Here is a 288,358-nt window from a genome sequence, read left to right as displayed (position 1 = left end):
TCAGAGGTGGAATCGCTCTCCTTGTGGTGTCCGCTGTCTCACCGCTGACAAATCAGTCCGCCGTGACTCAGCTGTGGAAACGCTGACAGGATCTCCAGGCCGGCGGTGTGTATTTGGGCCCGCTCAACTAGTAATATGAGGGGTGGTTGTCTGCGGCGTAGCGGCGGCGTGGAGTAGACAAATGCGATTCGCCGGCAGTCAGACCGTCAACCTTCTAATCAGGCCCTAAATGTTGGTGGAGCAAAACTTTAAAAATCATTTGTAGCAGTTTGTCATGAGGAGGATTACAATGAGAGGGAATTCTGTGTGCCTTGTCAATTTCGAATTTCTATAAGAACTTTGAATGTAAAAGGCCAGGCAATCAATTCTCGAAATACTGTCTGCAGCCATTGCCTTCTACCTCTTCAGGTAAATTAAAGATGCGTAGGTTATATTGTCGATTAAAAGAATCTGATAGTCACCACAAAAGAAGAATGTGCAGCAGCTAATACCAGCTGTCGGAGTGGTTTAGGCCTCAGCAGCATCCTTTCCTGAAGCAAATTCCAAGTTTCTGACAGGAACTTCAGCAGAGCTGTAACCAAGATACTGGTGGACTATTCCTCTACAGAAACGGCCCCAAAACCTCCCAAAATGCTTTAAAAAAGCACGAAAATGAAGCGCAACACTCCATGAGTTACTAGACAACTGAATATGCAGGTAGAACTAACCTTAAACAAGCGATCTTCGTATATGCGTGCTTCACGGAGGGCAGCCATCTTGTTTTGCGTGGCCCCTCAAATCAACCTTTATCTGACACTTTATTGGTAGAAGTGCTTGAAGTGTGTGCACAGTAGATAGTTTTTCATAGAGAACTTACATGCACAGTCCTGCAGATGCATGGTATAGCAGTGGTGCTTGAAAATATTTTAGCATGGGGTTGCTGACCAGAGACATCACCTGACTTAAGAGCCTTGGTTTTATTTGTATGCAGCTGATGTATATTATAAAATATCATTGTAAAGTAATCACATCTTTATTGGCGTATGTGTTAGAAAGTCTTTGAAACCCTGTGGACTTCTCCTTTCACCGGCACCCTCTAGCAAAAGTGTCTCCAGTTGAAATTACAAAATACACTACCCATGCAATAAGAGAAAGGAATGACAAACCCAGCTCTTCATTTTAGAAGAACTAGCACGTTGTGAAGTTAGTTGCCTGTCATAAGCAGCTCGCACTTTAGCAAGCATGAAAGCTTTCCGTGCTAATACAGGTCCTTGCATTGCGATTTCCCCACGTTAACACCAGCCAGGATTTGTGGGGGTGCTGCAGGCCCCTCCCCCCCCCCAAAAAAAACCTCTACTTCCAGGGTCACTGTAGTACATACAGTAAGCAATGTCCCTTAATTAATTGTCACCGAGTCGTTATCCATCGAAACGTGGCGCCACTATGGAATTGGAATTCTAAAATGTGTCAAAGTTACATACTGAAAAAATTGTCACGAACATAATTGTGTTGAATGAGCACGATTTAAAGAATGCATCATTTTCAGCAACCCTGAAAAAGCATCGGTGAATGATGCATACGTGTTAGCTGTCATTTCTGCATTGTGCTTAGATAATGAGAAAGTGCAATCTTCCATACACAAATGATGAATACACACAGTACAAACTGAAATGGGTTAGAAAACAACGCCTCTGAATCAGTAACGAGAACGCGACGCTCTGTTCACGTGGCATCAGCTGATGTGTGGACTACGCATCTGCTCAGGAAGTGTACAAAACATTACAGATGTTTGTAAGCGATGATCGTCTTCAATTGTGATCTGTGGAGCTGTGTCGGTGTCATCTCCTTAATTACAGTGGCTCCGATTCGCAAAGCAATTTGCGAGTCACCAGAATCAATTTTTTCTGACTGTAAAACCACTTCTTATTATCTCCAAAAGGTAATGTTCCACTTGTAAAAATACTTACTCACACAAAGATTTTCGTACGAGTTAATACACCCTGGAAGGGGCATGTACTCACGTTGCAGAGCAATATTGCCCTGGAAGCTGATGCACAGTGGATACCCACAAGCTTTTTTTTTTTTACTATCCATTTCTCCCAGGAGACAGTCAAATTTGAATGCCCTTCAAATGTATGGGTAATATTTCTCCAAAGTGGGAATTAACAGTGGACACCATCAAAATTGGTGGCAGAGCATGGGATAGTCTTTCTACTCAGGGGAAAATATTTCCCCATGGAGAAAAGAAGTTCCCAGGCACACCGGGCCAGGTATTTCCCCATTCGGATGTGCACATCGATAATTAGGCATGTGAAAATGCCTCCCCCTGGTCACATCTTGGGGTTCACAGAAGTTTTCCAGGAGAAAGGCTGGAAATCATGTGAATGCCCAAAAAATGTTAATCTGTAACAATTTAAGGTTGTAATTCTGTGATGTAGATTTCTGATTTTCATTAGGAATTGGGCCTACTTTATATTGATAAATCTCGTTTTAAAAAACAAAATGTAAATCTCTAGTCTCACCCAAGTGTTAATTCAGTCTGATTGGTAGTAAGATTTTATCAAAATCAATGCAGTAGCAAAGGGAAAACCATAGAAGAAGCAAGTGGCAGAGCTCATGATCTGATTTTAATGTCTATTTGGACGATTCACTTGGCTTCGCATCTCATTTTGTTGAAGATCTAAAAGTGACTGGGCATGATCAATTAGTACAGGGCCCTACTCATGTAGCAGGCCATACCTTAGATCATATTTTTTCTAATTTATCCCTGCTTGAGGTTGAACCGCCCATCACATTCCTGTGGATGGATCACTTTGCTATTTTGGCCAAGTTAGTATACAGAAAATCGCTGGCACACCCAGGAGTTGCTGCTCGACCCATTGTTGTTTAATCTCCATCTTTTACTAGCACCCCAAGGTAAGAGGGCTATATCGATAACTGGGTGCGGCAAGCTAATTATTGGATGGAATCCACGCTAGATACTCCTCCCGAAAATAGTGGTTATCAAAAGTAGGTCTCAGGCTCCCGAACCATGGTTCTCTTCCCAGTTTCTCACACTTAAAAGGTCTTGTAAGTGCTCTGAATATATATGTTGGAGAGATTATAACTCCGATAATAAACTGAAGTACTGTCATTCACTGAAATCTTACCATAAAGCTTGCCGTGAAGCACGTGCAATCTATTTCAGTAATAAAATCAATTGTTCTAAGGATCTAGCCAAGGAGATTTTTCGGATAGTCAAAGACCTGTCAGATCCAGCTGGTATGTTTCCGGAGGTGCCACTATCCTCAGAAAGGTGTAATGAATTGGCTGACTTCTTCTTTTATAAAGTTGCCAACATCTACACCTCTTTGATACCCCAGTAGACAAGGCCTCCCTTCTATGGCCATTGAGTAAGTGGATGCTGTTGCAGAATCGGTTGTAAGTACTGCCTTTGAGTCATTTGCATTAATTGACGCTCATAGCTTTGAGTCACTGCTCGACTGTTTAATCAGGATCACCATCCTTGACTCTGCTGCCTTGTGGATTTTCAAATTGGGCCATGGCTCTCTTTCTTCTGTCTGGATAGACTTGCTCAACAGATCTTTGATACAAGCCTTGGTCCCCATTTCATGTAAACGCGTCATAGTTTTTACCTTTGTTTAAAAAGAAACACTATTGATGCGGACAAGCCAGAAAACGTCTGCTTCATCTCACTCCTCAGGCACTAACTAAAGTATTGGAAAAACATATCCATCATCAGGTGTCCTCTCACTTGGAAGCCAACTTTCTTGTTCATGGCTCGCGCTTTGGTTTTTGTCATGGCAATAGCATGGAGTTGCCTCTACTAGGGGTCACTGGACATCTAAGAGCAACACTTGACTCTCGACCCACAGCTGCACTGATCATTCTTGATCTCAGTGCAGCGTTCGATACCGTGTCCCATGCTGTTCTTCTCCAGTGGTTGACGACCGTAGCCTCAGGGGCCGCGCTGTTCTTTGGTTTTACTCCTTTTTGGATGATCAAAGTTTTCAAGTGATCTTGAGTACCTTTTCCTCTTCTGTACGTAAGCTGCCTTATGGGGTTTTTCAGGGTTCTTCCTCGATTCCCACGCTCGTCATTGTATATGTTCGCACCCTGTTGGACATTTTAGAAGCTTTTAGCATCTCCTTGTGCCGCTCATACCGAAATTATCTTTTCTTTATCGCTACTAAGGATAAGTGGCCCTGAGTTGAGACCCTGACTAGAGCCAGTGGCCCTCTGAATGAAAATCAATTGCCTAAAGTTGAATGGTAATAAATGCGAGGTCCTGGGGGTGGCTAATCAACCTCCGCTTTAAGGGCTGTAGGATTGGCCTGCAGCTCTAAGTCCCTTCCTTTCTTCCAAGCAGGTGTTGAAGGATCTAGGATTTTACATGGATTTCTGTTTTTACAGTGGGCTCTCAGATTAATATGAAGGCCTCTACATGTTTTGGGTTATTTAAAAGTCTGTGAACAATTATAGGGCTTCTGATGATTCCTGCTCAGAGAATTGTTGTGCAGGTCCTAATAACTTCAAATTTGAACAATGGCAACGTGTTGTATCTCGGGATCTCGAAGTCTCTTTTGAACAGACTGCAGATCGTGCAGAATGCGGCTGTTAGACTTCTCTGTCATGTCCCTCGTTACGTTTCAGTCTCTGCCCATTTGTGGGAGCTTCATGGGTTGTCTATTGAAAAACAGATCCAGTTTAAGGCATTGTGTATTATGTATATGGAAATGGCCCTGAGGAATCCTGAATATATTAATAAGTTGGTCACTCCTTACGTCCCTAAGCGCGCTCTACGCTCATGCAGCCTGGGCCCTATGGTCAGTCCTTGGGTGAAGTTGGTAAGGCAAGGAGGCTAGTCCATTACATACCTTGCCCCTAAGCTAAGGCACTCGCTTTCCCCTGGAGTTCGAACTGCCACTTCCCTTGAGGTTTTTCGTAAGACTAAAGACCTTTTTAAAAAAAATCTTTAATTGGTGCGTCTGTTCTCTCTGGCTTATCGCTGCAAAGCCCTCTGACAGAAATGCGCTCTACAAATGCACTAATTAAATTAATCAATGCCAGACCTAAAGCTACCTTTAGGTTGTTTCAGTAAATAGCTTTGGTCTTCTCGGGAAAACTATTCCATGAGAAAGGCCAGTTTCTCCCTTCGTTGAAGTAGCCCACAGGTATCAACACAGAAAATCAAAAAGAACCGTTTCTGACAACAGTGACTGAGTTTTCTGAAGCCGTGAACCTAGCAGAAGTCACCTACTGAAACGGTGTGATGTACCAACCTAGTTAAACAAAGAGTTGACAGTAAGCAGTGGCACCTGTCAAGCATGCTATGACATTTGATGCACTGGAGAGTCTGGTGCATGATGAGCATCTGACACTAGAGACCTCTTAGGAAGTGGGTTGTATACCAGGCACACCTGTAGTAACCAGTCCAGTATTCGATTAAAGTGATTGCACTGGTCTGTATGCATCCTGAGGTTTGTGTATCGCTTGCCTTGTCTTATTACAAGACCGCCCTCTAACATGATTACCCTCGAGTTGGTATGGAGATGGAGGTGATTATTTAAACAAGTATTGTTTATATCTGCACCCGAAGAACAAATCACAACTGTCCATGTTTGTAGTCACATAGCAAGCATATTAGCAAAGAACACTTTCATTAGTAGAAAGCAAGGCGTTGAATATAGAACTGTTTTATTATGTCACAAGTTAAAATATGCAAAATCCCCAAAAGTCGTTTTAGATATATCAACAGTAGAAGTGAATTCTGCAGCCCTTAGTGGACTAATGTTCTCTGTAAACCTCAGTGCTATGAATGATTGATTGCTTTTCTTCACCGCGGAGCTAAGCTCTGAACGTGGTGTATTCCATCGAGCCACATTTGTTTCTTAATAGTTTGTTGCGCTCGCCCCCATCCGGCAGAGGTAGCAACGTTTTACATATTTACGTGTTTACTAATGTTTGAAAATATTTTTGGGAACAGTGTCCGTTTCTCTTTCGATGGGCCCTGAAGCAGTGCTAATTGTCTAATGTAACTAGTTCCTCAGACGTCGTATTATTGAAGGGAAACCTTCCTCCTACCTCGGCTTTTCTGTCGTATTTAATTTTTACTCTATTAGGTGCGTTGTTCCTTTACAGCGACAGCTGTGACCTATATGTACCACCACACAAATGCAATATTAAATGTATTTTTTTTTTGGTGTGTTTTGTTTTAATGAACAGAACTGCTGTTTTATTGTTTTTCTTTTGTTATCAACAATTACAGACTGTAAGGACCTGGTGTTTGCCGAATATTCTTTCTGGTCTCGGGCCACATCTGCCTGACCTTGTGTTTATGGGGTCAGGCAAACAGTTGTTTGTTTGCGTTAAATGAATAAAGTTTGATAAACGGTCGCACTCCATTGAAATAAGTTTTACTCTGAAGTGTATTCTTGTTTATGCTTTATGGGTGCTGAAGAGTATCACCCCCTGATCATGGGGTGTCAGAACGTAAGAAAAAGTGATCCTTGTAAACTTTACAAGGATGTACTCGTGTATTTAGCACTCCGTTGATGCGACTGTTCGCCTTCAATAATCACAAGTTTAAATACTCAGTTCATTATGGTTTATTGACAACTTAATCCATCTTCCAATTATATTAATTCCAATGTTTCATTTTCATTGAGTCATGAAATTTCAAAATCCGTTTTGGACAACACAGTGGAGATATACAATACCCCGATGCATTTCGGGTCAAGCCCTTCCTCAGGGGGCTCTCCCTATAATAAATCAAAAAAGTATATTTTGCTATCTGTTCAAGGGCTGGAATGCCGTTCTAAATATTCATAAGTGCGCAATGTGAGTTAATGTATCCATCAAAAAAGTTATAGTTGGTGAACCCGTGGAGCAAACGATCACGTGTGTGTTGTAAATAAAGTTACGAAATTGTTAAAAACAGGGAAAAGAAAAACGTACATAGTGCTGTAAGTAAGTGGTTTATTCAATATATCCGCGAGTGATATGTTAATAAAATTGTAATGGTTTGGTAATCAATAGTTCAAGCACGCCGTGCAGCGTGGCGGCAAGAGCAGCGTACGACTACTAAAGTGCTCAATTGTGAATTTAATGATCAGTTAAAGCGTCCTGATAACGTGAAATTTTAAGCGCGGTCATGCAAGGTGCTAAAAGATACTAGAAAATAATGGAAGTGAGTGCGAGTAGATATCATATGCTCGTCGAAAGAATAATCGTTGTGTCAATAGTTGGGAAAATTAATACCTGTGCAACACGTTTGTGTTTATCCGTGAAACTAAAAATCCAATGCTCTGTAACAGAGCGCCGATGATGTAGTTCTAGTGGGCGTTTCGCCCGGATGTTAAAATACGGTATGCATAGAAATGGAAATAAGCTTCGAGTCAATAGCCATCTGTACTTGCGGTATGAAAAATATAACACGTGTCCTGTGAACTTATCAAGTGCTAACCCGGAATGGTATGGAAAGTTAATGCGAAACGATGTTACTGTTTTTTTACCCCCAAAAAACTCGGTTATTGCGCTATTAGTGTGCGTGTGACCCGGAACTGGATACAAAGTGTATGAAAAAAGAAATGGGACTTGCAACCGGTAGTGGATTGTGTGTGTATTACTGAAGTAAATAAACATTGTTGCAACTCGGTGTATTCTTGAGATCAGACTGCGATATACAGAAATAATTAAATAATAGTGCTTAAAGAAGTTATTGTATTGTATATTGTACTTTATTGGATTTACAAATTGAACGCACTTTGTCCTAATGGTTTAAATGATCGAGTTGAATTCAGCTGTTGTTTGTAGTATTATACATCTGATGCACAACGTGTTCATGTACTGACGTGAGCCCACCATATGTTCTTTTTTTAAACAATAGTGAATTATCATGAGGAGGTTATTTTAGGAAATATCTGTACTTTTTGAAATGCAAATAATCATATGTTTTTGTTTTTGAATCATACAATAACTTCTGGGGCCCTAGGAGCAGCAAATTGAATGAAGCGATCATTTACTGGGGGCGTTACGTCGATGATTGCATCATGATCTGGTCAGGTTCCATGATGAGATTAAATGATTTCTGTGAACACCTCAACTCGAATGACATGGGGATACATTTCACATACAATCTGAGTGTATCCAAAATAGAATTCCTGGATTTGACGCTTTTCATTGAAAATAATATGATACAGAGTGAATTATACCGTAAACCCACTGCATGCAATGCTGTATTGCATGCAAAGAGCTTTCACTCTAGACATCAGTTAAAATCAATTCCTTATGGTGAATTCACCCGGGCAAGAAGAAACTGCAGCAAGAACAGTGACTTCATTGCATGTAAAAACAACATGAAAGAAAGATTTCTAACTAGGGGATATGACACACCATCGACATGGCAGAACGAAAGATCTTGAATACAAAAAGAGAGGATACTCTTAAAGACAAACCTACTAGAGATGCCATCTCTGAACAAGTCAGACTAGTTACCAACTATAATGAGGTAGCAAGAGTCCTGAGAAACAGCATGAATAATCATTGGGGGATACTGAGTAATGACAAATCACTATTTAAATATGTTACCAACCAACCATTGATTACATACAGAGGTGGTAAGAATCTTATAGCATTGATCAGTCCCAGCTTTCCGAGACGTACCCAACAATCCAATTGGCTCACACACAGGTGTACGGGATTCCACAAATGTGGGGGATGTAAAATCTGCCCCCTAGCCATGGACAACACTAAGACTTTTGATAGTCACTTGGGTAAAAAATACAATATCAGAATAATGTTAAATTGTAACAGCCGCTATGTGGTTTACATGATTAAATGTGTATGTGGCTATTTTTATATAGGAAGTACGATTAGAACCCTAAAGTAGAGAATATATGAACATCTAAGGGCAATTGAGCATAATGACATCAGATATGCCACTGCCACACACATGCAGGAATGCACCGCATAAGGGCAGAAATAGAACATTCTCATTCTGTGCAATTGACCAAGTCAATTCTGACCCGAGGGGTGGCAATAAGGAACTAACCCTAAGACGCAGAGAGGCCATGTGGATCATGAAGCTTCAAGCCGTTGAACATGGGATGAACACAGACCATGAACTACACTACTTTCTAGGAGACTAGACTTCCCCGCTGTAAGATTAAGGTAGATGGAGACAGGACTATAGGAAAGTGAATACATTGGGACTGTTGAGTGATTCATCTGAATTTGTTATGATAAATATATATTACTCAGGATGCTATGATGTATGAATAGCGCTTGATTGTATTACTAATGAGGTATTATGATCTTTGAAATGCTCTTCCACATGGGCTAAGTGAATGTGGGTTATTTACAATTATGTATTGGAACCTTTCGTGTCAATCAAACACCAGGATCCTGATTGAGATTCTATGACCTATAATCTGACACATATCCTCTCTCTATATTCAATCCAGACTGTACGGTATATACACTGTAGATGATTCAATGTGGAGCCGGGCAATGAGGCATTCACCTGTACTTGTTGTACTTCTTATTCTGCATGTGAGATTTGGGACAATTACTGACCTGGCAGGTCGCAAGCTTAGATAGCTTGTAGGCTTTTCCCCTCCTTTCTTTACTTCCTTTTCTACTTATGTTTACTTTTGTCACGCATTGTCTTATTTGTCAGAAATTTTTGGGGTTTGTGTGGATCTGAAAGAAACACGTTAGTTAGATTCCTCACCTTAGAACATCCCCAGGCATCAGACTGGATCCGGAAGATTTTTCATCAGCAATACCCCTTGCGCGTCGCTAGGCGTCGTCTGCGGCTCCGCGTCCGTCGTCGGCGTCGTGCGCCGGAATGACGTCATCGGAGTACTTAGACGCCGCCCTGGCGCGCTGACGTCAGTTCTTCTTTTTTCCGCGCCAGTAAGCGTAGATCCGGGAGAGCTACCCCTTTTAGTCTTTTTTGACTCAGTTTTTTGATCCTTTTTCATCTTGTCTCGACTCCGGTGCCGGTAGGATGCCTGGTTTCAAAGCCTGTACTGACTGTAACCGCTTGATGTCGGTTACGGATCATCACCGCCGGTGCCTTTACTGTTTGGGCCTCGACCACGACGCGGAGTCGTGTTCGGACTGCAAGGCCCTGACCTCGAAGTCTAGACGGGAGCGGTCCCGTAAGCTCCTCGAGATTCGCCACTCGGCTCCGCGCCCCTCTCGATCCCGGTCCAGGAGGAGGTCCAAGGATCGGTCGCGGAGCCGCAGCCGACGTCATCATCGCTCGTCTGGCTCCAAGTCTTCGGGTAAGCCGAAGCACTCCAAGAAGTCCAAGAGGCGACACCGCTCTTCGGACTCCCCTCGCCGGTCGCGCAACTCGGCCGAGGGTCAGGGTGGTTCCACCCCCGCGGCACCAGCGGAGCCGCAGGCGCCGCGCAAGTCCCCATACCCGCCGGTCCCTGGGACTGACGCGACGCCGGCGGAAGTCAGTGCCTTCCTCTCGGCCATGAGGAGCCTGGCTCCACCTTCGACGCCCGCTGGCGCGCCTTCGGGCCCCGCGGACCCGACTGGGCAACCTTGCATGCCGGCGGCTCCGGCCCTGACGCCGCAGGTCCCCGAGGGACTCGCCCCCGAGTCCCCGTCGATGCCGGTCGACCTCGTCACGCCTCCTCCGCCGGCGTCGACATCGGCCCCACCTCCGGCTCCGCTCGGCGTCGTTCCCCAGTTCAGCCCCGCTCCGGATCCGGCGCCGTTGCGGCGTCGATGGACGCCGCGTACGGCGCCGTTAGAGACTCATTATGTCTACCGTCCGGCTCCGATCCTTCCTCCTGTTTACCAGGAATCGGATGACGGGGGCGAATGGGAGGGGTTCGAGGATCCTATGGCCGTTCAGGCACAGCTGTCACAGGACTGGGCAGATGAACTGGGGGAGGCCAGTGGTCTGGATACTTCACCAGACACTGGATTCATCTCTCCTCCGACTGTGGCTTCGGAGGAGGGTGCTGCTTTCTCTGTGGTGCTGCGCAAGGCGGCCGCAGCCCTTGGGCTCGAGCTGCCTGCCGTGGCTGTGAGGACTAACGTCCTCACCGAGGTGCTTCAGTCTGCAGCAAGCTCCACTGAGCCTCTGCTGCAATTCAATGAGGCCCTCATTGACGTTCTGCAGGGCACCTGGTCCAAGCCCTCCACAGTTTCTCCTGTGGACAGGAACGTTGCCAGGCGCCACCGCCCTGCTCCGGGCGACCCCAGTTTTCTGTCCCAACACCCCACCCCCGAGAGCCTGGTTATCCAGGCTTCTACCTCCCAATCCTCCTTCCTGACCGCCCCGCCGGACCGGGATTCCAAGAGACTGGAACAGTTCGGCAAAAAGCTGTTCTCCTCCCTAGTTTGGGTCTGCGGTCTTTAAACACCGCCTGTTATTTGGACCGTTATTCCCACTCTCTGTGGGATACGGTGGAGGAGGTGCTGCCCCTGTGCTCGGAGGAGGCCCGAACCCGACTTACCCAGGCTCTGGCCGATGGGAGGGATGCAGCACGACATGCAATCCGATGTGGGCTTGACACGACTGACTCGCTGGGTAGGGAGATTTCTACTACGGTGGCGCTTAGACGTCACGCCTAGCTGCGGTCCACGTCTTTTTCGGGGGATGTCCAGAGCACTCTCATGGACATGCCCTTTGATGGCACTCGCCTTTTTGGTGAGAAAGCGGACAGTGTGCTGAATCGCTTTAAGGACTCCCGGGCTACGGCCAAGTCCTTGGGCCTCTCGGCCCGCAATCGCAACCTTCCGCTTTTCGCCCCTTTCGTGGCCAAGGAAGGGGCGCCTCCTCATGTCCGCCTAGCCACCAGCCGCAGACCCAACCTGCGCGCGGACGTGGTTTCCGCCGAGGCGGTTCTGGAGGCCGACGCGGTCAGCCCACATCCACCCCGGCAGCATCCGCCTCCAAGCCTTCCTAGTCCGAGCTTTCCGGCCCATTCCTCACCAGTGGGCGGCAGAGTTCGCCATCACCTGCTCCACTGGCGTACCATCACTTCGGACAGGTGGGTGCTGCAACTCGTCCAAAGGGGCTACTCCCTCCCCTTCGAGACGACCCCTCAGGCCATGCCACCGCAGCACCACCGTATCTCGGAGGATCATTTGAATCTTCTGCGGGAGGAAGTTTCGGCCCTCTTGGCCAAAGAGGCCGTCGAGCGCGTTCCGAGTCCAGAAGTAGGTCGTGGTTGTTATTCCCACTACTTTCTGGTTCCCAAGAAGGGCAAGGGGGACCGACGCCCTATCTTGGACCTCGGGAACGTCAATGCCTTCCTCCGGAAGGAACGGTTCAAAATGTTAACTTTGGCTCAGGTTCTAGCTGCCCTAGACCCTGGAGACTGGATGGTAGCGTAGGACTTGCAGGACGCCTATTTCCACATCCCTGTCCTGCCGGCCCACTGGCGTTACCTGCGGTTCACGGTGGGCCAGGAGCACTTTCAGTTCACCGTGCTCCCCTTCGGCCTCACCAGTGCACCTCAGGTGTTCACGAAAGTGATGGCGGTGGTCGCAGCTCATCTGCGCCGATCAGGGGTTCCAGTCTTCCCCTATCTCGACGACTGGTTGTTGAAGTCGGGCTCGCCCCAGGCAGTCGTCTCCCACCTCCAGACTACGGCGGATCTCCTGCATTTGCTGGGATTCTCCATCAACGTGCCGAAGTCACACCTGAGTCCCTGTCAGAAGCTCCTCTTCATCGGAGCGGTTCTCGATTCGGCGCAGTTCCGGGTCTATCTGCCGGAACAGCGGGTCCGGGATATTCAGGCCCTGATTTCGGCCTCTATCCTGGGTTTCGGCCAGGCTAGTGTTGCGGCTTCTGGGGCTGATGGCCTCCTGCATCCTACTAGTGCATCACACCAGGCGGCGCATGCGGGCTCTGCAGTGGGACCTGAAGTTTCAGTGGGCCCAGCATCACGGAAACCTGTCCGACCATGTCTTGATCTCGGAGGGCACTGCACAGCAGTTGCAGTGGTGGCTCACGGACCGCGATTGGGTCATGGGCAAGAGCCTCTCCCTTCCCCAACCGGAGCATGTCGTAGTGACGGATGCATCCCTCCTGGGATGGGGTGGCCATATGGGAGAGGCGGAGATCAGAAGTCTCTGGTCTCCGGCGGAGTCTCGTCTCCACATCAACCTGTTGGAGTTGAGAGCGATCCGACTTGCACTGAAAGCCTTCCTGCCCTCTGTCAGGGGAAGTGTCGTGCAGGTGTTCACGGACAACACCACCGCCATGTGGTATTGCAACAAACAGGGCGGGGTGGGGTCGTGGACCCTTTGTCAGGAGGCTCTGCGCCTCTGGACATGGCTGGAACACCAGGGCGTCACCCTAGTGGTTCGACATCTGGCGGGCTCTCTGAACGCCAGAGCAGACTAACTCAGCCGCCGGTGCATGATGGATCACGAATGGCGTCTGAACTCCGAAGTGGCGCAAGGCCTCTTTCAGCAGTGGGGAGAGCCTTGGTTAGATCTATTCGCCACCGAAGAGAACGCGCAATGTCAGCAGTTCTGCGTGTTGGAATTTCCAAGGCGGCACTCGCTCGGCGACGCTTTTCGTCACGAGTGGAGTTGCGGTCTGTTGTACGCCTTTCCGCCTATACCACTTCTGCCCAGAGTGCTGAAGAAGATCAGGCGCGACCGGGCCCAAGTCATCTTGGTGGCTCCGGACTGGGCACGAAGGTACTGGTATCCCGAGCTACTCAGTATGTTGACCGATCCTCCGATGCGTCTGCCCCTTCGGGAGGATCTTCTGTCGCAGCAGCAGGGGACGGTCCTCCACCCGAACCTGTCCAGCCTCCACCTCCATGCGTGGAGATTGAGCGGCGGCAGTTGATGCCATTTGACTTGCCTCCTGAAGTCTGTGATATCATTCTGGCAGCCAGGTGTCCCTCCACAAAGACGTATACGCCTGCCGGTGGCACAAATTTGTGGCATGGTGCACAGCAAAGGCTGTGGATCCCCTTTACTCCCCTCTTTCTGAGGTTCTCCTCTTTCTTCTTTCCTTGGCCCAGCAGGGCTCTGCCTTGGGCACCTTGAAGGGTTATCTTGCTGCCATCTCTGCCTTCTTAAGGCTTCCTGATCAGCCTTCTCTTTTCAAGTCCCCGGTAGTTACACGCTTTCTAAAAGGCATTACTCACACGTTCCATCCTGTCCCTTTTGTAATGCCTCAGTGGGACTTGAATCTTGTTCTCACATTTCTAATGTGCGCTCCCTTTGAGCCTCTTCATAATTGTCCTCTTCGTCTGCTGACGCTTAAGACTGCTTTTCTGGTAGCCATCACCTCGGCTAAACGGGTGAGTGAGCTCCAGGCTTTATCATCAAAGCCTCCTTTTCTATCTGTTCATCCGGACAAGGTTGTCCTTCGGCCTCGTCCCTCCTTTCTTCCGAAAGTGGTGACCCCCTTTCATCTTGGGCAATCTGTCACCTTGCCCACCTTCTTTCCGCCTCCGCATCCTTCCAAAGAGGAATAGAGGCTCCACCGTCTGGACCCAAAACGTGCGCTCTCCTTTTATCTGGACCGCACAAAGCAGTTCCGGGTGGACGACCAACTTTTCATTGGATACGTGGGTGCTAAGAAGGGGAAAGCTGTGCACAAACGGACCATCTCTCGGTGGGTCGTTTTGTGCATCAAAATGTGTTATTCCTTGGCAAAAACGGACCCTCCTGTTGGGCTGCGCGCCCTTTCTACTCGGGCCACAGCGGCTACTACTGCTTTGGGACGGGGTGTCCCTTTGCAGGACATCTGCCAGGCGGCTACGTGGGCTTTGCTCCACACGTTTGCCAGGCATTATTGCCTTGACAGCCAAGTCCGGAGGGATGGCTTCTTTGGCCGTTCTGTCCTCCAGGACTTTCTGGTGTGATCTTGGTTCGCAGACCCACCACCGGGGTTGGTATTGCTTGGGTATCTATTCTAAGGTGAGGAATCTAACTAACGTGTTTCTTTCAGATGAACAAGTTACTTACCTTCGGTAATGATGTATCTGTAAGAAACATTAGTTAGTTAGATTCCTCACCGAACGACCCATCCTCCCCGTTCTGCGAACTGACATCTAGGGTTAAGGTTATCCTTTTCAGGCCCCTAGATTTTATGTTTGGCACCGGTGTCGGTCTCTTGCATGGCTCTGTGTTCCTGGCGCCGAAAGCTATGTACGAGAACTGACGTCATGGCGCGAGGGCGGCGTCTAAGTACTCCGACGACGTCATCCCGGTGCACGACGCCGACAACGGACGCGGAGCCGCAGACGACGCCTAGCGACGTGCAAGGGGTATTGCTGACGAAAAATCTTCCGGATCCAGTCTGACGCCTGGGGATATTCTAAGGTGAGGAATCTAACTAATGTTTCTTACAGATACATAGTTACCGAAGGTAAGTAACTTGTTCTTTAGGGATGATATTTTATCTCGTAGTATATGCACACTGGAATAACTTGACATCACGATATGGTGGCGTAGATAACTGTTTTTAACTGAATTAGGTGACATCAAAGACTGACAAGATATTTTATTAGATGACATGTTTAAGTGTGGGCCAAGGGCAGTTTTGAATGTTCAAATATGGCGTTTGAGTTGACTATAATCCACTCAAGATGGCGCCCGTGGTTGGGATACGCGTCCACCACGTTTCCGCGCCAGGCTCTGGAAATTACCCACATTACTGATAGTACGGCCTGTCATCAGCGGCGTACTAGCACAATACGGAGGTATCGGGAGTCGGATTTGGGCTCCTCCTCTGTAACGTACAGTTATGGATCGTTGGCCGTAGTGCAGTTGTGAATATTCAAATATGGCGTTTGCGTTAACTATAATACACTCAAGACGGCGCCCGTGGGTGGGATACGCGTCCACCACGTTTTCCGCGCCAGGCTCTGGAAATTACCCTCATTACTTATAGTATGTCCGGTCATCGGCGGCGTACTAGCACAATACTGAGGTATCGGGAGTCGGATTTGGGCTCCTCTGCTGTAACGTACAGGTATGGATCTGCTATTTGGGTCGTGACACAACTATTGTTTTGTAAATTAATGCTGACCTCTTTAATAGATGTATATTCTTGACTTTTCAGCTTTCTGGGGGTCGTTCGAATTGTGAAGCCCTCATTGTGTTACGAGTTTAATTCTTCTCGTGATAATCCTGGTAAGCGGATAGATGCTCTTATACTTGCATTCCACTATTGTGCTTTTGGTGTCGGGCATCAGATGTGGCTTACCGGTAACATAGCATATTTGCTTGTGATTCACCATGTGTTTGGGTACAATTTGTGCATGCTTACGATATTTAGATGTGCCAATAATTTTGGTGTCAGTTAGGACATGGTTAGACACGCTAATGGGGGTTCAATTTTCTCCAATGGCAGTTAAATCTCTATCTGGATGCTTTTCTATTAGACACTATGGTTGTCAATCTAATTCTTCGTCTCTCTCCATTCAAGCCCCAATTTTCTTCTTAACTGTTATACTTTATTGGACAGTATTAATCCTGGACAGGATCATTCAGTATCATCTTCATTTTAAATAGGACCTTATTATGTTTACAGATATTAATTTGGATGGTACATGAAATCCTATACTTTGTCTAGCCGTACTCAGGCTGGACTGGAACTACAACCAGTCAGAAGGAATGTTTACACCCTATGAATGCGACCCCTTCTTAATATTGGTTCTTTGTAGATGCGTCGCACTCATTTACAATTGTCTTATACTTTTCTACTAATTCTAGGCACATAGATGTTTACACCGTTTTGGAAGGTAGTCCTGGTTCTTTGTCCAGCTTTATCTTCTTTGGACAACCTTTCAGGTTGTGTCACCTGTGTATTAGTGTTTAGCTGCACTCATGGTTTTCATTTCCTTTTGGATTTTATCTCTTCTTGTCATTCACTAGGGTGTTTGCCTCATTGGTTGACTTTACTTATCGAGCATTAGCACTGTATATATCAAGATGAGCACTCTCTGTACTATGATCACTGTTCCATTGGAGTTTATTATTGATACTGTTTTATGACTCACAATATGGATTTAGTATAGGAGTTGGGATTACTACATTTGCTCATGTGATATGTTATTTCTAGTAGCAGCTTATTGAGTGTGCTGATATTATGTTTTGATATGTTTTCCAGCCCTGAGGAAGTCGCGGGTATCTTGGCCCGAACGACGAAACACGTGTCGGCTGGAGCGTGACAAGCAATGCATTAAATCATTTATGCTGTTTATTGACTCATGCCAATACTCAAGTCTGATTTATCTTGATGATTATTAATGTGTGCCAGGATATAATTTCTAACTATGAGTTACACATGAGGCCCTCCTATAAATCACAGTCCTTTCTCACCTATCACACCTCCCCTTGTGACCTATTTGGGCTGCCACAACCGGATCCTCTAACTGCATTTTATGGGTAGTGTGATGGGCTGAAAGCTGTTTCTTCACATTCACCTTATCTTAGCATTCCTCCTCTTCCTCTTTGGCCAAATAACATCACGCTCTATGGCTCCCTGGTTAGCCTGTCGGTAACCTCAGTATGCCTAACTGATAACACAACTTTGTCTTCTTGAGTGTGAAGCAAATCGAATTTGGATGTCTCCTTTGCCAGTTCCTTTTTCACTGGCTTTCCTATCTGTTCTGGTGGCTCACGAATTTCAATGGTTACGTCTGAGGAGCATATCCTCTGCATTCTGTTAGTCCTTTGAATTTCACCTGCAAAGCAAAAGAGCATTGGTAAATGCATTAGGTTTCACCTATGTCACTTGTAAATGATTTAGAGGCATGCATGGAAAAAGCCTTGGCAAATGCAATACAAACCGTAGTTTAAAGCATGTACAATTTAACTACCAAGACTAACTGAAAATGCTTCAGAATCATCAGCGTGTCTGGGTTCCAGTTTGACGAATGTGGAATAAAATAATTTAGACTGACCTTAACAGCCTTCCCAAAATCCCAACATATTCATGGATCGTATGCTCTCAATAATACAGCCCCTCTTATTCTGGCACAGTTACCCTGAGCTGGTTCCAATAAATACCATGGAACAGTTATGACACACTGAAAGACTGAATTATAGAACATTTACCACATTGCTCTGAAACTGGTGAAAGATAGAAAACATACAAAATGTCAACTACAAACGCGCTCATATTAGTGGTGCGAGGACAGACTTCTCTAAACAAATGCCAACAATCTACAGACTCCAACACAAAGGTGCTCTTTTAAGACTTGAAATGTGTTGCATTACACCGCATAATTTGTCTTTTCTTACCTCGTTATTAAATCAAACCTGCTGCTTAATTTGGGACCCTCCTGCTGCTTGATTCTAATGATCTTCAGCTAGGAAGGATGAGATTTAAGATGTCCAATGTATATTACATAATTTATTTGCATCTGCCTACTTTTACATAGCAAAATTGTTATTTAGCTTTGGTACATGAATAACAAATTGTGCACGCACTCTGCGACATATCTTATCTACCATCTTATTTTTAATACAAGTTAACCATAACACATTTTGTTTTAAAATTATTGCATGTATGGCCTCTTAATTGTAAAGCACTGTTATTCCCATTGATGTGGTTAGCGCTATATAAGACTTCAAAAATAAAATAGGTGAGATACATTTCAGGCACAGCTCTGCCTTTTCCCCCAGTTGCTCACCCTATTAGAGCAGGCACACTAGCAGTCAAGCTGATCAACACCGATTATCCTTACATCTGTAATCGAGTTCTTCAATTATCAGTCCAAGTCAATGGGGAAAATACATTCTCCCTACTATTTTTTTTTTTAATCTCCCACTTGCATGCTGTAAAATGTTGGCATGTATGAGATGCAGTGTCCTCAATAAATTACAGTGGGGTAGTCAGCCTAAACGCACAACACTCAAAGAAGGTGAAATCAAGCATTTGTGCCAGACGATCCGATTACCGTCAATAGATGAACCGTTTTTTAAAGAATTTTTAGAGGTTGCGGGAGATTTGGAGAAGGGATGTCCCCCACTCCAGTCTGTGGAAAGCATTTCGATTTTTGGGAAGTTATAGTGATTCCAAGGAGGGTGAGAGTTTCTAGACGAGTGCAATCTGAGGGATAGACCTAAAGGCTCTTACATGAACACAATTGAATGTTTGCAAGCTAGTGGGAGTGACTGCATTCAGTTGCGCATTCCTGAATAGTAGAGCACACTAATGCGGAAAACAAAGGCTCGAAATGAATAACTGTGCCAGCTGTTTTGTAGGCGTAATATTTGCAGATTGCATCAAATTGGGTTGGGGTGATACCTTAGTGTCTCACCTGGGGGGATGGGGGGGGTAAATAGGGTTTGTGGCAGTGAGGACGACACATCTAGTTAAGGTTGGGGGGGGGGGGCATAAGGCACCTGAGGGGTAGAATAATATGGCAGTGGAATTTACAGCTCACCTGTGGAGAAGTGTGCAGTGGATAGGTCAGCTGGTGGGAACTGTGGCAGGAGAAGGAATCACCCAACACGGAGTTGAGGTCATCTGAGGAAGATAACTAGTCTGCCCTAATCATCAAACAGCCTAAAAAGAGAGCTAGAGGGACACGTACAGCAGCCATCTTAGCCGTCTCTGTTTTTGTTGTTACTGTGTTGATTCTATAAACTTTCGTGTATTCATAGCACTAGCGCTGGAAGAGGACTCCACTATCTGTAAATAAGGCAACTGTGTTTGAGTGTGCATTTTGTGGCTCGTGGAAAAACGTTACACACCCGAAAAGTTGAAAAGCTATAGAAATTGCTATTGTTAATTCAGACAGTAGTGCATCAATACACCTTCATGTTTAAAACATTTACTGAGCTATTTAGTTGCACGCAATAACTCTTGATGACACAAATTAAAAGCCCTGCAATTGGGGGAGGAGCCAAGATGGCGACCGGGACGGCAGCGTAGACTCCCGGCTCCGTGAACCTCCGCATCCCGCACGGATATCCTGCCTGAGATCCTCAACCTGTGCTACGTGGTCGTGTTTCTGAAGGAGGGGGGCTCCCGACTGTCTGACTCCGAAGTTGCTAGCTGCGGTATCGCCGGAGAAAATCGCATCTGAACTTTGCGGCCGACGCGGCCCTGGAGCCGGGACATCGAGTGGACGCCGTGGCCGGGTGGCAGTGCGACAACAGCGGCCAGTGGTGACTGGGTGGAGTCGGTCACCGGAGCGGTGCCGGACTCGGCCTACATTTCGACATGGTCACTTCTACTGTCCAGCGTAGCGGACCGAGTGCATGACCGGGGGTGCAAATTTTGGATCCTCCGGTGGCTGCCCCTGCCTTGCTGGTGAGCTGCCCGGCCGCCGTCCGTATCCTGCCCCGATCGCGGCGGGCCGCCCCCGGATTTCTGCGGGGGCTGGTCCGTGGTGGGGACGACGGTTGCCCGTGACCAAGGATAGTTTTTTTCTTGCCCCCGGAACCCGGCCACCCGCGACGTGGACACCGCGACGTTTGTCTCGGCCCCGGTGAGGGTCGGGCATACTTGGCGGCCATCTTTGGGCGATGAAGCCTACCATCCTGTCCGCTGGGTCGCGGCGGGCCTGTGAGCGTACGACTTCTGGGAGTATGGCGGCAATAGCGCAGAGAGCTGAGCTGGGGTACGGCGACCTCCTCGAGGCTCTTGGTACTCTTCACTCCTCCTTTGTTCATGGTTTCGTGATCCTAGGGAATAGGCTCGATGGTGTTGCGTCGGAGTTGGGGCAGTGGCGGCCCGCCTGTTCACACGAACGCAGAGACTACCCACACTGCGCGCAGGAGGATGCTGTGGCGGCCGCCCCTGAGGTTAGTGCACGACTAGACGCCCCGGCCAGTATGCTACAGTGTGTTCGACCTTCTGAGGGCCTGATCTCTCCCGGAGGCGATGGACCTGTGTGTGCTGTGGTGGCCTCGTCCCGTACATGCCCTCCTACGACTCAGGGACAACTCCAGCAACTAATGTCTGCTTTGGCTGCTTCTGCCTCCCTGAACCCTGCATGCAGTACAGATCCTAGGGCAGCCCTGGGAAGCCAGTTTCTTCACGCGGCGGACTGTGTTCCTCAGAGACTTCCACCCCACCTGTGTGTGTCGCTTCTCTGTCGTTGTTGGACATTTCTCTGCCTGGGAACATTGGGTGTGATGCTGGGTCGAGGGGTTGGCGTGGGCAGAATTCCGAAGAGTGGTCAGGGATGAGGCTGCCCCTCTGGGGTGGTCGCCTAGTGGACGGGCGGGCTTAGGGGTGGCGTGCTCTCCTGACGTGGCTACTGGCACAATAGGTGCATAATGCTCCCCATCGTGGTTTGAGAAGATTGTCTTGGTGCTGTTCCTTGTTCACTTTAGGGGAACCTTACCGTGCGGGAGGGAGAACGCCGGGGGTCTGTTATGAAGGCCCTCCTCCAAGTTTATAAATACTTTCTCTACCCCCCCGCCCGGTGGGGGTCTTTTCCTACCTCTTTTTCCCTACTCTTCTATATTTCGGGTCTGGTTCCAGGGCGACAGGCACACTGCTGGGGGGGGGGGCCGTACTCATTTGCAGAGGTGCAGGGTGGGGGGTTGGGGGAGGGGATTCTGTATTCTTTCATCTCCTTTTCCATGGCCTCCTTTTTCTTCTCTGACTCTTTTTGTTTTTTCTTTTTCCGGGATCAGCGTGATACACTCCCTGTTGTTATGCCTCGTTGCCGTTCCATGCGTTCACAACTTCCGAGGTGTTCTTGGGGAGTTTTGGCGGGGGCTTGCGGGCGCAACTGTATATTATGTTCTTGCCCATCCTGATGTTCTTGTGTTTGCGCCATCGACCTAACAGATTGCTGTAAATCGCTAACATTCATTACTCTGCAGATCCGTGATTGTTGTTTTAAAATTGCTTGTCACCTGATCCTACTGCCTTGTCTCATTATAAAATGAAAACCTTTTCTCCTGGTGCCCTACTTACGCTGTTCACAGTGATAGTCGTACGATTTTGCTCCCCGAAGTGCTGCCTGTGTTTGTACTTGTCGTTATTGCCCTGATTGCTTAGCGGCCGGCCCTGGGGGGTTGTAGGCCCATACTTGTTCTTATTGAACTGTTCAATAAAGGTTTTCAAAAAAAAAAAAAAAAAAAAAAAAAATTAAAAAAAAATAAAAGCCCTGCAATTCCTCTTGATTTCTCAGCAGAAATCACACATTGATCACCAGTTATGAATGCTGGCAGTGGCTGGAACCCCCAGTAAACACAATTTGACTTGAGTTGGCGGTCTCGATCTGGAGACTGGTGGAAAACAGCTGGTTTGTGCGGGAGAAAGAAGAGTGTTTTGAGCGTCGGTTGTGAACAGTGATTCCTCCATGTTAATCATTCTCCCATTGGCTGAAGCTCAAGCAGGCACCAGCCTGAGAGACACACTGTGATTAGCTGAAATGGTGGCAGCTGTGAATGCTAGGAACTAAAAACGTTCTACCTTACCCAATAAGAATTTTCAATATGTAGCCCAAAGAGAGAAGCATTGAATGTGTTTGCGAGTCTGCGCTCATTTTTAGCACTAACCAATGGAAGAAAGCAGGCTCATCTGAGTAAATCAGGGCCTGCGCTGACCCTCAGGGGCGACTCAGGGCAAACAACTCGACGCGGTCATTGGGCTGTTCTGTGATGTTATTGCAGGTTGTTTCCTTCAGATGTGCCCTGGGGCGGCACATGCTCTGATTGATACACATTATTCTGGCTCCTTTTGGCAGCAACTCTAGCAACAGCAAGGCATTGGTTAACAAGTACGAAAGTGGATGCCTGATTGTGCCCCGGGGGCATCAGGTAGTGTGCGCTTCCTCTCGAGTGTGAGAAGGAATAAATGGCACATAGAGTAACTCCATCAAGATCATAACAGCGTGCTGAGCCCACAGCAGGGCAGCGCTGTAAATTTTAAGCAAGGTTGTAGCTCATGTTAGGTTTTATTTTGTTAACACGATCGTTGCTTGAGACACTTAAAAGAAGTTCCACCAAAGCCATGGACACAGTAATTTGCAGATGAGAAACTGATAAGAGAAACACACAGAAGAACAGGAAATAGAATGTCTACAACCAACAGAAACGAGGAAAAGTAAAGTGACTAGCACAAGAACCAATAAGAAGTGAAGGCGGGCTGTAAGTCCCTTTTAAGATCTATTAAATACAATAGATTTCACAACAGGCGAACTCTAAAAAGGACTTGAAAATACTACTTGTGGGAACACTAGAGTTAATTCACCGGGATGCTGCCTTAACTTCTCTCAGTAATGGGCCCACAGCCTGCTCTTATTCTTGTGTCAAGGCCAAAAAGTGTCACTCACTGGGCAATACGCCACTGCTTATCCATGTGCATAGAGCTATGGAGGAATTTCCAGTGTTCAACCGTGTTATCCAGCTGAGCTTCCTAAGCTTTTTCACCACACGACACCACCTCTACTCCAAGTGACACACCGCAGGTTGCTGCTAATCTTGCCACTAATTCTCTCTACTATCACTCATGTGGCACTATGGCAGGAGGCCTGCCAATCCACCTGTTGGTGCCATGCCCTATCTTATCGCATCAATATGAAAATTGGAGTGTGGTTATTATACTCTCACAACTGCTGTTAATTAAGTCGTATCTGAGGGCAAGATATGCTATAAGTGTTTGGCAGTTGCTCCCCCATTACCGTTTATTCCATGTTGCATCACAGGGCGCGTACATTATTTTGTTTTGCCCCGTTTTTCTTATCACTGCAATTCTTCATGTCACATATGATTATATCCATAACCTAATAAGTTTGATGTTGCAATCCCATCACTGCTGTTGCTCATATGTAACCTCCGTAGACTCCAAATTGTTCATATTCAGCTGTGGTGCTCATGTCACATCTAAATAACCTTGCATGGGGATTGTTTTGCTGTTGCACGTCACACGTGAATGCCCTTACCTGATTATGTCATGTGTACGTGTGTCATACTTGATGACTCCGCTAATGGCACAATTGGGTATGTTGTTCCAGTATGAGTATTCTCTGTATTTTTTTCATATTTTTCTGGCTCCAATCTTTGATTATTTCTCTGTGTCCTCTCTTGTTCAGTGATTTCACAGACATCTTTCTGCCCTGGTTAACCCTGTTCCCTCAAAGTACCCAAATGACTTTGTCTCCCAAAAGAGGAAATGCCTGATTTCCATGTCAGCGATAATGCAGTCTGCGACTGCTTTTATCGATGCAATTGTTACTGGTTCACCTCTTGGCAGGAATCATTCAGAGACTTCGTAAATTTGCAGCCAGTTGATTTAATTAAACACTACCTCTAAAGGTAAGAGGTGTCTACCCTTTCCTCTTGCAAAGGTATTATGTGATATTTGTTTATTCAATATCCTGCCTTGCGTTGTTGCACTTTAAAAAAAAATTAAAGCCTAGCATCCAGTAGAGTACATTAGACAACCCCACCTACAATCAGCACAGCTCTGATAACTCATAGTTGGCTATCACCAGACTCTCAACCCTATTCACCACTTACTTTTCAACAATGCATCTTTTTGATAGATACTTCTAACCTCATATTCCTCACCTTGGAATTTTCCTCAGGCATCAGACAGTATGTGAAGATTTTTCATAGCAGTTCACCCATGTGCTGCACGGTGGTGTCATGTGGCTCCCTGCTGTACCCATAGCACCATCATGGCAACACTCCCCACCCCCAAGCACATAGCATGCATGCAAATAAGTACACACCACGCAGATTTTGTTTTGGGAAAACTGCTGCAGGTTTATTACATACAACGTTATGTCATATGGTGGGTTATCTTACGGGCGATCCAAGGGCAGGCAACCATCTGGGCCGCCTGATGAGCCAAACAGCACTGGGGCGAACCCCACCTGTGCTGCCACTTCTGGTGATCCTCTTCCTGGATCACGTGACACATGGTCCCTTATTGCTCACGCCCCTTTCAGGGCAGAGCGTAGCAAGGCAAGCCCCCAGTTGTTCAGGCCCACAACCGCCCAAAGGACTAATGGGGTGCCGACACGGTTTTCCAGGAACCTCCCATGAGGCTCCTGGGCTCTGGCACCCCCTATGGTGCCGCGCAGATGTACCCTTCGGTACCCATTTGCTTCCAGATCGCCCTGTAACTCCGCCTGCAACGAAAAAAGCACATTACAACATTCTCACCATACTTCCTGCCATGCCGGGAAAACGGTAGGGTGGCAGACGGCGTGGCCAGTGAGGCAGCGACTGTGGCGTGTCCGGTGTGACAAAGAGGCAGTCAGCGTGGTGGGGGGACCTATATACCCCTCACCACACCTCGCGCACCGGACATGACGCAACACTGCCCACGAAGGGGACTCCGCCAGAGTCCCTGCCCCCTTGGGGGGGGGGGGGGGGGTTGTGGGCTGCCCGATGCCACTAGAGAGCTGCCCTCTTGAGTGGCCTCCTACGGTGGCCTCGGGCAGCCACATACACTCCTGAAGAAACTGAGGGGGGCCTAATATAAGCTCCACCCCTGCGTGCTGATGTCCGTTACTTTCTTTCTGCTGGTTTTGAGGCAGATTCGGAGGTCCTTTCATAAATTTGTTAGGTCTTACGACAACTTCAAAACTTTTCACAGTGTGCTAGGGAACAATGTCTCCACTGAGAATGTCAGGTTTAAAATTAGTCACTGATCCGCACCAGGTGCCTTGGCTCGAAACACAACTCTAAGTTATTGGTGCAACCGAAGGTAATTGAAGACCGGGAGGCAAAGTTGTATGTCACCGAACACAGGAAGGTAAAGCCCTTACATAAGTCTCACTCTGCTCCAAGTCATGGGCCCAGGCTCAGTCACGGTCACAGGACCATTCTCGGTCCTTTCCACTTCCGTCTTAAAGTCTTGCAATAAGTTCTTGTCCAATGCAAGCATAAAAAAGCAAAGCAGGATTCAGCTCCCACCCTGCACCTCAAAGAGAAGGCACAAGGGCTTCTAGAAGCAAGTCACACTCTATCGAGGTTGCCAGTCACTGAGGCAGTTCCTCAGCTGCTTCTGACATGACCCGAGTTCCGGGCCAATTGTTGAACTCATAGATAATTGAGGCCTTAAAGAGGATATGCTGCAAAAATTAATTGCACTTCCGACTCCCTCTGGCTTGCTAATAGGCCCCACAGAGCTGCTAGGGGTTTCAAGTTTCATGAGTGCTGGCTGGTCCTGCCTTGCACTGCCCATCTCCTTGGGACCCAATACTGGGTCCGTACTGGCTCTGGTACAGACCTTCACCCCAGCTCCATTATCTACTCTGGTTCCTGCTGCTCCATCGTTGGTGCCAATCTGATTGACACCTGAGGATGACCTGGCGCAGACACCTATGCCAGAGCTCAAACTGACGTCCAGCCAATCGATATTACACTATGAAATTTCAAAAGTTCAAATAGCCGTCATGCAGCTCAACTCTAACCTTGTGCCCCCTCCATGTCGCAGCTGTCCGCCAATGCTCCATTATCTTTTTATTTCGAACTGACTGTATGTCAGAGCAGAGTGCACCCAGGATGTTGAATATGATGATGATGATGGTGATGGTGAGGAAGATGACTTACTCCTCCTTTGTTACACTGATGATGCCTTATACTTTGGTTTGCAACACACCAGTGGGATTGATACCTCTTCTGAGACAGAGGGTGACTTGCCACATGGAGCACCAACAGAAAACTGTGCATCATTCGCATTAATGGTTTGGAAGGCTGATGAGGTGCTAGAGCAACAGCTGCCCTGCATGGAGACTAAAATGAATGTTTTCATTGGAATCCTACAGTCTGGACTGGCAACTTGCTTCCTTTAAATGATGTGCATACAGATATTAAGATGGTTGCCTGATCAAAACCATTTACTCGAACGTTTGCAAACCGACATGTGGCCAAACGTCCTAGACGGCCCTTGGCAACACTGACCTTCTCACCAAGCATCCCACACCATACAGCCTTATTATACAGGCCTTCACAAGAAAAGTGTAATTCATTACCCTCCACTCCTTCAGAGAGAGAAGCCAAAAGTATTGATACCTTTGGCAAACATATTGTCTGCTAACGCAGTCTGTCTGTTGGGCTGATGCACCTATGCCATTTTGGATATGGCCAGTGAGATATTGCCAGTGGTTCCAGAAAACCTTTGGGCTGTCTTGGCCCAGATAATACACGGTGGACAAGACAAAGCCAAATATGTTTTCCTCGCAGGTTTGGATACCACAGATTGCCTTACCAGGACAGTTGGTAACAGTATGGTCCTTCATCAACATGCATGAATGAAGTCCACTGGTTTCTATTGTGATCTGCATGCATCACTGATGGACATGCCCTTTGATTGGTCCTGCCTCTTTGGTGAGAGGCAGACTCCACTTTGGAATGCTTTAAAGACAGTAGGGCCACACTCCATTGATGATGTTGGCCCTTGACAAGCAACTTCTGCACCAGTTTCAGAAATGTAGTGGCTACTCCAGAGGACTACATATGCAAAAGAAACAATTGATAGACGGAATGCTGGACAATGCAAACATCCACCCCCAGTCACAAGGATCTGGGTTAAATCCATCATTCTTTTGCCACTGGAATCAAGCTATCCTGGCTGAATAGGGGTGAAACCGCAAAACTGGTCCTAGGATGCTTGTTTCCGGTCCAGGGAGGACCTCGCTTGGCAGTTCGGGCTGGACTGTTCCCATGGGGACAGGGTCAAGGCTGATTTGCATATGGCCAGGTCTAAACTGGGGTGGCATGGTGAGCAAAAGAATGATGACTTTAACCCAGATCTCTTGACTGGGGGTGAATATTTTGATTTGTTCTGCATTCCGTCCATCAATTGTGTCTCTTTTGCCATCTGAAAGAAAAACGTTAGTTAGATTCCTTACCTTAGAATATCCCCAGGCGTCAGGCTGGATCCGGAAAGATTTTCGTCAGCAATATCCTTGCGCGTCGCTAGGCGTCGTCTGTGGCTCCGTATACGTCGTCGGCGTCGTGATCGCCGGGATGACGTCGTCGGAGTACTTAGACGCCGCCCTCGCGCGCCGACGTCAGTCCTTCTTTTTTCCGCGCCAGTAAGCGCAGATCCGGGAAGAGCATACCCTTTAGTCACTTTTTGACTACACTTTTTGAACTTTTTTGGTTCCGTCTTTCGAGTCGACCTCGACTCCTGGTGCCGGTAGGGAAGCACGGGTTCAAGCCGTGCGACACCTGTCACCGCCTGATGTCGGTCACGGATCACCACCGCCGGTGTCTCTACTGCCTTGGGGCCGACCATGATGCCAAGTCGTGCCTCAACTGCCTTGACCTCGAAGGCTAGGCGGGGAGCGGTCCCGCAAGCTGCTCGAGATCCGGCAGTCGCTCAAGGTCCTGGTCGAGGAGGAGGTCGAGGGACTGGTTGCGGAGCCGCAGCCATCACCGCTTGTCGGGGTCGAAGTCCTCGCATTCCGGTAAGTCGAGGCGCAGTAAGAAGTCGAAGAGGCGACATCGCTCTTCTGACTCCCCTCGCCGGTCGTGTGACTCAGCTGAGGGTTCGGGTGGCACCACCCGCGCGGCTCCGTCACATCCGGCCCCATACCCTCCGGTACCTGGGCCTAATGCGACTCCGAGCGAGATCCGAGACTTCCTCGTGGCCATGAGAAGTCTCGCTCCGCTGTCGAGGCCTGCACACCTTCGGGCCCCACAGGTCCGAGTGGGAGGCCTAGCGAGCCGGCGGCTCCGGCCCTGGCACCGTCGTCTACTTCGGTCCCGACGCCGCAGGCCCTCGTGGGATCCAGGCCTGGATCCCGGTCGACACCGGTTGTCCTTACGACCCCTCCGCCGGCCCCTTCGGAGCCGCCCCCGGCGCCGTCTTCGGACGACGTCATCCCCAGGTTCAGTCCGGGTCCGGCGTCGGAGCGGCACCGATGGATGAGCAATTCATCTACCGCCCGGCTCCGACCTTCCAGCCTGTCTACCAGGAGTCGGATGACGGGGACGACTGGGAGGGGTCTGAGGACCCTCTGGCACAGCAGTGCCAGTTGAGTATGGACTGGGCAGAAGAGCTGGGGGATGCCAGTTGTCTCAACACCTCCCCTGACACTGGCTTCATCTCTCCTCCCTCCGTGGCTACGGAGGAGGGTGCTACCTATTCTGTGGTGCTGCGCAGGGCTGCCGAAGCCCTTCATCTGGAGCTCCCTGCAGTGGCTGTGAGGACTAACCTCCTCACTGAAGTGCTTCAACCACCAGTAAGCTCCTATGAGCCTCTACTGCAGTTCAATGAAGCACTGACTGATGTTCTGATGGGCACCTGGTCCAAGCCCTCCACAGTCACTCCTGTGGACCGGAACGTGGCCCGGCGCCACCGCCCCACACCGGGCGACCCCAGCTTTCTGTCGGTGCACCCCACGCCTAAGAGCCTGGTTATCCAGGCCTCTACCTCCCAGACCACCTTCCTGTCCGCTCCTCCGGATCGGGAATCCAAAAGGTTGGAACAGTTTGGGAAGAAGCTGTTTTCCTCCCTTAGTTTGGGGTTGCGGTCTATCAACACTGCGTGCCTTTTGGACCTTTACACCCACTCCTTGTGGGATACAGTGGCGGACGTGCTGCCCCAGTGTCCGGAGGAGGCCAGGACACGGCTCACCCAAGCTCTTGCTGAGGGGCGGGATGCAGCGCGGTACTCAATACGATGTGGGCTTGACACCATGGACTCGCTAGGTAGGGCAATTGCGACCACGGTGGTGATTCGTCGCCACGCCTGGCTGAGATCCACAAATTTCTCCGGGGATGTCCAGAGCACCCTCATGGACATGCCCTGCGATGGCCGTCGCCTTTTTGGTGGCAAAGCGCATAGTGCACTGGAGCGCTTTAAGGACTCCAGGGATACGGCCAAGTCCTTGGGCCTCTCGGCCTCGCGCCCGCAAACTTCCGCTTTTCGACTCTTTCGTGGCCAAGGAAGGGGTGCCCCCACACGTCTGTCTAGCCACAGGCCGCAGAACCAGCCTCAACGCGGTCGCGGATGTGGATTCTGCCGAGGCGGAGCAGGGGGACAGAGCCGGTCAGCCCACATCTGCCCCAGCAGCATCTGCCTCAAAGCCTTCCTAGTCCGAGCTTTCAGGCCCATTTCACGCCATTGGGAGGGAGAGTTCGCCATCACCTGCTCCACTGGCGTACCATCACATCGGACAGGTGGGTGCTGCAAATCGTCCGAAGGGGCTACTCCCTCCCCTTCGAGGTGGCCCCTCCAGCCATGCCACCGCAGTACCACCGCATGTCGGGAGGATCACTTGCAACTTCTGCAGGAGGAAGTTACAGCCCTCTTGGCCAAGGGGGCAATCGAGCGTGTTCCTGGCCCAGAAGTAGGTCGGGGTTGTTATTCCCACTACTTTCTGGTTCCCAAGAAGGGCAAAGGGGGCCTACGTCCTATCTTGGACCTCAGGAGCGTGAACGCCTTCCTCCGGAAGGAGAAGTTCAAGATGCTCACTTTCGCTCAGGTTCTGGCTGCCCTAGACCCTGGAGACTGGATGGTAGCGTTGGACTTGCAGGACGCATATTTCCACATCCCCGTCCTGCCGGTCAACCGGCATTTCCTGCGGTTCATGGTAGGCCACGAGCACTTTCAGTTTACCATGCTCCCCTTCGGCCTCACTAGTGCCCCTCGGGTGTTCATGAAAGTGATGGCGGTGGTCGCAGCTCATCTGCACAGATCAGGGGTTCCAGTCTTCCCCTATCTCGACGACTGGTTGTTGAAGGCGGGCTCGCCCCAGGCAGTAGTTTCCCACCTCCAGACTACGGCCGACCTCCTGCATTTGCTGGGGTTCTCCATCAACGTGCTGAAGTTGCATCTGAGTCCCTCACAGAAGCTCCTTTTCATCGGAGCAGTTCTGGACTCGGCGCAGTTTTGGATCTATCCCCCGGAACAGCGGGTTCGGGATATTCAGGCTCTGATTCCGATCTTTCAGCCTTTATCCCGAGTTTTGGTCAGGTTGGTGCTGCGGCTGCTGGGTCTGATGGCCTCCTGCATCCTGCTGGTACATCACACAAGGTGGCAGATGCGGGCTCTGCAGTGGAACCTGAAGTTCCAGTGGGCTCAACATCGGGGCAACCTGTCTGACCACGTCCTGATCTCGGAGGGCACTGCAAGGAAGTTGCAGTAGTGGCTCACGGACTGCGATTGGGTCAGTGGCAGATCCCTCTCCCTACCCCAACCGGAGCACGTAGTGGTGACGGATGCATCCCTCTTGGGATGGGGGGGCCACATGGGAGAGGCGGAGATCAGAGGCCTCTGGTCTCCGGCGGAGTCCCGGCTCCATATCAACCTATTGAAGCCGCGGGCAATCCGGCTTGCACTTAAGGCATTCCTTCCCTCTGTTCGGGGAAGTGTAGTGCAGGTGTTCACAGGCAACACCACCGCCATGTGGTATTGCAACAAACAGGGCGGGGTGGGGTCGTGGACCCTTTGTCAGGAGGCTCTGCGCCTCTGGACATGGCTGGAACATCAGGGCATCACCCTGGTGGTTCAACACCTGGCGGGCTCTCTGAACGCCAGGGCGGACAAACTCAGCCACTGGTGCATGATCGATCACGAATGGCATCTGAACTCGGACGTGGCGCAAGGCCTCTTTCGGGAGTGGGGAGAGCCTTGGTTAGATCTATTCGCCACCGAAGAGAACGCGCAATGTCAGCAGTTCTGCGCGTTGGAATTTCAAAGGCGGCACTTGCTCAGAGACGCTTTTCGTCGCGAGTGGAGTTGCGGTCTGTTGTACGCCTTTCCGCCTATACCACTTCTGCCCAGAGTGCTGAAGAAGATCAGGCGCGACCGGGCCCAAGTCATCCTTGTGGCTCCGGATTGGGCACGAAGATACTGGTATCCCGAGCTACTCAGTATGTTGACCGATCCTCCGATGCGTCTGCCCCTTCGGGAGGACCTTCGGTGCCAGCAGCAGGGGACGGTCCTCCACCCGAACCTGTCCAGCCTCCACCTCCATGCGTGGAGATTGAGCGGCGGCAGTTGATGCCATTTGACTTGCCTCCTGAAGTCTGTGATATCATTCTGGCAGCCAGGCGTCCCTCCACTAAAACGTTATACCCCTGCAGGTGGAACAAATGTGTGGCATGGTGCACAGCAAAGACTGTGGATCCCCTTTCTGCCCCTCTTTCAGAAGTTCTCCTCTTTCTTCTTTCCCTGGCCCAGCAGGGCTCTGCTCTGGGCACCCTCAAGGGATATCTTTCAGCTGTTTCTGCTTTCTTACGGCTTCCTGATCAGCCTTCTCTTTTCAAGTCCCCTGTTGTTGCTCGATTCTTTAAAGGCATTACTCATATGTTTCCTCCTGTCCCTTTCATAATGCCTCAGTGGGACTTGAACCTGGTGTTAACCTATCTGATGTGCGCTCCATTTGAGCCACTTCATAATTGTCCTCTCCGTCTTCTGACTCTTAAGACTGCTTTCCTGGTTGCCATCACCTCTGCCAGACGGGTGAGTGAGCTCCAGGCTCTATCTTCTAAGCCTCCTTTCCTCTGTCCATCCGGACAAGGTTGTTCTCGTGACTCGTCCTTCCTTTCTCCCGAAGGTGGTAACCGCCTTTCACATCGGCCAGTCTGTTACATTGCCCACCTTCTTTCCGCCTCTGCATCCCTCGAAAGGGGACGAGAGGCTCCACCGTCTGGACCCAAAACGAGCGCTGTCCTATCTGGACCGCACAAAACAGTTTCGGGTGGATGACCAACTCTATGTGGGCGCTAAGAAGGGGCGGGCAGTGACAAGCGAACCATCTCTCGATGGGTCGATTTGTGCATTATGCCTGTTATTCCTTGGCTAAGGAGGAACCTCCTGTGGGGCTGAGGGCCCATTCCTCTCGGGCCACAGCAGCTACTACTGCCCTGGGATGGGGAGTCCCTCTGCAGGACATTTGTCAGGCAGCTACGTGGGCCTCGCTGCACATGTTTGCTAAGCATTACTGCCTGGACAGCCAAGTCCGGAGAGATGGCTTCTTTGGCCGTTCCGTTCTCCAGGACTTCCTGGTGTGATCTTGGTTCGCAGACCCACCACCGGGGTTGGTATTGCTGGGGTATCTATTCTAAGGTAAGGAATCTAACTAACGTGTTTCTTTCAGATGAACAAGTTATTTAACTTCGGTAACGATATATCTGTAAGAAACATTAGTTAGATTCCTTACCGCCCCACCCATCCTCCCCGTTCTGCTAACTTATATCTAGGGTTAAGGTCATCCCTTTCAGGGCCCTAGATTCATGGCACCAGTGTTGGTTTCTTGCATGGCTCTGCGTTCCTGGCGCGGAAAGCTATGTACAAGAGCGGACGTCAGCGCGCGAGGGAGGCGTCTAAGTACTCCGTCATCCCGGCGATCACGACGCCGACGACGGACGCGGAGCTGCAGACGATGCCTAGCGACGCACAAGGGTATTGCTGGCGAAAATCTTTCCGGATCCAGCCTGATGCCGGGGGATATTCTAAGGTAAGGAATCTAACTAATGTTTCTTACAGATATATAGTTACCGACGGTAAGTAACTTGTTTTTCTTTCCCTAAGTGCGCCAGGAATGCCCAGACATGGGCCCTGGGCTCACTGTGCCACTGGAATCAAGCTATCCCGGCTGAAGAGGGGTGAAACCCCGAAACCGGTCCTAGGATGCTTGTTTCCGGTCCAGGGAGGACCTGGCTTGGCAGTTCGGGCTGGACTGTTCCCATGAGGCACAGGGTCAAGGCTGATTTGCATATGGCCAGGTCTAAACTGGAGTGGCATGGTGAGCAAAAGAATGATGGATTTAACCCAGATCTCTTGACTGGGGGTGAATGTTTTGATTTGTTCTGCATTCTGTCCATCAATTGTTTGTCTTTTACTCCAGAGGGCTGGCATATATTTATAAAGACAAAGAAGGAGGGACTGGGGCTTTTTGAAAGGTCCAGCACACGAGCCCCACCAGTGATGAGAGTATAGAGTGTGCTGTTCCTGAGTGAAGGACTAGTAGAGGGCGGGGAGTGCTCCTTTTAGGAGCAAGGGCTCTCACACACCCCAAAAAGTGTCATGCTTCATCATCGGGCAGCTTCTCGTTGGGCCGGAGCTGCAATGAACAATGGGCCCCTCGAGGGGGCTCTTTACAGGAGGTGTTTTCTTTTTTCGTGATGTATGTTGGCATGAATGAGTGGTAAAAATTGAGTAGGATGGGTGAGTGAAATGTGTGTTAAAATTGGCTCAAGGGATCCAGACATGAAACAGAGTTTTAATACTCTGGTCTCTTTGTCAATGTTAAAAACGTGATGTGAGCATAAAATAGATTTAATGATCTGTTTAGCTACAGAGGTAGTGCATAGCAAGTTCAACATGTTTCATGCCTATTACAGCCCATAATGGATCGTGGCATTTCTTCAGGACCGGGATGTCCTAATTCTACTTTTCACAGGGATGGTGAAATAAGAAATGTGCGAACCATACCCTGTGAATGATATGCAGAAAAACACTTTGTCAACTATATATCTTGTATACTGTAAATAGACACGGGTAACGTCTCTTTGGATGTAGAAATAGATAAAAGGAAAACAAGGGGTACAAAGTTGACACTAAACAAATGTCCATGGTAGTGTGTCGACCTAGTTAGGGCGGGGAACCATCAGTATGTAGATTGCATGGTACACCAGTTAAGTGAGGTGGTCTCAGTCAAAAGGCGTGGGTGACCTAGAGTTACAGGTATAAGTTGACGCAGCCCCATGGTCGAGGGGGATATGTGTATGTAGATATGAAGAGACAGAATAGTCTCTTTAATCAAGGGAAACCATTTAGGTTTTTAAGAAAGGCCTCACCCACCAACCTAGTTGGTGGCATGCTCCATCATCGGCCCCCACTTGGGGTACCGAATGTACCCCAAGTGTGCTGCGACGCCTGCAATTGCAGCGGAGCTGGTTTATTGTCAAGGTGAGTGTGCAGTGATGGTGTAGTGCGTGTATATTTAAAAGCTGTCCCTCTGGTCCCAAAAACCAATTAGAATTATTTAATAATGGGCCATGGGCAGCATTAAAAGGAGGCAGGGGATGGCTAAGGAGGTATCAATGGCCGCCACCATCCAGTGGGGGCAACATGTTTCAGCCAGTGCCTGGAAACTGGGGCTGGCTTTCATCAGGACCAAGAAAGTGGAAGGTGAGAGGACAGGTCTAACAGAGTGTGTGTATAGCCGTCTATGTGAGGCGCACGCTAAGGCGCTTTAACTGGCAGAGGGGGTATTCCTCTAAATTTCCAATGCTGTGGGAGGGAAAAGACAAACATACACAAAACATACCACATATAATGTTAGCCTCAAGCAATATCAAGTAACATGAGTGACATGGTATACCGCGGTGGAGGTGCAGAGCGGTACGGCACATGAGGCAGCGTCAAAAGCATGCTATAAGTGGCGGTGCACGCTAAAAATATGCGGTAATGTGTCAAGTGGCTCAAGGACACGGTAAAAACATGGTGAACAAAAAAACTAGAATGAACCCATGAATGCTTACACCAAAGATTAAAGGGACAGGCTACATGAGTCAGGAGTAGGGGTATTCTGTCACAGCTACCATCTGGACAGGGTAAAAAAAGAGAGAGAAAGGGACCAAAAGAGGGGGAAGTAAATAAACTTAACCGGCAAAGGAATCAAAGCCGGTCAGAGATTAGATCCCACTTACTTGTAGCTGACAGAGCTCATACTGCAAACCTGTGTGGCCTCTCTCCGACTCCGTGGTTGGAAATGAGCAGAGGAAGCTGAGGCTTAAATAGCACACCCGCCAAGATAGCGCTCAGGTGTGGGGAGCAGCTGCAGGCAATTAACAGGCAGGTGTCTGTGAAAAAAGAAGGAAACAGAAGACAGACACACAGGGACCGGTAAAAATACCGGGCAAAAAGAAAAGAAAGACTAAAAGGACTAATAAGACCAGCGCGTCAAACAGAAGATGTGTAACCGCGCATCGGCAGTGAAGTGCAGCTCGCACATGCCAAGCAATGGAGTGAGTGTATTATGCGCATAAGCAGAGAGGCCAATAGCCGGGGGTAAATCGCGCACGTGACCGACAAAGGGGCATGTATGTGTGGTTCATGGGCAGTGCCTCCAGAGTGGGTAAGGAGTAGCGCGAAGTTACTTTTGTCAACTGCAAATCACAGAAGAAGTCAAAAGTGAAACCAAATATAATGAAAAAAATAAAAATGAAAGCAAAAATAAAACAGAAGAAGCGCAAGTGTGGAGGGACGATCTCAATTATTCAGGGTATTCCAAGGTATCTGGTCATTGAGACCTTCCACATGGGTGGACAGGCGGTATACCCAGCGTTGCTCCTTGTCAAGAGGAAACTTCGCCATGTTATCATGGATAGGGTTAAATTGTTCAATCACAGTCCAGTACATGTCATTGGGGGTATGACCCCATTCAGCGTAGTGGCTGGTCAATTTGCTCATTGTTTTTTTGCAACAAATAGTGCTGCGGTGTTCCACAATCCTTAGCCTCACTTTTCGAGTAGTCATGCCAATGTACCTGAGGTTGCAGGGACATTGAATCAGGTATTCCACATGTGTGGAGTTGCAGTTAGTGTGTTTTTGTTGGTACCACACCTTGCCTGGTTCCAAGTCCAGGTTTTTGGATGGTCTAGTCAGATGACAGATGCTGCAATCCCCACAAGGAGTAGAGTTTTCTCTATCACCTCTAATGTTGCATCTTGGGGGATATTGGTGTATAATGCCTCGACATGCAGAGAGACAAGTAAATCAATCTGAGAGTTGTTGTCAAAAGAACCCAGCAGATTGAGGACATTGGTGGTATATTTTAAAAATGATGGAGTCTTGGAGATCAAGGGTTGGAGGAAATGGTCGCAGAATTGCGATAGGGGCTCTAGGAGGGAACCAATCTCTGACTCAATGGGTCTACCCCGGGGGGGGGGCGGGGGGGGATGTGCCTTTATAAATTATGGGGAGGGTATAGAAATATGGAATCTTGGGGTTCTTGTTGATATGGAAGTTGGATTCCTTCTTGACGATCCAGCCTTGAGCCAAAGCAGATTTGACTAGTACAGGCATCTGTTGGCTCAGCATCTTGGTGGGGTCATGCATGATAGGTGTGTAGTACATCGGGTTCCCCAATTGTCGTTGACATTCGGCGGTGTAGTTATGGGTATTCATGATCACCACTGCACCCCTTTTGTCAGCGGGCTTTATGGTGATATTGTTATTACCCAGAGCTTGCATGGCTATGGTCTTGGGGTTTGCATATTATGAAAGGTGCACTTGTTGAGTTAACTCTCAATGTCTCCAAAGACTGCCTGTTCAAACGTTAACCCCTCATTTGTTACCATGCCTTCAGTGGTGGTGAATGTGGATCTTGGGTGTAGGCCTGAGTCCTCGTTCGTAGTCTGTGGTTTTCCTAGAAAAAACAATTGTAGGCTTATTTTCTGAAAAACTTGGTGTAGTTCATGGGTGGTCTGGAATCTGTCTACTTTAGGCATAAGCACAAAGCCCAAACCTTTCTGAAGGACAAGGTTCTCAGTGGTCGTAAGAGATCTGTCTGACAGGTTTACTATCAGTTTTTCTTCAAGCTCGTGTGGCTCCTCGTCTGGCAGACCTGCTTTGTGTGGGCGCCTCTTCTTTTTCCTCTCCCTCTTCCCCAACCTCTGCCTAAAAAAGGAGGATAGTGGGATTGAGGGAAAGCCTGTGGAGGCATGTGTCACTGGGGGTATCCTTGATAAGGGTGCCATCCCATTGGTGTCCCATGGTAAGGAGATGCTTGGTATGGGATTGTGCCATAGCCCATTAGGGGTGGCGGTCCCTGTCCTGTCCTTGACTCATCACCACCACGGCTGCCCGTACAGGAGTTGCTACTCCAAGAGTGTTGTGTCTGCGCGAGGGGTTGCTTTCATCACATGAAGATTCGCCACCGCCGACGTAGTCTTCCCTCAAGTATGGGTAGACCGTTTCTTTGTCAAATGTTTTTATATTCTTCTGGAGTTTGGTAATCTTCTGTTTAAGTATGTACTCCCTGCTTTCATTAATCTTGTTGTTAAGTTCGGCCAATTTTGTCTTGTATGTTGACATTTGGGTCCCTGTTTTTAAAGCATTTTCCGTGATCGTAAGCCTTAAGGTTAGTGCATCTGCCTTCCTTTTTTCTGTGTTGATAATGAAGATTAGCCAGTCCCTTGTGCATTTCCATGAAATCAGGGACCAGTCTCTGTAAAAAACGAGATCCTCCAAAAAAATGTGAGGTAGGTTAGTAACTATCAGGCCCTTTGGTGCAATGTTTGCATGCAAGTACTCTGTCATGAGGGTGCCGTGCAGAATGATCTTAATGAGTTGGCTTTTTAACGACATAAGCGAGGACCAGTCTTGGTTGAGCCCACCTACGGCACTAGTACCATCCATACTGAGGAGCAGGGCGACTTTTAGTTTTTCTATTTTGTCATCATCAAAAGATAAGTCCTGATGGTTCTCCATCATAGGGCCTAGAAGAGTGGGTGGAAAGAAGAAACACGGGGATAGGAAAAGAGCAGACAAAGATGCTGCTACTGGAAAGGGGCAGTATTGCTGCTCCTAGAAGGGGGTCAAGTCCCACAGCTAAAAAACGTACTAATTATCAAACAAAGAAGGAGGGACTGAGACTTTTTGAAAGGTCCAGCACACGGGCCCCACCAGTGATGAAAGAGTGTAGAGTGAGTGAGAGACTACTAGAGGCAGGGAGTGCTCCTTTTAGGAGCAAGGGTCCACACACAGCCCGAGAGCTGCCATGCCTCATCATCGGGGTTTGACATATGTCAAACCCCAAGACTATAGTCATGCAAACTCTGGGTAATGATACCACTATCACCATTAAGCCCGCTGACAAAGGGGGTGCACTAGTGATCATGACCACCCATGACTACACTGCTGAATGTCCAACAACAATTGGGGAACCTGACATACTACATACCTATCAGGCAGGACCCCACCGAGATGCTGAGCCAACAGATATCTGTACTAGTCAACTCAGCTTTGGCTCAAATGCAACATTAGAGGTGATAGAGAAATGGTCATCGCCCACTCCAGTTAGTATTATCTTGGAATGCACCACCGTTGCACTCAAAGAGGAGTTTTTTCAGTTCAAAGACCAGATATATCATCAGACACAGGACACATCTATGGGCAGCACCTTTGCCTAGAGCCTTGCCTGCCTCTACATGGCAGACTTTGAAGGACAACATATTTGGGGTGGAACAAACCTTTTCACCGACAACATCTTGCTCTGGCATTGTTACATAGATGATATACTGATCCTGTGGCAAGTGTCAGTCGAGATCTGGGAAAGATTCCATGAATGGGTCAACACACTCAACCCATACCTCAGGTTCACCAAACACATCTCTGTGACACACCTCCCTTTCCTCGACCTGCTAATAACCCTCAAAGATGGTAAACTTTGCACATCCACATACAGAAAACCAACAGACTGTAACAGTCTACTCCGATATGACAGCCACCACCGTAAACATCTAAGACACCCTCCCCTTTGGTCCATTCCTCCGCCTTTTTTCGCAGCTGTAGCTGTTAGCGACTTTAAAGACCAATCACATACTCTGGCTACCAACCTTATCGCACGTCAATACCCACCACACGTACTCAAAACCGCTTGTAAAAGATCAAGGAATAACCACAGGGACACACTTCTAGAAGAAGATGAGCGCCCAACGAGCGAGGTCCTGACGTGTTATATCCTTCAGTCCAACTACCTTAAGAAGGTCATAAAAAAACATTGGTCAATATTTAATACAGGGCACCTGACATTGGTCCCTCCACGCTTTGCCTTTAAATGCACCAGCATTATAAAAGACATTATTGCCCACACATGACTAAGAACACACAGGCCCGACACTCAACAGACACTCTGGGGTCACCCCCTAGTGACGGGGCATTACCCATGTAGGGACGCTGTTCTCACTCGATACAACGCATCCTCAGTCTACATTACCCATGCAGATCATGCAATGTATGTGCACTCTCATAGGCTTCCAAGGAACTATATCTTAACACCTCCATTCATGAGTAAAATGCGCACACACACTAACTGCAACACCAAAAACTGTGTGTATATGATTACATGCCCTTGCAAAAAACAATAGATAGATATGACCACCAGAGCAGTGAAAATCAGAATCACTGAACATCACAGCACTGTGAGATGTGGGAGATGCGCCACCAAAATGAGTACTCACTTTATCGAGAGCGGGCATACATTGAATGATCTCCACTGGGCTATCATTGAGGTTCACTCACACACCCGCAGCGATAGCCTGTTTTTAAAACGCAACAATGGGTATTCAGACTCTCCACACACATCTATGGCCTTAACGATGAGATTCCATGGGTGAGGTCTCAGTATAAGCATCACCTGTATTCAAGCCCCTTGTCCACCTGCGGGTCCTGACACCACTGGGTAGCGCTGAGCACAGCCCTCACTCCTGACCTAGTGCCATCACGTGTCGCTTTCCTTCCCCCCCTTTTTCTCTTTCCCCCCTCTCTTCCTCTCCACTCCATCCCTTCTCCCTCCACCCTCCCAAATGTTTCCCCCCTTGCCCCCTTCCTTTCTTCCCCCCCTTCATCCTTCTGCACACCCTTGATACCTGTCTACCCCTCTGCGGAGTCGCCCCTGTCTTCCCTCCCTGGTCCGCACCAAGTTGCCGGCCCTCCTCCCCCAGCAACCCCACTACCACGTCCTCTTTGACCCCACACTGATCACATCCTCCGCTAGAGTGCCGACCCTCGGTCTTGCTCATCCCCCTTTCCTGCTCACACCCTTTCTTACGTCACGATCCACGCCCCCTCTGACTTCCTCCCAGGCCCCTGTGCTGATTATACCTTCCGTTATGGCGATGGCTCCCGGCCACACTGGGTCTCAGCACCAACTTACGGTTGCCGTGCCAGGAAGTACTTCTGAGGCCTCCACTGTGAGGGCCCCTGTTAGGTCGAGAGCCATACCCGAGCATCGACATGGTGAATGTTTCCCTCCACAGAATCGGTACCCGGCAGTCACCCGGATTCTCAGACATGCCAACCCCTGGCTTTCCCACCTAGCCTCCTCATTTTCCTTCCACTTCTGCCCCTCAGCAGCGACAATACGCCACTTACTACTCCCGCTTCCCAGTCCGATTGGGTCTGCCATTGACTACAGACACGGGTAAGCCTTTACCCTCATGAGTGAGGACCTCCTCGTGGTCAGTATCCCTTTATCGCCTCCCCCTTTCCCCTTTTCTGTCCCCTTTCCCTCTTCCCTTCCTCTCCTCCATACCCTGTTCCCCTGACCCTTTCTCCTACCGGCCGCTCCTTCACTGTCTTAAGGCACACACTTTTGAAGGCTTGCATGTCTGTCTGATTGGTTATTACAGCCAGGGATCACTTTGCTGCCCAATATGTTTCACGGGGTGCAGCTCATTGGAAGGCATTCTCTTACCTTCCCACCTTTGTGAATACCATGAAACCTGTAACTGCCAAGCCGCAACCTCTGTCAAGCAGTGACAATTGAGACTGGGCTCACCATTGGTGTCTCTAATGCGTTTTTTGCTCATTATTAAATATTTGTGTATTATGTCCTTTTAACATACAGGCAACGTGATGGGTATTGTCTGCGTCAACTTATACCTGTAACTCTATGATACCCACACCTGTCTGACTGAGACCACCTCACTTCACTAGTGTACCATGCAATCTATACACTGATGGTTCCCCACCCTAACTAGGTTGACACACGGCCATGGACATTTGTTTAATGTCATCTTTGTAGCCCTTTTTTTTTTCTTTTATCTAGGTCTACAAACAAACAGACGTTGCCCGTGTCTACGTCTATACAAGATATATAGTTGTTTTTCTGCATATCATTCACAGGGCATGGTTCACACATTTCTTATTCCACCATCCCTGTGAAGAGTAAGATTAGGTCTTCCCAGTCCTGTAGAAATGCCATGATACATTATGGGCTGTAATAGGCATGAAACATGTTGACCTTGCTGTGCACTACCTTTGTAGCTAAATAGATCATTATATCTATTTTATGCTCACATCACGTTTTTAACCTTGACAAAGGGACCAGAGTATTAAAACTCTGTTTCATGTCATGACCCCTTTAGCCAAATTTAACACCCATTCTACTCACTTGTTGCCACTTACTCATGCCAACATACATCTGCAAAAAAGAAAGGACCTCCGGTAATGAGCCCCCTCGTGGGCCCGTTTGGTATTGCAGCGCGGGCCCAATGAGGAGCTGCCCGATAATGAAGCATAACACCTCTTGGGGTGTATGAGGGCCCTTGCTCCTAAAAGGAACACTCCCTGCCCTCTCTTAGTCCTTCACTCTGGAACAGCACACTCTATACCCTTTCATACATATAAAGACAGCCTTCCCAATCAGTGTTGCAGCAAACAACCCAGTCTTTTCGGGGCTGTGGACGCTGACAGGAACCATGCCGGCAAGCTAGGGCACCTATCTTCCAACTTCACCTCCCCTCCTACAATGGCCAACAAAGCACTTACATTTGCCCTGAGTGATGCATGTCCACCCTTTAGGAGGAAGGATCCGGCACTTCCTCTTAGGTTGGTGATCCATCAAATCCAACTGCCGGGTTCTTGCAAATTATTCAAAAAGGTTATTCTGTACATTTCTCTTCCACCAAATCAGTTCCACACCAAAATGGATTTCCAGGGAGCATCTGCCCATCCTGATATTGGAGGTGTGCCTGCTATACTCCAAAGGTGCCACAGAGAGGGTACCGGACTTGGAGAAAGGCGGGTGTTGTTGGTCCCACTATTTCCTCATCCTAAGAAAGGATAGGGCCCCATCCCTTGAATGTCTTCTCCAGAAGATGCTCATTTAGTTGTCCATCTGGCACTCTTTTGAACCATTACTTGTATGGATTTCTTTCTTTTTTACGGTGTGCTGCTCCCTCCTTTTTAGTGTTTTGTCTAAGAACACTCTCTATTGAACAATGATTTCGGGAGAAAGTGGTATCTCTCACATCCAATGGTTAAAGCGATACATACTAGAATTGTAGCACTACTTAACGGAACCTTTCGGTTACTCACTTCCGTGTTTGGCAAAACTCCAGTGTCTTGCTCTACCAATCAGGGTTCTGTTTGTGATAGAACGTGTGCCTACATTATTTATGTGTTGCTTAATTGGTTGAAAGCGCGCGCTTATAACCAATGGTTAAAACGATACATACCAAATTAACCATGCTTGTGATACATCTTATATATATTCATTCATCAATGCATTGGACAGAGCTTAATATGTAAACAATAGAGTATATTACTGAATAGCTCAATATATTTTCTTTATCTTTCCGTTTTAGACCCCTGAAGAAGGGTCTCTTTTGTTGACCCGAAATGCATTGGGTTGTGTAAATATGCAAAACGAATATGCTTCTTCATCAAAGAAATGTGGAGTATATCACAGTATGAAAATAGAAATGAAATAAAAGACATGATTGTAAAGCTGGATGGAACTGGACGTAATTTTTTCAGTGAACAGATCAAATGAAAATAAGACCACAACAGGTCTAAGTATAATTGTGCGCACCTCCAACTTGGAAGTGAGAGATACCACTTTCTCCCGAAATCATTCTCCAGAAGATGCTCATGTTGGCCCAGAGCCTATGTTTTCTCGACTAAGGTGACTGGATGTTGTCCTTACACTTTCAGGATGCATATTTTCATATACCAGTCATGCAGTCCCACTGGTGTTACCTGCAGTTCAGGGTGGGCCAGGGTCATTTTCAGTTTACTGTGCTTCCTTTCGGGCTTACCAGCACCCCTTGGGTTTTAACTAAAGTTGTGCCAGTAGTTGCACAACTTTAGTCATGTTTGGAGGGCAGGAGTTGCTGCATTTCTGTGCCTTGACGATTGGCTGCTGAAGGCAGGCTTGCTGCAGTCAATCTTGGACCACAACCAGGCAGAGATTTTCACATAGTTGGGTTTCACCATAAATTAGCAGAAGTCCCACTAGATTCCCTCTCAGAGGCTTTCATTTATTGGGGCAATCCTGAATACAGTGAAGTTCAGGGCTTTTCCTCTGTAGCGATGGGTCCAGGACGTTTTGGCTATGATCCCAATGTTTCAGCCACGCTCCTGGATTCAGGCGAGAGTGGTTTTGAGGCCGCTCTGTCTCAGTCTCAGGCAGCCTCCTTGTCAACCACACCAAGTAGCACCTGCGAGCTCTACATGGGAACTTGAAGTCCCAGTAAGTTCAGCACCATGGCAGCCTCTTGACACCCTCCAGAACTTGGAGGAGGCAGCACAAAATCCGCAGTGGTGGCTGACAGACCACAGTTGGTCCTGTGGCAGGCCACTCTTGCTTTCCCATCCAGAGCTGACAGTGGTGAAGGACGCATCTCTATTTGGGTTGTAGGTCACCTGGAGATCAGAGGACTCTGATCCCCAGTGGAGGGCCAGTTTCACATCAATCTTCTGGAGTTGCCATTCATCTGGGCCTGAAGGCCTAACTGCTATCCATCAAAGGGAGGCTAGTGCAGGTTCAAACAGGCAACATTTCTGCCATGTGTTACTGCAACAAACAGGGCAGAGTAGGGTATTGGGTCATGTGTCTGAAGGTAGCTGGAGTTCCAGATCATCTACTGGCAGGGTCCCTGAAAGCCAGAGTTGATGAATTGAGCAGGTGGGTCATGAGCGGCGCTTACATTCCAAGATGGGGCAGGATGTCCCCAACTAGATGTTTTCAACACTGTTGATTGTTGATAACATGCAGTTTCAAAAGTTTGTTGCATTGGGGTTTCTGCAAGAAAACTCGTTAGGAGATGCATTCCAGCTGGAATAGAACATGGAAGCCCTATATGCTTTCTCGCGAATTTCTCTTCTCTTCTACCCTTCTAGAGAAGATCAAGATCAAGCCGGCCCAAATCTTTTGGATGGCCCCACATTGGTCCAGGAGATGTGGACCCAGAACTTCTGAGCAAGAAGACTTCCAATCTCAGCAACAGGGCAGGGTTCCCGCCCAAATCTATGCAATCTACATCTTCATGCATGAAGATTGAGCGGCAGCAATTTACTTGGTTGATTTGCCACCTGAAATGGTGGATCTCATACTCGCCACCAGGCGCCCCTCCGTAAAATGACCCTAGGAAAAAGCTGTTACCTTGTATGGTGCCCAGACACTGATCCCTTACAGGCAAAGCTGCCAGATGTTCTTTTATCTATTTTGTCTCCTGTCCATCAAGGCTTTGCAATGGCCACTGTAAAAGGTTAATTATCAGTCCTTTTGGCCTTTCTGTGTTTACCAGATGAACCAATCTTGTGATGAAATTTGTTAAACAGTTGGCACATATTTCTCTCCCAAGCTGTTTGTGATGTCACAGTGGGATCCTGACTTTAGCACTCCTCATGTGTAGGCCTTTTGAGCTTCTTGCATCTCTTGACCATAAAGACTGTCTTCTCCAATGTGATTACATCACATGAGTGAACTACAGGCACTTTCAGTGCAACCGTACTACTGCACATCATTTTCCGACAAGTTGGTGCTGAAGTGTCGGGAATCCTTCTTACCTAAAGTTGTGACTCCCGTTCATGTTGGGCAGTTTATTAACCTACCAGCGTTCTTTGCTGTCTCTCACCCCTCGAAAGAGAAGAGGCTCCATCAGTTGGACCCCAAAAGAACTTTAAGCTTGTACACCGATCATACCGAGGCTCACTGAGTGAACAATCAGCTTTTTTTTTGTATGGTTCTTTGCGGCAAAGAAAGGGAAGGCTGTGCAGTGAAGGATCTTGTTGAAGTGGATAATCCTCTGCATTAAGATCTGGCCTAGAATTAGCGCCCGAAAGGTCTGAGAGCTGATTCTACCAGGCTAAGGTTGCTACTGCTGCATTGGTACGAGGAGTGCCTGTCCTTCCCAGGCTGCGATATGGATGCCAGTGCCTTCATTTGTTAAGCACTGCTGCCTTGACAGCCAGGTCCGGCCTTCTTGGTTCTGCAAGACTTTTTAGTCTGAGTCTACTCCACAGACCTGCCATCTTGGGAAGGTACTGCTTTAGTATATATTCTAAAAAAGAGTAATCTGTGGTTATAAATATCCATCAAAGGAACGAGTTATTTATCTAATGTAATACTCTTTCTGATACTCGTATCTAACTGCAGAATCCTCACTGACCTCCCCAGTCTGTGGAGTGGCCTCTTTTTAACATCTAAAAAGGTCCCAAATTGACACTAAGCACATTGTAACCAAGAATTGTTCCTGCTCCATATTTGAGGGTGCACTAAAAGAAGAAGGCAATAAACTGACATCAGCTCACAGAGCTACTGCTTATATGTGGTTCAGCGGGCAGTGTGGGTCCAGAGTGGAGCAGCACGATGTCGCCTAAATCTCCAGATCCAGTCTGGTACCTTGAGAATGTTCTATGATGAAGAATCTTTAGTCAGATAGAGTATCAACCAGAAAGAGTCTTACCAAAGTAGGTAACTTGTTCATTCTGTCCACTTCAAATATTTTCAAAATTTGCTCAGCCTTACCAGAGTACTGTAGATACTCCTCTGGGTGTTCCCTTACGTGCAACATGGCACTAACGTCCTACAGTTAGGAGAGCGATTTCCCCTTAGCTTTGTAATCCTATCCTCTTATCAGCATACATCTCAGAAAAAGTTAGCATAAACGTACCTGACCTACATCAAAGCTATCTTTTGCTCTCTCTGCTGCTCAGCAGAGCAGAGTTATCTTGGTTCGGCAGTGGACAATCGGTCACCCCAATAGCATGAAGCAGAAAGCAATGTCCTCTGCAAATGCAACTAGACATGTAGTTCTTCTATTTAACCAGTGTAAACTATTTCTAAATAACACATTGAACAGACTGATCTTCAGTAACCAAACACCAGACATCACTGATTTAAAAGGTGGCGACGGTGGCAAACCTATAACCATTTGGGTAGGGAGCCCAGGTATATGTAGTCATGCAATTAGCAGAAATGAACTATTTAAGTGCTTCTCTCCATTTCCATACTGCGACAAAGTCGTATTCTGCAAATAAGTGTGCTAGGAGGAAGATAATGGCAGCTTTTAACAGGCTGCATATCCTCTTTATGAGTAAGAAACCATGCACAAACAGAGCTCTGTATAACTAGGGAGTTTGAACTGCAGCTGTCTGCACAGTACTTGTTTTGTGTGAAGGAAAATTGCAGTGCTGTTTCTGCCTCCCATGTTGCACCCTTTGCGGTTGTGAAGACTGCACTGCTTTAGCCATGCTCTGTGTGCGCGTGCGTTCATAGCCACTAATGTGCTATACTTCTACATCTTGTGAAATTGGCATAGAAACCCATGCTATTCGTTTTCATTGTGGGTAAAGGAAGTGTGCATTGCTGCTTGCCAGTCCTTGCCTTCTGTGTATGTGCGGTGCGTAAGGCCTTGACATTTCCTATTAATGCTATACCCGTTATGTCCGTGAGGAAAGCATGCTGTGTGTGTGTGTGTGTGTGTGTTTCTTGAGGCAGCAGTGCTGTATGGGTTTGTCACAAGGTGGGCATACCCGGGGCAAGAGGACTGACAAGAGACTGGTGGGAGGCCCGTGATGTTACCTCTCCTCTTATCTCTCACCCGACAGGACGAGTGGTTCCATTCATCCCAGCTGGACCTCACGGAATCAGGCGGTGGTTCCTTTAACTGTAGCTCGCTGGTTGCCGACTCCACCCCCAGTGAGGACGTCGTCACGTTTGATCCAATAAGAGAAAACGACGACCGGAAATCGGTGTGCGCTATCACTGGAGGTTGGACGGAGCGAGAGGAGAACGAAGGAAGAAGGAACCAAGTTCGAGACGGAGAACGGAGACGCCAGGGACGAACGCCTAGCCTGCGAGGGGGGGGGAGGAAAGCCTAGGGTAGACAAGAAAGCCAGGAGGCCCCCGCGAACGCGTTCCGCTGAGCCACGCCCCAGGAGGAGTGTGGCTGACACAGGTACGGGAGCGGTTCGCGTGCTGGGTCGGGAGGCAGGAGAGGCCAGATGTGTAGAGACGCCAACCGCTTACCGACGTTTGTGCATAGTACACAGCCCCAACCTATCACCCTCACTCACAACTCACTTGGGTTGCTCCCTCACTCCTTTCCCTTATTGTTCATTGTGCCACAAGAATACTCACCCCTGCCTTTAACTTTTCTTTTGGGGTTCCTGAGTCCTTCCACGTACACCTCCAGTCCGGGGAGAGAGGGAAGAAGACCGATCGGCGGACAAGGGAAGACGGCGCTAGAAGCTGGGAGGACCGGAGAGGAGACCCGTTATTCCCCTTACTCTAAATTCAGTCTGGCAGACCGCAGAAAGCGTACCTGTTTAAAAATAAAACCTGCTTTACCCCGACGTAGGCTCACGCACGTTTCTTCTGACCTTGGGACAGGGTTGTACCTGTTTTAAATGTGAAGGAAACTTTCGTTCACACTGCCCATGCTGGGCTCTTCCCGTGTATGATGACACTGCACTACAGCTGCTTAAAGTTTTGTGTCTAAGCGAATGAGTCCTGCTCTGCTGCTGTTTATTGTGGAACTTGTGTGTTTATGTACGTGGAGAAGCTGCATTGTCTAATCTTTGTTGTGGCTGTTCTTGTCAAGAAAAGCTGCGATGTTGCTGCCTATACTGTACTTCTGTGCATGAGTGAGGCTGGTACTACTACTTTTTTAAGTTTCAAAAATAAGTTTATTGAAGAAAATCAGTTAATCATCATTACTTCGTACATATCAATTAAAGGAAAGAAAAATAAATAAATAATAAATAAATGAACAGTAATAATATATGATTTCATTGGAATGAAAAAGAAAGAGAAGATAACATATTGGAAAGTAAATAAAACGAAAGGCAAAGAAAATCTGGTTCATATTACACACCGTAATAAAGAACAAAAGGAGAATGTAACATTATCTCAATATGATACCATATACATAATGTTGAAGTAGGATAATAAACAATTCAAGTATAAAATAAAGGAATTCAAGGAGGCTTGGCAACTTATTGGAGTGAAGGCTGGGAAGTAGAGGATTTTTTCGCACTGTCAAATAAAAAGTGTGTGACAGGAGCCCATAAATGCAATCGTTTTTTGGAAAGTGAAATTGGATGAACAAGAGTCGTGTCTAATCTGTGATTATGGCAAATAGCATACCACCAGGCGAGGTACGATATTTTGGAGGTATCTTTCCATTTCTTTGTTATCTGCTGAAAAGCACCGGCTAGTAATAAACCAATGATTTGGGGTCGTGAGTGACTGCACAGCCAGGCAGGAGACAAGCTACCTAATAAAACATTAATAAAGGATAGGGGAGTTTTAATTTTAAAAATAGTATTAATTTGAGACCAAACCTGTTCCCATAACTTGAAAACATTCGGGCATGTGAATAGCACGTGATTTAGGTCAGCAGAATCGTGGGAGCATGACCAACATGAACTAGGGGTATTGGCGTGTATCTTATGTAGATGCGCTGGAGTAAAAAGCAGTTTGTTATAAATGAAAACAATTGTTTGAGTGGTGTTTGCCGCTCTGGAGGATTTTCTTATTTTTAGCCATATTTTGTTCCAAAAAGAACTGGGACAAACAACTCTCAGAGAGTTCTATTTTAGACTTATCTCTGTTCAGGGGTGGTTGTGTTAAGCGAGAGTAGATGATGGAGGCCTTCGGATGTAATTGAAGAAGGGTGTTCCAAGTGTTGTGAGAAGTGGGAGATAAAGAGGATGTATGTGAGAGTTGAGCATATGTATCGGAAATCGCAAGTAGCAAGGTTGAAAATTTATGTTTGAAGGAAGTCGGTAAATGGTACAACTCCTGTGCTTGTGAGAATTGGAGGGGCATGCCTTGGTCATATAACTGGTATATCCATATTAGGCCTTTGTTTCTCCAGGTTTTCCAGTATATCGGTTTATTTTTAATTAATACCCTATTATTGTGCCAAATTGTAGAGTTAATAAAAGTATTAAAATCATGTGGGGCTTGAAGAAGGGTGGTCTGCAATAATTTACATGAGTGTTTGATTATTGATGTAAGGCTGTTTTGAGGTTTGTGAATAAAAGCAAGGTATTCCTGAAATGAGAGAGGTTCTATAAATGAGGCATCAAGGTCGACCCATAATGGTCTGTTAGATGTATGGTCAGATAGCCAATGTGATAACTGCTTAAATTGAAATGATTTTTGATAGTTGGAGAAGTGGGGAAAATTAACGCCCCCTTCCGTATTTGGTCTTGTTAATGTTTGTAAGGACATCCTTGGTTTCTTATTGTTCCATAAAAATGTTTTCAGTATAGAATTAATCTTGTGAAAATGTTTAATTGGGATAGGTAATGGTATATTAGAGATGATATAGAGAACTATAGGGGTGAGCATCATTTTGATGGTGTCCCCACCAGGAAAGATGAAGTGGATGCCACCTTGCAGTGAGTGTTTTCAGTTTATCTATACATTTGTCTAAGTTGAGAGAAACAGATGTGGCTATGGAGGGAGAGAAACAGAGTCCAAGATATTTTATATATTTGGAGTTCCATGTAAAACTGGAGATCTGAAAATCTTCCTTAAACGTATATTTAGGTAAGGGCATGATCTCACATTTGTCCTTATTTAATTTATACCCCGATACTAAACCATAGGCTTCAACCTCGTTTAGGAAAGCAGGGAGCGAGGATTGTGGATTAGAGAGGAAAACTAAAATGTCGTCAGCATAGGCTGCTAGTTTTATGTGTTGAGATTCAGATGAAAAACCTGTGATGGATTTATTCTGTTTCAAATGAGAAAGAAAAGGTTCTAGAGCTAGATTACAAAGAAAAGGGGATAAAGGGCACCCCTGACGTACGCCTCTGTGAAGAGTGAAATAGGGAGATACAAGACCATTGGCGGAAATGGCTGCCTTAGGCTCTGAATATAATAAAGCAATTAGGGATATAATTTTTGGGCCAAAGCCAAACCATTTAAGAGCCTGGAAGATAAATGGCCATGAGACTCTATCGAAGGCCTTCTCCGCGTCAAGGGCAATTGCAGCAAGTGAATCTGAGTGATGAGACATCCTAGATAAAATGCTACAGAACAATCTTGTATTATCTGTGATACTACGATCTTTAACAAAGCCTGATTGCTCCTTGCCAAGCAATGAGGGAAGAATCGGTTCTGATCGTATTGCTAGAGCTTTTGATTTTTTTTATAATCCACATTCACTATCAAGATGGGTCTATAATTTTTGCAATATCTTAAGTCTTTGCCATCTTTTGGTATTAAACATATGAATGCCTCTAGAAAGGAACCTGGTGAATTGCAAGAGGAAGTGAAAGAAGAGATGAGAGAGTGTAAATGTGGAATGAGCAATTGGGTAAAGTGTAGGAAAAATTCCACTGTGAAACTATCAGGACCTAGGGCTTTATCTTTTTTAAGAGTTTTAAGTGCAGCAAGTAATTCAGCTTGTGTAATATCAGATCCCAAAGCATCCATATGAGGAAAGGAAATATCCTGTTTCTGGATAGTGGAAAAGTACTGAAAAATAGCTGCATCCGAAGATATGGTTTCTGGTGTGTATAAGGATTCGTAGAAATTGACAAATTCTTGAAGGATTCCGGAATCTTTATACTTTGGTGTTTGATTAATATCTATAATGGAATCAATGTGAAGCCTGTTTTGCTTAATCTTAAGATAATTGGCTAATACTTTTCCGGATTTATTTTGACCACCATAGTATTTCGCGCTTGTTTTCAATAAAAATAAAGAGGCGCTCTCAGTGGAGGATTTATTAAAAGCAATCTTGGCATTTATAAGATCTTCCAAAGAGGTCTTTGTTTTAGAGGTGTAAAAAGCGTGTTCTAGTGTTTTGATTTTAGTGAGAAGAGTATTGTGAATAATCTTAAAAGAGTTACGTTTGTTGGATGAGTACCTCATGATAAAGTCTCGGGCGGTAGTTTTAAAGGCATCCTAGATTGTAGAAAATGGAAGCTCTCCAGTTTGATTATTTTGAAAATATTCATGAACAAAAGTAGTAAACAAGGCATTAAAGTTGGAATCAAGAAGTAGGGAGTTGTTGAAACGCCATCTTTTCAGGGATGAGGGTTGTTGGAGAATATCTAGTTGAATCGTGACGGGAGCGTGATCAGAAATGAGGATGGGCCCAATATCTGCTGAAAACAAAGATTGAGTAACATTAAGTGTGATGAAGATATGATCAATTCTGTATTGTGTCTGATGTGGTGGAGAAAAAAAGGAATATTCTCTTCAGGTTGGATTGCAAAGTCTCCAGACATCAATCAAATTACTGTGTTCTATGGTTCGTAAGAAAGTTTTGTGGGATTTGTTTGGGATAAAGGAGACTTGAATTGCGATCAAGAAAAGGATCCATTACTTGGTTACAGTCACCTGCGAGAATAAAGTTTTCTGTGGGATGTTGTAAGAGGAATGTGGAAATGTGGGTCCAAAAAGAAGCATCACCATTAGTTGGCGCATATATGTTAATAAAGGATATGGGGGTTTTCCCTACCAAGTGTTTGGTAAACACCCATCTACCTTCATTATCCGAGTTTTGTGAGAGGAGTTTGACATTAAGTGCTTTATGGCATTTCTTTTACCATCACCTGGTGAGAAAAAGATTTCACCAACCCAATTTATTTTAAGTTTTAGCGACTCGCTTTCAGTAAGATGTGTCTCCTGTAGCATAGCTATATGAACATCCATTTTAGCTAAGTGGGAGAGGACTCTCTGTCATTTAATAGGAGAATGTAAGTCTCTGACATTCCAAGTGACGACTTTTAGGAACATTTGTAAATCTGAAGAAGTAAAAATTCAATTGAACCATATATGACAAAAAACAGTTTCAAATAGAAAATGTAGTAAAGTATATAGTTAATCATTATGAAAGAACATTTGATGAGTGTATGAACATTATATAAAACAAATATTGAATAGGGTAAGGATTGTAAGAACTTTAGAATATATGTTGTAATATATATGCATTCAAAGATAATATCGATCAGTAAAGCCTTTCGAACAATTTTACAATAAATATAAAAAATGAGATGTACAAAACAAGAACAATAACGACCAATAAAACCAACCAAACATTTTTTATAATATGTACGAAGATATGGAATAACAAGTCTGTGTGAATTGAAGTCAAAAGATAAAAGAAGAAAGGAAAGTAGAGATGAGAAGGGAAAATAAGATAGAAGATGTATTTAGAGGGATGAGACAAATGAACTGCATAGGGGAGACATAAAATGAGAATCAATAAAAAAAGAAAGACTATACCTACATAAAATCCAAAACATGTAAGGTAAGGGGGGGGTAAGGCCACATGGAAGGATGACACATCCAGACTCCGCAGGGTCGGGTAAGGAGATTCCAGGAGGAAATGACAAGGTAGATGGATACATCAAACAAACAGGAGTGGAAACCAGTAAAGGAGCCTGTAAAGAAAAAACATGTTAATGATCTTCAAAAAGCATTTCTTAATAAAAGCAATCTTTAAAACCTTAAAATATAAGCTAGAGACACATAATCTGGAGAAAAAAAGAGAATAAGGGATAAGATACGGCAAGGCAAGTGAACGAGTATAATATACTAATGCATAAACGGAAGCCTTATAATAAACCTGTAGAATCAAAAAAAAAAGGGAAAAGATCAGACAACGAGTCTAAGATAGTCATTTGAAGCATGCGCTAGAGATATCCATTTTTTCCGGGCAGTGTGCGTTGAGAAAGCTTCACTGGATCTTCATATGTAACAGTATTGTTGTTGAAAGTGACTTTGAAGAGGCATGGATGAAATAAGCCAAACCTAGCTCCAATTGATCACAGGGCGGGTCTCAATGCTAAGAACTCCTTATGCCTGTCTGCTGCAGATTTCGAATAGTCCTGAGAAAAGTAGAGCTGAGATCCTGAAGAGGAGATACGTTTGATGGACCTAACCGCTGATACCACCTTGAGAAGAGCCGTGTATTCTAGGAAGTATAATATAACTCCTCTTGGTTTCCTCATACTTGAGGTCGATGAATGTTGAGGACCTAATCGGTGCGCCCGTTGAATATTAAGAGAGCTATCCTCCGGCAGGTGCAAAATTGTTGGCAAGAATGTCTTGAAGAAAGTGATAGGGTCCGATCCTTCAGAACCCTCCGGTAGACCATAAATACGAAGATTGTTTCACCGGTTTCTATTCTCAAGGTTTTCAACTTGCTTCTGTAAGGAGGTAATCTGTGAGTGGAAATTTTCAACTTTGGCTATGGATGGGCCCATAGCATCCACACTGTGTTCTATGTTGGAGATTCGTTCTTCCATTATTGACCAACTTTACGTCAAGAGTTGTACTTTGGAATTGGTTTCTTCCACAAAAGGACGTAAAGCTAGTATTTCTTCTAAGAGCAGATCCATGGATAAAGAAGAAGTTTGTTTTGGTGGGGAAGGAGGATCTTTTTTCAGACTTTTGGATGTTGCTTTATTAGCTGCAGAAGAAATGCTTGTAGAGGGTGTCAAGGATGAAGAAATCAATTTGGGAGATGAGGTCGGAGATTCATCCAGTTGAGTGGTAGGATTGCGCAGTTTTGATCGGATAATGAACGTGCAACTAGTAGAAACCAGAACCGATTGTGTTTTCTTCAATCTACCCATAAAACACTATGGCGGGTATGAATGCTTAAAACGTTCGTAAGCTTTCGAGAAGATAGCCTTGTTTAAGCAGTAATAGCCTTATTAGAGATGTTGAGCCTATAAAGTGGTGATATAGGGCAATTCGTTGGGTTAAGGGTCAGACCAAATATAATATTATGATCCAAAAGGAGATGCCATAACAGTCATAGAAAATACATAAGTTTAGGGAAAAAGAGTAGAAAAAACCTGAGGAAATATGCTGCTTAGCGGCATGTTGAGCAAATAGAGAAGGATAATGTTCCTCAGGAAATAAAGAAGGAGGTGACTATGTCATAGTCTCACATTTGATATATGTGCCAGAAAAAGATGCACCTCAAAACATAGAAGGTGATGTTACAATTCGTAGGCTGCGCAGTAGGTAAATACGTAGCGAGTTACAAAAACTATCAGAAAGGACTCCAGGAGAGAGAATAAAATTGCGCTACTCAATACCTATCTATTATGCACATTGAAATTATATCAAGCAAGCGCTGAGTGAAAATGCTTCTTGTCTGAAGAGAGGCTTAAGCTGAGCTATTTAGGCAATATCATTTTCCTCGCTGTTCCAATAAGATATGAGAAGCACCTTAAAACACAGGAGTAGCTATTGCTTCTGAAATGTTAACCACGAATCTGGGCATCATGGATAATGAGGAGAATATGCTGTGTCTGAAGACAAAAAATGTTTGTGAGCCAAGTTAGTTATGAGCCGTTATTTTCCTCTCCGCTCCGATAGAAGAGACAAAATTGCGGGCGTCATCGCCCTCACTGGAAGAGTTCTGAAGTCTAATCCGCAAGAGCCGAATGTTTCCAACCGAAGCTTATATCCCCGTCATGCTTGGAGGTTCCGACAGCTGTTTGTTTGGATTAAGGGAGATCCCTTTCGAATTGCAGCACGGAAGACTCCCAGTTTCTCCTCCGACGCGCAGCGGGTCACGGAGACGCCGCCATCTTCACCGGGCGCTAGCCACGCCCCCCGGCTACTACTACTCTGGTTCTTATTTTGTGGCTGAGGGTAGATTGATTGTACTGCATTACTGCTAATGTCTGTGTGCGTTATGAATTGCCCATGCTGTGCCCAATCGCTTTGTGGTTAAGCTGGCATTGTCATTGTCAGTGTTGTACATGAGTTTTCATTGTTTTCCCTCAACTCCAGTGTGGACGCCGGCATCCACAAAAGAGCCTGCAGAGGGTCTAGTGAGTGATTACTCATCTTTTTATGTATTTTCTATGTGCAGTACCTCAATGTGAGGAAGCCAGGTAGAATATCTTTGTGTCTGTGTGCCTCTCTGTAACTGATTTCACTTGCACATGTGTCTAACTAGCTGTATACGTGAACCTGTGTGTGATTATGTGGGTTTACTGGTTGGAAACTGGCAATATGCAGTTTCCTGGCCCATTGTTTCCCAAATTTCCTTGAAGGCATTTATTAACCAATTCTCACAAAATATGTATCCTATGTCCATAATTGTGTATAATTTACACTTGCAAGGTGTTTTTCTCTGGGTTTGTGGAGCTACCCAGTGAGTAATTACTGGATTACTACTCATAGTGGACCACATGTGTATCACTGAGCCAATGCATGCCCCAGATGCCGTGAACCTGAGGCCGACTTCCTACACATGATATGGACGTGTCCACCAGTGGCAGGGATCTAGGAGGGGGTACTACAAAAAATAAGGGTGGCCTCGGGCTGGGAGTTCCCCAAAGAAGTGCGGAGAATACTGGGTCTTCTACCAACACCAAAAAACAAAAAGTTGAGCCAGGAAATGTGTGATTCTGGGCTTAATAATCGCGAAGAGATTCATTGCAATCGAATGGCAGAAATTGACACCACCGAAGCTGGACAGGTGGCTGAAAGACATGATTGTATGGGCAATTGCCGAGAGAGTGAGAATGGCGCAAGTTAGGAGAGACGAAAAACTAACAGATGACCTCCAGGTTTGGTCGGTGATGATAAATGACCTACAACCCCCTAAAGGAGCGAATTCACAGATTGGGACAGACAGCTCACAGACTATGGGGAACACACAATCGTAGGTTAATGGAACAGATGACTCACTCCGCGGAGGCTTCACATAGATGACGAGGAACACAGTGGCCCGACGGTTTTCTGACGGGGGTGGGGGCTGCAGGGTTATGTTGGCTTTACATAGCAATATGCTGGAATCCTACTGATAATGGCAGGATTTAAAAATTGGAATTGTCAAAATATAAAGTTGTAACCTCAAAATTGTACTATTATGTAAAAAGCCTAGCGGAGGACGTCTCAGCTGTAAGGGAGTGTAGAAGATCTATGCTCATCGAAATGATTCATGTACTTGTGGTTTCCTATTGAAATGCCAATAAAGTTTATTTAAAAAAATTGTATCACTGGGGCATTATGGGTTAGTGGAACATTTCGGGAAATGGACACACTGAAAGCTAGGCAGTATATGCCTTATCCAGATTTTGTGGAAATTCTCAATGCTTGTAGCTAAGGACTTTATGCAAAATGGATAATAGTCTACTCTTGTGAGACTCGTGTGCTGATAGGGTTAGTATGTGCTACTTGATTATTTATGCTCCTGTGTCTCTTGGAAATTACAGTATGCGATCACCCTGGATCTCTTGTGTGCGTTGACAATATGTTGCCATTACATGGTGACATCAGGGCTTTTTATATGCTGATGGGCACAAAGTTCGAACTTTGGGGCTGTTTTGTACTAATATTCAACAAGTGGCTACCGATGAAAAATAATTATTTCAACTTCTTGTGCCATGTTTTCAAGGCTGTTCCCCAATACCCCTGTAAGCTAATCTTTACACCCTAACCCATTTTTTATTTTTAATATATATATATTTTTAAGTATAACAATATTCATCTGTAAATACATATATATGGAGAAGCAGGTACACATAGATATACCAATAACAAAAATAAAACTACAGTATGATATAATACATTTGTACAGATTCATCTATCCCCACAACATGAAGGTTTATAACCGCAAAAACTCGACCCTGTCATTGGGCTGTGCCGTGATAGTATTCCATGTTCTTTGCCTTCAAATGTGCCCTGGGGCAGCATATCCTCTGATTGATGCACATTATTTTGGCTCATTTTTGGCTGCAACAACAAGGCATTGGGTAACCAGTACTGAAGTGGATGCCTGCTTGTGCCCTGTGGACACTAGGTAGTGCATGCTTCCTCCCGAGGGCGGAGAAGGAATAAATGGCAAGTAGAGTATCTCTACTGAGATCATAACAGCGCGCTGAAGCAGGGCAGCGCTGTAACGTTTAAGCAAGGTTGTAGCTCTTGTTAGGTTTTATTTTGTTTACCCGATCATTGCTTGAGACGCTTAAAAGAAATTCCATTTGCAGATGGGATACTGATGAGAGAAACACATGGAAGAACAGGAAATCGAACACTCTACAACCAATAGAAACAAGGAAAACTAAAGTGACTAGCACAAGGACCAATAAGAAGTGAAGGTGGGCTGTAAGTCTCTTTTAAGATATATTTGATACAATAGATTTCACAAGCACAGTGCATGCACTGTGCAGGCGAAACCTAAAAATGACTTGAAAAATTCTACTTGTGGGAACACCAGGGTTCAGTCACCGTGATGCCGCCTTACCTTCACTCAGTAATGGGCTCTTCTTGTGTCAAGGCCCAAAAAATGTCACTCAACGCGCAATACGCCACTGCTCATCCATGTGCATACAGCTTGGAAGGAATTTCCTGTGTTCAACTGTGTTACCCAGATGAGCTTCCAAAGCGGCTTCACCTCACAAGACCACCTCTACTCCAAGTGACACACCGCAGTTTGCTGCTAATCTTGCCACTAATTCTCTCCACTACCATTCATGTAACGCTGTGGCAGGAGGACTGCCAATCCACCTTTTGGTGCCATGCCCTATCTTATCGCATCAATATGAAATTTACACTGTGGTTATTATACTCTCACAACTGCTGTTAATTAAGTCGTATCTGAGAGCAAGATATGCTTTAAGTGTTTGGCAGTTGGTCCCCCATTACTGTTTATACCATGTTGCATCACAGGGTGTGTACATTGTTATTTTGTTTTGCCGTTTTTTCCCCCATCACTGCTATTCTCCATGTCACATATGTTTGTATGCATAACTTAATAAGTTTGGTGTTGCACTCCCATCACTGCTGTATCTCATATGTAAACTGGGTGGATTCTAGATTGTTCATATTCAGCTGTGGTGCGCATGTCACATCTAAATAACCTTGCATGGGGATTATTTTGCTGTTGCAAGGTCACACGTGGATGCCCCATTCCTGATTATTTCATGTGTAGGTGTAAAAATATTTATCTACAAATACATATATAGAGAGAAGCAGGTACACCTAGATATACCAATAACATAAATAAAACTACAATATAATACATTTGTACAGATTCATCTATCCTCACAACATGGTTTGTAACAGCAAAAATAATTATTTATATGAAACAATAATATGTATGTGTACATATCCACATTAGAATATATTCATCAATATAAGAAGACTAAATTATGCAATTCAATAACTTGGTGAAGAGATTTGAATTAGACATACTGGAAAAGTGAAAATGGAAAATAGGATGAAAGAGTAGAAACGAAAAAGCAGAGGCAATAGAAATTTTAGCGCAATAATAATGTTACAATAATTCCATTAGGAATTTTTAGAATTTAGAAAAAGACAATAATAATTAAGGGTTCATAGACAATTATAAAACAAAAATGAATATATGATTAAGGTGCATCATAAACATTGTTTCAATTATTACATACAGTATACCTATTCATTAGCATAATAGTCCATGGAAGCTAGAATAGATCATTTTTGATCTTGTTCTGAATAAAGTAAGTATTACACACATCTGATCCATGATTTGCACATGCACTGGTCCACAAAGATATACAATTTAACTTAGAAGTATCTTTTCATCTACAGGCGGCCTGGGAGTGGCTCGAATCATCAAAGTCAGGGGGTCCGCCATCAAAGATGGTCTCTGCTACAGGAAGCCAGGACCTTCCTGCCGGAAAAAGACCCAAACACAGGCCATCGAAGAACTCGTGTCCATCCCAAACAGAGAAAGAAAGAGCGTCTACTCTTCAGGCGGTGGCCGACATCATGAAATCTGGGGAACTGGGATCGGAGGATGGTTCGTCCTTGGGAAAGGGGTCTGGGGGCTTTGAATCCGACTCGTCTCGAGCTGACAGTGTTCTGCAGCCACAGGTTACTCCCAGAACTGCGGATGATTTTTGAACAATTGGCCCTGTTAGATGGCATGGGGTACAACTGGGAACTGATACGCTCCACAGATGCCATAAACCAATAGGTTAGAGATATGGGGACCCGGGCTGGCAGGTCTTCTACATTAGGTGAACAACCGCCTACTCCCATTCGAAGTCATCACCCAGACTTGGTTTTAGCCTTCTTCTGAGACTTGCGCACTATTTGCAGTTTGGGCGGTTGGCCGTTGCCGGGCTGATCTGGGTAAGGGGAGTTTGGCACCGCCGGGGGGGGATCCTTTTGGTTATGTTTTGGTATGCTTTGTTGCAGGAGAGGTGCTATATAGTTCTGGGGAGGTTGGGCCAGGACTGATGTATTCATTTGGATGCCACTTGTGCATCATACACTGAAATTCATGACATGGAACATCAAGGGGATGGGTACCACCACGAAACAACATAATACACACTGGTACTTGCGCAGAAGGGGGTACAGATTGCTCAAATACAAGAGACCAACCTCACACATAGTGAAATAGAGAAGTTACGCAGACGCTGGAGAGGACAGGTCTTTGGGACAATATACTCTGCTTACGCCAGGGGGTGTTTATTTTGGTGCGAGCAGAGGTAGCTTTTGAGCCCATCCACCACTAATAGAGAGGGCAGATACGTATTCCTGAAAGGGAGACTGTATGGGCGAGAAACCACACTTGGCAGAGTATATGCCCCCAATCAGAAACAAATACCCTTCCTCCATGACCTCTCAACGCACATAGCTAAAGTAGTGGGGACAGTGGTAATCATAGGGGGCGGCTTCAATTGTGTTGCTAACATTTCACTGGATCGGTTGCACCCCCTCTGCCGGCAGCCCAGGCTAACGGTACTGCTATAGGATTCAGGGATTGGATGGGACATTGGGGGTTAGTGGATATATGGAGGACGCAACACCTGGATCATAGATACTACTCATACACCAACTACACACCAAGATAGACACGTTTCTTTGCTCCCCTGATGTGGGGTATGCTATCCCCCACATTGAGTACTTGGGGTGTACCTTCTCTAATCATAGCCCTTTATTGATGACCTTCCAACCAGTTGGGATATGCCCCTTGGTGCCACTATTTCTGCTTAACATGCAGATGCTGGAAGACCCTTGTTTTAAGGGTCTTTGGGCTTTGCCATGGATACATACTTTGGCACTAACACACACACACTGCTTCCACAGTTCTGGTGAAATGGGAGGCATTGAAGGTGGCCAGGAGGGGATTTTGTCTAGGACAATCAATTGGAATACAACAAGTGCTACATCAGGAACTAAGGGACTTAGAAGCTAAACTACATGAGCTAGAAAACACACAGGGCCAGGATATTGCATGACAAGGGCTACTGAAGGAAACACGAACGTTGTACTTTCAAGCCCTTGAGAAACTGAGGTGCTATGAGTAGAAGGGGTTCCTTGCTAAGGTGCATGAAGGAGAGGGGTGGCCTGGCCACCTGTTGGCATGGCTGATGAAATCGGATATGCGGGGCTTCCTGATTATGCATATTTGGACAGGAACGAATCAATCAGTTCATGACCCGGACGGTATCAATACCCTGTTTCGCGACTATAACAAAATCTTGTATATTTTTTTTTTTTTTTAATTTTTATTTAGTTTTGAAAAACATAACAATGTGAAAATATCGGCTGTGCAGACAGTTAAGAGCAAGTACGGAGATACAACATTACACTCCCCCCTCGTATGCAAAAAGCAGTTCAGCATCAGGGCAGCGGACCATAGAAAGACCCCCCATCTAGAGCCCACCAGTCTCATCCGCCCGTGCCCACTAAAGGGAAAGGACGCAGTCCGGACACACCAAACATGCTCAGCGGACACCCCCATCTTCGGCTCAACTCCCCCAATGCAGCCCGCCTCGAGAGCGTACAGCCCCCCAATACCCAACAGGGAGGAATACCAGAACTACCCTACTCCCGTAGGCACTATTCCGGAACTGGCTCGCGGTGGGGAAGAGCTCGGGAGGGTAGCGATATATGTCTTGTAGGGGCCCCAGATATCTTTGGGACGCGCCACTGCAGGGTGGAAACTGGCGTAGATCTCGCTATTTGTGCTGCAATAAGCCATAGACGTGAGCCACGTCCCGGCCGTGGGGGCCGTTCTACCGCCCCAATGTTTTGCCACCTCCCGCTTGGCGAGTAGCAAGCCCAGGGAGGCAAGCCTGCGGACATTCTTGGGGAAATTTACTGTGTAGCCCAATAAAGCAACCTCCGGAGTGGGAACCAGCGTGAGCCCCAACATAACGCCAAGGATCTCATGTATCTGCGTCCAGTATGATTGCAGTCTAGGGCATGTCCAGGACAGGTGCGCAAAGTCAGCATGTGGTGCAGCGCATTTCCAGCATGTGTGTGGGCGTGCGGGGTCAATGGCGTGGAGCCTAGCAGGGGTCATGTAGCAGCGGCGAAGAAATTTATAATGGAGGAGCTTATGTCGACTATTGAGTGATATCGCGTTAGTGACTTTGCAACAAGCGGTCCATTGGTCATCTGTAATCGGCCTACCCAAATCTGCCTCCCAAGCCGCTCTCAATCGGCCATCCTCACATGGAACCAGCGCTGCGCATGCCTTATAAAGCTTAGAAACCATATGGGCACCCGAGTCTTTGTCAATGAGGAGAGTTAGGGGCTCGAAGGATGCAGGCTCGAGAGGGAATCCCGCAATGTCTGAACGAGCCGCACAATAAAGTCGGCGCAGGACAAATTTGTCCATGAACGTGGCCTCACTGAAGCGCTCCTCCTCCGAGACAGAAAATATGTGGCCCCCAGGGTAGAGGTCTCCGATCTTAGTAAGATGAAACTTGGTCAAAGTACGCTGAACCAGTGCCTCCCCCGTGCCAGACAGCAACCCGGGGTTGGGAAGTGGAAGAGAAGAGGAGTAGAGGAGAGGCTGGGCTAGATAGCGAGTAAGGCGATGCCACGCCCAGCTGGTGGTGGACACCGTTTGAATATCAACTGGGTCCCGGGCAACCCCCTTCGGCAACACAGCCGCCAAACGGCCCGGGAGAACGAAATCCGCCTCGGGACGCAGGAACGGAATACGAGCGTCAGGGTGGTACCAGGCATAGGCGTGCGCACATTGAGCAACCAGATAGTACAAATACAGATCCGGTACCCTGAGGCCGCCCCTATCATGAGGGAGCGTGAGGGTCTTCCAACCGATCCGGGGGTGCTTCCCGCCCCATACCAGCCTGATCAGCTGGGATCGCAGCGTGGAGAAAAAGGCCCGGGTGAGAGGGACAGGGATATTATTATTATTATTATTATTTTTTTTTTTCAGCACCAAATATTACAATATAGCACAGCATAGCATAATAACCATCAATTGATACCAAAGAAAAAAGATTAAATAACAAAATTACAACAGTCTTATTAACAAATAGGATAATCAAGACAACATACCCACAAAATTTACATCATTTTGTCCTTCCATCCCTGTATTGGGCCCCAAATTCTCAGACCCATCTTCCTCCCCTTTCGACCTTTACGCTCGTAGATGCCTTTTTCTAAATTATATGCGGACAAAAGATTAGACAGCCATTGATTCCTTGTGGGGGGCTGTTTATCTAGCCATGCTCTTGCTATCACAAGCCGAAATACTGCCATAGCCACAAAGATAAACTCCCGACAAGTGGCCTCACACTCTGTTGTTAATCCCAATAGAACCACGGCAGGTGTAATAGTAATTCGAATTCCTATATGCCTTATCAAAAATCCCTCGATCTCACTAATCAATTTAGAAAGTTGAGGGCAGGTGACAAAAATGTGAATTAAATCCGCCTGTGGATAATTACACCGTGCGCAATATGTCCCTGAAGTGCCACCCCATTGTGCAATTCTAGCTGGTGTATAATATAGACAATATAGGGTTTTATAATGCTGCGATTGTAATGGTGCCGAGCAGAGAACTGTATGCCCCAGTTCCAATGATTCCTGAAAGCAGGCAGTCTCAATACCCAGCTTTGTGGCCCATTTTCTGCTATATTTGTCAAGATCATCTTTCTTACCAGCTGCAAGGCATGCATAAAACCTGCGTATCCTACAATCTCCCCCCTTCTCAATCATATCCAAAATGTCATTATTCTCAAACCCTATGATCCCTCCTCGCTTAGTATTTAGAAAACTTCTCACCTGTAAATATTTAAAGAAACTCCTACTGTCTATATGAAATTTAGTTACTAAATCAGCAAATTGCACAATTCCTTCTGGCCCAATAATATCCCCTATGCTTCTAATCCCCTTATCTTCCCAAGATGCAAAGACCGAGTCTGCAAAGATATCCCCTGGCCAAGACTTATTTTTAAACATACGGGTATATCTATTAAATCTGCCCAGCCCAACTTTTTTTTTAAAAACTGTCCAAATATTAACAGCGGCAATAACTGTCTTAAACCTCGTTCTTTTAAAATAAGAGAAATCCGTACAATTTAAAAAACAATTCTCAGCCTCCACCCCCAAAACTATTGTATACACTTCGGTTGACATACTAAAGATTCTAGGATATACTCCGCCACCGATCAATCCCTGCATGTATTGCATCGCTGTAGCCATATAATATAGCCTAAAATCTGGAGCCCCCCACCCTCCTCTTTCCCTTGGGAGAGTCATGAATCGGTACGCCCTCCTAGTCTTTCCATGGGCCCAAATAAATCTGTTTAGAAGTAGTTCTAGAGCCTGAAACCATTTAGCCCCGAAGAAAAGTGGTATTGCGCGAAATACGTAGAGAAATTTAGGGAGTATCATCATTTTAATGACATTCGTGCATCCCAATAAAGACAGATGTAGGTTGTTCATTCTGTCTAGGTCTAATTTTACTTTCCCCATTAGGGGAGTTATATTCTGCTCAACTACTTTTCCCAGATCTGCCGCTATCTCTATTCCCAGGTACACTGCCCACTTAACTACCTTATTATCATCACATAGTACATGGGAATTCATTACAATCTGTGTTTTTGTTTTATTAAGGCTATAACCTGCTACCTGACCGAAGTGCTGAGCTTCCATTTCTACTGTACTCATGGCGAGGGTGGGGTTAGCTGTAATAATTGCAACATCATCCGCATATGCCTGCGTCTTAATTACCAAATTATTAATTATTACTGGTGGTATATTGGCATTATCCTCTAATCTACGCAAAAAGGGCTCCATATACAATGCAAACAGAAGGGGGGAAGATGGGCACCCCTGTCTGGTCCCTCTCTCTATTTGCACAATAGCTGAGTGACCTCTATTAATCCGAATTCTAGCGGAAGGCTTGTTGTATAGGGTCTGAATTGCCCTAATATATTTCTTACCAAATCCATACCACTTCAGGACAGACCATAAAAATTCCCAGGAGACCCTATCGAACGCCTTTTCGGCATCAAGTAAAAGAACCGCCATAGGATCCCCTGGGATCTCCATGGCGTCAAAAAGGGTAAGTATCTGCCTAATATGTTGTGTCTTGCTCTTGCCCGGAATAAAGCCATGTTGTAGAGGACTAACCAGTGTCTCAATCATTGTTGCCAATCTCATCGCAAGTACTTTAGAATAGGCCTTAACGTCTGAGTTCATAAGGGTTATAGGCCTGTAAGAGGAAGGTGCCAATGGATTTTTACCCTTTTTCAAAATAACTATAATGTCGGCTCCTCCCCATGAGCTGGGAATAAAATCCCCTTTCTGTGCATGAAGCATAACAGATAGAAGTTCTGCACCTATTTCGTCCTTAAATACTTTATAAAATTCAACTGGGATCATGTCTGGACCCGTAGCTTTACCAGCAGGAAGATTTTCTAGTGCCCTCATCATCTCTTCTAATTTAATCGGTTCGTCTAACAAATCTCTTTCCTCATCCGGGAGAAGGGTCGGCCTGATGTTATTGAGATAATTCGAAATTTCCCCCGAATCTATAACCTTATCTAATCTATATAAATCTTCGTAAAACTGCCTGAACACCTCTCTGACCCCGGCAGACTCCATGACCATATTATTCTGAGCGTCAGCAATCTTTTTAATCTCTGCCGCCGACCCTTTTTGCCTAGCACGGATAGCCAATATGTGCCCCACTCTTTCGCTCAGTTCATAAGCTTCCTCTCTTTTTACTAAATATCTAGCTGCCGCCTTACTAGCCAGGTTCTCAACAGCTCTTGCTTTCAAACTAATTTTTTTTAAGCTCTGCAACTCCACAGATTGTTGAGCCTGTATTACTAAAAATAACTCTTCTTCTGCTTTAGCTAACTCCGTGATTACTTCATTGTGCCTTGCCCTCTCCTTTTTCTGTTTATACAGTGAGTAGCTCAGTGTTTCTCCTCGTATACCTGCCTTAAAAGTATCCCATTCTGTTCCTGGATCCACTGTCCCCCTGTTAATCTCCCAAAAGTCCCTAATCCAGAATTTCATATGCATGATATATGCTTCCTCCTTTAACAGGGCCCTCTCAAACGTCCAAACAGAATTCCTCTCGCGTAAATGGGCCATTTTTACAGTTAAGATCAGTGGGTTGTGGTCAGATACAATCCAAGGGTATTTTTCTATTTGTGATCTGTTAACCAAAGAGTTAGAAACCCAAAAATAATCTAGCCTAACCAAAACCCTATGGTGTGCTGAAAAAAAAGTGCTACCATCTTTATGGGGATGAGCAAAGGCCCAAAGATCTATAAGTGAATTATGCATCACCAAATCCTGTAATGCCCTAAAAGATCTCTTTTTCCTCCCAGTATAGCCCATGGCTCCAACCTGGCAATGAATATTAAAATCACCACAGCAAATAATCGGCTCGGGCCACAGCGATAACTCAGTATCTAAGAATTGTAGCATCTCGGGGTCGTCCTCCGTAGATCCATAGACTGATACCAACGTGAATCTTTCCCCACCAACCAATATTTCTAAGATCACCCATCTGCCCCACTGATCTTCTCTTTTTCTCTTCACTATCATATCTCTATTTTTACCCAACACTGCAACCCCCCTGGTTTTAGTCCCCTGCTTAGTGTTAGCCAATAGTGAGAACCCCAACTGCTCCAACAAAAACTCCCTACCACCCTCTACATGTGTCTCTTGGAGGGGACAGGGATATTATTGAAGAGGTATAAAAATCTAGGGAGAACTATCATTTTTATGATTGCAATTCTGGCCGACATGGACAGCGGGAGCCACAACCATCCTTCCACCTGTGTCTCCAGCCTATCCAAAGCGCGGCCATAGTTGAGGCGGATGAGTTCGCCCGTGTTTAGATGGATCTGTATGCCCAGGTACCGAACCGAGTCAGAGCACCACTCCAACGGGAACTCGCACTGCCATGGGGAGGTGCTGCTGGTTAATGGGAAGATTACGGACTTATGCCAGTTGATGCCCAGCCCGGAGTGTGCGCCGAAACGAAGGATCTCCCGTATCCGGGGGGCTAGGTTGACCTGCGGTTCTCTTACATACAGTATAGTGTCATCTGCGTAGAGGGAAGCAAGCAAGGGACCCGTCCGGAACTGGAGACCCCTGTGGAGACGGCGCTCCTGGAAATGTCGGATCAAGGGGTCCATGGCCAAAATGAACAGCAGCGGTGAGAGTGGACATCCCTGCCGCGTACCACGCGTTAAAGAGAAGGGACAAGACAGCGTGCCATTGATACGCAATCGGGCCATGGGGCGGCTATACAAAAGCCGCGTGGTAGCAAGGAAGTTCTCCGGCATGCCCATACGTTGCATGACGGAGAGAAAGAAAGGCCATTCTAGGGTGTCGAAGACCTTCTCGGTATCCAGGAGGACCGCCGCCGCAGGCGTGGCCGGATTAATTCTATGTAGGACCGTGAAAAGCGTCCGCAGATTTAAAGACGTAGAGCGGCGCGGGACGAAGCCCGATTGGACGGGCGAAATAATAAATTCCATCAATTGAGAGAGCCTGTTGGCCACTATCTTTGCCAGGATCTTGTAGTCAAAGTTTAAAAGGGAGAGGGGCCGATAGGAGCTACACAACGTCGGGTCCTTGTTTGGTTTTGGAAGTAGAACTATTACCGCTTCGCTGAGGGTAGCCGGAAGGGAGCCGCGCTCCAGCGCCTCCGCATACACCTCTATCAGCTGTGGCGCCAGCAGATCAGAAAAGGCCTTATAAAAATTCCCGGAGAAGCCATCGAGGCCGGGGGCTGTGGACCCGCGAAGCACCTTAATCGCCCCGCGCACCTCCGCCACAGTTATAGGCTCCGCCATGAACGCCTGCATGCCCTTATCCAGGAACACAAGCGCGATCTCCGACAAGTAGGCCGCACGAGAGGCTGGGGATTCCCCCAGCTTGGTCTTGTATAGTTCGGAGAAGTAGGTCAGGAATTCGTCTCTGATCTAACAAAATCTTGTATATGGCATCCTGTCAAGTGCCTCAAGAAGTACAGAGAGCTTTTTTGTCCCATCTACCAATTGTCACTCAAGAGCGCAGGTACAGGCAGCTTTGGGTTGCCCCACTGGGACTCAAGAAATCCAGGTGGCAATCAGGAGTATGCCGTCAGGTAAGACCTCAGGCCCAGATGGTCTGCCTGCAAAATTTTACTCTGTGTATGTTCTGAAACTGGCTCCTCGCCTGAAAATCATTTATGCAGAATCATTGCACCTAGGTCGACTCACTACACCTGTCAGGGATGCAGTGGTAGTTCCTCTCCCCAAGACGACCCTGGAGGGGGCTCGAGTCGCTGATTTCTGACCTCTCTCCATGCTAAACATGGACTTCAAGATCCTAAGCAAGATCCTGGCACTCCGGTTATTGCCACATATGTCCATGCTCATCCACACAGATCAAAACTGCTTTATCCCCGCACGGAATACCTCAAACAACTTGCGTAGACTGAACTCAGTGCTGTACCAACTTGATGTGAGGCTGCTTCCCGGGGCAGCCCTTCTCTCGATAGATCTTAAGTAGGCCTTCGATACTGTCAAATGGGACTTCTTATTTGAAACAATGATACATATGGGCCTGGGTAAGGTAGGTGAGAATACTTTACGAGCAGCCCACAAACAGGGTCAAGACAGGAAAAGTGGTCTCTGCGCAATATCAAATTTTCCGCGGCACCCGACAGGGCTGCCCGCTGTCACCTCTTCTATTTGCTCTAGCTATGGAGCCACTGGCGGTGCTGTTCTGGCATGGCGGCGAGGGAGTGGGGTTGAAAGTGGGAGGTCATGAACATGTCATCTCGCTTTATGCAGACAACCTCCTGATATACTTTAATGATGCATTGCTGGGCTCTGAAGTAGCATTGGACTTATTAACCAGATTCAAACGTGTGTCCGGTTTATGGGTCAACAGTAACAAAACCTATTCACAGTGTTGCCGACCACCCCTCTCCCTGTTTATCTCTCCGTTGACCTTAACTGGGGCTCCCCCACCTATAAATCCTTGGGGATAAATATTTTTCACTCACTGGAGGATCTACAGAAGGGGAACCTCAGAAGGGCGCTTTGATCTATTAGAGCCTGTGTACCATTCTGGAGCTCCCTATGTCTCCCGATTATGGCCTGAATTTCATTGTCCAAGATGGTCATGTTACCACGGTTGCTATACTACTTTGTCAATCTCCCGACTGGGGTGCCCGTAGCATGCTTCCGGAAGCTTGACTCCTTACCACAAGACCTCATATGGGACGGGGGGTCCATGGATACACTACAGCATCCTATGGAAGAGGGCGGACTGTAAGTACCGAACTTTGAACGCTATTTTCTGGCTGTACAACTACAGTAGCTGGCACAATGGCTAGTGGTATAGACCTTGAAGGAACGAACTTGAGGCATGCTGTGGACCTTACCCCCCTGCTGTTGACCCAAATGCTTGCTACAACAGTGGAGATTCCCCAACAATCCCTGTTACAGACCACCGCCCTGCAGTGTTGGAGGTGATGCATGGCAAAGCGGCCGGAGACTCCCCTACATGCCCATGATTTGTCCCTGATCGGCTTGCTACACAGAACACCAACAAGATATTCACCCCTGAACAGTTGTCACCATGGACTGAGTTGGGGCTAAAAACGGTAGGGGATTGCTACCAACGTTCGATCCTGACCCATGTCGTACCAAAGTCCATACTCACCCTGTGTCAAAAGGATTGGTTCTCACAATTCACCTCTTTACTTCACAGGAGCAGAATGTAGTCTTTTTCTCAATTCCCAAATCGGGCCTTCACTCTAACCCCTAGACTGCAAGAGATCAAGTGAACCCAATGGGGAAAGGGGATGGGGACAGAGAAGAGACTGCCTTGTAGCTTTTCTTTGGTTTACTGCTACTCATTCTTTCTGTCATCTCTCTGGCTAACCGTCTTTATTTCTAGTTATTCGCTGGTGAACTGTAATTCAATACCACAGCACTATATGTGAATTTTTCCTTCATATCTTTTTTTTTTTTTTTAATTTTCAATAATTATTAATAATTAATCTTACTCTTACTCTCAAAGCTAGGGCCTTTTCTTCTCTTCTTTCTAATTCTTTTAATGAGAGTAATAATCAGGTAAGATTACTCTTCTTTTCCTTACTTATTGTGTCAAATAAATAGTTTAATAATGCTCAGATAGAATGTTGTAATTAACTTTGCATTTTTCTTTTACAGTTTTTATACTTGCGGTACGTCGTCTTCCAAAAAGAGATTTGCGGGAAAACAGATAATCTTTAGTTCTTCCTTTCTATATTTTTGAGTCTTCTACCCTTATTGAGTGGCTTTCCTGGGATATTCTTGTATAGAACTCCCTGTCTAACTAACGGTTGCACCAGAAACAAAAACTACCCTAAACTAAATTCTAGCACATGCTCTTGAAGGAAATACTACTCTAACAAACTGACTAACTAATACGCAGGCGCTGAGGAATCCACTTGCTGAGATGAACTTGGTGAAGTGAGCGGCTTAGAACGGTACCGGCGTACTTCACTGCCTTGCCTGTCCTGGTGCCTTCAGCAATCTGCGAGAGACTAGACCGGCAACCTCAGTGGTGTTTACCAACCGGTTCCAGGCTCTTCCGTGGTCCCTGAAGCAGGTGTCAGATCTCAGGAGTTTTCTAGTGATCAGTGCACACCCAAGGCCCTGCCAGCAGGAAACAGTGGCTGCACCACGAGACGTTGTGGCTCTTGTCAGCAGAGCCCTGACAGACCCCCTCACAAGGTTAGGCCTCCCAGCTGAGGTTTGGGAGGGTATTATTGATGAAAGGCCTTTATCAATTTAGGGGCATGGACATGAGTTTGATCCTCCCAAGAGCTTGCTTCAGGTCCGTAAACTTTCCAGTCTATCAGATAATGCATTTTCCCTCTTACTGATTTGGAGTCTAAGATTCTTTTAACTTCAAATTCTTCTCTCCCTTCTACCAGCAGTGGTTTTGGAGGCTTTGATTCTTTCATATAGGGTGACACATTTTTTTTGTAGGGATACATGAAAAACCGGATGAATTTTGACCTGTGGCTGGAGTTTGTTTTTATGTCACTGGATTAATTGCCTGCTCTACTAGATATGGACCTACAAAGTGTGGTTTAAATTACCTGTTCTCGGGGAGGAGCCTAGCGCTTGACCAAGATGGCCGCGTGAGCTTAGAGCTCCCGAGACCCTCGCGCCCTCCGTCGACTATCCTGACTCAAATCCTGATGGTATGCATGGCACCGTGTTGCTGAGTTGTCAGGGAGGCGATTGATGCTACCCGCGACCGGATCGCCCACCGGGAACCGGACTTATGACTGGCGAAAGATTGCGGCCTAACTCCCGGAGATGCCAGGGGCTAGAGTTGGCAGGATGCCCGACTCCTAGTTGATCAACAACGGCCTGGTGAGGTGTGAACTACCGGACGGAGGCCCTCGCTCTTTCACTTTCGGTTTCGTTCCCTTTGTCTGCCCGGACACTGTAGTGCTCTGGGTGGTTCTATAACCCCAGGGACGCTCGGTGGGCTAATTTGGAAGAACAAGGCGGACCTGCTCACTCCTTAGACCTCTCTCTGAGAGGGGACGGTCCTCACTGCATTGTACTGCTTGGAGTCCATTATGTCGGGCAAGGCAGAAGGAGATAGGCTGAAGACTAAGTCCACCAGGCGGGGAACGTACTCCCAAGTTAATAGTATGGACCGCTACGCCCTCCCGAAGACATCGCCGAGTGGATCGAGCCAGGCGCCGGATGCCCAGAAGGAGGACTCGCCTGGGACCCCGGAGCTCTCCCTGCAGGATGTCATGGGCGCGCTTGATGGGATGCAGACCTCGATGGGAAGGCAATTCGAGGCCCTGGCGCATAAGGTGGATGCCATCCTGGTGGATGTCAACTTGATCCGCTCGGACCTGGGCAAGACAAACGAGCGCGTTAAGGACCTGGACCACAAGACCACGGGCCTCACTGGTGAGGTCGCGGACCTGCAGAATGAGGTCAGGAAGCTGAGGGCCGAGAGTGACCTCGCCGCCCGCCGGCTGGAGGACTTCGAGAGCCGGTCCAGGCGCAACAACGTGCGCGTAATCGGGGTACCGGAGTCCTCGGATGAGGCTTCGGCGGACCTGCTTGTGGAAGATTTGGTCCTCAACCATCTGAAGCCTAAGGGCCTTGGGAAGTTTTTTGCGGTGGAAAGGGCCCATAGGGTGCCGGGCGGACGGCCCAAGGCGGGTGCCCCGCCGCGGCCGATTGTCGCCCGGCTCTTTCATTTCCGAGATCGGGACGCTATCCTGCAAGCTTCGAGAGTGACGGGCCCAGTCCCCTTCCAGAATGCGTCGGTGAATTTTTACCCGGACTTTACCCAGCAGGTGCAGAGACAGAGACAGAGTTTCCTGGGGGTGAAGCGAAGGCTTCGGGAGCGGGACCTAAAGTATGCCATGCTTTTCCCCGCCAGACTACGGGTGGTGCATGAAGAGCGGACATTCTTTTTTGACTCTCCTGTTATGGCTGATGAATGGCTGGACGCTTTGCCCCGGCGACGGACCGGGGACGACACAGCTGAGCATGGAGACAGTGGCCGGGATGGACAGGGCTGATAACTCAAAGCCGGCCTGACTTGATTTGACCATATTTGTAGATTTGGATAGAGTGCAGTAACTGTGGAGGGTTGCGGGAGGGCGAGGGGTGCTCTTTTCCTCCCTTGGGGTACTTTTTGTAGATTTTTGTTTTTGTAGGGCGACAGGCACACTGCAAGTTGGGGGGGCTTTTTAAGCTGCAGCAGGGGTGCAGGGTGGGGGGAGTTATGGGGAGTTTGAGTTTGTTGTTGGGGGGTTTATTTCTGCAAGGCATGATGATTATCCTCAGGGTTGTTCCATGGTGGCGCCTCGGGTGTGGGGTGGGCCTCTTTCCGTTTGAGGATGGGGGGTAGAGGCCTAAGTGTTATAAGCTGGAATGTTAATGGTCTGGGGGATCGCATTAAGAGGGGGATTGTTTTGCACTTTCTGAAACGCTCAATGCCAGACGTTGTACTGCTGCAGGAGACGCACCTCATAGGCAATACGTGCTATGCCCTGAATAGGAAGGGGTATAAATTCATTGCACACTCGGGATTCTCTTCTGGGTCCAGGGGGGTGGGCATCCTCGTTAGAGCATCGCTGCCTTTTGAGGTGGACTCCACCATTGTTGACGATAGGGGGAGGTTTGTGGCGGTGGCGGGGCGGTGGGAAGGAAGGACTTTGGTTTTGGTTTCGGTTTATGTCCCGCCGGCCCTGCAGGCCGCCACATTTGCTGAATTGGGCAGGGCTTTGCTGACTCTCCCGGGGGGCATGCTGGTAGTGGGAGGGGATTTCAACGCTGTGGGTTCCGGACTGCTGGATAGATACCCGCCCAGGGACACAGGGGGGGCTCAGAAATGGCTTCCAGACCTCCTAGACACGTTTGGCCTGATAGACTGCTGGAGGCTCCGGCACCCCACACAGAGTCAATACACGTTTCACTCCGGGGCGCATGGTAGCCTCTCCAGGATTGACTACCTGCTCACTTTGGCCGCACATGCCTCGTTGATATCCGAGGCGAGGCACATGGCACGTGGTATCTCTGATCACTCGCCAGTGTGGATCCGGCTGGATCTCGGTCGAGAGGGAGGAGGGAGGGTGGCCCCCATTAACCCTTGGTATTTCCGAGACCCCAAGATGCGCAGCGCCCTGGTAAAGAAGGTAGATAATTACTTTAAGGACAATCTGGGATCCGTGGACTCGGCGATCTCGCTGTGGGAAGCTTTTAAGACCGTGCTTCGGGGGGAGGCCCTCTCCCTGGTGGTGACTGCCAAGAATCGGAGGGATTGCGAAGTGCGTCGAGTAGAGGAGGAGATTGCGGCCCTTGAAGGGGATATGGAGGAGGAGGTCACAGAGTCCTCGTTGCATGAGCTTTGCTTGAAGCAGGCGGAGTATAGGGACCTGGTGACGGACGCCGCCAAGACCCTCAGCAGGGAACAACAGGGCCGTCTGTATGATGTTGGAGATAAGGCGGGGAAGCTCCTGGCGTGGCTGGACAGGAAGGAACGGGTCAATAGAGTGGTGCCAGAGTTGATTGGAGAGGGGGGAGAGGTGATTGTGGAACCTGAAGGGATTGTGGAGTGTTTCGCGGAGTATTTTCATAGGGTTTATTCCTCTGTGTCGGACAGGCCGCCCGAGGACTCGTCTGATCTCCTTCGCGATATCGAGTTGCCCTGCCTCTCTGACATAGATAGGGACGATTTGGATGGCGACATCACGGTTGACGAGGTGGCGGGGGCGATTCGCGCGTTGAATTCGGGTAAGGCCTCTGGACCGAACGGACTGCCGATCGATCTGTACAAACTGTTCCCGGATAGGGTCGCCCCTCACCTGCGCGCCATGTTCTTGGAGGCGCGGGGAGATGGGATCCTTCCGTTGGATCAGCGGCTGGCGTCGATCGTGGTCATACATAAAGAGGGTAAGCCCCGAGATAGATGCGCCTCCTATCGGCCCATTTCACTCCTCAACGCTGAGCCGAAAATTCTGGCCAAACTCCTGGCAACCCGTCTGATTAGAGTACTTGGCGATCTGGTCCACCCGGATCAATCTGGCTTTATCCCGCACCGAAACACAGCATTGAACCTTAGGCGTCTTCATGGCGTCATCGCCAGGGCGGGCACGCTGCGCGAACCGGCTGTTGTGGCATCTCTCGATGCCACGATGGCCTTTGACACGGTGGAGTGGGCATATTTATGGGCCGTGCTGGCCAAGTTTTGTTTTGGTCGCGGGTTTGTGAGTTGGGTCCGGCTGCTGTACGAGGGGCCACTAGCGAATGTTGTGGTGAATGGTCGGGCATCTGCTCCGTTTCAGCTTGGAAGGGGTACTCGGCAGGGCTGCCCCCTGTCGCCTCTGTTGTTCGCCCTCGCCCTTGAACCGTTGGCTGCGTGGATACGTTGGCACCCGGATATACGGGGCCTTCGGTGGTCGCCTGATCACGAGGACCGTATTTCACTTTATGCCGATGATATCCTGCTGTATCTCGCCTCACCTAAGAAGTCCCTTATAGTGGTCTGTGACGTACTCGCATCGTTCGGTAGGAATTCAGGGCTTGTGATTAATTGGGGCAAATCGTACTTGTACGTTCTTAGTGGCGAGGTCCCACCGATCCCTAGAACATGTTCGATACAGGTTGCCCAGCAAGGTTTTGTGTATTTGGGGATTTTTATATCCATGGATCCTACTGTGCGCTATGAGAGGAACCTGCTCCCCCCCTTGGCACGCTTGAGGCGAGATGTTGAAGGTTGGCGGAGGCTGCCGCTCTCCCTTGTTGGGCGTGCGGCCCTGTTCAAAATGATGTCTCTTCCCCGCTTCCTCTACGCCCTCCAGAACACCTTGGACTGGGTACCGGCTAAATACTTTCGGGAGGTCGAAGGCCTCCAAAGGACGTTGCTATGGGATGGGCGGCCGCGAATAGCTATTTCAAAGTTGACGCTCCCATGGTACGATGGGGGCATTGCGCTCCCAGACATCCGACGGTACTACTGGGCCACGCAGTTGAGCGCGATCAACCATGGGTTTTACGGCCCTGCCCTCAGCCCTGGGTATGCCATGGATAGGTGGCTGCTGCGCGGCGGCAACTACTACAGGGCGTTGTATTCGCGGTCCCTAGACTCGTCCCTCACGGGGCCCACAGGTGTGGCGGTGCGCGTATGGAAGATGGCGACCGACTGGCTGGGCTGGAAGGACAGGCTAACCCTCGCTACCCCATTGTTTGAATCGGAACGGTTGGGAAGACTCTGGCATACGAAGGGCTTTGATAAGTGGGATCTGATAGGGATATCCAAGGTGGGGGATGTGCTGCAGAAGGGGAGGGTGAAGTCTTTCGAGGAGTTGCAGACTGAGTTTGAGCTAGGGCCTTCAGAATATTTTAGGTATATCCAGCTGCGTCACGCCCTCCGATCAGTCCTAGTGGAGGGTGAGAAGGTGCCGGAGTCCTCTCCCCTTGAGGATCGAGTCCTTGATGGTCATATGCCCGAGAGCACGATTTCGCTCATATATAAGAAGTTGATAAACGTTCGGGCAGACTTGCTATTGGGGCTGAGAGAACAGTGGACCAGGGATGGCCTCGAGTTGGATAATGAGGACTGGCAGTCAGCGGTTTCTTCGCCTAAGGAGGTTGCGATTCCGTCGCGTCTGAGGCTGGTGCAGCTCAAAATACTGCACCGGGTGTATGTTACGGGGCCACGGCTGGTCCACATGGGATTCTCGGAGGATGGCCTGTGCAGAAGGGGATGTGGTATGGTGGGTACTTTCCTGCACATCATTTGGGAATGTGGGGTCGTTGTGGAGTTCTGGAGGAGAGTCCATGCAGTTATGGGGGAGGTGACGGGCATTGTGGTACAGCCGGAGGCGCGGTGTTGCCTCCTGAACGTTTGGGGGCCCACTGATCTCGATGAGGCACAGACCCAATGGGTGACTCTGGGTAACATGGTGGCTAAGAGGGATATCGCGCGATTATGGGGCTCCTCGGGTCCCCCTACACTGACCGCGTGGAAGGAGAACATGGATTGGAGCATGTTTAGGGAGAAGACGGTCTACTGCTCTAGAGGTCGCCCCCGGAAGTGGCACGCCATCTGGGGGCGGTGGAACCAATATAGGGGGGGAATATGTCTTGCCCCGGATCTGGAACCTCCCGAGGAACAGCTTTCCCCCTGACCTACCTTCCAGCACAGTTTTGGTTTAGGTATCCGTTCTGAGCCTCTGCTGTTCCCCTTCTTCCTCCGCACACAGTCTTATAATTAGTAGATGAGTGGGGTCCTGCCTCCCCTGGGGGCTTTCGCCATGGGGTTTCAATGTTCTGCCTTGCTGGGGGTTGTTGTGTGTTTTTTCTGTGTTTATTTAAAATTGGACCTTTGCGTTACTCTTCGTACTGTATCCGGGACGCATTACTGTATCTAACTTGCAATGCTGCCGAACCTTCGGGCTGTCGGCTGAATAGCTGTGTCCTGAATTTCGAAATAAAGGTTTTCAAAAAAAAAAAAAAAAAAAAAATTACCTGTTCTCTTTCAGTTTCAGATTTTTTTTGTACTCAACCAAACCTTATCTCCCACCTGCAAGGTTGCCTCAGGTCTCCTTCTTTTATCTTTATTAAGCTTGTAACATTCTTTTGCAAGAAACAAGTTTCTAGTAGCTGACTCATGTACTTCCATTAGATGTTGGACTGAATCTCGTACTGCAGGCACTGTTACTTCTTGAAAATTCACTGTGGAGTTCCAGTGTCTCCCATAGTTTATAGAAAGGTGAAAATCCAGTGGGAGCAATCTTTGCATTATTATGTGCAAATTCTGCTGTCTATAGGCGGACCGGCCAGTCACCTTCTGATCTAAGAGGAATAGCCTTAGATATTTTTCTAACTCCTGATTGATTCTTTCAGATTGACCATCTGCTTGTGGTCGGGCACTCGTGGAGTATCTCGTTTCTATTTCCAATCTCTTAGTAAAGGCCTTCCAATAGTGAGGCAGAAATTGAGATCCCGGGTCTGAAATTATGATCTAGGAGATACCATGCACCTTAATTAAATGTGGATTAAATTGTGTAGCTATCTGTTTTGCAGTGGGGGTTCCTTTCAGAGCAACAAAATGAGCCATTTTTGAAAAAGCATGAACCATCACTAAAATTGAATTATACCCCTGGCTAGAAGGCAAATCTACAATCAAATCCAGAGTGATGGTGTGCCATGGGTGAGGGAGATTCGGCATGGGTCTAAGTAGTCCCTGACGGGCTCATATGTCTGACTTTCCCAGTTCACAAGTCTCGCATGCCTCTATGTAACGCTGAACATCTTTTACAAAGTTAGCCCACCAAAACTGTCTCTTCAGTAACTTCACTGTACTGTTGATTCCTTGCTGTCTAGGTAAGTGATTATCATGACAATCAAATAAGGCCTGCTGTTGGAGTTCTTGGGATGGTAAAAATAAGGCCTCTGCATGAAATGGTAGCTGTTGACGGATCTCGCTTACAGGATTTTCTTTGACCCACTCGTGCAGCTCCTCTTGAGTCCTCACCTTCCTGATCTTTTTTTCAAGAGTTTCCTTTATAATGGCTCCAATAATCTTTGTTTCAGGAATTATTTTCTGATCGTCTATCAGGGATTTATTTCCTTCTGTGTCTCTTCTGGACAGTGCACCAGCCTTCCCACTACTTCTGCCAGGTCGATATTTAATGACAAAGTCGTACTTGGCGAACTACAATGACCATCGCAATTGTCGTGGGGTTAAGGTTCTGGCTGATTTCAGGAATTGCAAATTTCTATGGTCTGTGAACACTTATCACATGTCTTGAACCAAGAAGATAATGTAACTCTTTTTCCATGATGGTGTAGTTGATTTCTGCCAGAATTAGTTTTCTTGATCGATACGCAATTCGATGCAACTGACCTGTTTCCTTATGCTCTGATAACACTGCCAATCACTTGATATAAGGTGTCAGTCTCTAGATAAAAGGGTTCGGTTGGATCTGCGTGAAGTAAGATGGGTGCTGACGTAAAGCTTCTTTTTAAAGATTGAAAGGACTCATTGGCTTCTACAGTCCATTGAAAAGGGATACTCTTCTTCAAAAGCTTAGTATTGGGAAGGATTTTCTGGGAGACGTCTTTAATTAACCTGCGATAGAAAGCCGATGAAGCTTTGTATTTCTTTTACTGTAGTTGGTGGGGGCCAATCTAGTACTGCGTCTATTTTCTTCTTATCCATAGTAAGACCCTCAGGAGCAATTACAAATCCCAAGAAGTCCACTGACCTCACACTGAAGGCACATTTCTCCAGTTTGACATACAGACTGTTCTCTCTTAATTGTTGCAAAATTCTTTTAACTTGCAGTTGATGCTACTCTTCAGTAGATGAGTAAATTAAAATGTCATCAATGTACACAATCGCACCCTCGTCAATACATTCCTTCAGAATGTCGTTAAGAAAATATTGAAATGCCGCCGGGGCATTACAGAGGCATATGACATTACTTGGTATTCGAATAATTCATATTTCATCCTGAAGGCCTTCTTTCACTCATCTCCTTCTCAAATTCTAATAAGATGGTAGGCACCCCGTAAATCCAATTTCATAAGACTGTGCACCTTTCAGTTGATTAATTAAAACAGAGGTTAAAAATAAGGGGTAACGTTTCTTCGTTGTAATCCTATTCAGTGCTCTATAGTCGATACAAGTTAAGTTCTCAACTCTCCATCATGTTTTATAACGAAGAACAGTGGAGAGGAGATGGGTGACTGTGAGAGTCGAATAAATCCATTGTCCAGAAATGTTTTAAGATACTCTTTCAGATGTAGATTTTCTGCCTCAGTGAGCGCATAAATTAAACTGCAAGGAAGATTCGCACCCGGTTCCAAGTCAATTTTGAAATTGTAAGATCGATGTGGTGGGAGGCTTTTCCCTCTACCTCGTTGAATACACCGGCAAAATCTTGATATTCGTCCGGAATATCCACGGTTTGTACCACACAAGCCACCATTTTATTCTCGCACAGCTGGGTAGCTGTATTCCGTTTCTTACACCCCAGCTCTTGATGATAGCAGTGTTCCAAACAGTAACTGGAATCTAGGACCACTGTTCTCTCACTCCAATTTATGGTAGAGTTATGCTCGGTTAGCCATGGTAGTCACTAGATGATTTGGAATTATGAAGCATCAATTAGGTTGATATGTATTATTTCTTGTAGACCTTCAGTTGAAATAAGTTCTACAGGTTGTGTGTGACTTACTATAGGACCAGACAGAAGATTAGATCCATCCACAGCTCTCATAGCTTCGCACTTGGTCTTTAGAATTGCTTCTAGGCCCACCTTGGAGGCAAATTTAAGATCACAAAAATTTCCACTTACACTTGAATCCAACATTACTGCAACATTTTGTAGGGTTTTCTCTCTGAACTTTGTCATAGTCCGGATAAGATGCGGAGCTGAGGATTTTAAGGTATTTTCAATTTGATTACTTGTTGGAGTTGTTCCTTCTTTCATTTTCACCAGTCCAACTCCTCCTACTGGTGGTGCTGCAAGTTTTCCTTCTTGAAAAGCTTGGGTTTCTTGGGGCAAACCATCACAAAATGCCCACTAGCACCACTATAAAGGCAAAGGTTGCACTTTAAAAACGATTTGCATTACTATTGTAAGCGCGGCTAAACCAGGAAGTGGGGAGGGCTTCTTTAGTCTCGTGCCTCATGCTGTGGAGATTAAGCGCCACAATTTTGGGAGGTGGGCGCTCTTGTCATTCATGGATATAAACGGAGATGCTGCGCTGCCGTGCCTAAGGTAAGCCTGTATACGCCCGTCGGTGACCCGGAGGTGTCCGGCGCCGGCTATGCTGCCCGTCGACAGACACAACACACAGGCCGTATGTGCGGGAGACACTGCTCTAATTACGCTCTGCGGCATCTTGCAGCGGCACTGGGGCCCTAACTAACAGTGGGTTGTTTTTACACTGTTCGTGTTGTAACTGGTCTCCGCTACCAATTAATGGCTCTGCTTATACGGGCCCAACCTCTGGGAGGGAAAAAGCCTGGGCAAAGAGTCAGGGTAAACAGCTTAAAGCACTGCTGCTTAATACCCGCTCGCTGCAAAAAACACGATGTCCAAATATAAGATCTATCAATTGAAGAGCACCCAGACTTTCTGTTTCTCACGGAAACATGGTTGCCGGATGCCTCTATCCCAACTATAGCAACGGCTATTCCGGTGAACTATAGGATCATCAGGAAGGACCAGGAGGGGGGTAAGGGGTGGTGATGTTGCTGGCATTTTCAAAAAAGGGTTTGAGTGCGCTTCTTTAGCCTTGGATGCAGTGGTCAGTGCAGAATGTTTGGGTTTTCGCTGCACTCTGTCTTCTCAACACTGTCTTGCTGGGATACTGATCTATAGACCACCGGGCTCATCTGGTAACTTTATTGGGACCCTTCAGGAATGCACTTCATTGCTAGCTTAAAAGTATAAACATCTTCTGATATTAGGGGACATGAATTTGCATATGGACAAACCTTTGGTGGTTGCTCTGCCTTAAATTATGTCTGCATGCAAGCTTATACCCCTTATTAAGGAGCCCACACACAAGATGGGTCATGTATTGGACCAAGTCTTTTGTAACATGCAGTTGGACACTGATTCCCCGAGCCTGATCATTTGATCGGATCACTTCCTAGTCCCATTTCGGATACCAAAAATAGGGAAGAGTGAGCTCTCAGACTACAGCCACTGATTATAATTTTAGAGCCCTGAATAAGATATCACTACCACTCCTGCACAGGGCTTTCGCCTCATCCGTCCCCATACTGTTAGACAGTCCTGCAGAGGATGCCTGTGCAATTGAGGACTGGCTAAGGACGAACATCGATGCCGTTGCACCTTTAACAGTACGGACCTCAAGAGGTTGTCACTCAGCTCCCTGGTTCAATGAATCATTAAGAACCAGTAAAAGGAAATGTAAAAAGCTTGAGAGGAAGTAGCGCAACCTTTAACCTAGAAGATAGGGATACCAATATGGCCACCCAAAAAGCATATTATAAAACGGTGAGAGAGGTTAAGGCAAATTATTGGCAGAATAAAATCACGTCTGCAAAATAGAAGAGCAAAGAGATCTTTGGGATCGTGAAGTCTTTTATGGCTTCAAAGGTAATTAGCAGAGCAGCCCCGCTGTCAGCGGACTGGACGCAGCTGCTGGCCCAATCTTTTCACCCTAAAATAATGACAATCCAGCAGTCCTTCCTGGTGTCATCTAAGGATAAAATGGCTGGGTCGGGGACAGTAGGAGATTTAACTATTTCCTCTCCATCATGGGAGCCTCTACAAGGCCCTCGGCTATTACAGTTTCCGGCCATTGAAATTGGGGATTCACTTTCCTACCTGATGAGCCTGAAATCAGGCTCACCATTGGATGCGTGTCCCATGAAGCTTTTACCAGCTTTTGCTCCCACCATCAATCAACACATTAACAAGGTCCTGAATTCGTCATTGGCTGCGGGTTTTATGCCGCCTCTCTGGAAACAGGCGAAAATCCTGCCCCTTCTAAAGAAACCGAGCGCCGACCCACTTATACCCACAAATTACAGGCCTATCTCCCTCCTTCCAGCCTTCTCCAAAGTGCTTGAGAAGCACGTAAATAAAACAGTTATGGAGTTTGCTGAAACCCATGATTTCTTGCACCCAACTCAGTCCGGTTTCAGGGCTGGTTATGGCACTAAAAGGGCTTTGAACGAGGCGACAGAATATCTAAAGGAGAAGCTGGATCTGGGGGGGTAGAGCGATCCTCATATTGTTCGACCTGTCGGCAGCGTTTGACACGGTGCCACATAGGAGGCTCCTCGATAGACTGGAAAAATTGGGTTTTGGGGGGCGGGCTCTAGCCTGGCTAACTTCCTATTTGGAGGACAGAGAGCAGGTGATTTGGACTCCTCCTTTTTCTTCCCCCATGCCTAGCCTCCAAGTGGGAGTCCCTCAGGGCTTCTGCCTTAGCCCAACGCTTTTTAATCTATATATGTCCCACTTGGCAACAATAGTAGAGTCTTATGGTGCAAAGATCATTTCGTACTCTGACGACATGCAGCTGGTTTTCTCTTGCAACAGAGGTAATAATTTTGATGGGGGCATGATAAGATCTTGCCTTACCGACGTCTTTGGGTGGCTGGAGGAAAATCAGCTGAAGTGTACCTCCGATAAGTCAGAAATAGTCTTCTTCGGCCTGCCTACAGTGCACGACTGGAGTTTATGGTGGCCGGAGAAATTTTCTCCTCCCAGTGTGGCTCAACCCATAGTTAGAAACTTGGGAATCGTGTATCGATGATGCCCTCTCTATGAGCTCCCAAGTTCAGGTTTTGGTCGAGACCTGTATTGGACTACTTCGCATGGTGAAAAAGTTCCTTCCACTTCTTCCACTGCCCTGTAGAAGGACTGTGATCCAGATATTGATTACATCGAACAACAGGAACATAGTTTATCTAGGTTTGCCAGACTCTCTCCTACAACGCCTTCAGGTGGTGCAGAACGCCGCAGCCAGGGCAATTTTTCACTAAAAACTTAGGTCCCATATGGCACCTCATCTTAAAGCCCTTCATTGGCTCCCAGTCAGGGAGCGGATACAGTTTAAGGCCTTAATAATGTTCTTTAAAGCTCTTCATGTGAAGGGGCCTATCTACCTCAGAAGACGTGTTGGCTGGTACACTCCGACAAGGGCACTTAGATCAACCTCGGGGGCGTATGTTTGCATCCCTAAAGTGCGCCTGGCACGTAGGGGGTGGTAAATCCTTCAGACTCTTGGGGTCACAGGCATGGAAAAAACTTCCACTGCCCCTTATACTCTCCACGGATCTGATGATTTTTAAGAAATTGTTGAAAACCTGTCTCTTTGGGAGCTAAACCATCTCTATGTCAGCAGGTCTGTGATTCTGCAGTGCCGTGACACTCCTTTTGGAGTAGCTGAGTGCTATACAAACTCATTCATTCATTCATTAATTCTCAAAGGTTATTTTGTCTTTGCTTAGCCTTCTCTTCCTTGGAAAGAGGCCCTCTTATTGATCCAATTTGCATCGGTTCTATTCCTTGCTCTTTCTCTGTTGCCTTCATGACATCAGTTCTTATTCGATCAAACCTGGGAATGCTTGGACGGAATTCTCTTCTTTTCTCACCTTTCCTCTCAGTTCGGCTATAATCTATTTCTAGGACTAAATCAATCAAGGCTTACACTTCGGTAGGACGATTTGGAATCTGTGCTGAGGCGTCCTTAAGGTCATCTTTCAATCCACAATAGAACAAGGCAGCCCTCTAGTAAGATATATCACTAATTCTCGATTCCCTTGCCTCAAGTCTAACAGTTCATTATCTGTTGCTTGGGCCACTTTTCTTCGATCGAATATTCGTAAAAACTCTTTCTTAAATTGTTCCACGTCATATTAAATTGGAGCGTCCTGTGTGACCAAGGGCATTGACCATAAAGCGGCGTCTCCACTTGGGTATGAGAGGATGACGGCTATACGAGACTGTGCATCAGGAAAGACGGTCGGACAGCACATGAAATGGAGTGAGCACTGTGTAGGAAAAATCTGGGCCTTCTGAGGATCTCCACTAAATCGTTCAGGTGGCACTAAAGGAATGATAGGAGCCAAAGAATACACTACTTGCATTGTTACACCTGAACTTGGTATTGAATTAGAACCAGAAATTCCAGCACTAGAAGAAGATGGGGTGAATTTAACTCCTGAACCTCACTTTTCAATTTGGCTGCTAACTCTAAAATTTCTCTTCTAGATGCTTCCATCTCTGACATAAGAGACTTATTCTCTATCCTTACTGCCATTAATTCCTATTGTATCACTTCAAGAATTTTTGCTTAACTCTTTAAGTCGCAACCTTCTGCCTTTCTGCTGAGTTATTCAGCTTGGGCCCTTAACTCTGTCAAAAGGATTCACCTCTTCACTTCACAGAAGCAGAATGTATTCTTTTTCCCAATTCCCAAATCAGGCCTTCACTCGAACCCCTAAACTGCAGGAGATCAAGTGAACCCCAACGGGGAAAGGGTATGGGGACAGAAGAGAGTGCCTTTTAGCTTTTCTTTGGTTCACTGCTACTCCTTCTTTCTGTCATCTCTCTGGATAACCGTCTTTTTTTCTCGGTATTCACTGGTGAACTGTAATTCAATAACACAACAGTATGCTAATTTTTACTTATCTTTTTTTTAGTTTTCAACAATTCTTATTAATTAATCTTACTCTTATGCTCAAAGCTAAGGCCTTTGCTTCTCTTCTTCCTTATTCTTTTTAGAGTAAAAAGTGTATCAGTTAAGATTACTCTTCTTCTTTTCCTTACTTATTGTGTCAAATAAATAATTAAACAATGGTCAGATAGAATATTGTAATTAACTTTGTCTTTTTCTTTTACAGTTTTTATACTTGCGGTACGTCCTCTTCCAAAAGGAGATTTGTGGGAAAACAGGTAATCTTCAGTTCTTCCTTTTTATATGTTTGAGTCTTCTACTCTTATTGCGTGGCTTTCCTGGAATATTCTTTTATAGAACTCCCTGTCTAACTAACCGTTGCACCAGAAACGAAAACTACCCTAAACTAAATTCTAGCGCATGCTTTTGAAGGAAATACTACTCTAACAAACTGACCAACTAATACGCAGCTGCTGTGGAAACCACTCGCTGAGACAAACTCAGTGAAGTGAGCAGTTTAGAATGCCACCAGCGCACTTCACTGCCTTGCCTGTCCTCGCGCCTTCAGCAACCCGCGAGAGACTAGACCGGCAGCCTCAGTGGTGTTCCGGATTCCTCCACGGGCCCTGAAGTGGGTGGCAGATCTCCGGAGTTTTCTACTGATCAGTGTGCACCCAAGGCCCTGCCGGCAGGAAACAGTGGCTGCACAACAAGAAATTGTGGCTCTCGTCAGCAGAGCCCTGACACCATGGGGAGGGCACAGCACCAGGTGAAATGGCTCTATGTCTCACCTTTGGAATTATCCTGTACCCCACTTCAAAAACTCAGTGGCAAATGGGAGCTCGTACTGAATAGGGCCCTTCCAAACACAGACAAATAGAATATTAGAGTACCCCAAAAAGGTTTCCCGCAATACCAGGCTGAAATACATAATATTCAACTACACCCTTATGACATATATGTCACCTCATAGGCTCCGTGTTGCGTAGGGGGTAACATACGTAACTGCCAGAGGTGTGACCACGCAGATGCTGATTTCATCCTCATGACTTGGGATAACTCCATAGTAAACAGATTTTGGGATGAAGTTTTGGGGTTGACGGGGCAGCTGTGGGGCATACACTTACACACACACGATTGAAACCTGTTGTTTGGATGCTTCCCTCGGCCACCCTAACGGAAGGTGGGCACAAGGTTTGTAGACCAAGCCTTGATCCTGGCCAAAAGGAGGATAGCTTTGGCCTGAAAGTCGGCAAGGGGATCCACAATAGTGGATTGGAAACAGGATGTGACACACTGGGCTGGGGTAGAGGGGAAGGCCCTGGCTAGGGAGGATGCGCGGGTGATTGGGCAACACCCTATGCCGGGCCCATGGAGTGAAGTCTTGAAGTTTTGGGAACACCCTGAGAGATACCTGTTCTGAGAGAGTGAAGATGACTCCAGCCCTAGCCCAGAGGGCATTCATAGCCAAGCAATCTGAGTAGCATGGTAGTCTGGGTTTTCAGGAGGGGCATCCCCCCGCCCCCCACTGCTGCACTGTAACACCCCCTGGCCTGATTACCTCTAGGATCAACTGAGCTCTGACCTGGTTGGTGGGTTGATGATTGCGCCTGAGAAGTGGTGGTCCCCCCACCACATAGGTCGCCCCCAGGTTTCTTCCCCTCCTTCATACCCCTGATGCGAATAAAAATTAAAGCACCTCACTGCATGGTTCCTTAGTTTGTTTTAGTTTCTTTTTCTTCTCACTGAGCTGTAAAATATGGGTCACCCTTATCTGACAGCCCCCTTTCTCAGGTTAGGCTGCATACATAAGTAGATAACTAACTGTGCAGGGATCCACTATGCATCCTAGAATACTACTTCACCCCAGGATCACACTTGGTAGCCCCCTTTCATGTACATGTAGTAACAGATGGAACATTAAAGTTAGTAACGGATGACCCCCTGTGAATTGTATACTGAAGGCTTTGGAGTATGCTATCAGCTGTATTACGTGCAATATTACGAGCAGATATGCGAGAAGTTGGTTAACTTAAAGGTTAATAAAAATATGTTTGGAAAACAAAGAGAGGAGATATTTAAATGAAAAATACTTTGCCCATCATTTGCTAACTAGATACTATAATTTCTCTGGGTTCCATTGAAATTAAACACAAACATATATTTCATAGAAAATCAATTTTAAGGGGATGGCCTCAGCATTACTGTAGTGTTTTTGTGCCCTAAAACTTTAGAATATAAGTCTTTCCCTTTAACGCAGGGGGTAACAGAATGCTAACAGTTTGCAAAACACAATAGAAAATAATCTGCAAACAATTGAACGCAGTTTGGCGAATACATGCTTTCAAATGCACAATTTGCATTGTAATTTAAAGAAGCACCCTTTGAGGAGTGTATCCTAAGTCCTTATCTAAATATTTTTCGTTTGTGCCCTGTTTTGGCCAATTTCTACTTATTTTTCGAAGGAATCCTCATGAGAAGCCGTCAAACCCCAGCAGAATTGTCTTTAAATCCTATCTACTGTTGATCTATGACGCTGGCATTGGTGTGTGTTTAAATTCACCGCACAATAATGAGTTCTTCAAAATACTTTTGTGGCCATACCTCTTGTTTCCTCTAAAGTTACCTTGAAATCATTCAATGTTTTGCCACTGAAAAGAAACCACTATGTTTGGAAATTAACACTTTATGATACATATTCTCAAAGGTTTGTTGTATAAAAGCCAGATAACACCACAGAATTTGCAGCACAGCAACCACAATAACGTTTAACAGACCTTTTTAAAGAATATTAAAGTCTGACCACTTTGCAACCCCAGATCCACCATGACCAATTTGAGCTGTATTATAGAAGTGAAAATTAACTACCACCTATAGTCTGGTCAAAGGACAATTTAAGATTAGTTTGCTGGGCTAAGCCCAAATGATGGTAAGCAGGTGCCTACTGTCAGGTTATCGCATCAGTAGATCAGATTCTTGCGGTCATTTTCAATCTGACCTCAAAACTTACATTGCACTATGTCCGATATGCTTGGACTTTTTTTGTATGAAGTTTAGCATCATAGATCGGGTGTGCTTTAAGCGTGAGGTTTAAGTCAAAATGTCATAAACCTATTGCATCGTGCGTGGATAGTAGTCCCTCTGTACACCATATTGAATGAACAGTGTAGTAAGACTCCAGGCACTGATGTCTGCAATCCAATATAATCTATAGTTTCAATACATGCTCTCTATAACTGGGACTACTGTGGTCCAAAACACACATCCTGCTGTGGAGTGAACGGTTACATATGGAATCCTGGGAGGATGAAACGTACCTGGCACATTGAGCTGCATTGAAAAAACACTTTCCATGATATTCCCACTTTCAATAATGTCTGTATGCTGAAGCAAAATGTGTGCTCTTTGTCTTTTGATTAAGGGAAATTGCTGCGAGTAGTGCCAAAAGAAACAGAAATGAGATGGAAAAAATACTTTTAGTTCCTGACTTTTTAGCATGCCAGTTAACTTAATGCGTTTCCAAGTCAGACTTCGAACTGATCTTAGATCAAACACAGTGATCGTACATTATGAGCAATTCATGTGAATTCCCTAGAGGTTTTCAGATTTTCGATTTGGACATAGGATTAAATGTCTTGGCTGGAGATGCAGTGTTGTGTACACATTTGTAAATGGGTTGTCCTTAAAAGTATATAAGCCCAAAATATATTACTGTTTAGATGAACAGAGCTGTCCAGATCCTCTTTAAAGTATAGCACGTCAGAAATAGCAATATTATTTAGAGCTGTAGCCTCACCTTCATTCTCTGCAGTCACCTCCGTAGGATGTTCCACCTTTCTGATGAACCACAAATTCTTTCTAACCACATGCCAGTAGATGGCGTTGTGTAGCTCCTCAGTGACTCCCTTCTGCCCAGGAAGGGACGGGGTTGAGCCAAATATAAGCGCCCTTATTGGGCGCAGAAGTCTGTTCCTTCCTTTCTGCACCTTATAGTGCCGATCCAGAGCTCTGTATCCAACTTTGTCAGTTTTCCAAAGATTTTACATTTTTCGACAGTGTACTATGGATTAAAGCCACTAACGAAAACTGCAGGATTCAGGCTGTGCTGAGACTTTAAGAAGCAGATCTTGGTCACTGCACGAGGCGTGTGTTAGGTTTCTAATGTATACTTCTAACCACAGATTCCATACTTTGTGAATATTCCCCAGGCATCAGACTGGAGTCGGAACCTTTGAAGCAGTTTTCCTGTGCACTTACAGTGGAATCATGCGCTCCAGAAGTGACAAGCTGAGCTACATATAAGTGCCACCCATGCACGCTAATGTCAGTTCTTTTCTTTCTGCGCCTTCAGGTGTGGATCCCAAGCTTCTCCTTGGTCTGAATAGGGAAGGAAATGACCCGATTAGGGTCACCCAGGTCACTTGTGACCACCTCTCAGCCTTCCATACAAAAGAAGAGGGGGTCAGATGGTAGAGAATACAAATCAAGTATATTTTACTCAGGTACACTCGTGCGGAGTCCGGTCTGACCAGCCTCCTTAGATTGCTGCAGAGGGACTGGCTTCAGCAAACATAGAGATACAATATGGACTCTTTCTGAACCAAGAATGTCCCGCCCCTAATGGAAATCTACTAGCAGGTGCAGCTAAAACAAAGGAGTAAAGGAAGATGAGTTTCGACTCTGGGACCGGGCACACGTTATCTTCATACGAAGGTTATTCTGTTCATGTCTACAGCTAGGCTAATGCGAGAAAGCTTCTATCTATGGGAAAGGAATGCATTAATAGAAACAGTGTATTCGTTAACAGAGCAAGGCCTAACCTTCGAGAAAAGAACATTTCCACAGGCTGCCTCTTGAGTCGGGGCATACATAGCTAGCGACATTATTCAAAATGGCGGCTGAACCTAAAATGGTGCCGCAAATACTAGCTTAACACGTGCAATGCATAAACAGTACAGCTTAAACATTTTTATTCCAACTGACCCTCTTTTTAGCATTTGCTAAACCATTGCAGATTTGGGAACAAAACAAAAGATGTAATATGCGGAGAAACAAAAGACATCAACACTTAGAATTATACATATATTCTGTATCGGAAATTCACATTGCAAGGGATGATGTAGAACCAAAAATGCCCTCATCAATTTGCATTAGGTCGGAAATATCCTTTTGCAACATGGCAGCTAGAAATATAAGGATCTTCCACCCCCAGGATGTGAACATACCCCAGAACCATCCAGAGAGAGTCAAAGTACCATTTTCTTGGTGTATATCGGATGAAAGTCTGTGCAATTTCTGTATGGCAGCATACACATTGGGGGCATGGTCAGGAATGTACACACAGCAGCTACTGCCAATAATGCAACAGGCCCCTCCCCGATCAGCATGGATGACGTCTAACACCATCCTGTTTTGTAAGGTGACGAGCATCGTAGCCTGGAGCTCAGCAGTGATATTGGTCAGTATCCCTGCTGTTGTATTAATAACCCCTTCCACAACTCTTATGAGCCGACAAATGTTAAGGCTATTGGACATGGGACCCCAAAAGTTCGATACACTTAATGGCATCTTCAAACTGTTGTAAGGTAGTATCTGTTTGGTCTACATCCTTTGTGTCAGTGACCCTTCTCACTCGGGGCAAGTAAACACTCTACGCTGCAGCTAACGGTCTTTATGGTAATTGGATGTAGCTATATACACAGGGGGAAGGAGAAAAGAGATAACACCTGCCCGACCACCCCCCCGGGAACCAGACATAAGCTTGGGATCCACAGACAAAATAGACATTAGGGGGTGGTATGAAGGACGGACTATTGGTTGTTCTCAACTTATATGTGGAATTGCATCTGCTCTCCCCTACCTTTATCCTCCAGGTCCCCTAGACACAGAAACTAGCTGTTGTGTTGACCAATGACACTGATATTGACAGATCCTCAGTAACATTACGAGCCTGGAAAGACTGGAAATACTCTGACATGTTAAACCCTTGGAAATCAGCTATTTCCATTTGAGACCATGTCCTGTTCTTTACACTTTTGTATGCATTCATGCAGCTCCTTAAAAACTATTTACCAAACGCCTCTTGGCCTGTCGGACCGTCAGGGGGGGCCCTGTGATGGAAATGCACATTCTGTACCACAGTGTGTAAATCAGCAGGTGTCCTATCCAGAGTATCGAATTGGGGATGGGGGCGCACCATACTGAGCAATGCAAACCAACCCTCGCAACTACTGATGTATGACAGTGGCATCCACAACAAATTATCACTTTTATGAGTCACTGAAGGAAGTAATTCACAAACCCAACAATTAGTTGTATTTGACACCTCATGAGCCTGATGCAACATTTGTATAAATACATTATCTTCATAAGACTTTTGGCGCTCTCCTTTGTGAGGAACCAAAGTAACTAACATTTGTTCGGGGGGAATCAGTGTTGTACCAACCAAGGAATGCACAGGATACTTCTCTTCCAGAAACCAGGATATCCCCAGTACAATTATTAACCCAATCGCAACTATTGATGCAATAACTATTTTAATTGTTGTGGACCAACCCCGCACTGGACGCGGTGGTGTGAATGGCTGTTCCTCCTCAGTAATAGGTCGACCAAATGGATACACTATGAAGCAAAAAAGGGAATACAGTAAAAGCAATAACGGGGCAATTTTTCACAGTGTCCGTCTGAGCCTCACTGGTAGACTCCTATTGTACATCAACGTTGGCGCTCTTGAGCACCGGCGGTGGAGCTGCTCAGTCCTAGCTCTTGATGAATCCCACATCGTCCAGGATAATGTATCCCCCTCCAAGGAAGCATGTTCGATTTATCCTGTCCAATGTCCGAACAATGCACCAAGCTCGCCTCACCCTAAACTAACACTGTTGGTACTATATGCAAAGTACACCCTGACTTACGCAGTCCATCCCTAACTAATCTGACTTCTCCTTTTGTGCACTGTCCTTCACTTGAGGGCGCACATTGTACCTGATGACTCCAGGCACAGAGGGGTCAATGAAAAGGGGCTCAGGCACAAAGCGGTCAGTGGAAAGCTTTGATCTCTGGGGGCACTGCCTCATTTAGCACCTCATTATTTTTGGCATCCATGTGGGTCCACGTTAGGAACGCATCGCTGAATGGGATGAAGTGGGGCACCTTCTCATGCGCCGAATCCCCAATGCCCTCCCTTACCCACTGCTCATAGGGCAAGGGCAGAGGTACTCTGCAGCAGTGATGCGAATGAATCCAGTTCTTTCGGCCGACGACTTTCATGGCTGTGCGGGTGCATGGAGAACCTGGACAGGTCCCTTCCAGAGAGTCTCCAAACTCTTTTTCCGCTGGAAGTTCTTTACCAGGACAAAATCGCCGGGCCAAATATCATGTCCGGGCCCCTCGGGTACAGGTGGTTTGGAGTCCTGTATCTGTTGGTGAATAGAAGGCAGACTTTTAGTTAACTCACACAGGTAATCTGTCAGCAAAGGATACTCAATTTCCGAAAACTTACGCAGTTGTGGGACCCCCCAGACATTCGCCGGGTGTCCGAACACGACCTCGTAAGGTGACAATCTTGTCCTAGAATGTGCTGCTGTTCTTGTGGACAAAAGGGCTAATGGTAAAGCATCTGGCCACTGCAACCCTGTGGTCATCTGAATCATTGCCAATTTCAGTTTGAGAGTACCGTTGTACTTCTCAACCAAACCTGCTGACTGGGTGTTGATTCACAGCATGGAACTTCTGTCTGATGTGTAGTCCCTTGTAAACTAGCTGAATAATCTTGACTTCTTTTATCACTCCAAATCAAACGGGGCAAGCCGAAGAGAGGAAAGAACTCCTTCAGGAGTATCTTTGCAGTCGCAATGGCTGTATTCTCTTTAGTGGGGTAAGCCTCAACCCATTTACTAAACGCACAAATACAACCACCAACACATACTTCAAATTTTTGACCCTGTTCATTTCAATAAAGTCGATTTGAACGACCTCAAACGGGAAAGTGGGTGGTGCAAAATTACCAGGTGTTGTAGGGGTACACTTTCCAGGATTGTGCATCATGCACACCATGCAGTATTTTACTAAATGTGTAGCTGTCTTGGAGATGTTGTCATTTTGCCATACGGGGTCTAACAACTTGCAAATACCCATAGCACTAATGTGAGCTGGGCTATGGGCCACTGTCACTACAGGAAGAACATATGCATTGTGAGAAGTTGGCTTGGCATATGCTGGCCACTAGTTATAGTGGCCACCTTGCACCAGTCCAATTCGACTCTTATGGTAGATAGGTTTAAGACAACCTTTTAAAGAAAGCTATCCTAGTGGTAGCTGTGGAGAGCAGCCTTCAGGCTAAGTCTCTGAGGAATGTAAAGCAGCTTGTTTTACCTTGTAATCCCTTGAATTACCAAATGAAAAGGACACCACACAGGTATATATATCAAATATATATGTATTTATTCTTAGATACACTCTACTAATCTCTTTATGAGATTAGAACCCAGATACACATTCAAATGTCAACACTTCTCAATAAATTAAGCACAAATATGGCTGTAGCCCTAGGGGCGTACCGGACCATATACTAAGAAAATGGTTTAACAAACTCTACTTGCAAAATGAAAAGGCCTAGGGCCTTGTGAATCGCTGGGGCTTCACTTCTGCAGTGTTAGCAGGTAAGTAATCAGCTCACGGGAGACGCGTGCAGTGTCAAAACACAGCCGCGGGTTTCCTATTGGTTTCAATGGCACAAGTCGCGGTTTGTAATTTAAAGTTTTAGGGCACTTCGGAGGAGTCAACAAGCAAGCCACTTACAGGGTAAGTATTTCGAGGGCCAACACACACTTGGGCACCGGAGTGCACGAGTTACCTCACCCACGGAAGCCGGGTGCATAGGTGTCTTTTGGTGTCGGGTCGCGATGCTGTTTTCAATGGAGATCACTGAAGACTTGCTGCTTCTGACGACTGGAGAGGTGTCCGCTGGAATCCGAAGATGAATTGAAGTTGAAGAGGACCTGAAAATTGAGGGGACAGTGTTCAAAGTCACTTGCCAGTGACCGGTGGCCAGCAGGATGGATGACCACTGATGTCGCGTCGCTTCAGGTCGTCGATGGTGATTTGTCTCTTCGCTCACGAGGTCCAGGAGAGATCGACGATGACCAGCAGCTGGATTCGAAGGGTCCCACAACGTCTGCAGCTGATGACGGTGTCGGCAACCGGATTGGAGCCAACAAACCTTGGCAACTGCAAGTCTCGTGTGGAGTGAAGATTGACGATGATGCAGACCAGCAAGGTCTGATGGACTTACCCAGCAAGGGTAAGTGAGGGCAGACCCGGAGCAACCAGGAGAGACCTTGAAGTCGATGAGAAAGTCTTCGGGTGAGTCACTAGCCAACGGGCAAGCAACCGCCAAGACGCCTTTGCAGAAAAAGTTCCACAGGAGCCCACGGTCACTCGGGACGGGGTAGGCCGCTGATTTTCGGTGCCAGACCTGCTAGGGACTTGGACTACAGATGGTCCAAAGCACAAGTTCGTAGAACGTTGTTTAGGGTTTGCACTCGAAATCAGTGCACGGTTCCCTGGTATTGCTGTTCCTCGTCACTTGTGGGGTCCAGATGCCACAGCTTCGCTGGGGGCTCAAAATGGCCGTCGAGAGGTCAGGAAATCTGCTTCAGGGGACGCAGGGACTTCGGACTCCGGCGGGAGTGGTGAAGTTTGCAACCGTTGATCAAAGTTACTGGTGCCTGCCAAGCAGGGGAGTCACTCCTTGACTCCAAGGGAGATTCTTCAGTCTTCCAGAGATAGTGGAACGTCGAAGGGCCAGGATTCTTCTTTGTAGAGCGTCGTCCAGGTTTAATCTGAATTGCATTGGCAATGCTTGGTATCTTATAGTGAAGATAGGGGAGGGACTAGCTCTATGACCACTCCTCTAGGAGGGTCAGGGTAGTGGATGGTTACACCCACTTCCCTTTGTCCAGTTTCGCGCCAGAGCTGGGGCAGGTAGCCCCTGAACCGGTTTGAGCTGGCATATGCACAGAGGAGCCTACTGCTCCCCCAGTGCAGGACTTCAAAGCACTCTAAGAGTGCACCCACCCAGCTCCAATACACTAAATCCTGTCTGGGAGGGGGTGACACCTCCCTGTGACAGGATACCCTTTGTTGGGCTTCCTCCACTGTGAGTTTCGGTCAGCAGCAGGAGGGCAGCCCAGTGTCTGTGCTGGTGGCATCCATTTTGTGATGCCAGGGTTCTAGAAGATTTCTTCCGTTTAGTACAGTGGGTACATGTCGTCCCCTCTAGAAGGGTGGGATCATACTCCCACACCAGTTACTGATGTGGGGGTATGATTCCAAGTTGTTTGACACCAAACACGACATGTTTTGATGCAGTCATTCCAAAGTTAGCATTTACCGCGTGGTTATAATGCACTTAAGAGTATATGGTATATGGTTTAACTGCATCCACAAACAGCAGCAGAGAATAGACTGCAGAAGCACCCCCTCACATAGTAAACCAAGCACCCTGCCCTTAGGATTGTTAGGGCCTGCAAGAGGGGTGACTGATAGGTTCATATGTGTGTGTATGGTGAGATATAGGAACCTATACCTCTGTGAGGAGTGCTAACACTACCTCACACAGGCTGCAGTAGCAGGCCTGTGGTGTCAGATAGTGAATGCTTCCCAGGGGGTGGCATAATACATGCTGCAGCCCCTGGTAGGCCTGTGAAGTACCAATGCCCTAGGTACCTAAGGTACCATATACTAGGGGCTCATAAGGTACCACAGTATCCAATCACTAGTGCGTCTAATATGCACACCAAGTTGTTTAGAGAGATCAGTGAGACTGGGGCCCTGATTAGCAGGGACCCAGCCAAACTATAGTCAGAAACCAGTGTATACATCAGAAAAAAAGTGGGGGCAACATAAGTGCAGATCCTACTCTCCTACATGCATCTGGCAACATCCATCTCTGCTTCCCTGACTTGTCAATCCAACATCCTTCATCATTCAAATTCGCTGTACTTTCTTGCCACGCCGCTAATTCCTCCACCTTGGCCTCACACTGGATCTCCATCACATTTTCTTGTGTATCCTCAAACATGGAGAACTTGGGCACCCACCTGGTGGGACCTGCTACAAACGTGCTTTTCATCTTTGTTCGGGCTGTGTCCTTAGCTGTCTGATCCACAAAAGCATTCCCCTTACCCACATCGTCAGTTATTTTCTTATGGACGCTGCACTTCACTGTGGCAACTTTCTTAGCAAGTGTCAAAGAGGCTAGAAGCCTATGTATAAGAGGACCATGCTGAATGCGTGCCCCGTGGGAAGTAAAGAAGCCGCTCTCTGCCCAGATCCACCCACAATTCTGGGCAACCCCGAAAGCATACTGGCTGTCAGTATAAATATTAAGAACTAGTCCCTCGCTCAACTCACAGGCTCGAATAAGGGTGACTAGCTCTGCAGCTTGGGCTGACTGATAGGGAACTTGTGATGTCTCAACTACCATGCGCAGTGTTGTAAATGAGTATGCAGCAGTTGTAGTTCCATCTGGTACCTTAAAGCAAGAGCCATCGACATATAGCTCCCCTTGGGGGTACGATAAGGGAACCTCAGTTAGGTCTACCCGTCCCTTCGTCTCTTCCTCTGTCCAGAAGATACAATCATGTATGTCAATCTCCTCATTCTCAGAAGGGAGGGGTAATAACGTGGCTGGATTCAGAGTGGCACATCGTTTGATCGTAATGTGTTTTTGAAAGAGCGTATGCTCATACCCGGTCAGACGCGCACTGGTGAGGTGCTGTGTCCTTGTCCTATTCAGAAGTGTATCCACAGAATGGGGTACCATGACTGTGAGGTCAGTATTGAGTACGAGTCCTGCTGATTGTCTCATTTTGACGGCCATTGCCGCGACCGCTCTTAGGCACCTCAGGAGGGCTCGGGCGAGAGGGTCAAGTACAGCAGAGAAATAAATACAAAGTCGTTGCTTATTCCCAAATTTTTGTGTTAAAATAGAAAGCGCACAACCACCCAGCTCATGGATGTACAATACGAAGCACTTCGCATAATTTGGGGTGCCAAGCACTGGAGCCGAGCAAAGCGCAGTTTTAATTGCTCAAAAGACTGCTGACACTCTGGAGTCCAAGGTAGGGGTTCATGCACATCTTTCAGTGTTAGGGCAAGCAGGGGCTTAATAAGCAGCGAGTAGCCAGGTATCCACTCCCTGCAATAGGAAGTGATACCTACGAAAGAGCGATATATAAGATGTAAGCCAATTGGAAATTGGACCGTCGCACTCCCTGGTAACAATTTTACGAATTGGATAGTAAAGCTATAGGTAAATTTGTTGATTTCGTTGGTGCAGGTGGGTAAATCCTCCTGAGTATGTATACCTATGAAATTGCGCACATCTTTCTGAGTTTGCGGGACAGACATTTTAACAATGGTACTGATGCACTCAGGGGTCAGTATCCTACCCTCCTTCGACAGTAGGTGACCTGTCGACAATACTAAAATTTGACCATGGTCAGCTAGATGAAGCAACAGTTTAACCGTACTATCTCTGCAACCTAGTTCTGTGTCTGAGGCGATGAGCAGGTCATCAACATATTGAAGTAATACATTACCTATGGGAAGCGACAAGGAATCCAGCTGGCTTTTCAATGCCTGACTATAAATACTCAGACTTTCTGTATAGCCTTAAGGAGCGTGACAAAATCTAAAACTTCTACCAGCTAGGGTGAACCCGAACAGATATCTGCTATCAGGATGAATAGGAATACTGAAGAATGCATTTTTGAAGTCAATGACAGAAAAGAATTTGGCAGAAGAAGGAGAGTCATAATGTCAGGGACAACCAGAAACTGAGGAATCACTATTTAGTTAACATCACGCAAATCAATCACAAAACTGTAAACATGTTTGTGATACTCAGAGGGACCCAAAGGCGTCTGTTTGAGGATCAAGAGAATAGGGCTATTACAAACATTAGCAGTCGTCTCCTCAACGACCCCTTTTTCAATGACGTTTTGCACAATTTGAATCAAAGCTCACTCACCTGCCTGGGGTATCTTATACTGAGGAATGTGGGGTAAAATAGCACCTTCCTTGACACATCGAAACAGGCGATATCTGTAACAAACCCTCATCTGTGTCGCCCGTTGCCCACAGTATGGGTGGCACATCTTTAAATTCAGCAGGGAGAGGCGCATCTTTAGACAGACATAGTGTAGCGCACACAACATTCGGACCCATTGTTATGTAGACACCCTCCGGGGAGCAATACATTGTGGCATACAATTTCTTTAATAGATCCAGACCCATCAGATTTTCTCCACAATTAGACATCAATAAAAACGGTGAATCCACAGTGAAAGGACCCATAGTCAACACAAGGGGTCTTGAAATGGAGCTCACAACCGGTACAGCAGAAAAACCTACCGAAAAATTATTATGGCCAGACAGAGCCACCCCAGGGACCAAGGAACGAGAAATAGAGCGGTTTGTTGCACCTACATCCACCAAAAACTCCTAGGTCGAACCATGCACATCCGCACTAACGTATGGACCACGTTGATCTACAGGTATAGGAACTGGTCCCTACTCTGTCCCTGGCTGCCCTAGCTGTAAGACATCCCTGTCACCTCATCCGTATCATAGTCATCATGATAATACTGTTTGCCCGAGGGTCGTCAAAGTAATTTTGATCAGTTTGGCCCTCCGATGTCCCAGCTGTCTGAGCTCTGTCCTGGCCACCATCTCAACAACCCCGTCCACGAGTTCCTCTCCCTCTTGGGACTGCCACCTTCTGCAAAAGCACAGGGCATTTGCTGCACCAGTGCCCCTCCTCCTTACAGTACGCACACTGATTCGGTCCTACAGGCGTAGCATTCCTGCTAGTACGGTGAAGCTGTCAGGCCATACCATCATGTCCTCTACCATTCCCCCGAGAAGCCTGTTGCAACAACACCTTCGTCTTCAAATTGTTATGCATTTTCTTCACCTTCTCCTTATTTTCCCTGTGCTCATAATACTGTACCATATTCAAGATAAGAGAAGGAGAAGATGTGGACCAGATGCTCTCGGAAGCCTGTAATCTAGTCGCAATCTCGGGGAGCAAGTTGGAAACAAATCTACTAACAAACAAACGCACACCACCTTCAATCAACAAGTCCTGTCCACTATAATCCAGAAACGCACCATCAAACCGGGTGAAAAAATCAGACACACTCATTTTTCTTCTGGCGACAAGCTGATAGCTAGTCCCAATCAATCTTTCGGGTGGAATAAGGAAATTCATATACGTGATAATTCGGCCAGGCAAAGCAAGTATCTCTGCCTTAGACTTCTCACCAGGCTTCCTCTCCTGGTCCCATTCTTTAATTTGATCCCAGGTACCACCCAATTCCACAACGTGGTCCTGTGTGTGTACCTGTCTCAAAATATCAACCGGAACCAATAAACCAAAGAACATTTCAATATCCGCAAGCGTCATCACTGTCAAAGAAGTTGCCTCAGTCAATTCTTTATAATATGCAGTAGGATCTTTTCTAGGGTCTGGTAACTGAGTATTAAGGGACAAAACATCACTCCTTTTTCATGGAGTATAAACCCATTGTTCTTGAAAACGGGCCTCTACCCTTGGCCTAGTTACATTATCATGCTGATCTCGTAGCTCTGGTATCTCAGGATAGTATATAGGATGCACCTCCCTCATCGGAAACAGAGATACCGGGGTGGGGCTCTTCTCCAGCAGCCTTCACCAATAAGCAACTAACTTCGCAACATTGCCAAAGACATGAGGAGGCTCCATATCACAAACATACACATGATCCCTAATATCGTATATGATATGCAGTGCTGCACCCTTGAAATGCTGCTCCCAAAGACCAATCAGAGTATCCAATTTGCTTAAGGGCATGTTGCTGTACAATGGGCTCATAATCTTTCATCACACTCCACACATCTTCCACACCATAAATGGGATTCCGGGCCCACTGCACAGCCTGATTAGTTACTACCTGTTTTTCTGCCTCCCTCACGTCAGATCGTATCAACGTCTGCCCTAATCATTCCTTGAATTTCGTCCAGTCTCTATCTTCAGTGCCGCGTACTAGTGTCCCAATAATCTGCATGGTCGGGGAATGGAGGAAAACACTGGGAGTGATAACAGAGGTAGTAGGCATTAACGTCACTGCTGGCTGGGTCGTGGGTGTAAGAGCTGGTGAAAGGGATGCGGAAAGCAATAGGTGTTGCAGGAATGCTGACAGTCGTAGTTGCCACAGACGGCGAAGACAAAGAAAGGACAGGAGGTGCCGTGGCCAAGGTAGCCTGATCAACAGTAGCAGAAACAGCTGACCCTAAAATGGTGCCCCAAATGCTAACTTAACACGTGCAATGCATGAACAGTACAGCTAAAACATTTTTATTCCAACAATAGAACAACTTTCATCATAATTTACCAATGTGCAAGCGGAAAGGTCACCTCCTGAGTCAACAGCTCCCAACCCTGTAGGTAGTGTTACAAACAGATGCCTGTGACTAAGCCTGGGCAAAGCACTACGCTACGCTCGCGTAGTTTGCGAAGTTCGCGCTACTTCGCACTACGCGAACTGCACGTAGCACAGTGCGAACACGCGTAGCGTAGTGTTGCGTAGTGCTGCGGTCATTTTTTGCTTGCTCGCGGTCCTCATCGTCAAGTTGGCGACCACGAGCAAGCAAAATTACATCCCGGCGAGACTTTTTCCTTGTTCGCGATCAGCAACTTCAAGTTGGCGATCGCGAGCATGGAAAATAAACCTCCCGGCGAGATTCCCAACGCGAGGAGGTCAGGTTTCTCATTGCGAGTGGTCGCGAATGCTCGCGACCGCTCGCGATGAGAAACTACCAGTTCGCGTTGAGAAAGCTGAAGCTCGAGTAAAAATCTACTCGAGCAGCAGAAAACTACAGCTCGCACTGTGCAAGATGCCATTTTCAATGATTGCACAGTGCCGGTTGCTTGTCCGCACTGTGCAATCATTGAAAACGACATCTGGCACAGTGCGAACAAGGTACTACGCAGTTCGCGAAGTGCTACGCGTAGCTCGCGTAGTGCGAACTTCACTTTGCGTAGCTTCGCGAAGTGCTACTTCGCGAACTACGCCCAGGTCTACCTGTGACAGAGTCTCATGAAGGAAGTCTTTGGTTCCTGGGTTCAGAACACGACTCCAGGTCCTGTGATGACTGCACTGTGTTGAACCCAAAGGCCATATGGGACCACATGGCCAAACTTTACATCGCCAAGCACAACAAGACTCAATGATCGATCAATCAACGATTTATAGAGTGTGGCAAATCACCTGTTTGGGTCTCAAGGCTCTGAAGTTTGCTACTTGCTTTGTAGTGATCTGTTCATTCGAACAGCCAGGTCTTGAATACTTTTCTGATTTGCTGGTGCGATGAGGCGGTCCTGAGGTGCAGGGGAAGGTCATTCCAAGCTTTGGCCACTAACTGTGAGAAGGAGTGTCCTCTACTGTTGCTTTGTCGGATCTGGTGGGTGTCTGCAAGGAAGAGGGAGGCGGATCACAGGCGTCTGGTCGATTGGTGGAAGGTCATGTGTTTGTTGATGTTTGCTGGTCCTTCATTGTGTAAGGCTTTGTTTGTTTGGGTCAACATCTTGACCTGGCAACTCTTCTGGTTTGGGAGCCAGTGTAGCTTTTTGAGGTGGGGTGTGATGTGGGACCATCTGGGAAGGTCGAGGATGAGTTTTGAGGGGTTTGTATCATCTGTAGTCTCTTACGGAGGCGTGCAGTTGATGCAGCGTGGAACCTGGGTAACGGGAATCAGGACAAACACCGTACCAAATATCCTCACTTCGTCACAGACCAAATATCACATTAACACATTCACTCCTACAATCATTGGTGGGGCCCATAACGCCAACATTCACACTTCACTTCTCACTGGTCTGCACTTACAGGAGAGATGAATGTTCCAAGCGCTGACATGAGAGGAATACCTTATAACCTATAGAGAAATGTATTTACACATTTATACACTAATATCCTTACCCCTTACAGATCTCAATCCTAAACATCAAGATACTCCTCCCACGTGATCAATGGATCATTTAGTTGGATTGATAAGGTGATTCTAGGCCAGCTAAAAACACTTCAATATCTTGATCTTTACCTTCCTCAATAAATGACAAAATGCATTTTCTTGTTAATCGATGTTTGTTTATCCAATTATCGCAAGAATTTAGTTCCGTCTAATAAATTTATTAGATTTTACGTAACTCACAAAACACCATACTTACCTAATCTGGCTATTTGTCATCCTCTAAGTCATCAAATTTAGTCGTCAATCAATCAGAATTCGAAAGTTCTTCATGCGGCACGCTACAGTCCCAAGAATGGACAAGGACCAGAGATGTGCGAGCATCTATCAGTTCCCATAGATTTTAGGAGGGCCTTAATTCATCAAAGAAATGGGCAGCAATTCAGTCTGTCAAAGATCCAGGAACGCAGCCGTCACGTAGTGTCACCGTCGTCTCCGTCAGCAAAAAGAAAAGCACGCAGCACCCTCTCTATTCTACTGTCATTTTTATAATAAAATAATGTTAAGATGATACATTTTATAAAATTTAGGCTTTTTCTATTGGTTGGTTGGAATAGTCCGGTGAGGTTTCACACAGTTCAAGGGCTTATGTCAATACAAGATCCATCCGGTTCCTTGTCAGTCCTTTTTTAGTGAACTTGGCGAGCTTCCCATCGTGACCTTGCTTGGGTACAACAAGTGTAGGGTCATGTCGAGGCCACTGGTACATGTTGTAACGCATGCGTACTTCGCCTGGAACCTCGTGGAATGATGGTCATCTCGTCAGACTAGGTCGGCGGCCATCTTTAATTTAGGCCCAAAGGACAACTTAAGCGAAACAAACACAAAAGAGTACTTAATACATAGAAATAACTAATAAAATGTGAAACCCTCACTAATTCCCCTATGTGCTTGTAATTATCTAGCGTATAGCGACATTTAAAGCGTTGATATTCACCCATTGATGTAATCTGGTGCAACATTACGAAAACGTCACAAAGCAACATATATCATGCGATATTCTATTTTTCTAGTGTTAGTATGCATACATATGTTAATTACAAATTATTTAGCCATGCAAAATGCAAATCCCACGTGTATTTTCATACATTACTAATGTTGATTAAACTTCATGCAAGCACATTAATATTATTAAAATTAATAAATTATTCTAATTAGTATAAACATGCAGAATGGGGGGGTATACAAAATTTTGTACTACACGCTCCATCACAGTGATTCCTCCATAGAGTGTGTTCCCGTAGTCCAACCTGCAGGTGACGAGGGCCTGCATGATGGTCCTTCTGGTGGTGACTGTGAGCCACCCGATGGGACTTGTTGAAGTTGAAAGGAAGGTCCCATTCCTGCTCCGAAGTCGCTCCCACTGCAAATCATCGTTTTAGTCGAAGTCTTTGGGCAAGTGCAAGAAAGAGCATAATAAGTCACAGTGGAAATTGACTACTTCCCTCCGCTCTCGGATTACAGAGATGGTGTGATGGGGTCATCACCATCGTCCTGCACCAGACAACCCAGCCTTTCTTACACAACATCTAATGTCAGAGAGTTTGGTGATAGACATCCATCAGTAAAGTAAATCTTAATGCTTTCCTAAAACTCCAACTGATTGAGTTGAAATGCTTAGAGACCTATGGATTTTCTCATCTACGAGTCATGCTTTGAGGTCAGTAAATGCCAACTGTCTTCCTAGCCGCTACGGTAACCCCATTTGGGACAAAGTGGCACAAGTGTTACCAGTTGTTCCGGATGATCTTCGGGCATCTCTTGCTCAAGCTATCTCGTATGGTAGCGATGCAGCGAAATTTGGAATACGTTCTGGCTTGGACGCGACTGACCACTTGAGCTGAAAAATGCATACCAGTGTGCCACTTCATCACACCTGGATGAGATCAACGGACTTCTCTGGGGATGTCGAAGCATGTCCCTGATGAACATGTTGTTTGACAGCCCTTGCCACTTTGGCAAAACAGCGGGCTGTGCCCTTTAAGGAGAGTAGGGCCACAGCATGTTTCTTGGGTCTTTCTGCTCCCACCTGACAATTTTTACCTCTTTGTGACTAGGGCCGGGGTTTTCACTTTCACTAGTGCCAGACCCTTCCACAAGCCCAGCAGGCTTTTCAGCCCTTTCAAGGCTGAGGACGTGGCTCTCAGAGACAATTGGCAGGACAACAAGGACAACCTGCTGCTCAGTCCCCCATCCTCCAGCATCCGCAGCCACAAAACCGCTTTAATGTGTCCTTGCTGGCGCACATACAACCTACTAAAGGCAGGATCAGATAGTCCCTCCAGGGTGGCAGGCCATCGCTTCAGAAAAGTGGGTCGTCCAAACTGTTCAATTGGGATATACCCTCCCATTTCTTTCTAACCTGCCATAACTTCCACAATCAGGAAGATGACGGAGTACCATGTGTCTGTTTTGTGGCATGAAGTGCAGGCCCTTGTGGCCAAAGGGAGAGAGAGTTCTTGTTTTGGAAACAAGGGTATTACTACTGCTACTTCCTTGTTCCGAAAGGACAGAGGCCATCGTCCTATTTGGGATCCTTGCCTTCTCAACGCCTTCCTGCCAAAGGACAAATTCAAGATGCTCACACTAACCCTAATCTTGTCTGCCCTGGATCACGGACTTGATGGTGGCTTCGTACCTGCAGGATGCTTATTTTTGTATCCCTGTCCTGCAGGCCCGCAGGCGCTACCTGCTGTTCACAGTAGTCAAGGAGCATTTTCAGTTCACAGCGCTCCTCCCCTTTGGCCTCACCACTGCCCCTCAAGTGTTCACAAAAGTGATGGGGGTGGTCACAGCACACCTTTTGGAGGTTGGGGTCCAGTCTTTCCCTACCTTAACAACTGGCTTTCGAAGGCGGGTTCACCCCAGGCAGTCCAGTCATGAAGCACCTCCAGATGACGGCTGTGAGGAAACGTGGTTTATTATATGATGTGGTTGTTAGACCTCACCGTATAATAAACTCACAATCCTGTCTTGGGTCCAGTCAGGCTTATTTGTCAACCCTGGGTAGTGTAAAACATTAAACAGCACCAAAACAATTGAACAAGAAAGAAACACAACTCTCCAGAAATCCAACACTAATTTATAAAAATAGACTGTATTTTTACAAATGTATAGACCCCAGTCTGGACAAGATTCAACGGAGGGTTCCGGATATACAAATACTTAAAGAAAAAGTAAATCACAACTTTTCACTCAACCGGGAACAAACAATGGCAAATTCTACGAATTTAACACTTTGAAACTTTTTCAAGAAATCTTGCATCCAAGTTAAAATCGGTCCCTTTGGTTACTTTTGGCAACCAACTCTGGCATGGAGCAGGTCAGGGGAACCAACCAGGTCCAACAGGACATTTAGCTCAACAAGAAAGCGCTCTCCATTCCAGTTCCAGCATCAATGACAACCTACTATAGGTTCCAATGGAGTGGTTCTAATCCAAGGGATACAGGATTCTGTAGTCGATACTCTGGTAGACGGTAGGCCACCTCTCAATCCATGAACACAGTGTGACGACTTTGGCCAGATGGCGTCCAGCACTGAATCAGTTGCCACAGGTCTAATGATGCCAGCTATGAGGAAACCAGCAGTTTCCTTCTTTTGGCGATAGCTTCATCTCTAGGCAACCAACCTGCACTCTGACTTTCCTGAATGCGTCGGACTTGAGTGCAACTACTGAGCAGTGGGTCTAGGTCTCCCAGGCTGCCCTTCGGTGAGTAGAGACGTTCCAGTGATTTCGCCTACCACTCACCAAGGAAGGCTGCCTCAGCTTTTGTGGCCATGGTGCTGAACAGGAAGGAGGTGCCCACCTTTGGGAGATAGCTGTTTGCTTTTGCTTGGTGGGAGCTGTAACAGCTCCCGCCAAGCAAGAGCAAAGACTAACTCCACTCCCAGAAAGCGGGAGCTGTCAAACTGCTCCCATTTGCTTGAAGCGGAGTTTTAATCTATTTCACCGCCTGCTGTCATGCGGGCAGGGAAGCAAATGAAACGATTGCTCCCGCACACAGGGAGCTGCATTATTAGCAGCTCCCTGCGTGCGGGAGCAATGCCGGCTCCCGCAGGAGGCGGGAGTCCAGCAAGGCCTGCTGGGGCCTTGAGGCTTCCCCCCATGGTCCCCAACGATACTCACAGGGTGGGGCCAGAGCACCCATGTGGACCTGGCCTTGGCCCAAGGGATGGGGTCCCTGGGGCCAAAATCTGCCTGGGGAGAAGGGCCGCGTGGCCCCTGTTCCCTATTAAATTTTGACCGGGCCCCGGAAAAGCACATGCAAATATAAACATAGCATGTGCCCCAGTTGAAGCTCCACTTCAGTAAAGCTCAAACAATACTAACTTCTTGGGCTTGGCGAATGCAAATACCCAAAATCCAAAGCACAACTCACAGACATATACAGGCACAAGGCACTCACACACCCACTCAGACACTCATACTAACACTCACAGACACACACAGGCACTCACAGACTAACTCACAGGTGCGCACACGCACACACACTGGTATTCACCCACTCACAGACATAAACAGACACTCACAGACCCACTCTCAGACCCAAATAGCCATTCACACACTCACTCTCAAATGTGACAGGTTACAGTTAAGATTAAAAAGTTAAACTGTAGAAATTCACTCAAAGAAATTAAAGGTTGCAGGGATTTTATATTTAGGAAATAGAATTTGTAAAAACCTTAGAAATTCACTGAAAAAAAGCAAACGTTAAATGGATATTATAGTTAGGCTCAGATTTCACTTGTACAAAACCATTGAAATCCAGCCGTTCTAGTTACCTGAGCTAACTATAACTTACGCCCCCGCAATGCACGGCTTATGACCTCACATATTACACACTCATGACATGGTCAGTGACATCACTCATGACATCTTAAATGATCCTAATATAACCTCATAAAATGGAAAGCACTGAAGAAATTAGTGGTCAGTTTCTTTCATGAGACTCAAGAAGCAGAACCTCCCTTTGTCAACTCCAAATTAATTTTTAAAGTTTTTGTTATAACAACTCTATTAATAAATTGGCCACATTTCTCTGCACATGTTTTAATTTTATTTTTTACAAAGTACTTGGTTTTTGTTAATGGCTTCTTACTTTAGCTAATTACTGGTTTTAGACTATTGACTGATGGTTTGTGAACCCGACTTTTTGTACGCTGTTCACCTGACTTTATTGTCCACAGTACTCGTTTCATGGTCCTGCCATTCAAGTTTCTTTCTTATTTTAATAGGTTTGGGATCAATAGTAATCGCCTTCACCAAGAGCTTGTTTAAGATCAATTCAAAAAGTGAGTTTTTGTTTCTAACATGTTTGCTTTCAAAGCTTATTCTTTATACTTTAGATTTAATCTGTTGGTTCCTACTATGTGTTAAATTTTTTTAAAAGTTTTATGATCCATCACATTCTCGAGCACTCCTGGCCACTACTACCCTTCCTCAGGCTCGACATCCTGTGAATTGGAGGTGGACCTCGTCCCAATTTCCTCCACATTCTCAAAATCATACAGGGAGGTTGGTGCTTCCTGTTCTCAAACTAATTTGGATTTCAACACATAAGTGATAATGTTTCGCCACTGGTAATGGTGTATGTGCTCAAGGGAATGAGTTCTGCATAACCCATTCAATGCACCGAATATTTCATGCTAAATTCGTGCTTTCAATGTTACCATTTAAACATGGTTAACGTAGTAGCCCACCTCAGCTACTCTGCTGTTGCTAGAATTGGCTATAGCTCAAAATAATAAAGCTTTTATGGCTAAAATATAATGTGATTGATGAATCCGCATTAAGGAATCTTACTCGTTTCTCGCCAGTAACTGCAATCAACAGTCTGCCAGTTTATCTCTTGATGGTTTTCCGGCTGATATGAAATACTGTCTAAAAGTTCATTTTGGGCAATATCCCACATTTCTTGTGACTCAAAAACTACCTTCAGGAATTTAATTGTCATTGTATCTGCCAATCGAAGATTCAGCCAAGCTGGATTCCAGCTCATACCTACAAAATCGTCAATACTGTGATAGGAAATTAATCAAGCTCTTTTGGGGTAGAGCATCATAGGCCAAGGCCATGGCTGGAAATGCGGAGTGTCTAGCCAACAGTTCTAAGAATTTTCGTCATGTTCCCCATACAGGAAGCCTTTCCAACTCTGTAAAGACACTAACATAGAATAGCAGAGAAATTGTAACTTTAATTATGCTATCCTACTGTCAGGACACTTAAGATCTGAACCCTCAAGATCCTGGATTCTTGGTCCCCACATTCCATCCCCTGAAAAAGCTGTGCTCAGTACTTGGCAACTATATATATGGCAGCCGATTTCAGGAGCTGTGATGAGCATTCTGGAAATAACCACTGTGCCCTTAAACGTTTTGGGCCAGAGGTCAAGAGTCTTTTTAAATTGTGCCTAGTATTCCTGGGGCTCAAGTGTTCTCGAGGACGAGCATTCAGTGGGCTGCAGTGGCCATCCTGGATCCTGTAGGGTTTGGGAACTCCCGCAAGATCGTGATGCCATCTTGGTTGGGGTCGCTATGTAAGAGCTAGCCTTGCCCTGATTTGACCACTTGTGAATGTGGTCATTGGCAGGAGCAGCAGCAATTCTTGGAGCTGCACAATGGAATCCAATAAATCTCGAGGTAAGTGAGACTTACTTTCTCAAAGAGAGACTCACTGGAGCAGGTTGTAAGAGAGTTGAAATTTTGAAAGATCATTCAAGCTTGAGTTCATACTTGGTTTGAGCGCATGAGTTTTTGCCTGACTAATACCGAGTAGAGAGAGAAAGTTGTTTGAAAGGATTGAGGAAGACTATGCAACTAGGAGCGCTTAAACACATTTGTTCTAAAGTTCAAATTGAAGGTAAGTTATGATGAGGTAAGTATGAAGCAGACAACCATGGAGATCTGGTGAAAAAAAATGTCTTGAGACTCAGTGCGAGCGTAAAAGACTTGTGCAAGATATCCTTGTTAAATCTCTTTTGAGTAAAGCCTAATGCGTAGTGGTATTTTGCTTAGTAAATGGTATAACTGCAATCTTTATAAAGATATTGTTGATTAATGTTGGCAAGACGTTCAGTTAACTATACCTTCTTCCAACGCTGGGTGAAGCTCCAGTATCACCTTCTCAGCCACAGGGCAGCGCTATGAACCCTGTGGGTAGGAATTCATAATACTGATATATTTTCCAAATCCATCTAACCATGGCAGACCAACTGGGTGACATTGTCTCCCATATCAATAGGATCTGTTCCAGTGCATCCCCTTTCCTAAGCCCCTCCCTTGCAGGAGTCGCTGTCTGAGACTGTCTCGCAGCTGCTGCACAGAGGCGCGAGCAGCGAGAGATTCCATTCTGTTCCCACATTAGTATTTGGTCCTTGACACCTACAACTCATCAAAACTGGTTTTGACTTCAGAGAGAGCTTTCTTTTCTTTCACTTCAGTAAAGCTTTGTCTCCTTCATAATCTTAAAGAAGGCCTATTTCTTTTTCTTCATGATGGCCCGGGGCCTCTTCAGTTAGGTCAAAGAAAGAGGTTTCTCTGTGTTGAATATAGGTTTTAATTAGATCACATTCGCAAATGTTTACATATTGTACCTACGTCATTCAAAAAAGAACTAGATTTGAGTTTTATAAAAATAAGACAGTGCAATGTCTTTTAAGCTATTCTGCTTATTTGGTTATGGATTATTCTTCAGAGTGGTGAAAAAAGTTTTTATTTTTTAAATAGCCCGAAAGATATATGTTGCACTTTGTACTGTCTATTAATAACACTTCCATTATAAGTGGTCGTGATAGGGTTTGAGCTCCCAGACGTACTTAATTCAAGAAAATTGCTTTCAGATTAATAATTTTTATATTTTTCTGTCACCAGGTCTTAACTAAACAGATAAAAGACCTGCTGTATCTCATATCAAATACCATGAGTCTCTTGCTGCCAAAAACTAAACTGGGCGTACCACGACTAAACCGATGTAATTAATCAACGGTATGATTCATAGACGTCACTGCATCGATGTAACAACTACATTGATGGAAGCTGTGTCAACAATATTAAGTAATAGAAATAAAGTAAGGATAGAGGTAATTAAAAATAGAAAATTAATTTAAAAAACATTTAATAAATAAAAGGGTAGGGAGTTCTAGTGTGGGGTTACACAACAAGGTATATTATTTCCAAATGTTATTTTTGCGTTAAATTAAAATCAGTTGGAATGGAGTTTAGTAAAGGTGAAGGCTAATCAGAAATTAATAAATACATTAAAAAATGGACATATATTTCATTTAATTACACACGAAAAAAGAAGAGTTTTTGAAGCTTTCCCTGAGATATATTACATCTGTTTTTTTTTTTGTAGAATTGAAAATAATTTTCATTAATTAAGGTAAGTGTAAGAAATAGGTTAAAGATGTTTAATTCAAATACATTTAATAAAAGAGAAATTAAGGGTTACAAGCGTCTTCCCCAGCCTGGGTACCTGCCAATGACTATGCCACACACGGAGCTTAGAATTACAAATTTGTATTTGTCTGCGTGTAACTGCAAACTCAACATTCTAAAACAAACTTTCATTGCATTCCACGCTGACACCTATATTACAGCTCTACGGAGTCCGTTAAGAGCCAAAAGGGTCCGGTCATAAAACTTGAAAGATTCTACATCTCCCCCTCTTTTTAAATAAAAATGTAAATCTTTTACAAAAAAGAGTATATATAAAAATCAGTGTGTATGTGTTTGTGCGTATATATATATATATCATTGCTCCGTCTGCACCTTCAAACCAGCGCACTCAGTAGACGGGTGCTTTGAAACGCGAAGGTGCAATCGCGTTTAAAAATGCGCGCTCACTCCCAGTCACTTTCAGGAACTTGGAAAAGCACTCGGCGGGACACTCCTGCAGTTATTTAATCATTTATTGCATTGCGAGCATGAGAAAACATGACGCGTTTCGGCGATGCCTTAATCAAATGTTTTACAAAATTCGCGCCAGAAAGCGGCAAATTTAAAGAGGCAGAACAAGAGTCACATGGTATTTCTTTGCATGGACAGCAAAATGGGACAATCACCTTCAAAAATCGGCCGCCACATTAGGAGAAACAATTGTCAAAGTGTATAAATACAGATTTCGAATTGATAAACATTTCACCATAAATGGGTTCCCAATGTCAGCCTTCATTTTAAAAAAAACAAGGATTCACAAGACTTTTTAAAGCGTATTGAAAAACAACAATGGAATCCTGATTTCAAACTCATTGTGCTAGATATTACTAGCATGTACACCAGGATAAGACATGAACATGGCTTAGAGGCCGTAGCCCATTTTCTGAAGAGAAAACCTCTGAAATTTATGGAACATAATGCAATGATCCTTCAATTTACTGAGTTTTGCCTTAAGAACAATATTTTTGTTTTCGGTGATGATTTTTACCATCAAAGGTCCGGTACTGCGATGGGCACCTGTTTCGCCCCCAGTTACGCGAATTTATTCGTGGGCTGGTGGGAGGAGCAGGTGTCCAGAACACCCGGACTGATTGACTACAACAGGGTGGTCAGTTGGTACAGGTATATAGACGATCTTTGTATTATCTGGGATGGTTCCTTTGAGTCAGCCTCTACCTTCATTGATAGTTTGAACAAAAATGCTGTCAATTTGGAATTTAGTGGGGAAGTTAGTGCGGAAACTGTTAACTTCCTTGATTTAAAGATCAGAGTAGTGAATAACCAATTATCTGTATCACTGTACCGTAAACCCACAGCCGGAAATTCGACCCTGCACGCTACCAGTAATCCTCTCCCCGGGCTAGTAAGAAATATCCCTTATGGTGAATTCTTGCGGCTTAAGCGAAACAGCACCAGGGTGGATGATTTCGAAAATGCAGCTAAAGACAGTATCAGTAGATTTGTAACTAGAGGGTACAATAAAATATTCCTTGAGAATACTCTCCAGCGAGTAAGGAATATACCCAGGGCCACTCTGTTGAAAGAGGACCAGGAAGTGGATACACAGGAAAGGAAAAAGAAAAGTAAGAAAAGTAAAATGGATGAGTTGGATACCAATAAATTTAGAATGGTAACTACCTTTTCAAATGGTGCCAATCAACTGAAAAAAAATTTGAGAAAAAACTGGCACATCTTGAAAACGGATCATGTTATTGGTCCAGACATTCCTTCTGCCCCTTTAGTAACTTTCAGAAAAGCAAGATCTTTAAGGGACAGTCTGGTTCAAAGTCATCTATCTACTAGCCCCAAGGTGATGGGAACCCTAAGGGACCTTAGAGGTTTCTTCCCATGCGGCAAATGCAAAGCCTGTGTAGGCAGTAGAAGGACATTAACCTATCAGGTTACTGGTCTAAAGAATCCTCGACCCATCAAAAAGTTCATAACGTGTAACACGAACTATGTAGTTTATTGCCTGGAATGTCCGTGCGGCCTACGCTATGTGGGCAGTACGATCCACTGTGTTAAGATTCGCATCTTGGAGCATATGCGAGCGATAGCTAAGAATGACATCACCTACTCTGTCGCGAGACATTACTCTGAAAAACATAATAGCAATAGGGAACTATTACGCTATTATGGTTTGGACCAAGTCCCTATAAGTATCAGGGGGGGAGACAGAATTAAACAACTGCGCAGGCTTGAGTCACGTTATATTATAGATCTGGGAACAAAAAATCCCGCAGGCATGAATGTGGGCGAGGAATTATCGGTCCATCTTGGAGATTAAATAACTAAAGGTATAATGACAGGATAGGAGAATGTGGTCAAACTATAGGGATCAGGAAGATAAGATTTTGTAAGATGTTGCATTTATTTAAGTGGTACTGTTTCTGTGTGATGACTGTTAATGTATCTTTTTTGAATTCATATAATGATTGTGATAGAGGCTTTTGTTTGTGGGTCATGCATTTGCTTGAATGGTAGCGATTACAATGAGGTTCAGGCCGATACACGGCATTATGTTAGCAAACCTTTTTTGCACTCATGGCAACCGATTTATAGTTGCATTCTGTTCCTCTGAAATGGAGGAATATATCCTCTTCATGTTTTACTGCCGATCATGCAATGATGGTAGCCGATATACGGCTCAATTATGGCCAAGTTTGAGGGACTTCGTGAGCTGATACACGGCATAATATTTGACAAGTTATTGCTCATATTTATGAGAGCAATTGTTTTTTTTAAAATGAAGGCTGACATTGGGAACCCATTTATGGTGAAATGTTTATCAATTCGAAATCTGTATTTATACACTTTGACAATTGTTTCTCCTAATGTGGCGGCCGATTTTTGAAGGTGATTGTCCCATTTTGCTGTCCATGCAAAGAAATACCATGTGACTCTTGTTCTGCCTCTTTAAATATGCCACTTTCTGGCGCGAATTTTGTAAAACATTTGATTAAGGCATCGCCGAAACGCGTCATGTTTTCTCATGCTCGCAATGCAATAAATGATTAAATAACTGCAGGAGTGTCCCGCTGAGTGCTTTTCCAAGTTCCTGAAAGTGACTGGGAGTGAGCGCGTGTATATATATATATATATATATATATATATATATATATATATATATATATATATATATATATATATATATATATATATATATATATATATATATATATATATATATATATATATATATATATATATATATATATATATATATATATTCTACTGGCGGTCGCCAGTAGGTAGTCATAGTTAGGACCGTGTTTCCATAGGAAATTCTATTTTGAAGAACTTTGGCGCCGGTTGACGAATCCTCGCAAAATTTTCAAAACTAATGGGGCGCTCCGCTCAGCTCCTACCCTGAAAGTCGCGGGGGCCGAGAAAAAAGGGGGGGTCCCAAAACACGTTTTCCCCATGCATTTTCCAATAGGACCTTTAGTCGAAGGTACAGCCCGAACGGCTGAACAGAATTACTTGAAATTTGGCAAAGAGGTAGTCCTCAGGTCAGGGATGTGCCTTTTGCATATATGGAGTCAATCTGTTCAGTAGTTCCTGAGAAAATTGCAGTTAAAGTACATAAATATCTATAGCCGCGCACCGTGCACGCACGGTGCGCGCACGGTGCGCGCACCCATACGTGCGCGAGCGTGATTCTGATTGGTGGTTACATGTCAGTCAACGTTCGAATCGGTCGAAATCAGGAAGTGTCGGCCGCCATTTTGTTTGTTTTGAGTGCGAGAGTGAAAAAGGAAGGTGGCGAATGTGAAAAGGGGGCAGGGTAGAGAGTTCCTGACCCCCTAGCCTTTGTCAGGGGGTCCCTGAAGGACCCCGAAGGCAGAAAAAAACATTGTAATTTTTTTTTTTTAAATCGCGGGGTGCGCGCACGGTGAAAAACCATAAAAATAAAACCATTTAAAACGTACTTTATTGTAAAATAAATATATTAAAAATATAATAATAAATACATAACTTAGCATTTAAAAAAACGTACAAATTCACTGAAAAAACCATAGGTTTCACACATGTTATAGTTAGGTGGACATTTCACTCGTAAAAAACCAATGAAATCACCCTGTTATAGTTAGTTCAGATAACTATAACTCACGCGACCGCCACTCTATCAAAAGGATGATGTCATCAGTGATGTCATGAGTGATGCCACTGACCATGTCATGAGTGATGTAATATGTGACGTCATGAACAGTGGATTGTGGGCGCGCGGGTTATAGTTATCTGAACTAACTATAACGGGGTAATTTCATTGGTTTTTTACGAGTGAAATGTCCACCTAACTATAACATGTGTGAAACCTATGGTTTTTTAAGTGAATACATATATATAATTATATCTCTTCAATTAACCTTCTCGCTTTAATTATTCGACCTGATCTGGTTGCTGGGAGCTGTCTTCACTGTCTGAGATTCGGTAACAGCAGTCACTGAGTTCTCAGGCTCAGTCTTTCCTTTATCATCTTGATCAGAAGACCAATGAATCAAATGCCGATGGTGAGAAGAGTCTCTCATAACAGACTTTCCAGCACACTGGGCAGTCACCACATGGCCCTTGGTGGACACTACATGGAGAGGTTCAGCATCAGATTTCCCTCTTCGCATTTGTCGGGTGTTCACTTGGTCTCCTCTCTTAAACTTGAAAATCTTTGCATGTCTCCTCTTGTCTGCATAGGCTTTCATTTTCTGCTTGTTAACCAAGTCCTTTGTACCAGTTATGTTCTCATTTCCTTCTCATTTGTTGGTCCATGGAGGTATCTTGGTTGTTCTTGCTCTCTGTACTTTTCTGATGCTTTATGTTCATATGCTCCAGGACATTCTTGAATTCTTGATTGTTAAAAGGCGTGCCATTATCATACTTCAAAATGGCTGCAATGCCCCATATCGCAAAGATGCAATGTAGTCTCTAAATGACTCGCTCATGATTTGTGCATGTGATATCTTCTATTAATGGAAAACGTGAGTACTCGTCCACAGTTACCATCAGCTGATGTCTATTATCAAGTGGAACAAAGAAATCAATGGCTATTCTATCCAATGCATGCTTAGGGAGTTCTGACATGTTAAGAGTATGTTGAGTAATAGTTGTAGAAGGGCAGTTGCATAGATGACAGGCCTTGAGTTCCTCTCCAACCCTCATCTAAATATGGAAACAAAACTTTGGTGGCAACAATACCACAATGTCTTTTTTGAGCCTCTTTATTTTCTGTCACAGACTCTCCGGAATCAAGATTCTCATCCCTTGCAGTATAACTCCTTCCTGAATTATGGACAGTTCATCTTTAACGTTTTTGTATTTTTGATATTCACCGTCACCGGTGAGAGGTTGAGCGTGCCGGTTCCATGACTGATGTGTAATTATATCTTTCAGCTTCAGCATGTCACTATCATTGCTCATGGCAGTGATGATCTGGGCTAATGATATAACAGCTGGCGTATTTGCTATTACAATGAAATTAATGTAGGCTTCAGCCATCTTGGATGGAGTACTCAGACCTTGTATAACACCCTGTAAAAGTAGTCAGCAGGATTTTGATCCTTCCCTGGATGATGCATAATAGTTTAATTGTTTTCTTGTAATCGTAGTCCCAAACTCTTCAATAGCGAGGAGGCATCTTGGCTCTTGAATTGCAAAAGATAGTCAGTGAACTTGACGATCAGTTACCAGCTTAAAAGGCTTTCCATACAAGAATGCTTGGAAATGTTCCCAAACCTATACTTTGGTTAAATGTACTTTCTCAGGTTGCGAGTAAGCACATTCTGTCTGGGACAAAATTTTACTGGCATATGCCACAATCTGTCTTCGAGCATTTCGGTGTTCGCTGTGCCGTGCATGGATAGTGTCTAACCTGACTGGGCTAGCATCAACAACAACATCTGTATGAAGCTTTAATTTGAAATAGGTCAATTCAGCAGCAGTTTCAATGGCTTGTTTGATTTTCTTTAAACTTATCTCACATTCTTATGACCATTTAAATTAAACCTGTTTCTTCCTTAACTCTCATAATGGAGCACTTATAGTAGCAAAGTCTCCTATGTATCTTGAACAGTAACTGACCATGCCAAGGAATTAAGATATCGTAGAAACATCTTGTGGGGGGTCAGCATTTGGCAGTGCTTGTACTTTCACAGCATCAAGTGTCCTACCCCCATCTCAAAAGATATAGCCAAAGAACTTTAACTTGGTCTTGTGAAACTCACACTTATAAGCATTGAAAGTCAAACCTGCATCAGTAAGTAAATGACATACTTGTGTGAGAACTTTATCATGCTCCAAAAATCAATATGTCATCACTCTAATTGAATGCATTCACAAAAGGCTGTATGACACATCGAATGACATCTTGGAAAAGTTCTGCAACCGATGACACACCAAAACTGAGTCTATTGTATGGAAACAGACCAACATGTGTAGGAAAGTTGTAATTGTACCTGCAATCTTCTTCGAGTTCCAACTGATCACAACCTTTATTTAAATCAAGGCAAGAGAAATCATTTACATCACTTAATTGTGTTATGTCAGCAATGTATGGACCTGCATGTCGTTCGTGTTCAATTGCCTTATTTGCTTTACACTTGTCAATGCATAGGTGTACAGCTCCTTCACCGTTCATTTTGCGCACTACCACTATGGGAGAAACCCATGGAATCAGTCCAGTTGGACGCTCACTAATGTCTTGCTCAAGTAAAGATTCCAGTTCTTTTTCACAGCTTCTTGTAAATGAAAAGCAATTTGTTTATGACTCTTAGCTACAGGACGGACATCTTCATTAATATACAACTTTACTGTCAGTCTTAAGCTTTCCGAAACCATGAAACAATGAAGGGAATTGACTTAGTATTTTGAGATGAGCATTCATTTTGTAGTTCACTGATATCAGTCATATATAACCAGCTGTACTTAAACTCAGCAGAAAGGCACTTGACACTATACCTTGAAGCACTTGGATGGGTGCTTGCACCTCCGTTTTCTTGTGTTTCGTTGTCACTACAAATGAAACTTGACTTTTTATGGGCCTCAATGTAGCTCTTGTATACACTTTGGTTTTCGATGCCGTTAAGTCATCGCAATGGAGATAGTTCATTGTATTTCTCTTCAGGCATCATGTTTATCGATGCACCACTGTCGATGATGAAAGGTATCGAGCAACCATTTATTTTCAATGTAATCTTTGGACAATGTTTTTAAGACTTTCGTGCTTTGGCATGTCAACTTTTCTTTGACATGTTTCCTCACATGCAGCCAGTCCTTCATGTGCACATTTCTTTGAGGTAAACATCGACACGGCACAATCATCCTCACTTTTACTTGATATTGAGGCAGAAGAACTGTTTGACGATGATTTAGATGATGATTGGCTCCTTTCAGTGTCAATTTGCCTCGTTTGATGTTACCACTTGGCCATGTGGGTGTGCATCGAACATTGCTTCTGGAATGTTCTGGCGGCCTTTTTATCTTTATGCCGTGACGCACTTGCTTTTTTCTTAACTCTATAAACCGTTATAAAATGTTTTTTATTCCCACAGGCCTTTACGTACTTGTTCAATAGCAGGATGTTTACCTTTATGTGGAAACGAAAATCCACATCTAAAACATAACTTCTTTTTACGTGTCAACATCACTTTGTGTTCTATAGTCTTTTGCATTGGCTTACTTTTTATACTCATGACTGATTCACTCTGGGCACTTCTGACCTCTAGGTCAGCAGCTCGTCTTTCAACATACTCCACAGCTCTGGCAGTCATCAACACTCGCTCCAGACTAAGAGTTTCCGTGAGCATTCGTCGTCTGAATTAATTTGACAAGCATCCATCAATAACTCTAAGACGCATAGCTTCTTCATCATTAAATTAATTGAACTTACAGTGTTTGAGTGCATCGAGTCTCTCCACAAATTCATCGATGGTTTCACCACCTCTATGGCATTTTTGACTGAAAATGTATCTTCCATAATCAACATTTGGTACTGGATTGAACTTGAGATTTAGCATTTCTTTAATCTGATAGTATGTGATTTCTTCATTAGTTCACAGCATTTTATTTATGACTTTGTTTACCCCATAATCAGCAACATTTTTGAGACACTTGATAATCTTTTTATCAGTCTCTTCAAGTGCATCGATTAAATCATCAAATGTCTCTAGCCAAGAAGCAGTCAATCTATCACCAATATTTAGCTTTTGGTTGTATCGAAAGGTGATGGGGGTATCAGAAAGGAGGCAACATTGTAAATTAGTGCGAAACGTGAAAGTAGCGTGTTCCTGGATGCTGTTTCTGGCTCAGTATTTCGAAGACCTTGCAGCGTGTTGACTTCTGGATCATCTTTGATGATGACTTGAGATGAGACTTTCTTCTTTGTCTACATCAGAAAAAAAGCCTTTCACTTTTCCGGCAAAATTGGAAACTGTGGTGATATGTTGTGTACCTGTCAAACACAACCCAAACTTGGCCTGGGTTGCGACACATGGCGCTGAGGTCGTATCGGCTCTGTAAGCACAACCCGGTCACTTCTCCCTGAGCCACTTCACCCTGAGCCACTTAACCGAGTGCTCTGGGGTGATGACTCTCTTTAATGGATTTGGTACATAATTTAATTCTTCTCTTCTAAATGTCAGTTTGCATTTTCTGACACTTGTATGATCTCCGCTTTGCAGCGCTTCTGTTCGCAGCATTATTTTGCATGTTATGATTATCAGCGGCTGTGCTTTGTACACCTGGCTGATCCGCCTTCAGCGTTAACACTCTATAATGTACAACTTTATCTTGTGTGGCATCTCTGTACCTTTATGTATGACCTGACCAGATGGTTCTCAGCTATCGACGCTTAGATTCTTTGTAACACTTTTGTTGTCTTCATTTGCTTTACTTTGGCTGGAACTGCTCTTTGACTGCATATGCATGAAGCGTTGATTTCTTATTTTGACAGTGACATGAGCTGTTTGCTTGGACAATGGCAAACTCTCAGGGAGAGCACAGTCGTTCCTCGGGTGACTTAACCCCTATCGCATCGCCAGTTGTAGCATCTTTCCCAGCCTGGGTACCCTCCAATGACTACGCCACAGAACTTAGTATTACACTCTTTTATTCGTCTGTAACTGTGAACTTAACATTCTAAAACAAGCTTTCTTTGCATTCTGCTCTGACACCTACATCACAGCTCTACAGAGTCCGTTATGAGGCAAAAGGGTTCTGTCATAAAACTCGCAAGACATTACAGGGTTGTTATTTTCTTTACATATATTAGAAATACAAATGAAAAATCATATAAATTAATGAAATTAAGAATTAAGGTTGGGGTAGTGGCAGGATGAAGGTAAGAGTAATTAACAAATTATATTTAAAAAACTAACATTTAAAGATTACAGCTTCTGTAAATGTAATGTTTCACATAAAAAATAAATCAGCATTATTTCAAATAATGGAAATTATTACAGTGAGGATGAGGACGACTATTTAAATAAACACATTGTAATTAAAAACGATTTTAGTGTATTAGGTTTAAATTAAGGATAATGCATTAAATGTAACTGATGTACAAATAAGTTATAATTAACATTAACTAAGTAGAAAAATAGTACAAAAATTGCATTAGGAGTATTTACGAGGTAGTGTCAAAAACCACTGCAGAATTGGCAATGTTCATTTGTAGCAGTGTAGCTTTTATACATGTAAATACGTACAAGCCCATACTGTAACCATAGTTAGACTTGGTAGCACAGATAATGCATACATATTTATTCCACACATTATCTCAGTCTTACATCCAGAATTCAGCTGCACTGAAAAAATCTAAAACATTCTAAGGTTCAGGCGAAAAAACACCACTTATCCCATCTCCCAACACCACAAAACAAAAAGCTAAGTCTGGTATAACAGAATGTAACAAACTGTACATTGGACGAAACATCAGTCAGCGAGAAGAAATTTCTGGTCAGTAGACTTCAGGTTTGCTGACTATTCCCCACTATACCCCTGCTCTGTGCCTTCAGTATTCTGAGCAAACAACTTCTAGGGGAATTCTATTATTATCAAATCAAAGAGGTGCCAGTCTTTCCCAGAATAGGATCACGTTGTCATACTTACCAAAGCTTAAAGTCTAGATGTCTTTTCAAGGTCACTATATCTACGATCCCCTTTCCCCGAAGAGGCAGCCACGTGTTGTCTTTTCTAAGCAGCTTTTAGATTCGTTTATCTCTCTTGTTCAGTTATTTTAGGGTGTTCTGGGGCATCATATTTCCTCCCTCTCTGGTATCTGTCATGTATCTAGTGGCCACTTACTTTCCACAATACTCCCTGAAAGTCCCAAAGCAAAAAGGCCTTCCTCCCAAAATGTGATGTTGTGACTCACTGTTCATTAGAAGGCAAAGCTGAGCCAAAAGGTCCATGTATACTTAATGTCATCTTTGTAGTGTTTGTTATGGTTGCAGTTACCATCTCAGTAAAGTTACCAGTGAACGATTCTGTGTGTCACAGAGAGGTCTGATGCTTTCCTTTCTAAAGCAATGCAGATTAGCTATAATGTTTCAAGCGTACTTCACAGTGGCAGTACACTTTTCAGTTTTGACAGAGACTTCTACCCCCATGTTCCTAACCTTTGGATATTCTCTAGGCATCACACTGGATTCGGAAAACTTCTGTGCCAGTGGGTGGAGTTGATAAGCTCCCCATTGGCATCATCTGCATCAGAAGTGACATGTGTGATGCTTATTTAGGCGCTGACATCAGTTACTTTACTACCACGACCAACAGCGCAGTTCCAGAGAGCTACCTTGGTCACTTTTTGACCTCTTTTGAAAAACATTTTGTCAAGCTTTTTTCTGAGCTTAAGCCTTTTGGGGAATGTCACAGGGAGATGTTTGTGTTTGATCCCCAATTTGTCTCTGGTGCCTTGGGTCAGGCAGCGACCCCCAAAGCCTGTGCCGAGTGAAAGGTGATACACCCCAAGGTGATTTACGAGCAGGCAATGAAGCTCCTGGCAGCACAGCCGGTCGTTGTCTCAGACAGTGTTCCCATTCCCAAGGAAGGTCTCAGGGCCAGTCTCGGAGCTGTTCCTGTGGATGTTTGTGCACCTGTTTCAAGACTTCTTCCTCCAAGTTGGGTATGTCCAAGAAGCAAAAGAAGAAGTCGTCAAAGCATTCTTCAGCTTATTTGTCCAAATGTTGTGCTTCGAAGCCCTGCTCCAGCACTCCACCTGCAGAGCCAGCATCCGCTGCGCTCTACCCAAAGTTCTCCGGAGCGACTCTCGTCCTGTTAGAATTTTGTGACACCAGGCTTGCTATCTTTGGGCCACTGACTCCCTCTGGCATGCCTTAGGGACCCATGGAGCAGTGAAGTGCCACGGCTGAGTTACCGCTTGTGGGTTTCCCCCTGATGCCAACCAGGTCCTCTGGAACTGCACCTGTATCCATTTTGATGCCGCCACAGGTGCCAATATCCACCCCAGCCCTAGTCTGTCTGACCACTGGATGACAAACCCATCCATATCTCCGACTCAGAGTTGCTGTTGTCCAGATGATAGCTGCCTCTGGATTTGCATCCTTTCGACCGGCCCTTCCTTTATGAAGGGGATGATGAGGAAGCGGGGTATGGCCCCCTTGGGGATTAGCCTGACCAGAAAGAAGACTATGAGGTGCTTGGTGACATATGCTGCCTGGACACCTTCCTAGCCTCTAGTATGCTTTCCCTTCCGGGCTGTGTTTCGAAGGAAGGTGCATCCTTTGCAACTGTGATGCGCAGGGCAGCAGAAGTCCTTGACCTACAACTGGCTGTGGTCGGTGTCAAGCCCAACGTCTTGATAAAGGTGCTTCACCCATGGGTGAGCTCTGCTGAACCTTTGCTTCACTTAAATTAGGCCCTAGTGAGCGTTCTTCTGAGAGCCTAGGCTGAAGGTTGCATGGGTCCTCCTGTGCTCTGAATGATTGCCTGTCACCATCCGCCCACCTCAGGACACCCAGCTTCCATCTCCCAGCATCCCTCCCCTGAGAGCTCGGTGATACAGGCCTCGTCAGCCAGCGTAGCACAAACTCATTCCCTTCCACCCCACCAGTTAGGGAATACAAGAGACTGGATACTTTTAGGAACTTAATTTTCTCCTCTGCCAGCTTGGGCTTGCAGTCAGTTAATAGCACATGCCCCATGGCCTGATACTCACATACCATATAGGACTTTGTTGTGCAGCTGCTTCCTTTGCTTCCTGAAGAGGGCCTGTACACCATTCTGAACCAAGCCTTGATGGACGGTCAGGACACAACCATGTTCGCCATCAGGTGTAGGCTGTGCCCCACGGAATTTCTAGGCAGGGCCATGACCTCTACAGTGGTGCTCCGTCGCCATGCCTGGTTGCAGAACACTGGGTTTTCTGGGGATGGTTTCTCATCCCTCATTGACATGCCATTAGATGGCTCCCGCTTGTTTGGCGATAAAGTCGATATGGTGTACAAACGTTTTCAGGAAAGATGGGACACCGCCAGGTCCCTGAACTTCTCTCTGGCTTCCCTATCAGAGCAACAGTACTTTTGCCCGTTCCACTGCCACATTTGGGGCTCCTATGGGCATCCGCAATATTAGCCTAACATCTCAGCTCAGCAGGCAGGACAGGGTTGCGGATTCCAAATCAGAATACAAGAGTCATGCCCAATACATTGTCCAGTTCCCCTCCCCTCTGGCTGCCACAACCTCCAAGTTTCTTAAGGAGCCCTCCACCTAGCACAGTCATCCTGTTGGTGGCAGGATCATTGTGACACCACCTGTCTTAATGGAGCAACATAACCACCGACAAGTGGGTGCTCCAAACTGTGCAGAGAAGTCATACCCTCCCATTTGTGGAACCCCAGCTCCTCTGCCTCCATCTCTAGAATAGCTGACAGAGGGCCATCTCTACTTGCTCCATCAGGAAATGCAGGCTCTGCTGGCCAAAAGAGCCACTGAGAAGGTCCCAGCACCAGAGATAGGGTGTGGTTGCTATTTCTGCTACTTTCTGGTGGCAAAAAAGGACAAAGAGCTCCATCCTATACTAGAACTGCACCCTCTCAATGTCTTTCTGCGGGGAGAGAAAATCAAGATGTTCAACTTGGCTGAGGTTCTGTCTGCCCTGAATCCTGGCGACTGGATGGTAGTGTAGGACGCATATTTACACATCCCTGTCCTTAATGTCCACGAGTGTTATCTGCAGTTCACGGTGGGCCACAAGCATTTCCAGTTCGCTCCCCTTCGGCCTTACCAGTGCCCCCGGGTGTTCATGAAAGTGATAGCGGTGGTTGCAGCACATCTTTGGAGGTCAGGGATCCCAGTCTTCACCAACCTCAATTACTGACTGCTGAAGGTGGGCTCACCCCAGGCTCTCGTCACCCACCTCCAAACTACGGTGAACCTCCTACATTCACTGGGTGTCACTATCAACATACTGAAGTCACACCTTACTCCTTCTCAGATGCTCTGTTTCATTGCAGCTATTCTGGACACGGTGCAATTTTGTGTCTATCCTCCGGAGTGGAGAGTCCAGGATATTCGGGCTATGATTCCGATGTTTCAGCATCAAACCTGGGTTTCAATGAGACTGAGTCTCAGACTGCTGGGCCTGATGGCCATGTGCATCTTGCTGATGAAGCATGCCCAGTGGCACATGGAGGCTCTGCAGTGGGGGAGAACCACCCAGTAGTTATAAAAGTATGTATTTATTATTATAACATACCTTAAATACCTCACAGTATATGCTACACGCGGATAAACACAAAGCACACAATACTGTAGCACATATACTAAAATAGTGGTATAAAAACCACAACTCGAGTCAAGACAGTGTCTAGAGGGTGTAGAATAGCTGGGACCCCAGGTGAGTAAGGAGGGACCCCACGGAGGACGAGTGCAGTGTGAGAACACAACTGCGTGCTATGTACAATTCAATGGGAGAGTTGTGGTTGCAGTTGTAGTGTTTAAGGACGCTTCCCAGTGGATTATGAAGAAACCCTTTAGAACATAGAAGGTTGGAGAGCCCGTGGATACCGAAGTACCAGAGTTGCCTATCTCAGGGAAGCCGGGTGCATAGGGTCGAAGTGGCATCGGAAACTGCTGTCGTTCTCAATGGAAGTCTTCAAAGAAATGCCACTGCTGGAAAGAAGAAAAGTGTCAGGTGGAACCCACAGGTGTATTTGTGAAGGAAGGAACCTGAAAGGGGGGGGGGGGCGCTGAGTCTGGGTTATTCAGGAGTGACCAGTGGCTCGGTAGAAGAATGCCGGGCGATGTCGGGGGGCTTCAGGTGCGAAGAAGGTGACCTTCCAGCCACGGGGAACAGGAGATGTTGAGGACAACCAGGAGCTGGATACGAGCTGTCCCATAAAGGATGTTGAGTGCTGAGGGGTCGGTGTCCAGCGGGAGCACCAACAAGCCTTAGCAGCGGCAATCAATGAAGGTCGACAAAGGTCATGGTCTGGCCCAGCAAGGACCAGGAAACTCACCACAACAAGGGGAGTCAGGGCTGGCCTGGAGCAACCAGGGGAGCCCAAGAATATCAGTACTGTCCCTCAAATGGACCCACAGGCCGGAGGCACAAGAGTCGCGAGGGGACCTCTAGCATTTTCAAAAGGTAACAGCTTGCAGAGCACGGAGTGCAAGGAGGCCAAAGTCCTTTGTACAAAATGTGCGCCAAGGATGGGGCTATCAATAGCCAAATGCACTTAGTTGGGGAACGCCAACAAACAAATGCAATTGGAAAAGTATGTTGTGCACGGGGGTTCAGGTTATATGGTCTCCACGAGGGATACTGGCCTCAAACTCAGTGAGAAGGCAGTTCAACCTCAAGGAACATAGGAACCCACCTCCTCTGTTGGTTGGAGCCTTCGGAGTCTGCAGGAGCTCAGGATCAACAGACCGGTCAGTTGCATTACAGTGCCTGTGGATGCAGGGGAGTGACTCCTTCACCCCAAGGGAGATATTTCGGTTGTCCTTGATGCTCCACAGGTCCTACACAGAGCCTGTATGATACACGGGCACAGGCGATGCTTTGGAGAGAGAGGCAGACTAAGTAGGGCCCAGTTGAAGTCCAGAGTGCCCAGACAATCGAAGGTCAGTGGTTTCTTGATCAGAATCTTGTCCACCTCGAATCTAGGGTCCTACAGCCAGGTAATCCCTTTTGTACACATGGGAGATGGTTGGACAGATTGAGGGGACCATCCCAGGAAAGGGTCAGGACAGTGGGGAGGATACTCCCATGTCCTTTGTCCAGTTTGGCGCAAGAGCCAACGGCTCTCAGGACTGGTTTGAACTGGACTTTGCACAGGGACTTCAAGTGTGCCCCAGATGCAGAATTTCAGGCACTTTGGAAGTGCACCCACCCAGCCCCAATACACTAAATCCTGTCTGGGAGGTGGTCACACCTCCTTGTGATAGGATGCCTATTGTCCTGGCTTCCCCTGCTCGAACTTGGCTCAGCAGCACGAGGGCAGAAATGTGTCTCTGGTCGACAGCAACCATTTTATGCTGCCCAGGTCGAGAAGGCTTGTACCGGAAAGACCAGTGACCCCACGAAGCTTGCTTCAGAAGGGTGGAATCATACTTTCCACAACCGTTACCATTGTGGAGGTATGATTCCAACGTGTTTGATACCAAACACGACATGTTTTGTTGCAGCAGTTTTCGAGATAGCATTTTACACGAGCAATCTGAAAGAAACACGTTAGTTATAGATTCCTTACCTTAGAATTACCCCCAAGCATCAGACTGGATCCGGAAAGTTTTTTTATCAGCAGTACCTCTGCATGTCGGAAGGTGGCGTCGGTCGGCTCAGCTTCCGTCATTGGTGTTGTCGCCCGAATGACGTCGCCGCAGCTACTTAGACGCCCTGCGCTCGTGCGCTGATGTCAGTTCTTTCTTTTTCCGCGCCAGCCAGCGCAGATCCAGAGAGAGCGGTACCTCCAGTAAATTTTTGACTGACTTTTTATCAACTTTTGTCGACTTCTTTTTTCAGTCCATCGACTCCTGGTGCATGAGGGATGCCCGACATCAAGGCTTGCAGTTCCTGTACCCAACTGATGTCGGTTACGGATCTGCACCGCGTGTGTCTGTTCTGCCTGGAGCGCGACCACGACCCAAAGTCGCGCCCTGACTGACGGTCGATGGCGCTGAAGGCTTTGCGGGAGCGGTCCCGAAAGCTGTTTGAGCCCCGGTTGTGAGGGAGTTTGAGGGACCGGTCGCGGAGCCATCACCACTCGCCCAAGTCATCGAAGTCTTTGCACTCTGGGTCGGGTAAGTCAAAGCACAAACAAAAATCGAAGATGCATCGTCGCTCTTCGACTTCTCCCCGTCCGTCGGCTGGCGCGACGAAGGATACAGGCAGTGCCCCTGCCGCGGCTCCGCACGCGGTGCCCGAAGAGTCGACTCTGGCCGTCCCTCCCTTTCCGGGACCCGGAGCTACTCCTGCCCAGTTTCGTACATTCTAAGAGGCGATGCATGCCATCTTTGGGTGGCCCGAACACGCCAGCGCGACTTTGGGCCCCGCGGACTCGGTTGGGGGGCACAGGCCTTCTCCACTGTTGGTTCTGGCCACGGTGCCGCCGGCCCCCCTTGGATCCAGGCCTGGATCCGGATCAGCGCCGGTTAACCTCATTACGCCTCCACCGCTTCCTCTGGCACCGCAACTGACGCCGGTTGTGTCCCCGGCTGCCATCGACAACGGCCTCCATCCCAACATGGAGCCAGACCAACGTCGCCTGACGCCGGATCCAGCGCCGAGAGCAGTTTTTGTGCCCCTGTTCACTCTTGGGGTCCCTTTTTGGCCAGATTGGCAACCTGAGGAGGAGGACTGGGAGGGGTCAGGTGACCCTTTAACTGATCAGATGGAGTCTGAGCAGGACTGGAGAGAGGAACTGGGGGATGCCAGTGGTCTTGACACATCTCCTGACCTTGGCATGTTGTCTCCTCCTACCGTGGCTATGGAGGTGGGAGCGTCGTACACAGTAGTGTTGCGTAGGGCGCCCGAGGCTCTCAACCTCGAGCTTCCTATGGTGGCAGTCAGGACTAACCTCCTGACAGAGATGCTTCAGTCGGCGGCGAGCTCTTCAGAGCCCCTGCTGCCGTTCAATGAGACCCTTACCGATGTCCTTTTGGGCACGTGGTCCAGGACCAACACCGGAGCGCCCGTGGATAGGATAATTGGCCGATGCCACCGCCCGGTTCTGGGCGCCCCCACTTTCCTTTCTCAACACCCCACCCCGGAGAGCTTGGTGGTTCAATCCTCCACTTCCAAAAGCGTATTCCCTATGGCCCCACCGGAAAGTGAATCCAAGACCCTGGACCATCTTTGGAAGACGATTTTCTCTTCCGCCAGCTTGGGACTGCGGTCGATAAACATTGCATGTCTATTGGACCGTTATTCCCACTCTGTATGGGATACAGTTGCGCAGGTGCTGCCTCAGTGACCGGAGGAGGCCCGGACAGTGCTCTCCCAGGCTGTTGCCGCCAGGAGGGATGCAGCTAAGTTTAACATCCGTTGTGGGCTGGGACCTGCTCACTCCTCCACGTAGCTCCTGTCTGGCGTGCTGTGCCTCTGCCCTAGCTAGTAGGGGTCGACTAGGTCTCCCGCTTGCATTGTCTGCCTGCTTTGCCTTGGTGCGCTCCGCTCCTTTTTGCCCACATTGCTGACTTTTTGTGCCTGATTGTCTTTTCATTGCTTATTTCCGACTTGCTGCATCGTTTTCTGTGCCTTTCCCACTGTGTCCCTGTTTATCCTTTATTGTGCCGTCCCGCCCGTTTCCCGCTCCCCCACCCACCGCTGCTGCCCCAGCGGCCCCCCCCTCCGCCGTTTTCCCGCTCTCACCTCCCAGCTGCACCTCCTTCCCAACTCCCCTATAAGATGCCGGCCGCTGCGGCCCACCAACGGCAAGCCCATCTGCGCCTGTCCGCGACCAGCGTCGGGAACCGTGGTGCTCTCAGGCCTCTCCGCTACGACTCAGCCGCCCTCCACACACTCAATCCCGGAAGACACACCGACTGCGCAAGATCCTCACCGAACACCACCATGGACAGTTCTCTTGCAGACTCTGCCGCAGATCCTTCGCCATCGACAAAGATCCCACTACCACCAAAGGCCCACCTGATGCACGCACGGCCGAAACCCTGACTTGCATCCTCCTCAACGTCCCCTTTTTCACGGAAACCTGGACCAACGCCACTTCCGACCCCGAACATTGTTACTGCCGTCCCAGGCGACTACAAGATCCAGAGAAAAGACCGCCCGCACTGCCCAGGAGGAGGACTTGCTATTGCAAACAAGACCCCCCTCCGACTCTCCGCATACAGCACGAGTGACCCCCCCACTCCAACACAGACCACCTCCACTTCCAGATCAGCCCCAGGACGAGGCTACACGGTACCCTCATCTACAGACCACCAGGACCTCGCACCCAGTCCGCAAGCACCATCGCCAAGCTCGCCGCTTCCCATGCCATCCCCTTCACGGACTACATTCTTCTCGGGGACCTGAACTTCCACCTCGACAACTGCAATAACCCGGACTTCACCTCTCTCCTCGACAACCTTGCCAACCTAGGACTGAAGCAGCTGGTCAACATGCCCACCCACAGAGCAAGCCACACCCTTGACCCCATCTTCGCGGGAGGAACAAACATCTACTTCAGCCACCCAGCCCATCTGGACTGACCACCACGGTGTCAACTTCACCTTCAACACCACCACCGCACCCAAACCTGCCCCGCGCCCGCCACGTCCTTCAAATACCCCCCCAGCGCCACGACCGACACCAAATCCGCTGCCATGGAATTCCACCGCTGGATCTCCTGCTGCATCGACAAGCTCGCACCCCTCCACCACCCCGCCAAACAACATCCTCTGAAGGCCGCCTGGTTCACCACAGAACTTCAAGTAGCCAGACACTCCTGCAGATGCCTAGAGAAGACCTGGCGTAACCTGAAAACCTCAGAAGCGCGGAACAACCACAGGAGCGCCCTGAAGGAATACCACCAGCGCTTAAGAAACACCAAATGGACCTTCATAAGAGACAAGTTCCAGACCGATGTGACCAACGCCAAGGAGCTGTTCAACGTCATACAGCAGTTCGCAAAACCCACCAGCGAAGCCACAGACGTCACACCCTTCCAGGAACTCTGCGCAAAACTCAGCTCCTACTTCCACCTGAAGATCAAGCTCCTCTATGACAATTTCAGCGAACCAGAGCCAGACACCACCCCTCTACCCACCACCGCCAACAAGCCGACCATCACGACCTGGCATCCCGCTACCATCAAACTCATAATCACGACCATGAAGAATACTCAGGATCCCCAACTGACCCCTGCCCACCGAACATATTGCACAGGGCCGCCATCGCACGCGAGCTAGGGCAGACCATCAACGTCTCTCTAAGATCTGGCATCTGCCCAGATGACTGGAAACGGGCAGAGGTGAAACCCCTCCTCAAGAAACCAACGGCCGACCCAACAGACCTGAAAAACTACCGGCCCATCTCTCTCCTCCCCTTTGCGGCCAAAGTCACAGAGAGACTCGTAAACACCCAGCTGACCACCTTCATCGAAGAGAACTCCATCCTAGACGCCTCCCAGTCTGGATTCCGCATCAACCACAGCACCGAGACCGCCCTCCTCGCCGCCACTGATGACATCTGCATACTTCTCGATCAGGAACATACTACGGCCCTCATCCTTCTAGACTTCTCTGCAGCCTTCGACACAGTCTCACATCGCACGCTTGCAGCCAGACTTCACAAAGCAGGGATACAAGGAACCGCCCTTGACTGGATCCAATCCTTCCTCTCCGGCAGAACCCAGAGGATTCAACTCCCTCCCTTCCTCTCCGAACCCACTGAAATAAACTGCAGAGTACCCCAGGGATCTTCACTCAGCCCCACGCTCTTCAACATCTACATGGCCCCCCTCGCCGCCATCGTCGGACAGCATGGACTCAGCATCGTATCCTATGCCGACAACACTCAGCTCATCCTCTCACTCACAAAGAATCCCGATGACACCAGACTCCGCTATCAGGAAGGAATGCAGAACGTGGCAGCATGAATGAAAGACAGCTGCTTGAAGCCCAATTTAGAGAAGACCGAGGTCCTCATCCTCAGACCCTGCACCTCCGCCTGGGACAACACCTGGTGACCCTCCACCCTCTGGAACCCTCCCACCCCCACAGACCATGCTCAGAACCTCTGCATCATCCTTGGCTCCTCGCTCTCCATGAACCGCCAGGTCAACGCCGTCGCTTCGACTAGTTTCAACTGCCTTCGCATCGACTAGTTTCAACTGCCTTCGCATCCTATGTAAGACCTTCAAATGGATCCCTCCCGACTGCAGTAGGACCGTCACCCGCGCACATATAACCATCAGACTGGACTAGGGAAATGCCCTGTTTGCCGGAATTAACAGAACTCTTCTACATAAACTCCAAACAATCCAGAACACCGCAGCCAGACTCGTCCTCAGGACACCGCATCACGAACACATGACCCAACACCTTCGAACCCTCCACTGGCTCCCCATCGAGAAGAGGGTCACCTTCAAACTCCTCACCCACGCCTACAAATCCCTCAACAGCATCGGACCCAAATACCTCAACGAGACAATATCCTTCCATGTACACAAGAGGAACCTCCGCTCCACCGACCTCTCCCTGGCAGGAGAGCCTTCTCCTACATGCAGCCAAGACCTGGAACGAGCTCCCTGTGAAAGTCAGACGCTCCCCGACCCTGCACACGTTCAGGAAGGACCTCAAGACCTGGCTCTTCCACCGATCTGGAGCCACCCCCCCCCCCAACCCTCCCCAGTTGAGACCCTATTGGGTGAGTAGTACGCTATATAAACCCCCTGATTGATTGATACTGCTGACTCTCTAGGCAGGACGATTTCCACGTCCGTAGCCCTTCGTCGCTACGCCTGGATGAGGTCGACTGGTTTTTCAGAGGAAAATCCAGAACACCTTGATGGACATATCCTTTGATGACCGTCGCCTTTTTGGTGACAAAGCGGACACCGCTCTAGAGTGTTTCAAGGACTCACTGGCTACAGCCAAGTCCTTGGGCCTCTCCAGCTGACCGGTGCAGTCTGCTTTTCGCCCCTTTCGTGGCTATGGAAGGGGTGCCCCACTACGTTCCGCCCAGAGCCACAGGTCGCAGCAAGTTACCCAACCTTCGCGTGACTGGGGACGTGGGAACCAACTCCGTGGTTCAGGAGGCCAGCAGGCAGGCCAGTCCACAAACCCCCCTTCTACAGCAGCCTCCAAACCCTCCTAGTCCGACCTTTCAGGCCCATCAAACACCAGTGGGCGGCAGGATTTGCCATCACCTCCCCCACTGGGGCACCATCACGTCAGACAGGTGGATTTTGTAAATAGTCCGAAGGGGCTACTCCCTCCCCTTCGAGGCTACCCTTCCAGCCATGCCACCTCAATACCACCGCATGGCGGAGGATCACTTGGGCCTTCCCAACAGGAAGTTAAGGCTCTCTTGGCCAAGGGAGCCATCGCGCACGTTCCTGCCCCAGAAGTAGGTAGTGGTTGCTACTCCCACTACTTTCTGGTACCCAAGAAGGACAAGGGCCTGCGTCCTATATTGGACCTCAGGAACATCAACCGCTTCAAGAAGTTCAAGATGTTGACGCTCGCTCAGGTCTTGTCTGCCCTCGACCCTGGAGGCTGGTTGTTAGCGTTGGATTTGCGGGACGCTTATTTCCACATCCCCGTCCTGCCGGCTCACCGGCGTTACCTATGGTTCACGGTAGACCACGAGCATTTTCAGTTCACTGTGCTCCCCTTTGGACTTACCCAGCACCCCACGGGTGTTCATGAAAGTGATGGCGGTTGTCGCAGCTCATCTGCGCAGATCAGAGGTCCCAGTCTTTCCCTATCTCGATGACTGGCTGTTGAAGGCAGGCTCGCCCCAGGCTATCGTCTCCCACCTCCAGACTACGGCCGACCTCCTGCATTCGCTGGGGTTCTCCATCAAAGTGCCAAAGTCACACCTGATTCCCTCTCAGAAGCTCCTCTTCATTGGAGCGGTTCTGGACACAACGCGGTTTCGGGGTTATCCTCCCGAACAGCGAGTCCGGGATATTCGGGCTATGATTCCAATCTTTCAGCCACTATCCGGGGTGTCGGTCAGGATGACCCTGAGGCTGCTGGGCCTCATGTCCTCCTGCATCCTGCTGGTCGATCATGCCAGGTGGCATGTGCAGGCTCTGCTTTGGGACCTGAAGTTCCAGTGGGCGCAGCATCAGGGGAATTTGTCTGATTGGGTCCAGATCTCAGAAGGCACTGCAGTGGTGGCTCACGAATAAGGATTGGGTCAAGGGCAGATCCCTCTCCCTTCCCCAACCTGGACACACAGTGGTGACGGACGCATCCCTTCTGGGATGGGGCGGCCACATGTGAGAGGCGGAGATCAGAGGCTTCTGGTCTCCAGAGGAGTCCGGGCTCCACATCAACCTTCTGGAGCTTCTTGCGATTCATCTTGCACTAAAAGCATTCCTACCCTCTCTCCGGGGAAGTGTAGTGCAGGTGTTCACGGACAACACCAGCGCCATGTGGTACTGCAACAAACAGGGCAGGGTGGGGTCGTGGACCCTCTGTCAGGAGGCCCTCCACCTCTGGACATGGCTGGAACATCAGGGCATATCCCTGGTGGTTCAACACCTGCCAGGTTCCCTGAACACCAGGGCGGACAAACTCAGCCGAAGGTGCATGATGGATCACAAATGGTGTCTTCACACGGAGGTGTTACAAGGTCTCTTTCAACAGTGGGGAGAGCCTTAGTTAGATATATTCGCCACCGCAGAGAACGCGCAATGTCAGTAATTCTGCGCGTTGGAATTTCTAAGGCAACACTCGCTAGGTGATGCTTTTCGTCACGAGTGGAGTTGCGGTCTGTTATACGCCTTTCCACGTATACCACTTCTGCCCAGAGTGTTGAAGAAGATCAAGCGCGACCGGGCCCAAGTCATTCTTGTGGCCCCGGATTGGGCACGAAGAGTCTGGTATCCCGAGTTGCTCAACATGGCCATCGATCCTCCGACCCGTCTGCCTCTTCGGGAGGATCTTCTGTCGCAGCAGCAGGGGATGGTCCTCCACCTGAACCTTTCCAACCTCCACCTCCTTGCGTGGAGATTGAGAGGCTGCAGTTGACGTCTTTTGACCTGCCCCCTGAAGTTTGCGATGTAATCTTGGCAGCCAGGCGTCCCGCCACTAAGACGATATACGCCTGCCGGTGGAACAAATTTGGGGCATGGTGCACAGCAAAGGCTGTGGATCCCCTTTCTGTCCCTCTTTCTAGGGTTCTCTTGTTTCTTCTTTCTTTGGCCCAGCAGGGCTCTGCTCTGGGCACTATCAAGGGCTATCTTTCGGCCATCTCTGCCTTCCTTTGGCTTCCAGATCAGCCTTCTCTTTTCAAGTCCCCTGTGGTTAATCGTTTCTTGAAGGGCATGACTCATCTCTTTCCTCCTATTCCCTTATTTATGCCCCAGTGGGACTTGAATCTGGTCTTGACTTACTTGATGCGCGCTCCCTTTGAGCCACTTCACAACTGTCCTGTAAGACTTTTAACTCTTAAAACTGCATTCCTGGTAGCCATCACATCTGCCAGAAAAGTGAGTGAGCTCCAGGCTCTTTCATCCAAGTCTCCTATTCTGTCTGTCCATCCAGACAAGGTAGTTCTCAGGACTCGTCCATCTTTCCTGGCCACGGTTGTCACTGCCTTCCACATCGGGCAGACTATCACTTTGCCCACCTTCTTTCCGCATCCCTCAAAAGAGTAAGAGAGGCTCCACCGTCTGGACCCAAAACGTGCACTTTCTTTCTATCTGGATCGCACCAAACAGTTCCGGGTGGGTGACCAACTCTTTGTTGGCTACCTGGGTGCCAAGAAAGGTCGGGCCGTACACAAGCGAACCATTTCTCGATGGGTCATTTTGAGTATCAAAACCTGCTACTCCTTAGCAAAGAAGGAGTCTCCAGTGGGGCTGAGTGCCCATTCCACCAGGGCGACGGCAGCCACTACGGCTTTGGGGAGAGGAGTTCCTCTACTTGACATCTGTCAGACAGCTAGGTGGGCATCCCTGCACACGTTTACCAAACACTACTGTCTGGACAGCCAAGTCCGGAGAGACAGCTTTTTTGGCCGTTTTGTTCTCCAGGACTTTCTGGCGTGATCTTGGTTCGCAGACCCAACACCGGGGTTGGTATTGCTGGGTTTCTATTCTAAGGTAAGGAATCTATAACTAATGTGTTTCTTTAAGATCAACAAGTTACTTACCTTCGTTAACGATATATCTGTAAGAAACATTAGTTAGTTATAGATTCCGTACCGCCCCACCCATCCTCCCCGTTCTGTGAACAGATTTCTAGGGTTAAGGACATCCTTTCAGAGCCCTAGTTTTGTGCACCAGTGGTCAGTGTCTTGCATGGCTCTGCATTTCTGGCGCGGAAAGTCGTGTACAGAACTGACGTCAGCACGCGAGGGCGGCGTCTAAGTAGCTGCCGCAATGTCATCCCAACGACCACGACGCCGACGATGGACGTGGAGCCGACTGACGCCACCTTCCGATGCGCAGACGTACTGCTGATGAAAAAACTTTCTGGATCCAGTCTGACGCCTGGGCGTAATTCTAAGGTAAGGAATCTATAACTAACTAATGTTTCTTACAGATATATCATTACCGAAGGTAAGTAACTTGTTCTTTAATGCACCTCTACCTATATGTCTTGCTGCATCGCCAACAACTCGGGAGACTGGTATCCGAAGGCTGCAGAGGGGCACTGCTCATGCAGGGGCACCCTCTCAAGTAAAACCCAGCACCCTGCATTCAGGATTGTCAAGGCCTGCTAGAGGGGTGACTGATAGGTTTTAAGTGTAGTGACCTATAGATATAGTTAACCTATATCTAAAGTAAGTGGTGCAAGCAACAGCGTACACAGGCTGCAATTACAGGCCTGTAGTTCCATTTTGCATGGCCTCTCATGGGTGGCATAATACATGCCTCAGCCCATGGGAGGCCTCTGGGGTACCTATGCCATGGGTACATGGGTACCATATACTAGGGACTGACAAGGGTACCCCAGTATCCAATCTGGAGTGTACCTAGTACATAACATAACAGTTTTAGGGAGAAAGCAGATAGACTGGGGTCCTGATCAGCAGGATCCCAGTCAGACTAGTCAAAAACCAGCAAAACACCAGGCAAAAAGTGGGGGTAACTATGCAGTCAGATCCTATTTATTTTATTTATTTATTTTGAGAGTTTTATAGAGCGCGAACAAGATCCTTGCGGATATCAGAGCGCTTTACATTAAACCAACTGTAAGTTATGCAAACAAATATATGCAGGTAACACTCGTATACACAACATTTCGTGCAAACAGCAATAGGGTGGATAACATGAAAGCATCCCCATTAAGACAAGTCAAGGGCGTGAGTCGGGTGTTTAGTTGGAGCGTTAATGTAGTACGGCATACTAGTACAGGATCTGTAGAACTCGGTGACTATATAGATTGTGTTCATGTGAATTTTGCCATAAGAATCGCTTTAACTTCCTTTTTGAAAGATGTGGTAGAGGAATTCAGTCTGGTTTCAAGGGGAAGAGTGTTCCTACCTTCCTACACTTGATAATCTTGTTATCAGTCTCTTCAAGTGCATCAATGAAATCATCAAATGCCTCTAGCCAAGAAGCAGTAAATCTATCAACAATATTTAGCTTTTGGGTGTATCGAAAGGTGATGGGGGTTTCAGGAAGGAACACACATCACAAAAGAAGCTCCGGGTCCGTGTTGGTAGGGAGGTCTAGCATGTGACTCGATGTGCCTAAGTGCATAACAGGGGATTTCCCTTTTTAAGGACAGTTCCTCTCACACACCAGAGGTGTCATGCTTCATCATGGAGGTACCTCCTCGCGTGAGAGACCTAGTCCCACGCGGGCTACAGCCCCCCCGCTGCGAGGAAGGAGCTCAGGGATATTTTGATAGGGAGGGTGGGTGTACTAAAACCCTATGAGAGATTGGAATGTTAAAGAAAAGTACAGTGCTGTATTATAAGTGATTAAAACTGGCAACGGGGTCAGCTATGATGCTACTTTTATTCAGCTGCCTGGTGTCAGGATTAAAACCAAAGTATCGCTCGTAATGCAGGTGCCAGTATTCAAGGCCTCTGCGCTCTTACAGGACCAACATGTTTCAGCCTAATAGACCTCGATTAGTGTCACGGCTTTCTTCAGGGTCGGTAATGTAGCTACTGCAATAAATGAGTGAATGGTGTGTGCAGAAACACGTAAAACGTGATAAATAAATGAGACAATACTGAACCAGGACAGTTTTCGCTGTTCAGTATGTTCGTTGTATACCGTGAGGTGGAAACAAATGGCAACATGTCACATGGATATACAAGATTGTATCAAGAATACACAATTAGATCCTCCATTCATTTGAACATTTCAGTCACATTCCCATAATAGAACAATGTGTAACACACTAAGATGCGTGACTCACCATTTTAGGTTTACGGAGTTCACCACATCTTTAATTTATTTATTTCTGGTATTTATAGAGCGCAGCATTCATCCCAAGGGATATCAAGGCGCTAAAAAAAGAAAAGGCTGCTGAGCTTTATGCAGGAGGGGTTAGTATTTGGGAAAGAGGTGTGTTTTGAGTTTTTTTCGGAATGAAAGAAGGTTTACGGTATGTCTCAGGTCAATCGGTAGTTCATTCCATCGTTTGGCCGCCAGATGGGAGAAGGCCCGTCCTCCTGTCCTTGTTCTATAGATGCGCTTAGGTTTTGCTAGGGCTGAGTTAGTGGATCGCAAGTTCCTGTTTGGAGTATAAAATTCGATTTTCCCCTGCAGGATTGTAGGGCCTGTTTTGTGGAGGGCTTTGTGCGCATGACAAAGTAGTTTGAATGTGGCACGCTGACGCATCGGAAGCCAATGAAGTTGTTTTAGGCATGCTGATGCCGAGTCACGTTTGCCTTTGTTGCATACCAGTTTAGCAGCCTGGTTTTGCAGAACCTGTAGGCGGGAGAATAGCTGCTCTTTCATTCCTTCGAATAGAGCATTGCCATAGTCCAGGCGGCTGACTAGGAGGGCCTGGGTAATCGTACGACGATAGTCGAGTGGGATCCAGGTGAAAATCTTAGCGAGGAGTTTCAGGATTGCAAATCCCTTACCCCACAGTGTGCGCACATGATCTTTCATAGATAGTGCGTCATCCATCATAATGCCTAGATTTCTGACGTGTTGTTTCGGAGTCGGGGCTATTCCCAGTGACGGTGGCCACCATGAATCGTTCCACGATAGTTTGGCTCCTCCGAACAGCAAGATTTCAGATTTTCCGGCATTAAGCTTGAGGCAGTGGTTACGCATCCAATCTGCCATTTCGGAGAGGCAACTGTGGAGTTTATTTTTGGTTGTTTCTGATCTTTCCGATCTTTCATCCATGGTCACCATCAGCTGCGTATCGTCGGCATATGAGCAGATGCCGATGCCCCACTTTCTTCCGATGTCGGCCAGAGATGATACGTAGGCATTAAAGAGGGTGGGGCTCAGGGAGGCCCCCTGTGGGACTCCACAGCCAATGGGACGGGGTTCTGAATGGAATTGGCCCATGTGCACTGCTTGGGTGCGGTTGCTCAGGAAGGATTCAATCCATTGCAACGCAGTGTCTTGTATTCCTTTGCTCCGGAGAATGTTCAGTAGGCATTTGTGCGACACCGTGTCGAACGCTGCCGACAGGTCTAGCAGTATCAGAGCCACCGAGCCCCCTTGGTCGGTGATGCATCTGACACTGTCCGACACTGCTAGCAGCGTAGCCTCGGTGCTGTTGTTGGATCTGAATCCGGTTTGGGTGGGGTCCAAAAGCGAGTTGTCCTCCAGATATTTGGATAACTGTGAGTTAACCATTTTTTCCAATGCTTTGGAGAGGTAGGGGAGTTGTGAAATAGGCCTATAGTTCTCAGGGTTGAGAATATCGGAACCAGCTTTCTTCAAGAGAGGGGTTACAGATGCGTGTTTCCAGCAGTCTGGAAAGGACGCGGAGGCGAGGGACTGATTGAATAGTTTGGTGATGAGTGGGCATAGAGTCGGTGCAATTTCAGAGAATACAAAGTGCGGGCAGGGGTCTGCGGGAGAACCAGATTTTATTGCTCTAAGGACTGTTAACACTTCTTCTTCAGAGAGTGGTTGGAAGTTGGATAGACGAGGGGAGTTGCCCAAGTTTAGGCGATCGTTGTCATTGTCGGATACAGATGGGCATACGTCATCACAAGGGGGGACGGGATGGGAAGGGGTGAAGGTTGAATAAATTTTATTAATTTTATCGGAGAAGAAGATGCTAATCCGTTCGCATGCTTCTGTGGAAGGGGTGAGAGTTTGCGAGGTGCAGGATGGGTTACTAAACTCTTTCACGATTTTGAATAACTCTTTTGCAGAGTTATGGTTTTCGTTGATTCGTTGCACAAGAAATGCCTTTTTTGCCTCTCGGATGGCAAGGATATATTGTTTCCTTTTGGCAGTATAGTTGGCTCTGGTTGTAGGGTCTTTCGCTTGTCTCCATTGGTGTTCTGTTTTTTGACATTCCCTTTTAAGACTCTTGAGGGCGGGGGTGTACCATTTTTCGTTAATGGTTGTTTTTTTTCTAACTTCTCGTGAGGGTGCTATTTTGTCCAATGTTTGGTGAATTCTGGTTTCTATCCGGATGACATTATTACCGATAGGTTCATTGTCTGGTAGGGAGACGTCTGTCTCGTGAAAATGATTTTGGAAGTTGGAATTATTGATTAATTTCCAAGCTCTCTTAGAGGTGAGGGGGGTGGATCTGGTCTTAACGGGTTTGCCGGGAAGTTTAAATGAAAATGAAAGCATGAAATGGTCGGTCCATGACAGAGGGAGAGTTTCCTTAAGGGTGGTCGATTCGATGTTCGTAAAAAAGAGATCCAGGGTATGCCCAGCTATGTGCGTAGGGCCATCGACTAATTGTTTCAGTTGGAGGATTTCCATGTCATATTTGAGCTGTGCGACTCCAGGGGCATTAGGGTTTTCGTAGTGGACATTGAAGTCTCCAATAATCAAGTAGTTTTTGTGCATTAAGCACAAAGGGAGTACTTGATTCAGGAGTTTAGCGCTGAGTTTGATTTGTTGTCCTGGTGGGTTATAGACAACTGCGCCCGCTAACATAACATAATTCTCGGCGAGGATTTTAAATGGTAATAGCTCATGTTCAGGATCCGCATTAGTTGTATCCGTTAGACAAGTTAGGTGGTCCCTGAAAATTACGGCGACTCCGCCTCCTTTCTTCTTACTTTGTCTGTTTTGTGTTATTATTTTATAGTTGGGGGGGAGGGCGTTAGCTAGGTCTGGGGCACTGACATCGGATAGCCACGTTTCTGTGACAAAAACTAAATCTGGCGTTTTTGAGGATAAGATGTCCCATATGTCCAATGCATGCTTGGGTAGTGATCTGGCATTAAAATATAGGCATTTTAGTTCATGCTGGGGGCTAGTAGGGATTGTGTGAGGATCCGTTGAGAGTTGACCCAAGCTGGTCCATTGACATGAACGGCATGAGATGGGTCCGTAGGATATGCCTGGGTCGGTTTGGATGCAGTTTATTGTTTTGATAGGTTTATGCAGGGCAAGTAAATCGCTACGGTTGTAGCGAATGGTGGCTACCTCAGGTGCGCTGGAACCTACAGGGGATATAGCCCCTGGTCCCGGTCGGTCGCGGACGGGCGCAGACGGGCTTGCCTTAGGCGCGCCTTCGGCGCGCAAAAGTCGCGCCCGCTGCGCACGTCCGCTGCGCTTCCTGGCAAGACACATGCTTTATGTTGGCAAGTCAGGAGGTTGGAGGGGCGTGTCCAGCCGAGGGGGCGTGTCTCGCCTCTCCCTCGGGAATGGCGGGGATCGTTGCAGCGAATAGCGCTGTTTGAGAAAGCCAAGTGATGCAGGTAAGTGAGATAAAAACACAGTATTACAGATACAGGTTTTAAAAAGTGAATAGCCCTGCTCCCGGCTTTCCGCCTCAGGAGCCAATCTTAAATGCGACGCTGTAGAGCGGCGCGCTCTATTTGTAGGTATGGCGGGGGGCGTGTCCAGCCGAGGGGGCGTGTCTCGCCTCTCCCTCGGGAATGGCGGGGATCGTTGCAGCGAATAGCGCTGTTTGAGAAAGCCAAGTGAAGCAGGTAAGTGAGATAAAAACACAGTATTACAGATACAGGTTTTAAAAAGTGAATAGCCCTGCTCCCGGCTTTCCGCCTCAGGAGCCAATCTTAAATGCGACGCTGTAGAGCGGCGCGCTCTATTTGTAGGTATGGCGGGGGGCGTGTCCAGCCGAGGGGGCGTGTCTCGCCTCTCCCTCGGGAATGGCGGGGATCGTTGCAGCGAATAGCGCTGTTTGAGAAAGCCAAGTGATGCAGGTAAGTGAGATAAAAACACAGTATTACAGATACAGGTTTTAAAAAGTGAATAGCCCTGCTCCCGGCTTTCCGCCTCAGGAGCCAATCTTAAATGCCATGGCTACGGGCGCTACAACCTGTAGAGGGAGGTTAGTAGCATTTAAAACCAGAAAATGCCAGAGGGGGAGAGGAGGCAAAAGTAGGAGAGTTAATTGCAACAGACGTACGCAGATACCAATTAACCTTAACCCGTTGTGTGCGCGCGTCGGCCAACGGCAGTCGTGAGCGCTACCTCGGTAGTGCTGCGCACGTCCATTGGCCGACGCGGCCCCGCCCACTCAATTAAACTCCCCCACCGCGGCGTAATTTGTGCCGAGGTTAAGGAGTTAAGTTGGCGTGTAGGGCAATATAATAAACCTGCGCAGTACTATGGCAGCGAAAAACAGTCCCCAGCGAGAACATCCCATGGCATGGGTCACCCTGCTAACAGATAGTTGGTTTCTGTCTCGGAAAGCCGGGAACGTACGCGTGGGTCCAAAAGTGGACCCAGAAGTAAAGGACTGCGGCGGGCCAGCGTGCCCTGGATTGGAAAAAATTGTAGTCCCTAGATGGGTATCCCAAAGTAAAGGGGATGAGCGCTAGGACCTGTTCCGGTGGTGGTGGTCTAGCGTGCAGTCAGTGTACCCCCATGATGAAGCATGACACCTCTGGGGGGAACTGTCCTTAAAAAGGGAAATCCTCTGTTATGCACTTAGGCACATCGAGTCACATGCTAGACCTCCCTAGCAACACGGGCCTGGAGCTTCTTTTGTGATGTGTATTTATGAAAGGGGGGTTGGCTACCGCAGGTCCTTAAACCTCCTTTAGCCCCTTGTGTGATTACTTTATAGCGCAGCAGCTCAGCTGCGGGCTTGTTTTTCTTCTCTCATTCTCTTACTTCCTCGTCTCCTCAGAGGTACGAGCATCTCTTCAACATGGCGGAACGCACAGGGTTAGCATTTGACGACGCAGTATTTGCTGACATTCTCATAACACCCCGCCTCTTAGAAACACCTATGACCCAAACTTTGACAACCGCAGATGACTGGAACAAACTTACCAATATGAAACGACTATATATCAGAACCACAACATACGGCTCAAATATGACAGAATACCTTCGGGGCAATTGTGCTCCCACTGGACTCAGTCGCCAACGTCCCTAGGTTGTTCCTAGACAATCCCTCCTTCCTGAAAGATTGGTCCCTCATTGCATGGCGATGCACGAGGGACTGGTTAATCCTGATTATTAGCACGGCCAAGAAGGAGGCAGAGAAAGTCTTGGTTCAAATACAGACTCTGGAATCTGAGATGGAGGTCATTATTGGTGCCACCGTTTTCAAGAAAAACCTGGATGAGTCTAATAAAACTACAAAAGAATACAAAGAGAATCTGCTGGCAAGCAAAATCACGAAATTTAAGAAAGACTTGGCTAAATTCTCCATGGAAAAGGTTTACCCATACACTGATGCCTCATACCAACCCCCTGAGTATCACAGGGCAGGCCTAAGATACGGATCAAACTATTCATCATCAGACAGAGAGGACACATCCAGTGACTCAGACACCAGTCAAGGTGGGACTAACCAGAGACCACAATACAACCAAAGGAACTGGCGAGGATCACGAGGAGGAGCCCAGAATAACCAATGGTGGCCACCTAACCCTTGGAGTTTCCCAAGTTTTCCCTTGTTTGGACAAGGCCAACCTGGCCCTATGATGAACTTCCAGCAAAACCCACCAGCAGGTTATGGGCAGCCTTTTTTAGGGCAGGGCCGCGGCCGAGCACGGACCGCCAACTGACCTAACAACAGGTGCACTGGAGCTCCCCGATCGACCAACGAGGAGCATGATGAAGAGCGGACAACAGTCGGGTCCGAGCAGGGAATCAGCTTGATAGTAAACCTGAGTAAACGAGAACTGACTTCGGATTAAATTGCAATTCTGAATCGTGTCCTCGGTTTCGTACCAACTAATTTTGATGACCCATTCAAGATTCAACAAGAGGTACATCAGTTCTTTAGAAAGGTCAGATTGCATTTTTTCTTTGCAGACAAAGAGACACTGACCAGCGACGCAGAGAACAAGAACACCAATTTACGACCCAAGTCAACCTTCAATCCACCCATTGGTGCACTTCCAGCTGAGGTAACAACCTTCGAAAAGGCAGTCCTTCAAGACCTGACTTCTGGATTGGCATCGCTGACAAGAACCTACAACAACATCCCACGAAGAGAACAAGAAGCTCTCCGGTCCATGACCATGGGCAAAACGATTACCATCAAAAGCGCCGACAAGGGCGGGGCAACGGTAATACTGGATACAGACACCTATAGGACAGAGTGCTTACGACAATTCAACAACGAGAATGCATACCGGCGTTTGGACAGAGATCCGACAGATCGGATTATGGACACCATCTCTACTATGAGCAAAGAAGCACGTGAAAGTGACTGGATCACTGCACAAGAAGCTGATATTCTCTGTACTAATTCTCTGATGATACCCTACTTCTATGTACTACCTAAAATTCACAAACCACAAAGACCTCCTCCGGGCAGACCCATCATCTCCGGTATCGGTTCTGCATTGGAACCACTGTCACAATTTGTTGACTTTTTTCTCCGACCATTGGTGTGTAACATGCCCACATATTTGAATGACACCACGGATGTGTTACGCCTCTTGGACGATATACATTTTGATCCACTTACAGACTATCTGGTTACATTTGATGTGGAAACATTGTATACCTGTATACCTCAGGACCAGACTCTGGACACGGTTGAACAACTACTGACACAACATCCACCAGAGACCATCAAACCTATCCCCTTCATTATGAAGTGCGCTAAACTGGCAATGAAGGACAACTTTTTTCAATTTGAGACACAGCTGTACCTCCAAATCTCGGGAACTTCCATGGGCAGCACCGTCACGCCTAGTTTAGCTAACCTCTACATGCATGTGTTAGAAGAAGGTGTTGTCCTTGGGAGGGACAATCCATTTCTCATACAGATAATCCTATGGAAGAGGTACATAGACGATATCCTCGTTATCTGGCGAGGAGATGACACTACCATCAAACTCTTCCATGAGTGGCTGAACAACAGGAATGACCACTTACGATGCACATGCGATTACAGCAAGGAGGGACTGGCCTTCCTGGATCTGTGGATCTATCCAACGGGAGGATCCCTCGAAACCGAACTATACCAGAAACCTATGGCCCGCAACGCTTTACTTCAATATGAGAGCTACCACCCGAAAGCGTTGCGCGACAACCTGCCCTACAGGTAGTTTCTGAGACTCTGCCAGACCTGTTCTAGCATTGAGAAATACAACACACACGACTCAAGGTTACGAAAGAACCTACTGGATAGACATTATCCAGCTAACCCGATTAAGAGGTCCTCTAAACGTGCATTGAACAACAGGGAAGCCCTACTAGAACAGCGGATTGACAAAGAGAGCTCTTCTAAATTAGTATGTGTCAACACCAACAGCACTGTCTCGAACATAGTCAAAAAATCCATACTACATAATTGGAACATTCTTAACATAGGAAAATTGACTCTTGAGAAACCCCTCTTTGCATATAAAAGAGGCAGTAACCTGAAGGATACCTTGATCCACCCCAGACCCTCACCCACAAGTGTACCAAAACCCAATACTCTATGGAACTTACCCAATGTCCAAGGCCACTATCCGTGTGGGTCTTGTGCTGTATGTGCCCAGACTAAAGTTACTAAAAGCATAGACATAGGAACATCTAGAGCGTGAATACTACAATACCACACTAATTGTAACAGTGAACGTGTCATATACCTGCTCACCTGCCCCTCTGGTTTGCGGTACATGGGGATGACCACCAGGAAGGTACGAACCAGAATACTTTAACACAAGAGCACAATTAGATGTGCAAAACAAATAACAAAACTAACCAAACATTTCTCTGACTTGTAGTATGGAGCAGATACACTGAGCTGAACTATCCTCAACAAACCAAATTTGCACGCAACCACACCTGGTCTGGCAACTAAACTCCTTACGTTAGAGCAGAGGTGGGTGTACAGGCTGGGCACCGCGAGTATCGGACTCAATGATGACATTCCCTGGCTGGCTTTGGAATAAGCCCTGTGATCCCTCTTCATCCTTCTTACAGCGATAGACCACCCGTTGACTCATTGTTTGCTCCATGCTACAGCACGGCTGCCATGCACCTACCACCTTCTCCTTTCTTTTTTGAGCCCTACCAACTCGCCACTTTAGCGAACAGCGTTTCCACCGTGCCACGATACATGCTTCTGGTACTGGCACACCCGATCCCTACACATTCCACTGCACCGGCTTCATCAGCTTGCAGCTAGGACCTAGTGCCAGGCACCAACCCAATTGCCTTCGGCACTCCCTACATTAGTCTACCCAAGGCAGCAACAGCACGCAGTTATGTCATGTTACTATGACACATGCCTCCGGTACCATCACTCTACACCCACGCTACTTGTGCTCCATACCCACACGAGCACCACCGTGCCTAGTGAGAGCGTGCCCATCCATTTTCCTCTGCAGTCTGTCAGCTTCTCAATACCGGCTGGACTCGCAGCACAGCTTTGCATACCCGCGCTAGGAACGCGCCTAGCATACACAGGTTACCATGACAACCACCCCCGGAACTACTTTTCCCAGCATTCCACCTCTTCCGGCGGATATCCGGACAGAAATGGAGCCCACAGATTTTCCCAATGATCTAATTATCGTATCCTATTTAAAATGCCCGACCGGCAGACTTTCTTTCCCTGTCCCTGTACGAGCGCTGCAGTCCTGCGAGGAACCGCACTTACGGCGATAAGTTTCCTGGCACCACCCCTGTGGTCCTTGCCCCCTGGATTCTAGGGCCTGCCTGAGCAATTCGTGTCATGACCGCCGGCCGCCCCTCTCCACTTAAAAGCTCGCCTAGTTCCCCGGGTATGGGCGAATTGTACTGCAGTGGCCCTCTCCCCTGCACAGAGCCTGGCCCCTCCATTAACCTTGGTGCTCCCGGATTCACGGTAAGGGCCATTGACAGCACGCTAGACCTCCACCTCCGGAACAGGTCCTAGCACTCACCCCCTTTACTTTGGGATACCCATCTAGGGACTACCATTTTTTCCCATCCAGGGCACGCTGGCCACGCCGCAGTCTATTACTTCTGGGTCCACTTTTGGACCCACGTGTACGTTCCTGGCTTTCCGAGACGGAAACCAACTATCTGTTAGCAGGGTGACCCATGCCACGGGATGTTCTTGCTGGGGACTGTATTTCGCTGCCATAGTACTGCGCAGCCCCTCTGCTTTTTCTCCTGGGTTTATTATGTTGCCCTACATGCCAACTTAAGGTTAATTGGTATCTGCGTACGTCTCTGTTGCAATTAACTCTCCTACTTTTGCCTCCTCTCCCCCTCTGGCATTTTCTGGTTTTAAATGCTACTAACCTCCCTCTACAGGTTGTGGTACCCGTAGCCGTGACAGATGTGGTGAACTCCGTAAACCTAGAATGGTGAGTCACTCATCATAGTGTGTTACACATTGTTCAATTATGAGAATGTGACTGAAATGTTCAAATGAATGGAGGATCGAATTGTGTATTCTTGATACAATCTTGTATACCCATGTGACATGTTGCCATTTGTTTCCACCTCAAGGTATACGACGAACATACTGAACAGCGAAAACTGTCCTGGTTCAGTATTGTCTCATTTATTTATCACGTTTTACCTGTGTTTCTGCACACACCATTCACTCATTTATTGCAGTAGCTACATTACCGACCCTGAAGAAAGCCGTGACACTAATCGAGGTCTATTAGGCTGAAACATGTTGGTCCTGTAAGAGCATAGAGGCCTTGAATCCTGGCACCTGCGTTACGAGCGATACTTTGGTTCTAATCCTGACACCGGGCAGCTGAATAAAAGTAGCATCATAGCTGACCCCGTAGCCAGTTTTAATCACTTATAACACAGCACTGCACTTTTCTTTAACACACCAAGCTCTCATAGGGTTTTAGTACACCCACCCACCCTATCAAAACATCCATGAGCTCCTCCCTCGCAGCGAGGGGTTTGTAGCCCGCGTGAGAAATAGGTCTCGCACGCGAGGAAGTTCCCCCATGATGAAGCATGACACCTCTGGTGTGTGAGGGGAACCGTCCTTAAAAAGGGAAATCCCCTGTTATGCACTTAGGCACATCGAGTCACATGCTAGACCTCCCTACCAACACGGACCCGGAGCTTCTTTTGTGATGTGTATTTATGAATTGGGAGTTGGCTACCGCAGGTCCTTAAACCTCCTCTAGCTCCCTTGTGTGATTACGTTTCAGGAAGGAGACACCATTGTAAATTAGTGCGAAACGTGAAAGTAGCGGATTCCTGGATGCTGTTTCTGGCTCAGTATTTCGAAGACTTTGCAGCGTGTTGACTTCTGGATCATCTTTGATGATGACTTGAGATGAGAATTTCTTCTTAGTCTCCATCAGAAATACAGCCTTTTACTTTTCTGGCAAAATTGGAAACTGTGGTGATATGTCGTATACCTGTCAAACACAACCCAACCTTGGCCTGGGTTGCGACACCTGGCGCTGAGGTCGTATCAGCTCTGTACGCACGAGCCCGGTCACTTCTCCCTGAGCCACTTCACCGAGTGCTCTGGGGTGATGGCTCTCTTTAATGGATTTGGTACATCATTAAATTCTTCACTTCTAAATGTCAGTTTCCATTTTCTGACACCTGGTTGATCTCCGCCTTGCGGCGCTTCTGTTCGCAGCGTTATTTTGCAAGTTATGACTATCAGCTGCTGTGCTTTGTACACCTCACTGATCCGTCTTCAGTGTTAACACTCCCTATTATGTACAACTTTATCTTGGGTGGCATCTCTGTACCTTTATGTATGACCTGACCAGCTGGTTCTCAGCCATCGATGCGTAGATTCTTTGCAACACTTCCTTTGTCTTCATTTGCATTACTTTGGCTGGAACTGCTCTTTGACTCCACATGCATGAAGCGTTGAGTCAGTATTTTGAAAATGACATGAGCTGTTTGCTTGGACAATGGCAAACTGTCAGGGAGAACACGGTCGTTCTTCGGGTGACTTAACCCCTATCTCATCGTCAGTTGTACCATCTTCCCCATCCTGGGTCCACTCCAATGACTACGCCACACGCAGAGCTTAGCATTACACTACTTTATTCATCTGTATGTAACTATGAACTTAACATTCTAAAGCAAGCTTTCTCTGCATTCTGCTCTGACACCTACATCACAGCTCTACAGAGTCCGTTATGAGCCAAAAGGTTCCGTCATAAAACTCACAAGACATTACAGAGTTGTTATTTTCTTTATTTATCATGAATACAAATGAAAAATCATATAAATGAATGGAATTAAGAATTAAGGTCGGGGAAGTGGCAGGATGAAGGTAAGGGTAATTAACAAATTATATTTAAAAGATTAACATTTAAAGATTACACCTGTAAATGTCAGGTTTCACATAAAAAATAAATCAGCATTATTTCAAATAATGGAAATTATTGGAGTGAGGATGAGGACAACTATTTAAACAAATTGTAATTAAAAACAATTTTAGTGTATTAGGTTATAATTAAGGATAATGCATTAAATGTAACTGATATAAAAATAAGTTATAATTAACGTTAAGGAAAAAGTATTAACTAAGTAGAAAATTAGTACAAAAATTGCATTAGGAGTATTTACGAGGTAGTGTCAAAAACCACTGCAGAATTGGCAATGTTCATTTGTCGCAGTGTAGCTTTCATACATGTAAATACGTACAAGCCCATACTGTAACCATAGTTAGACTTGGTAGTACAGATAATGCATACATATTTTTTCCACACATTATCGCTGTCTTACATCCAGAATTCAGCTGCACTGAAAAATATCTAACACATTCTAAGGTTCAGGTGAAAAAACACCACTTCTTCCATTTCCAAACACCACAAAACAAAAAGCTAACACTGGTAGAAATGAATATAACAAACTGTACATTGGATGAAACATCAGTCAGCGAGAAGAAACTTCTGGTCAGTAGACTTCAGGTTTGCTGACTATTCCCCACTATACCCCTGCTCTGTGCCTTCAGTATTCTGAGCAAACAACTTCTAGGGGAATTCTATTATTATCAAATCAAAGAGGTGCAAGTCTTACCAAAGATTAGAGTCTAGATGTCTTTTCAAGGTCAATATATCTACGTACCCTTTGCCCGAAGAGGCAGCCACGTGTTATCTTTTCCAAGCAGCTTTTAGATTCGTTTACCTCTCTCGTTCAGTGATTTTAGGGTGTTCTGGGGCATCATATTTCCTCCCTCTCTGGTATCTGTCATGTATCTAGTGGCCACTTACTTTCCACAATTCTCCCTGCAAGTCCCAAAGCAAAAATGCCTTCTTTCCAAAATGTGATGTTGTGACTCACTGTTCATTAGAAGGCAAAGCTGAGCCAAAAGGTCCATGTATACTTAATGTCATCTTTGTAGTGTTTGTTATGGTTGCGGAGACCATCTCAGTAAGGTCACCAGTGAACGATTCTGTGTGTCACAAAGAGGTCTGATGCTTTCCTTTCTAAAGCAATGCAGATTAGCTATAATGTTTCGAGATTACTTCACAGTGGCAGTACACTTTTCAGTTTTGACAGAAACTTCTACCCCCATGTTCCTAACCTTTGGATATTGTCTAGGCATCACACTGGCCCCGGAAACCTTCCGTGCCAGTGGGTGGAGGTGATAAGCTCCCCATTGGCATCATCCGCATCAGAAGAGACATGTGTGGTGCTTATTTAGGCACTGACATCAGTTACTTTACTACCACGACCAACAGTGCTGTTCCAGAGAGCTACCTTGGTCACTTTTTGACCTTTTTTAAAAAACATTTTGTCGAGCTTTTTTCTGAGCTTAAGCCTTTTGGGAAATGTCACAGGGAAATGTTTGTGTCTAATCCCCAATTTTTCTCTGGCGCCTTGGGTTGGGCAGCACCCCGCAAAGCCTCTGCCGAGTTCAAGTTAATGCACCTCAAGGTGATTAACGAGCAGGCAATGAAGCTCCTGGAAGCACAGCAGGTCGACGTCTCAGTGTTAAAAGAACTATTGATGGACAGAATGCAGAACAATGTCATACATTCACATCAGTACAGAGATCTGGGCCTAAATCCATCGTTTTTTTGCTCACCATGCCATTCCAGTTTGGAGACGTATCAGTGTTCCCATTCCCAAGGAAGTTCTCAGGGCCAGTCTCGGAGCCGTTCCTGTGGCTGTTTGTACTCCTGCTTCAAGACTTCTTTCTCTAAGTTGGGTATGTCCAAGAAGCACAAGAAGAAGTCAAAGCATTCTTCAGCTTATTTGTCCAAATGTTGTGCTTTGAGGCCCCGCTCCGGCACTCCACCTGCAGAGCTGGTGTCTGCTGCGCACTACCCCAAGTTCTACGGAGCGACTGAGGCCCTGTTAGAAGAATTTTGTGACACCAGGCATGCTATCTTGGGGCCACTGACTCCCTCTGGCATTTCTTCGGGCCCAATGGAGCGGTGAATTGCCACTGCTAAGTTACCGCTTGCGGGTTTGCCCCTGATACCAACCGGGTCCTCTGGAACTGCACCTGGATCCATTTTGATGCTGCCACAGGTGCCAATATCCACCCCAGCCCTAGTCTGTCTGACCACTGGATGACAGACCCATCCATATCTCCGACTCAGAGTTCCTGTTGTCCAGATGATATCTGCCTCTGGATTTGCATAATTTTGACCGGGGCTTCCTTTATGAAGGGGATGATGAGGAAGCGGGGTATGGCCCCCTTGAGGATTAACCTGACCAGAAAGAAGACTATGAGGTGCTTGGTGACATATGCTGCCTGGACACCTTCCTAGCCTCTGGTATGCTTTCCCCCTCCGGCCTGTGTTTCAAAGGACGGTGCATCCTTTGCAACTGTGATGCGCAGGGCAGCAGAAGTCCTTGACCTACAACTGGCTGTGGTCGAGGTCAAGACCAACATCTTGCTGGAGGTGCTTCACCCATGGGTGAGCTCTGCTGAACCTTTGCTTCACTTAAATGAGGCCCCTGTGAGCGTTCTTCTGAGTGCCTGGGCTGGACCTTGCATGGGTCCACCCATGCAGCATCATTGTCATTAAACCATGCTGGAGTGATGTCTTATACAGAGCACTTCCTGGTGTGAATAACCTCACAGCGCTCTCAGATTGGTTGCTCAAGGAAAATTAGGTACTGTGAAGAAAAACGATTTGCCAAGGATCACACTGTTTGGTTCATTGAAAAGCTGGGGTTTGTGCCCAGATGCCCGTACATTGTGCAATGCAGCATCTGGATCGAGCTCTCCTTCATTCTTCACTTAGCAAAGGGTCTGAGGTAGATTTTGGTGGCAGTGGGACAGCTGTCCAAAAGGAGCGTAGATCCCGTCTGTCCTATTTCGAGTAGATGTCCCCTTTCCGGCGGATGTCCTGCATCAAACAAACTCCAAATCTGGTACAAAGTGTTCGGTTCTTTAATGAGCTCTTAGGACAGCGTGCTAAATAAATACAAATATTACGTTAGATGACGTTGACAATAGAATAGTCTTTTTTTAAAAAAAAAAAAAAGAAAGCGTGTACATATAATGGGAAGAAAGGGCGCTTTATTTGTATGTGAACTTTGCTGAATTCTCCGAACTTTATACAAGCCGACTGCTTTTGGTGTGGTTCAACCCCTCAATGACGACAATTAACGAGATTAGTACTAGCAGTCAGCCTTCGAGATCCCACAGAGAGTGCGCGGGGTTTCAGGTATTCCTCAGGCGAAGTGCAGCTGGCCCCACAATACATTGATTTACTTGTTCTGTTTTAGTTAGCCAGAAAAGCAACAGCGTTTAGTGTTGAAAAAGACTGCACAGAGGAGGGAAGATGCAGCGTTTCGGGTGCTTGGGCTCTATTGTGGTCACCATATAGCCAGGGACGAGCCTGAGACGGACATTTAGCACGGGCCTGGCCACCTCCATCTCTGATCTAAGCAGGAATGCCCCGCTTAGAACCCAGAGACGATTTTAAGCGCGGAAAGGGTCAGGAATTCTTCCTCCCGTGCACTAAGTGAAACACCCACTTTGGGAGCAGACTAGATTGTTTTCTGGCCCTTGCTAACTTTGATCTGTTGCCTGTCGCAAGACGGAAACTGATATACTTTGCCAGAATAATTGCCATAACACAGCTATGGGATGGGTGTCCGAAGTATTTTGCTCAGCTACGTTGCCATAATTTGGATGTTGACACTTTCCTCCACATTAGGTTGCCACCTGCCTTTATGTCTGCACTTTTAAAAATCAAATGTACTTTCCAAGCCAGCAAAGCTCTTTTAAAAGTTCATGTCCGCTGGTGTTTTGTTTGAGTTTGTAGGCAGCCTTTAGTTGGCAAAGAACTGCCTGCGGGGATGCACCCTCCATATGCATAGACTCGACAAACGACAGTAAAAGGGACTTGCTAGTGGAAACCTATTTACGCCATATGTCTGTCTTGTCTATCTATCTATCTATATATATATATATATATATATATATATATATATATATATCTATATATATATATAATTCGTATTTGCTTTTCGAGTGTTAACCATTAAAAAGTAATTTCTCTGCAGATCAAAGGCGTACCACTAAGAGGTCCTCCTGAAAGGGGCTTATGGTGACTTATTATCCGGGGTAATCTGAACTCTCTTCTGAGAGCCTGTCCTCAAGAACCCCTAGCCTAACCCGCCGGGTGCTAAATGGCGGAAAATTGAGAAGGGCACCGAGCCAAATGTAATCCTTCGGTTTGGCCCAGGGTAGAGAGCTTGTCGCTTCTATTTCATGAGTTCAAATAGAGATAAACTGAACTGTGAACAGAAAGCAGAAGTCCTATGAAGCTACTCATCGTCATAAACATGATTTATTTGCGATCTTACTCAGAACTGACTGTCGAGCTTTCCATGAGGATGAAATACTATCTGAACTCTTTTACTGACTGTAGAACGTGCTTTCATTTGCAAAAGAGGCCAATGATTGAATGTGTTCTTACACAGGTTTTGATTAAATTATTTGTATCCGACCTTGATACAAACCGGTTTCTGTTGGCACCATTGCTGGAGGAGGGTGGGCACCAGCACTCATTTTTGGGGGCCGAGACTTATTTTTGATTATCTGACAGTGGGCCTGATTGCATTTTTGGCAGTCGGCCTGTCCTCCGCCAGGGCGGTGGATCAAATTACCCTCAAGGCGGTTCCTGACGAGCCAAAGTAACTCTGCCGGATGGCGCTGTACTGCAAATTTATAAATTAATTTCTTCCTTCAAAAAGAAAATCCCAGAGCAGGATTTTCTTTTTGAAAATAAGAAAAACCAGTGCCCAACTCACCATAGGCGTTTCTTCCCTAAGCATGTGGGGCATTGAGCATTTCTCAGTGCTCCTTACCGCCAGGTTTTTCCTGTCTGTGATGGGCATTGAAAAACGCTTTGTTTGTTCATCCCCCAACATTTAAATTGGGCCACTTGTCCCAGAGAAAGGGTGAAAAAGGAGAAGGAAGAGTAGAATAGAACAAGCATTGGCATAGCCCATAGGTCTCGTGTTTGGGACCTTATAAGTATGTAGTTATGCAGCACATCCCAAAGGCGAGACCTATTGGCTATGCCAATTCTTGTTTCTTTTTGTTTTAGGAACAGCTAAGTTTAAAATTAGTATCTGAAAGAGACACGTTAGTGATAGAATCCTTACCTTAGAATATCGTCAGGTGTCAGACTGGATCCGGAAAGTTTTTCGTCAGCAGTACCCCTGCGCGTCGGTAGGTGGGATCGTGCGGCTCCGCGTCCGTCGCTGGCGTCGTAAGCGCCGAGATGACGTCACGGAGACTACTTAGGCACCACCCATGCGCGCTGACGTCAGTTCTTTTTTTTTTTCCGCGCCAGCAAGCGCAGATCCGGTTAGAGCACGTACCCTAGTCACTTTTTGACTGACTTTTTGAGACTTTTGTCTCTACTTCTTTTGAGTCTTGACTCCTGGTGCTGCGTAGGGATGCCTGGGTTTAAATCCTGTGGGGCCTGTCACTGTACAATGTCGGTGGCCGACCCCCATGGTGTCTGTGTCTACTGTCTGTAGCGCGACCATGACTCCCGGTCATGTTCCGACTGTCTGGCCATGGCTCCGAAGGCTTTACGGGAGCGGTCCTGAAAGCTGCTGGAGGCCAGGAAGTCATCTCCGCGCCGTTCAAGGTCCAGGGGACGCTTAAGGGACCGGCCGCGGAGCCATCATCATCGCTCCTCGGAGTCAAAGTCTTCACCCTCGGAATCGGGTAAGAGACGTCACAAGAAAAAGTCGAAGTAGCGTGTTCGCTCTCTGACGTCCCCCCATCGGTCTCCGGATGCAGATGAGGGGGCCAGGGGTCCTTCCCCAGCGGCTCCGTTGGAGCCTAGGAGTCCCGCGGCCTACCTACCCTATCCGGCTCCGTTGGCGACTCCGGCCCCGTCGGCGACTCTGGCCCAGGTGCAAGAGTTTCTTGCCGTCATGGACTGCCTTTTCAGGCCTAGGGCTCCAGCCGGAGCACCTTCAGGCCCAGCGGTCCCTATTGAGGGCCCTTGCTTGCCACCGGCTCCGCCGTCGGCGGCTCTGGCCCTGGCACCGCAAGGTCCTCCAACGGCGGCTCCGGCGCCCCCTGCGGCTCTGTTCCCGGCGCCGCCATGGGTTCTGTTCGTCCCACCTCTGCCCTTGACCGAGTTTCCGGGCAATTTTGCTCCGGCTTGGGACCCTAATTGGGACATCAAGCCGGATCGGCGCCGACCGGTGCCGTGCCCGGCGCCGTTGGAGCATTTGTTTTCCCCTGTGCCTCCTCTGCCACTGCCACCTGTGCCTCGGGCCGTGGTGGAGGGGGATGACTGGGAGGGGTCACAGGACCCTCTTGCACAGAAGTGCGAGTCTGACCATGAGTGGGCGAAGGATTTAGAGGAAGCGGGTGGCCTTGACCTCTCCTCTGAGCCTGAATTTATGTCTCCTTCTGCTGTTATGCAGGAGGGCACCACATATACTGTGGTGCTCCGTAGAGCAGCTGAGGCCCTTGACCTTGATCTGCCTACTGTCACTCCAAAGACAAACTTTCTTACTGAAGTGCTTCTGCCGGCGGCGAGTTCTATGGAAACTCTGCTTCTGTTTAATGAGGCCTTGACGGATGTTTTGATGAGCACCTGGTCTAGGCCTGCCACAGGGGTCCCTGTGGATAAGAACGTGGCCAGGCGTCATCGCCCGGCTCTGGGTGACCCGGCCTTTTTGACGAATCATCCGACTCCGGAGAGCCTGGTCATTCAGGCCTCCACTTCCCACAGTGCGTTCCCTACCACCCCGCCAGATAAGGAATCGAAAAATCTGGGGCAGTTTGGCAAGAAGTTATTTTCCTCCGCCAGCTTGGGGCTGCGGTCTGCCAACACTGCATGCCTCTTGGGCCGCTACTCTCACGCTGTGTGGGACTCAGTGGCGCAGACACAGCCCCAGTGCCCGGAAGAGGTTCGGGCTCTACTTTCCCAAGCTGTTGCGGAGGGGAAGGAAGCCGTGAAGTTTGCCATTCGGTGTGGGCTGGACACCGCGGATTCTTTAGGGAGAGCGATCTACACAACAGTGGCCCTGCGTCGCCATGCCTGGCTGCAGTCCACTGGGTTTTCGGGGGACGTCCAGAGTTCCCTCATGGACATGCCTTTTGATGGTACTCGCCTGTTTGGCGATAAGGCAGACAGTGCACTGGAGCGTTTCAAGGACTCTCGGGCTACGGCCAAGTGTTTGGGTCACTCCACCACACGCCTGGCCACGTCTAACTTTCATTCCTTTCATGGCCACGGAAGGGGCACCCCTGCACGCTCGTTCAGCCAGAAGCCTGCTCAGAACCAACCTCAGCGCGGCCGTGGGCATGGAGGCTGCCGTGGCGGCACAGGGGGCCAGCGTGCGGGTCAGTCCACCTCTGCTCCCACCGCATCCGCCTCAAAGCCTTCCTAGTCCGAGCTTTGGGGTGTACCCCACACCAGTGGGCAGCAAGATCCAACATCACCTCCCCCACTGGCGTTCTGTCACTTCAGATAGGTGGGTGCTGCAAATCGTCCGGAGGGGTTACTCCCTCCCCTTCGAGTCTACCCCCCCAACCATGCCACCTCAGTTCCACCGCATTTCAGGGGTTCACTTTGCGCTTCTCCAACAGGAAGTCACGCCCCTCCTGGCCAAGGGGGCCATCGAGCGCGTTTCTGGGCCAGAAGTAGGACATGGTTGTTATTCTCTCTACTTTCTGGTCCCCAAGAAGGAAAAGGGGGCCTGCGCCCCATCTTGGTCCTCAGGAACATCAATCGCTTCCTCCGGAAGGAAAAGTTCAAGATGTTGACTCTGGCTCAAGTTTTGGCTGCCCTCGACCCTGGAGACTGGATGGTAGCGTTGGACTTGCAGGATGCATATGTTCGCATTCCCGTCCTGCCGGCCCACCGGCATTACCTGCGGTTCACGATAGGCCAGGAGCATTTCAGTTTGCCGTGCTCCCCTTCGGCCTTACCAGCACTCCTCGGGTGTTCACGAAAGTGATGACGGTGGTCGCAGTTCATCTGCGCAGGTCAGGGGTGTCAGTCTTCCCCTACCTCGACGACTGGTTGTTGTGAGAAAGTGGCACTGTATATACTGTTCCCAAATAGGTACAGTGTGTACAGAGTCCACAGTCCCCAGAGGTTTGGCAGAGGTTAAAGTTAGATATAACCTTACTCTCTAAAGTGGTAGCTTGGTCGAGCAGTAAGGCAGTATCAGAGGACAGTGTAAAGCAGAGGTCAGTCAGCAAATGGTCTCACACACTCAAGAACTGAACTCTAGGCCAATGGTTTATATAAAAAAATATATGGTTGTTTTTATTTTAGAACCAACAATAGGTATCAAAATATACTTTCTCAGAATGAGAGGCTTTAGTTAAATACTTTTGCAATATGCAATTGACTTTTGTAGGTAATAGTTACAGGTTGTTGCAATAGGCAACACAATTTCAAACACAGTAATACATTGTGCTCAATTTGAGATTTAAGTTATTTGCAATAGATTACTTTCAGGATTACTTTTCTAATTCCAGGACTGGATCCTAGATTCAGCCCTGGGACAGGTCTTGGAAACAAGTGAGTAAATTCGTTTTAGTTACTGTTGTGATTTTTAGGCAATATTTTGCTATTTTAAAAGTTGACACTTAGAAGAAATTTCATAGAAAACAGTCAATGATTCCCTATGGGAGAAAATTCAAGTTACAGGTAAAGTATGTTCTCGTTACTTTTGTAATCCAGGGCTGGGCTCCTAGGCTCAGTACTGGGACCTCCATCTAAAACAGGTAAGTAATTACGTTTTCACAGTTGGTACGGTTTTTAAAGAATATTTGTAGTTTGCAAAAATCGACACTTAAAAGAAATTTCACAGAAAAACAGTCAATGATTTTCTATGGAAGAAAAATGGGTTAGTGGTAAGTACGGTTGTGAGTACTTTTCAGGGTCAGTGCTGGGCACCAAGATCCAGCACTGGGATCTCTCCTAATAGCAGGTGAGTATTTCCGTTTTCGTTACTCGGTTGATTTTAGGTGAATATTTTAAGTTTTAGAAACTCCACACTTAGAAGAAATTTAAGAAGAAACCAGTCATTGTTACCCTATGGAAGAAAATTGGGTTATCGGCTTTTGGGTAAGTACTCGACTGGCAGAGTTAAGGTTCTGGGCACAGACTCAGGGGTCTCCCAGGGTCAGGTTGGTACAGTTGTTACACCCTCAGCGGCACTGGGGCAGCCGAGTGCAGAGCGAATTAGGCCCAATGTTATCCTATGGGAGGCAGGGGGGCCTTGGTTGGTGGCTGCTGACTAGCAGGCCACGTGGCTGGGAGGCTGGGCTCTTGGTCACTTGCTCAGTGCAAATGGGGAAGTAGGTAGGAGTAGAAGTTACAATGCCAGGGCCACTCGGGCGGCTGGGTGCAGGATGCTTTTGAGCCTTCGGGCGCTCAATGGATTTCAATGGGAAAGCTCCAAGACGAACAAAGGCTGCAAGCTCGGGGACGAAGATGCTTCAGGTGCCACCACCACTTCGAGAGGTAAGTTGGATAGTTGGAGGATAGGTAGGTACCCAGGAGTCGGGCACAGGGGGCCGCAGGGCGCTGGGTGCAGGGGTGCCTTTTGGTTTTGGGAAATCTTACCCTCTGTTGATCGCGGTTGGGGGGTCCCGGGTTCTGAGGCTGCAGGCGTCGTCAGGAGCATCGAGGTGAGTCCTTGGGTGCCAGATTCGGGGTCACAGTCGGGACGTCCTCTGGGTCTTTGTCCACTCTGGCACAGGCCAGGCTTGGCGGGTGCAGAGTGTGCAGGGTTCGTGGTTCCGGGCTGATGCCAGGGGTTAGAAACTTGCTTTGAGCAGAGCCACTGCTCATGGGAGTCCCAGATGCTCAGAGTCACAAGGTAGCCAGGTCCTCCGGGGTTTGTGAGGTTGCTGGCCACAAGAGGTGCTGGGATTTAACAGGAGCAGGTTCGAGGGTCGACAGGCCAGTATGGCTGGGGCCAAAGCAGTTGGTGTCTTCCTCTTCTTAGCAGCTGCATGACAGGTCTTCTTTCTTCTTGTTCTTCTTTGCTTTTTCGGAATCTGGAATCTAAAGAAGGAAGGTTCAGGGTGCCTCTAAATACTAGATTTAGGGGTGTTACAGGTAGGTAAAGGGCAGGGACCAATGGGTCCCTGGCCTGGGGTGGGTACACCCCCTATCCTGCCACTCTCCTGTGGGAGGGGGGCAGTAGCCTAGTCCTGATTGGGCAAGGCTTCCCATCTTCAAGATGGCGAGCACCCGGAGATGTGCTTTACCTCGCCTCCCCCACCTGAGGGGTGGGGTTGGCAGGCTGGCACATCCCCTGTCCTTACTTAGGGTTTGCGGCCAGTCTTCCCGCCAGAGTGGGGGTCAGAACCGGTGGGGGCCAGTTTTCTGGGTACAGCAAGTGGCCTGGAGAAGCTCACAAAGGTGGCATGCCTTTGAAGCTTCCCCCTGCCCATCCTGGGGGAGGAGACCTAGCACCTCGCCCAGGATGTGCATTGTTGCAGGCCCAGGAGAGCGGGGGCTCTCCACCAGGGGTCCAGCAACATGTCTGCTGTGTGGCAGCCTAGGCAGCCACCCAGACCAGACGTGGATTGTAGGTTGGGTTTCAGGGGGCATCTCTAAGATGCCCTCTGTAGTGCTTGGTACATTAAATCCCACAGTGTCATCAGTGTGGGTTTAATGTGCTGAGAAGTTTGATACCAAACTTCTCAGTCTTCAGTGTTGCCATTACGGTGCTGTGGACTTCGTGTTTGACGAGCTCTCATCACCATATACTCTTAAATGGCAGCACTGCACTTACAGGGCTCATGCTCCTGTGCCCACACCACTGGCATAGGGCACCCAGCTAGATGGGTGGCTGATGTATGCCAGGGCAGTGTAGGTTGTGATCATGGCACACAGGGATGTGTGCCATGTCGACTCTTTGTTTTGCCTTGTACCCAGACACTCAGCCTGCAAGGGCAGTGTGGTTGTGTTAGGGTAGAGGGCCTCTAAGGGTGGCACAATAAGTGCTGCAGCCCTTAGAGGCCTTCCCTGGTCACAAGGCCCTGGGTACCTAGGGTACCATTTACCAGGGGCTGACTTGTGGCCAGGGTTTGCCAATTTGTGAATTTAAGTTTTTAGGGAAGGCTCATAGGCCCTGGGCACTTGATTGGCAGGAGTCCAGGGCACACTCAGTCAAAGTACATTCAGCAAATCAGCAACAGGTGGGGGCATACCATGCAAGAAATATGGCACTTTCTCACAGTTGTTAAAGGCGGGCTCGCCCCAGACAGTAGTCACCCACCTTCAGACAGAGACTGTGAGTTACAGCATCTACTGGCAGCACTCGCGGATGCCCACACACACCGAGAACAACACATAAACTCCAGTACTAAGTTCTCACAGGTTTCTGGGTAAGCGCAGCAGTGAAGCAAGATTAAGGAAGGAGCCAGTTTTCTTACCTGCTGTGTTTTCCATGCCCCGCAGCGTTTGTGGTGAGAGAGTGCTTAGGAGACGGGAAGACTCGACCATTTGGCAAGGGGCGGTGCTTGCAATGTGGAAAGGAAGAACAGATGTTGTAAGAGAAACGAGCGGTCTGCACTTTTCAAGCACTCGTGCTTGTGGTGGCATCCACCTTGCAGGAGCGGCAGCGCGGCCACGTTAATTACAAATACATGGCCCCTGCGCGTCGTTGCTCCCTCCCGCAAGGTGGATGCCGCCACAAACACGAGTGTTTGAAAAGTGAAGACCGATTCCTAAAGGCCTTCTCCTAGTGCAGCGCATGCGCGCTGCCTAGGCGAGACCGAACAACAGTGGTTGAGAGAGAGAGGTGAGATCAAAGAGATCCTTTGGGAGTGAGATAAAGATAGAGGAAGTGTAGGGTGGTGGAAAGAAAGAGGCATGAGATAGAATCAAGACTAAACACCTTGGTGTTTGGCAACCCTAGTATTTAGAAGAGCAGGCTCCCAGGAAAACCTTGGCGCCTTAAACACTGGCTAGTCTACACACACTACAAAAAGTAGCACATTATTTCTCATCTTCCAATTGCAAGTACTAACCTTTAGCTTTAGTTTACGTACCAGAATTCGTATGCAGTGGTTAGAAAAAGATTCTGCCCGACTGTAGCTGTAAAGTGTTTGCTTCCTGCGCCAGTCTGCAGTTGTCAGGCTTGCCTGCACCTCTGTTTGAGTGGCAGAATTAACAGTTGGAACCAGGTATGTCTCCCTGTCCGCAGTGTCATTTTAAAGATTTGTGTTGCCCCAGAAAAGACATATTTTGGGGGCCCCTGTTTGGATAGCATTGAAGTTTATTACACATTTTCTGCTAATTCAAGTGCACATGACGCCAAACAATATTAAATTATACTTACATTTTTAGAAATGGTAGCAATCAAACACAGCCGAAATATGTCGTGGCTGGTGCCCCTAAAATTCTTGCACTGACACTGGGTATAGAAAGAAAGCACGAGAGGTAGAGATAGTGAGCAGGATAATGGCTGAAGTAAAGAAATAGAGGTGAGAAAAAGTTCACTTTCCCAAGGGGGTGTGGGGGGGAGGGGGCTTGGAAGGTGGGTGCCCTGGACTGTTGCCCACTTTGCCCATGCCTGGAAACGTCTCTGCTGTCCAGAGTCCTTAATCTGACCCCACGGCAGAGAGTAACAAGGCAATAGTTTCAATGAGTGGGAGAGGAGTGGTTCCACTGAGGGCAATTCGCTTTTATATCATTTTTGTCTCATATCAGTGGAAAAATACTATAGGACAACTGAGGCACTTTATATTACTCATGTGATTAAGTGGAAAGAAAAATTGTCTGACGTTGGCCAGATTTGTGCCATTTTGGCCTGTTTTCTTTCCACTTGCGAATGGTCGATTGGGGGGGGGGGGGGCTTGAACTCTAGAAGGCATTTTCTGACGCAAGGGAGAATCTTTATACAATTGCCAAGAGTCTGCAAAATGATATTTTCAATTTTTTTTTGTTTCCACCAAATTTGGAATATATGCATGGTTTTATGTTTTATCTGACACACTATGGTAAAAAATGGACACCATGTGAACTTTTAATACATGCAAAGTTCTCTGCCATCTACATTTGCATGTACTTTTCTAAGGTGTCCTATTTGCCTCTGAAGCAAACGAGTGGCAATGTTGTGAAATGTAAAGTATTTGGCAAATCGTGTTCTTTTTGTATAGATTTTTAACTGATCAAGCAATTTCATCTAGGTAATTCAGGTATTCCCAAGACCTCGGTTGCCTACCCTAAACACTCATTTTGCTAGAGGTCCATATTCTCTTTTCCTTTTTGTTTGGTGAGAGTCATTACCTTTACCTATGCAAGGTAGGATAAAAAAAAGATGAAGGGAAAGTTACATATACACATTGCCTGAAATATTTAGCAAAAGTCAAACTATGTATACACCATCAAAAGCCATTCATCAGCTCTCTTTTTCTCTTCCTTGATTGATACACCTTTTCACAAAAGTTCGGTTGTTATTCAGTCTTTGCATTGTGAATTTGTACTTTAGAGAACCCCTACAGGTGAAAGGAACAACAGTTTGCATTTTGATTCTGGTTCCAAGGATCCGGGATCATCAGTTTTCAACAACTAGCCACTACAGAGATTGAGTGGCTCTGCCTTTAACTGGGGATGAACTTCTTTCAGACCACTGTGCAGCTGCTCACCAGTTTCTCCGCTTATACCACTAGGAATATATGTCTAGCAGTAACAGGGAAATTAATTTTACTCGGCTATTTACAAGGCACATTGCAGTTCACGCCTGTGGAAGCCCTGGAATTCAGAGGTCGCTAGCGTAGCTATATATTGAGGAACAAGCTTCCAGCACATGCACCGATAACAGGAAGCAGAGGACATGCTGGGACTCGACAAGGTTTCCTACTAAATTAATACAGGTGTCTACGAAGAGCATAAAATGTGCATCTGACAGTAAAATGTTAATACCAACTTGTGGATGAATTGCTAAGTAGGATAGATGTATGGGCCTAAGTAAGCCTATTTAGGTCAGAAGTCTGAATCTCCGCATCTGCTATTTGCCCCATCTAGTAATCCCTCTGGAATTTTTTGTCTGCCCTCTCTTTGCTCTTTTCCACCAGTCACTTAAAACCCTGGATGCCGGGGTTTCATCCAGATGCTCAACTGTGCCTCTCATTCTTATGTGCTCATAATTGTTTGTATATTTTACACTTGGGTGGATGTTTATCCCTGTGCAAGATCTGATGCCATGGCTATAACTAAGTGCTTACTTAGGGACTTTAGTCCGTGTTTCGAGATCCTGAGTCGCCTTTGGAGTGACCGAGGAACACACACTTTTCAGAAGTAGTGCAGGAGATTTGCAAGGCTTTAGGGGTCAATCAACACTTCCATTATGCCTATCACCCATTGTCAACAGGAAAAGTAGAAGTGAATAATGGTACGCTTAAGAAAAAGGTAGCGAAGATCTGTTCTGAAATCAAATGAAGTGGCCCGATGCTTTTCTTATAGCTCTGAGGTCCATCAGGGCCATACCAACCCAAAGAACCAGGCTAAGCCTCAAGGAAATAGTTATTAGATGCCCTATGATTTTACCTTCAAACCCAACTGTCTCCGACACTAAGTTAGACCAGCAATTATATGATGGTTCTGTCCTCCAGTACTGGAGAAAACCTATTTGCTTTCTCTAAAGTTTCTGTTCACAGGTTCAAGTTGCTTTACCTGACTCAGTCTTAAGTTAGCCACTCCCTCCAGCCCAGGTGTGGGTGTATGTATATCTGGAGGATCAAAGAACGTGTGCCTGCAGCCCTGTTGGCGTGGTCCTTATCTGGTGCTACTCATTACTAACACAGCTGTGAGGTGCTGTAGACTGCCGACGTGGGCTAACTCCTCCGCTAGCCTGCTACACCTTCCGAGATGACTGCCCATCCCCGGACCTGTGTTGCGCTATAGTCCAGGGCCTACTGCAGGAACTGCTCCTATTGTTGCCTTACCTCTCAAGTGGGCTGGATCTCCGAGGTGCCCGGCCTCCACAGCTGCCTAATAATGCTCCCATCATTACCACCTCTGGCCGAGGTAAATGGCGGTCTCTGAGATATTGGATACCCTTGTGGGTATACTTCATTGCTGTGGGATGGGAAATTGTTGCAAAATCGAACTGTACTGCACCTGTCCTTGAACTAAGCCACCACTCTGTGTACGAAAATACCTATTTCCTGCTGCTTGAGAACTGAGAAGTACAGTCAAACAATAACTCTTTCTTCATGCTGCACCCACTTGTCTGCTGCTGTTCTGGGGGACGTGTCTTTAAACTGAGTGCTCCTCCGCAAAAACGGAACTTGCCTTGATAGGTTCTGCCATAGCCATTGTGTGCTGGAATATACCAGCGCCCCCCCTGAGGGTTGACAGGGCTTTGAAGAATACAACAGCCGCACTAGTTATTATCTGTCTGACTTTACTCACTTTGCAGACTCTAAATGGCTGCAGTTTTGTAAACACCGAGAAATCATTAACTGCAGTATTTGTGTGGGCGGAAGTGAATGCAACTCTGTTTCAGAGGCAAAAGGTCACGAATCAGCCTCTATAAACATGTTGTTTCAAAAACACTGATAACGAAAGGAGTGTGCCCATTTCATCTGTAATACGAAGGTCTATCCCAGGCTGCTCCAAGACCGTGCTGGTGTCTGCTATGCTGATTGTGGCCCCTGCTATCAGACACTCTTACATCCATCCCCTTAAACAGTGTGAGGGGCGCAGCAAAAGGTCTCCAAAATGACACACTTCCATTTTGTGTAAGAGTTATGGCCTAGTGCAGGTCATCAGAGAGGCAAGACTCAATGCTCAGATACTGGAAGAAATGGCAACATGCTACTGCCGTTTGTTTAGGTCTGATATCTGATCGCTTGGATGCCTGGAAAGCCATTTTCTGCACAATAGAATGGTTGTGGTCTATGTCCTCACCCCCAAGGTGGGTGTTGGTGTGCTATTGTAGGATCCGAATGCTTCACTCATCTACCCAATTCCCCCACCAGCATCCATGATTAAATAGTTCATATTAAGAATATCTTATGAAAATTGCATGAGATTCAAAGTGGCTTAGAATTTAGCATGAGTGGCATCTGGTGAAATAGTAGTAACGCTGCATGGTTTGACTAAACTAAGTTTGTGTCCCATCCAACGCGCTTTCAGTAATAAAGCAACCTCCCGTGCTTATCTGCTAGGTGCTAATGAGGTTGATGAAAGATTTAACAATGAAGAATTTAAAACTGAAGTTATTATGTTCTATGCTGTCTATGCTATACTATTTCCCAGTAAAAAAAAAACATTAGCCTGAGAACAAAAAACGTCATTTGAAAATAACAATTGCTGGTTCGTTTTTATGGCTGCTTACGCCATGCTAAAGACATAGCACTGTTGCACATATATACATATTTTAAATGCACTGCCATTTTGTTATTCTGTGTTTTACATTGCACAGTTTAGCCCAGCTGTTTTACGAAATGTAGCCTCTTTCTGGCACCGTGAAGCGGGAATATCAGAAATGAGTGAAGTCCGCCATTGTAACCTAGCTTACTGTAACAAGTATTTAAGATCTTCTCACATTCTTCCCACACGAGGAGCTAGAGCCCTGCTCACTAGCGCCTACCTGAAATAGATGGATTTTAGCATGCTACAATTGACCGCCGGGCGATACGAGAGGTTCTTTTGCACGTAGCCTATTTTTGATGCTTGTTGGCTATTTTGCATTGAACATGTAAGACTTCTATGATGTATCTCGAGTGGCAACTCTCCAGCTTCCTGCCACAATGGAGAAGACTTCAAATTTCAGGAAGTGTTTCAAGCTCTTTTTAAATACTGTCTCAATATGGCACTACATATAAGTTGATCTCCCGCTGACTGAGTAAACAAGGGTCTTCTGGCCGTGGCGTTGAGCGAACAAATTTGTTTTACTACTTGTTTAGTGCTGGTATTATTGGACATGGTCAGCCCAGAGTCAAAAGTAGTTGGGGTTTATCCAATGCTGTGACTTCATACTTGGACCATGTTTATTTGTAATCTTTTTGGAAGATCCAACACTTGTGTTTGTCTACACCATTCTCTGAATGTGGCAAAACGAGAGGTGAAGACAATCTAGATATTTATTTTAGTCCTCTGCTCTACATGTTAAGTGTCAAGTAAATTGTGTGCACTCATAACTCTCTCAGTGCTTTGGCCCTGGGAAGCTCAGGCACAGCAACAGTGGCTTGACAGCTGATATTTGGCACAAGCATAGCCTATTCTGGCTTAGCCAACTATTGTGGTATTCCTATTATGTTTTAAACTGCTGATTACACTGTCTTAATATGTATGGATTCAGCCTCTGTTTTACCAATTGAACCTGTTTTTAAGAACTACATTCAATTGCAGTTTAAATGTTATATCATGAGTTCAGTGTTCTTTTTGATTTGTAATAGTTTTAAATAACCATAGACAATAAAGTACATTTTCATTATTAGCCTGGGTGAATTCTATGGACCCTTCACCTTTCACTAAAGAATGAAGGTTCAGTGCTAATAATTTTTCCAGCTTCCCCTTGTACAAAGTGGCCACATAATGGTTCTATGTGTATTTTTTATACTTGGCCATTAATTTATAGATGCTGCATGTTTCTCAGGTAATGTGATTTCCATTACTAAAGGCAAACATGACTGACTTGGCCTGTGAAAGATAGGATCCACTTCTCCTTGCCATCTGGGTTGGAGAGCACTCATGGGCATGATGTAGTGACACCTGAGGGCCTATGGGACTCGGCTGCTTCTACACTTTTGTTGTAGGTTGCAGTTGCAGAGTGAACAGCGGCAGACCCTACCTTTCTGCTGTCCCTGAAGTGAATACAGTCTTGGTGAACGATGGTTCTATGGAATATTCTTTTATGTCTATGTCAATGTCAATGTCAATGTCAAAGCCTACTTCTCTCACCACATAGGTTAATGAACTAACAGTGCTTGCTCATCTCTATGATAGTTCCACCTTCATCTGTGAGTTAAATTCAGGAAGTAACCTTTCAGGTAGACTTCTTCGATAGAATTTCACTCATGAAGTAGTCTTGCCCATGATCACGAGAAGCTATGCAGGAGGCTGCTCCATTTCTCTCCTTGCAGGTGAGGCCTGAAATTCAGTGCTCCTGCAACAACACATGCAGGAGAGACATTTTAAGGCAGGGGCTAAGAGGGCAATTGCTCAGTCTCCCACATTTCAGGGGCCTCCCTGGAAAGTGATAGTGTGGGGATAAAACCAAGTTCTGTTTAGGTTTTCGAGGTGAGCTTGCCACCCTGCTCAATCACAACCTGCACACTCCTAGGCAGTTAATGCAATTAAATGAAAAAATAATCCTTCTGTCTCTCTCTCTAATAACTTCCTCACCTCTTCGACCTTACCCTTTTCTGTTTACCTTTCCCTCTCTACTTCTCTACCCCAACTCTCTGCACCTCAGCTGTGTCTCCTCGACTCACTTTCAAAATACCTCTCTTGACAGTTCCCTACCTCTCTCTCACAACTTCGCCTCTGTCTGCAACTTTCTATACATTTCTACCCACTCTTTATACTTGAGCTCTCTCTCTCTCTCACACTTCTGTGAGAACCTTGCTGCTGTGTTTCCATTTGACCTCTTGGTATATCTCCCCCATCTACTTCATGACTCTCGCACACGCTTATCTTTCTTTACTACATCTCACAGTCTATCTCCCTTCCACACACCATACTTATTCTCTCTTAGCCCTCTGCCTACTTCACCTCTCACTTCCCTTCTTGCTCTATTCAGCTACAATGTAGGTGATTGAGGGTGGGTGCAAAATCAGATTCACCTTTTCCAGAACTGTGCCTTCACTTTTATGGATTATGTGCATCTAGTTACGGACGCCTTTCCTTGTTTCATGTTATTTGCTCAAGTCTATCCATGTATCATCAATGCGAACATCCATATAAGTAGTCCACCACAAATTTCCTTAGCAGAATTAGACACATCATCTTCTTTCCATTAAGCACTATCAACTCTGACAGAAAAGTACCTTGCACAGACTGAACCAGTGTTGTAGAGTTGTAAAATATGCCTTTCTACCCCTGCACTCTCTGAAAGTCACAGTCATTGAAGCTGTAGTATGATAAATGTATGATGTAATACAGCCTGCTCCCAATTCATCCACATTTGCGAAGGTGTTTGTGAGCCCGTCTGCGATGAGTTACTGGTCTCATGCCGAAGGCCAAATGTGGCTCTTCACTCCACAGAAAATCAGCACATTTATTTTCAGAATTTTCCAGGCAGGAGAACTGGTTTGAAGTGGCTTCCTTTTCAAGTACCTTTTTATGCAGTTCTGCAATCACAGTGTTTGTGCAGTGCGATGCTCCTCACAGCAGGGTAGTCTTCAGCCTGGAGCACCCACAACAGAGACACAAAGAGGTGTCAACTATCTGCTCCTGGCAATGAACAACCACAAAGACAAAGATTAGAAAAGGCCGGCCTCACCTAAAGGACCCTTCTCACTCTTCACCCCCCCCCCCCCTAACACGTGGCAGTGCCACAGGAAGGACCTAATCAATTGCTATAGGAACCTTGACTCCTTTGTCTTCTCTTCACTGTCTAGGTCTCCTGCATCCTGATACACTTCTACTGTCTGAGGAAACATCACCCACATCTTTTGCACAGCAACAGGCCCTGGACGTTCAACATGGAACCCAACAGGGCTTAATCACTTTGCTTCACTTATACATATGATTCATATACTATAGTAGCCACATACACAAACACGCACATCATACACTTGGATGGGATTAGGTAAATAATACAGGTTATAAATCTGACTGCTCATTGGCAAGACACTATCAGCCAGTGCCAAATAACTCATTTTTAGTGAGTGAGGGAAAAGCCTCAAATTACAGAAAAGTGAGGAAATGCTTTAAATGAGACCTTTTCTATTTCTGCACCAGCTTTCCTTGTGTAGCGCACAGACCCTTGTATCCAGGTTGGTATACTCCAGACTAAGTTTCAAAGGGATCACCTAGCCTTGGCACACAGCAGGCTATTAATGTTTGTTTAAGATATGTGTAAACTCAAAATCACATGTCTAAGCTGTATGCCCCAAATAGCGAACACTATGTATGATGTTTCTTTCTACAGCTTACATCCTCTGATTGCTTGCTATCTCAGAAAGACCCCCCCCACTATACTCCTAAAACCCTGCAAGAATAATTGACCTTGATTTAATTCCAATTGATTCCTCTCCCTTCTTTCTTTAGTGACCTTCTTTGTGCCTTCAATTCTCTACATTCCTTTTATTTTTAAGTATTGCCTCAATTCAGTCTCATTCCTGCCTTAATCCTTTTTATTGCAACTCACAATTGGCTATTACCTCATTTTATAGATCACAACCGCTCATCCTTAAAACCATATCTCTGTAAACTAACATTAACCCTGGGTTTCAGAGTAGTGTGCTAGTGGCCGTAAAGTACTTCAATGCCGAGCCAGGAGTGGTAAGCGCTGTATAAATACAATTACAATGACAATCTATTGTGTCACCTCCATAACCGAGCGACCGTCAAAAGCCTGGAAAAGAGGTGAATTGGGATAGCTCCCATGAAGCCACTGAAAGGAAAAAGATACCCCTCTCATATTAATCGCTCTCTGATTCAAGTAACTGGCTCTGCCGCAGCACTACCAGCCTTTTTAGACCCCATAATTTTCCTTATTTCTCGTTCTGGCCAGCCGGTCCGTGACAGCCCCAGCCTGAGAAAACAGGAACTCTGGCACGTTGTCTGCTTTACTGCTGTAATTTTGGCTTTCTTGTTGACTTATCAGATGCACAGGAGGTAAGATTTGCTGTACTCAAAGGTTCACCTGTCCTGGCCAACGTAAATATAGGGTGTAAACAGGTGCAGCCAGCTATGGCCACATAACCGAATGATTGGCGCTGAGGGTCTGTATTTTAATTTGCAGGTATTGGATTGTTCAATCCCAAATGCAGGTGACCCTCCCACGAAGTGCAGAGGAATCAATAACTTGGTTTTGTACCCTCACAGGTGCAGGAGGTCTTCCCTCATTCAGAAGTAGACCATCTCTCACTTGTTAACTTTGTGTCAGTTTTCTGTGCCACTTTTCAGCCAGCGCAAATCTGGCATTTACAGCCATGCTGCATCGTCACCTGAACTAGAAGCCGTACTATTGCCAATAGCACAGATACTTGAAAGACTTTGCATGGGGTTTTCTTATGAGGTGGACAAGGCAGTTTTGTCCTGCTGGCTATGGATGATGGTCATGGTGGGATGAACTTGACTGCTCTTCTGCTCTCTAGCTCCCACAAGGATTGTGTAGTGCTCTGGGATAGGGCAAATAATACCTCTGCGTCCAGTTATTTTGAGTGGAGTGATATAAATTATTATTCCCTGATGTCTGCCAATGCCATTTCTGTTACTGATCCAGGATGTTATGGATCTCCACAAGGTCTGATGTCTTGTGACTCCTCTTTTGCGAGTTTCCTGAAACTGAAAGGTTAGAAACAGGCTGGTATTTCACCACATCTTTGTAATTTTTAGCCTAGAGTTAGCATGCATGCGCTGCTCTGCGAGGCATTATGTAGTCCCTTCGTGGGGTTTGAACACACCCACTGCTTTTTCATTGGTTGCTTGGTCTGACTTTAGAAATGCCATTGCTTTCATTGTTGAACAGTGTGCATTTGTCCCGCCTTGTGGCTGTTTTGTTACTTCCCTGGCAACTTCCCCTGCTACATCGATCCATTCACTGGTGCCCATTTGCTTTGTTTCAGTGCACTACTTTTTCGTTCGGCCCTCTCCTTGCAGCTCGCTTTCCTTCCCTCTGCTATCTCAGGCTCCTCTGGTACTTGGGCAGCCCCTCTCCTCCCCCGCCCTTTGGAATTTCATTCCCTGTCTCTGTCACCGAGGCTTCCGTCTGGGTCAAGAGGCGGAGGGTCCTGAGGCTGCAGGACTCATGTTTACAGTAGATAAGTATTTTTGATTTGGTAATGCTATATTTAAAGTTTAGAAGAAATGTAATGTTGCCCGTTTTGCCTATTTAGGCACAGGGGTTTTTTCTCTAAATAAAGTGGGTTGTTATGCACGTGATAGCAGGACTGGTAGTTTGTGATAGGGCAGTTTTGTGTTCTGTGGGGTGGCTGTAGGGCATCAAGATTATAATGAGTGATGATGACCAAGCAAGGGGGTGGGTTAATGCCAGTTACACATGTTTTGTGATGTTGTCAAGTGTGGAAAGGAGGCCTGAGGCAAAGGCATTACGTCACAGTTGGCATTTTTCATGTGTGACAGGATCAGACAGTGAATCCTACTTTTCTAAGTCAACCCCTCGCTTTGCATGCTTGCTGTTTTATTTCCATATCAATAATGAGGTAATTGAAATCTGTTCCCGGGCTGGAGAAAACTGATGCAGAGAAAATCTAGAACTGTCTGCAGGTGCCTGAAAGGAATTGCCTCGTATGACAGCTGTGTGAGGGGCGAAGGCATCTGCAAGAGGTCACAAAGTACAAGTGCATGTGAGGGGGCAATCCAGGATGCCATCAAATAAATGAGCCTAGTTTGGTGTGATCTACATTCATTCGGCACTTTTGCAAACTAATATAGATCTTCAACACTGCTTATACCTAAGTTCGGTCACAATTTCAGAAAAACATTTCCTCGCTTACACTGACTTACAAAGACTTGCTCTCCCTTTTACATATTACTTTAGCAGTTTCTAGATCGACATATCTTGTAGGGTAACATTTAAAATTGCAGTATGTCATTTTAGTTCCTTCTACATGGTATAGTCAGGAATGTGCCATAGCTTAAAGACATTGGCAATGCCAATAGCTCTGGCTAAACATTTATACGGATCCAAAGGCGAGAGTTATTGGCTATGGCAATGCTTGCTGTTTAGGGCGAGGTTATGGTTGCCTGTGTCGACTGGATACCGAATTTTCCAGAGGAGAGGTGCTCAACATTTCTCTGACAGCTGGTGCATGTGTGTCTATGTACTCCTTCAGACAGATTCTATGTCAGAATAATGACTACAAAAATATCGTAGGAAGAAAATTGATGAGAAAAATATCATGAATGTAAGTATATATAGATAATGATAGATTTACTATTCTTAACTCCGCATTCAGTGTAACTTCATGAGCTTATCATATACATATATGTGGGATTAAGTACTACAAATTTATACTTACCTATATGTACACTTTTCTTTACCATATTTTTGTTGTTGATAGTCTAGGTGTGATATATTTGTCACATATATAATATGGGGCAACCCAGTATTCCAACGAACATGGGTTTAGAATAAGGAAAAAACTGTGGTTCCTAGGAAATCAGTTGCTAAATGATATTCATTCCTTTCAGGGAACAGGTAATGCACACCCAGAAACCCACATGGGGCTAAAGCGACACTTTATATTTCACAGAAACCCTCAGTTAGCAAATTCACTCATAAAACTGATATGTTGGTATTGCACATTAGTACACAGCATACACATTTGTATAAAAGATTCTCATGGGTGCGCAAACTGAAAAACAGTTTATTGCAAAGCGACTAATGAAAAAATATATAAAAGTTGGAAAAAAGAGAAATGTTCCATATATATTAAAATAACTTGTAAAGTTAAAACCTTGGTATCGTTGATGTTTTGACCCCTAACAGCAATCAATTTACATGGGGGTCCTCTTCAGGGCAAGAATGAAGATATCACCCTAAAAGACATAATAAGTACAGTCCTAGTTCATTCCCAAAAATATATTATGTTGGTATGAACATCCAGGATTGATCATATCTTCGGAACTCATAAGACATTGAAGACACTTTAAAGAAAAATAAAATATTGTTTGACTGTGGTGTATATAACCACTAGTGAAGTGCACCATGATCCAAAAATAGAAAAGAAAGCTTGTCAAACATGGGTTCAGAAGACTAGTAATGAATACAAATGGCTCTTAACTTTATATGAAAAATAGCACTTACGGATGTGCAAAGTGTTTTTCGTGTCATGTCTTATGACCACCAAGATGCATTATCATGTTGTGAGATGTAGCATCTGGTGATGTGATGGGTGAGGGAATCTGAGAGCTAGATTTGAAAATTATAATTGTAATAAGGACTAAGCAGCTTAACATCAGGGGCTGCAGGATGTTGTATGCCAATACACCAAAAAGTGGGGTAATTAGAGGAGGCCCAGTAATCCTTATGGTGACTTGCACAAGGCACTGTCTTGAAAAATCATAACCTAATATCTAGTCTGATACTAATATGCATGTGTGTTTGGAACAGTTCAATTCTTGAATTGAGGGAGCTCTTGACAGAGTGCTGCCACTTAAAAATAGAACCGTATCATTGTTGGCTCCTTGGTACGCCCGAGATCTAGTACAAGCTAAAAGAAAATGCAAACGTTTGGAGGGCCTCTGGAGAAAAGACTATTCTCAAGATGGCCGAGAAGACTATAAAGCAGAACCTAAAACGTATAAAAGCCTGCTTAAAGCTTGTAGGAAAAGCTATTATGAGAATAAAATGGTGGCGGCCAAGAATCTCACTAGGCAACTGTTTTTAGTGTATACATCCCTAGTTAAAGCCACTCATCTACAGAAAGCCTCACCCACTCGAAGACTTTTTTCCGGATATGGCTGATTCTTTTCAGTCCAATTTTGAATCTATACTATCTACTTTCATACCTACCGGGACCACAATAGAAGTTTCAGAATCAAAATCCACTATACAAAAGGAGTGGTCTGAGCTTTGTCCAATCACACACGAAGAGGTAATATCTAAAACCACATTGATTAAATCTGTGTCTCCTCTTGATCCTTTTCCTATTAGAGTCTTTAACAAGATGGCATCGTTCTTAGCTTCCTGGATTACTGTGATGTGCAATAAATCTCTAAATAGTGGGAGTGTTCCAGCGTTTTGTAAGACAGCTACTTGAAGGAAACAATGAATTCCGATGTTGTTTCCAACTGTCATCCTATTTCTCTACTCCCATTCTTCACCAACATTTGTGAAACTTGGGTAATAAGCTGCTAGCTACATACTTTGAAGACAATGAGTATAATAAGAATACATCTGGTTTCCGATCTAGCTTTAGCACAGAAACTTTGCTAACAGCTGTTACCAATAGTCTTAGGATGACTCTAGAGGCCATTAATTCCGCTGCTCTTATACTTCTTGACTTCTCTGTCATGTCCAACATGGTCTCGCATGCTACGTTATTGAAAAGGCTCACTACCATTGGCCTAAGGGATAAGCCACTTGCATGTTTTGAGTCTATTTTGATGAACAGAAAACAGGTGTGCTGATAACATCATTTTGTTCTGTCTCTAAGGACATTACCTGCGGGGTGTTGTAGCGATCTGCCATTAGCCCTACACTTTTCAATACAATTGTGGCACCCTTGGCAAACATGATTACTTCCTTTGGATTTAAATGTTATGAGTATATGAATGATCATCAAATTATAATCCTTATGGAAGACAATATTTTTCTAATTCAGGAGTAATTAAGGGGCTGCAAGGTTAAATTGGCCAGATGAATGAATAACAACTCTCTCTGCCTTAAGGCTGATAAGACAGAAGTTCTAATCTTTGGTAACCCATCCATCTGGTCCCATAAGTGATGGGCTCATTGTTTGGGTGAATGTCCAACACCGGCTAATTTGGCCAGGAACCTAGGAGTTAACAGGCTCTTGTTTGAGTTGCACATTAATAAATTGATGTCAACTTGTTTCCTATTCTTGAGACAACTTAGGACGATTACTAAGCTTATTGCTCAGTATTGCAAGCACATGCTGGTGAAATCCTTGGTGCTTAGTAGACTAGATTATTGTAATGCCCTATATATAGGGCTCCCTGAGTACCTTACTAGGAAGTTACAACTTATACAGAAGGCGGGATCTAGATTGATCTTCAATACAAGAACATTTGATAGTGCTTCACCCTTCATTGGCTGCCTATTAAGAGGAGATGCCAGTTTTAAAACAATCTGTATGGCCCACAGATTTCTTTGACCTGCAATTACGGGCTCATAACGTTTCAGGTATGTATAAAAGATACTGCCCCGCCAGCCTACTTTGGTCATCTTGTGCTGGTCTGATTACTAGTTACAAGTTTTATAAAACACACATAGTGGGCAATACCTTTTTTGTGGTTACTGACCAGGTCTGGAAACAGCTGCCGGTGGCTCCCTGTCCTGAGCCAGACTTACAAAAAATCCATAAAGCATTGAATCTCCTCTAGTTATTTAAGTTTGGTTTTTACATTATTTGTTATTGGCATGCAAACTGTTTCTTGGTCTAAGCACCAGGATACTCATTGGGTAGTCATGCGCGCAATAACCAACAAATAAATGAATGCACTAGGCCGAGATGCTGTTGAATGAGTAAAATGATGCCAAAGAGGCAAGAGTGGGATTGGTACAAGCAGTAGCCACTCACCATCAGTGGTGGCTCGCACAGGTAATGCCTCACCGCCCCCACAGCGATACCTGTGTGAGCCGCCACTGTGCACCATTTCATGTGATTTTAAAGAAAGACATACTTGCTACCCCTGAATAAATATACCCCTTGAAGAAGAAAGGAAATGGAAGAGCAGTCAAAGCTGGCATTCTGAGCAGAAACTACACAAACTTTAAAATCCCCAACTTCCACCTACTCCTGCTAGACTGAAGGATACCATAATTGTGAGCAGGGGCCACACCTTAAGCCCCTGTTAAGCTGCTCAAGCCTCACAAATGCAGACTAGTAACAATTTGGTGAACCCTAGTCAGGTTGTGGCCCAGACCCTAGCAGTAGATGCAGGGTGCCACATGCATATGTGTGCATGAAAGATGAAACAGTTGGTAGGTTGCTGCCATGACAGCTTAAGAGCGAATCGGCATGCTTCGTGTTACTCCTCTGTCTTTTTCCCTCCATGGGATCCCAGTACTTTTCTTTCATCTCAGAGACCCTTGTTCTTTCTAACTTACATAAGGAGGCCTACTCCTGACCTTAAAGAATTTCCTTCCAAAATAACTTCCACTTTCATTGTTAGTAATGAATTACATTTATGAGTAAAAAAGAGACAATGTAATGAAAGGAGTCCAGCACACTTCCATTGTTCCAGCTAGGACAGTAGTATTGCACTGGTTTTGTAGTTTTCATAGTTTTCAATTTTGCACACTCTTAGACCAGTTTTTCTCTGCCTATGAGCCTTGTGAAAATCACTTTTTAGGTGCCGTATGAGATGGCTCATGCGCTGTCACTTGCAAGGCATTCTGTTTCATTACGGAGGGCATAGAGCCTGCCCATTGTTTGCCATTGGTTGACTTCATCGGCCCTCTAATTTCCTTGCTTCTCTTTGGTTAACATGTGCTGGTTTCACTTTTTTTTATGTGTTTGTCTATCCGTTTGGCGCATAATCTTAGTATTGCTTCCATGCTCAGTGTCCTACCACAGCTCGTGCTTTCATAGAGATTTTTTTCTTTTAGTTGTCACTAAGTATTTCACCAATTCATCACTCATTGAACTTACTGTACTTCTTTGAACTTGTTGAATTTGCCAGAGTTCTGCACAGCACAATGTCAGAATGTCTGTTTGCTCTTCATGGATGTACCTCAGTTCTGCACTCCGATAGTTCACAGCAGTTGTGCACTCCATTTGTATAGTAGTCAACGTGTTTACCAGGTACAAGGCTAAATGAGTGCAGCACAACATAAGAAAGTGTCTCTCCGTCTTTCAAAGTGCTTAGAAATGATGATGTATTCTGAGCACTTTAAGAGTGTCATTACCGGTGCCTGTCCATGCGATGCGAACTCTGGTAAACAGAGTGGAGTGTGTGTACTGCATTACTATGTACACAAAGAAGGGGTGCACTGTCTCAGCCTGGTAATCCTTCCCAATATTTTACCAACAAAGGAAGAGAAGAAAAACCTGTGTGAAGTCAACAGCACCTGAACTTGGACAGATTCTGATTTTTTCTTATTTGTGATGAAAACGTAATGTACAATTAAACACGCACTTTAGCCTCTGCGGAGGTCGTTAAGAGCAGCTAAGCCTTCTGAGCAGGCATTTATCTACGCAACGCAGCAAAAAGGCAGTTAACAACCATCAATGCCCGGCAGCATCTGGGCCATCTCTGACGTCATACAAGTAGGCAGACAAAGTAACTGACCCTTTCAGCATCCTTTCCTGCTTCAGACTGTGTGAACATCCTGATGCTGAGGACTGTGCAGTCGGAAGGTCACCGGTATGTTCTCCCTTGTGAAGTTGATGCAATGAGTACTTTTGGGTTAGGTCACAGTTACGTCCGCCAGCTGTGCTTCACAGAGTTTTAGTGACTGAAACTAAAATCATAGCAATATTTGGAGAGAGAGACAGTAGGTTTAATTTGTGTGAAACCAGAAATACTTTGGCTTAAAAAAAGCTTTGACACAGCAGCGTGCCAAGTCATAGCGCTTAAAAAAGAATTACATTGATAACAATCATTGGCTCAGCCTTGCGGATAGGATGTTTCAGGTGATTGCACCCCCCCTTTACCTCTGGCATCCTTCCCATCAGGCAAGGGGTACCACAGGGCTCTCCCCTGAGCCCTCTGCTTTTGAATCTTTACGTACAACCTTTGGCCGTAGTAGCCAAGAGCAGAGGGCTGACCATGGTCTCCTATGCTGACGACACACAGTTGGTGGTGGCTCTCTCGAGCAACTCCAAGCAGGACGCTATTAAATTTCAAGGTGATCTTGCGGCAGTCGCAGAGTGGATGACCGCCAACTGTCTCCAGCTGAATGCAGTAATACAACAAAAAGGGCCCAATCTGATAGCACGGTAATTCGTTATATACTTTGTGGATGGGAATGAGAGGTACTATTTGTCTTTCTTCTATACCACTCTCCATCAATTACTTATGAGAGAATGGTCCCAAACTCACAAGACACAGTGAATGTATAAAAACATAAGAACCATATCCCAAGTCAACTGTCACTGTGTTCCAAAACAAGTTCCTAAAACTACCCTGTAAAATCAGATGTTGAAAGACCACAACCATATGGTACTCAGTGAAACAATGTGCGAAACAAGGTAGCACCTCACGTGAGCAACACCAAAGCGGGCTTTCCTGGTTAATTATCACCAGTTATGCCACGTATATCATCATAGGTTGCAACCTCGTGAAACAAAAAAATACAAAACAGAAAAGTGTCCAGAAATATAGTGAACTAGGTGAAAATATGTGAAAACATCACACACTTCAACCCTGTTTGCTTAAAATTGAGAAAAATCCACAGCAACCATACTTTATTCTCAGCTCGTGGATCAATTCAAATTAAAAACGTGCTGCATGTTAACAGACCAATTGACGTTGGGCTGACTTGTTTCATTGCCTTTCTCTAACCGCAATTTCTTCAGGGCACCAGGGCTTCGTCCACCTTATCTGGACACTTGTTACGAACTATCAGTGACTGTATAAACAAAAGGAAAGGTTCCTGAAAATATGCACTAATAGCCAGGACAGACAACATATACTCCATACATTCATTACATTCAATTTGTCTTTCCTTAAGTGTGCGATAGCTTATAAAAGTCAAATTACCCGGTGCTAGCCATGCCACTCGTACCAGCTAAGTACCGCGTCACACAGGCACTGCTTTGTCACAGTAATCCTGTATCTCAAAAAGACACTTATGTTGTCATAGTTCTGTAAGGCAAACAGATAGAAGATAGTAACTTAACCGGGATGATCTTCTCATGAAGTATATCACCCCTATATATCTCCAGACACCAATCATTTCCGCCATAAGTACAACCCCTTTATTTTATCCTGAATTGTATGTGGTTGTTTCATACAATACTGCCACTTCAACGAGGGGTCCTTAAGAATATTGAACCTTATTTTATATTATATGTGTATATAACCCCGGTGGAACTTAACACCATGGCTGTCTCCGTTAATCACGCTTGTTTGCCAAAATTCATTGCGCGATTCGGACATCGAACCCTCAAATCTTACCAATTTAAAAAAAATGTTTCCCTCTACCTATCGCTGTGTTTTTTTAAGCATATCACCCCGCAGAATTGCCTCAATCTTACCGCTAGTTACTGGCGAGAGGAGCTTCGTCTCATTCCGCGCTACTCACTACGCACGGTTCAAGTGTTTAAATGGCGAGTTTCCCTAGCGATCACGTGTCATTACGTATCACGTGATACATCCTAAATACCGGGCGCCATTTTTGAATGGTTAAAGGCCCATCACTGTATTACTTGATCATCATCACATCTGCTTGTTTTTTTCTTTAAAAAAGGGGGGAAACATGAGCCTTTACAAATAACAGGACTCAGCAACCTTCCATATCAGTGCTGCTATAATTGAGCAATATAGCTTTTACAGTGCATATTGCTACTTCTAAGCTTACTACATTTTTAGGAACAAAGATCTTTCTTACATACACACAATGGTCTTTCTACATCTGTGATTTCACAGGGTAGTTTTAAGAACTTGCTTTGGAACACAGTGACTGTTGACTTGGGATATGGTTCTTATGTTTTTATGCATTCACAGTGTTTTGTGAGTTTGGGACCATTCTCTCATATGCAATTGATGGAGAGTGGTATAGAAGAAGGACAAATAGTACCTCTCATTCCCATCCACAAAGTATATAACGAATTACCGTGCTATCAGATTGGGCCCTTTTTGTTGTATTACTGACTTGAGTGGGGGGCGACCCAATTCAGTTTTCTTCCCCCGGAGCTCCTTGTTTATTTGACTTACTGTGTACGACGGCTCAGCCGTGAGAGCTGTGATCGGTTTTACATATTGAAGTAGGACCGTAAACTATTGTTTGCACTAAATAGCCAGCACAGAATTAACATTTACATTCACATATTGGGACCTGTATGCCCTAATATCCCAGCACCAACAAACTCGCTGTGGTTCCAATTACGAAATAGATAGGATGGACAGACATTGCTTAGCTTTTACAGATGATCAAATAGCGCCAATTCCGTCAGGTCCTTCGTTGCTCCCAGAGGCATCCTTTGTCAACTCCACAGCAGCGAGGGAAGAATGGGAAAAGTTAAGCACTCTCAAGAAAAAACAAGTCAGAATAGCCCTTCATGGGGCGTTAATGACAGAGTACTTGAGGGCAGGGGCTGCTCCTACTAGTTTGCTGGTGCGAATTGAACCTCGGATTTTTCTTGAAGATAGCCAGTTCCGGGTCGATTGGAGCTACATTGCCAATAAATGTATTCGGGACTGGTTGATTTTAATCATTAATACTGCAAAGAGGCTCAGTGAGGACCTCCTAAAGGAAATCATTGATCTGGAGGAAAAAATTAAAAGGGATACCACACTTGCTGACACAATGGAACAGTTATCCAGAATACAGGAGGACCTCTCTGATTATAAAAACTACATGGTTAATCAAAAAATAAAAGGCCTAAAACGCAATTTAGAACGCTTTACCCATGTATGGGCATTCCCATATGTTGAAGACAGTTATTATCCCCAGAGAACTGAACCAAGACAACGGGGTGGCCCTGTTAGGGGAGGGAGACAGACATATAGACGTACACCTTACAACTGGACGTTTGACAACACATCCAGCGAAGATGAAGAGGTAGGAGGCCAAGTAGATAAAACCAACAGGGTTAGATTTAATCATCCTAAACAATCAAATGAAGATCTGGGGGCGTTGTTGCGTTCTTTTTTAGGACAGAATCAGAGAGGACACAGAGGCAGAGGAGGTCAAAGGGGCAGAGGACTGACACGACCCAATCATGATCAGACATGGCAGGGCTTCTCACCTCAAATTACTCGCAGTCGGGGAAGGAACCAGTCATGAATGATATTATTGTCAACTTATCCCATCATACTCTGTCGGAGAACGAAACACGAGTACTGAACAAAGGGCTGGGATTTGTTCCCACCCCTGTACATGATATGTTCAAATGCCGGAATGAATTTCATGAAACGATGAGGAAAATAAAAATTAAAAACATTTTGCCAACAAAACACAGGACCCTGTCTCTGTGTTCTGCACTGACTTGCGTTGTCCCTCACAATTCTGTCCTCCAACTTCTAGCGTGGGTCCAGAGGTCGCAGTATTTGAGAGTAAAGTCCTTGAAGAAATGAATATTTTTGAAAATACTGTTCATAATCGTAATTTTAATAACATGAGCAAAGATGGCTTGCGGGCTGTGAGGAGTCTCCAGGACAACCCCCTTGTCACTATAAAATCCGCAGACAAGGGGGTTGCAATAGTTGTTATGAACACGGTGGATTATGAAAATGAAGTCCTTAGGCTTCTTGGTAAACGTGAGAATTACCAACCTCTGGCTTGGGATCCTGTGAATGAATTATTGGACAGCATCAAATCTATGGTAGCAATAGCCAAAGAAAAGAAATGGATTACTGTCAAAGAAGCCGAGTTCCTTGTAAATTCCAAACCCAGGACTCCGGCCTTTTATATTTTACCAAAGATTCATAAGGTCACACGATATCTTTGCTGAGCAGGGCCAACTTAGGACTACAGTAAACCAAAAGGCAACTGATAGAAATTCTCTGTTGCATTTTAATTAATTCCATCCCCGGGCACTCAGGGATAATTTACCAGTAGGGCAGTTCCTCTGGTACCGGAGAAACTGCTCATCCACAGGGGACTTCTTGCAGCAGTCTAAAGTCCTGTGCAAGAAGCTGGTTCAGAGACAATATCCGAGGCTGGTGGTGAAAAACTCAAGAAAAAGAGCTTTGAATACACCCCGAAGTGCCTTATTGGAAAAGAACATCAGACCAAGGAATGACTGTCTGCCAGTAGTCATGACAAATGATCCTTTGGCCAGTAAACTACGTCAAGTGATGCGTAAACACTGGTCTCTACTGTCCACAGCAGTCTTTAAGATGCCCCCCCCTAGATTTTCCTTCAGGAGAGCATGCAATTTGAAGGACAAATTGGTACATTCACGTTCCAAAATAGACACAAAAGTGTCTACTTTACCTGCGGGTCACTACCCGTGCGGATCCTGTTCGTATGTGAATTGACTTCTAAAACTAATAAAGTGACACTGATGGATGGCAAGGTTTGGCATCTTACTCAGTCTACCAATTGCAATACAATAAATGTAATTTACTGCATTACGTGTCGGTGTGGATTACATTACATTGGACTAACATCTAGGAAAGTAAAGATCCGCATACAGGAACATCTCAGCACGATTAGATCAGGAAAGCTGACCACCAGATTAGTACAACATTTTACAACTGAGAGACATGATGTTAAATCTTTGACATGGACAATATTGGAGAAAGTAAGAGGCGATGTTTCCAATATGGACAGACTAGTAGCAAGTAGGGAAGCCCGTTGGACTTTTCAAGAGAAAGCAGATCAAGTTGGGCTCAACGACTGCATTGAATGGAATAGAATCAGCTTATGAGACCGATCTGGATGCACCTGGGCGCAGGCCACTCTGCCTGAGTGTTGCTGTCTCTGTGCTTGGAAAGTTGGGATTCTGTTGCCTCCCTGGTTTGTCTTTCGTACTTCTGGTGGAAATTCTTTTTTGTTGTTGCAGTTTATATCTGTCTTGCTTGTTTGGCGTGTAGTCTGGTGGTGGGCTGCCCATGTGCTTCTTTTTGGGACTTCGCCATGCCCCAGTGGGAAGCACTTTTGTCCTTTTGGTGGTGTTCTCCTGACTTCATGGTGAGCGGTCTGCTCTTGTGTTCCTCTTGAAAAGATTATTGCTCTAAGCTAATACCTACCTTTGCCACCAAGCTTTTGGTATTGCAGCTTTCTTGTGTCATTCCACCTGCCTTACCGGACACTATGTATCTCAGCTATGCAGTCTTAGCATTTTCGCCTCCTCATTTTCGTCAGGCCTGTGGGTGAGGTTTTCATTCATTGAATAGGTGCATTGATTCTTTTTATGATGGATGCCTCCTTCCCTTGTACATTGTTTCCTTGACCTTTGGTTTTGGAGTTTGGATCTTAGGCTTGTGGGCAGACTGGATGGTTCTCACTACCTGCTGGCTCACCTCCTTCTCCCATTGCTTTTTGTCTCTGACTGCGGGGGGGGGGGGGGGGGGAATCATGATTGCAGCCTTATCTTGACCTTTTTCTTCTTGCTCTTTTGGCAGTATGCAGTGGAGGGTTGGGTGCTCTATGGAGTTTGGGTGGCCAAGCCATAGGCTTGCCTACTGCTGCCCGCGTCCAAAGGCAGTGAGCAGCAGGGGGTGGGGCACCTGTATGGCTTGCCTGCAGTCCTTGCGGCCTGTCCTTGCCCTCAGTTGTTCATGGTCAAACTAACTCTGCCCCGGTGGTAAATCGGTGGGGGAGTGAGTAGCGCAAGGCCATTTCAAAATCTAGGCCCTGCACCCAACCCTATCACTCTGCACAGCTGGGGTTGGTGGTCACTTGTGGTGGACGTAGAGTAATTATTTTTTTTTAAAGTAATATTGGTACTGCAGTACCAGGAAGGGAGCTACCCCAGAAATTATCAAGATGGGTGTTTTGTTAGCACCTCCGGAACTTGTGTTTTGAGAGTTTTTGGAAAGGGGTGTGCAGCATTTGCTTTCCCTCAACTGGGGCCTGTGCCTTTTGTGCGTTGCCCCTTCTTGGAGTATGCTGGGGTTGTGGTGTTAAAGCCTTCTTTAAATATCCAGCCCTTTCAGATCTCTGGTGCTTTCTAGGTATTTGCTACAAGGGATGGCTTCCCCTGCTGCTCCACAACTATTTTTCTGATGGGTTCTACTTTTTCAGTCTTTCGTGACTCCTTCTGGGTTCTATAATCCTGGCTGTCCTCAGGCTTAGGACTTGAGGTGCCTGTGCATGCATATTTAGTTTCCTGCATTATTTCTTGTTGGGCCTGTTGAGTCTGCATTCTGGTGGTTCCCTTCTCACCGCCCACTTGTTCTTTGTTGAGTGGGTGCTTAATATTCCCTCGAGCTGCTTTGCTTATGGTTGCAAGCCTTCTTCTCAGGATTTAGTACTTCCTGTCTCTCATTTGTTTTGGTGGTGTTATTCGCTTTGCCAGGTGCTCTTACATTCAAAGGACAGGGTCTGCTTGTATTGTTGGCTGTGGCTGTTTTGTTCTTTTCTTCAGACTATCCAGTGTTTATTGATCCAGTTGCCTTATTTTCTGCAGGTTCTGTACCTGCCTGGCCTCACCTGTGCTGTGCTATAGGCAGTTAAAATTGTTGCATGGAGTGCATGTATATCGTTTTCTGGGTTGGTCTCCAGCAGTGACATCCTGGTTCTTGGACTTGTGCTTCTCTTTCTGTGAGTTAGAGACTGAGCTACTGCCTTGTTGGTGATTGATGACCTTGCTTCTGGCTTCCCTGCTGGTTTGCCTTTGGTACCTTGCTCAGGCTGGTGTGCTCTGTGCCCTCTTTTCAGTGTTACATAGTGCCTCATTGTGGCCCTCCTTTGTGAACCCAGGGTTGGGATTGTTTTGGGAGTCTCTATCTTCTGTCTTGGGTCTGAGCCTTCTTCTTTGGAGTTACTGTTCCTGCCTTCACCCCCGTTATGAGTTTGGGAGACAATCTCAACCATTGCGCAGTATTTCTGCTTGGACTGAGGAGTGCCTGCTTTGCAGGAGGGTCTCTGTGTCGATGTCTCTTGGTCCCTTGTTAGTCTTTCCCTACATTATTATTTGTGGGTTAGTGCTCGGGCCTTTGGATTTCTTGGCTTTCTTATTGACTTTCGTGGGTCGCTACTGCAGTTGTCACCTAACTTTGGGCCGCAGCTCCTGTGCACACACTGGTGGTGCCCTCTGGGCTTCTACTACTAGTGGACTTGCTTTGGCATTGACACCTAGGGCTTATCTGACCTTTGTGCGGTCCTTCCTGCTTTGTAACAGGACTTTGCCTGTTTTTGCTGACTACCTTGATGGGTGATTAAAGTAATTCTTGCCTGATTTGGCATGTCCTCATGACTTAAGGACCAGGATTAAGAAACTATGAGACAGGGCTTCATTTAGTTACCAGAAATTGCATCGCTCTAATTTTACTTCTCTGTCGCAGTCCTTCCAATTGCTGTGCACTCCGTTATGATCAAAGTTTGTATGATTTTGTTGGTAGTTGACTGTGGATAATTTTGTGTAGAAGTGTTACTTATAGGCACACCTGGAGGAGCGAGGACTTTACCTTTCTTTTTCTTTTAGGCATATAGGTGCCTATCTGTAGGGTATGGACACACCTCATACAGTTAAGACTGGGATGAGGGGGGGCGTGGCTAGCAGCCATCGGATATGGCCGCACTTTGAAGCGGCTCCGCTGCCCTTGCTAATTATTCTGCTAATTTCTGACCTTCAGCTTGCCAATATCCCCTCACAACCGGGGGTCCAGCTCCAGGAAATACTACGGTGCCGATGTGGTGCATCCTGACTTGAGGAGTGCAACAGGACTGGAGCACCGCGGTGGCAGTCGAGGCCCGAGCAGGAAGGAAATGGCGGCCACTCTCTGCTCCATACGCTACACAGGTGAGCGAGTGGAGAAACTATAACTATAGTGCCCGCCGGAGTGACCTGGAGTGGCTGCATGCCCGCTTGTCGGCCCGATGGCAATCGCGACATAACTGAGCCTCTCCGTGACTTGGGAGCTAGTGAAGTGCCGGCAGTAGGAGGGTCCTAAGCCCGAGTTGCAGTGCGGATGGCTGGGGAGCACAAATGCCCGAGGCCCCGGCTTTGCGGCCTTATACACGGTAACGCCGGAAGAGAGAGCGCCCCTGCAGACCCGCCCGCCCACCTGCTTAGCACAGGGGCGATGTAGTTGAGTGTGCTAACGGCCCATGCACCACTGAAACACCGGCAATCGCAGGGGCCTGAGCCCCAGTCGCAGTAACGGCAGCCGGGCAAAGTTAATTACCGAGACCCCGGCTTTGAGGCCTAGTGCAGGACGACGTTGGACTGAGAGGTCACCCCTAAGTGACCAGCTGCAGACTGACGAATATATGGGTGGACTGGCAGGGGGTGCGATCACGACAGAACGTCGGGAAGCGGTGGAACCGGGCAGAGGCATCCCCAGGGAGAAGAGGACCGCAGTAGCAGCAGACCAGGCAGCCCTCCATCAATGAGAATCACCCCACAGTGAGTGTTTACAGCACACCACAGTTACAAGCATACCCACAGCCATCTGGGGCAGGACAACACATCAGGGTGCAGCCTATCAATGCAGAAGAGCCCCAGGGAGGCTAGAGACCACCAGTGCAGCCAGGCCCCATATCCTTCCACGACCATCAGTGGCGGCACTCCAACACGAGGCCAGCAAGGAGTGAAGGAACTGTGAGGGGTTGAGTCGGGCTTCATCAACTTTACACCCCCCTGCCTCTCACCCGAGGCAAAGTACCCAAGTGAGACACCTAGTCGCGCCCTCCTCCCTTGCAGTTGGATTGAGTGCCTGACTAGGAAACCTGACAGGCCAGCAGAGGTCGGAATCCCCCTGCGCAGCTGGCGGTGAGTACTAGAATCGGGCCCTGGCCACTAAGACATATAACACTCGACAATGGCTAGCGGAAAGGGAGCCAAGACGCAGGCTCAAAATAAATTGGCCAAATTTGCTTGGGTTAAGCCGGGGGAGGAGGAAGACACCATGCCTCCAGGTGAAGCAGGAGCTTGGCCACCTCAGACTCCCCAGCAGGACGTAACCCTCCAAGACGTCATGGCGGCTATCACCGGAGTGCGAACATCACTAGAAACTCGTATCGAGTCAATTAACATTGAGGTCTCCCACATCAGAGCTGACTTATGTAAAATGGACATCAGAGTGAAGGAGGTGGAGGAGACCACAGCGATGCTAACCTCCAACTCGGCTATCCTGAAATGACAAGTGACCCAATTACAAGACCAGCAAAAGAAGATGGAGGGGCTCCTCGATGAGTACGAAGGGAGAGCGCGCAGGAACAACATACGCATCCTGGGAGTTCCAGAGCGGGCAGAGGGACCAGCGGTGGACCTCTTCGTCGAGGACCTAATACTGACAAAACTCCAGCTGAGATGCTTATCCAGCTATTTTTCCATTGAATGCGCTCATCGTGTGCCCGGAGGTAGGCCAAAGCCGGGAGCCCCTCCATGACCCATTATAGCAAGAGTGTTTAACTTCCGTGACCGGGACGTCATACTCCAAAGAGCGCGAGCCAAACCGCCATTAAAAATGGAAGATAGTACAGTTACCTTCTTCCCGGACTTCACCACCAAGGTCCAAGCACAAAGACAAAGTTTCACGGAAGTTAAAAAAGCACTGCGAGACAAGGAGGTAAAATACTCCATGCTCCTCCCGGTCTCATGGGAACAGTCCAGCCCGAACTGCCATGCCATGTCTTCCCTGAAAGATGATGGATTTAACCCAGATCTGTGACTGGGGATGAGTGTTTGCAATGTTCAGCACTCTGTCCATCATCTCTTTGTGTTTGCTTTGTCTGCCCTAAGTTGGCAGGGTATGCCCAGACGTGGGTCCTTTGCTCACTTTGCCACTGGATTCAAGCTAGCCTGGCTGATGAGGGCTGTTAGCTCGAAACCGGTACCAGGATGCTTGTTTCCGGTCCAGGGAAGACCTGGCTTGGCATTTCGGTCAGGACTGTTCCCATGAGGCACAGGGTCATGACTGATTTGCATATAACTGTGTCTGAACTGGGGTGGCAAAGTGAGCTAAAGAACGATGATTGATTCAACCCAGATCTGTGACTGTTGGTGAGTGTTTGCAATGTTCAGCACTCAGTCCATCATCCCCTTGTGTTTGCTTTATACCAAAAAAAGACCGCAACAGCTGGTCCAATTAGAAAGTGAACTTCAGCAGCTAGAGGCTGAAAGTATCAATGCTCCTTCAGGGGAAGCTATGCACCGCCTCACGCTTAAACATGAGGAATATAGGATCCTGGTGCGGGAACAAGTGATGGCCAAACTCCTCCGCACTCAGCATAGGATGTATGAACTGGGGGATAGGGCGGGTAAACTCCTGGCATGGTTGAAGAAGAGGGACCAGGGTGAGAGGTGGGTGCCCAGGTTGACTCTAAGAGACCGAACAAATCTACTCCCCTTCCAATACGTATACGGCGGAGGACTCCCGCCAATTTCTCTCAGACAGTGACCTGCCAACACTCTCTGATACTGATAGAGAAGCCCTTGACGAGGACTTGACGGACGACGAGATCCAAAAAGCCATAAGTCATATCTAGTCAGGGAAGGCGATGGGGCCCAATGGGACTCCCATAGAATTCCTAAAAATGGTTGCCACCCTGCCACCCCTTATTTGCGGGCCATGTATGATGAGAGTTATGAGAAAGCGATCCTGCCAGAAGATCAGCAGTTAGCAACCATAGTTGTGATTCATAAACCGGGGAAGCCCTTTTGACAATTGTGGCTTCTACCAGCCAATTTCTTTAATTAACGTGGAAGCTAAAATCCTTGCAAAATTACTAGCCTTACGCTTGGTCATGGTTATTTCATTACTGGTCCATCCAGACCAATCTGGATTTATGCCAGGGAGAAACACGGTGCTTAATATACGACGTCTCCATAATGTGCTCGCGCGCCCAGAGTTTATAGAGGAAGACGCAGTGGTGTTATCCCTCGATATCTGGGAATCTTTAGAACCCAAGACCCCGACCCTCTTTAATATCTATATGACCCCTTTGGCGGCGGTGGCGGAGTCTTTTGGTGCCCGGATCGTGTCGTATGCCGACGACACTCAGCTCCTCTTCTCATGTGAGAGGGGTGCTGACTTTGACGGGGAGAGTATCCAGAATTGCCTTGGGGCTGTGTTCGCATGGTTCCAACTGCACAGCCTCAAGTGCAATTCCGATAAATCGGAGGTACTCTTCTTCGGGTGCGATTCGGAGCCCAGCTGGCAGGCCTGGTGGCCCATCGACATGTTCCCTCCGTCCGGCTCTTCTCCCATGGCTAAAAACCTGGGGGTTAAGATGGACAAGGGGCTGACGATGAAAGCCCAGATTCTGGGGGTAACCGGCACCTGTTTCGGCCTGCTAAAAATGTTGCGGAAGTTTCTGCCTCTCTTGTCCGAGGAGCACAGGAGGCTGACGGTGCAGGCCCTGATAGGCTCCAGGTTGGATTATGCCAACAGCCTGTACCTGGGCCTGCCAGAGTATTTGCTGCAGAGGCTTCAAGTGGCACAGAACGCGGCGGCCAGGGCCATCTTTGGCCTAAGTAGACGCATCAGCGCCTCTGGGTTGTTGGTGACGCTACATTGGCTACCCATCCGCAAACGGATTGCCTTTAAGGCTCTGACCTTGGCCTATAAAGCTCTCCATGCGGTGGGAGCTAAACATCTTCAAAAGAGACTCGCTTTTTACCATCCTACTCGCGCGTTGAGGTCGGAATCTTTACTTCTTGCGGCTGTTCCGCGTGTGAAGAGGGCTCGCCTAGGGGGCCGCTCCTTCAGTCTGCTGGCCCCACAGATGTGGAATTCCTTACCGCTCCCTTTGCGGGGGGCGACTACTCTTCTTGATTTTAGGAAAGGCCTCAAAACCTGGCTGTTTTCTCAATAGGTTTGCTTGTAGCCCCGTTTCTTTTGTGGACTTTTGAACTGTTTTCTCTGTGTTGTGTTATTTTGTAACCTGTTCACCTTACCTAAAGCGCCGGGATTCTCTTTTTGAGTAACCGTTGCGCTATACAAAAAATAAATAACATAACATAACATTGATGCCTCCATGGCATTTGATTCTATTGAGTGGCCATACCAATTTGAAGTCCTGAGGCGTATGGGCTTTGGCCCGAAGTTCCCGGGCTGGGTGAGGCTGCTCTATACGGGTGTACGGGGCCAAGTACGAGTGAACAACTATACATCTCGAATATTCTCATTAAAAAGGGGCACTAGACAGGGTTGTCCTCTATCCCCCTTAATTTTCTCCCTAATGTTGGAACCGCTGGCTTCCTAGGTCCGACGCAATGTTATGGTGAGAGGGTTGAAATGGGCGGAGGGGCACAATGACCGAATATCGTTATATGTCGACGACATACTGTTATATCTCACCTCCCCGTATAGATCTATACATGGGGTATTGAATATATTTACAAACTTTGGGAAGTACTCGGGATATGCTATTAATTGGAGCAAGTCAGTGCTGTTTGTTCTTCGGGGCCCAGTTCCTCGGCTCCCCCAGGCTGTAGAGTAGAGGTGGCCAAAGAGGGTTTTCGATATCTGGGAATCTTTAGAACCCAAGACCCCAACTCTTTTATGATCATAATCTTGCCACTCCATTGGCCCGGCTGCGCACAGATGTTGAGCATTGGAGGTCCCTGCCCCTTTCTCTGGTGGGCAGGGCGGCTCTTTTTAAGATGCTGGCCCTCCCACGTTTTATTTACATCCTTCAGAACTGTCCTCACCAGGTCCCAGATGCATATTTCTCAGGAGTGGAGAGTGAAACCTGGACGTTGCTATGGGACGGTGGGTCTCCTCGTATAGTGATGAGTAATCTAACAAAGGGGTGGTATGACGGGGGCATCGCCCTCGCAGACATTAGGCTCTATTATTGGACGTCACAATTAATGGTGGTAAATCACTGGTTATATCGCTCCCATATGGATCCAGCTTATTTGATGGACAAATATCAAACCGAGAGAGCGGGGTACTTGGGGGGCGCTGGACTCAAAGGCTCGCAAAGGACGGTATTTCGGCCCCACAGCTTATACCATTGCAATTTGGCAACAGGGGTACTCCCGTCTCGGGTGGTCAAATGTCTTCACCAAAGCCACGCCACTGTGGTATACCCAAAAACTGTGACTTCTGTGTTACCAGCCCGGCTTCGACAAGTGGGATATCATAGGGATTTCTACTATTGGGGACCTGGTTAAGTAGTGCTCGATCCTTAAGTTTAGGGAATTGAGAGAGAAATATGACATGGCCCACGGAGAGGTATTTAGGTACCTACAAATTAGACATACTCTTACCACAGCCTTTCCTGACATGAGTGATATACCAGAATCGTTCCCTTTGGAAGACTGGCTACGTAACTGACCACTGCTTACTAAAGCAATATCATTGACTTACAATAAACTATGTAACAATCTACCTGACATGTTCCACAAACTTCGAGAGAAATGGCAGATAGATCTCGGGCCCATTGACGATGAGGACTGGCAAATGGCACTAATGTCCTCTAGGGAAGCTGCCATCACCCTTCGCTTTCGGTTAATTCACCTCAAAATTCTACATAGATCTTATCTGACCGGGGTAACCCTAGCAAAGACAGGTTCAAGGGCTCATTCGCTCTGCCTCCGGGGATACCAGCAAGATGCTTCCTTCTATCACATTATTTGGGATTGCCCATGGGTGCGACCAATATGGGAGGGGGCCACGACACACATCCACGATGCCCTGGGAAAAGAGCTAATCCTTACGCCACGACTGGGTCTTCTCAACATGTGGGAGCCGACTGACCCAACAGAGGTGGAACAACTACTGGCCACAGTGGGCTACACCTTAGTCAAACATGAGATTGCGAAAGGGTGGGGGGTGGCGGACAGGCCTTCTCCCCGACTGTGGGTAAGAGAGTTTGATAAATGCATGGTTGCAGAGAAGGAGGTATTTAAATCAAGAGGGTGTCCGAAGAAATGGGACCAGTGGAATGCACACCGTGGCAACCTGTATGTATCCCCATCAGTGGAAATGGAACTGCAGCGCACTGGAGAGCGACATATGGACACACCTTGATTGTAATTAATCTACCCTCCCTCATGACGGTAAAACACTGTATAAATAATCAAACTGTTGAATGGAGAATGTATGTTACCTTTGACAATGTAAAAATTAATTATTTTTTTTTTCTTTTTAAAGACTGGGATGAGGAAGTATAATTGGAGTAATTGGATTACTGGTAAGTAATCGGTGCCTGTGGTATAAGGCAGAATGCTGGGGACCCTGTAGAGGATTTTGAGACTCAAATTGTGGACCGTAAAGGGTGGGGACCCCCCTGCATCTCAAGGATTTCAAGGGCATAGGTTACATCACTGATCGGGGCATAACATGCCATAACTCCTGGTTAGATACTGTCAAGTCACATTGCACATGAATACAAAATGTAGTTCTGAAAGTGGGCAGGTGACGAGGGCAGTCTGTGCGTGTGTCGGAAGGACAGAAAAGTTCCGGCCCTTTTCACATAAGCTTAGAGGTGACCATGATGACCTGATTTTTTAGGTCAAGCTTCGAGATCTATTGTATATACTTTGTGGGCTCACAGCCCGCCCACTGCTTTTCATTTGTTTGTTTCAGTGTCCTTTCAAAACCCCTCATCTTTGTCTCTCCTTTTGGTCTTTTGTTTTCTCCCAAGGAGCGGGGACCAAGTACTGTATCTTTATGCTTTGGTTATTTATCGGTTTGTTTGGGAGACAATTTTTTTATTTCTTTCCTGCTTGTGTTACACTATGGGTGCGTGTTCAACTTCGGCCTCCCTATTTTATTGCATGTTCGCTCCAACCCCCTCCTTTCCCCTGTTGTTGCTGCCATCCTTCCCGCACCTCTTGCTACATTGTGAACGTGAATAGCATTGTCACAATTTACGTAAATCGGGCCGAGACTTAAATTAGAAAATAATGTTGGGACGTCTTGTAACTGCTCCCGTCCTCGGGGTCCTGCGTGAGGTATTAAAGCCAGTAACTTTTTAGGATGTCTCTGAGGACTTTTCCAGGCATGTTACTTAAGAGTCATCCTCTTGCCTTTTTAACTTCATTCCACCTTGCCGAAGATCAGCCAAATGCCCCAATGTCAGAGGAGCTATTCCCAGAGAGCGGGCTTGAGAGTAGAGAAACTGTGCATGCGGCTAGGAGGACTACATGCTTGTCATGTGACTGTTAGTAGTGTCCTGTGCTGGATGCGGGTTGTCACTCAACATGGCTCTACAGCGCTTTGGAAACATGTGAGAATTAACCATCAAACAGGCAGTGCAGCTTATGCTAGCCATGTGTTCTTTTTCTGCCCTTGCCTAGCCCCTTTGTTTCACTCCAGCCATTGAGACAGGACAGATATAACCTGCCCAGTGTGCTTCCTTAAAAAGCAGTCTAGGGAATTGATTACTGCCCGTTGGTCACAGTGGGATGGTAACTATGGGAAATTAGCTAAAAACGTTCCTGTTTGATAATTTCAGGTGATTAGTAACAGAGAAGTATTCTCATCCTGTATATTTGACCGGTTAATGGGATGATTTTCACTTACACCAGACTCTGCTGCTGATCTTATGGAACTAAAGAGTTGCACTTGGACTAAGAAATATTTGCCAGAGTATAAGAAACTATTTGAACTCTTTGTAAACTATGCTTTCTTCATATGAAATTAGAGGTGTGTAGGACATCATATTCATGGAGCTAAGTCAGGGGTCTGCTTTAGCCCCAGAGACAGAGCAATATTTGCCATGCAAATTACACCTCACATAACACATGAAACATGCTAGCAACTCTTAAGCATTCAAAAAAGGCTATTTATTCAACATTTGTAAGTTTGTCAATCCAATACATTAAATTGTATCATTGTATCGCGCCAGTGGCATTTATTGAAAAATAAGAAAGAGAGTATTTTAAAGGGTTTGATTTTAGTGAAAGAATATCTGAGCAGATTCTATATATCTGCTCAGGTATACTTTTTCAATAAGATTTGTTTTCCTAAGTCAAGGGCTGAGCTCAAGTCAGGCATGTGTTGCTAACCATGCTTGGCTTGCCCACCACGGTTTGAAAGGTCTTTCTTAGGTATAGGGTGAACTCCTTCTAAGTTGCGTTCTAAACTGTGCCTCTGTGCTGTAATCCTTCTATTTCTGCAGTCCATAAAGTACACTTATTCCATTAGTTCTTCGTAGTAGCAATTTGTCATCCATCATTAACTATCAAGTTAAAAATGTACGTCTCAAAATCTGTCTACTGTTATATAGCGAGACATAAATATGGTGAGTAATTCTGCGTAACCACTGCATAAGTAATCAACAACTGGCACAGAGGAAAATAGTGAATGTGGCAAAACATGGCCACCTCATATGTAGGGTATGGGTTCACCTCATAAAAACCTCCTCTGCAGTATTTTTTTTATTTATGCATTAATACCTGGAGGTAGCATGTAGCTTGACTTCCTCCACTGCTCCACCTATGCCCTCGTGCACATCCTACATCTACCAGGGTACAACATGTCCCAACCTGTGCTTTTTTTTTTTTTAAGTTTAGAATTAAGATCTTTAAATCCAGCCATTTTATTCCCCACAATTAAAGCAAATAAAACATAATGGTTGATACATATGCTTGCTTTGCTTTTTTTTTTTTTTTTTTGTCCTACTGTCTTCAACAACCTGACCTCACCTCAGGACCTTCAAAGAATATCGGAGGTCTTTCAGTCCCCGTACCCCCTTCAACAGTCCCTTCTGCACCCTTACTCGTCAGGGGTAGTAAGTGCTGTATAAACACAATGACAATACAATGCAGTACAATGAATTACTGATGTACAAAACATGGAGGGATTGACATGTGCACAAGTCCAGAGCATGGCCTGAGGAAGAAGTGGAATGCTCTCAGTTTTGCCAAAAAAATGGTTTTTAAAGTCAGGACCCGAGGTGGTCCGGCATGTGCTCATTGGCATTTCCTGCAATACAGCCTACGGCTTGAGGTAATGCGTTATGTCATACTATTTTGAATAGTTCATTTTTACCATTAATTAGACCTCAAACGCGTTCTGGGTGGGCCCGTAAGCTGCCACTCTCTTCTGTGTGGTTGGTAAAGTGCATGTTTCGTATTGTGGCCGTTGTGGGAAGAAATTGGATCTCATCTGTGAAGTTAAGAATTACGTTCTATTCAACTATTTTGTGGCAGACTTGTGGCTGTGCTTATAAATAGCAAGAAGGTGTGGGAAAGAGTCCAATTCTCACGTACCATTATTTCTTATCTTGTTAATGTTTTAGGGTTTTGGGTATCTAATATGTCAACTAAACTATGAAAAATCTGAGGTGTTACTTTTTGGCAACAACCCCTCCTTTAGGAACACCTCTGCCTGCCTTCCTCCCATGTCATCATGTTTTGACACCAGCGCCAAGACGCTGATTGGTATCCGCCTGCTTTACAAAATTAACAACATACCATAGCATGGTTTAATGTGCTTCTGTTATAGCTTATTTCACTAAAACTCTTTTTTCTTCATTATTGCGTATAAAAGCACTTCCAGATGCATAAGTTCGAACGACCAGTTGTACAAAAAACACTTTAAATAAGCACTTCTCAATGCAGTGCTATAATGTGCCAATTAGTGTCAAAGCTTCTCTGTTAAAGAAATACACTTTGGAATTTCGAAGCGACTTATCATATTTTCATTAAATAGCATGCAAGCCTATCCTTGGGTGTGTGTAGCCTTTCACCAGTGTCAGGTGAAGTAATAGTAGATGTTGTAGCACCCAGGATAACGTACTGCATGGGTAAATAATTATAAGGTCCCAGACCTATTGGCTATACCAATGCTTGTTTTTAACTGGCAAAAATATCTACAGCCAGAGCTGTCTTCGAACAGCATAACGCATTTATAGAGCAGCAGTGTTGCTTTACTTTCATTTAAAAATATATAAAAAAGCTGGGAAAGCTTAAGTAATGGTTGGATCCGGCCAGGGTAAACAGGGAGTGGTGCTCTGAGATGCTTGAGGTCGTCTGAAATCCCGTTCTGCCAAAGAAAGCTAAAGTGTGCGAGCCGCGCTGTGCATAGGCCTTCTCTCAGGAACAAAGTTATTCAAGTTTTACGTCTTCCCGTTGAGATCAAACATCTGCAGCCTCACATAGCAAGTCTGGGCAGTTGCATTTCATTATGTTTGTATGGAAACTTGGTACACAACATGAAGACCTTTTTTTCAGGAATGTCGCCTGTTTCACCTCTAGTTGCCTTTTTCGTAGAATACTGCAGCTGTCTTGGAAAGCACTTTTAACTTGTCCTGCGGTCATGGTTTAAGAAAGGAAACACGTGCAGCTGCTGGGGGTCACCGTTCCAAGACAAGAATGCTCAGGAGGAGAATGGCTAAAAGCACAGATGATGGACGGAATGCTGAATGAATCAAACATTCACCCCCAGTCACAGATCTGGGTTCAATCCATCGTTTTTTTGCGAGGAGAATGGTGGTGCTAAAAATACCTCCTTTTTCACTGCTGTAGAGTGAGGCATGATACGAGCCCTTATTTTTCTTCCTCTTCGTACAGCATGCACACCCGTTTAAATATTTGACTGTCTACATAAAAATAACAAACTTTTTTGGGCATACCGTGGCCGTTGTGTGTTGCTGGTGTCTTGGTAACATTTGTGCTTGGTCAGCAGCTGAATGCATTTTGTAATTGAGATTTTGAAAGATTACGGTGACCCAATAGAAAGCTGGGCGCCATGGAGAACTTAAAGGGCTGATACTGTATACTTGGATACAATGTAACGCCTTTGAGAATTCGCTAATTTCTCTGGCACCTGTTAGTCACTGACAAGAATTGTATTGTGTGGGTGTCTGAGCGCTTTTGTGAATCGTGCTAGTTTCCTAATTTCAAGGCCTTGGGATGTTATTCTTGGATTTTCTGTGTTGTTTTGCCTGCTTTCGGGTTGCTTTTTCCCTCGGTTCCTTCTAAAGCCACCCCATGTTTTTCATGCAGGAACCGATCATGAAGATATGTGCATTTTTCGACATTTGTGTAAAGTTCATTTCGACCATAGAAAATCTACCAACTTGGTGGATGCATGTGCCCCTGACATAAGTTCAGAGTTAGCTACAGGAAAGGGGATCTTACTAGTGAGTAGGGGCATTGGGGATTAATTTGTATTTGATGGTATCTGCAGGTAGTGTCACACCCTTGCAATGCATGCAAGATTACACATTTTAGAGGCATGTGCCGTTCCAGGGTGGGTAAGGGAAGGGAGCAATTACATGGCACCATATTTCATGGGTTTGTACAGAAAGGTGTGCGTTTGTATATATACACTAAAAAGCCAAAGGTTACAGGGAAGTTAAAGTTAGGGTCAGAATTGACATAAAACCATAGATATCTAGCAGTTCTAATTATCTCAAATAACCATAACTCGTGCCCTCAGGTAACTATAACTTGCACCCCCGCCATGCACAGTTTTCTCATCTATAAGTTTACAGAAAATGTTGCACTGATATTATCAATGATGTCATAGACGATGTCACGAGGGATGTGATATGTGGGGTAATTAGCAGTACATGGCAGTTACCAGAGGCCACAAGTTATAGTTACTTAAAATAACTCGAATAACTATAGCAGCTTAATTCATATGGCTTTGTGTGTGTAAATTCTGACCGTCCTTGTAACCTTTGTTTTTTTAGTGAATTTCCAAGGTTTTTAAAATTCTATTTCCTAGCTATAACATCTCTGCAACCTTTGGTTTTCAGTGAAGTTATAAAAAATGTTTTACTCTATGTGGTGGGGGGCACAAGGCCTGGTCTGCTGCCAGGCCCTGCGGACAACCCCTCATGCAGGTAACCCACACTGAGCACAGCCTTCAGCCAACCCCTGAAAAGCAACCAACCTGAGGGGGTGGCCAAGGTACCCGCCTCCCCAGGCTTATTTCGGCCCAAGGACCCCTTCCCCCTGAGCCCACCTCACTTTTTTAGGGAGGAGATACATGGCCCCCATCCCCAGGCTATATTTCGACCCCGATGTCTGGCACCGGAAACCCCACCTGCGGCTTACTTATAAGCGGGAAGGGGGGCATGCAGCCCCTCTCCCAGGCCAATATTGGCCTCGGGTTCCCCATTCCCCGAGGCCTAATCTTTTAATTATAGGGGGAGGGGGACAACTTGGCCCCCCTCCAGGGGCTGATTTTTGCCCTGGGAACCCCATCTCACAGGGCCCAGCTATTGTCTGAAGGGGGCACACAAACCCCTCCCTGGCTTATATTGACACCAGGGACTACATCCCCTGTTGGCCGGCCATTAAATGGTGGGTGCCCTGGAGCCCACCCAGTGCATCCACTGTGTCTTTGCTGGGGTTCCCAGAGGGAGCCCCAATGCCCCTCGGCCCCAGCTGTCTCCCCGCCTCCAGCGGGAGCCAGCCTTGCCCCATCCGCAAGGAGCAGCTAAAAATGGTCCTCCCTGCAGGCTGGAGCAATTTTTTCATCTGTTTACCTGCCAGCTTCAGATGAGAATTCCTCTTCCAGCGGGCAGGAGCATTTTTCCTGCTTTCGCTAGCTGGGAGCAGACTTAGTGTTTGCTCTTGCATGGCGGAAGCTTTGAAATTGCTTGAGCAAACACAGATTTCCCTGCCCAGACAGTCCTGAGGGTGGGCAACCTATGACATAGCTGAGCAAGCCCTGGGAGATGGGGTCTCCAGGGCCAATAATGGCTCTGGGGGGGTGCAGAGTGGCCCCCTCCCATTTTATTAGACGGTCCAGCCCCAGGGGCCGAAAATGGCCCAGGGAGAACGTCCATAAGGCCCCCCTCCCTTCATTTCTATGGCAGTACCCCGGGGGTGGCAGTCCTGAGGCCAAAATCTGCCCAGGGAGGGGGGGGCCTCATGTAGCCCCTCCCCCAATATCTATTTTCCCCTACCCCCAGGACCTGGCCCACCCAGGGGGCTTTAGAAACAACAAGCACGGGAGACTGCGCTTATCTTTTTAGGTCTCGGCTAGCGATGGCTGCGCTTGCGCAGTCTCGCTCGCGAGATTTAATGACTTTGAGAAGAGGGGCTTGCACCCGCCCCTCTCCTCTCCTGTTCTCCATTGGCTGGCCTCTTAAATGCTGGCCAGCCACTGGAGAAGAGGTCCAGTCACTCCGATTATGCCCCGTCCTTTTCGGATCGGGGGGCGTGTTTTTTGCGAGAAGTCTCAGGGAGGAGACAACAGCAAAACACTCCCCCGAATCCGAAAACGACGTGGCGTTTCTCCGAGGCATTTTTTCTCTGCCTCGGAGAAAGGCGGTGGTGTGCTTGTTTTAAGAATCACAAGACGTCTTAATTTACAACATAATGTTTCAATCAGTATTAACCTGTAAATATTGAGCTCAGATATGTCTTTCACGGTGAATTGCACGAATAGCGATATTGTCGTTTCCAGATTCCCTGGCTCGAGGGCGTCTCATCCGCCGAAGGATTATCAACCCTTGCTGTATTTAAAGGCTTGAACAACCCATCCGGCACGGTGGTGTGCCGCTCCTAACCAAGTCTTTCTAAAACGTAACACGCCTCAACCCTTCAGTTCATCACACTCCAGGGCGTGCAGTGTTGTGTTTATGTCTTTATTTGACAAACGGTGAGTACTGTATTGAGCGGCAGATGGGCCGACGCGCGGGGCCACGGGCAGCTGTTTAGGGGATGCCAGGACGCCGGCGCCATTTTCCCCTAGGATTCTCCAGCGGCACTCGCAGCTGCACGGCATCTACAGCGCTCTCAGAACGCCAGTGACGCGTCCTTATGGGGAAATGGCGGCTGCGCAGTATGGCGGCCGCGCGCGTTCCTCGTGACGGGGTGGGTACGCTGTAACGCACTTATCCGTGCTTCGACCACAAGCGAGCCTCTCCGCCCACTTCCGGTGACAATTACCGTGTTTAAGTACACAAGAAACTCCATACTGGACGGAAGAGGTATAACAGGGACATGGTGTTTTATGTCTGGGCTGTGGATGGTCACCGCACAGTGGATTGTAACCAACGCCTCGTCACCGACGTGGTAAACTGTGGGTTCAGGGAGACTATGGCGAATCCGATTGATCTCGGGTGGGCCGGGTTGTGTATAACCGTGGTGCGCATGCGCGGTGAATAATTTCTTTTAATTGCTGCAGCGATGACTCACTGGTGATTGGGAGCGCGTGCGACTTGGGGAGCTCTGGGAGGGAGAAAGCGAAGCTCCGCTTTCATGCGGAGGTAAGGAAGGAGCGGGTTCAAGGCTGCCAGGGGTCCCAGTGTGCTAGGACATTAAAAGTTCGGCGTGATATTTGCCGTAGAGCTGTATGACAACCGTCAATGCAAACTCATTTCCTGCATTTTTTAAGAGGACACGGCATTCCAGGCGAAGCTGTGATGCCATGTGGGTGTAGTTCGGATGATGTCTCATCACCGAGGCACGTCATATACGCCCGAGTGCAACGTGCCGTGGTCGTTACAGGGAAACGTCTCGTCCCTGGTCTGTATTCTCACTGACCGGCGTGCACTGGTTACACAGAGTGAACTCTGCAAAATAATCACAGAAATACTGTGCCCTTCTGCCCTCTGCTCCTGTCGTTTTTGGTGCCCTTCTGCCCTCTGCCACTTGTTTTTGTGTCCTGCCCTCTGTCCCTCTCGTTTTACCCTCGTTTTTTTGTGCCTCTCTGCGCCACTCATTTTTCTCTCTGTCTGTGCCTTTCTGCCCTCTGCTCCTGTCGTTTTTGGTGCCCTTCTGTGCCATTCGTTTCTGTGCCTTTCTGCCCTCTGTGCCTTTGACCGGCATTAATCTCCAATCATTTTCAAAGCTGCTAGTTGCCGTTCGCTTTGGTCTGAACTTTTTTTCCCCCTGCATGCATGCCTTGTTTTTCTCAGATCAGTTTGCCGGTGGGCTGGGCCTCGAACCAGGTCCTGGAGATTTGTCTGTCTTTTTTTTTACATTCTTCGATCTAATAAAGATTGTTGTTGTATAATGGACACCGGCTCCCCTTCAACCAACCTTGTGACATCTGCCCTCCTCCAGGTCGTTTAGGCCAATCAGCAAATGGATTGTTGTGGTCAATCCAGCAGGCAGGTTACGCGCCCTCTGGTCTTTGTTCCACTTCCAGGTCATGTTGTTGAAACCGAGGGACATGCAGAGGGTTCGAGCAGAGCGTTTTGGTGTTATCCTTAGGAAATAAATATATCTATAGCTGTATCTGTTTTTGCTGCGATTAAATTGGCAAAGGTGTAGGATGTTAAACCGGCAGGAAGGGATTGCGTGTAGTGAGATAAGTAGGGAGAAACCGAGACTAACGAGGCATCCTCCCCATCCCCCAAGGTGAGAGCTTTGAAACATTTCCTATTTTTTAAACAAGAGGGCACAGGGATACCTTTCGCTCTGAGCCATATTTTCGAATACATTTGGTATTTTTCTATCCACATCTACAATCTACCCTGTTCTTTACCTTCCACGTTTTTTTTAAACTAAACAGTGCAAATACTCTACACCCTGTTCATCTGCTCTTAAGCCTGCACATTTTCTTTATCCATCATTTGCTCTCTCCATACTGTGCAGTATCCATTCTCAACACTTCACCACATCTACGGTGTAGAATGTATATCTTTTCTCTCACCATGAACATCAGCCCTCCATGGTCCACACCCACTCCATAAACAAACAAAAATAATGTCATGAGCAATGCCAATAGCTCTAACTTTACCAATGCCGAGACCATCGCATTGTAAATGCTTGTTTTAATTTCTGTCCCAGATTTGTAGATCCACAGCAAATTTGTGGTGATTTAAAAAATACTTCTTGGCCCCCAGCAGGGTCCCTGTGGTGTTCCTACCCTGTCCCCTTTTGCAGTTTTTTTTAGTTTATTTTGGGACTCAGGCTCAGTCCTTAATCCCAAGATGGCTGTCAACACTTCCTGGTTGAAGTGTTGGCATCCAATAAGATCTCATCATAAGATCTGCTGGATCCGCAGAGGATTCACGTCCCTAGATATCTATACATTTTATTTCTTTAAAATCCCTGAAACTACTGAATGGATTTACACCATATTACAAACAGTGCTCTTTCTGGACTAAGAGCTAGCTTTCTGCCAAATCTGGTGTAATTCCTTTAGGTGGTTCAGGCTGCAGTCCTTTTTAAAATCCCTATGGGAAATTGCATGGGGAAAAAGCGATTTGGGAACCCCCTTTTTCTCATCCCCCGCCTGACAAACCACCCTGAAACTTTCCAGACGGTAGCTGAAGTGATTGTTGTACTAGTTTTGAAAATTTTGTGAAGATTTTTCAAACGGCGCCAACGTTCTCAGCAAAACAAAAAACGCTTTGTCCATGGAAACTAGGTCCTAACTATAACTACCTAGGTAAAATAAAAAAATAAAAAAATAAAAAAAAAAAATATATATATATATATATATATATATATATATATCACTGTGGTTGTCGCCAGTTAGGACCTAATTACCATAGAAAGAGAGTTTTGGGGTTTGCCAATAACTTCTAGCTGTTTTATAAATCTTCACAAAACTGTCCGAAATAAATTCATCCACCCCTTCTCCTTCCTTGAAAGTTTTGGGGGAGTCCGTCAACCAGGGGGTGGAGAAAAAGGGGGGATGAAGGGATCCCAAAACACAACTTTCTCACGCAATTTCCATAGGGACTTATTTTAGCAGCACTACTGTCCAAACAGCTGAACGTAATAAACCAGATTTGTTAGAAAGCCTTGATGTTTACCCTGTGCCCTTTTTGCGATTTGGTGTAAATCTGCTGAGAAGTTTTTGCTGGATAATTAGCAAATACTAAACAATGTTCCCCACATATTAAACAAAAAACATATACCAATCACCATTCCCCAGACATAACACAAGTACAAACAAAGCACAGAAACATACACACAAAACACTCCTCTGATATTAAATGACGCACTGAAAAATCATATTTGGGGCAAAACGAAAGATTTTCAAATAAAATCACCTTGCCCACCTCCTTTTATTAGTAATTGGGTTCACCAATAGCAATATTAATGTTCAGAATTCTTAAGGCATTAAACTTATAATAATCGAAGTCATGTAATGAAAAAAAATCGTTCAAAGTACACATTGTGTTAAAAAGGCATACCAGATTTTTGACGATTTGTTTCCACAATACGAATGCAAGAGGGAGCAGTGTCATTGATGCCTTGCAATGCCCTTTAGTGGTAACATTCTGGGATGGAGCTTTTAAGGGGAACAACAAATAGAAAAACTCATACCAAGATGTCAAAAGCTGCATAGTGACCCTGAGAACCCATCCCCCCCGCTCCTACTCCCTCCTGCTCGCCTAGCTGGGGCCCAACTCAATCCGTGTTAGGAGGTATCAAACGTAGCACTTGTAGGAGTTTGGGGCAAGTGACCTCACGAAGATCTTTTGATGATAATGCTATGAAAGGAGCCCAAAGTTCGGCGTATTTCTCGCCTTTCTGGTTTTGAATCAACGAGAGCCGCTCCATGGCCAGGGTCATCCAGAGCCTGTGGAGCCACGCCAAGTGATCTGGAACCGTATCAGTGCACCAATGTACTAATATTGCCTGCCGCGCTGCGAGGAGAGCTAATGCCATCTGTCTGCCGTGCAATGACTGCAATGGGAAGGTGAGGGAGTTCGATAACCCCAGCAGGGTGTAGGCCGGGAAGCGAGGTATGTCGGTGTCAAATGCCTCATCAATGTCATTTAGAACCCGCTCCCAGAATCGCTCCAGCCTGGGGCAATGCCACAAAAGATGTGCAAGGGAGCCTGACAGACCGCAGCCTCGCCAGCATTCTTCAGTGTGGTTTTTGTTCCATTGATGAATCCTAGCCGGTGTAAGATACCAATAAGATGCAACCTTATACGCGGATTCAGTCCCTGACATGCTGTGTGATGTGCTCTGTAGTGAATGTTGTCCCACTCCTTATCCGTGAGGGCCCTTCCGAGCTGTGCCTCCCACTGGAGTTGGCCGCGAGAGCGAATCCCTCTCTGGCTCTGAGTAAGGAAAACATAGAGTTCCGCTATGAGGTGTTTGTCATCTTTTTTATTCGCTATCCATTGCTCGAAAGGGGTAAGCTTACGAGAGACATGTGGAAGGTAGGCCTTAGAGGTAGCCCAGTGTCGTAGTTGTAAATAATAAAATTCATCTGAGCGAGGAAGGTCAAGGTCGTGGCGCACGCGGTCAAACGGGATGATGCCGTTGAGATCAAAGAGATGGTCCAATCGCTTGCAGCCCGCTTCCCTCCATCTCTGGGCAGCCGCAGTCTTGATACCCAGAGGGAAATCCGGGTTGTCCACCAGTGGAGTCATCTGGGAGGGGAAGGTAGTGAGGCCCTTTGGAAGTGCCACCTTGTCCCACACTTTCATGGTGGCTGCCGTGACCGGGGAAGAGTAAAGGCCCCAAGAGCGCAGGCGGCGGGGAAGCCAGATTTCGCGCCAGACATTTGCGCCAGCTACTGCCTGGTACATAAAGGTCCAGTGCTTCTCCGAAAGTGGACGGTTCCATTCTAGCACGTACCGCAGGTGTGCGGCCTGTAGATATCTGTGAACTAGCGGCAGCTTCACCCCTCCATCGTCCCTGGTGCGCGACAGTTGTGCCACCGAAAGGCGTGCCTTCTTATTGCCCCAAACAAATTTGTTCAGAGCAAGCTGCTACGTCCGCAAGGCTTTAGGTGGCGGAGTTAACTGGAGGGTTTGGAATAGGTACAGCATGCGCGGCAAAATCGTCATCTTGACCACCGCGATGCGCCCAAACCATGATAACTTGTGTTTGGCCCATCCATCCAGTGCCTTCCGTGTCTGCGCTACTAGAGTCGTGTAGTTCAGCTCCAACGTGCGTGGGAGCGAGGGAGTCAGAAGGATTTCTAAGATAGGGTACAGGGTCGCAGGACCAATGCAGGGGAAGAGACTGTTTAAGTGCCTCGACCTGCATTTGTGGTAAGGACAAATTGAGGACTTGGGACTTGCCAAGATTCACCTTGAAGCAAGAGAGACGGCCAAAGGACTCGAGTTCTTCAATCAACGCGGGGAGGGAGGTAAGAGGCTGCGCAAGGGACAAGATGACATCATCTGCGTATAGGCTTATCTTGTGGACGTCACTTCCAAATTTGAGGCCCTGAATGCCCGGATGATCACAGATTTTCTGCGCAAGGGGTTCCATGTAAAGGGCAAATAAAAGGGGCGAAAGGGGGCACCCTTGTCTCGTGCCCCTGGTAATCTCAGAGGGGGATGAGGAGACCCCTTTAACTCTAACAAACGCCCGTGGGGCATGATATTTGCACTGTACCCATTTGATGAAACGGGAGCCAAAGCCGAAGCTCCGAAGGACGTCAAAGAGGTATGCCCAGCACACTCTGTCGAATGCCATCTCAGCGTCGACAGAGAACAGCATAGCGCCTACCTGAGAGCAGTGAACACTATCGATGAGGCGGAGAAGGCGCTTGGTGTTGTCACCTCCCTGACGAGTGGGGATGAACCCCGCCTGATCCGGATCGATGAGACCAGCCATTAAGTGGGTTCAGCCGAGACGCAAGAATGCCCGTGAAGAGTTTTGCATCGATGTTGAGCAACAAAATCGGGCGGTACGAACCATATAGTCCTGGGTCCTTATTGGGCTTAAGGATGACAGAGATCGCCGCCTCCCCCATTGATTCCATCAGCGCCCCTTTGTCTTGGAAGGAGTTGTACAGGCGGATGAAAAGGGGAGCCAATTCATGACAAAATGTTTTGTAAAATAGGGCAGGGTAGCCGTCGGGGCCTGGCGACTTATCCAGCTTCAGCCTAGAGATGGCTAAGATAACCCCTTCTAAGCGGATGGGGTCCTCCAGAGGATCTGCCTCCGGGAGACGGGTGAAGTTGCTAGAGTCCAGGTAGCTCCGGGCATCAGGGGTGTCCGGAGCGTCTAAACTATATAAGGAGCCGTAGAAGCATGGGAACTCCTCAACAATCTGGGAGTCCAGATGGAGTTCGTCTTCTGTGGAGCGCTTGAGGAAGGGGATGCTCCCTGCTACTGCTCTGGCACGCAACTTCTGCGCTAACATTTTTTCCGCATCTGTCACCCCCCCCCAAGTAGAACTTGAGGCGGAGTAAGGCATATTCGGCCCTATCGAGGTCTAGGCGTTTGAGGAGCATCCACTTCTTCTCCATCACCCGCCATACCCGCAGGGCTCTCGTGCACTTATGTATCGCCTCTATTTCTGCCACCTCCTGCTCAAGATCCGAGCGGACTTCCCTACGTCTACGGGCCTCAGCAGAGGAAATAGCCATAAATTCCCCAGGTAGCGCCGCTTTGAGTGTGTCCCAAACAGTAGCCAGGGATGTCTCACCGGTATCATTATATTGGAGGTAGTTCGATATCTTGGTACGTACATCTTTCACAATGTTGGGGGAGTGTAAGAGACCTACGTGCAGTCGCCACCTAGCCAGGGGCATGTCCGACTCAGTCAGGACACAGGGAAAGAGAGATGTGTGCGTGGTCAGAGATGGAGCGTGTGGCTATTGAGGCGTTGTGTACCCTAGGGAGAAGCGCATTGGAGACTAGGAACATGTTCAGGCGTGCGTATGTTTTGTGTGCTGCTGAGTAGTGGGTATAATCGTGAGTGTCCGCATGCTGAAGGCGCCAAACATCGTGAAGGCCACTCTCTGCTAGCCATTGCTGTAATTCGGTAGAGAGGGCTCCTACTTGAGTGTAGCGCTGCCCAGACCGGTCCCAGTCGTTATCCATAACTATGTTGAGGTCCCCGCCCACTATTAGTGCAGAGTCTGGTGAAGCCAGACCCTCCGTCACATGTCTGCGAAGAAAGGCCTCTTGATGTGCATTGGGTGCATATATATTGAGTAGAGTAAAGACAGTGGATCCCCACTGGATCCTAAGGGCCAAAACCCTTCCCATGGACTCATAGAAGGTAGACAACACCTTGCCCTCCAATTTAGCCCCCAATAGAATGGCCACCCCATTCTTTTTCGCCACCCCGGAAGACCAGTATTGGTGTGGAAAGCACCGGGAGCGCATGTGGGGAGTATCTTTAGCAAGCAAATGAGTCTCCTGAAGCAGACGGATATCGCTGTTGGAGGGAAAGGATCGCAGCGCGTTTCGTGTGGTGGTTCAGGCCTCGGACATTGAGGCTCACAATTTTCAGGTCTCCAGGCATGGCCAGTGACAGTGAGTATGCGAGACGGGCTCCCGGGACATAAGGTGCGCAGCGCAAATGGTGGGCTGGAGCGAGCGAGGGCCAGCAAGGAGGAGCAATAATCGCAGTGTCTGATACGGGAAATCCCCAAAAGAAAACCCAGCAATAATGCAATAAAAAGAATACATCTCAGAATAACATAGTCCCACAAGAGAACAGTAGCCATGAGTCCGCCTGTAGGGAGAACAGAAAACTATTGTCAAGAACTCAGAACAATAAAAGAACAAGAGACGTTAGTCTGTCTGGTTTGAAAGATCAAAAGGGAACATGACCTTGGCGGAATACTGCAAAACAGAGTACCTGGCGAACCATGGGCTGCAGAGGGTAGTCCGTTGAGTCAGCAAACGTAGTTGTCTCCTGTGCCCCACCGGCCTCGTGTCATTACCTCCATCCCCTCGATCTAAGTTGGAGTGCTTCAAGGGGAACACGGATGGTTGTGGGGCTGAGACAGGGAGGAGAGCACCGCCTCACGTTCCTTCGCCATTTCCTCCGGGTCTGGCTTTGCTGAGGCCACCGGCCTACCGACAGTTTGCCATTTGGGAGGCTTTCGCGTGGACTGGTCTGTGGGACCGTCCCTCTGCTCCGGGTTTGTGTCGGCGTCCAGCCCCAGCAGATCTAGAGTCTCAGCGAGAGAGCGCAGTTGTCGCAGTTTCCCTTGATGTTTAAAGATGATGCGAAAGGGATGGCCCCATGAGTATGGAATTCCTTTATCGCTGAGGTAGGAAGTGACCACTCGAAATTCCCGTCTTTTAGCTAGGGTAGACGCTGCTAGGTCCTGGAAGAGGGCCGGTGTGTGCCCCTGGAACTGGATTGGCTGAACTGTTCGAGCTTTGCGCAAGATCTGTTCTTTGAGCTGGAAGTTGTGTACACAAACAAGTACATCAGGCGGGGGGACCTTTCCACATCTGGGCAGACCAACCCGATGCACCCGATCCATCTGGATTTCCTGCGGGCCATCTTCCCCCAGTACATGACGGAAGAGGGACAGGACATACTCTCAAAGGTTATCAACTTCTGCTTTCCAGGGCACCACACGGATGCAAATGTTGTTCCTCCGTGAACGGTTCTCCAGATCTTCCACGTGGGCCTGGAGATTCTTATTTTGGTCCCGCAGCCGGAGGACTTCCTGCTGTAGCTGATGCAGATCTTACTCTCTCGCCAATTCATGTTCTTTCAGGATGGCCACCCTTTCGCCCACTTCATCCACGTCGTGACACACTTCCTTAAGATTTGTCGAGAGCTGACCCTTCAGGTCGAGGATGTCCTCTTTAATGGCGGAGAACAGTTCCATCATGAAGGCCTTCATGGCCGGGCCATCCGTGCCGTCCACTGAGTCTGAGTGCCCTTGGTCTATGGACACTCCCTGGGATGCATCTGGGCCGCTGGATTGTTTCATTAGCAGTTCTTTGAGGGACTTCTCCCTTTCCGCTCGGGCAGAGGCCATCTTTGCGCGTTGAGGCGGAGAAAGTGATTAGGGAAGACCCGCAGTTCAGTAGTCCCGCAGCTGTCTGTACCCCAGGGTGTCCCTGGCGACCTGGCTGGGCTGTGTAACGGAGGCAGCGGTGTGTCTGTGGGGGACAGCTGGCCTATACTACTTTCACAGAAGGCAGTGGTATATTCCCAGTCTCTGTCCGGCGCAGAGTCTCCCAGCACTGCGTCAAAGGGTGCTAATGCTTACGCTGGATTGGGTGTCGGTGTGGGCCGGCAACAACGTCTATGCCATCCCCCTCCTCTGACCGATTGTGGGCCAAGTCCTTTCAGCCTCTGTGTCCTCTCAGCTGCGGAGCCTGGGCATGGGGCTGTCGGCTCAGCCGTCTCCAACGCGCCCGCTCGGCTGGAGCAGAGGAGGCGGCAAAATGGCGGGCGCCCGGCAGGCAGCTCATCTTTAGCTCGCCTTCTGGGACCTCTGTTTGGCGTTCAAGGCTGCGCTTGCGAGGGTCGGGTGTTCCGGGGCTCACTCGGTCACACCCAGGCCTCATCGGTTGAAATGCCGCGGCCACAGACTCACTTGCGGTAGCTCTACCGCGGTCTCAGCAGGAGCCCCATCAGGAGCGCTTGTTCGACCGTCGGGAGTCCACACACAGTATTGGAGGGAGCACATGCCGGTACCAGTCAATGTTCCGCTATTTGCAGACCGGGGGATGGGGCATATACAAAGCTAAGAATCGGCGGGTCCGGAGAAACGGAATTTTGCGTCCTACCGAACTGCCATCTTGGCCACGCCTCCCTTCATCCTCTTTTAAATGCTGCTCCTGAACAGATAAGTGCAAGTTATTTTGAATTGTCTGTTGACTTGTCTGTTTCTTTATAATTATGAGAAAATATGTTTAAGTATGGGTTTTTGATAAGCTTCTAATTTTCAGAAGCGGAATGCGTGGATAATTAAGGAATTTTTATATTGTTTAGAATTTTAAATTTAGAACTGTTTTGGGAGAGATACATTTTTTTGAGTAGAGTTTGTGATGTATTTATTATTGAAAATGCGGCGTATTTAGATGCATAGGCTGCACGCGACCTTACCGTGTCCTATTTTATCTGATTCGTAGGTCACGTGCGAATAGTTGAAGAAGATGGGTCTTGCACATGTGCTGGAGGCGTAGGGGGCACGTGGTATCTTCAAGCTTCGTGGATGGGGATCACGTGGGGCCAAAGAGAATAGCGGTTGTATGAACCAGTTGCCTCATCAGGAATTATCGTGACAGGTTGTGAGGTAACAGAATTGGTAATGGAAAGCATTGGCCGCTGAGATCTTGTGAGAGAACGGTGGCCATCTTGGTTTGGGTTATTTTAGATTAAAGTGAAGGCAAATAAGAGAGCGCGATCGTGACAAGGTTTGAAAACAAACAAAAACTGCTGTTTTTACATAGCGAGACAGAGAATCTTAGGATTGGAGATTAGGAACTGTGAGGACAAAGAGGAATATTATAGTTTTAAAAGATTAAAAGCATATTTTGAAAAGGTTGAATTACAAGAATGAGTTCAGAGGAAGCTGGTGTTAGCCAACAAGTAGTTAAAGGAAGAGTGAGTGAAGAGTGTCTTAGGAAGTTAATTCAGTGTGAGATGAAAAACTCTGAGAGGGGTAATTAAAATTGTCATGGATAAGAAAAGGAAAGATAATAATCTGAAGAGGACTTTTGGTCTTTTTCAGAGGAGGAAGAGGATAGAAGAGAGAAAGGAGCAACAAAAAGGGCTAGAAAGACTAAGCAAATGGATAAGAAAGGGAAATGTGGATTGAACTCCATGAAAAAGAGTGGTACCCTTGGCGACACAACAAGGAAAGGTGTCCTTGGCAGCACGCAGGATAACTCCGATGAGGAGTATAATATGGATGAGAGGAATGAAGAGAGAGGTGATAAAATGTACGACAAGTATGTTTTTGATGTAGATCATGGTGATGATCTTAATGATGGTTTAAAGATCAACCAAGCCTTTTTCTCTAAGACTATTCTAAAGGACCCTTTAGGTGAGGAAATGTTTAGCCCATATGAATTAAGGCATCCCCAAAGTGCGGATTGGTGGCTGCAGGATCATGTGGCTACATTTATAAAACATTGGATAAGGAAACCTTTAGGAAGAGAGGTGAGGAGTGTTTTGAAGGCTGAATGCTCAAGACCTCAAATTGACAACAAGGTCTGCCAAACACCAAATCTGGATTCAGATTTAATTTCATATTTGTTTAAATTAGGAAAGAATCCGAGGAAAGGATTAGAACAGTCATTGAAACAATGTCAGGACCGTTTGCTAAATGTGTTGGGTTCATTATGAAAAATATTAGAAATGACAGAGGATGCATACATTAATGGTGATCAAGTTGACGTGCAAAGGAGCCAGAGGGCTATGGTGTTCTTAGGAAACGCTAATTCTGGATTACTGGCTGAAAGACGAAAGACAGTATTTGATGAAGATCAATCCTAAATTAGGAGCAATAGCAATTAAAGAGCCCTGTGAAGAAGCAAAAGGCTTATTATTTGGAGATGGCTTTGTTAAAAGTATTTTAAAAAAATGTCTCCACATTCACTGCGCTGGAAAAAGCGCAAACAAACATGAGGAAAGTATTTGGAGGTGTTTTTGGCTGGGCCGGCAGATGGGGACTGTATGCTGGCCGAGGCTTTGAGAGGTCCCAATACAATTTTACCAATAGAGGAACAAGAAGAGGTTTTCAGGGATCCTCAAGGTTTTTGCCCTCAAAGAGGAAGGTACCAAAGAATAAGAGGAGGGAGAGGAAGAAGTCAGTCGAGTCAAGATACAAGAGATGAGTATGCAGACAATTTCTGGTTTTTCCCATGGAAATTTAGGAGGACGTTTAAGGTGCTTTGTAGAAGCATGGCAGAAGATTACAAGGGATCCTTGGGTTTTAAACGTAGTACAAGGATTTGAGATAGATTTAGTAAAAAGGCCATATCAGAGTGTGGAACCCAAAGAATTAGTGCTGAGTCAAGAACAAATAGAGATTGCGGATTTAGAAGTGAAGGAAATGCTAAAAAAAGAAGCAATTTGTATGATAGAAGATCATGTACAAGTTTTTGTAAGTACGTTGTTTTTGGTGGACAAGAAAGACAAGGGTTGGAGACCGGTAATACATTTGAGAAACCTGAATCTTTCGTTAACTTACAGGCATTTCAAAATGGAAGGGATTCACCTTCTGAGGGACATGTTACAATCAAAAGATTGGTTTGTGAAGTTAGATTTAAAAGACGCATACCTCATGGTACCAATGAAGGAGAGCAGTCAGGAATTTCTTAAATTCAGGTGGAAAGGCCTATTGTACCAATTCCTTTGTCTTCCTTTTGCCCTGTATTCAGCACCATGGTATTTCACAAAGTTGATGCGAGTTGTAGTGGCTTATTTCATAATGAGAGGATTCCGTTTAATTGTGTATTTAGACAATAATCTATTGATGTCGCAGGACGCAGAGGAGTTGAGGAGTCAACTCAGGTTTATAGTAGATATGTTAGAGAGTTTAGGTTTTTTGATAAACCAAACAAAGTCAATATTTCAACCAGCTCAGAGGTTGGATTTCCTTGGGTTTACAATAGATACAGTTAGAGAGGTATTAAAGTTACCAGAGAAGAAGGTGAAAATGATAGGGAAAGAGGTGTTGAAGGTTCTACGGAAAATGACATTGACATTAGATTTGGCAAGGATTCTGGGTTTCTTTTCATCTTTGATTCAAGCAATTTTCCCAGTTCCCCTGCATTATCGAACTTTACAAAGGGTGAAAGCAAATACATTGAGAGCAGGTTTATGGTATTTGGACTGAGTAGTTTTGGATATGAAAGCAAAGGAGGAACTGGAGTGGTGGTTACACAATTTGGAGGTTTGGAATGGGAGGGCAATTTTTGGTTGCCTTCCTGATGTTATTCTAGAGATGGATGTGAGCCTTTTAGGATGGGGGGCTCGATTGGATCATCAGGAAACAGGTGGTGCTTGGACCAGGGAAGAGAATAATCAGCATATAAACTGTCTCGAACTGATAGCAGGGTTATATGCTTTGAAGAGCTTCAAGGAGAAGTTACAGGGCCAGATAATGCTTTTGAAGATGGACAGCATTTCAGCAGTGGCATACATAAACCGTTTGGGAGGTTGCAAATCTAATGTTTTATCGGATGTGGCAAAGGAGTTGTGGATGTTTTGTCTACAGAACAAAATAGCTTTGAGAGCAGAGTATCTTCCTGGAATGAGTAATGTGGTAGTGGATTAAAATTCCAGGCATGTGAAGGACTTCAGCAATTCGATGTTGGGGAAGGAGTATTTCAGGAGAATTCAGATGGTTTGGGATCCATTGGAAGTGGATCTGTTTGCAACGAGTGTGACATGCCAGTTGGAAAGGTTTTACAGCTGGATGCCGGACCCAGAGGCATTAGCAATGGATGCATTTCTTCAAACTTGGATGAATGTGAAAGGGTATGCATTTCCTTCATTTGCAATGATACAAAGGGTATTACTGAAGGTGAGGAGCGAAGGTTGTCAGATAGTTCTGATTACACCTTTTTGGATGTCACAAGCTTGGTTTCCAGCGGTGTTGGAATTGGCTTGCGAGGTTCCCTTTTTAATGAAAGCAAAAGAGGATTTGCTGGTAAACGAACAAGGGGAAATGTATCCTTTAATTCTGAGCGGTGAGCTGGACCTTCTTGTTTGGATAGTATCATGGGATCTAGTTCTGTCGAGGGACTTTCGTATGAGGCTGCAGAATTACTCGAAGAGTCTTCGGCACCGGGAACTAGGAAAAGGTACAAATGAGTATGGAGAATTTGGATGCATTTGTGCTTGGAACAGAGTTATCGCACCATTATTTGCTATCGATTAGCTGTTTCGGCAGGTCATGCATTGGTAGGAGGTAAATTTGTTGGAAGCAATGTATTGGTATGTTGAGTTTTAAAAAGCATGAAGTTAAAGAGACCTCATAAGGCTCGTTATGATGCAATGTGGGATGTGAATTTAGTTTTAAGATTGTTCATTGATTGGCCTTTGAATAGATTTGTAAGTAATAAGAATATTTCTATTAAACTAGCAACATTGTTATGCTTGATTTTATGTAGAAGAGTATCTGATGTGAAGTGTTTTGAAATAAATAATAGATATTTCATTCCAGACGGTGTGTTTTTTGAGATACATAAGAGGACAAAGACTATGTCTTATTTGTTTAACCCTAGGTATGAAGAGTGCAAGAAGTTGTGTATGGTAGATTGTTTAGAGAGTATGAGTGCAGAGTTGCGGTGAACATCAATTGTTGATTTCATTTGTTAAGCTATATAGAGCAGTAAGTACTGCAACAATATCTAGGTGGGTGAGATGCGTGATGAATCAGGCAGGTGTGCATATGGAAAAATTCAAAGCTCATTCTATTAGGGGTGCAATGGCAAGTAAGTGTTGTTTAAATGGTTGAAGCCTGGAGTGTATTTTGAAAGCAGCAGATTGGTCAAATGTGTATACATTTGCAAGACATTTTTTTAGACCAATTGAGCATATGTCTGATGTGGTGTTAAAAGGCTTTCAACATGCATAATGGTAGGTTCCGGTCTTGTAATGAAGTGGCGATTCTCAGATTAACATGAATAGAGAATCAGGATTTCGTTAAATACACAGAGGCTAACATTATCCCTCCCAGCTCACCCTTGTTGGTATTTTGGAGTGTTTTAAAAGATATATTTATATAATAAAGATAAGGTATATTAAGTTGATTCTTAAAGTTTAATAAAGTAAATATGCATGTTATAAAGAATACGAGATTTTATATGTTACTTTAATAGTATATCTTTATTTTCAGAATAATGTTCATATGGAAGTCACATTGATGTGGAATAGAAAGAAACAATGGAAGGTTTTCTTTGCAGGATTGCATCTAAAAGAGGATGAAGGTTCTATGCAGGAAACATTGATTGGTTTTGTTGTTCTAGTTCTGGATTATTGTAGTGGACGTTTTTTAAAGGAGCATCTCAGGCGTGGCAAATAAAAGAATATGCATAATGTTAGCCTCCGTGTCTTTAATGAAATCCTAATTCTCTATTCATGTTATTCTGAAAATCGCCATTCTACTTGATGTCTGATGGGCAAACAGAAAGAACACACAAACCGCCCCCTTTCTCTCGCTTCTTGTGTGCATTGGTGTTGAGGAGAATGCTGTGACGATCTATACTTGATTGAAATACTTATTTTATCAATGAATCAAGCTGATTTTGTTGTTCCCTGTTGTAGTTAAGCATTCTAGCTTTAGATGCTTTGGTTTTCGCTTAGGCTCTCTTTGGTTTAAATTCAATCTGCAGGCCAATAACATCGATGAGGCTGTGTGCATTTTTACTGTGATTATTTTGGGTTACATTGTCCCAAGAAGTTCTATTGAAAAGCGTTCAAATCTAAGCAACCTTAAAAAATCTGTGGTTTACCAAAGCTTTAAAAAAGAATGCAGCTCCCAGCATGCCATTTTGAGGACAGCAGATTACTTAAAGCATCTTTCGAGGAGACTGCCTGGCGTGTCTTTAAGAGCGGCCATTTTTGTTTTCTTAAATCAGCCTATCTGGGCAGTCTCATTTTATCTTCCAAGAACTCTGAGTGCCAGATATTCTAGACAGTTCAATCCTCCACACAACTATCTTGTAATAATAATGCTTCCTCAGCTCATGTGATGTGTGACAACTTAGCCAGACTTTTTTTGTTTCTGAAGCTAAGAATATTTAAGAAGACATTAAATACTCCAAATCTTTAACAGCTGCATGGCCTTTACAATTCGCCCTCACATCTGGCTGCTATTAGTTGAATATTGTTTTTCTAAACAAATTCGGAGAAAGTAATTTTGCTCTTAAATTGTATCAAGTCTGCCTTTCTTAATGACATTTTCAGTTGATCCCTTTACACATTGTACCTGGGCTTATGGACATTTTTTTTTATCTCAATGCCTGCTGCTGCTCTGCCAGCCCTACGGAAAGCTGGATTAGTGACCCTGTTACTCAGAAGAGCCGACCTTAACAATCGGGCCACAGAGAACAACAGGCCTATCACTGTTTTGCCCATGTTGAGTAAGATGCTGAGGAGGATTGTTGTCAGGCAACTATCCAGATACCATGGAGATTCAGCCAACATAAACTCCTGGCAGCTAGACGTTTGTCCTGGTAGACGCAGAAAAACAGCTCTTGACTTGGCCACGGAGGCTTATATTGATCTCCATCAGTCCAGCTCAGCAGATCCCACACATGTTCAGCTCTGATTTATGATGATGACGCCTGGCTCATTGTGCCATTAAAGACTTCTGTTCCTAGATCTGCCTTTTCTGCATTCAAGATTGGGTGAGTTAGAACTTTCTGAGGCTCAGTGGTGACATCATAGAACTGCTACTGGTCAATAAGAAGCGTCACTGTCAACTCCATTTTGCCCTTCCACCTAGAAGCACGACTTATACCTGCTGTCTAGCCTGCTGATTGTGAATTTATCAATCAGATTAATCAAATTTCTTCATCCTGTTTTCATACATTGCTCTAGGTTGGAAATTCTCTCCCTTATGGCGTATTATCACACATTAGCTAATGTAAAAGTCTTTCCTTATATCCCAGAAGAATCCTCGTTCTCCAAGCAGCATTCAGAACTTTGCTGTCGGTTAAGAGTCTCGGCTGAACTCGTGCCATGCCTTTGAGGCTAGAAAACATTTGCATTGGCTTCCTGTCAGGAAAAGGCTTGCATTAAGCCAGGTGATGTGCATAACGCACAGGATTTAATGTGGGATTAGTTAGAATTTAGAGGCCGCTTTTCCAGGCACTATTCTTCTAGTACACTTCAGTTCAATGTTCTTTTCCTCCTGCATGCCTTATGGAGAAGATTGGCCCGGCGTTGTGGAGAGGGGGTGCCATTCATTCAGGTATCTGTGTCAGTCTTCATAAAAAGAGCTCCCAATGCACATTTGCCACACTCAAAACCATCTTTGCTTCGGGCAGCCCCTGAAAACACAATGGTTGTGTTGATCTTTGTCTGCTTTTATCATCATGTTTTCTTTTCCCTCTTTGTGGTTCTTAGTGCCAAGAAGCTCTCTTGGGTGTTACGGCACTTCACAAATAATAATAAATTAATATTTATGTTTACCAAGACAACTGGACTAAGTAGCTACCATTGATTTATTTGAATCTAATAAGGGTTCATAGACCTCCATGTGAAGTTTAAATTATTTCTGCATCAACCTTATCCAGCAATTGTGACTCCTGCATCCCCAGTACCTGCTGCAAGAAATATTATGCAGCAACGACAGCTGAGCCATGTGACATTTACTGACTGCTAAAGCTGCCTATGGAGGTATGCTGATGGTAACAGGCAATATGACTCTGCAGTTAAAGTTAAAGTGTAGGTAAAGAAAGTACTTAAGATTTCTGGATTTTGGTAATCTGTTGAAAATTGAGCTATGTTTAGTAGCTCCATCTCCACTGAAACACAATAGATTGTGGCAGGACCCTCTATCAGCACACTCGCCCCTGTCTTGTATCAGGGACACCAATGAGGCTTTCCAGGAACTAATGCAATGTTTATTTACTATTTGAGAACGTTTTTAATCCCTTAGCCTGGAGCCTTTAAGTACCCTCCATACTGCTAGGTTCCTCCTATATTTTGTGTCCTTTTGTTAGTGACTGGTAGATCTTGGGTCCTTCACTGTGTTCATGCATACTATTGGGTAGTACACACGAGGTTGAAATTAAAGATGATCGCATGATTCATGATTTTGTGGCAGTGGATTCCTATATTTAATAGACTGGGGTGGAAGGGTTTATGTCTGTTTATCTTTCTGGGGATGCAGGAACCCAGAGATAAATGGCAAACGTTTTTTAAAAAAAAAGTCATTACTAATTTTCAATAGGATTAGAAACACTGTTTTATAACTACGGTGTATGCAACTACCCCTAAAATTCTAGAAGTAGTCTGTGTAGGATTTTTGTTGTGGTGTTCTTTAGTAGGTTATTGTTGGGCAATGTTGATATTTATCTTCATTTGATTTTCATGCGGATTTAGCAGAAGCCTCTGCAAAGAAGCATTTTGCTTTGCAGCAACACAACCAAAGTGCAGAGAAATTGAAACTTACTTTGCCATACAGTCAGGACCGTCTCTAGGGCAGTGTGACTGGTGCAGCCGCACCTTGTACCGACTTTGATGGCGAGTGCTGTGTTAAAAAATAACTTATGGGTTTAAAAGCAGTTGAACTTCTTTGTGCATCCAGCAATTTTCAGGCAACTATAAAAATGTCAAGATAACACGGGTGATTAATGTTCCTTGTGGTGAGAGATCAGAATTTTGTCTAGTCAGTTTTCACTCGGTGGCATAACAAAACTTTAGGGGGCCCCTGCAAGTTACAAGGAGCGGTCCCCACATGCTCCGGACCCATCGAAGCCCCACCCCTGTGCACAGTGCTGGACGGGGCCCCCTGGAACTCGGCTGCACCGCACGGGCTGTGTGAGCTATTGTTACCCCGCTGTTTTGACTCATAATAATGGAGCACTAAGGGTTAATGTGTCTGCTACAAAGAAAGTGTACCATACAGATCACAGATCTGAGTGTGAGAGAACTAGGAGTAGCGCTATAAAAAAAGTCGGAGGGGCATTGGAGCATTGAGGGGCACTGTAAGAGTAGTAGTGAGAGAATTCGTGGAGAAGTAGGTCATGGGGGGGGGGCAAAAACGACTCTTGACCAGGCATCACACTGCAAAAGCCAGCCCTGCATGCAGTCTAGTTGTGCAAAAATATTGAATCTCTAAATTTCAATATATCCAGAAATATTTACAGTGAGACGAGTGTTAGCCTGCACATAGAAAAATAAATCGAATTTACTTTATGCATTTTCATTTTTATAGACATAGATAAAAATGGATATTAGAGCCTGTGTAACTAACTTGTTGAAAAGTATAAAAAGCAGTCTTAATATATAATGTCCTTTAACAAATATTTTGAGAAATCGTTAATTTTAAACTGTACTATAGAATGATTCAAGACAACTTTTCAAGCGTGAACGACTTTCAGGCTCTGTTAATTTGATCCCTGTCTCCAGATCTTCATGATACTGTCTCGCCACACTGCCGCATACACATAATAATATACCACACTTTGAAATCGTTTATATGTTTTCAGCCGTTCTATCTCAGACCATCAATGTTCTTTCCATAATTTCGCTCGTTCTGTCCATTCTTTTCTTATTTCCCATCTCGCCCTGTTTTACTTGACTCTTGCTTTCACTTTTGCGCTCTTTCCTTCCTTGCCTTGTTCCTGCATTGCTAAGTGAATGATGAGACTACAGGGTTTTAAGTGGGATGAAAAAGGTGGATGGGGGTTCTATTAAAGGGGTGTGGCAAAAGTAGCTTAACTAGGAATCCTCTCCCTATGCACGACCTATGTAATTTAGGGTGTGGCTTAAAACACGCAAATTAAAATCCTGTACTTCACACAGCATGCCACCTGAACAGTATTTGGGTGGTATTATACAACAACAAACATATACCTAAAACAAGCCAGACATATTGACTTTACCAATGTTTGTTAGCAGAATCAAGTAAAACCAATCCTTTTATTGTGAATGGTTAGAGTTGAACATTTTCAATTCTGAAAATATGAGACTGTGAATTAGACATTACTAAGGCCTGTGGAAGGGATAGTGGTCTTTAGAGTGTCTCATTAATTCCTCCTTTCCTCCTCACACTGCTTTCCTCTGCAGTCCCTCACTCTGTTAGACATTGTGAGCCCTTTTTTCCTCATATAGTTCTCCGCAAACGACATATCTCACATATCATCTCTTTCCTCTTTAGCATGTCTTTGCACTCCCTCCTTCTGCACATACATCCTTGCATCTCATACATTGCACCATCCCACAGACAACCTACCCGCTCCCCTGCAAGCACTACAACATCTCGTCCTTTGGTGCTTTCTATATTTGGATAGCTGTGGTCCTCCTTCAATCACTCTCCCACAATTTCATTTGGCACATATGTGACCATCACCGTGTGCACTCGGTACAGAGACCAAGGATTGGATGCGCTTGTAGTCTGTCCACCTTTAAGACCCACTAACCGGCACGGTGAGAAGCTCTCACTGCCTTCCGTCTCAGCTCCAGAGCTCTCAGTTGAACCTCGCCAAAACCCCACAACCTGAACCCACCCAGACACAGTTGGAGGCAACTCATTTCACAGTATGCACTATACAACAGCCATATGTTGGTTAAAAAAAAACTAGAGACACAGCATTCGGAAAAAGCAGATAATCTTAGGGAATTCCAGAGGGTTAAAAGGTGTGAAACAGAAACAGGGAATGCAGAAAGTGTTTAAAGTCATTGCTGAACATTGTTTTTGTTTGTAAAGATAAGGCCACGAATAGAGGGCCTGATAGGCACGCCTTTTCAAAGTCAATTTGTAAACACTGCTGAGTATAAGACCGGTCAGGATCCGGTCCATTTTAAGCTGTGCTTAACTACGCAGACAGACGTGGCAAACATTTTCCATTGTAAAATGAGGTTTTTTTTTGTTACATATTTTGCCATTTCCAACTGTGTTTTAAAATTTGTACAACATCCCAGTGATTTGTTACTTGTATGTTCTTCAAAAAGTGTAATCATTATTGTGAACATATCTCATCTTTGCCCTATTGCCTAATTTTGAAGAATGAGTACTTAACGTTACACATCCAGCAGACACCATGACAGTTCTTGTGCTGGCCACCTTTGAACCATAAGCTGTAAAAGCCTAATGTTCCTGCTGCTTATAAAAGAAAACTCAAGGTGAACAAGCTCTTTGGTTCAGTTATAGGGTTACAGTTACAGTTGCGGGCAACCTTCCAAGTTTGAGATGTCCTTCCTCTTGGTGATTTCAAAAGGTGGAGCCCTGTGTCCAATAGCTGTCTCACAGGCATAGTTTAACCCCTTGTGTGCCACGCCCTTTCCCCGCCCTGTGCCGGGCGTTGCATTAGCGGGCGGGGTTCATGACGAGCTGGACTCGTCATGGGCACAGCGCAACCGCGGCCCATGACGAGTCCAGCTCGTCATGGGCACACAGGGGTTAATACCAAACTTGGACTTTATCTCCCATATTCAGGAATCACTAATTAGGCAAAAGACAAATTTCAAAGCACAATTTGTGGTTTGCAAATAATAGTATAATACGCCAATGTTTGTATGAACAATGTGTTTACTTCATTCATTTATTTTGGTTTTATTTTGAATTCAGATTACTCAGACCAGGGGGAATTCGTAAGAAAAAAAATACAAATCTCACTGACTGGTTTTTTCGCCCTCAGGTCGTCGATGAGCAGAGATTGATCCAGGACACACCTTGCCAGAAATAATCCTTCAAAAACAAATTGCAGGTCAGTTCTTATGGGGGCGCATGAAAATAAGAAAGAAAAATGAAAGGCTTAAGCAAATGTGCTCAACATCGATATGACACCCCATGCAGACATGATCAGATCACGCTACACCCACATCATCACCTACGTCGACGATACGCAGCTCGTCCTCCCTCTCTTAGCGGACCCCACCTCGACGAAGACCAACTTCTATCACTGTGTGAAGAACGTCGCTACATGGATGAAAGACAACTACCTAAAACTCAACACGGGAAAAACTGAAATTCTGATCTTAGGCAGACACACTGCCCTCTGGAACGACTCCTGGCAGTCGGCGGAGCTCGGACCAACCCCAATGCCTAAAGACCAACACCCGCAGCCTAAGCATCATCCTGGACAGCGAACTCTCCATGAAACGTCAGGTCAACGCCCTTTCAACAGCCTGCTTCCACATGATCCGCATGCTCCGCAAAGTCTTCAGATGGCTCCCCATCAGCACCAGGAACTGTGACACAGGCTCTCATCACTAGCCAACTGGACTATGGCAACGCACTCTATGCAGGCACCACCACCGAACTCATGCAAAGACTCCAGACATTTCAGAACGCAGCAGCCAGACTGATCCTCAACCTGCCCAGGAGGACATATATCACCCGGCACCTGAAGGACCTCCACTGGCTCCCTGTCCAGAAGAGATGCCATTTCAAGCTTCTGACCCATACCTTCAAAGCCCTCCATGACCAAGGACCAGTCTACATGGACCACTGACCAACCAGGAATCTCCACTCTGCACACCTCACCCTAGCACAGACACCACATATCTGCCACTGCCTCTCCGGAGGACGCTCTTTCTCCCACCTCGCCACCAAAGCCTTGAACAGCCACCCCCACCCCCTCCACCTTTGCACCGCACCCTTGCTGACCCACTTCAGGAAGGGACTCAAGACCTGGCTGTTCAACTGATACCTGCAGCACAGCTCTTGGATACCATCTGTGGTGATTAGCCGTGCTATACAAGTACTACTTGATTGATTGATTGTTTGTGTCCTCCCCTCTCTTCACAAGTTTTTGGACTTCTGTCCCTCAGTTTCCTCCTTTCTTTCTTACATCTCCGGACTACTGTTTTAATCATGAATTCTTTTTCCTTTTCCAATCCATCTGTCTGTGTTCATTTTCAAGCCCTATCTAAATTGTTCTGTAGTTCATCCTATGTCTCATGATTAATATCCCTCTACTTTATTAGAATTATTCAACAAAAAAAGAAAACTTTGAAGGCCTACCAAAAAACAACCCGGTTAATTAATCACATATAACAAAATCAGTATGAACATTGATAGGTATTTATTGTCACAACCTGCTATTCCTTTTTTCCCGATACACCCATGTGCTTCCTCTCTCTTTTACCACTTTTGTTTCTCTTCCTGTTTTTTTCTGTCGTCATTATTCCCTTGCTGTTCTTTTCTCTGGGAGTCTTTCTTCCTTTTCATTGTGTCTATTTCCTCTTTCAGGTACCGCGTGAAGGAAGTTGTCCAGAGTCCTCCGTCCCGAGTCCTCCGTCCCAATATTCAGGTAGGTGTTTTCAAGTATCTATCTGGTGCCAGCAGGATTTAAAAAAAATCACATTGACATTTGTGTGACTGTTTTGATGATTTGAGTTTTTGCAGAAGTGAACATTTGAAAGGTATTTAAGAAACTATTGTTGATAAACAGACTATTCCACTGTATGGTTAGGCGATTGCTTGTCAGTAGTTAAAACATGCACTGGCAAAGCCAAAAGGTTTTGCCTTTGTGACCTATTGCATTTGGCAATGATTTCTAGCCATGCTACCACCCCCTTATTATGAAGGCGTGTTTTCTTTTTGTTACCATGCCCATTTGGATCAGTGACAAAAAGAAAAGAAAACATGCAGAGGCTTTTTTTTCAAAGCATGCAGGGGGATGGAAACAATGGAAGGGCAGAAGCAACACAGGGGAGGACAGGGGAAAAACAGAACCAAAACAGAGTGTGTGAGGGGGAGGCATAAGCAAGGAAGGCAGGAGGAAGAGGGAAGCAACGCAGTTGGTGTGGGTGAAGGGGACACAGCAAAAGAATGATAGGAGGGTGAAGGAGAAGCACATGGGCGTTCAGAAGCACTCCTGCGACAGCGTGCACAGGGGCGTAACAAACGCCCCCGCAGCCCCCGCGGTGCGGGGGGGCCCCCAGTCTTCGGTAGGTGAAGGGGGCCCCCTCAGCTCTTCAGTAAAGAGCTGTGAGTGAAAGGCTTCCTCTAGAAAGCAGGTGCAGCCTGCAGCCTGCTCTGCGCTCCTCCGGTAGACCCAAAGCAGGACTGAAGAGAAACAAAGTAACAAGTTACATTGTTTCTCTTCAGTCAGAGCCCGGCCGGAAAAAGGATGGGGCCCGCACTCTTCAGAAACACCGGGGCTTTCAGGGAGAGAGGTTAGACTTGTAAAGAGCAGGACAGATAACATTCTGCAGCGTTGTCGGTAAGTCGAGCAGTTTTAATTGTGAGTTTTCATTGTGAGCTCCTTCAAAAAACATGCTATGTTGTGGGTTGATAACAAATGCCTCATATGTTTTAAAATGCAGCATTTACATTTCTACAGATAGGTTATCTGGGTCTTTAATTAGTCCCAGCTGTAAATATCCTCCTGTCGCTGACCCTTTTCTTTGTCTCACACCACTAACAAGTGCAGGATATGTAGTTACCTCCTGCCAGGCCCGGTTCTAGAGGGTGTTGTAATCCTCATTGGCTTATGTGACATTCCCCATAGACTGATTTATTGTCTCTGTATAATGCGTGCTGTTATGTAAAGTACTGTGACGCTATGAGTAGCGCTGTACAACAAATGGAATGGATATGAGAGAGGGGCAACGGAGAGATGAGGGGCACAAGTGGAGGGTAGCAGTGAGGGAATCCGAGGAAGAGGTCATGGGGTGGGGAGCTACGGAGAGATGAGTGGCGCTGGTGGAGGGTGGCAGTGAGGGAGTCAGAGGAGGAGGTCATGGGGTGGGGGGCTATGTAGAAATGAGGGGCACTAGTGGAGAGTGGCAGTGAGGGAGTCAGAGGAGGAGATCAACGGGGTGGGTGGAACTACAGAGAGATGAGGGGCACTAGTGGAGAGTGGCAGTGAGGGAAGCCGAGGAGGAGGTCCTGGAGTGGGGGTGGAGCTGCGGAAAGATGAGGGGCACTAGTGGAGGGTGCCATTGAGGGAAAACGAGGAAGAGGTAATGAATGGGGTGGGGAGCTACAGTGAGATGAGGAGCACTGGTGGAGGGTGGCAGTGAGGGAGTCAGAGGAGGTGGTCACGGGGTGGGGGGAACAGCAGAGAGATGAGGGGCACTAGTGGAGGGTGGCAGTGAGGGAATCCGAGGAGGAGGTCACAGGGTGGAGGGGAACTACAGAGAGATGAGGGGTACTGGTGGAGGGCGGCAGTGAAGAAATCTGAGGAGGAGGTCATGGGGTGGGGTGGAACTACAGAGAGATGAGGGGTGCTGGTGGAGGGAGCAGTGAGGGAATCTGAGGAGGAGGTCATGGGGTGGGGGGGCTATGTAGAAATGAGGGGCACTAGTGGAGGTTGGCAGTGAGGGAAGCGGAGGAGGAGGTCATGAGGTGGGGGAACTACAGAGAGCTGAGGGGCACTAGTGGGGGGTGGCAGTGAGGGAATCCAAAGAGGTCACGGGTGGGGGGATCTACGGAGAGATGAGGGGTGCTGGTGGAGGGTGGCAGTGAAGGAATCTGAGGAGGAGGTTATGGGGGTGGGGGGAATTATGGAGAAATGAGGGGCACTGGTGGAGGGTGGCAGTGAGGGAATCTGAGGAGGAGGTCAGGGGTGGGGGGGAACTAACGAGAGATGAGGGGCACTGGTGGAGGGTGGCAGTGAGGCAATCCGAGGAGGAGGTCATGGGGCTCGGGGGGAATTACAGAGAGATGAGGGGCGCTGGTTGAGGGAGCAGTGAGGGAATCTGAGGAGGAGGTCATGGGGTGGGGGGGGGCTACAGAGAAATGAGAGGCACTAGTGAAGGATGGCAGTGAGGGATGCCAAGGAGGAGGTCATGGGGTGGGGGAACTATAGAGAGATGAGGGGCACTAGTGGAGGGTGGCAGTGAAGGAATCTGATGAGGGGGTCATGGGGGGGGGGGGACTACAGAGAGATGAGGGGCACTGGTGGAGGGTGGCAGGGAATCCGAGGAGGAGGTTATGGAGTGGGGGGAAATACAAAGCTATGAGGGGCGCTGGTGGAGGGTGGCAGTGAGGGAATCTGAGGAGGAGGTCATGGGGTGTGGGGGAGCTACAGAAAGATGGGGGACACTGGTGGAGGGTGGTAGTTAGGGAGTCTGAGGAGGAGGCCATGAGGGGGAGTGGCTATGGCGAGATGAAGGGTACTGTTGGAGGGTGGTAGTTAAGCTATCTACAGAGAAAGAGGTCAAAAAAGAGGTCAAAAAGACGTTTGCACCAGCAATAAAGCCGGCCCTGTCATGGCCTTTCTGTTTTCATTTATTTAATTAACAGTCAGGTGATTAGGACAACTGTGGAGCATACTTTATCATGCATGCTAATTATTTTTACTGCTATATTCAATATTTCAAGTTTGAAGGTGATTTTACTATTGTTTTTTACTGGGAATAGTGAAAGTGGAACTGAATGGTGGCTGATATGGGGCTAGGGCCCAAGGTCAGGTGTGAGATAAGGTGTGATGGAGAAGGGGGGTAGAAAAGTGGATAATCAAGCCTGTAAGAGAGTGCGCTGCAGAGTCAGAGGTCAGGTGAAGGTAGTAATGAAGAGGGTTTCTCCCTGAAGGCTCGCACAGAGGAAGCCCGGGTAGTGTCACTTGCTTGATACTCCCACCTTAGAAACTTCCTCTTCCCATCAAAGGGACATTGCATGGAAGAAAAGCACTTTTTGAGAGTGATAACATTTAGAAAGAGACTTTGAAAAGAGTGCGTTTTACTGGGCCTTGTAAGAGTAAGGGGAGATAAAGGAGGGCCCAGAAGCAGGCCTGGCTAGATATATAAGCGATAAATCGGGCCAGCAGTGGCCCACCCGAATGTCCCCTTGGCCCACCCAAATAAAAATTCCTGGAGCCGGGCCTACCTCCTGCCCCCAATTTTACCATTCTCCGTCCCACCCTTCGTGTTAGTTGGCACTAGCTTGGTTTTATTTTACCTTTGCCAATGCTTGATTACTTGCTTCACAAGCATTGGCTGCCGCTGCATGGCTCCCACGTGCTGGCCTCACACTTCGGAGCTGAGGAGACCCGTCCCCTGTTGCTGTAGACGCCTCGGTGCTGTTGCTCCACCCTGGTGTAGGCTGCCAGCTCCTCACCCTGCTCCTAAACCTCTTACTCATCAGCTCACAGCCTCACATCTACCGGGGCACATGAGCTGAGCTACCGGGAGCCGTTTGTGTTGGTCTTGGCGCTGTTCTGTGGTATTGCTTGCTGTGCTGGAAGGAGAGAGGGCTCCTTCCTGTCCACCTCTAAACAGGTGCCGGGGACTACAGAGAAAGGGGGCCGGGATTGACAACCCTTGTTGCATGTGACAATAAATGACCTAGTATTACATTCTCTCTATAATGGTGAGTTCAAATCATAACATCCCAAATGTGGCCCTCGGGGTAAACGCACTGCTACTGGGCGCCAGAGACACACAAAAATCACTATTCGGCTCCCGGGCATCGGCTAAGCTTTATCCAAACAGTTCTGAAGTGCTGCTCACATGGTATTAAGAAGTCTTTTCTTGCACTTTTTCGTCGAACAGCACGTCACAGAGACCGGTCTGTGTGCAACCCATTAATAAAACAAATTGTACCTCTGCCAGTGGCATAGTGTTAACTTTTGTTGAAATAGTGCCAAGAAACACGCTTATGCTGTTTGTGAGCGCTATAAAACACATAAATTGTACCTATTTCAGCTGCACGCAAGTTACCAACTGAAGCGTGTTACAATAGCGCTTAAAGGAAGGACCTTGCTCTTCATCTGATGTGTGCATAAATTGAAAAGCATGTCACGCTTTGTTAGCACTGGAGTCGTAGAAGAATATGGAAGGATTTGCTGTCTTCGTCTTTCTTTTCTCATCTTGGTCTCTTTCAATCTTACTCTCATTAATCTTGCACTTAATTTACTAACTTTTCCTACTTATGCCTACTGCTGATTTTTGTTTCTACTCATATGTTGCATACTTCCTCTTACTGTGCTACGTAACCTCTTAATTTTACCTTTCTCTTACACCTCATATTTGTTCCCACTCTTAAGTTTTATTATTCCAACATACTCTTGCTTCCACTTACAATTTATTACGCCTATTTCCTCCTGCTCTTACTCATTTCTCCTCTTACTCCTATTACGTCTTCTAACGGCTATTCTTACTTTTGCTACTGTATTTACCAATGCCCTTATTACCATTAACTTAGTCCTACCTACTCCTACTTGCACTCTTACTCCTGCATACTCCTACTTGAACCTACCTTCCACTACTTTTACATCTAAATACTTCAGCTCTTCTGCTTAGCCCTTCTTATGCCTATTCTTACTCATACTTGGGAGAGGAGTTGGCCTAACGGCTAGGGCGGTCGACCTCGAATCTGGGGAACTGGGTTCGAGTTTCAACAATGACGCTGAACATCCTGTGATTCTGGGCAAATCACTTAATCTCCCTGTGCCTAACAAATATGAATGTGTCCTCATGTAACGCAACTGGTGCTCATGAAAAGCGCTATGATACCCGATACGGGTCAAGTTCGAGCTATATAAAACTCCATAAAATAAATAAAAATAAAAAAAATGAACAGGATCTGCTCGGTCGCATTGGAAGGTAAACAAGCATTTGCAATGCAATTGGTCTCGCATTTGTGAGAGTTAGAGCTATTGACATTGTAAAGGACAGTGTATTTTACCTATGTGTTTTCTGCTTGGAGTGGAGTGAATGTGTGTGGTGTCAATTGGACATATGTGGTTTGGATTGGAATTGTTAGTTGTGGAATTGTATTGTGTGGATTGGATCTGTGTAGTGAAATCATGTAATTATGTGGATAGTAATTGTGTGGTATTGAGTGTACTGGAATTATGTGGAGTGGGATTGTGTGTCATGGAGTGGGATTGTGTGTCTTGGAGTGAGATTATCTGGAATGGTATTTTGCGTTGTGGAGTGGTATGTAGTGGAGTTTACTTATGTGGTGTGCTGTTAAATATTATAGCATGATGTGGAATTTTGTGGTGTAGATTGGATGTATGTGGTGTGTTATTAATTCTGTTGTTGGTTTGAATTATGTAGTTTGTTGTTGAATTATGTGGTGTGGAATGGAAATGTGTAGAGTTGAAATGTGTGACGTGGAAGTGTTCGCTGCTGGGTGAAAATTATGTTGAGTGGTATTATGAGGCATGGTGTGAAGTGTAGTTATGTGGAATGTTGCTACATGACAGACTGGATTTATGTGGAGTGTATTTATGCAATATGGATGAGAGCATAATTATGTGGAGGTTAATTATGTGGTGCTGAGTGGTATTATGTGTGATTAATTGTGTGGGGATGAATTGTGGAATTGTGACGTGTGGAATTATGTGGCATGGTGTGGGGTATAATTGTGCGGAGTGGAATTATGTAGCATTTTGCAGAGTTGTATTTTGTGGAGGGTAATTCTGTGTTTTGGAGTTGCGTGTAAATATGTTGTGTGACGTATAATTATATAGGTTGAAGTGGAATTATGTGTACTTGAATTGTGTAGTGTGGAGTGTAATTATGTGGTTTGGAGTGCTATTAAGTTGTGTGGAATGTTATTATGTGATGTGGAATTATGAGGTATGGAGTGAAGTAGAAATATATGTTTTTTCATATTTAGGATTGTAATTATGTGGTATGGAATGTAGGGTTAAATTATTTATAGTTGAATAGTGTGGCATGGAATTATGAGAGGTTCAAATGTGCTGAGTTTGGTAGAATTAGGTAGCGTGGATTTGAGCAAGCTGTGCACGCTAAGGCTTTTATGTCATGGGGTATAAAGTTGACGATTGTCTATTTTTCTTTGTAAAAATAATTTGGGCTGTTTCTTTACCTTCCGGTACATTTTTGAACAATTTGTTAAGCTAAATTGTGATGTTTCTTTTTGTGCGTATGCAGGAAAGAACGAGTGTATGTGGAATGTTGCTACGTGGCATAGACTAGATTTATGTGGAGTGTATTTATGCAATATGGATGAGAGCATAATTATGTGGAGGTTAATTATGTGGTGCTGAGTGGTATTATGTGGAGTAATTATGTGTGATGAATTGTGTGGGGATGAATTGTGGAATTGTGAGACGTGTGAAATTATGTGGCATGGTGTGGTGTATAATTGTGCGGAGTGGAATTATGTAGCATGTTGCAGAGTTGTATTTTGTGGAGGGTAATTCTGTGTTTTAAAGTTGAGTGTAAATATGTTGTGTGACGTATAATTATATAGGTTGAAGTGGAATTATGTATACTTAAATTTTGTTGTGTGGAGTGTAATTATGTGGTTTGGAGTGCTATTAAGTTGTGTGGAATGTTATTATGTGATGTGGACTTATGCGGTATGGAGTGAAGTAGAAATATATGTTTTTTCATTTTTAGGATTGTATGTAATTATGTGGTATGGAATGTAGGGTTAAATTATTTATAGTTGAATTGTGTGGCATGGAATTATGAGATGTTCAAATGTGCTGAGTTTGGTAGAATTAGGTAGCGTGGATTTGAGCAAGCTGTGCACGCTAAGGCTTTTATGTCATGGGGTATAAAGTTGACGATTGTCTATTTTTCTTTGTAAAAATAATTTGGGCTGTTTCTTTACCTTCGGGTACATTTCTGAACAATTTGTTTAGCTAAATTGTAATGTTGCTTTGTGTGCGCATGCAGGGAAGAACGAGTGTATGCAAAAAATCATCCCATGACTCAGTATTAACTTCCACAGCTCTAACAGTAATCCCAATCCTTGAATGAGTTACCCGTTTGCTTTACAACAACAGTTAGTAAAACAAGTAAGTGCTTTGCGAGCCTGTGTAAGTAGCAAAGGTTTTAAAGGGACTTGTTTTTGTGCAAAGTATTGCTTTTCCCAGTTCAAGGAAGGGATGGATGGTGCGATAGCAGAATATTGATTTGTGTGGATCTGGTGAGGACTGCGGGCAGCAAGTGCTTGATACGCTATTTGCATAAGAAAATACTATATATTATTTTCGTTAAGGGGGAAGAGAAGCGTTCACCGACAGCATTCGGTTAGTCTTAGGGAGACAAAGAATGCTGTGGTCTGTGGTAGATGGCGCCCAGAAGGCATAAGTATATGTATCAGGAGCTGCCAAAGAAAGGAAGTGGAAATGTGCTTTAGACGTTGCTGGTGTTGATGGCTACTGTGCGGTTGCAGACTTCACTGGGCTGACAGTTGGTGGGGAAATGCTACGTTGTCATTGTAGGTTTAATTCATGAATCGCTCATTCTCTCTGGTGTTTGTCCTTGGGGTTCTTGTTGACTGGTGCTACATATGGGATCTGGTTTGCCTTTGACAGCAGGTATGGTTTAGTGGGGTACATAGTGTAAATTAATGTTGGCGTGAGGAAACAAAAATCTGACCCTTTGTACATTTGATATTATTGTGTGCATCATGCAGAGGATGAAAAGTAGCAGGAACGGCTGTGATGCCGTATAGGCTAGCAGGAAGAAATGTTTTGAGGTGGTCAGTTGCAGAGATTGTTCAACATTTTTAAAACTTCCATAGTGGCATTGGGGAGGCCAGCAGCTGAAAGGCTCTGTCTTTACTGGTAGGCAGTGGTTAGATGGTGACCGGTCATCAGTCTTTCTGTGGGTGATGGACAGGGGAGCAGTAGGCGGCGGTCACAGGTTTGCAGTGACATCCGAGGGGTGGTTTTAAAGGCGGGCAGAAAAGCATAATTGCGGGTTTCATAGGGGTGAGGGTAGAGTGTAATGGATGAGTTAGTAGCAGGCACGACGGAAGTGACCTGCGTTTGGAGGTGGTTAACTGAGCGGGCTCCGCTTGAAGGTGGGTCATCAAGTAGGAGGATGTGTTTGGTGGGCCGGCTGGAGGCAGTGTTATGTAACTTTGCTGGAGGGCGCAGCAGCATTTACTGATGTATGTAAATCGCTCGATGAGAGGGCGGATGTGACCAATAGAGGAACCAGAATCCTTTTTTTATGGCTGGGGTGAGCCCCTGCAGTATGGCGGGTCGCTGGCCTGAGGGCTCTTGACTGGCGAGGAGAATGGGGGGCCCCCTCCATGTACTTTGCAGGGGGGCCCCCTCAAGTTTCGTTACGCCACTGAGCGTGCAACATGATTGCTGGAGGAGAAGAGTACATGAAAGAGACAGCTCGAAATCTCATGAACTCTCATGGAGTGCTTAATACAAAAAACAAACAGTGCTCGAAAAGAAAGCAGTGGAAGCAGAGATGCTAGTGTAAGGGACGGAAACGAAGCACTGCTTAATGGGCGGCACAAACACTAGATTGACAAGCTGGGACACGAATAAGAAGTAGGCAAATGAGAGTGACAGGAAAGCCAACCAATGGTAAACAGTGGGCGTACAAGTTCTGGCAGTATGCATTTTGAGATATTCTTCTTGCTTAGTTGCGAGAGACCCCGTGCGTTGTCACAGGCGTGCTTAATGTTTGGAGTCTTGCAAAGTGCGTTGCATTTTGGCTGCCGGCAAGTTTAATCCAGTAATAAATAGTGGCGTGAGTCCGGTTGTTAAAGTGCGTTGTGTGCCTGCTCCATTCTGGTCCTGGGATATGGCTGTGGTTATTAAAATATCTTTGAATTCATCTAAAAGTAATGAGTCGAGCTGTATCACCGGGAGGTCAAGTTTTGCCCAAATTTTGATCTAAAGGTAAGGACTATCCTTAAGTTGAATGAAAAAAAACACATTTATGTTGCCGGTGAGAGTGGAGGGGTTATGCACGGGTGGAACAGGGCTGCAATCATTATCGGAGGGACTTATTCTCTCATTTGTGCACCAGCAATAATTCTCCCACTGTCAGACAAGGCAGATTATTTATTCATGTAATGGTATAGAATGAGCATGTCTGTTGTGGAGAAAGCTTGGAGATCAGCAAGTGCTAGTATTTTTCTGTGTTACTGTGCGGCAAATGTAATGATTGCTTGCATCATAAACACAACGAAGGGCCGCTCCTTCATCATTAGGGGTGCTGGCTGAGCATGGCTCATCTATTATGAGGGCCTGTCATTATATTCTAGGTTTCTTGTCGGAGGTCTGAGGGTTTAGGTCACCAAGAGGAGACTCACTCTTTTGAAAATTGTGTTATAAATGTTCAAACTCACTAGACAGGTAGAGATTGATAGAGCCGTAAATAACTTAAAATATATTCAAGGTGATAGACTAGAGCCTTAATTAGCTGAAAAATGGCCATGCAGAAAAGGGCATTCTGAAGGTACTGTGATGGATATGGAAATGCGTGCCATTGCTTAATTAGTTCTTGTGCAAGAAAACCAAATCACAGAATTAAATGTATCATGCCCTTGCCTGTTTCGTGGCAGAGCTATAGACATTTCAATCCCCTTCCATGATAAATGTGAAGGAAATGTTGTTGTTGATGAATGCTATGCATGAAGGAACACATGCAAATTCCAGAGTTCGTTTCTTTTTCATTATGCTCCCTTCAAAAAAATAGCAGCCAAACAAAATGCATTCTGTGCTATTCAGATTGATTTAATGCCATCATTTTGCATCTTATCGAATTGAAATATGGCACACTGTCGACCAGATGCAAGTATGTCTGTCATTATTTGTTTATCTGATAGGAGGTACCCTTTGAAAGTTTAACTATTGCTCTGAGCAGGCTGCTAAAGGTAGGGATGGCATTTTGTAAATAATGGTGATACAAGGATATGAATTAAAGTCAAGCAAAGTACCTCTGTATGTGCAATACTCTGTGTCTTCTGCACAATCTAAATGGACATTTTGGTCGCACTGTTGGTGTTACTACTTTTGCTTATGTGCAAATCAAAAAGAGAGCGAGGAAGAATCGAGGAGAGCTAGTTCATTTCCCCTGTAAGTATCAATGTAATCAAGAAGAACTGGCTCACGCTTTGAAGCCTCTAGTTTTTGTCTGTGGGAAATCAGTAGGTTTCTTAAGAAAACCCTCACCCACCAGCCTAGTTGGTGGCATGCTTCATCATCGGGTCCCTTGGGTGTTCTGCGACGCCTGAACTAAAGCGGAGCGGGTATGTGATGTTAAAACTATCTATAGGATCCCTTATGTGAAATAATTTTATTAGTGGGCCCTATGACCGGGTTAAAATAAGAAGGTGCAGATATGTATAGAGTTTTACAATGAGACTCTAATATCCGAAGGGTAGGTCTACATGGTCCAGCACCCAGCCCATCTGTTGGCTGAGTGTGCTGCAACAATTGAGGCAAAAGAAGTTTTTTTGAAAACTACCACCTTCTACAAACCCACAGCCAGAAACGTGCTTCTCAAATTTTATAGTTTCCACCAACGCTTACCCAGGGAGAACCTACCATACGGCCATTTCATGTGGATCAGAAGGAATTGTAGCAACATTGAGGCCTACCAAGAACAATCAGTAAATCTAGCTGAGAAATTAAGCAGCAGAGGTTACCACAAAAATAATATGCACTTTCAAACAAAGAGCACTGAACCAGAAAGGGAAGCCCTGCTGGAATAGAACCAACGAACAGACATGACAATCCCGCTGACATGTGTAACAACTTCAAAGTGTGAGCCAGTTCTTCTTGATTACTTTGTTACTACTTTTGCTTCATACCGTGATATTTTGTACAGGCCGAATGCAAGTTAGGACTCTGCGAGCAATAAAGTGCAGCAGTCTTGTCTCCCCCTCCCATCTTCGTATGCTGAATGGCTGTCAAACGTTATTTGCACAATGGTGCGAACAAAGGAGAGAATGAGACAAGATGGAGCCCACACTTCATGACGTGTTGTGGCCAGGCTTGAGTATCATATGTCCTGACTCCGAAGCCGAGCCTTGTTGTCATGTTATATTATCCAGTCGTCAAATGGGGGGGTCTGTAGGGCACGACATGAAAGGAGAACCGTCCCGACAGCTGAAATGCTTCAGCTGAAGTGTAAGGCACGAGTCTTCTGTGCTGTGAAACTGAGGGAGGGGAAGACCTCTCAACAAGCCTTCTTGCCAGTATGTCTGTTTCCCAGAAAGAAATGCAATTGTGAGGAACTGGTCAATCTGCAAATGTGTAAAGGGTTCTTAGAAGCCTGTATTGGCTTTAATTGATGGAATCACTTGAATCTTGCTGAAATCTCTTTATTGATCTCATAACTACATTTTCACAAGTGCTTTATTAACCTTGCGTTCTCAAATATGCTTCAAAATGCACCACCTACCCACTCTTTTTTTCAAAGTTTTCTCGGGGAGAGCACCCCCCAGACTCACCTTATGACAGTCTGTCTCGCTCGCTGCGCTTGCTCACAACTGGGCACTCATTGCAAACCTTTACGCCACACCACTTTCAAATGTCACCAGCCGCCACCATTTAGATGCCTAGGTGTATTCTCTATTGAATAGTTATTATGCTGCCTAAAGAATATTTTATTTTAGTTCTGCATGTTCCTTTTGTGCTGTCAGAATTGACCTATAGATTGACAAAGACGGCGTTTACCCCATTGTCATAGGTCTATATATTTGGGGTTGGTGGTTGTGGCAGCTGGGCACAGCATGAATAATGTTGCTTCTTTGTTGCTAGGGCTTCGATGCATTGGTTCAGGGATATCCACCAAACATGCCAAGATAGGAGCTTGGCTCAGGAGCGTCAGTACTGTTCAGAAATGAATAACCGAATGCAAGAAGGAATCTGCAGTGAACACGTCATACATGAAAGCATTCCACACTTCCCTTCCAAGTCAGTGTAGGTTTGGGTAGCATAAATGTAATTGTGTGAATCCACCTTTGACTGAAAACATTGCACCTTTAACAGTTTCTCCACTATGTGAAGTTTGCACCTAGAGCCCTCTTCTCCACTCTACACCAAAATTGCTTTATCTAATTTATTAGTAGAGCAGCGTACAAGTAGCACTCTCAAATACTATGCTTCTCCTGGTTACGATTGGAAAGTCCTGGTCAGAACTCATTGGTGCCTACCTCCCCTGGATTTCTGCAGCATGATCACTAGCTCAGCCAACTCCTGCTAATTAAATTATCTTGTACTTCTCCCGTAGTGTGCCTCCTTTGGTGTGCGTGCCTGGTAACCTGCTTTTCCCTGCGGTGCTCCTGAGCTGGTGCCATGGTGCCCATGCCTCTTCCTACCCTCTCCTCATTCTCCTGTCCCCCACTCACCTGCATTTCACTGCCAGTCTTTATCAAAGGCTGTAGTGGATACAGGATCTTGGGAGGTTCTGGGTTTTCCTGCAATCCAGTATTAGCTTTCTGAACTTAACAGTTACATTTTGTTCAAACTTTCTACAAAATTGCCAGTTTTATCTATGACTTCTAAGATGATGTTGCTTTGAGAAGAACCCATCATATTAATGCACCGCAGCAGTATTTGTTCTTTCATATAAACTCAAAGCTGAAACGGCCCTGTACAAATGTAACTGTTAGGCTGTATCTGTGCTCTGCTCTTGAATATGTTGGTAGTAGTTGACTTATTTCTCTCTATTCAGTTCTTTTCGCTTATTGCTTCTTTTAATCCCTCGCATCAGAAGATATACTTGAACAGTAGTATATCATCAATCAGAGTCTAGGGATCAGCACTGATCAGGATTTCTACTTCTAGATTGAACTGCAAAATGTATCCATAGCATCAATTAACATTATATCATCAAGGTAATTATGCATAGGGAAGTACAGATTTAGTATGTTTTTAACATCTACTTACCTTGGCATAGTCAATATTGTAGATGTGATGTTCTTGCAGGTCAATATTTCGAGCGCACGGAAACACCTTAAAACATTTAGCGAGCTACAAAACTTTCTCACATTTTATTTACAAAACACAGCTACATAATTTGTGTTGCCTATTATCTTGTCTAAACTCAGAAATATTCTTTATGTTTAGAATCTTGGTAGGGATATGACATCGTGAGACATTCTTTTTTCTGGGAGCACAGTCCTTTTTGGTATCACTATGATACTTTTTAGGCTTAAATCTGTTTTATTGATTTTGGTGATAAAAGAAAACAGTACAGAACATCTCACCTACATCCACTGGCTGCTGAGGGCCAAGAGCAAGCGAGTATAGGGGTAACAGTAAATAGAGAAGGGAGAAAGGGAAGAGGGGCAGTTAACTCATCAGATCATGAAGGCATTCTCCATTTAGTAAACCTGTGACGTTGCCTATCTCTTTGTGTAGGGATGTGGGCATTGTCTGCCCTATAAGTGGACAAGCTGTGATGTGTTCTGCAGGCAAGAGGTGAAGTACACACAGGTACGCAGGGCTGTCCCCTGAATTCATTTGAGAGGAACTGAAAGCATGGACCCCATGTTTTGTCAAATTGGGGCAGTCTTTGGTCAGTGACTGCTGTCAGTTTTTCCATGCCCAGAAGGTCCCAGATTTTATTAGGCCAATATAATTGGTTGGATATTTTGGGCGTGCCCCAGCGAGCTAATAAGGCTTTTTTGCCGGCACATAAAGTTAAAGTGATAGCATGCCCCGTGCATATTCGAGGGAATAGGTCAGGGCCTTTGGGAGACCCAGTAAAATTTAGCTTGGGAACCTGGGGAGAGCAGTATCATACATTTGCTTAATAGCAGCTAGAACTTCAGTCCAGTATTGGTGGATCTTGGGGCAGTACCAAAGAAGATGCGTCAGGGTCCACACCTGACTATAGCGTCTCCAACACTGTGCATCCCCCTCCCGTTTCCATTGGGCTGTACATGCTAGGGTGTAATACCAGTAATGCACCAGTTTGAGAAGTGTCTCTTTGGCGTAAGTGCTCAGAGCCAAGGAATTTGCTAGTTTCTGGATGTCAAACCACTCTTTAGGGTTAAAAAGGCGTTTGCATTCCACTTCCCAATGCAGTTGCGCCTCTGGTTTGTTAGAAGCTTGTGGTGCATTGAGAAAAGCACATAAGTCAGAGAGCAAGTGTTTATCTGTGTGTCGGATGGGAAGCCACTTTTCAAACAGTAGTAATGGTCTGCTAGCCTGTTGGGGTATGTAAGGCTGCGTGACCCAGTGACAAATCGTAGTGTATTGTCAACATGCTGTTGAGGATATGACGTAGTTATGTTATACCTGGGGGAAATCCACTAGCCCTGTATGATCGCAGAGCTCTCCTATTCCTTTGCAGTTAGGCTGTTGCCATTGTATATTTTCGGAGCCCTGATAACCTGGGGGAAAGTTGGGCTTCCCAATAATCAGGGTTTGGGGAGAAATGCGGATGGACAGCTTCTTCGGCAATTGCACTCTATCCTACATCCCAGGTGAACTGTGAGGTTTGGGCAGCCAGGGCACCTTCCAAAATGAATGCCAGCAATTGCCTGATCAATGAAACACCAATGTTTGTCTGTGGAGGGCCTGGTCCATTTTAATAGGCATCGGAGTTGTGCAGCCTGCTAGTAATGTGTGACATGGGGGATCCAAGGCCATCTGCCACGGAAGACAAATATGCCTTCCACTTAGCTATGCGTGTATCGATATTGGGAGCAAAATTATTTAGTAACACTGTAGGTCTACCTCCCATCTCGCCCACATAGCAGCCACCTGTCGCCTTTATTTCAATCGTCACCCTAAAGGAGATGCATAGCGTTCATCCATAACAGCACCCCTCGTGCTGAGGGTGTAAAACTAGAATAACATAGCTTGCCCCCCATTTGGTTGGTAGTTTCTCATGTAGCAAGTGTGTCTCCTGTAACAATACTATCTTTGCCTGGTGTTCTATCGCATACAACCAAATTCTCTGCCTTTTGATAATGTTCTGTATCCCTTTAACATTCCAAGACAGCGCTGTCACGTTGTGCACGCAGTGTGTGAACCTCACGTGCAACCATGTGTGGTCGCACTGGCCCGAATTTGCAGTGCATGTAATCCAAGCTTCATTGGAAATGTGAAAGGACACCGGGCAAGGTGTATATGATCTGTAAAACACGTCAACTCTAGGAAAGAGTAATTCATCTCAATTGAAGATACAATCATTAATAAAACAATAAAGTTATTTGTGAAATACTTTTTTAGAATTTATTCTTATTTATTTTTTTTATTTTATTTTAAATACACATGATTGAATTTTTTGATATATAAAAAATGTACAAGAATACATGAAACAGAATTAATAACCACAATTGGTCATATCCATAGACCAATGCAAAATACATAAATCTGATATTTTCATTACATTGAATTTGAATGAATGCACATGATATGACTTAAATACATCACACATCACTTAATATAATACGTTCTATTATTTAGATCTGCAGTAATCGATGCTAGACATAGAAATCTTAGCGGCTTGTTGACAAACTATTGGCGGTTGGGTGACAAGCAACGCGTTTCGGCTAGGCCCTCGTCGCGAATCCGCTCATTGTGGTTAACTTTGATAGCCAGTCAGGAATTCAATATTGAATATTTTGGTTCGTGTTCAGGGGAGACTCTCAAATAAGGAGTAGCTTGCCTTATAAGGATGGGAGAAAACTTTCCTCCTCTAATTGAATGCTGTTTAAAGATGCTTCATGACATCTCTGTATGCGTCAATAGGATAAATAAAACTCCCGGCAGCGTAAAGTTCCTTTTCTCTGATTGGATTCAACCATCAAGCATCTCCATCTAGTTCTCTGATACTGATTCTCCCTAAAAAACTAACAAACTGTGACATCCCTCCGCCCCCTCCTGTGCGGCCCCCCACAACTCTGCCTTCACACATGACACACACAATCTTTTCCCAGTCCCCCGGAAACACCAATCATTCTTCCCTCTCCTGGGGCGATGCCCCAGGGTCCCCGTCTGGGGTTGCCCTGGTGGTCTCATCCCTAGGTCCCCCACACACGTTGTAGAGTGACAGTGCACATGTATGTCGACCTGATCACATCCGACTCATACAGCATTTTTAATCCACTTGTGAAATTCCTCTGTAAAATTTCAGGGGGATATGTTTGCTCCCCTGGGCTCAAACATATCAGCAACGCCCCCCCCCCCCCCCTGAAAACACAGTCTCATGCTGATAGGCAATCGCTGTGTGGCCTCTGATCAGTGGCTTTCAACAAACTGAAGAGTGTCCTCCGAGTTATCAAAGAAGTGCATAGTTTAGACCTCGGTCTCTAAGTTTTCGCTTCACTTCCATAAACAACCTTCGCCTCTGCTGGGTAGCCACGCCATAGTCAGCATAAAAAGATATTTTGTTCCCATTGTATTCCACATTACCCTCATGTCGGGCTGCCACTCGAATGTTTATCTTTTACTTGTATCGTAGCATCCCTGCTGTCAGCATTCACGGTGGGGCTCCTGGTTTGGGTCTACAAGCCCGGCATTCTGTGGGCCCTGTCCACCGGCAGCTCCCCTCCATCCCTCAACCCGGGTAAGACAAGCCAAGATTCAAGTAATTGTTTCACTGGGGTGGTTTCTGTCCCCTCAGGCAAGCCAAGTATGCAGACATTGTTGCATCTCAATCTGTCCCTAAAATCTGCTAGGTTATCCTCCTGTGCCTGTAATCGCTTGTCCTGATTACCTGGTTGACTGGTATGGGCCCCCAGCATCTCTCCACATTATCCCCTCTTGTTCCCAGGTCCCTCATGTGATCCCTTATTTTATCCATGTCCTGGCGTAATAGCACCACCGTAATGGCCACCCTGTCAATTTTATCTGCAATAGCTTTGTTGCCCTTAAGGATTCGATTTTTGATCTCTTGGTTCGATGGAGGTGAGGGGTTTCCCATGTCAGTTTTCTCAGCGGGGACAACTCTCTGTCTCATTTGGGCCAGTCCCTGTTCAATGGGGTGGTGGGGCTTAGGGGCTGCTCCTGGGCCCCCCTCTGGGTTTCTGCAGCATCTGTATCCATTGGCGGAACGCTGCTTGGTTCGGGGCCTAGGGAGTGTCAGGTCGGCCCCCTGCGCTCTCGCAAGGCATGGGTGGAGGTCTTATGTATATCGTTAATTCTTGCAGTGATCCCCGGCTCAGTAGTTGCTTGGGCCACTCTATAAAGTGCGTACAGGGGGCTGTGCAAGTTAGTGTAGTTGGTGAAGCAAAATACAAGTCCATGCAAAGCTATGCAGCCTGTAATAAGCACCTCATTAGGTTCATCGAGGGAGGACACCGCTAGATTTATTCCGTCCCTGGTTTTTCAGCTGCTGAAGAATCTGTTCAGAGCGAAAACAAGCAAAATATATTCCCTGCCCCCCTCGCAACCTGGTGAGGGCAATCTGCTGCCTTCAGGGTGTTTAATCATTAATGGGTGCAATACACATATGCATGTATCTTAATACTGCAAACCTGTCCAGCATTCAGGTGTGGGAAATCTAACCCTCCAGATGCTTCAAAGCAACCCACAGTTTGTGTGCTGTTGTCTTGTTGTTGGTTTCACAGGTTCATTCAGCTGGAATGTTCACCATGTACAGGCCTCGTGTCCCCTCCATCAGCCCAGTTGGGAGTAACCTTATCTTAGTGGTCTCAGTGGGCCTCCAAATATAGACTCTGCAAGGAGGGGCTCCCCGCACTGCTCACAGTGCTCTTCGTAGTATGGGATGAGAGAGCATGGATGATGGGCGGTGCCGGTTGTCTATTGCCCCCAAGTGGACCAAGTTATATCTGCCAAGCGGTGCCTCCTCAGGCCTGCAGTACAGGAGGCCATACCTGGACCCCGTAGAGGTGCCGCGATGTGTGCCACTCACCTCTCACAGCCTGGATTCACTGCAGCTTTGAGCTTTGTTCTCCACGCGTTCTTGACCACCGAGCCCCAGTTAGGCCGATGTCGTCCCCGGCCTCGCTACAGGCTGTCTGGTCCAAGTGCAGATCTTGTCGGTGTGCCGTACTTTTAATTAGGGGGAGCCCCGGTGTCTCCCCGACTACATTCTCATCGAGGGGGTTCTACTGCGATGTGCACCTACAGTGGGGGAAGATGGGGTTCCCAACACCGTCGTCTCTCGGAGCTGTTGCGAGGAATATCTGCATAGTCGGACATCTTGACTCCTCCCCCTCCAAGGCAACCATAATTAATGATTTCATTGCCAAAATATTACCATGACTACATTATTTGTTGTAAAGCCATCAAAATACAGAGAGCCAAATAATTAAATATCTTTAGAGTGTCTCTGGAAATCCCCCGAAAGTACCTTAGAATATTTTGAAATTGTTGCTTCAACTATTACTTGAATAAATAACGTCTTCGATCCTTCTGACCTTTAACATTATATGACCCTATTTCCGTTAACACAGAGGTAAATCAAATGTTTTTTTGGTCATTAATAATCTACCAAGCAATATTGCAATAAGTGTTGAAATTTGATTAGCGTTAACAAGTCCACAGTCGCCAAGTATAGTATTACAATGTTCGAAGAGAGAATAAACTAGTTTCTTAACTGATTGCTCTAAATATTTTCTCTCTGTTATTTGTAGCTAATAAAAAAACTGCATGTCCTTGCATGCACATCCCTATCTTATCGCATGGACAATTTCTATTGATAAACGGCAAATAGGTTCATGTGAAATCTAGCCAACATATCCCATGATATTGCATCCTTGTAAGGTTTGGTCCAACTATGGCCAAGTGTAAACAGCAACACTCCTTTCTGCATGCAGTTGACCTGTACTTCAACAGAATGTCAGATTGGTTTCCCCCAAAATATTCAATACAGGCACCATAAATTGAAGATGTATTTTATGTATGTGATATTTGTATAGCGCAACCCTAGGCAAAAAAGCAGTGGAGTACTAAATTTCTGTTTCACATAAAACATTTTAATATTAAAATTGTAATATCTGCTCTGAAATAATCTTTAAAAAGACTAAACAGGGGGGGAGGAGCCAAGATGGCGACCGGGACGGCAGCGTAGGCTCCCGGCTCCGTGAACCTCCGCACCCCGCACAGATATCCTGCACGAGATCCTTATCCTGCGCCATCTACCCGTGTTGGTGAACGCGAGCGGCAACCGGCCGTGTGACCCCGAAGTTTCTGGCAGCGGTACCGCCGGAGAAATGTCCGTCTGAAGTTTGCGGCCTGTGCTGCCCCGGAGCCGGGACCTCGAGTGAATGCCGTGGCCGGGCGGCAGTGCAACAACAACGGCCTTTGGTGACTGGGTGTGGTCGGACCGCCGGAGTGGTGCGAATGTCGGACTGCGCTTCGCCGTGGTCGCTCCTACCACTAAGCGTAGCTGAACGAGTGCGTGCCCGTGGTGGCAACTCCAAGACTCTCCGGTGATTGCTTCAGCCTTCGCCGGTGAGCTGCCCGGACGCCACCCGTAACTTGTCCCGATTCTTGTGGGCTGCTCCCGGATTTTCGCGGGCGCTGGTCCGTGGTGGGGACGACCGTGGCCCGTGACCACACACCGGACACATTGTTTGCCTGCCCTCGGAACCCAGTTACCAGTGCCATGGAACCCGAGGCGCTTGTGTCTGAGCCCCGGCCCCGATCTGGGATGGACCTACCCAGCGGCCATTTTGGTATGCCTGAGTCCACCATCCTGTACACCGGGTTGCAGCAGGATTGGGAGGGTGCGACTCTGAGGAGCGTAGCGGAGCGAGCGCCGGGAGCTGTACTGGGGTACGGTGACCTTCTCGAGGCTCTCGGTGCCCTTCACTCCACCCTGATTTACGGAGCCTGGGTGTTGGGGAGCAAGCTCGATGGAGTGACATCAGCGTCGGAACAGTTGCCGCCTGCCTATCCCCAGGTACACTGGGACTTCTCACGCCGCGCACGGGGGGACAGTGTCGTGGCCGCCCCTGTGAATAGTGCACGCCTGGACTCTCCGGACAGTATATTAACGTGCGATCAGCTGGCTGTGGATTTGGTCTGTCCCGGAGGTTTCGGACCTGAGTGGGGGGTGGTGGCCTTGTCCCGTGCGCGGTCTCCGACGACCCAGGCAACGTCCAAGCAACGGTCGCCCGCCCTGGCTGATTCCGCCTTCCTGGGCCTGGTGTACAGTGTAAATCCTGGCTCGGCATCGGGAAAGACGATCCTCCCTAGAGCTGACTGTGTCGATCTTCAGAGCCCTCTACCCTACCTGTGTGTGTCGCTTCCTGAGTTTTATTGGACACTTCTCTTCCTGGTAACATTGGACATGGCACTGGGACGGGGGGTATGCATGGGTGGGTTTGCAAAGAGTGGCCAAGGATGATGCTGACCCTTCCGAGGTGGTCACCTCCTAGGCGGGCGGGCTCGGGAGTTGTGTGCTCTCACGGCATAACTGTTAGTGTACCAAGTGCGTAATGCTCCTTACTCCTCTTTGACAGGGTCGATTTTGTGTTCTTTATTGTGTGCTTTATGGGAAACCGTGTGGTGCGGGAGGGAGAAGCCAGGGGCGTGTTTTGCAGGCCCTCCTCCAGTTTATTAATACTCTCTCTACCCCCCCGTCTGGTGGGGGCTCTTTTCCCACTTCTTTCTCTGTTTCTTCTATATTTCGGGTCTGGTTCCGGGGCGACAGGCACACTGCTGGGGGGGGGGCCGTACTCATCTGCAGAGGTGCAGGGTGGGGGGTTGGGGGGGGGATCCTCTAGTCTTTCATCTCCTTTTTCTATGGCCTCCTTTTCTTCTCTTATTCTTCTTTGTCTTTTTCTGGGATCAGCATGGTAGTACTCCTTTGTTGTTAATCACTGCTGTTTCCGGAGTGCCATAATTTCCGTGGAGTTTCCTGGGTCTTGGGGCAGGGGGTTGCAGGCGCAAATGGCCGTGTCATTCCTCTACATCCTGAACTTCCTGTTTCAGCGCCATTGCTTAGATAGACTGCTGTGTATTGTTTACGTTCATCGTTCTGCCTGCCATTTTTCGCTGCTGGGAAACTGTTTGGCACCTGATCCTTCCATCCTTTTCTATTATAAAATGTAAACCTTTATTATCCTTCCTACTTGGGCTGTTCAGAGACTGAGAGAATGCTAGCGTCGAGATTCTGCTCCCCGAGGTACTGACTGTGATAGACCTGCTTTCTGTTATTCTGAGTGTTTAGCGGCCGGCCCCGGGGGTTGTAGGCCCATATGTGTAATTGATTGAAATGTCAATAAAGGTTTTCAAAAAAAAAAAAAAAAAAAAAAAAAAAAAGACTAAACAGTACGTACTTAAACAAAAAGTAATATCTATACGGCAAAGCTTGTTCTTCTTGTAGTTAACCAAATTACTTTACCTCATCCCTCCTCAAAAAATACTCTGCTTCTTTGACCTCAGCCTTGATCCAAAGATCATTTTACATTTTTGAGTGTTTGGGGTCCATATCTGGGGTATTCAAAAGAGGGCATTACCCCCATGCTGTTCCAAAATCTTTTTGGCAACCTCCATCATATATGCCATAAATAAATAACAAATGGGAAACCTTTGCCGCTGGATTTTAAAAACAATCCCAAGCATCTAAAACTTTATATACATCTACCAAATCATGTGCGGCATTTCTGACATTGGTGAACTTCACAAATACTTCACAGCAATTTTTAATAATTTTATCAGCGGAGGGTGCCAACCCACCCACCCCGTAAGATCTGTAGCCTGGATGATCATCTTGATAATTCAGCAAATTTTACCAGTCCAAAGTTGACCATCATGTGGTTGAGTTGATTGAACTTTGTCTTGGCCAACATGCCTGGACCACTTAGAATAGGAACAGACATTGGAACAGATTCATAATTTTAATAACAATGCTTTCCACGATTAGGGAAGCATTTTCTTGCATATCTTTTTTTTATCTGTTTGCAACTAATTGTATAAAGTTATTTCTTGTATAAAGCTATTTAGGACATTGGGAAGGTATTTAATAATCGTTATACATATCCGGAAGTCCATTGCGTGTAATTGATGCTACTGAGGGTTTTTAGGGAAGCAAACTATTCTTCCACTAAAGACTTAAATGGCTGATGTTGTGAAAGACAAGGTTACTGAATTAGAGTACAGGGGGAGCTGACAACCTTACAGAATGAGAAGATTGCTGATGAGGATGGGTTCTCCAACCTTCATATTCACCTCTCACTCTTTCAGGCATATGGTCAATTGATGTCCCACATGCAATTCGCAAGCCAACAATTTTCCTGAATTTTATTGCTAATGATGCACGTCACTATTTCACCCTGCACCTGTAAATTCATCAAATCTCATTTGCAGCCTAGTCCTTCAGTACCTCCTCATAATCTTCTCATTGGCTTCCTCCACTCGCACAAATGTATTGTGATGCTCAAGCATGACACACAGGTCGTAGAAATCTCACATACTACCATCACCCACACAGCACATTCCTCACCACTTGTTGGAAGTTACATCTGCACTGATGTTTTAAGAAAGGCTGTGGCTCACAAGTTCCACCTAAACAGATAATCTAAATGACAAGCTAGGAGAAGTCACACAAAAAATAATTTAGTAAGTTGAAAATAAAGCATAAAAAACAACCCGCACGTGAATGACTACAGTGCCTTTCAAGCTGAGGCTTACCGCTGCCCCTTCATAGAAAAGTGTCGTTTTCAATTCTCACTCCTCGGGAATTGCTGTGCTGTGAGTCAGGCAGGTGACGCACCTATTTTTCTGTTTACCTGTATCTGCCTTATTTGCAGGAATGCGGATTACACTCCAAGTGTGAAAGACTCACTCTTTCTAAAGCTGTATTACAAAGCTGTTATCTGAGCCCTTCTAAATGTGCATATCATGCAAGGTCCTTCACTTGCCAAGAAATGTACAAACGCAACATCCAAATAATCCAATGGAGGCTGTAGTTCAGGCTTCTCCAACAAGTACGTCAAAAGCTACTGGTAGCTCTCCAGCTACCTGTAAGTAGCTCTCCTCTGTGCAGCCCAGCCTACTAAATTAGAAGCGTCCGCTTGGCTGAATTAATATATGTGCACCAAACTTGAAAAGCGTATATTTTTCAGAACTCGGTAGCTGATGTTTGGAGAAAAATGATTGCATTTTAAAAATATATTTAATGATGATATTTGAGTGATAAGTCATGGGGCATTGGGGAGACGTATTGCTAATATGATTACCGTGGTGTCAGGGGCATTGAAGCTATGACTGACATGTATTACCCATGTAGTTATTCCACATTGGCAGCTGTCGACAGACAATTATGTGAAAATCACCAAGAGATGGTCTTTGGCCTTGCCCTCATGTTGGGAGCCGAGAGCACATGTTTTTATTGGGCAGTAGTTGTGTGCTTCCACAAAAAATGGTTTTGCCCTTCACACAGCTGTGATCACAATGTTTATTTATCCAGCTGTCTGGGCTTGAACATTCAGGGGCAGACACATGACGTAATGCTGTTAAAGTGTCTTTCGATAGCTAGATAATTGATGGTGTTTTTCTGTGGCAGCAGCACAGATGGGAGAAAGGAAGCCTTAACCTACATGGATTTTTAGATTTGGCTTGACAGTTCATCTGTGACCTGATCTTTTGACCTACATTAATATTATTGTACAGGTCTTTGCTTCCACACAAATCCATATCCATTCCTATGTTATCTACTCGTAATGCTTCACATTACCATGCAACCTTCCTGCATTCCTTTAAAGCACGACCTATTGCCATCATTGTTGGCAACTTTGCCTAATGCACTGAGGTGAGTACTGCTGGTAATCCTGCATAGGATGGCCATTAATGTAATTGTGTCTGATGTGGTCACTATTATAACCCTAGTAAAATTGGTAGCTCAGGATGGTTGCTATTGAACATAATTACAGAAAAGGTTGAAGACCCCTTCTCTAGTTGCTATGCAACAGCACATGTCAGCAGGTAACTGCCTTCAACAGTGACACAGTTTCTGTTCACCTCGAGTCATGCATTATTATGTGATGATAGCACCCTCAGTAAATGCATCACATCACTGGGCCTTGATTGTTCTCTGTAGCCAACATGTATGGCATCCATGCACAGAAAAGGTATTCCTAGTAAAATGTATCTGAAGGAAGCACATGCCACCACGCTAAGGAAAGAAGTTGAACGCAGTGGCAGCCGATGCATTTCAACAGTGGTGGAGCGGGTGGTGGGGGCATGGAGGGAGGGGGCATGGAGGTGGAATATTTTTTTTTTTAAATAAACTTAACTGATGCTGCTTTTGCGGCCTCGTGCTTCGGAGCTCCTCTGCTTCCAGCCCCTGGGAAAGCATCAGAGACTCCCTCTACAGTCCCCGCGCTACTCGCAAGCTGCATGAGAGCAGCACGGATATTGGCCTCAGCGGGCTTGTTTAATGCTCACTCTGGCACAGGGATTCTGTGCTGTTTCTCCAATCTGGCTGTGCAATACAGCTGGGTTGGAGAAACCTAACTGCGCATGTCTGTATGGCCGGCCTAAGATGGCCGGCCAAACAGACATGCACCGTTAGCAGTGCACATCACTCTGCCCCCCTCCCATGGCCCGGTCCCGCCCATCTCCACACTAGCTGGCTCAGCCAGTAGCTGAAAAATAAAACTATATTGTTTTATTTTCAGCTGCTGGCTGTGTCAGGAGGACGCCGCTCCTACGCCATTGCAGAGGAGCTGCCACAGTTTGGGGTAGAGTATGTGGCGTAAAGGCCAGAGCTGCCGACTTTGATGGTGGGGAACCAGGTTTGAGTCTCGGTGTCGAGTAAACATCCTGCGATTCTGGGCAAATCATTTCACCTCCCTGTGCCTTATGAAAATGAAATTGTCCTTTTTTCAATGTAACTAGTGATCATGTAAAGCACTCCAGTACTTAATGGTCTGGTTCAAGATATTTATGCAGACCGGTTCGGATACAAATACTTGTTAACACTTATCAAGTGGTAGTGTTTAGTCTGTGAGGACATTCTGTTACATGGCTGTAACTCTACTTATTACGTAGTCAGTTCCATGCTCAGTACTTTGTATCTCCAAGCTTTGTAATGAAACTTCAAATCCGATATGAACTGAAATGCCAACTAGTGTCATTAAAACTTATTCAAAAACTATTTTCGCTCGTGAGTTACACTTCCCTGGAAACCTAAGTCGTTTCTCGGGTTGTTTTATATTGTCGCAAAGCCTTTAGATGTGCGCACTACCTTTTACAGTCTCTGGTCTTTGGGGTGTGTTTTTCTGCACTCTAGAATGTTTTTGACTACTTGTTCTAGAAGGAGATAGTATCCCTCTGAACTGATTGAGGTGGATGTTAATCATGTGTGGCCATTGTTGTGACCCATGCGAGTGACATCTTATGATCTGCATTGTGATGTGGATTAAAGATAGATACAATTTTACAAATATTCTGTCTTGATTTAATTGGCAAAATGCATAATAAGATTTATGAAAAAAAGGTTGAAAGTAGTTTGTCACCCCCCATAAATGAGTTGTCTTTGTCTTGCGGAAGAGAGTAGGGAACTGTAGTCACTAATGCGCTGACCCCAAACCCTAGCTTTGTCCCTTAACTTGTCTATGGAAGAGAGAAGGTAGCCAACCACACAGCTCTAGACCCCTGGAGCACCATGCTGCCTCCTTCCTTTCCAAGGTTTACTTAGATACTGGAAAGAGGTTTGATGTATTATGGCCCCACCCCATTTCCTATTCTGGCCTGTTCCATTCTAGAACTCTGGTAGGTAAAGCCTCCCCTGCAAGGGTTGGTTGAGTGGCTTCTTTCTGGACTGTTTCTCACTCCACCCCCTATGAACAGAGGTCTCATCCTCTTTCCGCTTCTGTTCATTGATATGGCAGTCCTTTGTGGAACTTCATGCTACCCCATTGCTGTCAGGTTTCTGTACAACCCTCCGGATTATGGACATCCTGTAGAGGATGAGGTCAGACTCTTTTCCCTCCCTTACACACCGGAAACCTTTGCCAGTATGGCCAAGTACAGCCCTCAGAAGCTATAAACTGTACTAATAGGACTCCAGGCCCATTCCCACCATGCTCGTCAGGATGCGTGCGGCAGAAGGGCAGCATAAACGCATGGACCATCAGAGCACTGCACAGTGTGCAACAGTGGCGAGTATACCCTGATAAATGCCCCATATGCACAGATGCTTAGTCAGGTCCAGACAAGGGAAGCGCGACAGGAACTCTGCATTGCCTTGAAAAGATCCTGCTTCCTGAAGGGCCTTGCAGTAGTAGTGTTGACGAACCAAGACCCATCCAAGAACAGGAGACTTGCAGTCTTTACCGTGGAGCAGCCCTGTACGAGGGGCATAAGTAGAATAGGCTGTCAAGTGTTGTCCTAATAAATACTACCAGAAGGTCCCAGACCCCACCTGAACACACTTTCTGTGATGGATTGTGAGCCTCCTGTAATAGTCAATGACCCCAAAGGTTTCCTGAAGTCTTTTCTTTGGGATGGGAAGAGGTATATTCTCTATGGTCGTCACATTGCCTGCTTATGGCCTGATAACTCCATCCCACACGTTGTATTCGGGATATTGCATTCTCAAGTATCTAGGGTACATCTAGCTGGACTGCCCGTTCGGCAAGTTGTTTGGAGGCAGCTAAGGACATTAGGTAGACGGGAAAGATAATCAGTACAGTATTTGCTATACGTGATGGTGATGTCCAGGTGTGCTGTGGGAGCCCAAGGACCCTCAACAGCAGTGTTGGGCATCCTTCACCCCTCCTGCTGGAGTGTACCGGAAATGGACCAGCAGGCACATTTGCTGCACGTCTCTAAGGAGTCACTTGCAGGAGGGCATTGATGAAGTGCGCATTCACCACTCATCGTCCTCAAAAGCTGAGGAGTACACACCATGGCAAACTTACATTCGCCAGAAATAGGATCTGGGGTCAGAATATCCAAATAGTTAGAATGATAAAGAACGCTGGAGTGAGTGTGAACATTGGGTGTGGGAGTGTCCCAAGGGCTTCCACAGTCTCATTTCTCATGTGTCTTTTGTCAACATGTGAAAAGGGGGAGTGAGGTGCAGTGTGCAAAAGCACATTGGCCCATTTTTTCCTCTCCTGTAGGAATAAGTATGACTTGCGTCGATTTCCAAATAGTAGTTCATGAGAGTCTCAGATTTCCTAAAAATTTAGGAAAACTACGCAGATTGTACGACGCAGTCTACGAGTTATCATTCCTTTGGACATCAGTGTGACTCGTGTCCTTTAGGTTATCATTCCCGAAGAATAAATAGATTATTATAACATGCAATGAACCTTTTCTGTAAAGCCTTACAGCACATTTGCTTCACATACTGCTTCGAAGCCGTAATGCTCGTTTTTGAAAGCACAGGAATGGCTTTGGACGGCTATCGCGGTTTCATTTCTCTACCTCTCATAAATCCTCCATATGAATTTGTAATTTGGCTGGGTTCTCTTGGCTGGTGATATGAATTCTCGGCAGACTCGTAAGACGATATTAAAATATAATTTGAAATAATGTTTTGTATCAACCAGCTTGAAAGTTTAGCTTTTTTTTTTTATTTAAAGGCTGATGCCTAATTTAACTCCTGAGCAGAGTTATGTAAATTATGTTCAACTCCTCAAGGTACAATAGACGTTATGAGTACCCTGCTATGTTATACGTTTTACCATTACGGCTGACAGTCACAGAAAAATTGCCGAACTTTCCGTGGGCAGACACGTAAAATAAATTAGAAATTGCTTGGCATTTTTCCCTTATGGAGAGAGAGGTCCTTCCGCGGCGTTAACGTGTTTATTATTCATGCGCTGGCCTGGGCGGTATGGAGCTAGCGGATCTGAATGCGCCGCACGGCTGCAAGAAAAGAGGCCCCCTGTCCGAAAGTGCAGAAAGTGCAGAAACCTTGGAGCCGCGGAGCAGCACATCTCATAGGGGGTAGGGTCGAGAGTCAAAGTAGTCCAGGCGCTAAAAGGGGCGCTGCGGCTCAGCTTCCACCTTCCTACTTTTTCCATGTTTGCGAAAGCTGCTCACTGAAGAGCGCTGGCTAATGCCACCATCCCCAATCGATCGGAGATTAAAAGTGCCAATTAGGTACCTTGCTCTTTTCAAGGGAATGTATGCTCCCTAACAGGCACGACTGCGTATACTATGTTACAGCCTCCTCATGCGTTTTAAGGCATGGGGAAAGTGGGTTTATTGCCCCGGGCCCCTATCTTCCAAGGACCCCCTTGGAAAGTGAAGTTTCTCTGGATCTCACTTATGTGTATTTCTCTATCTTAACCTTTAATGTATAATTCAATATGGTTAGGCAACATAGGGCTTTAATTACAAAAAAATGAGCAACTGAATTCAAAGCTGGCCAACTTGGGGTACTCAAAATATTTCTTGCATTGGACCCGCAAAATCCTTAAAATGACGGCGTTTTGTGGCCAATTCTGCAGCCAGGAAGCAGTCATATGGAGCTGTCTGGTGTATTATGGCGACATTCTGATGTTATCTCAGGGAACACCCTGTGGTCTATGAACGTTTTTTCCAAAAAGTGTGTGCAGGCAATAGCCGCAGTGGCTCTGAAGCATCCAACCTCCATAAGTAGGTCAAATCACACCTCCCGGAATCTTCAGGAGTGTGGAGATTGGTAGTGCTGGCCTGGAGACCCACCATGCGTTGCTCACTTGCTGCCTCGCAAAGACATCTAGATGTTGACTGCTCATCTTCTTCCACACCTCTAACATAGCTGTAGAGTAGGTCGTGTGCCAGGATGCATTGGTGAAATTGCCCTTGGTTGGCTCATGTCAGCCTACTGCTAGCCCATACAACTGTGCAGCTCTTTAGTCCTTTTTACTAAGACGGCTTTCTCCATGCATGGTCCAGCAGGTGACATCACCTTTCTTCATCCCCTTTGGAGCAGTGCTCGTACCTGTACTGCACCTCTACGTAGATGTTCCTTCACTCCCTGTCCAGATGGTAGCTGCCTTCGTATTTCTCCTAGAAAATTCTCTAGTAGTACAGCTACTCCCTGCAGGCCCTGTGAGTAATACTACACAGTGCTCAAACATACAGCTGATATAACCTTCCTTCACTAAGGAGGTAGCACTGTCCCTAGCCCTTTGAGAGAACAGTAACTACGGCACTACAGGGAAGGTTAGCAGGAACACCACACTCCCACAATTCTAAACTGATGGGATGCCTGGAGCCTGATGTACAAACTCATACATTAGTGAGTCAGAAATTGCAAAATTTAACTAACTACAATTGCCAAATCCCAAACATGTACAACTCACCCCAAAAAAGCATTTTCAAAATGCGATTCAGTATACTTTGCTGTATCCAATTCTGCTGTCTCAAATTGCACATCTGAGGTAGGCAGCCACAGGCATCACTGACCAGGAAGCCCACCAGGAGCAGAGGTCCAAGCCTGCAACAGCGCTAACAATAAACCTAAATCTGTGGCAAGCGATGAGGCACCTGAGCAGGGTGGAAGATAAAGAGCATTAAGCGACCAGCAATTAGAGATCCTGGTTGAGCAATGTGTTGCCAAAAATGGAAAAACCTTTCAGAAAGGCCTCACTGACAGTACTAAAAGCCACTAAAAACTGATTTATGAATGACATCAGACAACTCTTTGCCCTCTTTGATGTCATTCGGAAACCCATGGTTGAAAAGCTTATTTATTCATTGTCACGCATCTGGAATTCTATATGTTAAATGTAGTTCCTGTACACTATTCATCTGAGGGTTTTCAAAATGCTTTTATTCTCTGCAATTATGTCAAAGCAGTAAGAAACATAGCTTGGTTTCCACCGCTGAGATGTAATAGTGCTCAATACTGGAGATGGAGCCGGCTTCCTTCAGTCAGTGTTTATTTCTGTGCTTTTAGCCACCACAATTCGAAATGCTTGTCGTGAACAGGTTGGTAGCGCATATGCAACATAAAATTAAAGAAGCGTGACTTTGAATGACAGTGGTAACTGATAGAGACTTCTAGCCGCTGATTTCTTACCTTTTGAATTTTCCAGGCATCAGTCTGGATCCGGAAGAATTTTCATGAGCAGTACCCCCTGCACGCCGGTAGGTGGCGGCGATTGGCTCCACATCTGCTGTCTGCATCGTCCACGCTGGAAGTGATGTGTGGTACCTATATAGGCACCACTTCTTTCCATGTCAGCCAGCGCTGATCCAGAGAAGAGCTACTCCTCTGTCGTTTTTTGACTGGCTTTTTTTTAATGTTTTGTCGGCTATTTTTGAGGATTACCACCTGGTGTGTCAATGATGTTTTTGCCAACAAGGGTTTTAACTTATGGCACCTGTCACCGACCGATGTTGGTGACGGACCCGCAGCTCATTTGTCTTTGGTGTCTGGAGCACATCCACAACACCAAGTTGTGCTCCAATTGCTGAGCCATGACCCGAAGACTTCTAGGTAACATTCCCTGAAGCTGTGAGCGACATGGCACGCGACCCTGTGGAAATCAAGTGGAAGATCCCAGGAACATTCTTGGAGCTCGAAGTCCTCCTTGTCCCCTTTGAAGTCTTCGTCCCCTTTGAAGTCTTCGTCCCCTTTGAAGTCTTCGTCCCCTTTGAAGCCTTCGTCCCCTTTGAAGCCTTCGTCCCCTTTGAAGCCTTCGTCCCCTTTGAAGTCTTCGTCCCCTTTGAAGTCTTCGTCCCCTTCGAAGTCTTCGGGACACTCGGGTAGGAGGTGCAAAAAGAAGAGCAAAAGTTAAAGTGCTCCTTGACTTCTTGTTTGTCGGCCAACGAGATGAGGGTGCCTTGGCACTTTAGGCCTTATTTCTCAGAACCTATTCCCACTTCGCACCTCCCCTCATTTCCAAAGGCTGGAGCGACCTCTGCCCAATTGAGAGTTCTTTGAGGCTGTGTGCCTCATATTTGCGCGACCCTGTCGACGCACATTCGGGCCCCGTGGGGTCAGAAGGGGCCCCTTCTGTTTCTGTGCCATCGGCACCAGTTGGGCCCCAGGGATCCATTACCCGATGTGGACCAATGCCGTTCGTGCCAATTCAGCCTTCCCTGGCACCAGTACCGATGCTCCCTGCTCCAGTGGCGCCATCCCCATTGTCATCTTTAACTCTGAATCAGAGCCAGAGGGCCGTCTCCCAACACTGGCTTTGGCAGGAGCATGGCCTCCTAGATCGGAGCCTGAGCCTTATTTTTATTGCCTAGGCCTGGGGGAAGACTGGTAGGGGTCATGGATCTTTAAGAATACCAGTCCTATGAGGAAGAACAGAGTGTGGATTGGTGTGAGGACCTGGGTAAGGACAGTGTCCTGGATACGTCTCCAGATGCTAGTCCGCATTCTCCCCCTACTGTGGCTATGGAGGAAAGGGCTTCTTACGCAATGGTGGTGCAGAGGGTGACTGTGGTGCTGCAATTGTAAGTCTCCACGTCGGAACCCTTATTCCCAGTCAAGAGCATCGCCAGTTGCATTCCTAGAATTGTTTTTTAAAGAGGATAGGTTGGAAATCTACACTGTAAAGGAACTGAAGGCAGTTTGCAAAAACCACAAAGTCTCATTGAGAGGTCTCTCCAAAAAGGAGGAACTACAGAAGGAGCTGACTGCCTGGTTAGCAGCCAGAAATGCCAGTGAACATCCAGAAGATGTTAGTGTGGAGACCAGGGAGCCAATTCGATAGGAAAGATGTGCTGAGGGCTCAGGAGTTGTTAGGGGGGGGAAGGTACCCTCTGAGTCAGGCAGCAGTAGTCCCTCTCCAGGTATATCTCCAGAGGGGCTGGAGAATAGGCGGAGAGCCAGGAGTCTCGAGTTTGAAAGGGCAAAAAGGCAATTAAAGATGGAGGAAAGTGAAGTGATTTTAGCTTATGAGCTTAAAATGAGAGAGCTGGACTGGGTTGCCAGGAGGGCTAGGTCCAGCCCAGATGGTGGCAGCAAAAGTGTTAGGTCCAGTACTGAGGATGAGGGACACCCACAGACAGAGACTTGGTGTCCTGCTTCAAGGAGTGAGTCAACATACACCAGGGGGTTCAGCATTGTGAGGTAACTCCAGTGGTGCGCAGGGACGGTGGCAAGTGCGAGGTCGGCGGAGCGGGCTGGTGGTTGGAGATGTAGAAGGAAAGTCGTCTGTTGAGGTTGGCTGGGCCGGTCTTGTGGAGTGCCTTATGTGCGTGGATGAGGAGCTTGAAGGATATCCTCTTGTCAGGTGGGGGGTGATGTGGCTGTGGCGTGGTACGTTGAGGGTCAGTCGTGCAGAGGCGTTTTAGATTCGTTGCAGTCGTTAGATTAGCTTGGTCGGGGCTCCCGATAAGAGGGCGTTACCGTAGTCAAGTCTGCTGCTGACGAGTGCCTGGGTGACTGTTCTTCTTGTGTCTGTTGGGCTCCACCTGTAGATCTTGCGGAGCATGCGGAGGGTGTTGAAGCAGGAGGAGGAGACGGCGTTGACTTGCTTGGTCATGGAGAGCGTTGAGTTGAGGATGATTCCCAGGTTGCGTGCTTGGTCGGTGTGTCGGCAGTGCCCCCAGTGCCGTCGGCCACCAGGAGTCGTCCCAGGCTGAAGGGTTGGAGCCGAGGATCAGGACCTCCGTCTTGTCCATTTTCAGCTTCAGTCGTCTGATCTTCATCCAGTCCGCGACGGCCTTCATTCCTTGGTGGAGGTTGGATTTGGCAGTGATGGGGGTTCTTGGTGAGGGAGAGGATCAGTTGAGTGTCGTCGGCTTAGGAGATTATGTTGAGGTTGTGCTGTCGGGCAACGTGTGCGAGAAGGGCCATGTAGATGTTGAACAGTGTTGGGCTGAGGGAAGATCCCTGGGGTACGCCACAGATGATCTCAGAGGCTTCGGATCGGAATGGGGGGAGGCGGACGCTCTGGGTTCTGCCAGAGAGGAAGGAGGTGGTCCATTCCAGAGCCTAGTCTCGTATCCTTACAGCGTGGAGGCGTGCGCGTAGTGTGCGGTGGCAGACGGTGTCGAAGGCGGCGGAGAGGTCCAGGAGGATGAGGGCCGCGGTCTCACCGTTGTCCAGCAGGGTCCTGATGTCGTCGGTGGCGGCGATGAGGGCAGTCTCGGTGCTGTGGTTGCTGCGGAACCCTGACTGGGAAGGGTCCAGGATTCTGTTTTCTTCGAGGTATCGGGTTAGCTGTCTGTTGACGATCTTCTCGATGACGTTGGCCAGGAACGGAAGCAGAGATGGGCCAGAAGTTCTTGAGGTCTCTCGGGTCCGCCTTGGGTTTTTTGAGTAGTGCGTTGATCTCAGCGTGTTTCCAGCTCTCTGGGAAGGTCGCGGTCTCGAGAGAGAGATTGATGACGTTGTGCAGATGGGGTGCAATGGAGCTGCTGGCATTGTTGAAGATGTGGTGCAGGAATGGGTCTGACGGGGAGCCGGAGTGGATTGTGCTCATGGTTTTGATGGTGTCATCGATGCTCACGTTGGCACAGGCTAGCAGGGGGTCGTGGTCGATGGTGTGCGGAGAGTCTGTTGTGTTGATGTCTGTTTGGGCTGTCTGGGTGTTGAAGCTGTCATGGATGTCTGCTATCTTGCGGTGGAAAAAAGTGGCGAAGGAGTCGCACAGGGCTTGCGACGGCGGGATGTCGTTGGTGTTGGAGCTGGGGTTGGAGAGTTCCTTCACGATGTTGAAGAGCTCCTTGCTATTGTGTGCGTTGTTGTCGAGGCGGTCTTTGAAGGAGGTCCTCATGGCAGTCCTGATGAGGTGATGGTGGTTGCGGATGGCGTCCTTGTGGGCTGCTTGGCCGTCCGAAGTCTGTTCACTGTGCCATTTCTTCTTTAGTTTCCGGCAGGCTCGCTTGGGGACTAGGCGTTCTGGGGTGAACCAGCTGGCCCTCTTGCTGGTGTCTCTGTGGGAGGGTTTCTTCAGCTGGGCAAGGGTGTTGGCACAGTCGTCGATCCAGCGTCTGAGGCTGTGGGCAGCGTCGTCGGTGTTGGAGGGTTCAGTGGGTGGGCGAGGGTTGCGTGTAGTTGGTCTAAGGTGATTTTGCTCCAGCAACGGCGGGGGAACTTTTGGGTGCCGTGGTGTGTGGTGAGTTTCTGGAAGGTGAAGTGGATGCAGCGGTGGTCGGTCCAGAGGAGTTCGGTGGTGTGGCTGAAGGAGACCTGGGAGCTTGAGGAGAAGACGGGGTCGAGCGTGTGGCGGGCGGAGTGGGTAGGCGTTGCGACGAGTTGCCTCAGTCCGAGGTTGGCGAGGTTATCGATCAGGGTGGTGGAGTTGCTGCCATTGTTGTTCTCAAGGTGAAAGTTCAGGTCTCCGAGGAGGATGTAGTCGGTGGAGGTCAGGGCGTGCGTGCTGATGAAGTCGGTGATGGAGTCGCTGAACTGGGGTCGGGGTTCGGGGGGTCTGTAGACGAGGATGCCTCTGAGGGTGGAGTTGGAGTCTGTGTGGATCTGGAAATGCATGTGTTCGGCGGTGCTGAGAGTGTCATCGGTGCTGGTCGAGACCCTGATGCTGTTCTTGTGGACGATGGCGATTCCTCCTCCGACTCCGTTGGTGCGGTCTCTGCGGGTGATCTTGTAGCCGTCTGGGATGGCAATGGCGATGTCGGGTGCGGAGGAGTCGTTCATCCAGGTCTCTGTCAGGAAGGCGACGTCCGGAGATGAAGTGTCGAGCAGGTCCCAGAGCTTGACGGCATGTTTGGGTGCGGAGCAGGTGTTCAGTAGGATGCATCGGAGGTGATTGTGGCCTTTCTTGGTCGGTGGTTCTGCGGCTCTGAGGCTGGTGTAGCTGCAGTTCCGGCAGGTGAAGGGACCCTGTGTGCGTTTCGGGGTGGCTTTGAAGCAGGTGTGGGTCTGTCCGGGGTTGAGAGCATGGAGTCTGCTGGCATCGTAGCGGCGGCGGTTGTCATGGCAGGCGCGGGGACCAGGGGTTCTGGCGCTGGGTGCGGTCCAGGCGCGGACGGGCACAGACGGGCTTGCTTTAGGCGCACCAGCGGCGCGGCCGCCATATATGGGGAGGCGGGAGGGAGGAGCAGCTGGGAGGCGGAAGGCAGGGCAGGGCAGGGGCAGTGAATGGGCGGTCAGGGGGCGGGGACGCAGTGGCTGGAGTGGGAGCGGTGAGGGGCGACGAAGGGAGCAGAAGGCAAAAGGGCACCGAATTACGGGGGCAACAAGGGAACAGAAGGCAAAAACTGGCACAGAATTACAGGGGCAGCGAAGAGAACAGAAGGCAAAAACGGGTAGAGACATGGGGACAGCGAGGGGAACAGAAGGAAAAGAGGGCACAGACCAAATGCAGGCACCGGGGGAAAACAGACAACAGCAGTCACAGACACCAAAATAACAATAAAGGCAGTACAATAAAGATACAGATGATGATCCAAACCTATGGCCTACCACTGGCCTCCAGGGATGAGGCGCAGGTGGTAGTTTGCGAGTGGAGGAGGGCCTCGAACTTCCTCAGCAGCGGTAGCTGGGCAAGGACACACAGGCGGTGCTGTGCGGAGGGGGAGCGACCTACCTAGCAGGGTCAAGGGTCGCTCTCCTCACCGCACAGCAGCCGCCATATATGGGGAGGTGGGAGGGAGGAGCAGCTGGGAGGCGGAGGGCAGGGGCAGCGAATGGGCGGTCAGGGGGGCGGGGACGCAGCGGCTGGAGTGGGAGCGGTGACGAAGGGAGCAGAAAGCAAAAGGGCACCGAATTACAGGAGCAACAAGGGAACAGAAGGCAAAAACGGGCAGAGACATGGGGACAGCGAGGGGAACAGAAGGAAAAGAGGGCACAGACCAAATACAGGCACCGGGGGAAAACATACAACAGCAGTCACAGACACCAAAATGACAATAAAGGCAGTAAAAGGAGCACCGATTTTATGTATATATGTGTTTTTTTCATCAAGTTTGTTGATTACATGAGACTTGCAAAACACTAAAGTGGTCTTTAGGCACAACCTAACAACAGAAGGCAGGTTTTTATCGGTCTTCTCCATGTTATATTACGTTATGTGCATTTATAGACTTAAAAAACAATGCAGTAGAGAGCAAGTCCCTGCTAATGGAGTTCTTCTGCCTGGTCTAAGTTTCCTTTTGTTGTTTTTATTTATAAAACAGTTAATAAGAAACCTTTCTGTAGTGCTGGGTTCAGTTGTGGGCGGCTGCAGCCATTACGCGTGCGGTTCGCTCCTGCTCTCATGATTGCTGTATTATTGTTTTCCTCCCTTTTTTCTATGTTAGCGGCCGGCCCAGGCGGTTGTAGGCCCATGACTGTGACTATTTGATGTGTAAATAAAGGTTTAAAAAAAAAAACAATGCAGTGACTCACGTTTTTAAGTGTGGTATTGCTTTCACAAAACATTGATGGGAGTGTAGTTCAAAATATTATGTGAGACTGAACTACTCTGATGCACTTAGTTCATGTTAAAATAAGATAATGTGCTTTAAGGGTAATGAATTCCATGCACACGTTTCCCCCAAAAAGAAAGCACCATTGAGCAACTCCTATCCAAAATACTCATAAGTGTTTTATAATGCTTCCTAGCAGGGAGACCGATTTGGGAAGCAGGGACATAGAAAGGATAAGGCAACATGGTTGACAGCTGATTTCATGGTCTCTTAAAAACCTTACTTTTTAACAACCGCTGATTCCTTTCCTCTGTCTGCGTCTGTCCACAGTGCTGGGATGCCTCAGGGTTGCTATCGCACTATATAAATGTTTTTTTCATTTCATTTCATTTTCTTAACCAGGCCTGATTTTCCACCAAAAAGCTCTATGTATAGCTCAACTTGCAATTAGAATTTTCCAATTATAATATTGACCTACAAGTTGCAGGATGCTTACTGCTGTTGGCTTAAAAAGCAAGAGTGGCTGAAAATCATCTTCATAACATGATGTTGGTTGACTATGGAATTTTTTAAAAAAAGGCGTTTGTGTGTTTGAGAAGAATAATGGATGTGCATATGTTGCCGTAAAATTTAGTTTTCTGACATTCAGATTAATCCCTTCAGTTTTCCATTGTAACTGAAAGCTTCTACAATCACTGTAATCACAACCCAAATGAAGAGGAATAAAGACTCCAAACAATATTTTTTTACCTGGGGATGGTGTACTTTAGCTGGCAGGTCCCATTAGTTGCACATAAAGACAAAAAAGTAAACACAAAGTGGGAGATTTACATCCTCCAGTGTTGACATCTATTTGTGATAGTCAAACATCAGAGAAAGATTACAATCAAGGAAAAAACAGGAAAGACTAGTTGACTGACATCCAGCTCTTTATTGCAGTCGGTGGTTGTGGTGCAATACATAGCACTCACTACCAAGGAGTAGCCAGAAAATCAAAACACCCACCACTTTGAATCGAAGCTGTGATGGCACCAAGCATGTTAAGCAAGTGAGACCGACCCTCCCTGGAAGAGCTCCTATGTCTCTTCCATCCAAGCATCTATCCTTTCATCATTTCACCCATTCCTCCACCTGCTGATATCCAGCATTTCACCTTTACATCCTCATCCATTCATTCTTTCATCCGCCATTCAGTATTTCACCCATTTCATCCATCTGGTAATTCGATAAATCAATCCTCCCGCTTATATCCACCATTTCGCCATTCCATTTGGTCACCCATTCATTCCTTCTTTTAATCTTCCACTTTTCCATCAATCCACTGCCAATTCAATCCATCCACTCACACATCCAGCTGTGCATTCATCCATTCATATATACATCTACCCATACAGCCATCCTTTGACTTACACATCCATGAGTAAAGCCTTTCATCCATCAATTGATCCTTTTGTCCATTCATCCAGATTTCCGTTTACTTTGCCATCCATTCACCGGTCCATTCACTCAGACATTTACCCAGCCATGCATCTACCCACACATCCATCCACATTTATCTACCTTCTTTTGCATCCATACTTCCTATCACTCTTCCTTTACCCTTACTTACTTTCAGCCTTTCATTTAATGTTTCTCTCAATTCTTCTTTCCTCCTTACCTTAATTATGAAATGTTGTCTTTCCTTCCCCACTGTAACTGCAAAACAAAGGGGCGGGGAGGATTCACATGCCCAAGCTCACTACCACTTCAGTAATAGAGTCTATAGAAATAAAATAGCTGCACTCCATGGGCTTATTTATGCAGTGCAGCAGGATGTCAGCAGAAGACTCAGCCTGGGTTCATGTGTCCTGCTGGCGTCACCACCTACCATTTTTGTGTAAATAAAGGTGAGAGACACTCTTTGCCGATCCGTAAAGTTTCCAACATTGAATTTCCCACTTTTCCATAAAGCAGCCAGTTAGCTAGTCATCATGGTCCTCATCACCTCTTATCAACTGAAGAGTTAGTGTTTTTTTTCTACAAATAAACTGCAGAGTAGGGAGAATTGGCTGGCTGTTCCAGTCCTAGCACAGTTCCCTGATTGGCCCCACACTTCTGAGACTAAGTGTGAAGCAGAGGGCGCTGGAAAGAACCCCCTGCTTCTAACCCTCGCAAATCTTCCTGAGTGCCTCCAATCACAAGCCGGTCTCGGTCTCCTTTTCTTGCTGAGTTCAGTGCTTTGCCAAGAAATGCCACGCAGCAAGAGCAACACTAGTTTTAATGCTAATGTTTCTCTCCTGGTGCTACATCGGCCTGCGCATTCCCAAGATGATTTTGAGAGCTAGGAGAAAGAAGCGCACAACCTTGAGGGAACATAAGTCACCACTAAGGTAGGCCCAAGTTACCCCTGTGGGCAGGGTGCAGTGTATGTGAAAGGTAGGACATAAACTAGTGTGTGTGACATGACCTGATAGTGAAATGCGATGTATTTAGTTTTTCACTATGGAAAGGCTATTTGTCCCATATGATAGAATGGGAGATACTTTGTAACATCTTACAAGTATAACTTCCCATTGGGACAATATAAAGAATTGGAGTTTAGTATGCCTAAACTCAGAATTTAAATATTCATCTTTTAATAAAGATGATTTTTATGTTGTGTGTTTGAAAGTACCACTTTTAGAAAATGGGCATTTACTTGCTTAGCAATCCTGTGTGCTTCTGTTGGGTTGTTGATTGACTGTCTGGCTTTGGAGTGACGGGGGCTGGGGATGTGCATTCACTGTAAACAGCCACTGGGGGGGTCGAGGTCTGTCCTACCTTTCCTGGATGAGACGAGGCTAGGCTGAATAGACCTAGGCTGCATTCAGAGTAGTGGGAGGAGTTTCACTAGCACCTGAATAGGCCTGGTCTGTATTTAGAGTGGTGGGAGGAGATTTCCCTTGCACAATGCTGTCTTCACCTCTTGCCGGGAAGCTGGACCAGAGAGGACAGAACTGGTTTGGGCTGAACGCAGAAACTATCTGCCCAAAGGAACAAAGAGAAACTGAGTATAAATATTGGGGCCCAAACCTTTAGATCACTGCTGAACTAAGGAACCTGCCACGAAGAAGAGCTGGAAAAGCTGTCAGGGGGAACTGCAACTTTGCTGCATGCTCTGCTGCGTTGGACCTGCTGCTTGCTGCTTCTGTCTTGGACAGGGAAAGGACTGGATTGTACTTTCATCATCCTGCTGTTGGAGTTTTCTCCAAGGGCGTGAAGTAGATCTTGCCTCCTGTTAGAAGTCTCAGGGAGATAAATGACTTCAGAGAACTTGCTGGGATCAAGGAATATGCCATGGAGAAGATCTGGAAGTACTGCCAGGAGGTGTACTGCCCCATTGCTGTTTTGCTTTGCTGGGTTGGCCTGCAGTTGCTGCTTCTGCCTTGGGTAGTGATAGACTTCACGTGTTGCTTAGTATCTCCAAGGGCTTGAAATAGAGCTTGCCTCCTGTTCACGACGTTTGTGACAGCAAAGACTTCACTTACCTCTGGGTACCGCCTCTGGGACTGCGTGTCTCTGTTGGCACAGAGGGAAACTGCAACCCGATGCTGTCACCAAGACCGCTGGCAGTTCTGGTGCCGGAAGGCACCACAGAGGGCACTGCTGCACTTGACACCCCAACCCTGGTCTCACCAACGATGGCGACTGCCACCACCACCTAGCCACTGCTTGCACTGCGACCTGTCGGCACCGCACTCAACACCACCTCGCCTCACTCTGCCACCCTGGTCTCACTGACAACACTGTGGCCAACTGACATCACTGCTGTGGTCTGCAATGTTGTCTGGGTGCACCGCTCATATCTACACACAGCACTGCCCTGTCCCACACTGCAGCTGCAGCCCATGCAGCTGACCGATGCCAGCCCCATCGATCACCAATCCTCGACGGCTGCTGAAGCTTGCAGCGTGACCGTCAGCACCGCAATGAGCAACACCTGCTTTGCACTGCAGTCCTGGTCTCACCGACACCACTGGACAACTGCCCCCGAGCCGCTTTATGCACCGCGATCTGAGGGCACCGCAAACTGCTGGGCTTGCAATGCAGCCTTAACAACTACCAGCACCGGAACCCACTGCCGCGGTTAGCCGGAACAATAGGTACTGTTTACAAGTCTTCTGTCACTGACGTCGGTCTGCACCGACGTGGTTGGATTTGGTTCTTTTCAGCACCGCAGTAGGACCGGACGGAGCTACTGACTAAAAGGAACTGCATATTTAAGGTTATGTTTGCAGAGTACAGATTTTGATTATTGTATGTTGGACTTTTATCTTAATGGTCTTGTTTACAGAGATAAATATTGGTTATTTTTCTAAAACTGGTTTGGTGTCCTTTTGTAGTGTTTTCACTGTATTACTGTGTGCTATGTGCAAATGCTTCACACACTGCCTCTGAGATAAGCATGACTGCTTATGCCAAGCTACCAAGGGGGTGAGCAGGGGTTATTTTAGTAGTGTATCCCTCCTTACCCTGACTAGGAAGGGTCCCTACTTGGACAGGGTAACAACCTGCCAACCAGAGACCCCTGTTTCTAACAGGCGCTATTTACGGTAGGCTACGATTACTTTCAGTTCACTGTTCTTCCTTTTGGCCTTACTAGCGTCCCTCTGGTGTTCACTAAGGTGATGGTGGTGTTGCAGCTCATCTGCGGAGGTCAGGAGTGCCAGTATTTCCCCTACCTAAACAACTGGCTGCTAAAGGCGAGCTTGCCCCACCCTACTGTCTCCCACTTTCAGACTACAGCTTTTGCACTCGCTGGAGTTCACTATCAACATCCCGAAGTCACACCTGACTTTCTCTCAGACGCTCCCTTTCATCTGAGCTGTTCTGGACTCTGCAGTTTCAGGCTTAGCCTCCTGAGTGGCGAGTCCAGGATATTCAGGCTATACCCCCAATATTTCAGCCTCTATCCGGGGTTTGAGTGAGACTGACTCTGAGGTTGCTGGGCCTCATGGCTTCCTGCTGGTGACACATTCCAGATGGTATATGCAGGCTCTGCAATGGGACCTGAAGTTTCAGTGGGCGCAGCATCAAGGGAATCTCTCCGACCTGGTCCAGATCTCAGAGGGAACTGCAAACTATCTGCAGTGGTGGCTAATAAACCACGATTGAGGGAGCGGCAGACTCCTCTCCCTTCTCCAACCAGATCTCACAGTAGTGACAGATCCTGGGATAGGAGTGGCCATCTGGAAGAGATAGAGATCAGAGGACTCTGGTCTCTGGCAGACTCCGGACTTCACATTGACCTGAGCTCCATGCGATCCGACTGGCATTGAAAGCCTTCTGCACTCCATCAGGGGACAGCCAGTACAGGTGTTCACAGACAACACCACCACCATGTGGTACTACAACAAACAGGCATGGAGGGGTCATGTACCCTATGTCAAGAGGCCCTGCATCTCTGGACATGGCTCGAACAGCAGGGCATACCCCTGGTGGTTCAACACCTGTCAGGTTCTCTGAACACCAGAGCGGACAAATTTAGCCAAAGATGCCTAGCGGATCATGAATGGCATCTCCACCCGGAGGTGGTGCAAGGTCTTTTTCAGCACTGGCAAGAGCCTCAATTAGATCTGTTCGCCTCCGCCTAAAACGCTCAATGTCAACAGTTTTGAGTAAGCCCAGGCGTAGTGCTCCGCTCCGCCCACGGAGTGTACGTAGCGCTGCCTGCTTCGCGGTTTACGAAGTAGGCGTAGCAGGCAGCACTACGCGCATGCCGCGGCGAAGCAGATCTGCCCGCCACCCGCCCGCCCTCATTTTAAAATAATTAAAGAATTTAAAAGTAAATAAAATGCCTTACCTGCGGTGCGGCGTCCCGGGGCTCCCTCTTCCGGCTTGACGGCAACTTCTTTTCACCAATGCGCATGCGCGGACGCCCACGCATGCGCATTTCTCGCGCATTGGTGAGAAGAAGTTGCCGTCAAGCAGGAAGAGGGAGCCCCGGGATGCCGCACTGCAGGTAAGGCATTTTATTTACTTTTAAAATACTTTAACTTATTTTAAAATGAGGGCGGGTGGGAGGCGGGCGGCGCGTAGTGGGGCTACGCAAAGCGCGAGTGTGCGTAGATTTGGCCACACTACGCGATGCTCCACGTAGCCCCACTACGCCCCGGGTTAGTTTTGAGCACTGGAGTTTCCAAGGTGGCTCTCACTCAGAGAAGCTTTTCATCTTGAGTGGAGTTCAGGCCTCCTGTATGCTGTCCATGCCACTCCTGCCCATAGTTCTTAAGAAGATCAGGAATGACCAGGCTCAAGTCATCGTTGTGGCTCAGGACTGGCCACAGAGAGTCTGGTATGCTGAGTTTCTGAGCATGGCCATCGATTTCTCTGATCAGGCTGCCCTTTCTGGAATACCTTCTGTCGCAGCAGCAGGGGAGGGTTTTCCAACCAAACATGTCCCCTCTCCGCCTTCTTGCTTGGAGATTGAGCGGAGACAGTTGACAGCTTTTGACCTTCTTTCCAAAGTCTGTAATGTCATATTGGCAGCCAGGCATCCCTCCATGAAGACGCTGTACGTCTGCTGTTGGAAACATTTGTGGCATGGTGCTCAGAAAAATCCATTGATCCACTTTCCGCCCTTCTTTCTGAGGTTCTGCTTTTAATTCTCTCTCTTGCCCAGAAGAGCTCTGTTCTGTTCACTCTTAAAGGCTATCTATCTGCCATTTCTGCCTTCTTGTGGTTACCTGAACAACCTTCTTTGTTCAAGGCCCCTATTGTACATAGGTTCCTCAAAGGTCTAACTCATCTCTTTACTCCTTCCCCATTGATCATGCCTCAGTGGGACTTTTATTTGGTTTTAACTTTTTTGATGTGCGCTTCTTTTGAGCCTCTACACAATTGTCCCCTCAGGCTTCTCACACTGAAAATAGCCTTCCTTGTAGTGTTTACATCTGCCCATAGAGTGAGTGAGCTGCATGCCTTTTCATCTAAGGCGCCTTACCTCTCAGTCTATCATGACAAAGTGGAGCTTTTCACTAGGGCTTCCTGTCTCCCAAAGTGATCATCCCTTTTCATGTAGGCCAATCTATCACCTTGCCTACCTTTTATGCTCCTCCACATCCCTCTAAAGAAGAAGAAGAGCACGTCCACCATCTTGTCCCACAAAGTTCATTGTCATTCTAACTTAACCGCACACGAGAGTTCCAGATGGATGACCAACTCTTTGTGGAGTATGTTGGTACGAAGAAAGGTCAATCGGTACAGAAGCAGCCCACTTCCAAATGGGTCATTCTCTGCATCAAAATCTGCTACGCAGTGATCAAGAAGCACCCTCCTGAAGGCTTGCGAGCCCATTCCACCAGACCTAAAGCTGCGACCACTGTGTTAGCTCATGGAGTTCCGGTCCTGTAAACCTGTTGGGAAGCAACCTGGGCTTACCTGCATACTTTTACCACGCACTACTGCCTGGACAGGGATGGGAACTTTTCCCGTTTGGTACTGCAGGACTTTCTCATTTGAAATTAGTTCACAGACCCTCCTCTGGGGATGGTATTGCTACTGTATCTATTCAAAAGGAAAGGAATCTGTGGCCAGAAGTCTCTATCAGATGGACAAGTTACTTACCTTTGGGAATGCCTTATCTAGTAGAGACTATAACTAGCCGCGGATTCCTTACTGACCCACCCATCCTCCTCGCTCTGCAAACCAACTTGTCCCTTTTCTCACTTCCGGGTTCTGAGTGACATTACACTCAATTCATTGAGTATTTCATGTCACTCCGAACCTAGCTGTGAAAACATCCTGCATAATGTTACCCATCCGTAATTGATACTACTCTCTACACTGAATGTCAGAATAGGGCCTAATCGGAGTGAGATTGTGTGAACATTTTTTGAGACCACGTTTTAGGACAGATTACGGTAGTGATCGGAGAGCCATTGCAGTGGGATGTTTGCATCGAAAATCCTACGATGACTTGTTTTATTGCCTGAATAACAAATAGTTGGTAACATGTTCAAACAAATCTGAATGCAGCACAAAATAGTTGTTTTTCATTCCTAAGAGTCAAGATCTCATAAAGACACTTTATGAAAGCAATGAAATGGAGCTACGTGCATTAATTTCTCCAGTTTTTTTGTTTCTACGATACACGTTTCTCACAGAGGTTTTTGTTTTTAATACCTGAAAGCAGCATTCATGAAGAGCAGATTTAGATGATGGCCTTGTGTATATGTAAATATGAAAGAATTCGGCCTAAGCAGAATATCCAGTTTGGAGCTGAGCATTGGGCAAATGCCAATAAAAAGCTGAACTACATTACAAACCTGTTAAGTTAACCGACGTCTGATGACAGAAGTATGAGATGCTGAGGCGGCTGGCGATGATTGAAAGTGGTGAGGCAAGTGAACTGGCACTGTGAGAAACCAGCAATGCCTTTAGGCTCAAGGCCTAAGCTCTCAATCGTGGCTTGTTATAAACAGCATTTCAAACGAGCCACGACTGAGAACTCTGGAGATGAGGCTGAAGGCAGTGCGAATTTGTAACCAGTTGGGTCAGAAAGGTGCCGACCCGAACAAAATTAAATAAAACGCATGCAATAAACAGTAACTAAATCGCTGATAAGCTTTACGTTGACGTTTTAAAGTTAAAATCTTGAACCGTAAAATATGAATGTAATGCATGTCAGTGATTTAGTTACTGTTTCTATTGCTTTAACATCTGAAAAGAAAATGAAATATTCCTCCAGTCCTGGTGTTCTTCTCCAGTCGCCTGCGTGCAAGGTCCCAAAACCAACTCCACTAACCAATACAGATGCTGCGCTCATGCTGTTAATAATATTAGCCTGCATGAGAGAAGCACCAGGATTGGTTGAAGCGGGGTGGCTTGATGCTCCTTTAAGAAATGGGGATCTGTGCCTTCTCTCCACCTGGTTGCCTAACACAGCTCGGGTTGGAGAGTTTTGAAGTGCACATGTTGGGCTGCCCGCTGCAAGACAGCTTGCCAAAGTGACGTGCACTTTAAACTGGTGGATTAGCCACCATTACTCTGACCTGCTCGCAATCCGCAGCAATAGGACTGCACCACCCTCACACTCAGCTCCTTTACCTTTTCACATTTGGTGCACCGGCAGCAGGGGGGGGCGGTGGTGGGAGGCGGTGACGCTCCTCCGCCCTAATGGAGAAGCCGCCGCTGATGAGAAGCATTGTTTGGTCTTACTAGTTGAAGGTCAACAGTTTGGTGTTGTGGCTGTATTTCATTTCCTGTGTGAGGTTTCTTTATATGATAAGTGTACATTTCCTTTGACCTTGTCCTGGTATTTATCAAGCAAAGGAATGACTGCTCCTGGTTAGTCTGTGGTGAAGAGTGCAAGACTGCTTTCCTCTGGTATGATGCCCGCCGTGACTATAGCATGTACTGACTCACTCACGCATTGATGGAACAATATTTATTCTTCAAAGAGCTTAATTAGCTAATTATAAGTCATGTTGATAGGTCTGCCAGAGAGCCTTACCTGACATGCAAGTTCAGCCCTTGTGAACAAGCTAATGTCTCCTCAGCAACCGCTTCCCAAGTAAATAGGGGACATTGTTCTGTGTGGTGATGAGCTAACCCCTGAATTATCCGATGGACAATTTCATATTGGGTTTCCTCAATGCGGCCAACTGTGAGCCCTTCAAAGTATCAAAAAATTCATAATTTCCCAGGATTTGTTTGGTAAAGTGTCCCATAGCTAAAAAGCCTGAATTAACCTACAGACTGAACCTATGGTTACAGCTGACATTGACCATGAGAACCCTCTACAATTTCTTTACACACTGGAATGTCCTGAAGCCTGATCATGTTTACCCAATCAGATTCCTAATAGGTGTTCAGATTCATGCATAGAATTTGGACCCATACTTACAAAACATCTGCTTGATTCATTCATTCTTTAAATTTTTTTTTTTTATAAATCTTTCTACTGAACAACTCAATAGACTGTACAATAGCATTTACCACAGCATGCACGTTGGAGATCTGTTTACATAGGTTAGGATGACAAGTGTTAGGGTGGGGCGGAAACCATCATGTAATTGAAGAAGAGTCAACATAAAAGAGGCATCATTATCTGAGCAGCTAGGGCCTCCCTGACCTCTGCCCGGCTCTCCAGTGACCCCTGGTAGGCTCGCCAAGGTGCCCACACCTTTTCCCATTTCTTAACACACCCTCTACTCTTGTATACCATTTCGTCTGCTCATTGGCACCAATCTATGTCTTTCTCCCAATCTGTCACTGAAGGGAGAATTGGCGTCCCCAACCCCTTGGCAATATTACGTTTCGCAATCCACGCTGCCAGTGTAAGCCGGATGGTGACATACTTAGGCCAAACCACCTCCCCCTTGATTATAAGTAAATGCCAATTTGCGTCCAGCGGCACATCAGCACCCACCACTCTGGCCATTATTGTCGTAACCCTGCGCCAAAACCGCACAATCTTAGGGCATTCCCACAAGCATGAAGGAATGTGCCCTCACTCTGGCAACCACGGATGCACTGTGGTGATGGTGCCCTATCTATCCTGTGCAAAAGCGTCGAAGGGTAGTCGGAGCGATGCAAAATCCTGAGTTGAATCAATCGAAAACGTATTTATATCGCTATTTCCCTTAGGCCCTGGAGTTCCTCTTGCCACGCCTCGTCATCTATATTGACCAGGTCGTCCGTCCAGGTGGCCCTTAAGGCTGTCAGCTGGTCAGGCAGGTTGTTCATAAGCTTCCAATATACTGTTGAAATTGCCTTCTTGGGGATAGGGTCAATTAATAGTCTGTCCTCAAGGGGAGAATAGTCAGGCAGGGTGGTGTCACCCCTCAATTGTGTTAAGAGGGCATGTCTGAGTCTCAAGTAATGAAATCTCTGTGTCTCAGCTAGTTTGATTTCCTGCTGTAGATCCTCAAACGGCAGTGGGGCCCCTTCCCTCCAAACACCCCCCAATCGCTCTATTCCAATATTTTATGAGTCTGTAAACCCTTGAAGCGAGGCTACCTCTTTGAGTCCAGCGTTAGACCATAGCGGTGTTCTGCTGGTCAATTTGTTCTGCCACCCCAGTCCCCGATTTGCCTCCCTCCAGCATGCGACAACTACCGCTGTGTGTGGGGGGCCAGCTAGGGTCTTGCTTTCGCGCATACAGCAGTGGCTCACAGTTCCCTGCAGGCATAGCGTCTTAGTCTACCCTATATGGTGGCTCGTCCCTATCCGTGAACTTCCAGTCATTTACTACTAGTAGTTGCGATGCCCTTTAGTAGAATCTGACATCCAGTATTGCCAGGCCTCCAGCATATACCCCTTTTTGTAGCTTATGTAATGCAATCATAGGCGCACCCGTCTGCCATAGCAAGTCCCGAATTTCTTGGGCAATCTTTTTGAAAACCATCGACGGGATAGGGGGTATTTTGCAGGATGTACAACAGGCGTAGCAGGGCCATCATATTAAAAAGGGACACCCTGCCAGCCAGGGACAATGGTAGGGTTTGCCAATGTTGCACATCACTATAGAGTCTCTCCAACTGGGGGGGTAAGATTCCTCTCCAGAAACAGCTGCTGATTCCTCATTACCTGAATTCCTAACTATTGGAATCCCTCCTCAACTATCGGTGCCATACACCGTGCTGGCAGTCACAGGGGGGGGCACAAGCGGGGAACACCACCGACTTGTCCCAATTTATAGTGTATCCCGAGTAGCTTCCAAATAAGTCAAAAAGGTGGAGCACCCTGGCACTAGAGTGGTACGGCCTCGCAAAATAAAACAAAATGTCATTGGCATATAATGATATACGGTCTTCTCAGCCTCCCGGTGCCTCAATACCCCATATCACAGGGTCCCTCCTAATCCAATGTGCCAACGGCTCCAAAGCGAATAGCAAGGGAGATAAAGGGCATTCCTGTCTCGTGCCCCTCCGCAAGTTGACCCATACTTGGGCCATTGGATCTTGATAGCCTCCCCCACTTAAAAAAATTAGGGGCAAAGCCCAGCTTCGTTAACACAACAAACAAGTATGGCCATTCGATACTATCAAAGGCCATCGATGCATCAAGCGCCGTTTGCAGACCAGAGGGGTCCCCGGTCTTGTGTAGCACTCCGTACAACCTGCGCAGGTTGTGACGGGTGCTTCTATTGGGCAAGAAGCCCGACTGATCCCTATGAACTAAATTGGTGATAATCGGTATCAACCTATTTGTTAGGGTCTTAGCCAAGACCTTGACGTCAACATTAAGGAGGGAGATCGGCCTGTACGAGCTGCAGCGATCTGGGGGCCTCCCTGGTTTATGTATGACCATGATAGTGGCCACCCATTGATCGACTCGTAGCTGGCCTTCGCTTGCGCCTCTTGCAGAATATTACATAGTGGTGACACTATTTTGGAGGCTAAGCCCTTGAATGACTCAACTGGAAGGCCATTAGGGCCTATCTCCTTTCCCACCTTTAAGGATCCCAATGCCAGTAGCAATTCATCTTCTAAAACCACCTTGTCTTCTGCTGACACCACCGGCAGTGAGAAGTTCCTCAGGAACTCGCTGCAGTCGTTTTCGGATCTTGTAGTGACTGGCGAATAGACACACTCATAGTATGAAGCAAATACCTCCACAACGTCTAAGCTGGCGGCATGTAGAATGCCATCTCCATCTCGGATGGATGCCACCCACGACCTTTCTCTATCGCGTTTCTCGAGCCACACAAGCAATTTGGATGCTTTATCCCCGACATCATAAAGGCGATGTTGCACTGCCAACGCATGTGGCCTTGACGCACCTTCAGCTGCTGCTCTAAGTTTGTATTGGCGCAGGGCCAAAGTATGCGCAGGTTTGCGTCTCCACTTGCTGTTGCTTCTTCCTCTACCCAGAGTACTTCTTGTTCTAGGGATTTTATGTGTCTTGCCTCTTCCTTTTTTTGCCCCTATAAGTGCTTGAGCTTGGCCCCTAACCACTTCTTTGTAGGCCTCCCATAGTGTACGGTGTGAGTCTACCGTGCCAGCATTCTCCTGGAAGTACAATTCCGTTACCTCCCGTAATTTATCCCTCAATACTCAGTCTTCCAATCTCCATGGATCTATCTTCGGCAACGCCCCTTTATTAACATGCGGCCCCTGGACTGTGAGACATACCGGGGAGTGGTCTGAAATACCCCGAGCCATATGCCTGGCTGCTAAAAACTCTCACACTTTGTCGCTCTGCGTGAGTAGAAAGTCAATTCTAGAAAACGAATCATGGTGCGTAGTGTGTGTACTGGTGCTGTTGGGGGGGGTAGCGCCCTCCAGATGTCTACTAACCCCAGAGCAGCCAGGAAGCCGTGGAGAAGCCTCTTCCCCCCCCCCCCCCCCCGTCCCACTGAAGTACTCAAGCGATCCAGCTCCGGATCTAAAACCACATTGGCATCAGCATCCCCCCCAGCTAGGACCGTGCCCATTGGTAGTCCTATAAGGATTTTACTGATCGCTGGGAAGACGTTCTTCTGTAGTCTCGGGGGAACATAGAACAAGCAGAAATTTATACTGCGTCCCTCTCACCTCCCCGCCACTGCCACACAGCAGCCAATGTCATCTGACCAGACCCTCTCCACAATGAGTGGGCAGACAGACCGCATCAGGATCCCAACTCCCCTGGCATCAGATGTGTACCCCGAATGAGCCACCAGCCTGTAGCCAAAGCGATCTAATGGCTTGTACTTGTTCCCCTTAATGTGTGTCTCCTGCAGCATTGTGACGTCTGGGGCGTGCCGTTTAATATGTTGTAGGACAAGAGTGTGCTTAATTTTATTCCCCAATCCATTTACATTCCAGGTACAGACTGTGAGTTGTGTGGGACTCTCTATTATCCTAGCCATGTTGTCTCGAATTTGTTGCGTATCTTTCCCCCCCGGACCCCATCCCTCCCCTCTGTGCATGCGTATTGCATTTCTGTTGGCCTTGAGCTAAAAACATCAGAACAAGAAGGAACACAAATTAAACAATATCCCAACCCCCTCCCTGCAACCCTGCTCGGTGAGTAGTGAATCTCCCACCTCCCCAACATGCAGAGTGCCTGTCGCCCAAACTGTGTCATGATAACAAGAAATGTGGGGTACGCGCCAGCCTCCAGCCACATGGTACCGCGTGTAGCACTCGGATAAATAATGCCCCAGTTCTCTATATGAGTGCACTTCTGAGCGTATGTCTCTAGTCATGCGTCAGCCAGCTTTCCCAGTGGCATCATCTCTGCGACTGCTCTCCATAACATCAGTTCAGTAGCAGTCTCAATGGCGCTCCCACCCACTTCCCCTTAAACACACTCCTTGTTTTACAAGTATGGTCCCCCAGAGGTGGTCACTTATCTGATCGTTGCCGCTGCGTTGGGTCGTCAAATTCCTGATCTTCACCTCCCTGGCCACCATCTCGCTCATTGAGGATGTGGTAGTGGGCCTTACCCTCTTTATGACCAATCGTTCTCCATCCTTCTAGTCAATCACTCGCCTCTTCTGGTGAGTTGAAGAAGAAGGTCTTGCCCTCCACAAGTATTTTCAACTATGCTGGAAACAACATCATGTATTTAATGTTTTGCTCGGATAGGGCCCATTTCACTGCATCGAATGTTCGTCGCTGATGCTGTACCTGGAGCGTGAAGTCCGTAAAAAATCGGATTGTGGCGTTTTCATGTTGTAGATCCCCATGTTGGAGCGCTGTTCGTAGGATTGCGTCTCTGTCTCTATAGTTGAGCAGGCACGCTATTATTGTACGGGGGAGCCCCCGGCTTAGGCCTCGGCCCCAGGGCACGATGGGACTGCTCGATAGAAAAAACTTAGAGAGACCGTTAGGCTTCAGTTTATTCAAACTCAAGTCCTTCAGAAAGAGGTCCACCGATGGTCCCTCCATTCCTTCCGGCACGCCAACCACTCGGATGTTGTTGCGTCGGGCCCTACGCTCCTGATCATCTAGCCAAGCCAGGATGTCCGTCTGGTTCTTCGCCAGTTTCAGGACCTGCTCCTCAAGATGTTTAGTCTTAGATTGTAGCCCGACGATGCTGGATTCCGCTGAGGTCATCTTGTCTGCCATCTTACAAAAGTCCGCTCTGAGCAGGTTGACCTCCTCAGTAACCGAGTCCAACTTCGGTTCCAAGGTTCCTCGGAGTTCTGTTATCGCTCGCAGTATTTCCTTCAATGAGGGGTCTTGGGTGTGTTCTTCCCCTTCTGTCCCGTGGCTCCCCTCGTCGCACTCTTTTCACGGCCCATATTGACAGTATATTTATCAATTTGATTGGATTGGCTCACTCCCACTCCTTTCATGCGCTCCATCCGACAGCCCTCTGATGCTTTCACCGGACCGGACAGCCCACGGGTACAGTATGCCATGGTCAATTCACTTCGGGGCACTCACCACTCTCCTATCATTGGGCATGGGGTCCTTCAGTGGCACACCTCCAGGCGTCCCGCAGCGAAACTCCTATGGTTGGGGGCACCTCGAGACAGCCCAGTTTTCACTCTTAATTGGATGGGTACAATCATCCACCTCTGTGGCCCACCACAGTTCTCATGTGGCCGCAACACAGACTGCGAGCAGTAGTAGTTTTCGTGGCCTCCTATCAGGTTTCTCTGCGCATTCCAACAGAATCCACCTCGTGGTACCTCCACATGCGGCAATCAGGCCAGCACCGCACTACTGTCTCCTCTGACTTCCTCGGGGGCCTAAATCCTTGCGTTGCAGCCCTTAAGGCTATACCTCCCAGTATGGCCTAATCTGTTCTCACAGGCGCAGAACAGCTTCCCCTGCCCCTGCAACTTCTGCAGCCTTGCGTGTTATCGGAGGCTGGGTGGGAGATGAAAAAAAGGGAATGCCACTCATGAATTGCGGCTGTCTCGGCCGTGTTTAGTCAGCCGGTCACTCTCCTCGGCTCCCAGCGGGCCTCACACGTAACCTCGGCGAGTCCTCTGGGTCCACCGCACATGCAGCAGCGCTGCTGTTTGTCGCATGCCTCTCTCTGTCTGCCGCACCGGTGCCCGCCGGCGGGGGCCCCCCTGCTGCTGTTCCACACGCCACCAAGCTAACTGCTTTGACTGCTTCTGGCAGCGACGCACGCTGGGACCCAGGATCGGAGGCCCGCCGGAGATCAAGCCCGACGGGCCAGCGCCATCTTAGGTGCACCGGCTCCGTGGCGGCTGCTCATTCCACCAGTCCACCGCACTCCAAACAGCCAGAAATTCGCTAGGGAGGACACGGCGAACACCCGGTCCTTCCTTCTTCAACAACAGCACTCGGAATTACGGATAATGTCGGATTTTACAGGGCTTGCACTACATGGCTAGCGCAGCTCTTTCAGTTTGCGGCTTTCTTAGCCGGCTGCTGGCCTCCTTCATTCACTCCTGATCAATTCTTCTAACTGAAAATTCCTCGGATTAGAATGCTTCCCAGGTGCTAGACTGGATCTGGGAAACTTTTCAATAGCAGTTCTCCTGCGCGTTGCTAGTTAGTGTCATGCAACTCCGTGCTGAACCACCATTGTCTGGAGGTGATGAACAGAGCTGCATACAAGCATCACCCTTGTACTTTGACATCAGTTTCTTTCTTTCTGTGCCTTCCGACACAGATTATGAGCTCTGCTTCCAACTTAGTCTTTTATCTGACAACTTCTGAACAATTAAAAAACAATAGAAACCGAAGACCTCTGAGGCGGAAGCCGGAGGTGGTGTGACTCGTGTTTTTGAATTGTTTATTTTGTGCTTACCTCATATTTTAAAACTTTGTGTCCTATACAGAGATCCTCTCTGTATTTTAAATTCCCGCAAGCATTTGACATACAGCGGATTCAGCGCTGTCCCCTGCATTGATTCACGGCCGCCATCGCTAGCGCGAGGCCACGCCCACCCGCTAGGCCACGCCCACCTCCCCTCTCCCTAAATGTGCTTCCCACGCAAGCGCAGCGGACGAGCGCAGCGGGAGCGCCGTTTGCGCGCCGGAGGCGCGCCTAAGGCAAGCCCGTCTGCGCCCGTCCGCGCCCAGGGCCACAACCCCTGCCCGACCGACGCCAGATACCGACAGGACGTACACAAGCCATGACTTATTGGCACTTCAGCCAGCGCCCAACACTCGCTGTACAAAAATAGAACCTTCAGGATTACATAGCCAGTCTGCTACCTACTGTCCCCATTGTAACCACACAATACCTTTACGATTACCTGTCGTAAATACGGTACCTGCAAGGAATGGAAAAACAGTTGTTAGAACAATTGCCCATATCAATGCGCGCTCACTCGTTAAGCATAGGCAAGAGATCTCAGACCTCATTACTGACTTTAAATTGGATGTTCTGTTTGTCACTGAGACATGGACCGATGAATCTTCAGAGCCAGACTTAGCCATAGCAGTACCGGATGGTTACAAAGCATACCGACAGGACAGATTTAGACAAAGAGGGGGTGGGCTAGCTATAATAGCCAGAGACTCATATCCTGTCAGAACGATTCCTATCCCATCCATATCCTGTGAAGCTATGCAGTTTGCCATCAAGTTATCACCTTCGTTTAATTTCAAAGGAATATTGATATATCGTCCCCCTGGAACAAAAACAGCCTTTCTCAATAGCATCAACACAATCATGGAATCAGTTGCCACTGAAAGTGCATTTACGGTCCTAGGTGACCTGAATTTCCACTTGGACCAATTCCATCTAACTGACACGGTCACCCTAACTTCCGATCTGGAAATACTAGGGTTAAAACAACGGGTCACTTCCCCCACTCACCTAGCCGGCCACATCTTGGATCCCATATTTTCCAATTTAGAAGGCCTACAAATAACCAATATATTACCTCTGCCATGGACTGACCATCATGCTATTTTTGCTATTATCACCATTAAAACTCCTTGCGATAACAAACCCACTCCCATCCCTCAAAAGCCTTTCAAAGATTGGAAAAACATCAATCTGGACGATCTAAGGTCAAAACTGGATCATACTTGCCCAGTACTATCTGCTGACCCCAATTCAGCACTATTTCAATTCCACTCCTGGCTGGGTTTGGCCACGAACCAATCAGCCCCGACTAAAGAATTATCTAAAAATAGATCTAAACCCACTGCCCCTTGGTATAACGAAGAACTAAGGGCACAAAAGCAAATCAACCGGAATAAGGAGAGACAATGGAGGAAAACCTACGATATAGTAAGCAAAGCAACCTATAAGGAATCTCTGGCACTCTACAAAGCCATGATTACAAAGGCAAAAAAAGACTACTACACTGATCAAATCCAAAAATCCAAAAATTCCAGTAGACGATTGTACCAAATCACAAAATCACTGTCAGGCAATTCCCCGGATCTCACTCCCCCCCCCCCCCCGTCACAATCTTTATGTGACTCTTTAGCCTCTTTTTTTCTTTACCAAAGTTGACGATATCTATCAGGCATTCTCGGCAAACTCACTCCCCAGGACAGTCAATTCCCTCATTTTACCTCCAGCCAACACGTTCCCCAGTTTTCAACCAGTTACAATGGACCAAATCAAAATCATAGTGTCCACCATTAAATCAGGATCGGCCCTGGACCCTTGTCCACTCTCAGTGCTTCTGCCGGTAATGGACTTCATCATTCCACTACTCACCCAAGTATGTAATTCAACAGGCACTTATCCAGACCCCTTAAAAAATACCCTACTAAAACCCTTGTTAAAAAGACCTTCCCTGGATAAAAATGAGCTAAAAAACTACAGGCCCATTGCAAGTCTCCCGTTTGTGGCTAAGGTGATTGAAAAAGCCATGATCATTCAGATCTCTGAATTTATTGAGAAACACCATCTCCTGGATGACACACAATTTGGATTCCGGAAATACCATGGGACAGAGACAGCCTTGATTAAGGCTGCCGATGATATCAGGGTAATCCGGGATCAGGGGGGAACAGCCATCCTGGTAATGCTGGATTTATCAGCGGCCTTCGACACGGTCGACCACACAATTTTGGTCGATGGTGTCGAGGGATTTGGAATCTGCCACTCCGCTAAAAATCTAATTGCCTCCTTCCTAGCCAAAAGAACGCAGGCTGTCATCTTAGGCCCATTTCAATCGGCACAACTTTCATCTCCCTGCGGAGTTCATCAAGGCTCATCCCTTAGTCCGACACTTTTTAATATTTATGTGTCGGACCTTGCTAAAACCATCAAAGCACACGGGATGAGCCTAACCTCCTATGCCGATGATACCCAGTTGGTACTGGCAATCAAAGGTGACGGAGATCAAGTGGCTGAAAAATTTAAGAAGTGACTCATCGACATAGGAGAATGGATGGCCACTAATTGCCTCAAATTAAACTCAGATAAAACTGAGGTGGTCATATTTGGACCTCTTCTCCCAGCCTGGCCATCAAGTTGGTGGCCAGTTGCCTTCGGTATCCCTCCCATTCCAACCACCAAAGTTAGGAACCTCGGTATCGTTTTCGATGAAGGTTTACACTTCATGGATCACGCCAATAAAACAGTTTCCACAGCACATCTAAAACTAAAGATGATCAGAAAAATTCGACCTTTTCTCCCGGAGTCTGCCATCAAAACTCTGGTCACCTCCCTAGTATTCTCCGCTCTGGATTACTGCAATGGCCTCTTTCTTAACGCTCAATCCAGAGTAATAACCAAACTACAAACTATCCAGAACGCAGCAGCACGCCTGCTTTCAGGAAAAACAAAATATGAATCAATATCAAGAAGCATAAAGGATTACCACTGGCTCACCGTTCGAAACAGAATCCATTTCAAGTCCCTTTGTATCGTGTTCAAAGCGCTCAATAATCAAGGACCTTACTTTTTGAAAGAGCAGCTGCAACTGTACAAACCTAGCAGAACGTTACGTTCAGCCACCCTCGGCCAACTGGTCATTCCTCGTACAAAGACGGTATCCTGGGGTGATCGACGCTTCCTGGTGGCAGCCCCAAAGCTCTGGAACACTCTACCCCTAAACATCAGGCAGAGCCCCTCCCTCCTTCACTTCCGTAAGCTCCTAAAAACTTGGCTGTTCGATCAATGATTCTTCCATCCCCACGTTTCTCACCACAAGTAACTGGTTTCTTAGCGCCAAGACGCCCTAGGGTATATGCTGCGCTTTATAAATATTAAAAATAAATAAATAAATAAATTTCATTAGCGTAATAGGGTCATCCACCCAAAATGGCACCTTTCCTGCCGTGCTGTGACTGTAGGAAAGAGAGATAGGTCACGGACTCGCATGAGGTATGTCTTACATGTCTGGGCTTGGAACATACTCAAAGTTATGCGATAAGTCATACTTATGCGATAAGTGCACCTTCATGCACCCGAAGGTGATCAAAAACGGGAGGCGCAGTTGTATGTCACCAAACACACAAAAAAAGTTGTTGCCTTCATGTAAGTCCCACTCACGCTCCAAGGTGTGGAGGCAATCCTGCGACATCTTGATTTTGTGCTCGTAGTCCTCCACTAAGTCCAAGTGCAAGCATAAGAAAGCAAAACAGGACCCTGCCCTATTCTGCCACTTTGACTCCAAAGAGAAGGCGACAGGATGTCACAATATCCACCGCACTCTTTAAAGTTCTCTAGCAATGGAATTGATTCCTCAGTTGGTTCAGATGTGCCCATAATATCTTGGGACATTGTTGACCCTGCAGAAGATTGAGGCCTTCAAGGAGAACATGCTGCACATTTTCGGTGTACTTCCTCCTTCATGTGGCATGCCTATGGGCCTCATCAAACTGCAGGGCTTTCCAGTCATGTTCATCCCAGGTGCCATCTGCCCCCTTGGAACCTATTGCCGGGCTGGAACCGACACTGGTAAGACTTCCACTCTGGCTCCGAAATCCACATTGGTCCCGCTACCCTGATGTCAGTGGCAAATTTAATTTGTGTTGCACTTTTTACCTTGTGATGAACTTTTTACTTAACTGTGCCAAGCAGTTCTATGGCTCAGAACCAAAAAACACATTAAGAGATAATTTAATAAGAGGGAGTGGGTTGCAGGACTCCCAGGATTTACAGTGATATAAGTTTGTTGCAATTATTATGTGATGGGATATTAAACTAATTTTGACGTATGGTTGTGCCCACCAAGAGATGGACGTAGAATCTGTACAAACTGACTGTACTCTCTGTAAGGTGAGCCACTGTATCTGATCTACATGATCATTTTTTCCCACCCCCTCACCTCTGGTTGCCTTTCTGGAGCCATGTGTCTGGGTAGCTCCAAGAGTGGTACCACTTCTTCCTCAGGCCCAGATTCAGGGCTGCCTCACTAAATGCTCATTAAAAAAAAAAAGAGAAATAGGGCAGCCAACCTGGTTGGCTCCAATATCCGATGGCTCCCTACATTAACAGAACAATCCATAACTCGCCACCGAGATTCATGAAACTTCCTAGGATGCCCTTATTTGTCCTATTAGCCATGCTTCCTTGGGGATTGGCTGTCATCGCTTGAAGTTAACTTGGGGAGCGGGATTGCGTAACCCTGCACGAGGGATCCTCCTTTATTTCACATTCCTAGGGGAAGCTGTCTTCATATTCTTATCCTCTGTGGGTCTGGTAGCCAAGCACCTGCGGCCAGACAGAAGCCTCAAGGGTTGCGGCGGGGTTGCTGAATTGTACTCCCTTTAGATTTGAAAACTGGATCCCAATGGGTTCCACCACGGGGTACGTTGATCTGCACACGGCTCTGTCTTCTAGCCTGTAATTTGTTGCCAGACATCCAGGAAACTGTGATAACATTCCTTTTTCAATCTGCTTCAGTGGGTAAGGACAAACTAGAACCTCTTAATATTTTTCCCATGGGGGGCACATGATGCCAGAGACAGCCTAACTGTTGTGTGTACCCATATCAATATTTGGAAGTGCACTGTGTTTTATATTTGCTTTATATTTCTCTATTTCTGCCCGCTGTGGGCGCTTGTCGAACTGCACGATAATCAGCAACCACTCTGCATCCTTACCCCTCCTTTATCTGCCTCAAAAGAGACCTCAGCTACTCCACTCTTTTCTCCTGCATACAGGGTACCAGGTATTCTGAAGGGCCCCAGTTGTGAGAAAGCATTCCTGGACTATTGGGGTAGACCCATTTCAGTGAATTAAAAGGAATCAGAAAATGTAAAGTGAAAACAACACAATCAAACAAGCATAATTCTTTGAAAGCCACATTTCCTGTGCTTAATTACACACTATAATTCATGACTATCGGACATACACTCAAAGAAGGATGTGATTGTAAGTTAAAAATGGCTTGCTAGTATTGTATGACATTAATTTCCTTTAAAGCAGTAATAAAATACGTTTTCTAATTATAGAATAAAATCTACAAAATAGCATAAGGTGTAAAGTGGATTGTGCAGAATGGCCCTCACACGGGCACACATCTAGGGTCGTTGAATATCTAACTGGCTCTGGGAAAGCAACCATAAAGTGCAAAGTGCTTAATCTCAACCTGGCCAACAGAAGCTGATGGTAGGTATTATTTGCCTGTATAAGGTTAAATCCCATCCAACTCAGGATCCTGGGTTTAAAAGACTGTACTTTTGATGTTCTCTGTACATTCTCTTCTATTTCAGCTCCATAAACGATCCTTTAAAATGTGTTTAAAGGCTGGTAAAAGGGACTTGACCACTCAATGAAACACGGGGAAAAGGAAGGCACTGCAAGCTGCTGGTAAGGAAAGGCTCACTACTTACTCTATTGCTGATTTCTGTCTTATGCCATGGGGGTTATTGAACACGGACTTGATGCAGTCACAGTGCAGATAAACAATGTTGCAGGGACCAATGAAGATACATTTGGGGTGACCGCTAGTAACAACACTGCTGACTCTAGTCCACCCCATCCATTGTTGGTAATGGAATCATGTCATTTGTCACTATGCTAACCATGCACTCTGAAAAGAGGTACCAAGGAGCCGATGGACAGCACAGCGATGTGCAGCCTTGTCAGGGCAATGAGGCACTGCACAAATGTTTGAAGCATTATGCAGTGCAGTAACTGAGGGAATCACCAGCAATCTTGGATATTGGGTGCTAAGGAGCAATACTCATTAAAAGTGGGCATGAGACTGTTTAGGATAGGCCAGTGTCTTAGTGGGATGGATGTAACAAGTTATCCTTTTACCACTAAATTAAATCGTCTGTGATGTACATTAGAGATTGGATCTTAAGATGGAAACTGTGCTGGGGGTATTTGTAGATCTGTTCATCAACTATGCTCTGTAATCTCACTCCTGGGACTTTAGAATTTCAACCACATGGGTTTTTCCATACCATATAATTTAAGAAGTGGTATAGACTTCCTCAGGAGGAGTCCTGGGAGTAAATGTTCTACCTGTTATTTTAAATGGGCATAAGGATGTGATTTGTTCACCTGCAGCAAATATGCAGGTTATCTAAATTCGGAAGAAAGAGCATGAAGGGGCAATAATTTTGTCACCCAGAGGGAATGTAGAAATTATGAATTTAAATTAAATTGATCTCACAGATGTGTGTTGAAGGCAATAGTTGCTATGGAAGGTTGTTCTCCGGAGCCCAGGTGTGTTGGAGAAGCACATGAATTTGCATTAAAGTGTTTATTCTTTGATAAAGCACAGTAGTAAAGTAGGCAACAACGTCCAACTGAGCCTAGTTCAGAGGGCATAGGCCACCTAAAATAACACAGCCGGTCAGACCTAATCTTGCATCCAGAAAACAGCAAATGGGAGGTGACATTAACTGGCCCTCAGTCTTGGATTCTAACTTGGTATGAAGGGTTGAGGGAGGAAAACTGGGAACTCACCCTGCCGTGCTGCGTCCCAGAAGAGGAACATAACTTACACCTCTGCACACACAGCAGCCAGGAAGGAGATGGAAAGGAAACAGTAGTTGCGAGGAGGAGAGTGAAATACCTTTTTGCTAGAACCAGAGAGCATTCACAAAGACTGAAAAACACACATTGGGACGTATGTAGCCTACATTTTAAAAAACTGCACTCACAGAACGACAGACAATGGAGGGACCAAAAATACAGAGATTAGCTGAAAGACCAAACCAAGATTTATATGGGGTAGTGAATCAAAAGCAGTGGACAACCGTGAGAATTTCTGAATCAAGTTTAATGATAACAGTCTGGACAATAACAATGAACTTGACTAGCTGACCTATACCATATGCTAGTCTCCAGAACTTGTTCTTCTAGTTCTTAGGTGAGGTACTTACTCTGCTCTTCTGTTTGCAAAAAAATAACATGCATCTGGAGTTGCAGCCTTATAAAGGATACATTCTCTTTATGTGACTGTTAAAAAAATGGTGTTTGTCACTGTAATGGAGCAAATGTAGCACTGCTATAACATTTTATTTTTTCCAGATCTGATAACAGTTAGGGTTCTAGAGTGTGTTTGACTGCCTATTATGTCACTTGCCTGAGGTTGTTTAAAACCCTGGCTTATCCTCTAATTGAGCATCTTGTGCATAAGCTACAGGTATAGTTTCCATGTTGTGCAATTGGGGACATGCAGTGTGAGTGTGTCAGGGAACAGGTGAGATATGAATGTATATGTGGCAAGTTGAAACTGTGGTTTTGCATTCATTCTTCCAGGGTCTGCATCGAATCGTTGGGTGAAGGCATCAAAAGTGAGACTTGAGAAGAAGGTCAGGGTTTGACAATATCCACCAAGACACACTATGCTAACAGCCTCTAAGTTACACCGTTTAAGGACTTCTGGCGCATTAATGTACTCTATTTTATTTTTGAAGGTTTTTGTATCCCCAGTGTTAGCATGGCAGGTTTTGAATTTAAGGGTCAAGTTCTTCCGGTTTTATTATTGGTTATTGGTATGGGCCTCGGCCTGTTAGTGGGACCCAGTCTGCCATGATGGCAGCAAGCAGGGTTTTGGCAGGCATACTGACTAACAAAAACACTCTACATGAGTGTGTGTGTTCTCCCAGAGGCGCTGAAGGGATTGATTCACCTTAGGCCTTTCACTCAATGTTTGAAGGGCTGAGGCTTGTCGTAGGAAATTACTCGCTATCAGAATACACTTACAGACTCACAATGATGCTTTCCACTGTAGCTCCAGCTTCCTTACAAACTTCCTTTTTTCCATGATTCCAGGTGTCATCTCACCATAGACGCTCTTTCTCGTTTTGCCTGGAGGCTGCGTGATGACGCGGTTGTTAGGTAAAGCCCAATTGTCTCAGATGATTTGACTTCACCAACTTTTTGGCACTGTAATCAGAAGGTGGTTGATGGCTGAAACATTGTGTAGGAGCTTGTTCCTTTTTCGACTCTTCTTCTCTCGTCGATACTGCCTCGCGTTTACAGGTTTCTGGTACAACGCAATGATACGCCCTTTCTAGTTTACACGTCTGGGCCTGGCAATGGAACTCATCACCAATAATACGACCACTCCATTAGGTGAGGTGATAAATTGCAGAAGTTTATTCCAAAAGGAGCATACCATTATATATCCTAAACCATCCCCAGCCAGGTACTCTCTCTGCTGGAACCACTTCCTCATAACATTACAGCTCTCCCTTCCACCTGTAGAATGCAAATCCTATGATTCGAAGCACAGCACATTGCACCAGTTCTTCTAGATGAAATTGTATATGCATTTTCTAAGAACCTTAAAATAGAGGAATTAATGAGGCCAGATAGCTGTAGGGTTGTCAAGAGAACACAGTCAGTGTTGTTCCAGATAAAAGAAGGCAATCTCCCATATCAACCAAGGTGCCTACCAGAAGCTGAGATTCCATGAAGTTGAGCATTTCAAATCACTACTTATCAAGAAAGCACTTCTGAGTATAATGATACCCATTTGACCTTCCCTTTTATTCTAGTCCTTGGGTCAAGGAGGTGACATCTGTCCTGAATGCTCCCAAAACTCAGGGATATTGTGTACCATTGTTAGGAAATCCACATTGCTTGTACATTCTGTTCATCTTATAGTCATTGTAGCTAAAATTGCGGTGGGTTTAAACATTGAGTCATCTGGCAACAGGTGGGAGGGGGGGCTTCAATTTAATGCTCAGTATAAAACCATTTCGCCCAAATGAACAGATGCAAATGGCTCACACCCAACATTCATGAAAGCATTTCTGTTTTGTGATGCAAAAACAATAACACCTTCATCCTCCGTGTTGCTTCTGTGAGGAGACAGTCCATATTCCCTTACTCCTGGCACCTATGTAAAATCATAGTGTTACATAATAATAGATCATAATTATATAGGTGCAGGATTGGCAGAACCATGCACTAGATGTAGGCACAGGACCTCACTTGAATTGCAACCATTTTCTCCCTCACAGGGCACTTCATGGGAAACACCCTGTCTACAAATCTTAGAACATTACATAATATACATGTCTACCACCCAAGAAGCGATCTGTGATTATGTCTGTCCTGCCTTCAGAAATGTAATCTCTTACATCTGAAAGAGACACGTTAGTGATAGATTCCTTACCTTAGAATATTCCCCAGGCGCCAGTCTGGATCCGGAAAGTTTTCTGCTTAGCAGTACCCCTGCGCGCCAGTAGGTGGCGCCGTGCTGCTCCGCACCCGTCACCGGCGTCGTACGCGCCGGGATGACGTCACGGAGGCTACTCAGTCACCACCCATGCATGCTGACGTCAATTCTTTCTTTTTCCGTGCCGAAAGCGCAGATCCGGATTGAGCACGTACCTCGGTCATTTTTTGACCATTGTTTGAGACTTTTTTGTCTTTTTCTCTTGTCTCCTGGTGCACGCAGGGATGCCCGGCTTTAAGTCCTGCGGGTCGTGCCACCGTAATATGTCGGTGGCGGACCCCATGATGTCTGCCTCTACTGCCTGGAGAACAAGCACGACTCCCGGGATTGTCGGGACTGCCGTGTCATGGCCCCGAAGGCATTGCGGGAGCGGCGCCGGAAGTTGTTGGAGGTCCAGCACTCCTCTCACCGCCGCTCCGGGTCTAGGGGCCGTTCGCGGGACCACTCGCGGGACCACAGCCGTCGCACCTCGGACTCTAAGTCTTCACCTTCAGATTCCGGTAAGCGACGCCACAAGAAGAAGTCGAAGAAGCGTGTTCGCTCTCCGACGTCCCCCCATCGCTCCCCTGAGGTTGACGTGGGGGACAGGGGTTCCGCCCCTGTGGCTCCTCTGGAGCCTGGGTGTCCCGCGGCCTACCCACTATACCCGGGTCCGTCGGCGACACCCAAACAGCGGCAAGAGTTTCTTGCTGCCTTGGACTGCATGGTAAGGCCTCGGGCTCCTGCCTGCGGGCCCCGCGGCCCCGTGTCTAGATCCTGTTGACCAGCCGGCACCAGCCCCGGAGCCACAGGTGCAACGCCACTGGCTTCGGCCCCGGTGCTGCCCTTGGCTCCGTCCCCAGCACCGCCACAGGCGCCGCACTGGGTGCTGTTTATCCCGCCCCTGCCTCAGTTTTCGGACCATTTCGTTATGACCTGGGATCCTCATTGGGATGTGGCTCCGGTTCGGCCCCCGCCGGCGCCGCTGTCCCCCTCTCCAACTCTGGTCCTGCCGCCGCGACCGGCTCCTTCTACCCTGGAGCCGGATCAGGAATGGGACGGCTCCGAGGACCCCCTTGCGCGGCAGTGTGACTCCGAGCAGGATTGGATGGATGACCTCCAAGATGCGGGTGAACTTGATGTGTCTTCTGACCCGGGGTTTGCCTCGCCTCTGCCTACTATGGAGGAGGGTGCTTCCTATACTATGGTGCTGCGTTGAGCCACGGAGACTCTCCACCTCGACCTCCCTACGGTGGCCCTTAAGACCAACCTCCTTACGGAGGTGCTCCAGACGGCGCCCACGTCATCGGAGCTGCTGATCCCTTTCAATGAGGCCCTTACCAAAGTCCTCTTGGGTACTTGGTTGCGGCCGGCCTCGGGGACGCCGGTGGATAAGAATGTCGCAAGGTGTTATCGCCCGGCACCTGGTGGTCCCGCATTCTTGACCATTCACCCCATGCCTGAGAGCCTGGTCATTCAGGCCTCGACATCGCAGAGTGCCTTTCCCTCGGCTCCGCCGGATAAGGACTCTAAGAGGCTAGACCAATATGGCAAGAGGTTGTTCTCCTCAGCCAGTTTGGGGTTGAGATCGGTTAATACCACCTGCTTATTGGGGCATTACTCCCACGCAGTGTGGGATTCGGTGGCGGAGGTTCTGCCTCAGTGCTCTGAGGAGGTCCAGGCTGTCCTTTCCCAAGCAATTGCGGAGGGCAAGGATGTGGCGAAGTTTGCCATCAGGTGTGGTTTGGACACCGCTGATTCGTTGGGCAGGGCGATTTCCACGACGGTGACGTTGCGGCCCCACGCCTGGTTGCGTTCCACTGGCTTCTCACCCGATGTCCAGAGCTCGCTCATGGACATGCCCTTCGATGGCTCCCGCCTCTTTGGTGATAAGGCTGACAATGCCCTGGAGCATTTTAAAGACTCTTGTGCCACGGCCAAGTCTTTGGGTCTTTCCTCGAAGAACCCTGCCACGACGGGGTTTCGTTCCTTTCGTGGCCAGGGCAGGGGTACCCAAGCACGCTCTTCCAGCAAGCCTGTGCAGAACCAGCCTCAGCGAGGCCGCGGACGTGGGTTCCGCAGGGGCGGGTCTGGTAACCAGCATGCGGGGCAGTCCACTTCCACCCCTGCTGCTTCCGCCTCGAAACCTTCCTAATCAGAGCTTCAAGGGGCACCTCACGCCAGTGAGTGGCAGGGATCACCTCCACCTCCCCCACTGGCGCGAGATTACGTCAGACAAGTGGGTGCTGCAGATAATCTGCCAAGGTTTCTCGCTCCCCTTTCTGTCCTCCCCTCCAGCCATGCCACCTCGGTACCACAGCATGTCGGAGGATCATTTGGCTCTTCTCCGTCAGGAAGTCACGGCCCTCCTGGCCAAGGGGTCCATCGAGTATGTTCCCGATCAGGAAGTAGGGAGTGGTTGCTATTCCCACTACTTTCTGGTCCCCAAGAAGGACAAGGGGGGCCTGCGCCCCATCGTGGACCTCTGGTACGTCAATCGCTTCCTCCGGAAGGAGAAGTTCAAGATGCTGACTCTGGCTCAGGTCCTGTCTGCCCTGGACCCTGGAGACTGGATGGTGGCATTGGACTTGCAGGACGCTTATTTTCACATTCCCGTCCTGCCGGCCCACCGGCGTTAACTGCGGTTCACGGTAGGCCAGGAGCATTTTCAGCGCCTAAGTACCCTCTGTGACGTCATCCCGGTGCGCACGACGCTGGTGACTGGCGCGGAGCCGCACCGCGCCACCTACTGGCACGCAGGGGTACTGCTAAGCAGAAAACTTTCCGGATCCAGACTGACGCCTGGGGAATATTCTAAGGTAAGGAATCTATCACTAACTAATGTCTCTTACAGATAATTAGTTACACAAGTAGTAACTCGTGCAATAGTTCAGCATGGGCACTTCAAAACTGTATTCACTTTGTTCAGCTGTGAGACATCTTTGCTGTCACCTCCAGCAGTATTTGTTCCAAGTATCACAAAATGACGGAACTATTGAAGGCATTCAGTCTCCTTCAGGAGTTTGGCTTTAGATGATTCTGTAGCTGAGGCCAGGCGGAAATACAAGTAAATGCATGAGATAATTGGAAATGTGACTTTTATTATGGAATGCTGATGACTGAGAAACGAAATAGAGTGTGGTAAGGGGCAAGAGAATGCTACAAAGAGAGGGAGAATAGCAATAAGGATATGAACAGGTACAGTGTGGGAACAAAATTCATTTTCAAACTCTCGGTTATGACTTGGTCTTGGCAACAGCTGCTTCAAGGCTGTTTGTCCCAGGAAGCTGCAGTGACCTTTTCCCAGCATGATATATTGTGCAAGGTGCTAATCAGAGCTAGTGCGATGCCATATTAAATAAGGTATGGTCAATATTGACTCAGTACAAACCAACAAATAAAGGAGAGAAATACAGATTTTCTGTTGAAACTGGTGAGTACCAGGAGCACGCCGCGCCTGAAGAGGGAATAAGATGAGCGTAAAACAGCAGAAGCCACGATCAAAGCTCTCAATGCCAACAGTAAGGATGGATGTATGACGGAACCACACATTCCGTTGTAATGCATGCTGTTACAACGTGGATGCCATTACCACACATAACTGCATATGCCTTTACCACCTAAGCCTTTACAACGGATTTCACTGTAAAAGCCTGAATGATAAAGGCATATACGTGGTAACTGTTTTACAAGTAAATATAAGGATTTAAAAGGTAAGTATAAACCCTTTCTCCATATATAAAGGGTTTATATCTTTCTGTGAAATACTTACATTTTCATGATAAAGGCATGCATGGCAAAGGCATGTGCTTGCTAAAGAAAAATGTACAGGTAGGTACAAACATTTTATATATATATATATATATATATTTTTTGCTCCTCCGCGCTCAGGTAACTGCCGCCACACACCAAACCAGAGGGTGCGTCGTTTGCCACGGGCTACCCCAGCAAAGCCCGCTTCATATCACCAAGTCCTCCGTACAGTGTCAAAGGATGA

Source organism: Triturus cristatus, chromosome 7 (genome assembly GCF_964204655.1).
Source record: "Triturus cristatus chromosome 7, aTriCri1.1, whole genome shotgun sequence".
NCBI classification, from domain to species: Eukaryota; Metazoa; Chordata; class Amphibia; order Caudata; family Salamandridae; genus Triturus; species Triturus cristatus.
This window is presented reverse-complemented; position numbering follows the sequence as displayed.